The 243793-nt window shown below is 39.8% G+C and overlaps 1 protein-coding gene across 3 annotated transcripts; it reads left to right on the top strand.

Moving 5' to 3' along the window:
* The first annotated feature begins 3081 nt into the window (after positions 1-3081).
* Bmper (BMP binding endothelial regulator) lies at positions 3082-239033 on the top strand. 3 transcript variants are annotated; one of them, XM_005319188.4, is made up of 15 exons: positions 3083-4264; positions 5306-5391; positions 35317-35416; positions 59863-59945; positions 63834-63924; positions 67960-68042; positions 136959-137058; positions 141888-141997; positions 144826-144966; positions 147228-147332; positions 151075-151120; positions 166807-167136; positions 173409-173745; positions 229127-229257; positions 237665-239033. In XM_005319188.4, exons 1-15 carry the CDS (start codon positions 4132-4134, stop codon positions 237844-237846), a joined length of 2058 nt encoding a protein of 685 aa, XP_005319245.1. In that variant the 5' UTR covers positions 3083-4131; the 3' UTR covers positions 237847-239033. The 3 variants fall into 3 exon arrangements, with proteins under 3 accessions (XP_021577950.1, XP_005319245.1, XP_077895991.1); XM_078039865.1 differs by having other exon boundaries at positions 3086-4125; XM_021722275.3 differs by lacking the exon at positions 166807-167136 and having other exon boundaries at positions 3082-4264.
* The last annotated feature ends 4760 nt before the right edge of the window (positions 239034-243793 follow it).

The raw sequence follows: 243793 nt of genomic DNA, 5'->3' as shown, positions 1-243793 counted from the left end.
CTGAAACTTGTGATCCTCCTGCTTTAGCCTCCCAAGTCTCTAGGATTAAAGGCATGAGCCACTGGACTCCACTGAAAGTAGCATTTCTATTTTCATCCCAAGAAGAATCATATAACCACTGCTTAAGATGTTGAGAAAAGACGACATATGTGCGTCATCCACTTGATCACCCAAACCTTTCAAGCATGTGAAATGGTGCACTCTTGTATCATGATCTGTACTGACCAGACATTCAGATTGCTGAATACACCTGTAGAAATAATTTCCCTTCTAAAGAAATAATTTCCCTTTCTTGTGGGTCATCTGGGGTTGATCCCTCAAATGCTATCCATACACTCCTCACCATCTTCATGGTTCCCATCAGATTCTGCCCAGTCAACAGATAGGCCCAATAGAATTACTGCTCCCCATTTTCTTTGGAAATCCTGTGTGTCTCTATTCTTACTTCCGCCTTTTCCCAGATTGCCCTTCCTTCATTCCAAGCTCAGCTCCTGGTGCCACCTCCTCCAGGAAGCTTGATCTCTGTTTTTTAGATTATCAAGGCAGGTTATCTCCTCCGCTCATCTTCACCTCCTATCTTGCACATATTATATAAGATGCTTTATCCCCTTTGCTAGACTGTAAGCTCCTTCATGACATGATCCTTTATCAAGTCTAAAATCAAGTCTACATGCCTAGCCTGGTGTTTTTGTAAGTATAACCCTCATAAATGCACAAGGGTTAGGGTAGGTTCCTTCCATCCCCTGGTGGTTGGTATCACAATTCCTTTACCCTGGTTCCTTGTTGAAAGGTTTATTTATTTCTATTTTTGGGAAGCTGGGTTGAAGTGATTTTTCTGGAAGTAACTTTGGAACTTAAAATCACATTACTAAGTTGTATATTCAGTTGAATTTTTCAGTGAGAAGTCAGCATCATAGATTTGAGAAGAGTTGAAGACAATTTCTCTTACCCCAGGCCTCTCTCCCTTTCTGTATGATTGAGTTACACATGTTAGAGAGCAAGAGGAGACAGCACTTTGTCCACCTGAGCCTGGGGTAGGCCATGAGTTAAACTGGTCTTTGCACTCCATTGCCTCTTTACCTTTGAAAGAAGTTGTAATCAGAGTCAAACATACATTTCCCCCCTCCTTTTGATTCTAGTGAACGTCATTTGGATGGTACAACCTTTTGGGTTAAACGTAAACACAGATCTATGTGCCTTTCAGGGCAGGTATTTTCTTTTGGCCCCTGAATTAACTCAGTCTTAATGGGCAGAGACCAATAGGCATACGCTGACACTTTAAGAGTGGTTGCAGCAACTGTAGATGCATGGGGAAACATTCTGATAATCTCTTTGGGGGAAAGCCGCTTTTTAAGAAGTAGGGCCCATTTATGAAGAGGGCAGCACATTATAATAAACAGGAAGAAAAGCCAGGCTTGCCAAAGGCTTCTGTAGATCTTTCCCATTTGCAAACTTCCAGGCAGATGAAAATGTTTTCCAGGTGGTTTTTGAATTTACACTTATGGGGAAAGTTCCAATGCATCCCAAAGCACCATGCCACCCGTTACCGAAATGCCACAAGTACCTAAATTCCATCATAAAGATAGATATTTTTCATGTAAACTGTGAAGATGTGTGACGGCTGCCAGGGAAGACATATCAAACATACACGCACATGCTTTGGATGTCTTGCAATTCTATAGTATGTGTTTATTCAAATCTACTGATGTCTAGGGAATAAAAATTCTCCCAACTCTAGATTATTCACTTTTCCTTAAGTAAGTCATGAATAACAATTTGATCTAAAAACTATCCAGGGAGATTTTCTTTTCTTTCTTTTTTCTTTCTTTCTTTCTTTCTTTTTTTTTTTTAACCATAGAGGAGGTAGTGGTTTTGACTGATTGTACTTATCTGCAACATTAAATGTTTTATTTAAAACCAGTTATTGCAGGAAGTAAAATCTGGGTGCAGAGGTGTTTCTTTTCTTTTTTGTAAGTTATCTTTCTGTATGATTAGTAAATACATTAAATACATGGATTTTCAAGAAGCTGCCTGGCCATGGCATTATTTGGGGGAAAAAACGGCAACCACATCATCTCCTTTCTCTTTTAATTTAAGTTTCACACTGAAAAATCTGTTTTGAGAGGGAAATGGAGCATGTTAAGCTAATGACAGCTTTCCCTTCTCTCACTTTCCCTACATCATTGCTCCTATCAGCTGGTTGTTGTGTTGGGATGTTGGCAATGCAAACTCATTAAGCGAATCCACCAAATCACTGGGGTGGTGGTGGTGGTGGTGGTGGTGGAATCAAAACGCCAAAACAAAACAAAACAAAATAAAAAACAAAAACAAAAATGGGGAAGTGTTAAGATGAAGCTAGAGGAAACATGTAAGCAAACAGACTCATTTACTTTCAAAGATATGGTTTCTACGACTAAAAACAGCCCACACATTTGCCTGGAGACTCTTAGGTCCATTCCAGTCCCATGGGGTGGGGTGGCGTAGGGGGGGTCGGCGCGGGGAAATGCTTGGCCTGTCAATGATTTGCTGTTAGGATCTATTCAGGCTGATTTGCCGCTGGGAGGATGGGCGTGCGGGTACCTTGTGCCCATTCTTGGAAGAGCAGAAGCCTGTGTTCCCTAATGGGCCCCAGACACAGCTGATCACTAGGCCCCAACGTTTGCCAAGCGTCCCTTACCCACCTCACGCCTTTATAACATAGCTACAAAAATTCTCCTCTCCTGGACTGCATCTCTTTGAGTAAAGGGTGCCACTGCTTGAGTGGGAGGTCTCCATTCAGCCGCTAGGATCAAAGGATCGGACTCCCTGATACCAGGGCTGCAGAAGCAAGAGGGTTGCAGCCCGGGCAGCAGCGGAGACTGCACACCCAGCAGCAGCTGAGGCCGCCGCAGCGGCGGCCCCAGCTAGAGATTAGCCGCCGGACCGCACGGCGGATCCCTCCCTCTTTCGCGGGTGAATGAATGATTAGTCCAATAGCACCTCCCCGCCCCAGTGCACCCGAGGTTGGAAGGGAGGAGTTTCCGAGTGACTGTTCCTCTTTTTAAGGGCGAAAGGCGTTTGTCTGCCCCAGTCCGTTTATTAATCGACCTTGCGTGTGGTTTCAACTTGTCTTCCCCAGTGTCAAGGCTCTCAGACACATAAGCACATAGAGCACTGATCTCTAAGAACACCCGTCTCTCCGACTGCTCAGCCGCGCGAGTCTGGTGCCTCTCCTCCTCCAGAGAGAAACAAAACCGGGTGGGAAAAGTTGTAGGGAGACTAATGCGTCCGGTTTCTTGCTCCTTCCCAAAGCCGGGATACCCGGGCTGAGCAGAGGTGTTGAGGCGCCCCTGAGCCCCATTTTTTTCCTCAAAGGGCTAGGGCACCCCGGCGCGAGCGTGGGTGGTGAGGCATCCCCGGTGGGGGGGAGGGCTACTCAGGAAAAGGAGGAGGCGGCGATCGCCCTGGGCAGTGGAGACGCGCCTTCCCGGCTCGGATGGGCGCCCTGGGGAGGGTGGCCTTCCAGAGGAGTTGGGGAACCAGCTGGACGCTGGGCCGAGACGTGCTCTAGGCGCTGGTATCATCCAGCTCTCCTGTGCCTGGGCGCCCCCAGCGGGTTCCGGGAGGTGCCCGGTGCGTCCAATTCTCCCGCGCCGGAGGGCTGGTAGGACCAGCGGGAGCTGCGGAGTGCGGGAGTGGAGGACGCCCCGGCAGCCGCAGCCGCTGCGCGGGGAGCAGTAGCTGCAACCGGTCGCTGGCGGCGGACCGGCAGTGCGCATTCGGCAGCGTTGCCGCTCCTCTTGGTCTATCTCTGGCCGCTCTGACATCCCCTCCTCCCGGCCCCTCTCTAGAGTGGAGGGGAGGACTCCTAACCCGCGGCAAGCAACTCCCTTAGGGGAGGAAAAAGCTGCCTTGGACGATCCTGGCCGCAGGACCCCTCCTCCCTGGGCGCCCCCAACCCCTCGCCTCGCCCCCCTCCCCCTTCCCCCCTCCCCCGCCCGCTCCCGCCCGGCTCCCGGGCGCCCGCCTCCCTCCTTCGCGGACTGTCTCCCGACACGCCGGCTGAAAGCCCTTTTTGACTGCGAGCGGCGGCAGCGGAGCAGAGGCGGCGGCGCGGGACCTGCAGTCGCCCGGGATTCCCTCCAGGTGACGATGCTCTGGTTCTCCGGCGTCAGGGCTCTGGCTGAGCGTCCCTGCCGGCGCTCGCCTGGGATTACCTGCTGCGTCTTGCTGCTCCTCAATTGCTCGGGGGTCCCAATGTCTCTGGCTTCCTCCTTCTTGACAGGTAGGGGAGGGCGCGGGAGGGACTGACCCTCCGGACTCTGGTGTGGTACTTGGGAGAGGAGGCGCTGGATTGCCCCGGAGATGGGAGGGTAGGGAGAGCGTACCACCACGGTGCCTGCCTGTCGCCCGCGATGGGGTTGAAGCAAAGCCGGGGTGAAGGTGTGGGAAGGCTGTGAGTAGGTGGAGAGGTTGAGGGCTGAGGACTGGTGTCTTCTATGTGGTGATTATAAATATTCTATTTGTAGTTGAGAAATTTCTTAATTTCTTTTTTTGTATTTTCCTCAACCCTTATTTTTACCGTTTCCTCATATCCAACTAAGAAAAAAATTGCGCGATTTTCCGCACACCCTCCTTTAGCAGTTTATCGGATTCCAATATCTCTACTGTGTTAGTGCTTTTTAAAGCATTGGCTTTCCAAATCTTCAATTAAAAAAAACTATCATTTTTAAGAAGAGTAATAATAGCAGGATATAATAATTATATGTTTTCAAGCAGGTGAAGATCTCAGCTGCTAGTCTGAAGGACATACTTTACTGACACCTGGTGCAGAAAAGAAAATGTTGAATCAATTTCTAAGAGAAGAGAAAAGAGGATTGCATTTCAAAAAAGTGATTTCAACCCACAACAGCATGAGGCAGATCCATGTAAAAGGCCTGCTTATAGACAGAGTCCTGAATTTATTTCGAATTAAAAATCTTCCCTAATGGTCAATTTGATTTTTTTTGCATGTGGGGGTGTGTGCCTAGATGAAATATTTTCACAAAGCAAAAGTTAAAGATTCAGTTAAATACTTGGAATTGTGTTTAACATCTGAGAATAGAAGATCTATCAACATATTACAGTGTTTTTTTATAAATCTGTTTAAATGAAACTATTAAAATACATTTTAGGAGTTTTTTTTTTTTGGTGAGTTTGATAACAAAACTCATTAAGAATTTCTGGAATTTGGGTAGATGTTACAAGAAGGACTAATGTGAAAATTTAAGATTTTGTAAAATGCCAAAAAAGGTTTACATAAAAATTTTTTTTCCTTTCTTTTCAGGTTCTGTTGCAAAATGTGAAAATGAGGGTGAAGTTCTACAGATTCCATTTATCACAGACAACCCTTGCATAATGTGTGTGTGCTTGGTAAGTGTGGAGATCAGGTAAAATGAACTCAATTGCTCTGTGGACAAGGTGAATCCATTAAATGTAATAATATAATCATATCTTAAAATTTGTTTTTAGTTATCACAAAATTAAATATAACCACATAGTTTGTGCATTGAATTCGGCTCATTTTCTGAGTTTTTTGGGTTCTGGCAATTTCCATTTTATCAGGCTTAGAATTCTTCTCATTGATATCATCTTTACAGAATAAGTGTAAGATGGACTTTGTATGACACTGTTTCAATGAATATTACATTTTGCAATGTTTATTCTTCCTAATGGCTACTGCTACCAAATCATTGTTAACTACCAAACTTTCTGCATTGGTTCTATCATCTAAGCTCAGCAGGAAAATGATGAGATAACATTTAGGCATAAAGGTCAAGGATAAGGTATATAAGAGAGATGACTCCCACAAAGGACAAACATGAAGACAAGATGTAATCTTGGATTTCTTTCTTAGACTTCTTTGCTTGTTATACACCAGCCTCTCAAATATAGTCTTCATTTCTGATTTGGAAGCATAATCAGAAAGACCAATTTCATTCTTAATAGAAAATGATGCTTAGCTGACAGCTACTTAGTTATCACTGGCTGATGATAGTAGATCCAAACAAATAATTTGTTTCAAGTTACTTTAACTTAATAGTTATTGATAAGTCTAATAAGTAACCACTTGGGGAAGATTAAATTATATAAATAAGAATTCTTAGATGAATCAGAAACAACAGCATTTTTGCTGAAGAGTGTTTTACCATGCCAATCACTTTTGGCAAAGCTTACTCAAAAACTACACAGCACAAACCCCTGTTGTAAGTACATTACGGCAGTCAAATGCAAAGCCCAAAAGTGATAGATGGATATTTGTTACCAGATCAGCATGCACTATGGAACTGGAGAGAGGATCCATCTCCATTTAGGCAAAATTCAAGCTATCTGGTCTTAAAGCCAAATCTTTTCCTGTTAAGAGATGAGTTAATGCTGTAAAATGACAAATGGGTGAAAATGAGAAGGTGAAGGCCTATATCTAATGATATAGCCTGCTCGACTTCGAAGACTAAGGAAACCAACAGAAACAAGTAAAAAGACATCACATTTGCTCAGATGATAAATACTGCTGCCTAATCAAAAGAGCTAAGAAAGGGGGTTCTTCAGATTTTGTGGTTATCAGCTGCTATGTTAATGATCTTTACTAAAGAACTTGTTGAAAAGAAGTTTTAAGTTTTTATTCAGTTGCAGATTTAAAAAAATGCTCTCTGTGTGTGTATCTTTTTTTCATTTCCTTCATCTGGATAACGTGAATGAATTATTTTATCTTACTCTCTTCAGTGAAAATTGTCCTGACCAAGTAATATTTAAATATGCTGAGAATTCCACATGTGAAAACATTGTTTTTCTCTTTGGCAATATTACTATTTATAAAGTTTAAATAAATACACAGTTTGAATTTTGCATACGGCTCCCAAATAACATTATGAAGAATTCCCCACATGGTGTTCTTCCTTTTCAGTACTCTACCCCAGTGGGAAATAGTGCCCTTCTTGGAAAGTGGAGATTTTAGTAATAGGGAAATAGGTGTGAAAATCCTGTAGTTTTGAAGGTAAAGTGTGAAGAGATAAAAAATGTGAAGAAAAAAGATGCATCAGTTGGAATTTGAATGAGAATGATAGTTATTTAAGAATATTTAAATCAATTGCCTACCTAAGTGTAGTAGATCTTTATATCTGTAACATTTAGGCAGCATTTAGAGGCATCTATCTGCCTTGGATGCTGTCAGAAGTCCTTTCTTAGGACCTTGGCAGTTGGACTCACCCATTATCCAGGAGGCCCATAGAGCTCTTTCCTTAGCTAGCGGCTCAGTGATATGTCACCATGACCTTTGCAGGGATTTAGGATTATGGGCCCAAGCTGTCACAGTCATTATTGCTTCCAAACCTTTGCAGTGACTTGGTAAAACTGAGTCAGATAGATAGCTGACCATTTTTCTCTTTATGTAAGTTATTGTGGTTTTCTGTTGGACCTACTGTATTCCATGGATTTCAAATCTGGCCACTTGGCCAGGAGGCTGCTTGGCATTTTTATACTTAGTTTGAAAAGTAGATATATTTAGCAGATTGACAATATTAGCAAGCAAACATTTTATGAAACACTTTTTACTTTCCAGGCACTTATCTAAGCCTGCTTTATTTAATTTGATCCTCACAAAAATCCTTTGAGGGCTTTTCCTTCTGTTTTACAAATGAGGAACCTGGAAATGTAGGAGGCTAGGTAGCTAGTGAAAGTTGCATTTTATATGCAACTTATATATGATATTTACTATTTTATTCACTAGAATGGCAGTGCTGACACTCAGTCTCAGGTTTGTCTGTCTCTAGATCACTAGCCTAGAAGCAGAATAAATAGGCTATTTGTTAATTTAAAGGCAGGAGAAAGTAGGCAGGGTAAGAGTGGGGATAAAAGACCATCTAAATTATTTTACATTTTGGCATTCCATGAATTATTACTTTTTTTTCTCCTGGAGTCTTTTGGGAGTTTGGTTAGTTAACATTTGTTAATCACATTATATGAAAGGAAAATCTCGTTATGATTTCAGCTGACCTGCCGGGAGTGTTGGTGTTGAGTTAGGTTTATGTATATTAAGAAGGTACGTAATAGTCTCAACTGAACTTTGGATAAAGAAAATAGTCATATTTAGTTTGTGTTGGTCCACCCTTTTGGCAGAAAGATACCTAAGGCTGGGCTTAAGCTCATATCTTATTTCATAACATGTACTAAAAAAAAAAAAAAAAACGACCTCAACCTATGCTTAAAAAAAGATGTAAAATGTTACAGTTGGGAGGAAATCAGTGGCACAAAGTCCTACATATAATTACAGTGTTGAAGCTTGCAAAACCCCACAAGATCAGCTTGGCCTGATTTAAAATTTTAAGCTCCGGATATTTCAAAGGTGGAATGAGCTCATTTCTGTGGAGATTTCGAGGATGACAGTGGCTGCAGTAGCCACTGCGTAATTTTATTCTCATTTATCACCGTCTGCCTAGACTTGAGCATCTTGCCAGAACCAGTCACAGTTTAAGAATAACCTGTTTGTTAGTGGATGATGGAACCACCTTTTAAAGTAGGTGGCCCATAATGCTTCAGGTCCTGCCTACTCAAGGAGTAGCATTTGGAGGCATTAGCCTTGGACCAGGTTCCAAGATCTCAGGAAAGAGGTAGGCAGTTTAGGTTAAAGATGCATGTGCTTTGTTGTTTACTGAGAAAACAAAGCACAGCCTTCTCCTGCCTTACAAAATGATCTTTTATGGGGCCAAGGGAGGGAGGCCCAGACGTCTTACTGTTTAGTTTGATTTCCCCTTTCTTGCCAGAGTTGTTTTTCCCATAATTCCCAAGAAAATTCATTGGTGCCCACTCAGAAGTCCAGCTGGGGGGAGCCAGCCACGCCTAGGTAAATGAATCTGAAGCAATTCTCTGGGTCTTTGGGTATCCCCAAATCTATCAACTGTACATGAGAAGGGGTACTCACACTTCTCAGCCCTTTCCCTCCTAACTGTACCACAGGAGGAAATGGTGGAAGCCAGTGAGTTGGGTCCAGGATTGGAAACCTGAGAAAACTTTGGAGGCTGGGACTCAGAAAACCAGAAGTCAGAGCTTAGTTTGGCATACATTTTGTTCAGCAGAAAACATTATTCTGAGGTTGAAATTTCCTCTTTTAAATCCAGAGGTGCAATGTAGAAATGGACCCTTTGCTCATAAAAAGCCATGTGAAATTCAGTGTTATAAGAAGTGGGGCCCCACCTATCTCGGAGCCAACCAAATAGTGAAAACAGAGCAGACCTTGTCTGCTCTCTTCCACTTACTCTGTGACAGGAATCCTCTATCGCTAAGCAAGTAGCTCCCAGCATCTCAGCCTCTCTTGGGTGCTTTATCTCCATCAAATCCTTGTGTTTTTCACTGTCCATGTTATAACTGGCTGGAGAACAGATATATATTATTTGAGCAAGTGTTAGGCATGTGTTTGAGAATCAGGGAGATAAGGTTGCAGCAGGATTCAATTGGTGTGTGTGTGTGTGTGTGTGTGTGTGTGTGTGTGTGTGTGTGGTGTGAAAGAGCAGGGAAAAGATATAAAGTGCCAGGTTGTGTTCAGAGAGCTAGAGCACTTAGTATTCCATATGTATGTGGATTGCCATACTTTTCTCAAAACTATTAGGTATTGTTCATCGATTTTGGATGCTCACTGAGGAAGCGATCAGATTTGTTTATTTATTTTTATTCTGTTTAGAAGGTGATGTAGCCAATTGCCTTTCAAGAGAACAGCTTTGAGAGATGTACCAGGGTTGTGCTGGCACATACACAAATATCAGCTCTGAGGCAGTTATTCTTATCCACATTTTACTCAGGCTCAGAGAAACAGAGCAAATCTCCTGAGGTCACACAGTAACTGAGAGACAGAATTAGGATGTGAAGCCACTTTATTATCTACTAAACCAATGTGCTTCTAGTAGTTCTTTACTACTTAAAAATGTCTATAGACACCTTCAGAGGCTTCAGAGGATAGTTTCAGCTTTCACAGAGCTAACCTAGATCTCTTTGCAGGGAGTTAGAATGGTTTTTTGATCTTGTAGCATAAGCCAAGTCTGAAACATGGAGAGGCCTTCATGGGAAGATGCAGCTTTTGACTGGTATTATATCATTTTTTGGAAAAGAGGCATAGGCATCCAACCAGCCTGGTTTCAAGTCTAACTCACGATGAACTTGAAACAGTTACCTCACTTTCCTAAACCTCCGTTTCCTCATCTGGACAGTGAAAGGGAAATCAACCTCTAGCTCATAAGGTTGCTATGAGAATTAAATGAGATACAGCACGTAAAGTTTGGCCCAGAGCACGACAGATAGAAAGCTGTCTGGAATGATTTGCTTTTGCTGTTGTTGGTGATGGTATAAAAGTTCTCATCACTTTTGTGGAATAGGTTGCAAAGGTTCATCAGAAAAAGACACAAAGAGAAGCTGATAGAGAAAAGCCCCAGAGACAATGATGCCAAGCCCACCATGTTTATGAACAGTTACGTCAGTAACATTTATCGAGTTTTTCTGTTCCTCCAGGCTTGGACCTGGCTGATCTAGGCTGTTTCCTTATGGGTCCAGTGTTCTGTGGGCCCTGCTGTAAGTTTTCCCCTTACTCTCTATTAAACATTAAAAAAATCTTTCCATGGAAGCGGGACCTCCTTCTTTGCAGAGTATTTACATCTCTGTGCCTGTGGGGTCACCTTTACTTGTACTTTTATTGGCAGAGAGATAGGGTTGGGACTCGGAGTGCTGTAATTCTGGAAAAACTGCCTAGTGGGCTGGCACCACGGGGATTTTCCTGGCCCGCCTTGTGGAAGTCTCTCGACCCCGTTCCAGACCCGACTGTGTTTTTTGCTGCCGACTTACTCCTTGCTCCCTTCCCCATCCCGTTTCCAACCCACTTTCCTTTGGTTTCGCCATGTTGGTCTTTACCATGTGCATCAACCGTGCCTCGACGGCAGCCTGCATTTGAAACACTGGGAGTGATGCTGAGGAGAGAGATCCTGCCCTTTCTGGAATACCACAAATAGGGCAGGAAAGAGGAGATAATGGGAAAAGTCAGGCAAAGCAAAACATCGGAAAATAAAACCAGTTAATAATAACGTATCAAAACGTTGGAAAATAAAACCAGCTAATAATAACGTATTGGACAAACAGAGGGTATCAGTTTTTCGCACCCTCTTCTGTGGCACTTCCGCCTGGCTGGTGGCTTACAGAATCCTTTGTGCTATGAAAGAATACAAATAACACCACCTCACGGCACTGAGAGGTCAAGTGTGCTTGTTGAACTTAGTTAAGATCAGCAAATGAGGTGGGTGTATATTTTAAGACTCTCGATTCCCAGTCCTAATTCTATAAAACACCGCTCAAGGCACTAGGGACATAGCAGGTCATAAATTCAATAATATTATTCTTTCTTCTGTCTTTCCACACCTCATCCCTGCTTCTATTTTGTTTCATTATTTTTAGCTTTCTCTGCATTTGAAGAATAGTGCTGGTTGGGTCCCCTTGAGGAGACAAAGACCAATAGGACTACAATTTGGTGAGAGAGACAGAGACACGCATGAAAACGTTTATGGGAGCACCAGAAAAACTCTAAGATAGACTTGAATCCACATCCGAAGGGGATTGTAGACAGTTTCGGGCTAGAGCATGGGGACCTTGGTCGGGGAAAGGCAAAGTCCAGGAAAGACCCAGAGTGTGTCTGGGCTATGTGGAGATGGCAGAGTCCAGCATGCCCAGAGCTCCAATGGAACTGGAGGTAGAGCATCCTTGGGAACTGCACTGGCAAGTCCCTGAAATGCAATAGTGATATCTATTCCATTCATGTTATGGGAGGAGCCATTTAATATTTTCATGCAGTCCCGTGGCACAACAAGCAGTGTTATTTATATGCCTCTAGAAGCTTTTGAGGGGGATGTTTAAATGGAGAGAGTGGAGTTTGGACAACAGACTGCAGGGAAGTAGTGTGGTCAGGTGACAGCAGCATCCTGGAGCAGGGTGGGCAGTGAGATGGAGAGGAGTTGGGATAAACCAATGTTGCACAATCTTTCCAATTCCCTTAACTACTTTCCAGTTCTGAAATATTTGGATGAACAGATCCAAACAACTCCCAATAAGACACAGCCAGTAGAAGGCAGTAGTCATTGCAGTGGAAAGATGTGTAGGGTGTCTCTAGCACGGCCACCTTGCTAATCATGTTTCATTCCTAAAGCAGGGTGCTGCTACTGGATTAGAAAATGGTTTACCTCCTGAAGCTCCCTCTCAAAATTTTATTTGGGTGCCAGCTGTCTCTTCATACTCAAACAGTGATATGCTGCTGCAACATTCCTTTGGCAAATTATTCATCCTGATGGATATGATATGACCTGTGCTCAATGGCAGAACACATTTTTACACATCAATCAAAAACTGGGCAATTCACCTTTAAAATATACACCACTAGACTTGAGAACCACTAGACTCCAAGAGGCATTTTGGAGCCCAAGTTGGTAGCACTTGGCAAGAAAAGAGATGGCAGATGTGAAAGAATGGGGTAAATTGAAGGGAATTTTGAGCATTCTAGCCAGTGACAGCATGGGAAAAAAAGAGGTTAGGGAGGTGGGAGGGTGGGTGGTAAGCTTAGACTTGATGGGGGACCACAGGCTCTTAAAAACATGGATCTGGATCTTAGTAGAGAAATCAGGACTGGAAGAGCAGTTTGTTAACTGCATAGAAATGATCTTCATTGGATTCATGTTCATTGGATAAGACGAAGGGGAATAAAGGGAAGGGAAGAGAATGGGAATAGGAAAGACAGTAAAATGAATTGGACATCACTTTCCTATGTTCGTATATGAATACACAACAAGTGAAACTCCACATCACGTACAGCCACAAGAATGGAATCCTAATTACAATAAGTTTTACCCAATGTATGTATAATATGTCAAAATACACTCTACTTTCATGTATAGCTAGGAAAAACATATTAAAAAAAAAAAGAAAATGTTTGAGGAAGACAACAACCAACAGTATTAAATCCTACAGAGCGGTAGATTGGGCAATTCTAGAAGAATACCAAAGAAGGAACTCGTCACCGTATCCTTGGACTATTTGAAACAATGAACAATGGTCCCATCTCCCTAGCACCTACTGCACATTTGCATATGGAATCAAATTGATCATAAGTAGGGTTTGTTGGCACCCCATTTGGCATGCATCCAGAACTAAGATCACGAAAGAGGATATTGAAAATTACAAAAATCACAAATTTCCAAACTTGTATTTTAAAAGATCTTAGCAAAAGAGAGTGCATAGCTATCATACGACATTTTAAAGGTACCAAAACAAAACTAATTTCATGGGTAGAAGTAATGTACTTCTGCCAAACATTGTTGGAATGTTTCTATAATTCCCTGCAAAATGGCCACATTGAGACATTTTTTACTAGGAATAAGAGCAACAATATAAAAGAGTCTGACTAATATAAAAATTTACTATTATAAACTTTCAAGTTTGCTCTATTAAACTGTTAATGGTGCCTTAAAATATTATGATATAATTTAATATCTTTGAATCAAGTCTTCACGTAAAATATTTTCTCTTTTCATCAAATTTTTAATGCTCATTTTGTTGGTGAGCCACGGCTGTGGAGTGGGGGTTTTGGTGTTTGATATCATGGATTCAGGTTTTATCCAGGTGACCTGGTAGCTGTCCATCTCTGACCAGACACTTTGGTCTCTCTGAACCTTAGTTGTGAGGACTGGGGAAATCACTAATGATGTGTGTGCCTTCTAGAAGACCTTAGTAGGCTGTTGTAGCCATTAACTGAGGTGATGTGAGTAGGTTAAATGTGATGGATGTTTGTGAAAGCCTTTCATAAACAGTGTCAAAGGAATTATTATCAAGGGCAAGTACTTAAATAGAAGAAGGTCAAATCCAGTCATTCCCTGATATCTGTGGGGGACTAGGTCCAAGACCCCTGCAGTTATTAAAACTCTCAGATGCTCAAGTCCCTTATATAAAATGATGTAGTATTTGCATATAACTTACACAATCCTCCCATATACTTTAAATCATCTCTAGATTACTTATAATACCTAATTTGATGTAAATGTTATGTAAGCATTTGTTATATTGTATTGCTTAGAGAAGAACAAGAAAAAAAACCTACACATGTTCAGTACGGATGCATATTTTTTTTCTGTAGTATTTTTAATCCATACTTGGTTGAACCCATGGATGCAGAAAGTTAACTGTACCTGCCACAAACCAGCTTTTAAGTACATACTTTAAAGAATACATTCTTTTAGAATGACAGGGTATTTCCCATTAATTGTTGTATGGCTTTGGGTAAGTTGCCAAATATGTCTGTATCTCAGCATTTCTGTCTTCATCACGATGCTCTTGTTAGATGGTGAGTTAACACATGTAAAATTCTCCCAACGTATTTTGAAACTTGAAACACACTTCAGAAGTGATAGCTACTGCCACTCTCTAATTTCTATAGAACGATTGCCCCTGGGATCCTTCTAAGAAGTGAATAAATGGACTGTTCTTAATACAGTTTATTGTCAATACCTATGTCACATTTGTATTCTGGATCTCTAACATCAGGTAGACAATGAAACTTCAGTGGAAATAGCTGCTGTCCTTTGTATGCAAAGATGGAAAGCCTTGGTATTTAGAGTTTAGTAAGGTGGGTTGTTCCTTCATTTTTCACCTTCAAGGATTCACTCTCTTGATCTGTGTCCATCCATGGACAGCTAATCAGTGTCGTTTTCCCAGGGGGGCTCCATTGCTGTTTTATGGCACTTGCCACTGAGTTATAAATATGGCGGGAGTGAAGCAAAGATGTGAAACTAGTGACTTAGTGAAGCCCAGAACTTGATGCTTCTGAGTTCTTTTCATTTTAAAGAGTATGGCATGAACTTAGGTAGGGCAAAGGGGAGGGAGGGGAAGAGAGGGGGCAAGGGGGTAAGAAAGATGGTGGGATGAGATGGACATCATTACCCTAAGTACAGGTATGAACACACAAATGGTGTGAATATACTTTGTATACAACCAGAGACATGAAAAAATTGTGCTCTATATGTGTACTATGAATTGAAAGGTATTCTGTCATGTATAACAAATTAGAATAAATAAATAAATAAAGAGTATGGCACAGTCCGGTGTCTTCTCCAACCAGCCATAGTCACTCGAGGCATGGGGCCTCATCCTAAGGGGTCAGCCCAGATGACCCAGACTGTCTGGACTTGGACATGTGGCCCTACACATTCACAGAGCTTTGTGTGCTTGTGACCAGTGGCCCTTCAACTCCTCCAAGAGCCTCCTTTTGCTTCTCTTTAAGAGAATGCTCTGCCTTGTTGTGAAGTTACTTAGGCAAATTTATGTCTTAAGGGCTGAGGTCCTCGAGTGTAAGAAGCTGGTCATGGTCATGTCTGCCTACCACGTAGCTACAGTGACAGGTCCACAACCTTGGGACTTGAGTGGGAGTAGGGCTGGAAGTTTCCTGTTTATAGTTCGTGTTGTTAACACTTGGGATAGCTCCCCCAAGAAGGGAACTCCAAGTTCCAAAACATGACTCTCCCAGAGAGTTTGTCACAGAAGGTCACCCTCCTCTATAAAAGACATCCTAAATAATCATTACCAAAACACTTTTTTTCCTCCTTCAAAAGGAATGCAATTGCATTTGAAAATATAGGGTCATATACACCTCGAGGCCTGCTTTTATTCGCGATGAAAGGAACATTCCCTCGTACAGGAATATCCTGCTGTCATAAGCAAGAAATGTTGATGACAAGGCAGGAGGTGTGGAGAAGGGGGGTTCTGAGACCAGCTCACCTCTACTTCCAAAAGTCACAGTGCAGAATGTCTACGGATCCCTGGAGCTGGCATTCCCCAGACGTTTCAAGCCCCGTTCAGTCAGGCTAACACTGAAATCTTGACTCAAGCCGTGGTGTTTATATTAGGTTTTGGATGTTAGCTCCCTTGGCTTCTGGGAGCTGACTCTGTTGAAAATTATGTTTTTCTTTTAAGGACAAAGGCCTTATTGTATGTACATGTTGTGTAGTGTAATGAGCTTTCTTTCTTTCTTTCTTTCTTTTTTTTTTTTTTAAATCTTAGGTAATGGGTGGTACTAACCCAGATCTGCCAGTTGAGAATTCACAGATCTGTGAACTGACTGGCGATTTTAAGACTTCACATGGGTGATTCCGTAAGAGAAAACGACAAGGTGGGCTGAGTGATATCTTCACTGACCACAGCATGTCCCCCAAGTGCCCTACCATAAAATGACTCTGAGAGAGGACCTAGAACATGAGCACTGGTACCTCAGTACCACTTCAAAGAGAATGACGGTGACAATAAAAATTGGGAAGATAGCGATCATCACATTTTTAAATTATAAAAACACACATTTCCAAAATAAGTCTTGTGTTCTTGGTAAAATAAATAGATTTTGGCCAGATGGCTGTTCATGTCTGCCAGTGCTGTAGGCGTAGGCCGAGCACCTTATTTTTAGGCTCAGTGTGGTCGCTTGGCCTCTGTAGGAGCTTTAGGTCTTTTTAGCTGTGGGTGACCTCAGGGAGACCATTCCAGGAGAGACCCGCCTGGCCCGTGGAAAGGAGGTACAAAAACCACAGGACCTGAAGCTGCCCTTCCATTTTGTTGGGTCTCAGTGAGAAACATTTTCTTTTTAGTATCTTTTTCTTAACTATTTTCCCTTTCTTATTAAACATTTTTTATTTCTTGATATGTATCATTTGAGGTTCTTCTTTGAGTCTAATTGTGGACTGTAGTAATAACATTAAGGTTCCTTTAACCCTTCCCTGCTGTCTTCTTAACAAAATAATGACATTTTTATTCTTTTTCATGTCTATTCATAGAGCATCTTATTGAAAAATACTGGGGGATTCTTTTTCCAGTTTGTTTTCTATTTGAAGAGAACTGTTTGTGCCAAGGTATCAGACTTGCTCCTTCTTGGCTCAGAGTGCATGGCCTGCTTCCTGACAGTGGTGGGGGGCTCACAGCTTCTGTCTCTGGTAAAGCCTTTTCTGCCATATTTGACTATCTCATTTGGTTCCTTTATTTCTCAGAAGTTCATGAATTCTGGCAGTGGTCATGGCCTCCTGGGTCTCTCTTGCTTTGTGGATTTATGGTGTAAAAGCAGTAGCCTTAAGACATTCACACAGCAGTGCTTTTTAATCTCAGGGGACACTGTTGTGCTGAATGAGAGGATATGGAAGATTAGCCAGACATTTTTCCCTCTTGGGAGCCGCTATGCCTAAACAGTTAGGTTCCACCATGGGCCTGTGTTTATCCCTGGGGGGAATGGGCCTGTTAGACTTGAGTTGTAGTGATTTCCTGTTTTCAAGCACATGTGAAACAGTGATTCTGGTGCCCAGTGGGACCCACCCGAGTCAGCGGGGAGCCCCATTAGCACATAGGTGCAGCATGGAAATCCTTGACCAGAAGAGTCTCAGCTCAGAATTTGTGGAGTAGTTGCTTAGCAGGGAAGTGGGCAGAAACCTGTCATTTTTGTGAGTCTCAGTGGCTGGGATGAATCTGTTGGAGAAAGTAGCTCTTTCTCTCTGCTGAGATATGCTGGAAAGGCATGTACCAGGGACAGTAGCTTCTTTTTCCTCTCTGAGAGTATGAGTGTATGGGTGAGGAGTTGGGATTTATTATAAGCATTGAATTATTATTATTTTTTTTCTGTTTCATGTAAACCATATCATGGGTGAGGGCAAAGAGAAATCTTCATAAATTGCTTTGCATACTAGTTGGCTGTGTTTCAGTAATCTAGAGCCCTATATTTTGGTATTAAGGCATTTTTATATTTGCCTCCTGCTGATCTATAGAAACAGCAATTTCAAGTGGTCCAATCTAATATATATTTTGAGCACCTTTAGACTTTTTCAAGTCAGATATTTATCTGGACAGATGATGGCAATATACTTGAATAAGGACACCTTTAAATCCAGAATGAATTTCCACTGGGTTTGTAAACTAAAAATGAAATGTGGTGATAGAATAAAACACTTCTCAATCTGCGATATGGTAAAGTGCCTCTCAATCTGTGAAGCTTCAACTCCAAGTTAATGAGCTCTTTGTACACCCTCCAGACCCCTCTGAGGGTGGCTGGCAATGGGGGGAGACAGGCTTAGTGGGGAAGCACACGGTAGGGCCTCTGCAGGACATATGGGAACTGCATTGCAGGACTGAAGCAGGAAAATGATTGATTGATGGTCATTAAACCTGTCACATATTTATTGAACATTTATGTTAATAATGTCCTGAGGCACTGCAAGATTGGAGAAATCCTTTGTACCTGAACAAAAAGATTAAACTATATTTGAGAAAGTTTTGAAGTTAGATATATTTTATTGCTTTAGAGGTCTTTGAAAATTGATTAACTTATTCAAACCAGAGATAATAACTCTGGGCTGGAATATTTGATTAGTCAAAGTAAACAGATTCTTTGACTGTGCTAGATTTTATATATTTATATATATGTATTATGCATTTAATATAATATTTGAATAATGACTTTAGTATACAAACTATATTCTATCACTGGAGAGTCTAAAAGGAAAATGAGCATGAGGTGTAACCACTAGTTGTGTTTTGGACCCATAGATGATTTTGTTCTGGTCTCTGGTAGCCCTGCCCCTTCCTCCCTCACACACTTTAATTTTGACTACCTGTCTTCTCTCACTTGGTCGTAGGTCGTTGTTAACAAGTTAGTGGTTAAGAGTTTTGCCTTTAGTTTCCTCTGTTCTCCCCCAGACCCCAGCGGTGGTGGCTGTCACATTTTAATGTGCATAAGAACCACCAGGGAGTTTGCTAAAAATGCACAGTTCCCATGCCTTACTCCAGAGACCAGAGAAGCTTAGAGGCTGGTCTTTAACAGACTCTTTCCAACTAAGGTTTAATGGAAAGGGAAGGACATATAAATAGAAACCTAAGTACTTATGATCATACTTAAATATTGGTCAGGTTCTGCTGAAATTCTGTTGAAATTAGTGCAAAATTTATAAGAGGTCAGCTATCAATTACATGATATTGTTTGTGTGACGCTTTCACAGAATTATCATGAGCATTAACCAACTTCATTGAAGTGGTACTTGTCCTCTTCAGATCATCTCTATCGAACCTCCCCTAGTTCTTTGAACCCTATATGTTGAATATTTTTATTATAACCCTTATTCCTGCCTCCCCTGAATTTTTGCTAATTATTTACATGACTGGCTTCTTTACTAGAAATTATGTTTCATTAGGTCAGGAATAGAATTTATTTCTTCTCAGGATCACTGGAAGCATCAAGAATAGTGCCTTGCCAGCTTCAATAAATGTGAATAAACATTGTTCCCATAACCTGGGGACAGTCTGAAGTTCATTTTTCTCAAATCCCCCCAGTGAGATCAGACTGACTTTCTCCAGAAACCTATTTCATAGTTCAGATTAGTAAGGCTCAGAAAAACAAAGCAAAGCAAAGATCACACAGCAAACCAGTGAGACTTGGGATTACATTCAAGTACAGGACTCCTGTTCCATCCTGGGTAGACTCCACTAAAACATCTCTGAGAGAATGCTTCCTAACCACAAGGGTTGAGAACACACCCCGAGGGCCGAGCGAGAGAGACCCAGCAAATAGCTTCCCTTGGGATTGTGTTTTGAACAGTCTTGTGGTCCAGTTAGGTAGAGTCCTGACTGGCGCCTTTGGGTGGGACAGCCTGACCCACTGGGTTGCTGCCAGCCTCTTCATGTACTGGATTCCCACAGGGATGCACTCTGTTTCCTGTGGTCTCTCTGTGATGGGCAGCAGCTGCAGGATGAAGCTGATGTGACGTCTGTTTGTTGCTTCTTCAGCACGAGCCAACTAGATGTAGCAACTTGACCAAACAGCCAAGGTTTTATGACTGACCTGGTGGGATCCAGCAGCATCTGGAGGAACCCAGAGGCGAGTAAGAGGAGTCCAGGGCCAGGTGAAGCAGATTTTAGAGACTCCTTACCCAGCCCACAAACAGGAACCTTTCTTGTTCAGAATGGATCCATTCTGGGAAATCCTCTCTGTCTCCATTTGCTTCCCTCTTTCTGCCCATATCTTCCTCTTCCTGTTCAGGGAGAGTGTGAAGTCAAGCTGTCCAGGTTCTGATTCACGTCACCTTAGTATAATTCTTGGTCAGGTTGCTATACCGTTTGCCATATTTTTAGTGAGAATTTTGATTAAAAATTTAAATAAGATTGGCATTCCACATTCCAGGGGTTCACCTTTACCTTCTCCATCTTTGTTAGTTTTTGAGCTGTGTTATTCTCTTTCTCTATCATTAGCCCAGCATTTCCATGATGTCACTGCTCTCCACATTTTGTGCCTTGTTTTTCTCAGTCTCAGTTTCTAATTCCTGGTTTTAGCCTGATTCTGAAATATACCATCAGGTATTATGGCAGAATGGTCATTCTTCCTACACATAAGCTGCACAGGGGTATGGGCAGTGTGCTGTGTGGAACTTTCTGGTTTTGGTGGAGTCGGATGATCTGGTGGAGAGCCAGAGGATAGCCATTTGTGACCATGGTTAAGGGGTCAAGAGAAGTGCTGTGGGGATCGTGGTGGGGCTGGCTCAGAGCAGAGTCAAGTGCCCAGGTGGGGGTTCAGTAAATATTTTTCACTAATGATGATGATGTGCTGATATAATTTCTCCTGGTGAAGAGACTGTCCAGGAGAAACTTGAACAGCCTTCAGTATGTGGGAAGGAAATTCTATGTTGAGAGGACAGAGAGCAATACTAATCCTAAAATTGCAACAAATCATTAGCTTCAGTTTCTCCTTAGGCCCAGAGTGAGTCCCTAGTTGCTAATAGGGTCTTGGTTTCTCTGTGTCTTGGCTGGTTCTTCCTGGTAAGTGCATGCTCTTTCCTGGATCCTTGGATCCTATTTACGCTGCAAAGACAAAGTATCACTGTCATACTTTTTGGGATCAGAAATGGAAAGATTTTTGGGATCAGAAATTGAAGAGAAGGTCTGACTGTGATCTCTATTCATGGCAGGGATCTGGCTTTAGGACTTTGTATAACTGAGAAGAACTTATGTCAAGAGATTTCTCCCTTTCAGTTTTTTTTTTAGATCTATTTCTAATGTTCTATTACCCCCTCACCCATCTTAGACATGCACCTGGTCTTTGTTCACTAAGCTCCGGTGGGTCTGAGCCTTCTTGTTTGGGGACATTAATCCAAGACCTTTACCTTGGCATTCTCAGCACTTCTAGCCAATTGGAAGTTTCCAAATCTTAACTCTGTTCCCTTAGAGATGTCGGTTGGAAGGCAAGGTGGCTACTAACACGGGGGATAAGGAGTGACCAACAGGGGTCAAGACAGCATCTCCAGGAGCCCTGCCCGATGGGTGCTGCTATGCCCTGTGGTATCTTGGTCTCTAACACCTGGCATGGTGGCAGGTGCTAAGAGAAGGTGACCTCTGGTGGTCACTGAGTTAACATATACTCCCAACCAGTGATCACATACAGTTGTGAATCTACATATGTGTATAAGTACTTACATGTGTACAACTCCCTCCGCATTTGCATGATGGATTTATAAGAATTATGCTACTTGACTTTTCTTTGGCCTTTCTTTTCACCCGATCTTCCTTATCTTCTCAAACTTTCCATATTAAAAGATCCAGCCAAAGTGTTTTCTACATTTCTCTATTCCATGAGTGATTCTGTAGAGATCTCTATATGCTGTTAGTTCCCACATTTATGTTCCCAGTCCCCTCACTGTTAAATCCTAAGTGATATATCCATATGTCCTCTTGGAATCTCTGTGTGGATGTCTAGCAGCAACCCAAACTAAAAAAGGCCTCAAAGGAGATTTGATTGTCCACTTCTCCCCCAAACTACATCCTTTCCAGGAAGCTGCCTTGCTTCATTCACTCAGCCCTCCAACTGTGTGGACCTTGATTCCTTCTTCTCTTGTCTCTTGTGTTCAGTCTCTTAGCAATCTTGACAACAAAGCCTGGAGACTATATCTAATAATTTCTAACTATTGCAGTTATCACTCTTGCCTTTAGATAATACATTATCAATGATTTAAAGATCTACAGATTATTTCACTTATTTGAGGAAAAAACCCACAAAAACCCTTTGGTGATATCTCATCTCACCCAGAATCAAGTTAGAAGATCACAGCCTACAAGGCCTTATTCTATATGACTCCAGACGACACCTCTGACTTTATGTCTCAAACCTTCCTCACTTTTCACTCTGCTCCAACACTCCTGGGCTCCTCCTTTCTTTTGCATGATATCCAGGACCTTCTCCACAGAAGAAGTTTGCACTAGCTCTTGTGCCTGGAACCCACTTATCCAATGCATTTGCATATTCTTATTCCTTCATTCAGGTGTCTGTTTCCTTACGAGAGGGTCGTCTTCTGACCATTGATGCCCACCAGCACTATCCCCTTATCATTATGTTCTCTCATTCTGCTTCGTCTTCTCCAGAGCCCTCCCAGTACCTGTCACATCATACACATGTTTGTTCCTAGCAGTCTTCTCTGTTAGAATGTTAACTCTGTATGGACATGGTCTCTCTAAGGCTCATGACATACTCACAGTGTCTGGGACAGTGCAGGCAGGGCCCATTCAGTATATATTTGTTGGATGAGTGATTTTGTGCCATTGGTGTTTATTTATTTTTTTATTCAATAATTTTAAGGTCTCATTCTCTTCCCTCCAAGGAAATTATGTACTTTCTACTGTCAACTCTGCCTTTCTGTCTTGATGACTGGCCTTTTACATAGATCCTATTCCTTTGTATATCATGTTTGATGGTGGGAAAGTTATGTAAATGCAATGAAAGATGAAGAGTTGCCTCCAGCGAACAATGATGTCATCATAACAAGCTACATAACAAGCAACGTAAGATAAAACAACAGATGATCCCTGACTTAGGATGGTTCAACTTACAATTTTTTGGGCTTCACAATGGTATGAGAGCAATATATGTTCAGTAGAATCCATACTTTATGTTTTGAATTTGGATCTTTTTCTGGGCTGGAGATATGCAACACTTTTGAGATGCTGGGAACAAGCAGTGAGCCATAGCTCCTAGTGAGCCAGGAGATCACAAGGGAAATGACCCTCACTCTATATTGCACTGTGTTGCTGAGGTTGGGCAGCCTCATAAATTAAGTGAGTTAAATGAATTTTTCACATAGGGTACATTAGCCTATGGTGAATCAAGGTGCATCTGTATCTCCTATAGGAAACTTCTTTTAAAAAAAAAAAAGATATTGCTGCCTTCATTAGACTTGGGAGCATGATAATTATTGGTTTTGGAATGTTAATTAAATTAATTGTGTTCACATTTTCTATTTTACCTAAAACATATTACAGATGAAAGATAAATAGTAAAGTGTGATAAATATTATAATTTCACAGAGGAAGGAAATAATGGCACAAAATAAGCATACCCCATTTCCCCATGATATCTGTAAAAGAAAGTGTTCTGCTGCTTGCAATTCCGTGATGCTGTTGTACCTTGGCGGGTGTGCACTGGAGTACCATCATGGAAGAAGATTCATCTGGGCTGTGAGATCCCAAGAGGCTGAGATATGTAGGTCAAATTCTGTCTCAGTGAGATAATTGTATAACAGAACTTTTAAAGGCTCATTCAGTGACCTACGATGTAGTGTCTAAAGACCCAGGATGATCTAGATGATCCCAAAGAGTTTGTGGCAGTGGAATTGGGTTACCACTGACTGTTCCCTCCCATGAACTGGTGACCAGCACTTCTTGCCACTCATGTTGCAATATGTGAGGTACTTTTGCTGTGTTTATGCTCTGGGCCTTTTCCGTCTTGGACTGTAAGCTCTTCTGAAGGCAGAAGATGTATCTGATTCATATTTTCTATTCCCAGAAAAACCTGGCGTAGTGTCTGGCCCACAGCAGGGCTTCAAAATATTTCTTAAGCAGATTTGTGGATTTTTCGTCAGATAGATCTGAATTCTACAGTGCAAAGGGGTAACCTACAGAAAAATATGTTTACAGCCCAAATATTGCCTTTTGTAAGGGCTGTTTTTCTGTTGACATTTTTTGTCTTAGGTACATTAATGCTCTGAGAAGCTGTTTTATGGTGAAATCTTTGTTAAAAGTAATGTTTAAGGGTAATGACCATGGTTGTTTTTTTTTTTTTTGCCTTTTAACAAATAAAACATGGTCTGTATCCCCCTAGCAACATGTTTATGTTAATAATATTTTAACTGGCCACTTTCATTTTTTTATAACACCTTAATTTCTAAAATGGATTATATGCAAAATATGGCACTCATTGACCACTTAGTGAGTTTAAAAATAGAAGCTAATAGATTAAAATTACATTTTAGACCTATGAAATAAATCTCTGGCTTTTCCAGTTCTGTCTGACATCTGCATGTGGCCCCTGGGATAGCTCTGGTGAAGAGAACATGCTGCTAATGGCCCTGGCGAATGAGTCAGACCAACCCAAGCTCAGAATTGCCTTCATATGGGGGATGCTGTCTGAGGCTGGGGTTTTCAGTTCTGTGGACATCTAACCAGCTAGAACACTCCTGTCCCTTCGTTTTCCTACTTGTCATTATTCAGGCTAACTGGACACCCTTTGTAGTGAGAATCAGGGTCAGTGTATCCCAGGAGCAGAGATCTTCTCAGCATCTGAGGCACAACAGCATATACACAGGCAGGACGGTAGAATCCAGCCTAAACCTGACTGGGCCTTCTGTCCCAGGGGTGCCTTTGAAAGGCCCAGTGATTGCTGGTGGTCAGGGTCAATTGTGCAGCTGTCTTTAAAAGTGTCTCACTGGTGACCAGAAAGTTACTTTCTCAAAATGACAGATGGGCTGGAAGCCACTCCTCCTCCCTGCTTATTCCCTGCAATGTCAACTTCTGTTTACTCCTCAGAATCAGGTATTTTTGTAACTTCCAACAGGACATGGGCTTTCTAGGGATGGTCAGTGAAAAAAAAAAATCTTCTATTTCATCTGCTTTGTGGTTTTTTTTTAAATTTTTTTTTTTGAGAGAGAGAGAAAATTTTTTTAAATATTTATTTTTTAGTTTTTGGCGGACACAACATCTCTGTTTGTATGTGGTGCTGAGGATCGAACCCGGGCCGCACGCATGCCAGGCGAACACGCTACTGCTTGAGCCACATCCCCAGCCCCCTGTGGTTTGTTGTTGACCCACAAGAATGAGGGGTGCTGGAGGATTTGGTGGGTTCGCTGTGAGTGTGGGTGATGTAGGAAGGAGACAGGTGCTGACAGCAAGAGTAACAGCCCTCTAAGGCTGGTCAGTCACACAAAGAAGTGATTTTGACACCACCAGTGGCCAACAGGATTAAGACATTCAGTTTCCATGCTTTGCTCTTCTTTGGTAGAGAATCGTTTATATGCATAACTGAAAGGGTCTGCTGAATTCTCAGTCTTTTTATACCAGAGAGCCCTGCTTCTTATATTGTGGTGAGTAAGGAAAGGAACCCTTAAAATAATGTCTCCAGGTATCACCTTCCTTCATGTTGTGTTGTCTGCTTTGTTGTAGAGTTACTCTAATTTATTAGGCTCTCTCCTGTCCCCCCCAGAAACTGATAAGGCTGGACAGTGCCCTCTGAGCCACAGATCCTGCTGGTAATTGGAACTGGACACCCCCCCCATCCCCCACCCCATGTGGCCCATCATCTTTTCACTGGGTCAAAAGAACTCTCAGAAAGGCATAAGGATCTTCCTAGTATTTCATCACCCCTTTCTTTTTTGTTTTCTTTTTGGACAGGGGAAGAAGCTGATTCATTATTTCCCATGTGCTGAAGGGCGCCCAGCAGTGTAAAATAATCAGAGGTGTTAGGAGAGGTCACGGGGCCACCTGTACATGGTTTCGTTCCTTTGCAGGGCTTCCTTCTCCAGGATCCCTGGTTTGCAAAATCTTCCCAAATCAGGAGTCTTTTGGAAGTTTCTCTGCAGCACCTACTTCATCCCACATCCCAGTTTTTGGATGGGGAGGACAGAAGGGGAGAACTGACCATTTGGACAAAATGAAAGAAGAACGTCATTATTTATTCCTGTCCGTTCGCATACCTGGCTCCTGTCTGCTGGCAGGACTGGACACAGTGTACCTTTTGGTTTTCTAGTCTGCTTCTGGGAGCCACGTGCAGTGGCAGGGCTGCATCTGCAAGGGGCTCACAGGGCTGTCACTGGCTGCTTCCTATCCAGTTCATTTCAGTTACATGAATGTGTGCTGCCGACAGACCCTTTGCTTATACGATGTACAACATAATAAAAAACAGGCCGTGCTACTTTCTTTGGGCTACTATTTTTATTTGGTGGTTATTTCTTTTGTGTTCTGCCATCTCTAATGTTTTGGTTCTATTTCAAAATATGATTAAACAGAATGAGGAGCTGTTTGACACTGCCCTGTTTTAAATCAGAGTTTGTACTTGAGCAGCTGGGACATTCTAATGGCCTGTGTTTCTTTGTTCTGAGAGTTCCCTGAAACGGCCAAAAAAAAAAAAAAAAAAAAAAAAAAAAAGCCAGACCTAAACCCTTAAGCAGAGTAAGACCCCAAACAATCCCTCCAACAAACTAAAGACTGGGTTTTTTTTTTTAAAATTGAAATGTTAAGTAACTTAAATATATATATAAAAAAGAACTTCTTATTAATCCCCCGTTGCTTCTGTTGGCACGTGTCATATTTTCAAGGTACAGTATCAGGAGAACACTGTCATTTTGTGATGTATGAGGGCAATATATCATCAGCACATCGTCTTTGTAGAGGATATGGGTACTAAAAGACACGATTCTGGCCAGACAGAGCAGCAGGGGGCCTTACTTCTTTCCTCCGCCCGCCTGCCTTTTTCTTTAATCTCCCTCTGTTTTGTGTTGCAGAGAAGTGAATTTCTTCATGGGATATGACTTGTTGCAAAATAATCGGGGGGCCCCAGTGGGCTTCATAAAGTCTTTTAAATGGTCGGGCTTCAAGGGCAGCTTTGTTCGGAGTTTGCACTGTTAGCTGGGCCTAAGGAGGCCGTGTTTGCCAGGGCCCAGGTCTCTGGGGTAAAGGCTCGCTGAGCCTAGACAGGAGAAAAAAAGAATAACACTCCCAGATGTAGTGCAATGAATTGCATGATGTTCTTACAAGATATTTTAACATTAAGTCTCTAAAATTATGGCTGTGGGATGCTGTGAGCCTCCCGGGAGGGTATTGCCTCCTGTGCAAATAGCAAATGGAAGAAGGGTTGAGAGGACGCAGCGGGTTTGAGCCCAGGTTCTGGTCTGTCTTGCAAATGAACTGGTGCTCAAGACTTGTTTTGAGTGGAGCCAGAGACATAATCTGTCTTTCCTTAAAGGTCCTATTTTTACTTGCGTGTTCAAAATGAAACCATAAAGCACGGAGGTTTATAATGGTCTGAAAATGGGGAATGCTTCATCAAGGCAAACGTTTCAGTTCTTAGCGGCAAGGAGAGAGGACTCCTCTTAGCCTATAAGACAAGTTATATATTATAGTGATTAAGGCACAGACTTTGATATCAGAGAGCCCTGGGTTTGAATGTCTGCCTTGGCTGGCTGTGTAAGCCTGGTGAGCCATTAAACTCCCTGTGCTTCAGTTTTCTTACCTATAAAATAAGAGGGTGGTAAATTGGTGCCTTCTTCAGGCTTGTGGCAAGTGCTAAATGACAAAGTACACAAAAGCATGTTCAGTGCAGTCTGGCACCTGATAGATTTTCTAGAAAGGTTGGGTGCTATGCTAAATTAAGAGTTCAGCATCTTGCCTGCAAAACTGTATGCCCTTCACTGTTTGACTCCTTTGATCAGCTTTGTTTGTGGCCTTGACCATGGAAGGGATTTGCAAAAGTCAAGGAGGTTGGTGGTGCAGAAAGGGTTGGAAGTGCAACTTTAGGATAAAAATTGGAGGCACGTAGTGCAAGGGCTATAGCCAATTCCTCCCATTTCTTGTGCCGAGCTCTACTCAGTTTGTAAAGAAGAAACTTTGGGAAACCATCTGACTCCAGTTGGAGAGTTTTGGTTACTTTCCCTTTCAACTTCCGTTTTCTCACCTTAGAAATGGTTTCCTTAGTCCCCCCCCCCCAATCCTGTTGAGCTGAGACATGACCCAGAGCCTAATACTTTACACTTAGGCTTTGTGGTAGACCAACTAACTGCTTTTACTTTTTTTTCTTCAAGCTCTTTGGGGATAAGAGTTATGGAGAAGTCAATTGTACTATCAGCAATGAAGAACAAGCAAGCAAAAGTTTAATTAAAATAATAAATCATCAATCAAATTTAATACTGCCATTGGCAACCAGTGAGCTATCTCAGGGCCCCTCCCCCAGCCTCACTTCATTATTATTTCTAGGAGGCAGAGTAGATTTTGTCCAAAGGAGACAGGCTGGAGCAGGTATGAGCTTGCATTACCTCCTTGAAGGCTTATGCTTGCCTGCAAAGGATTTCCCTGACCATGCATTTCAGAGAGGAAATCAATTTATTTTCCCGTTTTTAGTGATCACAACTGCTGATGAAAAATGGACTCTGCCCATTTGGGTCTTTGGATGTTCCCAAAACACTTCTTTCTTCTGCTTTTGCCAATATTTCTGTATTTACGAACCATCAAGGCTTGAAGTCAGGTCTGCTTGCCCAAGTCTAGGCCCATTCCTTCCATTACATCTTTCCTTACCTGTCTGACTCAAGTAGCCATCCTTCTGAAAAATTTCCAAACTAGATCAACTATATACTAATCTATTCCCAAAATTTCAAGAGTCATGTCAAAGCTGGTCTAATCCTAATATTATATATCTGTAAATTTTAATGTTGTGCCTTAAAAACTAAGCTTTCTGGCTGGTCTCTTAATCCAGACTTGGAAACCATGTTCTGTGCTCAGCTCCATTGCTTGCTAGCTCTTTGAGGGACCTGAGACACTTAAGTTCATTCATTGTGTACCATTCCTCTCTGTCTGCAAATCGAAAGAATTCTGTAAGGATTAATGAAATAATGTCTGTAGAGCTCCTTAGAAGAAAGGTGCTAGGTAAACACAAAGTATTATTCTTCTGTTTATAAGAACTGGAATGATATTGCGTAGGAGAAATTGGGACCCATGTTCAAAAGTATCATAACATTCCCTTTGGCTCTTTCAGGGTCGGAATTGGATTACAATGGGGTACTTCAAGGAGAAGTTGACCTGTTTAACTTCATGCATGGGGAGACCAGAAATTCCAATGAGAATATACAGGCTGATGTTGGATCCATTTCTTCTGGTCTCCCTTCCTTGGGAAATTTGACACAAGACATTCATATTCCTAAAAACAAATTCCTATATGAGCAATTTGGAGACTCTCCACATGAAACACTGTTGTGTGTGGGCTTCAGATAAGTTCTCTAATATTAAGATTTTGATTAAGGGTCAAAGAATCCTATTTGTGCTCACTAGCTTCTCTTTTAGTGCCAGAAGTTACGCTGCAGCGTTTGCATAATCAGCTAGTGTCCAATGTCTTGTTTCCTTTGGGAACTTGTATGTTTCTGGAGATAGGAACCTTGCAGCCTGCTTTTCTCTCCCATTGCACTAAGCACGCATGTGCCAATTCTTTGGTGTCATGGCTGTTCAACCCCCACTGCTGAGTCCCTACACCTTTTAGAGTTGCTGGGCTCAGGCATCTATCCCTTGGTAGTAACTAATAACAATGGGGATTAATGTTGGTCCCTTCTAGTGGATATTTGCATTTGAGTGGAGAATTTTTTTTTAAAAAAATGCTGCATTATAGTTTTTTATAATGCAGGGATTTGTTGTTACCTAATAATATAGCAGTATAATTTGGCCGCTATTACTTCTTAGCACTTTCTCCCTTCCTCCCTGCCTCTGGGTGGAGAATTTTGAAGGCAGCAAATTCTTTTATTTATTTATTTATTTATTTATTTTTGGCGTGGGAGTACTGGGGATTGAACTCAGGGGCCCTTTACCACTGAGCCACATCCCCAGTCCTATTATGTATTTTATTTAGAGACAGGGTCTCACTGAGTTGCTTAGTGCCTCACTTTTGCGGAGGCTGACTTTGAACTTGCAATTCTCCTGCCTCAGCCTGCTGAGTTGCTGGGATTACAAGCTTGTGCCATAATACCTGGCAGCAGCAAATTCTTTAAGCCCCTTCCCCAAATATGACTGACATGATGGGGGAGGGCTTAATATGTGTATGAAAGGGGAGTGGGGTGGAGTGAAGGATTTCTAATTTAGGAAAGAGCCACCTCTGCTTATTTACCACATCTAATGATTCTACCTGCTCTGTGTGCTTCATTGATGTGTTGAGTATTATTCATTTGGGCAGAAAGGAATGTCATAACTTCACAGCTTTCTCAGTTTTCTGAGAAAGGACCTACCTGGCACTTTGAATTTGACTATTTGCCAAGACAGCTGTTTGCCTTTGAGGCAGGCTTTGCTTTCATAAGGGACAGGGATGGAAGGAAAATTATGCCATCTCCAGGGGAATAGACTAGTGTGGACTGCCACCTTGCTAGTATGGCTCATTAAATGAAGGATCGGCAGGCAAGGGAGTGGGTATTTTCAAATTAAGTTTTTTTTTTTTTCCCACAAGATCTGTGATACTGTCTCATAGTCTAAAGCAATATCTGTCTGTGGATGTCTTTCCTTCACCACTCACATCATATTAGCTGCTGTGTTTTTGTCTCCAGATTATTAAGGTTTTTTTAAAGCATAAACGACAGATCAGGTAATACTTTCCATATTGCATAATAGGATTAGTTCTGGAAGAATTAAAAAAAAAATCTTCAAGTCATTGGCTGGGAATATAATAAAATCATCTCAAAAACGTTTTTGTCTGGTGGAAGAAAGCAAACAGAAACATTTCGCACTGGTGCTTTGCTATCTTCTGCACCCTTCTGCCCAACCCTCAACAGGGAGAGTTCATTTCCCTCCCCACCAGACACTGAAAAATGCTTCCGTAGTGGGAGCCAGGCTCAGGGCTGCAATTTTTAAAGCCAGCGAACTCTGTGCTGCCATCTAGTGGCAGGTCTCAGATACAGCAAGCCAGCCGCCAGAATCCTGCTTGAACTTGGCTGTGGCTTCAGTCTGTGGTTTGGCTCCCATCCTTACAGACCTTTGTTGCCAGCCATGTAGATTTTTTTTTTTTTTTTTTTTACTCCTTTCCCCCTCTTCCCTTTACTTTTACCTGTTGGCACTTCATTTGAGGTGTCTCCAGAGGATACATTTTGGGTTTTGGTGTATGTGGTCAATATTAGGGAATCTGTTGTCTGTCTTTCAGAAAGGAGGCAATAATACAGAGAGACACCTTTGACAGCAGGCAAATCATGGCTGGCTGACCAGAAAAAGTGATGAACACAGAGAGGAGACTGAGAATGGAAGATGAGATCAGATTTGTCACTCCTACTGTAGTTAGTTTGATTTTTTTTTTTAGGTTTTCATCTTTTTCCTTGAATGCAATTTTTTCCCCATAATTTCTGTTTGCTTAGAAATAGAGAGACTCCAACCCTAGCTGGAATTTGGGGAAAACTGTTTGAGGATACCAATCTTGCTTTCAGAGTTATGAGAGACACTTCTCTGTCAATGTCCAGATTGGAACCACTTTTCTTGCTACCAGAAGACATTGACTTCCCATGGCTGGTGAAGATGCAGATTCTTGAAGTTATTCTTTTGGAGAGCTCAGGTCACATGCATGGAGCCACCAGGAAGACCTCAGTCTTTCCAGGGTCCTCAGGGCAGGGACATTGTTTTGTTTTCTGTATCCCAAAAGCTTGGGAAGTACAGAAAGTACATTTAAATAACAGATCTCTTCCTATTTGTATTCCAGATCTGCCTTTTGTGTGTTTCCTAACTTGGTTCCTCATCAGTAAAATGGGGACGATGTGGAATTTTTGGTGAAGGAATACATACGAGATTCTTAGCCTCCAGCCTGAACACATTGTAGAAATTGTACCTTGAATGTGAGCCAGTGTCAGAAAATGTTTCTTGAATGAAAAAGTAAACTGAGTGAACTGTGACCTGGAGCCACAGTGATTGTTTGGTGTCCTCAGGACAAGGTGACTGAGGAGATCAGAGACTCCTGGAGGTGTGGCTTTGTGTGTGTCATTCCTCACCAGGGCCAGTGGCTTGAAGATGTGTGTTTTTTTTCTCTTGGCAAAATCAGGGAAGTAAGGGAGTGGTCTTAATTAACCTGTGTTTGAATTTACCCTGTAGCTGCTGCATTCAATTAAAGAGACAGAGGAATCAGTCTCCAGTGATTCTCCAGACTTTTAATTTTTTTTTTCCCATGAGGGCTGGAGATTCTAAGCATATCTTCATATCCACGTCAATCAGACACCAGGGAAATAAATGATCAGCTATGGCAGTTCCCTACCAACATGACCTTGTCAGCATTTAAAAAACTAAGTGTAATCAGAAAGGGGAAAAACTCCACTAAGCCTACAGGTTTAGTTTTGTTCTTTCTGTCCTCCTCTCTTACTCTGTGTGTACAGAAAAAAAAAAAAAATCCAGATGGAATCTACAAACCATCTGGTTAGAATAACTTTTGTGCTGGACTATAATTACAAGCTATTTATTATGAATGTTGGGATCCTGTTATGGATTTTGACTGACTCCCAGGTTTATAATTTAGCAAGGAGTTCCTATGGAAGAATGTGTGCCTTCTTATTTATCAGATCCCAAATTGCATCTTCACACCACTCTGACTGCCACTGTGCCCGAGAGCTTTGAACTCCTTGTGCCTGAGGAGTCTTCCTTTCAAGAGGGAGGACCCGCACTTCTGGTGGCCCTTCTCTCAGGCTGGAGCCAGGCTAGCTGAGTGCATCAAGCTGTGGTGACAAATCTGCTTGTGGAAGAAACTCCTGTCACATTCAACCTGGAGTGGGGCAGTCCGTATCAAAACGGGACTTGCAGAAGCTGCACTTGGCAAAACAAACTCACACTTAATAAGGCCCAGCAGCCTGTGTGTCTGACAGCTATTCTTGATGATTTTGGTGAGAGCAAGTTTGATGATACTTTTAATTTTTTAACATAGATCTCTTTAATTTAATATCTGACCGTCACTATGTTATGTTTGTAATTTGAGAAACGTTATAAAAAATAAATCTATGGGCTGTGACTTACAGTTAGCTTTGATACCACCCTCATTGTAAAGAATCAAAGTGAGGGAAGGAGCTTGGAGCCAGAAGGCCCGGTCTGTTGTTCAGAGGAAGTGTGGACAGCTCCTTCACCTCCTCACTCATTCCTAGCCTCTTCAGGAATAAGCATACTCTCTTTAGAGCAGTAATTCGCAATCCAGGCTGGCCTCAGATTACCTGGGAGTTGGAAAATACACTAATGCTTGTCCTTAGATGACAGCTGAGATTCAAGGGGTAGGCCGCAGCTTCAGCCTTTGTTAAGAACTCCATGGGGGGTTCTCATTTGCAGTTAAGGATGAAGACTACTGTCTCATAGGATCTTAAGGAGTAAATGAGGCTAACCCCAGGAAGGCACTTCACCACCAGAAAAACACCAGAAAACACCAGCTACCGGAAAAACAAGAGAGAGAGGAAGGGGGGAGAGAGAGAGAGAGACTGGATTGCTTAGAAGCCACACACTCCAATCCTACCAGTAAATGATAAATGCAGACCATCAGCAACAATAGCCCTTCAGGAATGGGGTTCAGGTGGCAGTGGATTGATGCTCAGTCTCTGGGTGGTTGGGCAGGACCAGGGATAGCCTCAGGCTGTTTACATGGGTTGTGGTGGGACTCAGGAGGTCTTGCAAAATCATATGGCAAGGAAACAACAGAACTAATGCAGGAATGGAGCTGTTGGAAGGTGGGCCCTGTCCTCTTAATACCCCATGACCCACTCAGGGGAGCTGTGATGGTTGAGTTCAAGGTATTGGGGTCCTGGGACTCACAAAATATCTGATGAAAAGACAGAGGGTGACAATCTGGATTAATTTTAGAATTAGACCCTGGGAATGTATCAGAGGCCAGGGAATTTGAAATAATGTAGGTGATAAACTTTATCTTAGAACAATAGCCTTGGGGCCGCATTTCAATATATGGGCTTGGCTTAGGCTCCTAGCCTTCAAGACACACACACACACACACACACACACACACACATACACACAAACATACACACACTCATTCACATTTACACATGCATATATCTTCTTGGTTCTAGACTAGAGATGGTGAGGTGAACTCTTCCTTGGTCTCTGATATTGAAGTGTGGGGGAACATTTGTGAGTCTTCTCAAGTTCATGGTCATGGTTGAGTTGGGATTCCTTCAGTCCATATCCCAGGAGGGATCTAGGTTTATTTTAAAGTGAGCAGAGCTGGCTAGTTGCTCTTCTCCAAGCTACTCTCACACCAGGCAACGGAATTGGTAGCACCAGCCTTAACCCAGGTTAGGGAGCTGAGCCGTGTACACACATTTGTGACATTAGCTTGAGTTCCACCTCTCCCGTCGTGAAGCTGTGTCAAGTTGGAAAAGTCTGGGACTCTCTCTGAACAGCAGTTTTCTTATTTGTAAAATGGGGATGATGACAAAATTTACCTCATAGGACTGAAGTAAGAATGAAAGCCACAACACCTAGTAAACTCTTGTTAAGACTCGGTGCAGTTCTGTGACATAGTCTTTTGGATTGTGTGGGCGCACTCCTACAGACAGGCATACACATCATGTTTGGATCTTCTCTGAGACATTTTAACAGCTAACCTTTCAGGATAAAACCAAAGATGCAAATGCTTACCACACTTTCATTAGCATAAGTGCTAATGTAACGCAGCTGTCCCACGGCTATAAAACACTGACGACTGTGTCTCTGCTTGGCATGTGGAATATTATTTTTTCTCTTACCGAGCTGATTCAATACTCAACTTTGTCATTATTTGAGTTGGAACTTTAGATTGCTGCATTTTAATGCACTCAACTATTAAGGATTGTTGGACGGCCGTGAGAAAATATTTTTGTTCTCACGATGCAGTCCTGGCCCAGGTAGCCCAATGGGCAAAATATGATTTACACAAATATTATCATTTCTGGAGTGTGTACTAAAAGGAAACCTTAGAATGCAGCTGGAGAAAGCTTCTCCCTGAGCATTCAGTTATCTGGGCAAAGTTGGCTTTTACAGAAAGGGCTTTTCAGCTCCTCTCATCTCCAAAAGCCCTGTGCTTTCCAAAAGTCCCGTGGTCCTGGATGGATATTTCTGTTTCAGAGAGAGAAAAATTGTATTTGCTATCACAGAACTTCTTGCCAAGATGAAAGCAAGATATAGAGGAAAACTTCCGCCATGGGTTAGGATGCTGGGAACTCTGTTTGAAGTTGATTTCAAATGTCTCTTGTTTCTTTTTTTTTTGCCTAGAACAAAGAAGTGACGTGTAAGAGAGAGAAGTGCCCAGTGCTGTCCAGAGATTGTGCGCTGGCCATCAAGCAGAGGGGCGCCTGCTGTGAGCGATGCAAAGGTGAGTTAGTTCTCTCCTGGCTGCTTTCTCTTTTGGCTGTGGCTTAGATATTTTTATTTCTCCTTCTCTCACCTTCCTTTTTATTTGGCTCTTGGCTGGGGTGCAGTTGGATATTGGAGGGAAGCTGGGGTATGCCTGCATATGGATTAAGGGACTGCCAGGAAGGGGACTCCCGGTGAAGGAATGAAGGTACAGTGAGCATCTGCATACCGGGCTCATTTTCTAAGGCAAGTTGTTGACTTGTCAATGGAGAAGATGTAGACATGATGCCTGTGCATATCCGTGCACAAGCGCCCCAGCGTGTTTTGTCAATAGGTTTTGACAACTTGGTTTTTCCAGGCTCTGTGCTCACTCTGCCCTCCTCGGCCAGAGGAGTTCTTAAGCCTGAATTTCACCCCTATTACATTTTTTTCTTTCCTTCCAAAATTAAATCTCAGTCCCTTTGCTTGTTTGTGAAGCAGCTCTGAGATCTCCTGACTCCAGCCTCGGTTCTCGTCCTGCTCTGGCACTCCTGCTCTGTCTTGAGGGCTGTTCTGGTGGCACCTTGTCTTAGCTCAGTGTAGCCCCTTCCTCCTACCCTGTCTGGAGGCCGCCTATGTCCAAGGCCATCTGCCCTCATTCCACACTCTTCAACTTCTTTGGCATCCAGAAGAGGACACTTTAGTGATGTGCTTTTCTCTCTTTGGTATCTCACTCGTGTTAAGGAGATGAGCAGCTCATTGAGGATGGGACGGGGGTCTTGACATTGTGCAGTGTATGTGCAGACAGTGCACCACCATGAGGGGTACCCAGGAGGCCATGTAAAGGCAGGAACTCAAGGCGTGGGCTCAGGAGCCATGCTCCTAAGTCAGAACCCAACAGTGCTGGGAGAAAGTGTTCCCCAAAATTTCATGACCACTTGGAACATCAGAAAAGGTGACCTTGTTTGGGAATAGAATCTTTGCAGATAAAATTAGTTAAGGTGAGGTCATACAGGAGTAGGGGGGGTCCAAATCCAGTGTGACTGATGTCTTTATAAGAAGAGGAGTAGACAGAGACAGACAGACACACTGAGAAGAGGGCCATGGGACCAGAGACACAGATACTAGAGTGATGCTGCTATAAACCAAGGAGTACCTAGGGCCAGGAGGAGCTGGGCAAAGACCAGGAGGGCCTTCTTCAGATCCTGCAGGTAGAGCACTGCCTGCCAGCACCTTGATTTTGGACTCTCAGTCTCCAGAACTGGGAGAAAATAAATTCCTCTTGTCTTTATTAGTATTATTTTTAATTATTTTTAATTAATCATAAAATAATCATACACATTTATGGGACACAATGTGATATCTTCATATATGCATACAAAGTATAATGATCAGATAAGTCCAATTAGCATATCTGTCATTTCAAACATGCACCATTTCTTTGTGTTGGGAACATTTAAAATCCTTCTTCCAGCTGCTTTGAAATATATAGTAAGTTATTTTAACAATAGTCACTCTTCTGTGCTATAGAACATCAGAATGTATTCCTTTTATCTAACTGTGATTTTGTACCTAATGGCCAACCTCTACCTATTTCCCTTCCCCATCTTTCCCAGCCTGGATGACCCCATTCTACTGTCCACCCATGTGCAACACATTTGTGGTACTGTGTATGGAGCCACTGGAAGCTAACTAACTCAACACCCTTACCATGAGAGCAGTGGAGACCTGGATCCTCCCTTCTCCTGTTTATTGCCTGTCAAGTGAGCATAGTGACAGTGTTGTAGGGAGTTAAAGGAAAATTAGTGCAAAATGTTGTTTCTCTTTGCACACATTATCACTGTGTTTCTTTTCCCAGTGATCCCTGGTACATAAGGGAACTTGGGCTATTCTGGTGTGTCAAGCAATAGCCCTCCTCTCCTTCTCATCGGGCTATATCCATTTTATTCACCCTTTTCTTCATTTACCCTAGTCTTCCAAGGGAAAAAAATAACCCAAGACAGACACATTTTCTGAGCATCCTTTTGGATGATCAAGATAAACCTTTCTAACCAGATAAGCCTTTTCTAATTGATCTAGATCCAAGAACAGACCAGTGAATTCAGCTTCCTGAGTTCTCTTTAGGATAGTCATCTCAAGGCATTTATGGGGAGGTCAGGAATCTCTACTCACTCTGAAGTGGCCCTTCCTGACAGAGACCCTGAAGGCATTGGACTTTGCAGGGGCCCTGGGTGAGGATGCTAAAGGTACTTGCTTTTCTCTCTCTACTTCACAAAACAAGGCTTATCTCATGGATTTTAGAAAGCACAGCATAGCTGGTCACTGTGGCACACACCTTCCAGCAGCTTGGGGGGCTAAGGCAAGAGGAATGCAAGTTCAAAGCCAGCCTCAGCCACTTAGCGAAGCCCTAAGCAACTTAGCAAGACTGTGTCTCAAAATAAATTAATAAAAAAATAAAAAGGGCTGGGGATGTAGCTCAGTGGTTCAGCATTCCTAGAATCAATCCCTGGAACAACAACAAAAAAAAAAAAAACCAAAAAAAAAAAAGAAAAGAAAGCAAGCATGTTGTATTCATTTATTCACTCTTAGGTACTAAGACTACTAGGATTTTGGTTCATTTATGTTTTTCTGATTAGAATAGTTACTTCTGCTTATATGAAAAGCTTTGAAAAAGAGTCCAAACTGTAGAAAAGCTGATATTACTTTTCATCTCACCATCCAGAAACTAACAATTTTAACATTTGGTAAATTGATATAAAAAATTGTTAATATTTGGTATATTTATTTTTATATTTTTCCCGTGTGAAAGTATTTATGTGATTGATATCTTACTAGTTATGTCACTTATTATTATTATTATTATGATGATTTTACAGATTAATGTTAGGATATATCATCTCCATTTATCTGAACATATTGTTCTTAACAGGTACATAAGATTCTGTTGTGGGAAAGTATTAGCATTTATTTGATCATTTCTAACCCAATTTGGGGGCATTTAGATTATACCCTGCACTTTAGCCTTGAACAAAAGTGATGATAAACTGAAACTAAAGTGCATTGTGCAGCATAGGAAGAGTGATCCCGAAGATAGTCTCAAGAGGGCACTGAGTGTAGTGCAGATTTTGGTATTCACTCAGAGGCCACTAGGGCTTTGGTCACCCATGAATCTGGTAAACCCCTCTGAAGCTTTTGTTATCTTCTGTTCACAAAGGGAAAAACACCACCACAACAAATCATTAGTATGTTGCAGAAATTCTGAGGCAGTAGCAGCTGTGTTTCTGCTAAGTTTTCTAATAGGCATCTACGTGCTAACATTAAGGTTTTTTTTCTGTTTTTAATGGAGTGATTCAATGGGGAATCATGCTAACCCAGAAGTTTGCTGATCATACTTTATTTTAGAACCAAACGATCTCTAGGCAAAGCTGCCAAAGAGTCAAAAAATTTAATCAGATATAGGGAATAATATGTAAATTAAATAATTTATAAAATATATATAATATGCAGTGAATTTTTCTTAGCAAAGAAATTGAGAGTCTAATTTTTTTTTTTTTTGGTACCAGGTCTTGAACCCAGGAGCACTTGACTACTGAGCCACATCCCCAGCCCTATTTTGTGTTTTATTTAGAGACAGGGTCTCACTGAATTGCTTAACGCCTTGTCCCTTGCTGAGGCTGGCTTTGAACTTGCAATCCTCCCGTCTCATCTTCCTGAGCTGCTGGGACTACAGGCATGTGCCACCGTGCAAAGGCCTTGAGTGTCTAATTTTTCAAATCTTAACTGAGGGACTGACATTTCCTGTATTCTGAAAGGCAACTGCATTCAGAGTACTTTTGAAAGCTGCTCCCCAGGTGAAGTGGTCAGCCTCCTGCAGAGATGTGCACAGTGTGTGCCTAACCTAGAGGGATGGGTACAGGGTCTGGGTCTTTCAGGCTTCTTAGAGGAGCTATAGTGAAAACTTGAATTGCTTCAAGTGACCCTTGAGGACTGTTTCTTGTGGTCTGTCATCACCCCTCTCCCCACCACCGGGAAACATGAATATAAACATTCTCAAAATGTAATGTGTCATGGAAGCAGTTGTTACAATGCAGATTCCTGGGCCTTGCCCAGTAGTAATTATAGTCACCAAGATGGTCATCTTTTTTATTGAAGTAGCAGAGGCAGTTCTCTGGGACTTTGTATTTGAAGCCAGGCACTGGCTGAGGCGCTACCAGAGCCCCATTTTATGCATGAGCAAATAGTGTCATTGAGAGGTTTATTCACTTTCCTAAGATCACAGAGCAAGTAAGTGACAGAGACAGGGACAGCTCTAGGTGTCTCACCATCAATCTTGTAGACATGCTGTATCAGGAACTCTGGGCCTGGGCTCTTGCTCTACAATTTCAAGTCTTCTTTGAGACCCTGGGTACATTGAGGCTGGAGGATCCTGCCACCAGATAAAGGAAAGGGAGAAGTGAGAGGTTGTTTTTGAGGAAGAAGAAGAGCCACATTCTGTAGAGGCTGATAGTCATTATCTGTCCTACTCAGAATTTGGGGGTGAGACATCTCTTTGCTTTTGTAGCTGGGAAACTATGTTTTTTTCCATGAACCTTTGTTTATTTCCCTTTTGAAAACTGTATGTAACTAGAATGATGATACAAGAAATCAAGCTGAGCATATCCTAAAAGCTGAGAAGATCTAACTCAGATGTTGATATGCTGCTGAAGCTTAGGCAAAGTCTTTCTTAGTTGTTCAGTTGTGTAAATAAGTGGAAGTAGGGGAACTTGAACCCCAAGAACTGGCTAACCACTTCCCATCATCTTTTGGGGTCTTTTTCTTTTCTGACCTCTCTTTCCCTCTTTCTCTTTCCTAGCACAGCTATGTTTAATTTTAACTTTCATTAGACAACCACTACATTAATACATTACCACACCAAAACATTTGTCCAGGAAAGGGGAAAGAGAGTCCTTTTTGAGCCTTAAAAAAATGCAAGAAATAATAACTGTCGGGGCTGGGGATGTGGCTCAAGCGGTAGCGCATTCGCCTGGCATGCGTGCGGCCTGGGTTCGATCCTCAGCACTACATACAAACAAAGATATTGTGTCCGCCAATAACTAAAAAAATAAATATTAAAAATTCTCTCTCTCTCTCTCTCTCTCTCTCTCCCTCTCTCTTAAAAAAAATGAAATAATAACTGTCAACTACTTAGAAATAATCACTGTCATCAATGTATTATATCTTTCCCAGGCCTCTTGGAGTCATATATATAATTTTGTGTGTGTGCTTTTATTTGTATGGAGATGGAATGAAACTACATAGTCTTTTGCAGTTTGCTTTTTTAAAATCTCCAATAATATGACTTAGGAATTTTCCCAGGCCAGTTCATGCTTTTCCAGTTGTTTTATGGGTTCCATAGCATTGATGTGCAATAATTCATTTAACATCTCCCAGTCGATATATATCTGGATTTCAGACTTTTGCTAAGCAGCAGGGAGGCCACCTTGCCATGCCTGCTGTGCCTACATGTGTCTGTGAAACCTGTGACCAAAAGTGGTGTGTGTTGTGTGTGTGCTTGTGCGTGTGTGTGCATACATGCATGTGATAAGTGCATGTGTATATCCACGTGTGTGTGTGTGTGTATGTGTGTGTGTGTGTGTGTATGCTATGTAGTGTGGGCGTGTGGGTGCATGCTTTAAATTCTGGTGGACATTATTAAAAGGCTACCCAAAAGGTAAGACTATTCTCCTGTCCTATTCCGTTGAGAGTTTTAAAGTCCTTTCTCCCTAAAAGATGATACACCTGCCTGTAAAGCTTGCCAGATTCCCCTTGTTTCCATTCCATCCAGCTGATTGCCTCAATTTAGACCACCACATTCACACTCTTATGCCAGTTCTCTGCTTTTCTCTGTATCATGAGGGATATTTTCCTCCCCTCTTTCTGTGGGTGAGAAATGCTATCAGGAGCCTCACTGAGGGCCATCATCGCCGTTGTTTCCCAGTGGGTTGTAGAGTGCACCAACTGTTGTCAATAAATTGAGACTTGAATGATGCTGACTTCACAGATTTGGGTTCACCGCTGCAGAACTGCATTCACAGAATTGAACAAATTTGGAATACAGGCTAGATGAAGAGAGGGACAATGTTTTACCATCTGTTATTCCTAAGAATGATTTTTTTCTGTTGAGATATACTATTATTATCATCCTAATTCTTTTCATCATACAACACACTCTGCATTTGAAAGCCTTGGAAAAAATTCAGAGGCTACAATTTTTTTCTGTTTGTTTTGATACATCCATATGGGGAAAGTACAAAGAGAAGGAGGCATATTATTTTTCTCTTTCTGCACTGTCTTTTTAAGAAATTTGGGCCATTTGAAGTCTCTGTATTAGTTCATAGTTGTATTTCTGCTTACTTCTATGTATACTTCTTCTAATTGGGCCACTTTTTAATTAAGTGCATGATTTATTTATGATTATGTGGAGCCTCACTTTATTCCTTTAAATAATTACAGAAGTCTATCTGTATTGTGCATCAGTCATAGAGGGTCACAGAGGTCCTGATAGGTTTTTAAGAGTCATTATCTTTCTTTATTTGAGGTCAGGCTGCTGGTTAGGCACACAGCTTCTCAGTGCTGATGCTGTTGCCACAGGAACAATAATCTTATAAGTTGGGATCTCCTTATGGTGTTCTGAAAAGTGTTACCTGCTTGTATCTCCTAAGAGCTCTGTTCTGGGGCTCACAACAGTCATGGGCACTGACATTTAATTGACCTGACATTTCATGCTGTTGAAGCCCTGATGTTTGAGAGGTGAATATCTGGAGTATTTTAAATTCTTTCCCCCCTGTTATCTTCATGGAAGTACCAAAGCCAATGTTTCCCTCCATTGCTAGATACTAGGTTAGCTGGTTTATGCTCATCACTAGACTTCACAGCAAGGAGGTAATTTCTTTATTTTTTATAAATGAGGAAACTGAAGGCCTAGGGAAGTTGAGTTACCAAGGTATTAGTTTTCCAAAGATCAAGTGGAAGGTGTTCATGTCCTCAAGGAATTTGCTCTATTAGGATGCATAAAGAAATACCAGCCAGTGGGGAAGTTGTCCAGGGAAGGCATGCCAGAGTGAGGAGGAATAGGGAAAGAGGATGCTCGAGGGCTACAGATCCAGGAGATTCTGCAAGGCTTCCAAAGAGGCACCATATTTCTATTATCAAATTAAAGTCAATCAGGAGCCATAGAGGGATCAGAGCCATAGAGGACTGGTCTGGAGAGGGTTCCCAGATGCAGGTCACGGTACAAATGGAGGTGAGAAATTGTGCATAGACATTGTGTAATTATTGCATCCCATGTCACCTAGGAAACATGTTAAAGTAAAAAAAAATGTTTTGATTACTGATTGTTTAGGGAAGGGTAGGTGGATCAGACAATAAAATGACAGTCCTATCCTAATTTCTGCTCATTTTTTTCTGAAATAGATGTTGATATGAAAGACAAGGTAGTAGAGTAGACCTACTTTAGGACAACTCAGATTTCTACAAGTATTCTTAGAAAGTTTTGTGTGTGTGTGTTTGTGTATGTGTGTGTGCATATGTGTATATCTGTGTTCTTATTTGATTTAATCAGATTGCTCATATGTTCCATTTATTCATTAATTCAATAAGTATTTACTGATCCCTTTGCCAGATTTTAGTGGGATAGTGCTTCTTACCAAATTGCTCTTAACTTTTGTGAAGCCAGAATATTCTTTCAAACAAAAAATAAGTATATTATAACTAATTCCTCTCAAATAACTATGTCAAAGTACTTTTGAGATTATTCTTATGCTAATAATGGTTATAAATTTTTATCCAAATAGCCTAATAACTGGGCAAAAGATTAATCTAATTTGAAAAGACTCAATATTGTTTGATGAAAACAAATGAGATCATTGGGAATCAAACAGACAGTTTTGGCAGCTTTTCTATATTTACTTGGACTGAAAATCATCTTTTAATTTGGGGTTCTTTCATGAACAATAATGTATTTGTTATCTGAATATATGTTTGTTATTAGAGGATCATAAATGAATAAGGTGTGTTTCAAGCTGTATAGGTCAAATTCCATTCTCTTTCTTCATATAGAACATGAAATATTAATTGTCCACAATACTTTGATGGAAGATAGAAAAAGATAGTCTTTTATTTGTCAAGTGGGGTTTATTTTCTATAAGATCTCTTTATCTTTGATTTCATTGTGCCTTCTCTTCTATTTTGGTTGGTTGTGACCCCATGGCTTGCATTTTCTAATAGTTTTAACATACACTTATTTATTTATTTTTTTTATTATTGGTACTGGAAATTGAACCCAGGGTTGCTTTACCACTGAGCTGCATCTCCAGCCCTTTATTTTAATATTCTTTTATTTTGAGACAGGTCTCACTACATTGTGTAACACCTTGCTAAGTGGCTGAGCCTGGCCTTGAACTTGTGATCTTCTTGCCTCAGCCTTCCAAGTTGCTGGGATTCCCTGGTGTGCACCATTGTGCTCGAGTAGTTTTAATTTTTATATATTACCTAACAATTATCCTATGATGTCTTGTAAAATGAAAAGAAAGAAGTCAAACATCAGTTTTGCACACTAACTTCCAAAATCTGGCCAACCATTAGGGGCTCTGATAAATAATAATTAGCCATATGCATGGGGAATTTTAATTGGGCTCATTTGTACAGAAAAATTACTGACTAAAGGAAAGAAAACTATGAATAATGGTGATGGGTTGAACATTATTCGTTTTAGATTGTAATTTATAAGGTAAAAGCTTATGAATAAAGAGTCTTTTCTCAGTCCTTTGAGAATGACCTGGAAGATGATCATGCCTTTCAGAATATTGCTATGTGACTATTTTAGAGGGAACCAGCCACTTACCATCTACAGGAATAAACATCTTTAATAAAAAATCTTGTATAAGAATAATCATGCTCTCTGTGTTAACAGAGTAAACTGTCCTATTGTTTAAACATTTTAAGATGAAAAAGCTGAGTTAGCTGTGTGCCAACCGGGCTGTTTGCTTTTAACCAAACTTGTTTTGGCAGTCATAACTGGGTATTGTCTGTGGCCTCCATAAAAAAGTGGTTCTTTCCTTAACTTCTGCCTTCCTTCCATTTAGACATGACCAAATTCCTTGATAATTATTTTATTTTATCAGTCTGGATGATGGCTTGCCTCGGGTTTTGCATCCCAAATGAGGACGAACCCTCTTTTGGATCAAAGGTCTGTCAGTGGGATAAGAAGTAGGAGACCCAGAGTCAAGAGGGCTCTGGAGATAAAGCAGGGAGTAGCATCTGAATGAGGATTGTTTCAGTAGCCTCTGGTCTTGCTGCCCTCTTCCTCTTCCAGCTATTTCAAAGGCCATTTGTAGGCAGAGATTTCTGAAGGTGATTGAAAACAACACATGGTTGAGGAGGCAGTAGTTTCTTACTAATTGGCATTTAAATTTAGGGGAACCGTAAAATTTAGTTTTTGATTAAATTTTTCTTTTATTAATTTTTTTTCCCTCTTCAGTAGTGTTCCAGGGAGACACTTTGTGACTTAGCTTTTGTAATTAAAACAAACAAACAAACAAACAAAAAACCAACTTTTTGAGACGAGGTTCTGCCCAGACTGGTCATGAACTTGTAGGCTCGAACAGTCCTCCTGCCTCAGCCTCCTGAGTATCTGGGACTACAGGTGTGCACCATTGCCAGGTTCAAATATTTCTAAACAGATAATGCACACCAAACTGTTAAAAAGTACAGAAGTGTCTATAGTAAAGCAAGGTTCCCTACCACTCTTTACTTCAGATACCCTGTGTCTTTTCCTGGAGTCAACTTCTGTATAAGTTTCTTGGGATCCTTCCAAGAGAAGTTTCTGCTAAATTTACTCCAAGCTGTTTTAGTGCTGACACTAACTTGTCACTTTAAACTTATCTTGGGAAATTACATTGACTCTCCATCATTGAGATACTCAGTTTGCAGTGTTGCTGTTATTTTTTTTTTTTTTACCAGTTTTTGGAGCTTTAGAGAATTTCTGATGCACTTCTTAATGAAAGTGTTAGTCTCTGGAATTCCTGCATATATATTTTAATGATTTGATGTAAAATATAACTCAGTATAACTCATTTTATCTACCCAGCACCAGAAATCTGAGTGGGGGTCATTAATATGTTTCTAAAGACAAGAAAAAACAAAATAAAAAACAATAGTGATTTCTTTTTTTTCCTTTTTCCCTAACTGAAAAAAGATGTATAAAATATTATAATTCCTAGATTGCTTCCCCATAATATAAACCAGGCTATTTTGGCATTTAAATAAAAATGACCCTATTTATTTAAAAGGACCTTGTTAACATTAAAGTCATACTTTACAAAAATCTGCTTTTGTTGTTAAAAGTGGTAAGGAAATTTAAAATACAGATCAGCTTTTCCTGTCAAATTTGCCTCAACCCATTTTCTCAGGGGTTTTGTTTTTTGGATTATGTAGGATTTGGGAAGGCAGTTTAAGTGGAGAGTTTGTGGTTGCCTTTAAGTTAGGAGATTAGATTTCTAAGGCTTGCCGCTGACTTTGGGTGCATCAGTTTTCATTTTCCTAAAGTGGGCCAAGTTGAGAATGTTCTATGCACAAAGAACATTGTGCGGCTCTGTTCTCCCTGTTATCTTCCATGTAAGCGCCTGATAGCCTTATCAGAACACAGCAGCCACCAGCCTCAGAGCTGCCTTCTGTTGCTGAGGTTGAGGTTAGTTTTCTATTGATATATAGCTGGTTATGACAACTTGTTTATTATTTCATGGCTTGCATAGGTTAGGATTTTGGGCATACTTAGCTGGTCCTTTGTTGGGCTGCAATCTTGGTGCCAGGGAGGTCTGAGTTTCCTGAGTCTCAGAATCCTCTTCTAAGTTCATGTGGTTATCAGCAGAATTCTGTTTCTTGCAGCTGTAGAATAGCTTTCTTCTTCAATGCCAATGGGACAGCCCCTCTCTGACTTATAGACCCATGTTAGGGATTCACCTGTTCATCAGGCTCACTTAGGATAATCTTCCTTTTGATAACTCAAAGTCAAAACTGATGAGGAACCTTAATAATACCCAGATAATTTCTTCTCTTTTTCCAGTTAACAAAACCTATCCACCTATGATATTGATCAAATGCACAAGTCTGGCTCATATGCAAAGATGGGATTATACAAGGTAGATATTTATCTGGGGTTGGAAATCATGACTTTGACCCTTTCTTCAGATCTCACTTTAGGCATTGCTTCCTGGCAACTGTGGACACTTGCTGTAGAACTAGGTATCTCTTCTCATCATTTAGCCTTTAATTTTCTGGTGTTCCCAGCATACTGGCAGTTCTGTAAGGACAGTGACTATAATTTTCTCAGCCCTGCTACTTGTGCCTGGCATACGCTGAGTGCCCACTGAAGATATGTAGGAAGAAGGGGACTAGAGAAAAACAGGACATAAGGGGCCAAGGGGCCAAATTCCAGTCGTTTTAGTTCAATATGTGTCTTCAGTATTAAGTGTACATTTAATGTGTTATTACTGGCTTACCTAAAAGTTGGGAGAGAATGATAGGGAGAGCATAAGAAGGGATAAGTACGAGTGAAGAAAATGACTGAATGTCTGTAAATCGGTCCTGGGCTTTTACCTTTTACTGTCTTTTTTTTTTTTTTTTTTCTTCCCATTGAATTTTCTAAACTGTAAAAACAAAAATCCTTACAACCACCACAGTCTAAGTGTCTTTTCACCTGGAAGTGGCTGTTGTGTATTTTAGTGCTAATTGACTTAGTGTTCACCTAAGTGTAATTTTCTCATAGGTGCCTCATTGAATTGTGCAAAGTTACTAGGTAATATTCTGCCATTATGACTTCAGATTTCCTAGGTACCATCATTTTAATATCACACCTGTTCTCTTTTTATATCATTGTATAAAATGCACCCCTAACTTGGCTTGGGGTTTCTGCAGGTGTTTTTAAAACAATACTGTACCTGCTTATAATGCCCCTACTCTAAAGAGTAAACTGCTCAGCACTTTCAGATGGTTTCCCCCTTACTGTCTTATATTACATTTCATTGTGGGGATGCTTTTTTTTTTTTTTGTTTTTTCATATTTATTTTTTAAAAAATCCAGAATGGATCAAAAAGAACAATCTCAAGGATGTAGGTGCCAGATGCGCCAGAGGGTAGCTAGAAAAGTATGCCTTAGGAACATTAGGGATTTAAGAACTACCTTATTTTAAGCTACCTAACATAAATAGCTTAGTTTTCCACTGACCAGCTTCCTCTGTCCCACCTATTACAACTGTAGCACAGCTAGCTCTCTTGCACTGCAAGGCCTCAGCCGAAGGACCCCGAGTACACATCGGCTATTACAGCAGTGCTCTTGTGGGGATGCTTATTATCACAAAATGTCTTGGAATCAAAACATTCTCATTTCCTTTTAGGTTTCTAATGGCATTGTTTCATGGAGACTCGAAACCTGAGAAAAGTAAAGCTAAGTGTTCTGGATGGGAAGTTGGGGTACAGCATCAGAAAGCCCAGGAAAGGAATGATTTGATGTGAAATGTCCTGCAAACTCTCTAGGTTCTCTTTTAGTTGCTGTTTAAGTTTTGCATCTGTGAAATTGAAAGCATGTCTGTATATGTGACATGTGTCTACTTATGAAGACGCCTGAGTGTCCAGCTAGCTATATTAATTAAAAGTGATTATTATGCTGCGATGATAGCATTCTTTCTGGACTATCAAAGAATAGGCTCACAATCTCTTCAGAAGTTGGTACTTATTTTTATTTCTATTAACATCTGATGTTCTAGATTTCCTTTTTGAGAAGAATCTCAGCTTAGCTAGTGTGTATTTGCTTAGAAGTCTGTCTGCTGAAGAGGCTGGTGTGTAATAGGACTATACGATAATGAAGGTGAACAAAGCACATTGGTATGTTTGTGAACTTGAGTGCCTTCTTCATTCAGGGTGAGTCTGTCTACACCAGAGCCAGCTCCTTGTGTTTCCAGGAGTGTGGTGGTTAAAGTCTCATGATGTTTATCTGAAGACGTGCTTGGGCATCGACCAGCTGTGGACGAATATGTGAGATAGCTCTCTGACAGCCCAGGAATGTCTGGGCATTCTCAGAACCCACTCTTTGAGCTTCTGTTTTATTGGGCCCTGGGGACTGTGGCATGGCCACCCTGATGAGGCTGTGAATGCAGAAGCAAGGATAATAACTTCCAAGCTCCAGAGGCAAGGCCATACTGAGGTGCTAAATGTAAAAGCAGGGTCATGTTTTCTTATTTTTAGGCATCTAAAAATATTGTTAATTGTACAATAAAGATTCTCAGTTATTCAAAGAATGAAATGAAAGAGGAAAGGACTTGGTTTTTTCCATGTTGTGGCATGTATCAGAATTGTATTCCTTAAAAGACTGAATCATAGTCTGTTGTATGTACATACCACGTTTTGTTGATCCATTTGTGCTCTGATGGACATTTGTGTAGTTTTCATTGGGCACCTGTACTCTTAATTGATCCTGGAACGCTTGTTCTCCTGGTTAAATTATGTGTTTTTGTATGCCAGAGTTAGGAGAAGGAGAACCAGTTATACTGTAATAACTGAAAAGATGTGATTGCTCTTCTTATGTAAGTTTATCTAGGTATATGGGATAAATAGCAGGGCCTCTGATGCTAATAAATACCCTGAACTCTAGCCAAAGGTTCATGTTCTTCTGTTAGGAAGGTGAAAAGTTTTACAGAGACAATAGCATCTAATTTTAAAATAAATACAAGTCAAATATACCTGATCCAAAATGCTTGGATTTTTTTTTAGGTTTAATAATTTTTGAATATATATGAGATAGATCAGGGATGGTACTCAAATGTAAACACAAAATTTATTTTAGATTTTATATATAACTTATACACATAGCCTGAAGGTAATTTTGTACAGTGTTTTGATTGCTTTTGTGTGTGAAACAAAGTTTCATGGTATGGAATTTTCTTCTTGTGGTACCATGTTGGTGCTCAAAAAGTTTCAGGTTTTGAATTTTGGGAGTAGGGATGGTCTCTCTGTGGTTCTGTATGTTGATATGCTCGAGTGCTTATCTTCGCAACCCTGTGCTCACTGAGAGCACATTAATAGTTTGAAATCAACTGTGGTGGGAGTATTTATACCTTGGGATTAGAAATTGTAAAATCAGTGTTTTTTTCTTACTACAGAGCCAGTTATTAAACATTTAGCAATACACCACTGACTACATGCTGGTGTCCCATATTTTCTTCGTTTTAACAATTTAACTAACAAAACAAATACAATTTAAGAAGAAAAGTCTTTGTTGATAAGCTAAAATTCAGAAATCAATGATTCCTCTCAGATTCAGGAAACCTGAGACTGAAGGCCCAGCACCTCCTTCCACCTTGGCTTGGGTGCTGAGTGGGCGACGTGTGCCATGTGGAGAATTGTCCCTATTCCTCTCCCGGTTTCATCACATGAGTCAGAAATTGCTTTTCTTGCCAGATATTTGGCAGTCTGTGTCAGGCTTATTTCCATAGGTTAAGGTACTTGTCAGTTTCGTCCTGTTTCTAGAATGGGTGAATTTTCCCTGCCCATGTGTGTTTCAAACACATCAAAAATCCCTCTCTGATTCTGTGGCAAGAGACCAGAGGGGCACCACACAGCTTCCCTCGGACTGTGCAGATATGGTGGCCTGTTTAATCAGAGGCCTCTTCTGCTGGCCACACAGTTCTGACATCATCTCAAGCACAAGAAGCTTAGCTTAAACCTACTAGAAACAAACCCAGGTAAAAGAGGTGGCGGATAAGAGGATGAAGATGGGTTGAAGGCATCTCCATTTTTATAGCCCCTAGGGATACCCTAAGTCCTTGGACTGCTCCTTGGCAAATGCTTCCCAATATTTAGGGTAGGACTTGGCAGACACAGGCCAGCTTCATCTGGCACTGGGAGAGGTTCCTGAATGATGTTTGGATCAAGCCTGATCTCCCATATAAATAATTTTTTTTAAAAGGTATGAAAAGGAGTGGTATCGATAGGAGTATTCTGCAGACATAGAAAAGCTTATCCCAAATTTTACATAAAAAAGCCAAGAACCTAGAGTAGCTGGAACAATTCTGAAAAAGAAAAAGAGATTAAAATGGGTCAAATCAGTTTACTTATAATATGACTACAATAGTAGCTGCTGAAGTAATTAGATAGCCATCGACAAAATAAACCTGGTCTATGCATTATACATAATATAGATATCAAGTCAAATTAATCACAGACTTAAATATGAAATGTAAAAAAAAAAGTCTAGAGAAAGCATGTCAGAGAAAATATTTGGGACCTAAAATTGGGCAAAATATTTTCAGACTTGACACAAAACCCATAAGAGGAAAAATTGATAACTTGAATATCATCAATATAACACATATTTGCTCTATGGAAAACTTTGTGAATAGAACAAAAAAAATCTAATTAGAAAATGGACAAAAGCTATAACTAGACATTTCATCAAAGAGTATATATAAAGTATGTTGATATGCTAGAGTGCTTATGGCAATTAATTACATGAAAAGATGCTCGTATCATTAGGTATTAGGAAAATGCAAATCAAAACCACCATGAAATATCACTATTTACCTATAAAAATGGCTAAAAAAACGCCAACACTACCAAATGCTACTTAAGATGTGGAGAATCTCATACATAGCTGGTGAAAATGTCAAATTGTTCTGTCACTCTGGAAATTAGTATGACAGTTTCTTAAAAAAACAAAAAAACATACACTACCATATGACTCAGCAATTGCATTCTTGAGCAGTAAAACAAAAACTAGTGTGCACGCACAGTCTTATACACCGATATTCCCAACAGCCTTACTTGTATAAGCAAAACCCTGGAAGCAACCCAGATGTTGTTGAGTGGGTAAATGGTTAAACAAGCTATGGTACATCCATACTAGGGGATGCTGCTCAGCCATAAAAAGAACAAGCTATTGATCCATGCAACAACTTGGATGGAGCTCAGAGGAACTATTCTGAGAGAAGAGTCAATCTCAAAGACTACACACATATGATTCATTTAATAGAACATTCTTGAATAACAAAACTGTAGACATGAAGAGTTGATTAGCGGTTGCCAGGGTTTAGGGATGGAAGCATACAGCAGAGAGAGTGTGGCTATAAATGAATAGCCCAAGGGAGCCTTATGGTGCTAGTATAGTTCTATGAGTTGATGGGTTATAAGAGTCTACATATGATAAAACTGAATGGAAACACACACACACACACACACACACATGTATGAAACTGGTAAAAATCTACATAAGCTCTGTTTAAATCTAATGTAAAATCTATATTAGTAGATTTTATAAGTTTCCTGGTTTTGGTATTGTACTGTGGTTATACAAGAGGTTAACACTGGAAGAGGTTGGAAACCTCCCTTCCTTCATGAAACCTCCTTTCCTTTGTGAACGGAAAGTCCATGTATCTTCTGGTGAATCTATTTTAAAATGAAAAAAAAAAAAAGAGGCTGGGTGTGGTGGCACATGTCTGTAATCTCAGTGGCTCAGGAAGTTATGGCAGGAGGATCGCAAGTTCAAAGCCAGCCTCTGAAATTTAGTGAGGTCCTCAGTGATTTAGCGATTTAGTGAGGTTCTGTTTCAAAATTAAAAAATTAAAAAAGGTCTGGGGATGTGGCACAGTAGTTGAGTGCCCTGAATTCAATCCCTGGTGCCCACCCCCCAGAGAGAGAGAGAGAGAGAGAGAGAGAGAGAGAGAGAGAGAGAAAAGAGAGAGTGAGAAGGAAGGGTAGTAATTCAACCATCCCCGAGTACACTGTTTAATCAACCATAAAGGTTACATCATGTTATGTATTCCCAAAATATAAAAATCACACAGAGCATTGCCTTAATCACAGAGGGATTATTTCACATGTGTGTTGTGTATGACTTATTTTTTATGATCATCAAAGTGATATTTACTGATGTTTAAAAATTACTTTGGGGAAACTGAGGATTCCATTCATGACTTTTTGTGAATTGTCACTGAAAGGCAGCATAGGTTTGGCGTAAGACAGGCAAAGCGGCTGCTTGACTGGGACAAAGTCATTCTACTCTTCTCAACCTTGATTCCTTGTTTTAACAATGTGGGGGTAAAATGTTGTCTGTCCTGTGGGGCCTTCCATGAGAATAAAATTGAACCCTAGGCAAAAACCTCAAGCACAATGCCCCACCTGCAACAATAGGCAAGGATTTTAATTTTCTCTTTTCTTTCCCATTTTGCCTATTGGAGATTTTTTTTTTTCACATAATGTTTTTCAAAAACAATTTTTGGAACTCCTCTTTGGGAATGGCCTGTAGTGACATTTTCCTGTCCACATTAGAAGGTCAGTCTGGGGGCTTGACAGGACAGTCACTCATGGTTGTGTTACTGATTCTCTTTATCTTTGCTTAGTACCAGCTCCACCTGGTTCCTTCTCCCTTGCCTCTCAGGAAGCAGTGGGTGCTGGCTCCCTGACAAGGGGCTGCTGAGGGTGGCGTGGCCGCAGCAGGGTGATTCTGCCCAGTGGAAGGAAGAAGGACTCCCATGTTTAGAATTATTTATGGTCAGAACAGATCAAGTGCAAGAATGATGGGTGACTGGTTTGTATAAAGAAAAAAAGTTGCAAGTGTTTTTCTCTCTTGCAGTTTTATTTCATTATATTAATCATATTTAAAAGTTCCAAAGCATATTTTGTTCAATAGAAGCCAAATTCATTTGTGATTCATAGAATCTATTTTATTATCTTATATCAATGCCAGATATTGAACATATTATATTGATACTATGAAGTTATGAGATCATAAGGCACTATTTCATCACTTTGCTGTCTCTAAGAAATATACAGATCAGAAATACATGCAGGCCATGTGGCGGTTTTGTGTCCCTTTGTCCTGTTGAAGTGAGCTGGATTTGCACTATGCTCACGGGCTATTTCCAGGTATTTGGGTTTTAGGCATAAAAAAATCATCAAAAATTAAGTAAAATTGCTTTTTTTTCCATTTTTATTCTATTGTTGATTATTTCATTTTAATTGTACGTTGAATTCCTAATTGGAATACAGAACAAGAAAAGCTATGAGAAGAATGTGTGGTGAGGGGCACACACTACTCTTTTAAGAACTCAGTTCATGAACCTGATTTCTTCTCTTGGGATTGAGGAAATGGTTTGGCTATAAAATTCCCATTAGCCCCAAATAAGCAAAATTGCCTGCAGGATTCATGGTAGGTACAGCCTTAAAGAGTAATAAAAGCCTGTTTCAAATGAACTCTTAAGGACACAATTTAAGCCCTCAAATGGCTAGTCAGATTTTATGTTTATCCCTTCTGATTGTACTTCCATATGTTTTTGGAGAACAGTGTCTGAAAAGTGGTTCATTAAAAAAATTGTATTGGACTTGGGGAATTTGGGGTTTATTGACCAAGTCCAGGGGTGGGGGTACCCCATCAGGGGACCTGGAAGCTTGGAAGAATGGCAGGCCTGTTTGCTCTCATTCCCTATGTCATATGGCATGAACTGATTTCAGAAATGCCAAGTCATCTTAAGTAAAGATGACTGAGTGCTAATCAATACAAAACAGAACAAAAACAAACAAACAAACAACAACAACAACAACAAAGAGAAGTAGAAACTAGTGGTTTGGGAACCAAAGTGGATTTGGGGAAGAAAAGTCACCCTATTGAAAATTAGCTTGTCTGAATTTTTCCAAGGATGTTTTACTTTTCTGGAGATGAAGGTGATTTGGGCCTATGTGCCCAAGAGGAGAAGATGAGAGGTCAGTCAGAGAATGCCATCTTCTCTATGACGTATTTCTACAGTTTGCAGGAATGTGTGTTGGTGCTTGCTATTTACTCCCAGTGAAATTAAACATTTATTAAGTGCCTGCTACATGGGACCTGGAAATTCACATTGTGCATGGAGAAAGTACATGGAAGTATGACTGGTCAGGGAAATTTAAAGCATGATTTCCTAGAGGCTATGACCTTGAGCCAAGTCTTGAAGGATGAATTAGGCAGATGAGAGCCTGGATGACCTCTGTGTCCCTATGGGGGCCGGGAGGAGATGGAAGGAATGGATGAGATTTGTTTTTTTTTTTTTTTTCCAAGAAGGGACAAGTATATGCAAAGTTGTGGAATGAGATCTTCTGACCATATTTGGTGAAATCCTAAGTGCAGATTATAGGCAGTGGAGACAGTTTGAGTTTGGGAGAAGAGGTGAGTTAAGGTCAGGCCTGGGAGCTTGTTTAATAGGCCATCCATGTCTTTGGGTTCTGTTCATGTGAATTCAACCATCTGCAAATTGAAAATATCTTTAAAAAATTGCATCTGTACCGAACATGTGTAGACTTTTTTTCCTGTCATTATTCCCCAAGCAATTAAATATAACAACTATTTACATGGTAGTCACATCATATTAGATATTTTAAGTAAGCTAGAGATGATTTAAAGTATGTGAGAGGGTGTGTGTAGGTTATATGCAAATATACACCATGTTTTTTGAAGGGAGTGTCTGTGGATTTTGCTATTCTCTGGGGGTCCTGGAACCAATCTGTTATGGATGCCAAGATGTGACTGGATATACCAACAAGTTTTAATTTTAGAGTAAAGGTCAGTGGTTTTCAATCCCAGCTGTACATTAGATTCCTTTTCCCACTTCCTATTTCTAGAGATTCTGATCCGATTGGTCAGGAGAAGAAGGATTGAGGGGGTTGGTACATAGTCTACATCTCAGCCAGGCTGAGTACCATCCATCATTGATGGAATTCGAGTCAGCAAATGACATAATAAAATTTGGACTTGAAAAGGCACATGCTGGCAGCTATTGGAGAGGACGACTTGAAAGATACCGTCTTTACCACACCAGGAAAGATATTTAGTGAGCTGTTGTAACAGTCCAGGTGAGAAATAACCCGCAGCTTAGCTGAGGCCAGAATGGAGGGAATGGAAAGAATTGGAAGAGAGTTTTTAAAATGTGTGAGGGGGGTTGAAGAAGAAAGGTGTGAGAGAGGTCCTACAGGATAAAGACCCAGTGTCCTTTGATTATGCATTTCGGAAGAGAACTGCAGCCTGAGAGGATAAGTTTCATGGGGATGGTGGATGGCCATCCCACCGTAGCCAGGCTGCCCATTGAGAACTTGAACATGCATTCAGAAGCATGCAGGTTCATTGAGAAAGCAACCCCAGGAACCATGGTGGTGTTCTAGGGAGGAGGGAAAGGACTCCAAATGTAGTTTGGGGATACACTGTGAGGGGCTTTGGGTAAGCTACCGGTAATGATGATAACTTCCAGTTCTTTGCTCTAAGGCTCAGGTTAGCATAAGCAGTGACAGGATTTAGGCTAGAAGGGCCAAACCAGGCACGTTTAAGACTTGTTCAAGGGCCAGTGCCATTTTTTATGGTCATGATGATTTTCAACAGTTCTTTTAACAACAGAATGATGAAAATGTGTGGTATTCTCTCTCCCTGGGGATAATGTGGCCACTGCAAAAGGTTGCAACTAATAGGAAAAATGAGTTTTATTGTTTAACTGTGGATTCAATTAATTTGTCTTCTTCCTGTTTCCATCGCCATGTGTTTTCGGAGATGACTGGTTGACTAGGCAGAGCTTCTCTACAAGAGCATGTCTGCTAAAAAATACAATGAAGTTCTTCTTCACTCTGAAAAATATTTAATTTAAAAAGAGCCCAAATGCATATAAAAGCAAAGTATTACTAGCTTAGGCTCATTTTTGTATTTTTTAGACATAAATGAAGATTATTACACTCTGCATGATGGTTTAAGACAGTATTTCCTAATTTTGGCACAATTTATATTTTGGGCTGGTTAATTCTTTGTTGTGCCTTGTCAGCTGTCAGTAGCATCTCAGGCTTCTACCTCACTAGATGCCTGGAATATCCCTAAGCCTCTAGTTGTGACAACCAAAAATGTCCCCTAACATTGCCAAAAATCTCTGGGAGGGAGAAGGGGTGGGAGGCAAAATCTCCCTTGGTTTCAAACTACTGGTTTAAATATAGTGTGATTTTATCAGAAAATAATCCCTTCTTCCTTCTGTAGTACTTATGGTTTTATTGAAACTTGTGGAATCTCTAAAGCTCTTTGATACCAGAGGAAAAATGAATGGGTGTTTACAAATTTTCTTGTAGAAAGTTTATGTAAATATCATTTAAAGAAAAAGGTTATGGTGGAGTGCACCTGTAATCCCAGTGGTTTGGGAGGCTGAGGCAGGAGGCTGAGGTGGGATACTCAATAGTCGGAAGCCAACTTCACAAACTTAACAAGTTTGTTAAGCAACTTAGTGAGACGCTGTCTCAAAATAAAAAATAAAAAGGGCTGGAGATGTGGCTCAGTGACAGAGGATTCTGTAACTATTACATGTAATAATAAAAAATGGGCTTACATCATTTTGTATAGTCTTTTAAATTCAATTATTCTAGTAAGTCATCTTTATTATATTTTTCAAAGTATCAGTCTGCATTGGATTGGAAAAACAAAAATAAAACTCGTCTTTCATGAGAGGCAGTATGAAAACTCTGCCTGGATATATAGTGGAAATTTTTCTTTGCCCCTCTTTCAATTCTGGCCAAAAAGAGAGTTAGAATATTTTGCCTCTGAGGCTTAAACAAAAAAGGAGGGCAAGGTTTTGTGTGTGTACCCTGTGATCAACATAAAGTTGGTGACAAATAGAATTTATTACAAAGAATTTACCTTATAGAAAATAAGAGGTGAGGGCTGGGAATGTGGCTCAAGCGGTAATACGCTCGCCTGACATGCGCAGGGCGCTGGGTTCGATCCTCAGCACTACAAAAAAATAAAAATAAAGATGTTGTGTCCACCAAAAACTAAAAAAAAAAAAAATAAAAATAAATATTAAAAAATTCTCTCTCTCTTTAAAAAAAAAGAAAAAAGAAAATAAGAGGTGATTTACTTCTAGAGTATATTTAAGTTTTTATTTGATTTCTTTTTTTTTTAAAATATATTTTAGTTGTTGATGGGCCTTTATTTTTATTTCTAAGCAGTGCTAAGATTTGAACCCAGGGCCTCAAACATGCCAGGCAAGCACTCTTCCACTGAGCCACAGTCTTCATATAGTGCACCTTAGTGTCTTTCATTAAGATAACATGCTTATCTTTGAACATGAGCCCTAAGAGTGGTAATAACCTTTCTTTAATCATCTTATTTCTGAGAATCCTCACCTATGAAAGCTCCTCTGATCCCTGATGTACTGCAGTCTCCATAGCTAGCTAATGCTAGTGAGGGTAGGGGAGGAAGGAAAAGGTGTGGATTACCCTTGCTGTGGAGATTTTCCCAGATGTTTTTGAGTCTTTTTTAGTAATTCAGAGTCATCCATCATTGGAGGAAATCTGTTACTTTGATTCAGGTTTGATAGATTGATGTATGAACAAGGGCAGTAAAGCAATGAAGCACTTCACAGTATGACCTTGGTCTGATTTTCCAATATTGTTGCCCAGTTTTCTTCACGTGTTAGAATGTGGTGGGAGGAACGATGCTTCGGATGGACAGTTATTTGAAGCAGAAAACACTGTTGGGTTCCCTGTACTGTGGACCACTTGTTCCAATCCCTTTAGATTCCTTTATTCCATTTAGAGTGGAATAATCCAGAGGCCCTTGTGCTGCTCTTGGCGCCCTTTGCACATGACCTGGCATTGGTTAAGAACAATCTTTTGGCCTGCACTTCCTCCCCAGGCTGCATGGGTTTTGTACAACACTTCCTTCTGAGTAAAAAAGGCAAGATCATTGCCTGCCCTATAAGCAGCAAAAGAAAAAAAAAATTACCCTTTCTTTAAGTTTTTTAATCCAGATGATGAAAATATATAGCATATTCGGAAACTCTACTGGCAGACTTGGCAGGCGTTTCATATGCACTTGGACTTAACATGAATTGGATTTGGTTCTCTGATTTCCCCGCCTCCATCTCTCGGAACAAGTTATTTATTATCTGAGTGAGTCTGTGTTAGTGGGTCAGACATGCACATGGCATGTCGATTGTTAAGTGTGCCTGTTTGCTAAGATTTATGCTAGCCCCAATTGTTTTATATTGGTTTTCATTGTTGAAAATTTACTGTATTCATCCTTGGTTTGGCGTAAGAATTTGTAGTGTGCTAAAGTTTCCTGTGGTTGAATACTTTATCTCCGTAACACTTCATGTAAAGGAAATTAAAAAATATATAGCGAAAGCATTTCCCTAATATGTTTCCAATCAGCTGTGTACTTTAGTAATTTGATTTGTAGGAACTAGAGAGAAGAGTATTACCGAGCTCTGTTCAGTCATTCATAATTCTTTGGGAATTTAGATCATGGTTCTGAGTTTATGAAAACATCTACTGAAAATTTCCTAAGTCCTTTATTATTCTGCTTCTATGCATTAAGTTTTTTGACCACAGCAGTATCTAAAAGGACTCATGGAAGAAAGTGAGTCTTTCCTCTTCGTCTTGAACAAGATAAACAGACAAGAATTGAGGTTGATTAGGTAGCCAGAAGTCATTGCAACAGACAGGCAATGACTGATTTCTGTATTATCCCTTCTATGTGTTCTTTTCTATACTTTTTGGGTTAAACATTCTAAGCCTGGTGGGCTCCTGAGACTACAGTGACTGTTGGCATAGCCAATTGCACCTTCTCAGGAAGTATAACCCTCAGTGTGGAAGTTGCTTGTACAAACTAAATCAAGATTGAGGCTTGTTCTTCACACCATTATTTCTTTGACTTCATGCCATTATTTATTTGAGGAATCTCAATTAAATGAGTTGTTCCCTCTTTGGAGCCTCTCTGGTCTTTGACTTCTTTATTTGCCAATGAATAAGTATGACTTTTATTTTGGCCAGTGAGTTAACATATACTAATCCATACATTGGCAGTTTCAGATATGTTTAATCTAATTTATTACCTAAGAGTGAAATAAAATTGAACCAGGGAACCATAGCTCTGCGAGCTAGGAGGTAAGCCTTGGAAGGTTTTATCCGATGAAGACAGTAGTTCTTATGTATAGAATTTTGCAATCAATCTCTCTATTTTAGTTTTCTGCTTTAAGTCCCTGCCACATTTGAAACTTCTTTCTTGATCTTCAGCAATTTTGAGTTCCTTTGCTCTCATGTAAGATCACCTTTTTCATAGTGCTTCTTTTAGCTCTGGTATTATGAGAAGTAATAAAGTATGAGAACTTTGTTAAGCATAATAAAATCATGCATTTTGGCCAAGAGAGTTCATCGATCTGTGATGTTTCATTTGAAAACACAGTCCATGAATTAGTGGATTTAGTAGTCAGAGAATTAACCTAAGTGGATGCCAAGTAGGTACTTAGAAGGCTTAGCTGTGTCCTGGGAAAAAATAGCCCGGGAGCTGATGGTCTCTGGGATTACTAGTCTTGTTGTAATTAGATATAACTTCTTTTGGTCCAAAGATAAAGGAAACACATGTTCATTTTTGGCCTTTCTTTTTCTTTCTGTGTTTCCCACCTAGGTTGCACCTATGAAGGAAATACCTACAACAGCTCCTTCAAATGGCAGAGCCCAGCTGAGCCCTGTGTCCTGCACCAGTGCCAGGTAAAATCCAGCTTTTTTTTTTTTTTTAACTCTCCAGTGAGGACTCCACAGGGTCCTCCTTAGCTCCCCATTCCAGACCACACAGAATAAAACTCTCAAAGGAAAAAACAAAAAGATAAACAAATGAAAATGAACTGTATCCTTGTATGTATTTTACTGTGGCATTCACCATAAGAAGACAGGTACAGGAGGGACATTGTATAGGACTTTTTTTTTTTTTTCCAGAAACACACAACAGAATTGTCCACCCTTGGTAAACGGTGCCTGGAAAAACTGCAGGAAGATGCATACATTCTTGGGGGAAAATTCATATCTTCCTCTGAAATTATCTTTAAGCAAAACATGAATTCCTCTTAGCAGAAAAGAGGTATTGTTAGATGGGATAGGTTTTCCTTCTTTGATTTAGAAAGATTTTGAGCCACAGCCAATCCATAAACTATATTAAATAGAAGCAACTGGTACACTGTGACCTCGGTGATTTAAACCTGACAAACCCAAGAGCCACTTTTTTCCAGCAACCAAGGAACCCACTGTGGCTGATGCTTGCTGAATTCCAAAAAGATCAGTAATTCCACATGGCTCTAATCCTCACAGGTATTAAACACAGAAAGATGAACCAAAGGGAATCATAGAACTAAAATTTTAAACTGCTTTTCTTATCTTTAAAGAAATACTCTGATAAAAAATAATGCTCATTTACTTTTAATATAACTAGGAAATTTTCTGTGGCGAAGGTGCTATTAAGTCATTGTATCCCAAATCCCATTTCATAATCTCAGGAAATGCATTTGCATTAAAAGGAGATTAAAAAGTGAGCACCACAAGAGATATTTCTCTCTGATCTTACGCATATTGACATTTAGTTTATGAAATATGAATTTTATATTAACATGTTCTTATTAAATGCCCACAGCAAGCATGTTCATTCAAAAGACCTTCAGTTATTTATTCATCTTTTTTATATAGTCATTTTTGAAATAAGCAGAAGGTAAGACAGCTGTGAATGATAAATTAATTATGTCAATAAATATTTGTTGAATTTTTACACTAGTTTATAAATTCAACCAGCCTCATGATACAGAGATAAGAGCAAAGAGTTTTAATAACACCAAAAGCGGACATTTCTTACAAACTTGCACCACTTCACTTCCACCTTGCTTTTTGATCAATGTAATTTTCACTCTTGGGCAGGGTGTTCTGGAAGCCTTGGTTGAAATGTTGGTTAAACAGGATAACTTTGCAGTCTAGTATAAGATTTGTGTACAATCATCCCAGGTCATGTTGATCCTGAAGTTGCTTGTATCTAAAGATTTTCCTGCCTTTGAATGAAGACCTTGTTTAAATTAAATGGAGGGAGGGAATATTTTGTTGCCTGAAGAACAGATTACAAGCCATTATCAGTTGTTAACATTAAACCTCCAATTGCCTATCATCTCTGGTTACTAGTCACTCGGCAGGCTGGAGATAATTGATGCAGGAAAATCAAGTTATTATGGGAAGTCAGGAAATACTGAACTGCAGAGTGGCATGCAGAAAGGGGATGTTACCTGCTGAAGATCAAATTTGTCTTTTATCCTCCTGTTTTAAAACTTTGCCTAAGCTCTGCTGGCTAGTGTGATGTCATTTCATTCAATAAGCAAAAACAATGCAGGATCCTGTGAAGAAAGCTACATAGAACTGTTCTTTTGCTCAGCTCGAACCTTCCCACTTTGCCATCTCTTGCTTCCAGTCTTTAGGGATTGAGACCTCATCAAAGAATGCAGGAAATGATCTTCACTTCTCAGGCTAGTCTTCTTTTTTCTCCAAAGAACAGACACAATTGCAAACTCTATTTGAAAGCTCTTCTGAGGGCACAAAATCAGTTCCATTGGACCCAGTGTAGGACAGTAAGTGAAATACAGGCTCTGCTGCTCACATAACTAGTTACTTAACCTCTCTGTACCTCACTTATACCCTCTATAACTCGAACTGTCTCATTGGTGGTTAGAAGCAATAATCAAGACTGTCATTAAAAATGCTCCTGGTAGATGCCTATGTGTGGGGCTACAATTAGAGTCCAGACAACAGTGAATTCAAGGATTTCCTTAGTGTCTGAGTTGAATTTTGCCTCCTTTCTTATGTCCTCTGATGAATTTTTAATTTCCTACTAGAAGAGGACAACCTGATCATCAGAGATGGTGGAAACTAACTTGAAGCCTCCATCGGAATTGCAGATATTGAAGGAAATTTGACTTTGAATCATAGCTTTCTTTCTTTCTTTCTTTTTTTTTTTAGTACCAGGATTGAACTCAGGGGCATTTGTCCACTGAGCCACATCCCCATTCCTATTTTGTATTTTATTTAGAGACAGGGTCTCACTGAGTTGCTTATTGCCTCCATTTCTGAGTGTAGCTTTGAATTCACAATCCTCCTATCTCAGTCTCCTGAGCTGCTGGGATTACAGGTCTGAGCCACCACACCCGACTGGATCATAGCATTTTTGCATTGCTTCAGTTACATAACCAAGACATGGATTTTTTTTTTTTAAATCTTATCTATTCTTGGTATTTTGAGAATTGTTCCTGTCTCCAAATGTGTTACAAACTACAATAAATCCACTTGGTCCTACAAATCTTATTCCTGACATAATATGAAGCCATTTAGTGTAGAACTCTCCTTGTTGAATTGGTACTAAATGGTGGCAGACATAATGAAGAAAGTGGCTTAGTTGTCACATGGTTACATCTGTCTTCAGCCCGTGCTAACCTCCCTTCACAACAAAATAAAACAAATAAATACCAAAAAAATCACAAATTCCTGTACAAAATGGGTAGAGAATACAGAGGAAACTCTTCAAAGATGGACTCTGAGAATTAATTTAAAAAATATTTCAATTGACATTAAGATGATAGCAGAATCTCAAGATCAGTTTGCAAATGACACACTTGATTTCATGACTAAAACTTGAAGTCTCTGTTTAGACTTACTTAAATACAAACTTAGAAACTGTTTTGTCACATCTCTTCATTTGATATGAGAGAAAACCCAACCCCAGACGGTGTGAAACCAAGTTACATTTTTAAGATTGCAAAACCAGCCTTGTTATTTCTAGAAGGGTGGTCAGAATTTATCTGGCTCTCTGAATGCTAGCCTGGGTGTTACGTGTGTACTCTGTTTCTCACAGTTAATGGTTTGAAGAGTAATAACAATGATAGAAAATACAGCCAGTACTGAAAACAGGCAGGGCCAAAGAGAAAGTGCAAGAACAGGAAAAAGAACAGGAGACAGGATTTGCACTCTGAGGTCCACAGAGTAGGTCAGGGTGAATGGCTCTTACCTCATGTGTGCCATGTATCTATCTCTAGGTCACACTCACCCTCATCTTGTACCTTTCCAGTTCTTTTCCTTCTTCGTCAGTTTTTCATTGCTGTGACATAATACTTGACAAGAACAATGTAGAGTAAGAAAATTTAATTTTGGGCCTATGGTTTCAGAGGTCTCAGTCCATGGTCAGCTGACTCTGTTGCTCTAAGCCTGAGGTGAAGCAGAACATCATGGTGCAAAGGCATGGTGGAGGAAAGCTGCTCAACTCATGGCAGTTAGGAAGCAGAGATAGGGATAGGAAGGGGCCAGGGACAGATACAGTCCCCAAGGTAAACGTCCAGTGCTTACCATTACCAACCATGCCTCACGTGCTCACAATTACCATCCATAGGATGAACTAATCCACTCACAAGGTCAGAACCCTCACAAATCTGATCTTTTCACCTCTGCATATGGCTGCATTGTCGAAGCTGAGCTTGGATGTTCCAGTTCCAAACCATAACACTTTCCTTGATTATTTTTCTATAATAGTAGCTCCTCAGTAGGACTTCTGGGCTGACTGATTTGGGACATTCTGTTTTGCAGGAAGGTGTCGTTACACAGTCTGAAGTCCGCTGTGTTGTTCACTGTAGAAACCCTTTGGAGCATCTGGGAGCCTGCTGCCCGACTTGTCCAGGTAATGTTCTCAGGAAGCGGAAGGCTGGAAAGCTCTCTGGTGCAGTGCAGGAGTATTGAGTATTGAAATCTGTCTTCTCTCAAGTATGCGTGATCCCCACCCCACTGGGATTTTCCTCACTTTACATCTGTGTACCTGATGGACTTAAAAGAGCAAGCAAGCTCTTTTGCATAGAAATGTCTGGTTGGCCTCCTCCGTGTGCCCAGTATGAACACAACGTGCTGTAGGTCTTGGCATGTGGATTCTCAGAGGCCTGCTTTCCACTCCACAGGGCCACAGGTAACGCTTATTTTGGAAAGAAAGGCTGTGGCTTTCACTTGTTTCCAGAAATGTCTTTTTACTGCTTCATATTGCAATACGTTGGCCAGAGCTCACCGGGGTGATGAGGTGACCAGATGTTTTCTGAAAAGTGAGAGCTGTGTCCCTAGTGAGTTTAGCTTAGGGTTTTGCTGGTCTAAGTTTTCAGTGTGGTTCAACAAGTTGGACCCACTGTCTTTGTGAGAGGACACAAATGAGAGGACACTGGCTAACTGAGAGCAAGGATCTTCCTTTTCTAGTGGCTGGGAATGTTTCCTCTTCGTTTTCTGAACAGGATTGCAAAGGCCTGTTGCATCTTTTCTTGCCCTTTCATATAAGCCTGGGGATTTTGAGGTGAGAGAGTTTTTCTGATCTCCTAAGTTGCTAGCCAAGTGTTTCCAACAGGTGTTCTGCATTTTGAGTCTTCTCTGAGCACTCTTCCTTATGGGTGATGATACAGCTACTACCCTTTGCTTTGAAAGGTTACTCTCTAGAGGGTCCTCTGTTCTTGGGACCTTCCTGTGAAATGAGAAGGCACCATGGTGGGATACTGTGCAGAAATGAGCTAGGCTCTTTCCCCTCCATGTGGCAGAGCAGAGCTCTTTTAAGAATTCAGTCTTTTCTCACCTCCAGTGACAAGGACAGCCAGTGTCTACTACTTCTAATCTTCCTTATATCTTAGAATGTCTTTATTCAGCTTCCTTTTCATACTAGATTTCATACTAGATTTCTGTAAAGCATTAAATTCTTTAATCAAATTTTGATTCTTTCCAAAATTTGTTTTTTTTTTTTTTTTTTGGATACTGGGTATTGTACTCAGGAGCACTCAACCACTGAGCCACATCCCCAGCCCTATTTTGTATTTTATTTAGAGACAGGGTCTCAATGAGTTGCTTAGTGCCTCGCTTTTGCTGAGACTGGCTTTGAACTCTCTGTCCTCCTGTCTCAGCCTCCTGAGCCACATTCTTAAATGTCTATGGGGTCTTTGCTAAGCTAGAGCATAGTTCTCTAGGCCGCACGTTAGAATCACCTGGAAAAAGTGAAGGGAAAGAGAAGCTTGGTGCCCAGCTGCATCTCAGACCAATTCCATCAGAACCTCTGAGGGTGGGACCCTGGACTTCTCCAACATTTCTTTTCACAGCCAAGCTTGGGGATTGGTAATGAGACAAATGTTATTTGTCAACCAGATTCAAAAATTACGAAATCTCTCAAATACGAATTTGGTTGTTCTGAGCAGACTGTTGCTTTATGGATACAGAATCGACTCAGAGATCCCACCCCCAGCCCACAACCATAGGACCCGTCAGGGAGCAAGGGTAATGCAAAGCCTTGAAGCTCATCACCTCTTGCCTTCTCAATTAGGAGACAGTCGTGTTTTAGGCTGTCTTTGAAATGTAGGCACACAAACAGCAGCATGAATTTATTTCAGCCATTGAAGTTTTCAAATTTGAGCAATGGCTCCTTCACTCTGATTTTGGTTGTGTTCCCAGGAAGGGAAGGGCTGGGCTCCAGGGTTGTACATATTGCACTACTAAGTTCTCACAGCCTTCCATTGAGGGTTGGGGTGGTGTCCACTGCTCAACAGGAAGAAACCAGGCCCAGGTACACAAGTGAGTAAGGGCTGAAGGTATCGCTGGGCCCTGGCCCTTCTCTTACCTCACCGCCACGCTACACTACCTCTCACTTCACCACACACCATGAGAAGTATTCTGCTTAGGTCCAGGTGCCCTGGGTGGTGGATCTTCTTTAACAGTGAGGCTGCCTGTGTCGCACGCTGACCACTTGCCTTCCTGGGCAGGTTCTGTGCCTTCTGATATGAAGTCAGGAATCATCTTTGCTCCCTGTCCTTCATTCCCACAGACAGTGATTGGAATGCACATGGGAAGGAGCTGCTCCAGCATGTCTTATCCTTTGTCTTAGGAGAGTGGCCTCAGCCAAGTTTTGATAGAGACAGTCGAGGGGAGCCTTAGGGTATGATTGTTAATTCAGAAGGACTGGCGTCTGTCATTGATCAGGGAATGGTATTCCACATAATGACAAACATGTACAGTCTGTGGTCAGTTTCTTCCTGAAACAGATTTCAGGGCATTCTTGGTTGTCTGTTCCTTCCATCCCATCTGACTCTTTGCTCAAGGATGCTGGATCATGAGGGAACAGCTTGAACAGAATTTTCGGAGAAATTCCTTCACTTAAGCTGTTAAATGTAGATTCTGTGGTTTATCCCCCTGGCCATCTGTGTCACAGAATCAGAGGTGCAAACATAGAAAAGAATTGAAGACACTTTGTTGGAAGTGTCCTTTGGAGGGAGAGACTGCGCATCGTCTGTCATTCATGAACAGTGCTGGGTGCAGTGACTGGGGGGCACCATGCTTACCAAGTTTTTCCATATTACCAGAACAGCAAAGAGGTGGCTCTTTGCTAGCCCTGGTTGTGTATACCAAACAGGTCTTATTCCTGGGGCATATTTTTTAAAAGTTCAACTTTATCTACCTATTCAAATTCAGGCTTGTGGCACACGGCTATGTGTTTTTCTGTTGAATGAAGGGCCATATTTGGCTTTAAGAAGGATGGGGCCAGAGGTCAGGCCAGCTGGGGAAAATGTTCTTGATCTTTTTTATTAAGAAGCAGCTCTTCCAAGAATTTGGTGGCTTCATCTGGCAGTTTTAGTGGGAAGACCTTGAACATGCCTCCTTAGTCCTTCATGAGAGCTTGCTTGGCTAAGTTTTGCCCCCCCCCCGCCCCCCCCCCCCTCCGCAGTAGCTCTGTTTCCTGCACAGTCTGCTATGTGGAAAGGGACCCCAGCTATCTTGGCCAAACACCTTGTGAGGAAAGTGGTTTTGCTATTGACAGTCCTCTCCTAGTGTGAAGGACACAGCTGCTGGGCACTCTGTGCCTCAGGTCATTTGTGACATCTCTTTAGAATATTGGCAGTGTCCTGAGCATCTTTCTGACTAGGAGACAACTCTGAGTTTTGATCCTTTTATTAGCCAAACTTGTGAGGGACCACAGCCCATTGAACACACACAAGGTGGGGTGGAAAACCCATGGAGTATTTACTGCCCTCTTCTGCCCCTCTTTCCTTTGTGCCTGGCCCTCTGCTTAGTGCAGTGGGTGGGTCAGAGCCAAGGATGAATCTCAAGTATGAATCTCAAATTGGCTATCTGCCAGGTGGATTACTTCCACTCCGAGCCATGTTTTCCTTATCTGTGGAATGAGGAATAAGAGACCCCACTTTGTAGGATTCCTGGGAAAGTGGAGTGAGATCAGGGTACATAGGGCCTGGTAGAGGCTGTGCAGTTCCCTGATACTCATTACGTGGCATCCTTTAGCATCATCTGCTCTTTATCTCATAGTTGACCTCTTTCCCTTGGCCTTCCTCTGGTTTCTTCTGCCCCCTTAGGGATGGGTTCCCTTGGTAGTGGTCACCACTATCCTGACACAGCCCCAGGGGCTCACTATGGGAGTCACTATAGTGCTTTTGCTGTCGTTGGGCCACCCTGGGTTTGACTGCTAAGTTTTCTGGCATCTTTGGGGTTTCTGGTCCCATGACAATGTGTCAATCTTTTGTACTCTATTTTTTAAAAAAATTATGTAGTAATCTTATCTACAGGTGAAGGAGGACACTTGTTGGGGTGGAATGGAAGTGGGGGTGGGAGATAGGTGAACAGTGGATGGAAGGATCACATCAAGTTGAAAGAAGACTTCTTCCCTAATTCTGGACTCTGCTTTACTTTCCAGGCTGTGTGTTTGAAGGTGTGCAGTATCGGGAAGGAGAGGAATTTCATCCAGAAGGAAACAAGTGTATCAAGTGTTCCTGTGTTGTAAGTCCTGCTGTAGCTTTGGCTAGGGTGATCCTTCGGGTTACTTGATGCTTTAATCACTGATAGCAGCCCTGACTCTTAGGTTCTCTCTATTCTGTTCTCCAACCAAGGGAAAAGCTCTTTCCTTGGAAGCAGGTTTCTCAGCCTCAGCACTGCTGACACTCTGGGGTGGGTACTTCTGTGTTGTGGGGACTGTCTTGTGTACTGTAGGGTATTTAGTAGCATGCCTAGCCTCAACCCATTAGGTCATAGGAGTACCCCTCACCCCAGTTGTAGGACCAGTAATGTCTGCAGATATTGCCCAGTATCCCTTGGAGAACAAAGTCGCTTCCAATTAAGAACTGCTGCTCCAAAGAGTGACAGAGAGCAGCTGATTTTCTTCCATCAGCCTCCTTTTGGGAAATACCATGGATTTTCTGTTCTTTTTTGAGGGCAGAGGAGTTTCTTGCTGAGTCAGCTGTTGAATTGAATGCAGGCTCACAGAAAGCAGTTGGGGAAAAGTACACAGCTCAGTGCATTCTGTGGGGTGAGAGCTGGTCAGGAACAGTTGCAGAGAATGGATGGGAGGAAATTGCCTGTGTCCATTCAGGGCAGAGTATGGATTAGTAGCACAAAGCCATAGATTGCTATTTCTAAGCATTGCTGATTTTTAATCCACTTACTCAGAATATCCCCAGAATGCATAGGAATGAGAAGAGGAAGTTGACCCATGCAGCAATTTTAAAGGGATCTTTATAATTAATGTACTTTAAATTTGGTAGTGGTGATGGTGGTGATGGGGAATCTGGTCTTCAGCAGCTGCTCCAAGTTATTTACAATAGGGAGTTAGCGCAGCCATATATTTTTACCCTCTTGTGTAATAAAGAACATACATTTTCCAAATCACTTGTGACTTAGAGGGTATTGCAGAATAATAAAAAATACATGGGGAACTCTAGCATCCTAATTTCACCAAAGCAGAATCAGATGTGGATCATCATAAATTATAGCATTTATCATTTCTCTACATATCTTTTCTAAAATCTTTTGCTCTTCCTATAGCATATGCATATCCAAACTAGAGTCTAGGTTAAAACCAATATGACCAAGGGTGATGGTTTTTGTATGGAGAAGAAGAAAGGGAAGGAAGAGATGGGAGGAGGGAAGAAAGGAAAATGTGTATGTGTCTATATATCTGGGTTTAAAACATGTTATATTTATGTAATATGTTAAAAACAAAAATAATTTACCAATGAAAATGAACATTGCCTTGCATATTTCAGTTGAACCTCTTATTTTCTTGCCAATGCTGGGTAGATAGACTTATTGTTTTTATGTAAATGATTTCTATTTGCCATTAAATATTGCCAATTTCTCAATTTTATCTCTTCCCTATTGGAAGCTGTAGCATTTTCTGGTAATTTTCATCGTAATCTCATTCTTCTAGGAGTAGAATGAGGGAGAAATAAGGCACTTATCAAGAGGAAATTTTAAATGTATGCTTGCACAAATTGCCTTTCTGATCAAAGTGTGTCAATGTCAGATAGCTGAGCTCCTCAGGGAGGAAACTTAGAAGGTAGTGAGAAGGATGGGAGTTCTTCAAGTTCTACTGATGACATCAGTCCAAGGAATCCAACCTTGGAACTAGAAATGAGCTCAGGCCTTATGTGCACAGGGGTCACAGATCCAAATATACTGAGGCATTGAGTTTTATTTGTTTTTCAACTTAGCATATGCTGAATGAAACACACCTTAGGGCCAAGTTCAGGCCCCTGAAAGTCCTGTTTTCATTTATGGTTGACAAAGTAAAAATCCAAAGATGTCGTCACTTGCCCAAGCCTTCCTGCCAGCTGAGTTCTTTCCAGACCTACATATCCATTCCTACACGTCTATAGTCTTATTTCTTGTATTCTTATCAGTCCTGGATTTTTTTCTAATTTTTTGTGTTTCACCCTCAGCACTTAAAGGGCCACTTATGCTTTTGATTATATTTCTGACGCCCACCTTTTCTACTAGTAGAATACATGGGAGAGAGGCTGGAGTTCTCGCCTGAGGTTAGGACATGGATGTGTGGGCTTGGGTGTGGGAGAGGGTCCTGGAGCAGTTTTTCTTTTTATGAATACAAAAAATCTAAGGTGTAAACTTTGTTGAAGCTCATTATTAGAATAACCTGGCTTTTCATATTCTTTCATTTTGCTATCTTTTGATGTAGTGCACTAAATAAAAGCCTAATGTCTTGGCAGTACTTGTCCTTGATTTGAGATTGCAGCTGTGGAGGTGTCTGCTTGAGAATGTAATAATGCAGATGTATGGTTTGGCTTTGTAGCTGACAGGCATGGGGCTCGTCAGTGTAAGCCAGCAGCTGGCATGGTAACTGTGGCTGGTAGCATGTGTGGGGTGTGAGGTGCCATCTTTCTGAATGAGAGGGAAATACTGGAGCAGGGCTTCCGCCATGGTCAGGAGGAGATTGAATGCTGCTGGGGAGGTTATTATGGGGCCATTGTGGGGTGGGGGCCATTCAGAACATTAGGCTTCAGATTCCTCTGACAAAAGAAGATGGTCTATAATAACTTGATGTGCGTTGGTAAAAAGGAAAATATTTATGCATTTGAGCACATAAATAGGACAGTTGTCCCTCAGTATCTTTTGGGGGTTGGGGTCAGCACCCCCTGTGGATACCAAAATCTACAGACGCAAGTTCCTTATATCAAACTGTGTGATAATCACTGACAACCTACATACATCTTCCAAATACTTTAAATCATTTGTAGATCACTTACAATGCCTAAAACAATGTAAGTGCTATGTAAATAGTTGTTATACTCTATTGTTTAGAGAATAATGACAAGGAAAAAAGTCTGTGTCTGTGTATGTTCAGTACAGATTCAGAAATTTCTCCAAATACTTTCCATCTGTAGGCAGTTGAATCCACAGATGTGATACTCATGGATATGGAAGGCCAGCTATATTTATGTGAATATATATTTGTGTGTATATAAATCTGTATTTGTATTTATCTAAACACATACACACATATAAACAAATATATATATGTAAGTGTGAATATAAATACAAATCCAAACACACATATTTACATGTCTAAGTTTGGATTCCTTCAAAAACAGACCCTGAGACAATTATTTGAATGTAAATAGTTTATGTAGGAGATAAAGAAGACTGACAGAAGAATGTGGAAATGAGACAAGAAGGGGAGGCAGCCAGTGGAGGGTATGTTACCAAGTGCTAAGGTCTGAATGTCCCTCCAAAACCATGTGCTGGAATTTATTTCCCATTGTGGTGGTCTTAAGAGGTGGTGATTAGGCCATGGGGGAATCAGCTCTCACAAATGGTTTAGTGTCCTTATGAAAGGGCTTGAGGGAGAGAGTTTGACCTCTCTTACCCTTCCATTCCTACTGCCGCATGAGGACACAGACTTCCTGCCCTCCAGAGGATGCAGAGAAGACGCCATCTTGGAAGCAGATAAAGCAGACCTCAACAGAGACCAGACCTGCTGGTGCCTTGATATTGGGCTTCTCAGTCTTCAGAATTGTGAGAAATAAATAAATATCAGTTTTTTTTTAAATTCCCCATTCGGTGGCATTTTATGATAGCATAAACCAAGATACCAAATGAACTACCAGTGTGGATTACTAGATCTTAATCCTACTGGGGAAACTCTGGAAATCTGTATAAAATTCATGCCTCATGATTTTCTTACTAAGTGATGAAAGAGCTGAGTTATTCCTATACCAACTCCCAACTCCCCCTACCACCAGCAGCGTGGGCATGACTGTAGGGGCCGAGGGAAGCAGAGGGGATTCTCGATCCCCAACTCCCCTTACCACCAGCGGCAACACCCAAGGTCTTAGCCTCCAGTTCCAGGGGACGTGCCCATCAAAGGGGTCCGGACAAATTAAACTGGGTAGCATTTCTAGCCTGTCACTCAAGTGGCCAGAGGAAGAAATACAGGTGTTAGCAGCTGGAAATCTGGCCTTGTGTTCAAGTGGTAGCAGTGAATATGTATGTGTGTGTGTGGGGGAGTGCAGCAACAGAGTCAGCTACAATAGCTAGGCAAGCATATGTGTGCTTGTATATGTACATAAATGTATACTCATTACTATCTTTAGATCTCTGAATATGTATGCAACCATGTGCATGTTTAGACCACTGCCTCTAGCATTTTCCTAAACCTACTACTCTCTCTTGTGTCTCCAGTGTTCATGTTGCTGCCTTGTTCTTCCTTCTCCTTGTTCACCTGATGAGTGTTTGATCTTTCCTAGTTGGTTATTACCATTCCACTCCAATTGCTTGAGTACTGGATCCTATTAGATAGAGACAGCGGTTTTCTTGTTTTTATTCTTGAGAGTCTGTGGCCTTTCACTTGCTAGCTTACCTGCCCCCTTCCCTTCTTTTCTTCCCTTTACACACTCAGACACACACAGACACACACACAGACACATACAGACACACACACAAACACACACACACACACACACACACACACTTCCAGGCAGGCACTCAACCAGTGGTATCACCGTGATTGGTTTATTTTTTTGCTCCCTGTGTTGACTGTGGAAGGGGATGTCTTTGTATGTTCCATTGTCCATCCTCGGTGGCCATGAGCACTGCTGTGTGACACGCTTCTCCTTTCCTTGATGTTTTTTTTGCTGTGGTACACTTAGAAACACTAGTGTTTTCTCTTCCTTACTGTGACAGTTCTGCTCTTTGATGCTGGCTAGCTCACTCTTGCCTGGGGAAACTACTGCAGGTCGATATTGAGCTATCATTAGGGGACTGTTTGCCCTTGGAGTCATGCGTGTGGGAAGAAGCATCCCTCTTGCATATCTTTGGTCTAATGGATGAGTCACCAACTCTTTGAGGTGTCCCTCAATGTTAAGTAAATATTGCTGATGTTGGTGGCTTTCAATTTAAATCCAACCCCTTTCTTTATACTCTTCAAGTTTCTGAAAGATCTTGTTTCCTCATGTTTTTGTGACATGATAGAATAGTAGACCACCAGAAAAACATTTCCTCTTATTGAGATGAATGTCTTAGCTAATGAAACAAATGCTTTACACATGATTTTACATCCTGATTTTAGTTGGGACAGTATATACGGCATTCCAGACAGCTGAGAACATGCTAACCTTTGGAGATATCTGGAGAGGATTTCACAACCCTTTGCTAGTACCAGTTCCAGAAGCAGAACATCTCACATTTTTAGGTGTGAGTATCATCATGACTCATTTAGGAAATGCAGCGCTTTTATTCTCACTTGTTAAACCTTATGATCCCCACTTACACATTATATAAATAAAAAAAAAAGCCAAGAGGATTGCTTCTCCAGAGCCTGGATGCTAATCAGAGGAGTGATGACTTGCATTCCTTTAGCTGTTCTGTATACTCGTCTGAGTCACATTTGAGTGTGTTCTGTACGCAATGTGTTCAGCGTAAGTACCTTATTAATTTTAAAATAGAGAGATGATTTCTTCCCGAGTCTGAACCAAAGAATAATTTATAAAGCATACCAAGCATTGGTTGAAGCACACATTTGCTTCCTCTGGGTTTAAACTTGACTTTTTATTACCTGCCAGCTGCACGGCAAACAGCTGTATGTGTCATTGTTCAGTTGAATGTTCAGGAAATAAGGATGGTGGCACTTGGCATAGACATTTCTGTAAAACCCATCTTCAAGGTTGTAAGGTCAAAGACAAAGGTGCCAATGAGGGATGTTTGTGTTCTTTTTTAACCAAACTATTTTAGGAATCCTATGGGCTCAGGGTTCTTGGAAATTACCTAATGAAGGGATTATAGCCCACGGAGTTGCAGGATACTCTTGAAAGAGTGGCAGGTCCTCAGTCTGTAAAACCCGCCAAATTAGCCGGCCAAGATCAATTACTTTTGCTGACAAAGGCATATTAAGTTCAGAGGATTTTTACCAATAAACATGGGTTGTTAATGGGCTGTCTGTGATGAAGGAGCTGTGCTTTATTGGCTCTTAGAAGCCTTGAAGTCCATAAACACCTTTGCTCTCATTTACACTTGAGATACTGCAAAGCGCTGTCTCCCAGGGAAAATGAAACTCTGAGGAAAGTTATTTGGAGAGAACAAAGAAAATGGAAGTCTCCGCTTCCCTCTCCTCTAGCCTGCATTCCTGAAGATGTCCTGCACAGCCTGGGATGGCCCGGCCCCTGCGCACCTCTCTGGCCTCACCATTGGCCTCTCTTGTTTTTTCTGCTTTGGCCTTTAGACAGGATCTCTTGCTCCTCACTAGCTAGTATGGCCTCCCACCTGCAGCCCAGGCCTTGCCTGTGACCTTGTTAGAAATGCAGGGTCTCTGTCACTCCTCCCGGCCCATAGAATTGAAGCCTGTGGTTTAACAAGATCCCTAGAGGATTCATTTGCCAAATAGAGCTTAAGGAACACTGGTTTAATACCTTGTGGTCCCTAGGTTATTTTCTCCTCGCCCTCCCCTCCCCTTCCCTTCCCTTCCTTCTCCCTCCATATGTAGGTGGGCACATCTTCATCCTGCACTTGGAGGCTGGAACATTCCTCCTTCAGAAATGCTTGCTTTGACTCCCAAGACCAGAGCATATCTTATTGGTAAAACCTTTTATAGCACCATATGCTTTAATTCCCAGACATCTAAAATGGTTTGTAATCAGATATTTTTGATTGTGATGATTTTAAAACATTTTAATTTTTAATTGACATGCAGTAATTGTACAAATTGCTGGGGCACAATGTGATAGTTCCATGCATGTATACAATGTGTAATTATATAATTAGGCTAATTGGCCCATCTATCACCATAGACATTTATCATTTCTCTGTATAAACAATATTAGAAATTTTCTCCACTGCTGTTTTGAACTATAGGATTACTCAAAGGCTTTATTTAACTTCAACAGGGTAAAATGATCACTTTTACCCTGTTGAAGTTAAATAATGCCTGACACATAATCAGCATACATAATAATTGCTAAATTCATGAATGAATGAATGCTGACTTTATTTTCCTTCCTTTCCTTTGCCTGTCTCCTCTGTCTGCTGCTGCCACTCTCCTACCCACCCACCCTCCACTCCCCTTCTTCCCTCCCTCATGAACATTTTTAATCTTTACCAGTTCAGCAGGGAATAGAGAGATGCACTTCGCCATGGAGGAGCTCAGAAACGAAGATGGATTTATGTTCATCGGCAGTAGCACTTATTATAAATGGTGGTCTGTGGAATGTGTACGACTTCCCTGGGGATGTCTTGTTTGAAAAGTGTTCTCTAAGCCTTGACAATTCCCACATCTCTAGGCAGCAGGAAGTTGCAGTGGCAGAGAGCAGTTGCCAGTGATCAGGGCCATTGCTGTGGAAGAGCTTTTAAGAGAGTGCAATCCTCTACCCTCAGAGTTGACCTTGCCCTGAAGAATGAACATGTCTGACTCCACCCCCAGCCATTCCAGATTCCAGTGTCTCCAAACTAGATCACACCACCTATGTTAGGAAGCAGAGGAATTCCTCATTATTGCTGAAGTCACATCATGCCATGGTAACCCAAGTTACATTCCTAACCACCCACTTCTCTGACATGGGGACTTGGGACCCTAAAAGCCTGAACACTCTCTCATGGCCTCTGCCTTACTTGAAGTAATATGTGCAATTTGGTGCATTTTAGTTATAAGCTGTCATTATATTGTCTCTGTCCATGGGGAGAGATTTGGCTACATCTGGGCAGTAAATTGGAGAATTGAGCAATTATCAAGTGAATTAGATCAATGTGGGCAGTTTATCTAACTTGTGTATGCCAAAAAGCCTCAGAGGAGTTTTTCAAAACTAGTCTGAAATATTGATATAATTGCTGCAGTGTTTCATTTTGCATTATGGATGTACCATCACCCGAGGTCAAAAAGGTCTTGCTTTAGAGAAATCAATTGAACAACAATAAAAAAAGCCATCTTTTCCTGAAAGGGTGAGCTGGATAGCCCTTGGCCACTAGGAGGGGCCTCTCCAACTTGCTTAGAAAAATGGCTGGTATTCTGCTTGTTTGTTTTTGGATGGATCATAGATTGTGAATATTGATATTTTCTATAGAATAAATCTAAGTGGGTATGATTATCTCTTGTACTAAGAGTCCTATAGGAAGGTCTGTTGAAATGCCACTCTGATTAGGTTGAATCTCTAAGTATACAGCTATTGAAATGGGGTTTTAAATTCTGGCTTCTAGGCAATGTCATCAAAATGATCTGTTTTTAAAGGAAAACTGGGTTAATTGCCTACTATGGTAATTGATCATTACAATGCGGAGCCTTAATAGCATTTTTAGAAGGAAGAGGGCAATGGTGGGAGTAATTATGAGGTTTTACAGCCTCTGGTTTAATATGGGTCTTTCAGTGTGAGGACTTGATGTGGATTAGACACATTTTATGTTATATTGGTTTAGATTTGGTACAAACAGTGAGGCAAGGGCTTCACAGCATATCTTTAAGAGTTTATAAACATAGTTGAGTTATTTGTGTTATAAGATAGTACTTTCAGCAAATTCCTGAAACCAACAGAGGGCTTAATTTTTTTTTATGTTAAAAAGCTTGGGAATAATTCTCCTATATTTTAAATCCTAGCTCAGTCCTGCCTTATGCATTTTCAGAACACATCCTTAATTTTAAACCTCATATATCTTATTTTTATAGCTTGTAGAATTCTTTATGATTATTTCTTTATATAATTTGTAGTTGAAGTACCCTATAAACTTATTTTTCTATACCAGTAGTCACCAACATATTATAATAATAAACACAATAGGGAGAATCATTGAAAAGGAAATTTCTTATATGACATTTGAGCTTTCATCTGAAAACACAATTTGAAAAGAGATCAACAAATGATTTATTTACAGAGGACTTATTGATAATAGTAGATGATATTGCTGAATGTGTGCTTCTTGCCCAGGCACCTATTGTACTTTAATGTTAGTTTCCAAAATTTTTGTTTAACCTATGAGGTGTTGACTTCTCTTTTGATGAAGAAAATAGACTCTGAGAAGTTTAATATTTTGCCTAAAGTCAAGGAGCTTGTAATAATAGAAAACCTGACCTGTCCAAAAATAAAGCCATATGCTATTTCTCCCAATCTACCTTCTACCCTACTATGTGCTATAATTTTGAGATGTTATCCATGACTGTTTGTAGACATTTGAAACTGGGAAATGCCATTTCGTCTATGAGGTGAAGAATGACCAAAGATTTCAAGGGAGACATAATGGTGATGTGAGCATCCAAAAGGAACCCTGAATCCGATGCAAGAGATATTAACACAATAAAAAAATAAAAGCATTACGCTTCCTCTCTCCAAAGTTCACAAGTCTAAGAAAGTTTAAACTCAGACCAGATTTCAGCCTTGGGCGTTCAGCCGAAGCGTATGTCACAGCGATGCCAGAGTGGGTGAAGAACACAGATCTATTACCCTCATAACAGCTGGAGAATTGAGATGTTATGATCCACAGCGCTTCTCTCTGCCAACAAATTATGGATATACAAAGAAATTGTGATAGTTTTGGAGACAGAGCCACTCTCATTGCCTCTGCTTCCAGAGATGGATGGGAACAAATGTTTATCTGATGGGGTGCATCTACACCTTGCTCACTGACGAGGTCTGAGCATCCATTTAGAAAGGCCCTCCTTAGAGATTTTATACAGGAGGTGGGTTCACCTGGACATGCATTTTAGTGGCTTTGTGGATGTGGATTTATCCTCCTGGTAGAATGGAGGCAACACTGTGTAATAGCTTTTGAACAGTTGCTTTCTCCTATCTGTCTAAGAAAGTGGAGCATTTGAATGGAGTTTGGAATAGGTATTGAGAGTTGATAGAAGAGTTAACTCAATCCTCTCAATCCATTGTGTCCATACAAAGACTGTTCTTTCTATTTCTCTTTTTTTTTTCTCCTTCTGCTCTATCAGATGATGAACCTCTTTTATCTTCTAAAAGTTTCAGGAAAGATGCTTATTGTACTAAACTCTGAAGAATTTTCCAACTATCTGTCCATTCCTCCTTCCATCTTTACATATCTCTTTTCTCTGCAACCAACCAAGTCACTTATTAATTTTAAAAGATTGTGCTAGGCACTGAGTACCAATGATGAAAGGGACTTCATTTTTTCTCTCCAGGCAATTGCAACATATTTATTTGGGTATATTTATTAAAAATAAAACCAAATTAAACTATAATGGAGCATTTTTGTGTGCCAAATATAGTTTATGATCATTACAAAAAATCTAAATATATTGAAAATATATTTAGTGGTACTACTCAATTTATAGCCACTGATAACAATATTTAATATATTCCAACTTGTTTCTTCCATATTTATATGCAGTTATATAACTTGGTAGGATCACCTTCCACATGCAGTTTTCTATCCTTATTATTTTCATCTAACATGATGCAGCTTAAACATTCCTAATATGGAAAACTAAGATCCAAAATTCTATAAAATTCAAGTTTTGAGTGTGGTGCTGAGTACCAATTGCTCAAACAATTTCAAATTTTTGGAGCAGTTAAGATTTCAGAGTTTTGGATTAGAGATGACCTACCAGTAAAGTCTATGCAAATATTCTAAAATTTTTAATAATTCTTAGATCTGAAACACTTATTTTGTCAAACATTTTGAATAAGGGATACTCAATCTGAATTGTAAATATATATCCATTTCACTAAAATGTGTTGAAAATAATTCTTTTTCCCTTTTTTGGTATCAGGTATTGAACTCAGAGGTGCTTTACCACTGAGCTACATCCCATCTCCGCCCCCCCCCCTTTTTTAGTACAGGAGATTTACTCTTTGCTATGAGACAGGGTCTCCCTGAGTCACATAAGGCCTCCTTAAGTTGCTGAGGCTGGCTTTGAACTTGTGATCCTTCTGTTTCAGACTCCCAAAATGCTGGGATTACAGGTGTGTGCCACTGAACCTGGCCCCTGTCCTTTTCATTTTAATTAAATTTTTAATTTTTTTTAAAATTATGAGACAGGGTCTCACTAAGTTGCTTGGAGCCTTGCTAAGTTGCTGAGGCTTGTCTTGAACTTGCGAGCTTCCTGTCTCATCCTTCCAAGCTGCTGGGATTACAAGCATGCCCCACCATGCCTGGCAAAAATTATTCTCAATATCTACTTAATATTCCACTGTTTTATCATAATTTAATCATTTTTCTGGTATTTAAAATTAATGTTTTTAGTTTTCATGATTATGTATGAATAATTTGACAAACATCTTTCAAAAGTAATATGTTATTTCTCAGGCTAAATTCATAGAAGGATAATTAGTGGGTCAAGGATACAAACATTTTAAGGTGTATGTCTTATGTTACTGAAATACTTAGAAATAAGTGATGTCTTAATTTCCACTCCAATTGAAAATAAATAGATATGGATCTTCCTGCACCCAAGCCATTTTCCTTTTGGAAATCTTGTTTCTATTGGCATTTGTATTCTGAAACTGAATGGTCTCTAAATGTCTAGCAATCATTTGTGCATCTTCTGCAAATTATGTTTTTATTTCTAATTTTTTTTATTGGGTGGTAAAATTGTATTGAAGATTATTTCTGAGTGGAGGACATTGTTCCTTTGCTAGTTATGTTAAAATGTGTTTTAAAGCTGGGCATATGGTGCATGCCTGTAATTCCAATGGCTTGGGAGGCTGAGGCAGGAGGATCTCGAGTTTAAAGCCAGCCTCAGCAAAAGTGAGGCTTTAAGGAACTCAGTGAGATCCTGTCTCTAAATAAAATAAGAAATAGGGCTGAATATGTGGCTCAGTGGTTGAGTGCCTCCCATACCCCAAAATTGGAATATTTGCACATACTTTACTGGTTGAGCATCCCCAATCCAAAAGTCTGCAATCTGAAATGCTCCAAAATAAGAGAGTCAACATTGTCAGATTCCCAAAGTTAATTAGTCCAAGAATTTTATTTATTTCAGCTTCTTCTTTTCCTTTTTTCACTTTTAAATTTATTTTTCTTAGATATATATGATAGTAGAGTATATTTTGACATATTATACCTACATAGTTTATAGCTTATTCTAACTAAAATCCCATTCTTGTGGTTGTAGATGATGTGGTGTTTCACTGGTGGTGTATTCATATATAAACATAGAAAGTTATGTCTCATTCATTTTACTGCCTTTCCCATTTCAATCACTATACCCTTCCCTTCATTCCCCTTTGTCTAATCCAGTGAATTTCTATTCTTCACTTCTTCCTCCTTATTGTGTGTTAACATCCACATATCAGAGAAAAAATTCAGCCTTTTGTTTTTGATTGGCTTATTTCATTTAGCATGATAGTCTCCAGTTCCATCCATTTACTGGCAAATACCATAATTTCATTCTTCTTTATGGCTGAGTAATATTTTACATATATACATTTCTTTATCCATTCATATGTTGAAGGGCACCTAGATTGGTTCCATAGCTTAGGTATTGTGAATTGAGCTACTATAAACATTAATGTGGCTCTGTCACTGTAGTGTACTGATTTTAAGTCATTTGGGTATATAATGAGGAGTGGGATAACTGGGTCAAATTGTGGCTCTATTCCAATTTTTCTAAGGAATCTCCATACTCCTTTCCAGAGTGGTCACACCAATTTGCAGTCCCAGCAGCAATGTATAAGTGAATCTTTTCCCCTACATCCTCAACAACATTTATTGTTGCTTGTGTTCTTGATAATTACCATTCTGACTAGAGTGAGATGGGGTCTCGGTGTAGTTTTAATTTGCATTTCTCTTATTGCTAGAAATGTTGAACATTTTTTTTCTTATATTTTTTGAACAGTTGTACTTCTTCTTCTGTGAAGTGCCTGTTCAATTCCTTTGCCCATTTTTTGATTGGGTTATTTGGGTTTTTTAGTGTTAGGTTTTTTGAGTTCTTGTATATCCCGAAGACTAACGCTCTACCTGAGGTGCAGGTGGCAAAGATTTCCCTCCCATTCTGTAGGCTCTTTGTTCAGGTTTCTGCTTGATTCCTTGGCTGTGAAGACAGCTTCTTCCTTTCTTTCTCTAGCATCTTTGCTTGGAGGTGTGGACCTCCTGTATCTGCCTCCCACCACCATGAAGTCCTTCTTCTGACTTTCTCTACCACCTCTCCCTTGATCAGCTCTGCAGCTTCTTCCTCTCTATCATCCCCAGCCTGTTCTCTTTCTCTCTTGGCTCTGAGTGAGAAATGTCCCCAGACTTTGCAAGCCTGATCCTCCATTTGGGCTCTTGCTCCCCTTCCCTTCTTCCCTCTCCTGGACCTTGTGTGCCTCATATCTTTGAGGGCAGAGTCTTGCATTCAGGAAACAGTCAACATTGGACTAAATGACTACCTGCGATTTTTGATTGGAGCACACATCTTTGTTTTTGTAAATGAGTTAGCTGATCCAGAACTTTCTATTTTTTTTCTTTACCTGGATCTTGGTTTAAATCTTAAAGGTCTTAAGCTAAATATTCACTCTTTTTCTTTTATCAAGCATTGGTACATGGAGGATTCATGACAGATCTGTAGAGGAAGAGATTCCATCCTAAAGCATTTAAAAGAACTGACGAGACTTCAGAGTAAGGAGCGTGGGGATTACTGGTGAGCTCAGACCCTAGGAATGAACCGTTCTCCCCAGAGCCTCGTGGGATAGCAAGTATGAGAATGCATCTTTCTGGGCTGTGGAAGGAAGAGAAAAAGAAGCATTCACTAATGAAAGTAGAAAGCATGTTCTATTTTTGTCAGGAAAATACTGTAAAATATTAATGTTACAGTGGTACTTTGAAACATTTTCAGATCTGTTTGATCTTTTGCTTCAGAAAACTTCGTATTTTTTCTTTCATTTTTTTAGTCGGTGGCCCCTTCTCTGTTCCTTTTCTTTCTTCTGCTTCGTGGCCTCCTACCCTTCCTTTGCTTGTCTATCCCCCTCCTTCCCTGCCTGCTTTCTTCTTGCCTGTGACTGCCAGTCCTCCTTGAGCTGCCCCTCTTTATTCCCATCAGTGTCTCTGCACGAAAGCCTGGTGTTAGTAAAGTACCATATTTCATTTTCATTGCTGTCTCCGTCTCTCCTTGAATAACAACCGAGAGTTTTGCACACGCTAGATATTCAGGAAATATCTTCTGAATGAATTGATTACACATTTTGGCACCTTTTAAATGTCATTCAAATGCTCGATTTGGAGGGTGGCAGGGCTTTTGTGGTCCTGTGAATGGCTTCAATTACCACCATTCCCTCTGAGTGGAATTTTAAACGGTACCACTTGTTTGGTGTGTAAGCAGCGATATGTTTGGATCTCAAGGAGCCACAGTCCTCCCCAAAGTCTGGGGGATACCAAACCACAAACACACAAGCAGAAGAGTATTTCCCCTGCACACGTCCAACAATCTCATCTACAGCCCATCTCCGAGCCGGCACTGAGTTAAAAGCAGTGAATCATTCTTTTGAAACCCACCTAAATTCTCCAGCTGTGGTCTAGAAGAGCCCGGCTTGGAATACTGAGCAGGCTTTGCTGTTTGGAAAGGGGTCAAGTCTCCAGAATGTGCATGAACCTTCAGTGTAAGGAGCACCATGAAATACAAGATGACTAGCAGTTAGCTCTAGTGTCATATGCTCTGTTACAGAATTCTGAGTACCACTTATTTTTGCCCTAGCTCCTCCCTTCTGTTTTCTGTGATACATGACAGAATCCAAAAATATGACTGTGATCGTGATTAACAACATTATGTTCCAGATGTTAAATTATAAAGCTATGTGAGGATTTTTTAAAACCTCTAAATATTCCTTGAATTAAACGATCAGGATTCATAATCAGTAAAAAGAAAGGCCATTACTTGTCTGTAGCATTTTTTTTTTTTTTTAAAGGCAGTGGTAGGGGGAGTACCCATTTCATTTTTGGTCAGATTAAATGTAAATTTGTAATGTAGCCAAACATGAGTGCAAGCAGTACTCAGTGTGAAGGAGGATTTTTTTTTTTTTGGTCATCTTTTCAGAACTAAAAGTTAATAATGGAGAAGTACTTTTAAATTTCAAAATGAATGCAAAAATTACTCTCACCACATCATTCATACCAAGATATAAAGATTGTCATGCTTCCATTGGATGCAATAGCTTTTAATATCCTTTCACATATCATGTGTTAGGACTGTGTTGATTTTAAAGCTCTTTTCTCACCAATCTGAGTTTATGAATGTGATTGGCAGATGCCAGGAGTGACTCTCCTTGACATTGGTGGGAAATGCATTTTTTCTCAGTTTTCAAGTTCAAGAAGAGGAGAGGGAGGGGACTCTTAAGAATTTGGGGATTTGTTATTAGGTTTTCAGCATCCATAATATTCATAAACAATGGACACAGCTGTCTTTAATAACTAAGCCCACTAACTGAAAGGATAGAACACACGCCAGAAAAACATCAGGCTCTAAGAGGATTACTTTTTTTTCCAGAAATTTTCATAGATTGAAGCAAGATTTTGTTTATAACCAAAACTGGATGTTTACCCTAAACTTCTCTCATTAAGTAAAATCTTTTGACCAAGCAGTAAGAAAAGTGCTAGAGAGTTTTCGGTATTTTAAAATGTGTTTTCCTATGTTTCTATACTGTTCTGACTGCTTTTAGGGAATGTATATGGGGTCTCTATTCATTAGAGGGGATTGATATGGACAAAATCAGCTTGGGAATGAGAACTGACTAGTTATACCACCTGGAGCTTCCCAGTAACCTCCCTGAGACTCAGATTCCTCATCCGTAAAATGAAAGCCTGTTGAAACTTTCCTGATGCTGTAATTCTATCATTGTCCAATTCAAAAAAGGGGCTTTATTTTTTCCACGAAACAAATAAGCAAATTATTTGATGGACTCTAAATTTCAGCTAATAAAAGTCATTGTTTCTAATATAATAGAAGGTCATCCACACATTTTAAAATTTACTTTATAAATTTTATTTTTAAATTTATATGCAGCAAAATTCACCCTTTAGCATACAATATGGAGTTTTGACAAATTCATGTATATTTTTAAGTAGGAAATATTATCATATATTCAGAGGTACAGGAAGTCTTCAATGATTGTAATCATACCACAACTTATTATATTAAAAAAAAAACAGGAAGAGAAGCTACTTTGACTCCTAAATCATAAAGTTCCTCAGAACTATTAAGACATGTCTGATATCCCCTGTCTGTCTAAGATGAGGAGCAAGAAGCTTCAATTCAATTACTCATGACGTGGATTTGTAGGTTCTGTTTGCAAAGCAGCCGTTAGAAGTAAAGGAAGCTTCTCTTTTTCTCCCCAAGGCCAGTAAGAAAATAAAATAGGGTGGTATTGAGAGCCAGGAGGAGAACTCTGGTTGCAGGGTTCTGCCACTGATGTTGCTTAGTGTGTCTCTGCTTATTATACAACCTTAAATTTGTAGTCCAGAGATGAAAAGCATCCCAGTAACTTGACATGCAGTGTGAGTTTGATGTTTTTCTGGAAGAATTTTGAGGTCCTTTGAGGAGAGGGAGTCCTTTGGTCTTTCTAGTAGTGTTGCTTCTATGAAGACTGGGCAGGCGTTAAAGTGCTACTTCTCTGTGGCAATCCTTGCTGCTTCTCTATTGCAGATATTGTCTCTTCTGTTCATACAGAAGAGAATTGAGTTTCCCATGGGGTGAGGTAGCCTTGGCTGGAGTCTTAGCAGAGTCAGAGGCCAACTTATGGGTTCCATGTATTCTACCTGGGATCTGACCCCACTGAGGCCAGTGAGCCTGCTGGGAGAGACATGGTCTCTGTGCTTAAGTTAGATGGAGATTTGATTTAGCTGTTTTTCTCCACCAAGTGAATATAACTGTGTGCCTCCCTTTTTTCAATGGGTAGCTGATTCTTGGCAAAAAATACTCATGAACCTTCTGCTTTCTTTTTCCATCTCTAATAGGGTTGCTGTAGCAAACAGAACCCACACAGCTACCTCATGCTTGAAGAGCCTTATCTAGAACAAAAAGGATAAAGATCTCTTATTTATTGTGGAAATGAAATAGCAGATTTTACTTCAGGGCTTTGGAGCCAAAACCACTCCTACCCTCACTATTTTTAATATAAGAAATTCCAGACGGTTATGAGAATTTCATGTGCTAATACACACCCAGTCTGGAAATCAGCACCTAATAGGTGCCTTCCCTTTCCTGGATGGCTACATGATTTTTAGCTTTAGTACTTTTGATGGTAAACTGCAGTAATTTACTGTATGTAAAACCTAAATATTCTAAACCAGAGTTTCCTGGTTTGGTTTTCTGAGAAGAAACATACCAAATGGCTTCTTGCATTCTGTGACTATTGCCCTTCCTACAGTAGGCCACAGAAAGAAGCTCTCTTTGTGTTCAAATACCAAGGCTTTTCTTTCTGCGTGTAGGGAGATAATATTTTGCTATGGCAGTTTACCTAATGCCTCTGTGTGATGGGAAGACTAACATTACTCTTGCAATACTTTAATCCTGCACTGTCCAGCAGAAATGTATTGTGAGCTACCTATGAAATTTTTAAATTTTCTACTGGATACACTAAAAGAAGTGAAGGGGTGGGGTCGGGCTCCAAATTCCTCAATAGGACACCCATAGCACAAGAGTTAATAACAAGAATCAACAAATGGGACTTACTTAAACTAAAAAGTTTTTTCTCAGCAAGAGAAACAATAAGAGAGGTAAATAGGGAGCCTACATCCTGGGAAAAAATTTTTACTCCTCACACTTCAGATAGAGCCCTAATATCCAGAGTATACAAAGAACTCAAAAAATTAGACAATAAGATAACAAATAACCCAATCAACAAATGGGCCAAGGATCTGAACAGACACTTCTCAGAGGAGGACATACAATCAATCAACAAGTACATGAAAAAATGCTCACCATCTCTAGCAGTCAGAGAAATGCAAATCAAAACCACCCTAAGATACCATCTCACTCCAGTAAGATTGGCAGCCACTATGAAGTCAAACAACAACAAGTGCTGGCGAGGATGTGGAGAAAAGGGTACTCTTGTACATTGCTGGTGGGACTGCAAATTGGTGCGGCCAATTTGGAAAGCAGTTTGGAGATTCTTGGGAAAGCTGGGAATGGAACCACCATTTGACCCTGCTATTGCCCTTCTCGGACTATTCCCTGAAGACTTTAAAAGAGCATGCTACAGGGATGCTGCCATATCGATGTTCATAGCAGCACAATTCACAATAGCTAGACTGTGGAACCAACCCAGATGCCCTTCAATAGATGAATGGATAAAAAAAATGTGGCATCTATACACAATGGAGTACTATGCAGCAATAAAAAATGACAAAATCATAGAATTTGCAGGGAAATGGATGGCACTAGAGCAGATTATGCTTAGTGAAGCTAGTCAATCCCTAAAAAACAAATACCAAATGTCTTCTTTGATATAATGAGAGCAACTATGAACAGAGCAAGGAGGAAGAGCAGGAAGAAAAGACTAACATTAAACAGAGTCATGAGATGAGAGGGAAAGGAAGAGTAAAGGGAAATTGCATGGAAATGAAGGGAGACCCTCATTGCTATACAAAATTACATATAAGAGGTTGTGAGGGGAATGGGAAAATAAACAAGGAGAGTAATGAATTACAGTAGATGGGGTAGAGAGAGAAGATGGGAGGGGAGGGGAGGGGGGATAGTAGGGGATAGGAAAGGTAGCAGAATACAACAATTACTAATTGGGCATTATGTAAAATTGTGGATGTGTAACCGACGTGATTCTGCAATCTGCATTTGGGGTAAAATTGGGAGTTCATAACCCACTTCAATCTAATGTATGAAATATGATATGTCAAGAGCTTTGTAATGTTGTGAACAACCAATAAAAAAAAAAAAGAAGTGAAGGGGTGAGTTAATTTAAATAATACATTGCATTTAACTTACTTTATTCAAAATGCCATCTCAACATATAAGCATTATAAAAATATTAATAGGATATTTTATATTCTATTTATTTTCATACTACGTCTTCAAATTCTCATGTATATTTATCACGGCACTTATTTTAGACTAGCTGCATTTCAAGGGCTCACTTGTACACATGTGGCTGGTGGCTACCATGTTGAATAGTACAGGTGTTAACAAATTCTGAAGAGTAAAGAAAGAGTCTCTTCTGCTAATACCACCACATAATAATACGCATATTCTCTGCCTGGTTGATAGTCATATTGTGCCTAGAAGTTAGGATGAGAGTGATAATGAAAGTTCATCACCAGCCAGAATGACGGGTCCCATTCAAGGTCATGTCCATCTCTGCTCCAAATTCTCCAATGGCATCCCCTCTTCAAAGTTCAAGCCAAACTCCTTCCTCCCCAACCTCTTCTACTCCTATCCAGACACACTAAGCTCCTTGCTATCCTCAAACAGGCCAGGCATGATCACCTAAGGTCTTTTGCCTGGAACCTTCTTCTTTAGACACTCACATATCTGGCTCTTCTCCTTGAAGGTTTTGCTTGAATGTTACCTTTTTACTGCATCTTTTAAATGACAACTCTACTTTCCTACCCACTTCCTCTGCCATCAGATGCTCCTTTTTAAACGGACTCTATTTTTTTCCTATTGTTTGTTTATCAGCATCTGATGTATTTGTTTTTCCTTTTAATCTTTCTGTTCTTTCCCTGCCCTGGTAGAACACAAGTTCCACTAAGACTAGGATATGGTTTTGTTCATTGCGGTATATCCACCATCTAAATTGGAGCTTAGTGCACAGTAGATACTCAACAAGTACTGGCTGAATGGATGGATGATATTAAGCATTTGGAATTTCTAACAATGCAGAGTTCCAATTACAGTATTTACCAACAATTGATTGGCACTTGCGAAAGTCTTGAATGCCATTCTTCCCAAGATAAACAGGGTTCCCTTGCTTAGTTTGGAAAGCACAATTAGATGGTCTTTGCACCACTTTGCTCTGGTTTGGAAGACTCACTAGGGAACCTCATGTTGTTATCCAGGTTTGCTAGACCCTGGTGGGCGATGGTCAGTGATTTCAAACAATAACAGTGCTTTCAAATGGTGAAGTGTTGGAATGTCTGAGCAGAGTCAAATTCAGGAGTCCCCGAATGCTTTTCCTTCTTTGGAAGTAGATACTTAGAATTCTCAAAACTTAGGAACTCTCAAGTAGAAGATTTAATGGGGGCAGGTTGGATTACCTCCTCTATCTTTACAAATCCATAAACCCTTCAAACAAACCTCTCCCGTTCAGTTTCAGCAGACTCCTTGAGAACGCTGTGAACATGTACACAGGGTCAAGGCTGAGTGGTAAGAGGGGCTGTTGTTGTTGGCTGGATGTGTGTGGGGAGCAGCGCTAACCATGGCTTTGTGCAGCCAAACAGTGTGATGTGATCCCCCCGGCTGCCGAAAACCTGGCAGACAGCAGAGTCTGGCTCAGTGGCTGTCCGGCCTGCTCTTCAGAGGAGAGGCCAGTCTAATTTAGAAGCCAAACAACTTTCTTTTGTCTTACTTGTTTTTCCTCCGAGAAGGCCAAGTTTTGAAGGCCTCAGCAAGAGGGAAGTCTCTGGTATCAGGAAGGGTCTTTCCGGATTTTGTGACTTACAGCCTGGAGGTGAGCTAGGATCTGTCCACATCTCTTTCCTCCCCCGCTGCGGCTCTCAGCCCCTGAACATAAAATTGGCAATGGCTGTAAATATATTTCACACTAAGTCATTCTTTCTAGCAGTAGAATGCCTCGTACCATTCTCTTACATGTTCCCAGAGAGGAAATAAAACCTTTGTCAACAGTTTTAGAGTCAAAATGCAAAATGGCAGCTCCTAGGCCATGGCTGCCTTTCCCTTTCCCTTTCCCTGCCTGGACCCTGGGAAGACGGCGGGTTTCATGGCTGAGCACTTGCAGCTTGGAGAATTGAGAATGCAGGACTCCAAGTCTGGAAGAGATCTTGTGGCTAGTTGGAAAAAAAAAAAAATTAGTACAATCGCTTTGGATTAAATCCAACCGTGTCAAACTTTTTAAAAAGATAACTTCTTCCCATAAAAAAAGAGTCAACTGCAGGCAGGTTTTGGCTCTTGAATTTATTTTTATTATGTAATAATAATTATTGCAACTCCCAATTTATTTAATTAGAAAAAGGCATTTACTCGACTTACCTGTTTATATTTTTACAACATTTACAAAAAGATCGTTTGACCAGAAATTGTGGATTTTATTGAGAGGACGGATATTTTACCTAAAATAAATTTCTCCTTTTTCTCAAAGAACCTTTCCCTTTGGAATTTTCAGTTCAGACCTTAGCATCGACATAAGAAGAATGTAGGGAGGCTTTTGGTGCTGTGTGCCTGACCTTCCCATTCTCCTAATCCATTGAGGTCAACTGAGTTTGAAACAATTGTATAGCAATGGATGTTGAACAACTCATAAACCTGGGGCATGGGAGCCATGAAAAGACTGGATAGGGGCAGTGAGACCTCAGAAAACCCATTTCTCTTCTAGTATTTTCTTTTTAACTTTCCATCCTTCTTCTAGATGTTCAATTGCTCCCTCCTTCTTGGAACCCCAAATGCAACCATAGTCAGAAGTGACTGGAGACCTCATCAAACTCTCTAGGGGAGATTGTCCAATTCAGAGCCTAAAGGTCAAGATGTGCAAGCATTCTGTATATGTGACAAATTGGTTAATAAAAGTCTTCGTTTTCCTAGTCTACTAAATGGCTGTTTGTAATTTTCTCTAAGGAACTCATGAATCATGTAGTAATCACATGTTGAGTGCCCTGGTGGGAGAAGAGAAGGTGGAAAGGAGATTAGGGGTAGCCTGATTAAATCTCACTCAAAAAGAAGCTATCTGGCTCAGATATCCTAAGTCCCTTGTGCCCTGTGACTCTGGCATGTGTCGGAGTTAATACTATTCATTCATTCTTTCACTTAATATTATGAGAGAAACAAGAAATTTGGGCAACTGTTTTAGATTAAAGTAGATGAAAGGGACACGACAAATAAATGCAATTCATGACCTTTGACTGGATCCTGGATTTAAAAAAAGACATGATAGGACAATTGTTTAAAGTTAGACTGTGTATTAAATAGGCTACTATTTACTACACGAATGTTAAATTTTCTAAGTGTGATAACAATATTTTTATTATAAAGAAAAAGGAAAATGTTCTTAGCTTTAGGAGGTACATTTTTAATTAAGAGTTAAATGTCTACAAATGAGTCTTCATTTAAAAAAAAAGAGTCTCTGTGTCTCTATGTCTTTCTCTCTGAAGAGAAAAAGTCTCACAAAACATTAAAAATGTGGTGATTTGGGGTGAAGGACAGCTGGGGTATGGACTGTGTAATGTTCTGGTAATTTTTCTGAAGATTTGAAATTTTTCAAAATTAAGTACTGGGCAAACAATAGGAAATAGTTGCAAAAGAATTTCTTGCCATCTTATGGGTCAATGGAGTGTAACCCTTTTCACCATTAAGTAGATGTCTTTTGGAGATTGAAGAAGTTTCCTTTTATTTCTAGTATGTTGATTAGTTTTAACATTAATACCTGTATATTTTTCCCAATGCATTTTCTGCATCTATGAAGATGACAATGTGGTTTTTGTCCTTCAAAGTATTGATTATTGTTTATTGTATTGTATTGTTTATTGATTTTTATGTTAAATCATTGCTGGGATAAATCTCACTTGATCATACTATATCTTTTTTATTTTTTGTAAATTGCTGGATTCAATTTGATTGTATTTTGTTGAAGATTTTTGTGTATTTATTCATGAGGGATATTCATCTGCACTTGTCTTTTCTTAGGATGTCTCTGGTTTTTGTATCAGGATAATACTGGCTTCATGAAGCAGGTTGGGAAATGTTCCCTCCTCTTTTATTTTTTGGAAAACTTTGTGAAGGATTTGTGTTCAATCTTCTTTAAACATTTGGTAGAACTCAACAGTGAATCAATTTAGCCTTGGCTTTTCTTCATGGGAAGATTTTTGGTTGCTAATTAAATTTCTCTATTTGTTATAAGTCTATTCAGATTTTTTTTAAAAAAATTCTTATTGAGTTGGATTCAGTAGTTTGTGTGTTTCTAGGAATTTGTTCACTTCATGTAGATACCTAATTTGTTGGCCTATAATTGTTCATACTATTTTCTTTCAATTGTTTTCATGGCTGTGAAGCAAGTAGCAATGTTCCCACTTTCGTTTCTGATTTTAGTAATTTTAGTCTGCTTTCTGTTTTCTTGTTCGGTCTCACTAATGGTTTGTTAATTTTGGTGAGCTTTTTAAAGACTTTCCTTTGGTTTCATTTAATTCTTTAGTGATTTTTTTTCCTCTCCTTCATTTATTTCCATTTCACTTTTTACTATTTCCTTTTTTCTGATTGTCTTGAGTTTGCTAGCTATTCTTTTTCTTGTTTCTTTTTTCATCTTTTTAAATACAAATGTTTATAAATACAAATTCCCTTCTAAGCACTGCTTTAGTTCTACCCCATAAGTTTTGGTATGTTGTGTTTTAATTTTCATTTTTCTCAAATTTATCTTGTTATTTCTTCTTTGACTTATTGGTTTTAGGAGTGTGTTCTTTGATTATCAGCTATTTTTGAATTTCCCAAATTTCCTTGTGTTAATGATTTTCACTTTTTTTCCTTTGGGATTGGAGAACATACTTTTATGATTTAAACATTTTTTTAATTTGTTGAGATTAGTTTTTGGTCTATCTTGGGAATGTTTCATGTACATTGGATAGTGTTCCAGATGTTTGTTAGGTCTAGGTGATTTGTAGTGGTGTTCAGGTCTTCTACTGTCTTGTTGATCTGCTTAGTTTTCTATAGATTATTAACGTGGAGTATTGTGGTCTCAAACTATTTTGAATTATCTAATTCTTGCTTCCATTTTTTTTTTTTTTAGGTTTCAAGCTTATTAGTGCATGTTCATAATCATTATTTTTTCCTGTTTAATTCTCTGCATCATTGTAAAATGTCCTTCTTTTTGTCTTGTAGCACTTTTGTCTTAAAGATATTTCTTATCTGATATTGGTATGACTCATGCTTTTGCATTGTATATGTTTTTCCATATTTTTAATATTTTCAACCTATCTGTGACCTCGTATCTAAAATGTGTCTGTTGTAGACAAGACATAGTTGCATAATACTTTTCAAAATTTTTTTCTGCCAATCTCTGCCTTTTGATTAGAATATTAGTTTATTTTCATTTAATATAACTTCTGTTAAGGTAGGTTTTATATCTGCTATTTTTTGTTTTCTATTTACTTAATATCTTTGTTCTTTAATTCCCTCATTACTTTTATTTTATTAAGTGGATATTTTCTAGTATCTATATACATACATGTGAGGTATATGTTATTATATAATAAAGATATACTATAAAATGTCCACATAACAAAGAAAATACCATTCTTTTTATTATAGTTTGTACATTTATGTACTATGCAATATAGTATTTATTCAATATTATTATATTATTATTATATTATATTGTTTCATTATATATTATATACTTGTCTGTATATAATATACATTTTGTTCCATCATATGTATTATATATTATTATATATATTTAATGTTTTTAGTTGTAGATGGACACAATATCTTCGTTTATTTATTTATTTATTGTGGTGCTTATACATGTGAGGCAAGCACTCTGCCACTGAGCCACAATCCCAGCCCTATATTATGTATTTAATGAACCAAAAACAGGATTTTTTTTTCTTATATAGATATTTTTATATAATGTGTATTTTAATTTTATACAATATGTTTCTATTTCATAAACCTATTATAGGTAGTACATTATACACTAATTATATAAATTATAATTATTTAGCCTAATGTATACTTGGCCCTCTGTATTCATGGTTTCTGCATCTACAGATTCAATCAATCACAGATAGAAATTTTTAGAAAAATTTGCATCTGTACTGAACATGTGCAGACTTTGTTTCTTGTCATTATTCCCCCAAACAATATTGAATAACAGCTATTTACATAACATTGTGTTATAGTAGGTACTATGCATAATATAGAGATGATTTAAAGCATACAAGAGATGTGTACAGGTTATATGCAAATATGTTATTTTGCATAAGGCAGTTAAGCATACATAGATTTTTGTATCTGTGAATGGTCCTGGAGCCAAGCAGATACTGAGAGAGGACTATATATTGTAATGTACATTCTATACTATATGTGCTATTATTTTCTTAATAGTTGCCCTTAGAATTACAATTAACATCTTAACTCTTAAAAGTCATCATGTTAATACAATCTAATATAATAATATTAAAAAACTTTGCTCCAATAGAGCTCTGTTTTCACATTCCTTTCTACTTTTATCTTATGGAACAGATCTTTGTTTTATAGTATTGTTTTATGCAGTTTCTTTTACATTTTATAAGGAAAATAGAGCTGGGTACAAACAAATATTTATCCTATCTTTTGTCATTACCTTTGCAATTACCACTGAAAGTGCCCTTCATGTGTGTCCTTTCATTCTTGTCTGAAAGACTCCTTTCGGTAGTTTTTCATAGGACAGATCTACAAGCAATGAATTCCCTTACTTTTTTGTTTATTTGGGAATATATTCTTTGTTTTTTTAACAGCAGTTTCAATGGGTATAGAATTTTTATTTATAGTATTTTTCTTTTACCACTCTGAATACGTCTTGTCTTCTGGCCTCAATATTTTCTGGTGAAAAATTAGCTGCTTGTTATATTTATGATCCCTCACATGTTTGGAATCATTTTTCTCTTGTTGCTTTCAAGATTCTTCTGTCTTTCTATAGTTTGTGATACATTTGGGTATGAATTTGTCTGAGTGTATGTATTACCAAAGGTTTGTTGAACTTCTTGGATATAAAATTAATGTTTTTCATTGAACTTGAGAAGTTTTGGCCATTATTTTTTCACACATCCATTCCATCTTTCTCTCTCTTCTTTCCTTCCTGGACTTCTAATGTTTGTATGTTGTTACACTTAGAGGTTTCCACATGCCTCTGAGACTCTGTTAAAATTCTTTTTGTTAAAATTCTTTTTCCATTCTCGTTTCTCAGACTGAATGATGTCAAATCACCTGTCTTCAGTTCACTCATTCTTTTTTTCTGCTAGTTCAAATATGCTATTGAGCTTCTGTAATGCATTTTTCATTAGAGTTATTGTACTTTTCAATCCAATATTTTTTATAAGCTTTTCCCTTTATTGATATCTCTCTTTGATGAAACGTGACTGTTACACTTTTGGTATTTTTTCTATAGACTTTTTTTTTTTTTTGCTCATGGAACATATTTTAATAGCTAATTTAAAATATTTGTCAAGTAAGTTCAACCTCTAGAATTTCTCAAGGACAATTTCTATTGCTTGCTTTGTGTGTATGTGTTAGGGGGCCAGGGCAGGGAAGAACATACTCCCCTGATTCTCTGAATAGCTCAGTTTTGTTGTTGATGTTGAAAACTGGATATTTAAAATAATATAATATGCAACTGTGAAATTCACCTTCCATCCTTCCCAGTTGTGTTTGTTGTTGTGTTTGTTTAGTGAGTTCCATTCATCTTAAAGTTTATATTTTTTGCTATGAGTGGCCACTAAATCTACTCAATTTAGTGGTCAGCTAATAATTGGACGGGGATTTCTCTAAATGTCCTGAACCAATATCTACTAACCTTCACCAAGGGCTACTTGTCAGGCATCTTTTCAATAATACTCCAGCAAAAGTTTTCAAATCTGCCCCATCTTTCACCTCCTGATTGCACAGTCTCAGGGTTAGTTGAATGTCAACGATTCAGATCTTCTCAGGTGTTTCCTGGATATGCACACTGCCTTACACAGGCTTGTGGCCTTCAGGATTCTTAGGACTAGGTAGGGCTTTGCTAAGTTCTCAGCTTTTCCTTTTAAGTAGTTCACTCAGTTTATTGTTAACCTCAACTTGTAATGCTGCTTCAGGCGCTGCAAAGCTAAATAATCATAGCTTTGTTAGTCAGCTTTTTGTCACTCTAACAATAATCCAAGGCAAACTTAAGAAGAGGAAAAGTTTATTTTGCTTCACCATTTTGGAATTTTCAGTCCATGACCATAAGCCCTGATACTTAGAGCTGGCACAGCACATCATGGTGGGAGCCTGGGAGAGAGGAAGAAGTTTGCCTCATGGCGGGGAAGCCAAAAAGAAGAGGAGGAAGAGGTTGGGGTCCCAATGTTCCTTTTAAGGACATGTTTTCAATGACCCAACTTAATCCCATCAGGCTTCACCTCATAGAGGTTCCACCACTTCCTAACAGGGTCACGGGCTGGGGACTAAGCTTTTCACACATTGGCCTTTAGGGGACATTTAAGATCCTGACAGAGCTGATAGGTTTTAACAAGTGCCCTGGGATTAGGGAAGAAAAAGCTCTGATTTGGAGAGAAAGAAAGACAAATTCTAAGAGTACTGTTTTACAGCAAACTCCTGGACAGGTGAAATAGTGACAAGACTCTAGGCATGGGACTTTGGTGAGTTCCAAACACATTCTTCTCTCTTGAATAGTTGATAGGCTGCTGGTTTTCAGAGCTGCAGAGCCAAGTAGAGAGGGATAGGATTAGAATACATGAAAATATTACAGTCTTGCTGTTCTTACTGAGGTTCAGCTATTTTTCCTCAATAAATGCTCCTCAGATTTCTGCAAGCCTTTCATTTTGAGAGCTTGAATAATGTTGGTTTCGATGATTTTTGACAGTGCTCTTACTGCTTTGTGGAGGACTGGATTTTCAGAGGTCCTTGCTCCACTGTTCTGCCAACTGTGACCCTTTGCACTTTGCTGTACCAATTCATTTTATTTAAGTGCTGGAAAAGTTCTTGAGGTTAAATATTTTCTTTCTGATAATTAAAATATTTAAAACTTCAGTGTTCCTAAGTTTTTCCCAAGGTAGTACATTTGTTTAAGCTATGCTTAAAGGGTCAAAAGATGAATATTCCTAAATTTTTATAATGTCTGCCAGTTTGATTTCCATAAAAATTCTCTCAATTCACAATTTTTGCATTTAGTATATGCAAATGGGTGTTTTCCTGTATGTTTAGCAATTCTGGATATTATGATGTTGTTATAAAGTCAGAAAATGCTGAGTTCTATGCACTCTATTAAATTTCACTCTATTAAAAAGTTAAATAAATGACTCTAATACCTAAGATAAAAATATCTAAATAAAAATAGTTACTATTTTTTTTCCTAATGTAATCATGTATTCTTCTCTCTTCAAAAAATATATACAATGCTAATTTTACTTTAAATCCTTAGGAGAATATAGATAACACATGAGGATTTAAAAAATTCCGAGAGAGACTTTGGTTTATGTCTTCTTAATTAAGGGTTCGTTTTTACAGTGTATGAGTGAATCCCTACTATCATCATGTAGTGTTGGCTAGGTTTCCGTGGAAAGGAAACACCTTGCTAAACTCTCTCATTTGCCAGGAAAAGAGGAGAAATAATGATAAAACCAGAAAGTAGAGCATATGCTAGCAGCCAGAGCTAAATTTGATGAGTGCTCCAGAAATCAAAATAGCTAATCTGTGATGTTCTTTCTGGGGTGAAGCTACTGATGCCTGGAGCAGGAACAACGTTTTAGGAAGGGTCACTGACATATCATGCTTGAGTAGCAATCGGCCAGTGATTTGACTTATGGGTATTACCAGGAACCCTCAGGAGAGGTGCTGATAACGTTGATGTGCTACTTCCAAATGGTGTTTGAATTCCTGGACATCTGTCGGTTGTAATTTCTTTCTTCCTGTTTGGGATGCAACGGAAGAGAATTTATGAATTTTGTGGCCATTGTTTGACCCCCTACTGCAAATTGGCATAGATAACAAAGCAATCAATTCATGTTTCTGTGATTGTTCCTTAGAAATCCAGAGCAGATCAGAATGAAGGAGATTTGAGGATCTAAATAATCCCTTGCTCACCTATTTCAGACTGGCTTAGCTGCTCTGTGCTAAGGAACCTTCTTAATATAATTTTCTAAGATGTTTAATGGAATTAGTTCAGAATTCAGTAAATGGCAGAATTCAATGAGCAACAAAAAGGCTATAAAACTTGCCCTCCTATCACTAACTTACTGTACTTTCACATAAACAAGATGAAATCATAGACTCTTAGACTTGAAAATGACATTGAGATAGTTTTGTAATGTGAGGCAAGTTGCTTAATCATGGATCCATATTCTTATTTATGAACTGAAGGGATCATGGCAGTCAATGATTTTCCACCTTTTCTATGCTTTGCTTTAGGTTAGAATGTTTAGGTGTATTGCATTAAAATTAGAATTTTAATTTTATTTTGAAAATTTCTGTGGTCAGAATGTTTGTATATCCCTTCCCTCAAACTCAAACTCAGATGTTGAAACTAAGTCCCGAAGTGACAATATTAACAAGTGTGGCCTTTGAGAGGCCCGAGGGAGCTTGTTGTCCCAAAATGTAAGAACACATAGAGGTGCTATCCATAAGGGTTTGGGCCCTCACTTGACACCAGATCTGCTAATGCCTTGATTTTGGACTTCTCAGTCTTCAGAATTGTTTCTATTATTTATAAATCAGTTTGCAAGGCATGGTGGTAAACCTTTGTAATCTTAGCAACCTGGGTGCCAGAAACAGGAGGATCTCATGTCTCAAAATGAAAAATAAAATGGGCTAGGGATGTAGCTCAGTGGTAGCATGTCCCTGGGGATCAATCCCCAGTACTGAAAAAAAAAATTACCCAGTCTAATATATTTCATTAGAGCAGCTTGAAAAGACCGAGAAAAATAAGTTTCATATGCACAAATATATTCCTAAGTTACAAGATGATGAGTGGTCAAAATTAAGTCATTTAGGATCTGCTAGGGAGGTAACCAGAATTAGCAGTGTTTTTGTTTAGTTGTTTGTTTTTTGGTGTTTTTGTATATGTGTGTGTGCATGTGTGTGTGTATGTGTCTGTGTGTGTGTGTGTGTATCTGTGTATATGTTTGTATTCTTACACAGATGGCCTAAGCATTTATAGCCATAAACATATTCATCTCTAGTTACCAGTACTTCCAACTTTTCAAATGATAATATCCTCTATATTCTGTTAAATGTCATTTTTCACTTAATTGTATATCTTAGATGTTGTTCCAAATCATTGTTTTTAAATGCTGCCTTAGTCTCTTAAATGGCTGCATGTTATTCCAATTATAGGTATAAGATAATTCACTTGTAGTATAAGGTAAGTTATGAAAGTTTGTGTATAGTCTTTTAATATTTTGCTATTATAAACAAGGATGTAGTTAATCAATCTCTCTCTCTCTCTCTCTCTCTCTCTCTCTCTCTCTCTCTCTCTCTCTCTTTCTCTCTCTCTCTGTTTATCTACCTCTTTCTTTCCACACATGTAAAAATATTTCTTTAGGATTAGTTCCTAGGACTGAAGTTGTGAGATCACCGAGTACATACATTTAAACTATTTTGGGGATGGCTAAACTGCTCTCCATGAAGATAGGAGTCACTAAGAGTGTGTGTGAGTGCTTGCTGGATTTAACTTTTTTGACAGAGTATTTTTACTGTTTTATTTTGTGAATTTGATTGGTGAAAATATTGTTTAATTGTAGTTTAATTTGATTTTATTTTACTATAGATTGCAGTTTAGTATATTTATGTACTATAATTCATTAAATTTATGAAGACACTGATTATAAGACCCATTCAGATTTTTTAAATGTTAAAATATATCAAACTTAAATTGATGAAATATGTTCCTTAAGCCATACATACTTTAATTTTTGTGAAGAGTCTTTTGGTTCTTTTTCCCTACTGGGCTGTTTGTGTGTGTGTGTGTGTGTGTGTGTGTGTGTGTGTGTGTTGATTTCTAAGGGTCTTTATAAATAAATAAAGGAATCTAATTTCTTATCTGTGTTATGTGTCACATTTTCCAGTTTGTCATCATTGATTCTATTGTTTTTTTTTTCCCATGGAGAATATTGTTATGGTTAAATTCATTCAGCTTTTCTTTAAAAGGTTCTGGATCTTGTGTCAGTATTAGGAAGTTCTTTCCCATGCTGAGATGAAAAGTCCCTAGTTGTTTTCTTCCCATATTGATGGTTTTATCTTCATAATAGGTCATTTCTTTATTCATAATTTTTCTATTATATCAATTTTATAAACTGTCTAGCTCAAAATAGTATACAGTTAATGTCTATTAGGGCCATGTTTGGACTTTCATATAAGTCAACGTATCCTCTAACAGTAACAACAATTTTTATTTCCTCTGGAAAGTACATGTGTGTTTAAGTTTTCCTCTAGTAACATTGCTGGCTTTGTTGAGGAATCCTTAACTTGAAGGGCAAAGACTTAGTGTTTCTCTCTTACCCAGGGGACTGGCTTTGGGTTGATGTTACATCTTGTTAAGGAAGTATCTATCCAACTCTATTTTATTAAGAGTAAAATTGACAGACTAAACCTGAATTCTTGAATATGACTTTATCATTCACTTTTTATTGAATGTATATTAGAATGCTCTAAGATTAGATCTTGTTCTTTCTGAACAAGGCTAGAAAAGAAGATGAAATAGCTTTTTCTGAAACTACCCAGACTGGGCTTCATGAGGATGCTGAATTGGTGGAAGTGGGGATTTGCTTTTGGGGAGGGATCTCCATTTGTTCTAATAAGGGTCACCCTGCTAATTGGATGCATGACATTGTGTATTGTTCTTATTGTCCGTCTTGAAATGTGAATAGAACACTTGTCATGACTATTTACATAATAAAATAATGCAAAGGAGTGTCCTGTGGCTAGAGGAAGGTACATCCTCATATCAAATTTATAAATGTGAGAGATGGATAGCTTTGGCTTTTCTTTTGGGATGGGAAAACCAACCTAAGTCAAGGGAGGGAGATGTGATCCAGAAAATAACACAAGTCTACGATTTCTAGTTCAGATTTTATTCCCAGGAAATTTGAACCTCCAAAACACTTTTCTTTTTCAAAAGCATTACTTTGTTTGTATTGCTAGGCTTGTGCTGTGACTCTGTTGACTAGTTGATTGTCCATGAGAGAGGGAAAATGATTGTCTAATATTTCTGTTGAAATATGGCAATCTTGGAAGGTGACCTTCCATATATTTTTGATAAGACACCATGTTTTTTTTCCTTTCCTTTTCTCCCATTTCAGGATCAGCACATTAAATGGTTACTCAAAGTTCAAAATATTTGTGTGCATCCATCACCCCTCACCCCTCTTATGAACCTCTGGTTCCTCAGGTGTGCTGTGTCCTCTAAGCTCTGTGATAGAGCAAGTGGTTTTCGGGTCTTTTCCTTTCATCTTCTACTCTTCATCTGGTGAAGTGCTTCTTGGTCACCTTGATCACTTGCTTCCTCCTCTAGAAGTGGTTAGAACAAATTTCACAACCAACACCTTTCAGATGGTGTATTATGTTTCCATTTCCCTACTACTGGGAATGGGAATGCTCATGTATGCTTCCTGAGTGTTACGCAGGAATCCTTTCATTTGTTCAATGTGAAAATTCAATAAAACATCGTTGTCCAACTTAAATAAAGATATTTCTAGAGGTGTAAATGAGATAATCGAAAGTCTACTTTTAGTGTTTAACTTCCTTAGTTTTACATACTTATTTTAAATCACTATTCTGGAAATGGTATTTCCAGAACATTACCATCTTCTGTTCTGACATTTCATAAAACATTCTTATTTATACTAATCACATGCAGCTTCATCTGATTGACCTATGACATCACTAGGCTATTTTGGAGTCATCAGATGTGATTTTTCTAGAGTAAACAATCTTCATTTCCATTTAAGTTGTTTGAAATCCAGTACTTTTTAAATCAATGTGTAATGTTGTTCCAAGTACCCACTGATACTGTTTGTTTTTCGTTTATCTCTAGGGTTATATTTATGAGTTTCATAATGTAACTACACACTGGACTACTTCTTGATGTGATTTTTTCAAGGGGGTGTGTAGAATGGTATTCTATACTTATTAAGTGTGAAATTTGGCTAAAGGGAAAATTTCTGTGTCCTCTTAAGTTTCATTTCTTTTTTATTGATTCCATTAGGTCGTCTTTTCCAGCTAGTATTAATTGACATATGTTCAAGTTAATGGGTCTTATTTACATATTAGTTTGGTTATCAGAATAAAGTAATTTAGAAAATACCTTTTTAATAAGAGAGACTTGTGAATACTTGAGTTTAAGAGAAATCTATTATTTTCTACAGTTTGAGTTTGGAAAAAACAAAACAAAACATAATGATGTCTTCTTTGAAAACTGAATCTTGTCTTTTTCATTTTATGTACATACTGATTCAAATAAGGTTACTTGTCAGAAAATAAAGGGATTACTTTAACCACTGTTAACATGATCATGGGGAGACAGTAAAAGAAAAGCAATTATTTTTTTTTTCTGAAGACTGCTTTGTAGTTGGTTGATTCTAACTTTACATCATGTAAAAAAGTATTAACATTTTGTGTAATTTTATTCATAAACTACTTAACACAACAAATCTGTTGAGAACCTATCTTACAAAGTTGTTATGAAATACAGTAATTTTAATATGTATATATGCATATACATACATTTGTGTGTGTATGTGTGTGTGTGTGTGTGTGTGTGTGTGTGAGAGAGAGAGGGGGGGGCATTCATTATTATTCTTTTCAGAACTTCTTTTTCTTCTATTACCATCCTATGTCTTTTTCTCAAGTCTTTTACTGGATGGGGTCCAGAATTGTTTGGTGTTTTGATACTGCTTTTGGGGACTTACCTCTGGCCAGTTCTCTTCCACAGTACTTTTTATTTTATTTCCTAGATTCTGTCATCTCATGAGTATATTCAATGGACTTGCAACAGCAGCAACACCCAGTATCTTGTTCTAATGCTTCTCAGACTTTAACATGCATATTAATCAACTGAGGATCTTGTTAAAATGCAGATTCGGATTCCATAGATCTTGCGTGAGTTCCAAGACTCAGTATTTCAAACAAGTTCCCAGGTGTTATTGATACTGCTGGTTCTTGGACCACACTTTGAATAGCAAGGACAAGGAATGATATTGTAGCTTTAAGAATGTATTAGAAATTGCTTAACTGCCTCCGAAGGTATTGCTGAAAGGAAATAAAAAGCATATTTTGCATACGCAGAGTTTCACAATACTCCACTGTGCTCACTCATCCTCATACCATTCTCTATGAAAGATGAGTAAAAATTTCCATTAAAGGAAAACCTCTTAAGCCAGAATATAAATAAAGGCTTTGCTGCTTTTGGTTGGTCAGGGCAAAAAACAAAAGCAAGTTTACACTACCTTGAAAATCCTTTGGATGGGAAGAACAAGAACATTCCAGACAACTGGACCCATGTTACTTTGCTCAGATTTTTGCATTGTTGGAGATATGAAAAATGAGAGCCAAATTCAAATTTTCAGCCCAGAATTCAGTGCAGAAGATCTTAAGCCAGTAATATTTTTCCTCTAAAATCTCTTTGGAAAGACTCTCAGATCTGAGTCAGCTAGGGTGAACCCATTTTCTGAAATTTGGTTTCTGGAAGCATTTAATTGAAAGGAAAAACCCCAAGAATGCATCCAGAGTTGAATGTCATGGAGCAATTGAGAGGGCCTCGAAATAGTAACAATGGGAATAAATGAAGCCAAATGAAATCTGCAAATTATTAGGATGAAATTGGTAAGGGGCAGAGAGACTTAATGAGAGGGAAATAAGAGAAATCAGTTTTCCAATACAAAGTCTATATTGAGAGGCTGTACAAAGGAAGACTGGGAAAAAGAAACTTCTGAATGCTAAAAAGATGGCAGAGGCTAAAAGTTCAGCAGAGTCTGGATGACTCTCAATTTGTTTTCCTCTGAGGGATTTCAGGTTCAAAATTTTATTGAAATGATTGTCCTCATTGCCATCTCTTACAGTTGTCCCCAAATTACCCTTACCCCTAATTTCAAAGAATATGCTCTGAAGAACTTTGAAAATGAGATAGGCAGAAACCAAATTCTGATATTCGTAAGGAACTGTCATTAATCATAAGGCAAATAGGTCTTAGTTACGGAAAATGACTCTGTTTTCAGTTGACTACACATTTGATTTTCCTGTGTTTACGCTGTTTGCCAGAAAGGGCAAAAGCTGTTTGTAATTCCTGTTCCCCATTCTACCTGATACAGACACAGACACACAGACACCCCCACACACAACTTGTAAATATCCAGAGAAAAACAAGTCCTTTCTCTTTGTACTCCTTCTCAGGGCACTACTATGTGTGATGGGACACCATATGCTATCTCAAACCCTGGGAAAAATAAGACCAAGGAAAATGTTGATGATACACAAATCATGAATGCAACATTATCAAATAATAACAGCAAATGACTCATCTGACAATAGTCACAACCAAATCAAATGACCCAGGAAGTATGAACAACAAGTATGAAAAAAAGACTAACAGAAGGAAAGTCAAAAGATACTGATCATAACAGTCAATCTCATTGGGTTAAACTCTCATTCAAAGATAATCTCAGAGGGAATCAATATGAAAAATTGAATGACCTACTGTTTCCATGTGATATTTTAAAAGAAAATTTTCAGTTCAACGTTTTTGAAAGGGCAGCATCTTGAGTTGCTGTTGTCTGGCTGTCAGAGTTTTGAATCCCCAGATGTGTCCGGCTGGAAGCTCTGGCTCCATAGTAGTCAGGCCTTACAAAAAGGAACTGCAGACCTTGAAACTGCATGTGGAACAGGATGCTTAGCTTCCACCCACCGGGCTCCAGCTGTCCAGGGTGGTGGCTGGATGGTGCTGCCTGGTATTCCTTGGGTTCCTTAACAGAACAGGGATCCTCCTCTGCCAACTCTGACCCTCCCAGGGCACCACTCTCCATTACTGTAAAGCTAGTCCCCTGTGGATTATACTCCACCTCCTCCTTCTTCTCCCCCTCCCCAGCCTACCTCACCCTGAAGTTTGTATCATCCACATTTTTTGAACCTGTTTCTCCCCGCTTCACTGCTTCTACCCTAGTTCAATCTCCTATTATCACCTTGTTTCTCTGCAGTGAAGCCTTTGTAACTTGTCTCATTAGTTTTATTCTTTTTATTATTTTAAAAATGTTGATGGGAGCAGAATAAAACAGACATTATTATTGCTGTATGTATATAGGTGACTGTATGACCAATGTGATTCTGCAACCTGTACAATCAGAAAAATGAGAAATTATATCCCATTTGATTCATGTATGAATTGTCAAGATCATTGTACTGTCATGGGTAACTAATAAAAAAATTGATAGGGAGATCTTTTATATTCTTTTAATAAATAGGCTACTTTAAGTATGACTTATATATCATAAAATCACTTGTTTAATGTGCCCCATTCAATGATTTTTAGAAGTTTAGTTTTCTTTTTAAGAGTTTTGTACTTATTGCCAAAATACAATATTTTTTCTTTCAATTTTATTTTGGAAAATTAATATAGACAAAAACAAAGAGAATAGTGTAAAGAGTCCCTGTGTACATCAGTAGCGATGGACACATGACATGTCTTGTTTTCGCCATAACTGGGATTGTTTTGAAATACATTCCAGACAGATGATCATTTCATCTGTAATATTTTTCAATATATATTTTTGAAAGTGAAGGACCCCTTTGAACAAACAACCATGAATACATTATCATATCTTTTTTTTTTTTTTTGTTCAGGGAATAAACTCAGGGGAACTTGACCACTGAGCCACATACCCAGCCCTATTTTGTATTTTATTAGAGATAGGATCTCACTGAGTTACTTAGGGCCTGGCTAAATTGCTGAGGCTGGCTTTGAACTCTCTATCCTTCTGCCTCTACCTCTGGAGCCACTAGGATTACAGGTATATGCCCCCATGCCTGGCTACATTATCATATCTTTAAAAAACTAACAACAAATCCTCCATGTTACTTAAAATTTAGTTGGTATTTAAATTTATCTCTCACTTTTCTGTTGTATTTGTACATTTGGTTTGTTTAGGTCCAAACAATGTTTATATATTACAATAGTTTATCTATCTCTTCTGTTTCTCATAATCCAAAGTTGCCCTATGTACACAACAAAGTAAAACAAAACCCGCAGATAAAGGTACAACTCTTAGCTCATCTTAAGCATCTGGCTTGGTGCTCCTGAGGACATGACTCTGTGTTACTCAACAGGGGGTTTAGTTATTGCTCCCCACCCACAACATTTCATAAGAATATTAACAAAAAATAAATTTACAAAATATGTTATATTTCACCACTTCTAACTTTAACATATATCAGACACTTTTTCAACTATAAATACATTAATGAGGAATAAAAGGCACACACAAAACAATGGTTATTTTACAAAAACTGACTTTTACATAAAACTAGTTTGACACAGGACCTCTTCCTTCTCATGAAGTCAGAGTATCCTCCACCTCCTCTAACCCATGAACGAAAGTGGACAAGTGTCAATCCTAGAGGTTGTCTAGCAAATCCATTTCAAAGTCACTTCCAAAAGACATTTCTGACTTTTTAAAACAAATAGGCATTTGTAAGACGTTATTTTCTAACTCTTTCATACCTCGGGCAACCTCTTGACATTCAGAATGTCCAGCACAAGCTTTTAATAGGTTGAAAGAAAGGTGAGTGCAGCTCTTTCATATTATATACACTGGCCTTCTACAAATGGCCAGTAAATCTCCCCATAGGGTGATGGGCTTTGCTCACCTTCCAGGACAGTTAAGGCCTTTGCCTTGTCCGGAGGAGTGTGTCCTCATGGGCTGGGGTGCTGGTCTCCTGGGACGAGGGCAGAGGCTGTGGCCTGTCCCCGGGGCCTCTTAGCTCACTGGCTGGCCTGGGGCCCGGGGTGTAGGCTGTGTTCTGTTTTTTCATCACTGATTATGTTCTTTATCTTCTTAAAATCTTTAAAGATTTCCTGTAGTTCCATCTCCTTCATTGCACTTACCACTGAAAAATTATGTTTCATGGGATTATTTCATCCACTGTTCCCTGGTTACCTTGCAATCCCCATTTCCAATTGATCAAATAAGGTATGTTACTGTCAGATTTCTCTCTTTGGTAGAAGGAACACCAACTACCTGAGGGGGCTAACTGTCCCATCCCTTGTCCTCCTGGGCTTTGCTCACCTTCCAGGACGGTTAGGGCCTTTGCCTTGTCTGAAGGAGTGTGTCCTCATGGGCTGGGGTGCTGGTCTCCTGGGAAGAGGTAAGGTCTAGGTGTAGTCTCCTGTGCTGAGGTGCTGGTCTCCTGGAGCCAGCAGGGAGCAATTGCAGAGGGCCCTAGTCTGCTCAGCTCGGTTGTCTAAATGTGTGGCCAAGCTTTTGGGCGTCCACACATATTTTGGGCCCTCAAAGCCCTGCTGGCCTTGCGGTGTTGGGAGTCACCATTCTTGCCATTCCATGCCCGCCACCATGCAAAGGCACCACGTCCTCAGCAGTGGCTTTGGCTGGGATGCAAAGGACTGGATCAGGAGACCTGGTGGCCCATCGGGTCTGGGGTTCCAGGATCTGATAGGTTGCTGCCACCAATAGGTCATCCAGCCAAGGGGATACGCTTGCAGGTTCTTCTTGGGCTTGGTCAGCCATTGGGCAGTCACAACGGGAGCTATGGGGAGAGAGGGTCTGCATGATAGAGGCTGTGGCCTGTCCCCGGGGCCTCCCAGCTCACTGGCTGGCCTGGGGCCCGGGGAGCAGGCTGTGCTCTGTTTCTCACCACTGATCATGTTCTTTATCTACTTAAAATCTTTAAAGATTTCCTGTAGTTCCATCTCCCTCATTGCACTTACCACTGAAAAATTATATTTCATGGTATTATTTCATCCATTGTTCCCCGGTTACTTTGCAGTCCCCATCAGGTGATGCTATCTGTTATGGCTCATCCTTGAAGGCCTAGGAGAAGGTCTGGCAAACACAAGTGCCCATTTGCTACTTGTTGAATGGATGATGTGAATGAAAAACCAATGGATTCAACCAAAGGAAGTCTGCAGCATCTTTAAAAAGGGCCCCCCACCCCCAGCACCTTATAGGTTGTTGCTGTTGTCATTTTCCTTGGACATGGAGACACAGAGGAAAAGCAAGTAGAAATTAAAGAAATGAGAAAGCTGGAAGATTTTTGCAAGCTTTTGGAAGACTGCAGTGTTTCTGATGGTGACCCAGTGCGGTCAGAGATTGGGAGAGACACACACGGTGTTCAGAGAGACAGCAGATGCAAAGATTCCCTGAAGGCACAGGAAGACAATGACATTTAAGGGCAGAGAAAGGAAGGACATCCTGCAAACAAGATGTCCTGTGCTTGGTGTGGAAGAGGTGGCCCTGTGTCTCATTTCAGTGGCTCTTGAAGACATCGTTGTGATACCATAAATTCCAGCCAGTCAAAGCAGCCCATTCATCCCTGTGGGTCTGGACATCTCCTCTCCATACTATACAGCACTGTGCCAGACCAACACCGTGGAGTTGGAATTTCCTCCCCATCTGGGGAGACTCAGGCCCTGAAAACACTTATAGTTTAAGAACTTGTGATCAGGCAAACTAAGGTCTTATAGGAAAATGGTTTTGAGGCTTCCAGGTTGTAAGTCAACCCTCAAACACCTTTATAAATATTTTATATGCTTACTAAATTAAATAGTAAGGTCAGCACAATAGAGAGAATATCTGTATTTTTATACATCTTGCATTAACATGAATAGATATCAAATGATTAGTTTTCATTTTTCATTAACTTTAGCTTACTGGCACATTTTTAATATCTCTCTCTCTCTCTCTCTCTCTCTCTCTCTCTCTCTCTCTCTCTCTCTCTCTCTCATTTTAAAGAAGGATTCTTACAAATTAGTTTTGCTTTCTTGCCAATAACATGCATCCTGGTATTTCTATTCCTTGTAATGTCCCCTTCCCTACAGGTGAAGCTGGGTATAGAAAATACTGTTGATCTTGTAATAAAGGGTCACCCATGGCACACTCCTTATATCATGGCTAAGCATATTCTGAAGATTAATCTAGATGTGGACTGGAATTCTTTTAAGTTATGGTACAAATACACATAAGTAAAGACAAGTTGTGTTGAATATAACATTAAGGTTAAGAAAACTGGATTCTAGAGCCAGATGCCTAGGTTTTAATTCAGCAATGACTGCATGACCTTGGAAGTGTTATTTAACTGCTGTGTGCTTTTGTTTCCTCACCTGTGAAATAGAACAAAAAATAATTACACTTCACAGAATTGGGCAATTATCAGATGATTTGTTGAAAGTGCTTAGAAGAGAGTCTCCTACATAAAAAGGTGCATGGACTGATAGGAAGTATTTTCCTGCCTCTGAGAATTTTACCTACAGGGAACTTGTGGTTGGGGAGGAGCGATAACTGAATCTAATGGGCTGCACGTGCTTGTGAACACAGGCTGCTCAACAGTTACCACCTGTGACAGAGCCTCCAGTTTTCCATTAGTGAGATGCAAAAAACAAAAAAGAATGGACTGTTATAAAAGCGGAAGTGCACCTTCCCTTTGTAGATGAGCATATGGAAACTTCATGCCTTAGGATATCAGTTTTTCTCTATCATCTGCTAATTTTGGCCAGAAGGGACATCTGTAGAATGACGGGACCCTCCAACCTTGAGTCCCAACCTGGGACTCAAGAGGAGAGAGTTGAGTGTGTCCCTGCTTGGGCTCAGTGCTGCTGGAAAACAGCATGTTTTTGTGAGCTGGTATAGTAGGGGTTTTGTAACAGTGACTTTGGTGTTTCATTTATTTGTGACGTTAGAAAGCTAGCCAAGAAGAAAAGAAAGAGAATGAAATGAAGGAAGGAAGGAAGAGGGAGGGAGGGAAGGAAGGGAAGAAGGAGGCAAATAGAGAAAGGTAAAAAGAAATAGTCAGAAAAAAAGAGAAAAGGATAAAGAAAAAAGAGAAGAGTGTCAAGTTTTAAGGCTTTAAGAGAAACTCAATCAGAATCATAATGTATCCCCCTGATCATATTTATTGTTTTAATAAGTCTTTAGGGACTTATTATTTATTCTATGTATTTTATCCTTTCTCAGGAAAAAAATAGGATGTTTGCCAGTTACCTTATTGAAATAAAGAGACATCATGGCTCAAACATCCTTTGATCCCCAGTAACTGCCTAATAGTGGCTGTGACTGGCTCTTGAATGACTGTTGCATGTGCCTCCAATTGCTTTACTTTCTTTTCTAGGTGTTCAAATCTACCTGTTTAATTCAATGCCTCAAACTTTTCTAAAGCAAATTGTTTAACTCACTGTCCTGACATTTCCAAAATTTAACTTTCCCTTCTCTTTGAAAATTAGGACAGTACTCATCCTGGTCTTATTTCCAGCCTCTTTTCAACTCTCCATGATTTCTCAGATTGCTGACTGCATTTTAAGATCATATCTACAATTTCTCTGATTTCATCGGATGGAATTAATCTGGGTGTTGGGTTGTTTGGTTATCACCTCACCTGCATTGAATCCTTCATAATATATTGCTATCTGTGGCTCTCAATTTTATGGTTTTACCTGAGCAACTTCCCCCCCCCCATACACAAGCGTAAGCATATCTTGCAACTCCCTTGCTAAACCTATTTTTCCACTATTTATAGCAAAATTATTTTGGGGGAGAGGAAGCAACAAGAAATATTTATTGCTTAATATATACTTACTACAAATTCAGAATTTTCAGGTAAAATGTTGGTTAATCAATGTTGTTTTATTGTAGGCAGCAGAAATCAACTTACTATTAAACACAGAAGGCCTTTGGGGGCATTACTGAGATTGAATGAAACACAATCTAGCATCGAAAGAATCAGGACTTGGAAAATTGTCAGGTTCTCCAAGGAATGCCAGGCACTCCAGAGAGCTTTCTGTTTACTGTGCTTATGAGTCCTATGACTTGTTCAGCGGTCTCTGCTGAAACACTGAATCTGGAGAAATTATGGTGGAGTAGGTGTCAGGTGGCACTCAGAATCAGGAAGTTTTAATATGTTGCATTGGGATGCTAATGGTTAAGCAAGGTTTGGGAACCACTGAGTTAAGCAGTGGTTCTCCAACTTTAATTCCCTGAAGTGCTGGTTAAAACAGGAATTTCTGGCCCTTACCCCCAGAGTCAGTAGGTCTGGGGCAAGGCATGAAAATCTGCATTTTAACATGTTCTTAAGTGGTGCTGAGGATGCTGTTTTGCTTTGAGAACCAAGATAAAGGGTAGGCCAGTTGTTGATTGGCAGAGACACTGCATGTCTGACCTATTATTTTCTAAATTTTAACCTTATCAACTCCCAAGTTGCTTGCTCCTGGAAGACCCAGGTTTCTCTTTAGGTGCCTCCACCAAAGATACTTAAACCTGTCAACAAACACCAGTAGTTGGATTTAATGAATGTGTGTTGGAGTGTTGGGCAAGCGTGCATTTACTTCAATATAGCTGGAAAATTCTCTAATTGTCCTCTTAGTATCTGCTGGTATTCACAAGCTGCTCTGAGTTGCATGGACTGAGTTTGAAGTCACCAGAAACCACATCCATTTTACCATTCAATCTTCCTTACTAGAAGAACTCAGAGAACATGATAGTCTGAAGGCTCTAATTATGGGCTGTTGAAAAATAAGTGACTTCAAAAGAAGGGATCTAGGATATAAGGGAGTATTTCCTCCCTTAGCAACCAAATAGAAACCTGCTCCCTCAGCCACTCTTTATCCCCACTGCCTTAAAATATAAATGGGATTCTTGCCTTTAGCACATATTGAGAAGTTTTATGTGAGTCTAGTCTTTAAAGTTAGCATAAGCAAGCGGAGATGCAGTATTGAAGGTGGATTTAGTTTTACAACCATCAGATCCTCATTTGGAAAACCTGTGTATGAATCTTATTGTCACCTTCCAGAGACTCTGGCAAAATTCTGCGCACCTCGCAAAAGTTTAGAGATGAAAGTAGACCCGGAGTCGAGTCTGCCCAAGCGCCATGTTTCATTTCCAAGCCTAAACGTGGCTTGCACTTGTTTAAGGCTTCAGATTTCTGATCCTTTTGATGCAAGTCTGCCTTGACTTATCACAGATACTTCCTGAGATGTTTCATGCTGGAGAGAAACCATGTTGTAGTGGAGCTTTTCCTTCGAAGTTGTCTCATTTTCCCCCTGTAAATCTGGAAGATGAAAGACAGATTCCCAGGAGGTAAAAATCACAAAACAAAACTGGAAAAAAAAAAAAAAAAGGAAAGGGAAAAAAAACCCCACACATATGGTTTCATGCCTTATGTTCCTTGCCTCACCTGGAATGAAAATGTGCTTGCCTCTATTCAGAAAGGGTTCTGTGGGTGTGAAATACAGGATTGCCACAGCTGTGCTGCAGGAAAGACCTCAGGATCTGATCTCTATGTAAATCTTCGTCAGTGCTCAGGATGGGAAGAGAAAACTGCAGCTTTCCCGAGGACTGATGAGGAATAGACCCACAGATGGATGACCTGCTTGACAGCTTCTTTAATTACTCCCTGGAAGAAGTTGATCTTTGGGGAAGGAGCGTGTTGTTTAGGAGATCAAGTTGCCTGCAGGATTGCGTCACTGTGTCTAGAATGTGGCTTTGGAGAAACTGAAGATGAACATCCCTCTCCCTCTTCTGCTTCCAAATAGCTTGTATATAGTGGAGACCTGGGTTTTGATTCCTTCATAAATCACGTGGTATGGACAGCTGGGATTAGGAGGAAACTGTTCATGTTAGCAGACCAGGAGCTGCTTAGTCAGAGGACAAAGATCAAGGGCTCTCCTACCTAAGGTTAACTCTTGTCTGAGTGTTCTTCACTAAGATTGTACTTAGGGGAGCCAGGATTCATTAAAACCATTTTTTTCCCTCCTCTCATCTGCGACATTTGTACTCTCAACCTCAATAAAGTCCTTGGAGAATGAGCTCATGCAGTCTTCATGGAAAGCTGCCCGATGTTGCTCAGTTTAGTCCTCTCCTTTGAGTGATGTCACAAGTACAAAAGCATTTCTCTCATCTTCAACAGAATTTAGGCAGTAAGGATCATGCATTTGTTCATTTATTTATTTTACAAAGCCCCATGAAGCTCTGCTGTGTGCCACGCCTTGTGCTACACTCCAGGGGTGCCCTTGTGGGTAGGAGAGACAAGTTCCTGCTTAATGGAGCTTTAGTGAAGAATGAAAGGAAATAAGCTAGCAATTACAGAACACTATACTGAGGACTATAAAATGGTAGGAAGTACTTTAGAAGCTCTGCACACGAGTAAGTGGTGCTCCAGAGACTAGTAGAAGGTCCAGTGAAATGACCTTAATTGGGGATGGAAGCAAGCTCTTCAGCAAAGTTTTCCAAATGAGGTATATTCCAACCAAGGTGGAATCTGGAAAATAAATGTGCATGGGCCAGAGGCAAGAAGCAATTGGAAGGGAAGCAGGGGGGACAGCATGTACAAAGTGACCAGAGAAAACATGAAATGGCCTAGAAGTGGTTTAGGGAGTGGAGTGGGCAGTGGAGGAAGAGGTGAGGATAAGTAGGAAGAGACTTCGTTACTGACTTTGGTTTTATTCTAAGGGTAGACAAGAGACACTGAAAGATTAAGCATTGAAAAAAAAAAATCTGATCTGACTTTCCCTGGGAGTAGAGACCACAGATTTAGGGTAGAACAACAGCAAATTTGTTCTTTTTTTTATGTTGTTTGTTTTCTACTGGACATCAGGTATAGAAATCAAGACTTCAGGGGTGTCTAATCTGTCTCATGTCCATGGGTGCACATAGCAATCGTCTTTGGATGCATGTGAATACCAGCAATCCTTATGTTCTGGCCTGTTAAGAATTATAGGATGCTTATTGAAATGGGGGTGCCTGGGCCCAACCCCACAAATTTTGATTCTGAAGTTCTGGGAATTCCATGAGAGTCTGCATTTTACCTAGACTCCTTAGGTAATGTGGTCTGTGGGCTGTATGTGGAGAAAATAAAACATGGGGGTAGAATACAAAGTCTCCAGAGAGGATTTGAGGGGTGGGATGCCTGGACTGAATTCTCAGGATTATACCCTTAGGGAAATGCCTGCTGACTCCCTAATTGAGAAAATGATGACAGAGAAGGCATTTGTCAGTGTGTTTTGTAGGAACATGATCATTCAATGGGATTTCACCTTAAACATTAACACATTTCCCCAAATAGAAAAATCTAATTATTCCTCTTTTCTGAAGAATGCATTTGTTTTTAAAAAGTAATATACACACACACACACACACACACACACACACACATCCCACCATGCATGTGGTGTGTATGTGTGTGTGTGCGCACACGCACATGTTGAGTGTTAAGAGAGAGGCTTAGGATAAATAAAAGGTCAGTTTAACTGTCCTCCATTACAGTTTAATTGATTCACAAATACTCATATTCTGATGTGGAAGGAGAAGTTTTACAAATCTGGGTGCTCCTAGAACCACAAACTTATAGAAGAAAATGGTTCTTTATTTGGACAAAATTAGTGGAAATATGGAAAGATTTTTAGACTGTTTTAAATTTTTGAAAAAATGCTTTGTGGTGACTCATTCTTCATTTGAGTTCCAACCACTGATATGGACTATTTCTGAATTCTTTGGCAACACTGAATGATCAATTGTCATGAGGTTTCTTTTATTTAAGTGATGCTAATTGCCTGTGTGGCACTTTGTAATGGCATGTTTTTCTAGATAGTCCCTCAGTTAAAAGATTTTAATTTGACTTAATGAATTAAAATCTAATCCAAATGAATAACTTTTATACAGTCTTGACTCTGAGAAAAATTTGTGTTTATTAGATGAGGTACTATAAGTGAAAGTTTGCATAAGGTATTTTGTTTGATTTTCCCAGCAACCCATATACTCTTCATTGAAAACATTGTCTTGGGCTGAGGATATAGGTCCGTAGTAGAGCACTTGCATGACAAGCATGAGATTCTGGGTTTGATCACTAGCACCTCAAAAAACAAATGAAAGCAAAACATTTTCTTATTGTAACCTTCTGTTAGGCATCCATGAAGACTGATTTTACCCTAGGGTAGCAACCATTCAGCTTACTTAGTGCTGTGATATTGTTACTGTCTAGGAGTCTTGGGTTTGTTGTCTCTGCTCAGTAAGTAATTGAAGAACAGGACACAGAGATAGCAGGTAGCAGGTTTATGGCAAAAGCAACAGTGAAGACAAGGGGCCCTTGTGGGGAAGTTTTGGCTCTTTATATGGTCCCTGGAATTTCCTCCTTTTCTTATCTCCTTCCCTTTCCAAGCTCTCCTCACTATTGTTTTTTTTTTTCTTTTTTGTTACCAGGGATTGAACCCAGGGGTGCTTAACAACTGAGCCACACCCCAGCCCTTTTTTATATTTTATTTAGAGACAGAATCTCATTGAGTTGCTTAAGCCTCACTAAGTTGCTGAGGCTGGCTTTGAACTTGCGAGTCTCCTGCCTCAGCCTCTTGAGCCACTGGGAATACAGGTATGTGCTGCCACGCCTGGATCTCACTATTGTTTATCCATGTCCCCTATGTCCACATGTTTTTCTATTGGATCCCCCTCTTAAGAGCAGGAATATGGAAGTGTCTGTCTAATTGGGTTCCTCCCTTGTGTCTGCTAGCACGTTCGTCAATTTGGAAGTTGACTTCATCGGAAGACCTTGTCCTGCTCCTTTGGTATGAACTTACCCCTGGATTCCTTACTTGCCATCTTGCCCTGGCACTTTTGCCTTTCTCCATCTCCCTTAGTATAGATGAATATTTCCCAAAGGTCCATATGAAAAGACTAGGTCCCCAGGATGGTGGTGGTATTGGCAGGTGCTATGGACATTTAAGAGGTGAGGCCTTATGGAAGATTTTTAGGTCACTGGGAGCATGCCCCAAAAGGAACTGTGGGGAGAGAGCCTATCGTCTATCTCTGTCTGCTCTTGTTTAAAATGTAAATATTCTCTCTGACAATGAGCTTCTGTCATGATATGCTGCCCTTGAGAGAGGCCCAAGCTGATGGGTCCACTTCATCTTGGACTTGAACTGTGAGGCAAAATAAACCTGTCTTTACTTCATAAGTAGCCTGTGTCAGGCATTTTGTTATAGTGATGTGAAGCTGACTAAAACACTTCATATTGGAAATAGATCTGGTGTCATCAGATTGTGATCCTTTGTGTGCTTACTTGCTGGTAGAGTGGCAGCTCTGCTACAGCAGCTGAGGGATGTTAACTATTGAATTAGTGCCTCTTAGTTATTTGTCCTTCCCCCATATTTCTCCTGTTTCTGCCTCTCTCCGTCTTTCTGTCTTTACTTTCCTGAGTATGTTTCTTGCTACTTCAACATCTTTTGTCAAACTTCTAAATCTTCTCTCAGTCTTCTGAGGACCTAAACAAAAAAGAGAAATTTTAAGGGTTCCAAGAGAATATGGAATTATGGCTTATGCTGTGACATTTTTGTAGACATTATACAGTTCTCACTCAAAAAATTTGAAGAGGTCCAAATTATTGTGTTTAGAATTCATTTGGGATCACTTGTAGGGATTTAGTAGGAGATTGCCCATTTTATCGAGAGGGATGTTTCTGTGAAATGTCTTTACTCATTTAATGAAGCACGCAATTTTCAACCAAAATTGAAAAAATGATTACCCTTGATTCCTACTTTTTTTCCCCCCAGAAGTGCCATCTTCCTACCATAGCTTAATAAAAATAGGATGGAAATGTTATTTTGAATAAATGAAAAATGAATAATAGAGTATTTTATCTTCTTTATTTTTGATTGATTTTCATTTTCAAATTTAATGTGTGCATAGCAAAAGAAAAATAGGGTTAAAAGTTAATAGTAAAATCAATAGTATCTCATTCACCCATACCCATTCTATATTTTTTTCCTTATAGGTGACCAATTCTAATGCTTTTAGCTGTTTCTTCTGATTTCTTTCTCCATTTTATTCAAGAATATGCATGTACTACTTTTTCTCGGCTCATCGGTTTTAGATATTACCTGTAGACTCCTATAGTGGTAAATGAGGATTTCGTAAGCTGTTTTGCATATTCCTCTATTTACTGACTCTCATATACTGATTTCATATTCTGATAGTAACACTAATATAAATCTTGAGTATATGCCAGTGTTCATTAAAATCCCAGACTAGACACTTAGATTTTGATGTAGCAGTTACAGAAACAGCTTGCTTTTATGTGATAAGTATTTTTAGGAAACTGATAGTTCTAATGCACATGTCCAAGGAAGAAAGTTTCTACAAATAAGAGAATCTCTGGCATTAGGTTTGGCTCTTTATTCTTTTCAAGGTGTCAGATAATAACTTCCAGAGTTGTGGAGGATATACAGTTGCATTAATTGATAAATAATGACTCAGGGGTTCTGCCTCAGTGAATTGAAAAGATGAATTTCAAAATTCTAAACAAATTATTTGCATGTAATTATTTAATTGATGTTTATAAATGAGCATTTGCTTCTCCCTAAACATAGTAAATGTGCCCTCCCCAAGAGAGTTTGCTAAGGAAAGCATAAATTTTAATTTGACCTTTGAATCAAGTGACTTATAATTTCTAAAAATTGTTCTGAATTGCTTCCTTAGATTTCTAAATATGTTTATATTTGTCTGGGAAGTACAGCTGTTGGAGAGGAAGTTGTTGGTAGGTTCAAAAAGTTGAGGTTCACCCAGATGTTGGGGCAGGCACACAGGAGTAAGATCTCCACAACCCAGGCAAATGGCTGGAGCTTGGGGCCCAAGATGAAGCTGAGGATCCCAGGAGGGCAGAGCCTACTTCCGGGAATCAGGAGTGCGTGGTGCTTATACATGCAGGAGCTTATGCATCCTCTTTAAGAAGTTATACTGGCAAGAAGGAGGATGTGCCCTTCAGCCTACAGTTCAGAGACAGAGAGAGAAGCCACCCTAAGTCTGGATACTAGGCATAATATATGCTCAGTGATTGAAGAAGGGACTGAGGTAGAAATACAGCCTGAAAACATGAGTCAGGCTGGGAGAGAAGAGATGGGGAGGCTCCATTAGCATCTAGTGCTCATTTCAGGTTCCAGGCTTGTTTGTCCATGAACAAGATTTGGGGAGTAGCAAGGGACACACAAGTGTGTTGGTGTGTTTCTAGTGCCTAAAAGGAAAAGCACTGGAGATAGAGATGCCAGGGTATTTTAAATCTGCTTGTCAGTCTTTCACATTTGTTTAGAAACTGAACCAGCATTTATTAATTATTTTGTCCAGCTGCAGAGAGCTTTGGAAGGCAGAGAGAGGAGTGATGAGCTGATCTGAAAGCTGATACCCATTATCAGGAGGTCTTTGGATAAAAATTCAAGAATGCTTGTGGAGTTTCAGAAACAATCTTGGACCCCCTACTTTGGGTTTGACACTCCAGTAAATAGGAAGGGTGCTTCAGTATGAAGCCTCTCTGGGGAGTTAAGAGGAGGGTAGAAGGGTTGAGTCCTTTCTTCTGCCCTGATCAGTCTGGGAACTGGGTAGGGGCTGTAGCTCTGAGTAGAGAGATTTGGATGGGTGGTGAGGAAACAGGATCAGAGAGAGTCAGGGTAATGAGGCAAAAGGATAATTTTATAGACAACATAGATGTTTATCTGTTATGAACTGTGAGTTCTCTGTTGGATTATTTCTCTGTCATGGATCAACTTGGTGTAAGGATTACATGGGTTTTGGAACAAGGGAAATATGGAAACTTCTCATTTGCTTCTTTGGATAAAACTTCTAAGTAACAACTGGAAAGGCCATGTTGTTGACTTCAGCATACCAGGTCTGATTCTTTTAGGTCCCAATTTACTTATGACAATGACCATCTTATGAGAACATCCTGCCTGGAGCATATTGGAGAAGGAATAGTTGACTCCTTGGGGCCATCAGATTGATTACAAGAATTCAGTTACTAAAATGAAAATGGCCACTGTGTTTATTTATGAAAGTGCTTTGTTGGTCTTCTAAGTCGAAGTTGATGACAGATGTGTTTTTAGAGAAAAAGTACAAACTCTAGAGATGTAAGCATCTGTTCTTTCTCAATCTTGCCTTTTAGGCCCACTTTTTGTTTTTTACCCAAACAACAGACTTGTTTGCTTTTTTTTCTTTCTTTTTTTTTTTTCCTACTGAATACCTGAAAATATGAGTGTCAATGAGTAATGTGGATTCTTGACAGTTTTACTGGAACAAAACTGGTGTTTTCTGGCTTTGATTGCCCATATCTGGCTGGCCTTGTGGGTGGCTGTTGATGACCCCCCCCTTTTTTTTTTACTGCATAGCCCATATGGCATTGCAGTCTGCTAAGTGAACTTGCCAATTTAAGTGATGATGTACAGTGTTTCTGTGGGACCATAGAGTTCATTTCTATGACCCAAATGTGCTGCTGTACTTGGGTTTGTTTATCAGAGTTATGAGAATTACTTCATGGAGGTAGACCTCAAGAATGTAAAAGTCAAAGCATTTAAATCAGTGGTTCTCAAAGTGTGGTCCCCAGACCCCTGGGAGTCCCCAAAACCATTTCAGGAGATCTGTGAGGTTAAAACTATTTTTATCGTAATACTAAGACACTATTTGCCTCGTTTGCTATTTACTTTTGCTCAGAGGATGAATGAAAGTGCTAGAACCTGGGCACAGGTCAAATAGTGACATTAAAGTGTGTTTTCCAACACTGTGTATTCTCAGTAGCAAAAGAAAGAGAAAGAAAAAGGTGGTCATTTTCACATAAAATGTTCTCAATGAAGCTAAAAATTATTAGCTTTTATTAAATCTTACCCTCGACTATACATTGTTTTTACATGGGGCATTAAAAAGAAAAAAGTTCTGCTGCATGTTGAAGTCCTGTTGCTATCTAGGGGGTGGGGAAATGCATTTGTGTTTATTTGAATTGTGAACTAGCTTAATCACTATTTTCATGGGATTACATTTTACCAGAAAGAATGACTTGACAGACACATAATAGTTACACAGAACTGGGTATATTTGTCAGATATCTTTTCAAAAATTAAAAAATAAATGAGCATGCCACTTCAAGGAAAGCAAGTAGTAGAATTTATGACTAGGGATAAGTCATAAACTGTCAAGTGAAAACTTAAATTGTGGAAAATTATCTGCACTGTGAACTTGACAGCTTTCTAATGAAGGCTTTTCTGAAGAGATGGTACTAATAAATGCATTTTTTTCATATTTAATTATGAGCTACCTAAATTAACACTTTTCAAATGACCCATGCATAGTGTTACAAAAACCTCAGGCTTGGATAGAATATCCACTCAAAATATTAGATAGAGCAATGAATCTTAATGTAAGAGGATAGTTCATTGATGTAGTTTTGTACTCCGTATTACAACCAACTTTTAAGAGTGTTGAAAATTTGGGCATCATATCAAAGAAGAGTATCCACAATTGAAATGGCTATTCATATCCTTCATTTTGTAATCACACAATTGTGTAAGGGTAGATTTTCTTCCTACACTACACCCCAAACAACACAATACAGTAAACTGAAAGAAACAAATGGAAGAACTCAATGTCTTCAATTAAGACAGACATTACAGAGATTTGCAAATGGAAGAACCCAATGTCTTCATATTGACACTTTTCTCACATTTTTGTTTTGGAAAAGATAGCTATTTTTCATAAAATGGATTATTTAGATTAATATCTAATGAGTTTTTGATATTTTAAAGTGAATATATTTCTAAAAATTTTTAATTTCTAATATAGTAATATCAACAGATGTAACCCATATCAACACCTTTGGCAGTTTCAATGATTTGTAAAAGTATAAAATGATTCTGAGATGAAAATGTTTGAAAACTACTGGTTTTAGCTATGATTTCCACAGAGCATGGCACAGATGAGGGAACCGTGACTGGTTTTCTTAGCATTGGTACTTTCCTTTGGTTTCCATGTGTCTGTCAGAAATGCCCATGAGATCTTTGCTGACCCTCAGTCTTGATTCTCTGCGAAATAAACATTGCCCACCTGGAAGGAGGCACCAGCCGTGGACTCCACCCACCTGAAGTGGAGGAGAGGAGCTTGTGTGTAAGAAAAGAAACTGTCGTTGTGTTTCCCATTGGCAAACTCTGTGGAGAGAAGGATAGTCAGGCTGAGGAGATGGCTTTTAGCCAGAATGATGAGGCTAATTCTTATCTAAATTCATATTGAATCCACGCTTATCTAAAGACAGAATTAGCATTTGGAAAAGTCACTATGAGTTCATCATGAAAAATACCATCATCATGGAATATTACATGGGCAATAAAGCGTGAATTATGGAAACTCATAAAAAGTGCTCACTAGAATTTCAACTACAGAACATAAAAATGCCCAGTGGTACTGCAGTCTATCAGTGAAAATTTGTGGGTTTTTTTTTTTTTTTTGGTGGTTGTTGTTAGAAAAAGACATTATGCTAGGTACTAGGATATGGTGGTAACAATGGATATAGACCTTGACTACACATATAAAATTATTTATACAGGTTGAGCCAAATTTGAAGGTCATAAATTAAAAACAACAATAGATGAATGGGGGAGCTGCCTCAAACTTCTCATATTTTCTAAATATAATTTAAATTTCAGTATCAGGGGGATCAGTGGCTAGAAATGGGTGTGAACTCATGCTCCATCATCCCTGCCTCTTCAAAGCACCAAGCTGGAAAGAGGCACAGTGAATGGAGCTGGTCCTTCTTGCTCTTAGCTTTGTGTCCTTGCCTGATCCCCAAAGCTCCTGCGTGGTTTTATGCTGTTTACTCTGCTCCTTTGACCTGAAATAGCCCAGTCTCAGGTGGTCCTGTGAGTCCCACCCAGTGGGAGCTACATGGAGTAAACAAACCTTTTCCTTGGATCTTTGTTTCCGCCATTACCACCTACTGGGGATCCTATGAGGGATTACTTATCTACAGCATGTCACTATTTTGAGGTCTCTCTCTAGGAGTCAGGGATTGAGGGGCTAGTTTGCTAGGCTAAAAACACTCAGGAGAAAGACAAGGTTGAAATATTCCTTGGCATATCCTACAAATACCCCCTTTAAAGGCATGGAAACCACATATCCCACATAATCTGCCTGGGGAATTTGTAGCCAGCTATGTTTTCAGAGGATGTGGGAGGTAGAGTTCTCATAGTATGATTTATAAATATTCCAGAAATGTCAGGCATTGGTTGGGTGACCTGGTTTATAGAATTGTAAAAGGATTGTGTTGAAGCCTAGAAGTCTTTTTTCTATAGTAAGATGTAGAAGTCTCTGACATAGCTTGTATTGACAGTATCCTACAACACAACAACAAAAAACCAACAAAGAAACAATCAACAAACAAATCAACAATAAACAGAACAAATATTATGAAAATCTCATTTAGAAAACATAATTGGAATCTAGAAAAATATAATTTAAAATTGAATTTAAATAGTGTTTGTGGATGGGTAGAAAGGCTTTAGGGAATAGAATTGATTGCTCAGTTAGTTGATTACTCAAGAAAATAAAAAACTTGTTTAACAAAAATTTTCACCAAGAATTGCCCCAATTAGGAAGGGCGCTATAGCTATAGATCCTTAGGACTGACCTACAGAAGTAAATTGAAGTCAATCAGCATTTTTCAAATTGTGTTCCCTATTATATTGTGGCAGAGTATATTCATGTGCCATGATAAAGTTTCTGTGTTCAGTTAGGTTTGGGAAACGCCATATCCTGTATTTTTCCAATTGGATATCTATATCCATTAACAGATTAAAAACAGTCATGCAACAAAGAAATCTATTTAGCTTTATTTACCCCAACCACATCCATTTCTTTGTAGATGTCTTGTCATGGAACCCCCATCAACTTTTATGTTATAAAATGCTGTAGGAGATCATTGTTGTAAAATTCACTGATATTTTTGATGGAAAGGTGTGATTTCTCTGAGCTTCTAATGTCTCTAAAAGAAGACTGAGGTGAATGTTGGCATATGTTGAAAAGGAATTGTCATTGTCTTTCATGTCTGGCTAAGTCCTTCATGTGGGAAAATGGACAGCCAGGCTGGGGATATCACGATTAGCTGGAAGGATTTTGTGTGCTAATGGTCATCACCATCTATTTCATCTGGGCCTCAAGTGCATGGTGAATACTGCACCCCTCAAAGTGATTTTTCTTCTTTTAACAGAAAAAGCATTTTAAAGAAAATGGTAATACAGTGACTTACTATACCTGTGGGGTTGCCTCACATATTAATAGGTAACACAAGTCTATTTGTGGCCTGGGTAAAGGGAGCATGTCAGGATGTGTTACTTTCTATAGTGAGATGAAATGATTATCCCCACCCCCCAAACAAACACCTCCTTAGGAAAACAAACACTAGCAAGTTTATTTTATAAAACCTGTGTAGAACTTATATAAATATATTGTGACAGCAGCTGTCATACTGTATATGTCAAGAAAGTGCTTTGAAACTTTATGCAAATACATGGGCAATGTATACACTACTGTGCACCCTAAAGACTACCCCATGTGTTCTTGGTGCCAAGGAAAACACAAACGTTCTCCAACTAATGCAGAGGGAAAGTCACCACAGCCCTGTACCTTTCACAGCCTTGTTCTCTTGGCCAGTGAAACCCACTTTGACTGGCTAGCCTGAAGGTAGAGGTAGGGACAATGCTATACAAAGTTTAACCAGAATTCTTATAGATCAAGCACTGCTTGGAACCATTTAAGCAGATTTACATTCATAAATTTCATAGCAGCCTTGTTTGAGATAAAATAACCAAGACTTAGATTAAAATGAATTGCCCAAGGTCACTCATTCATTCATTCGTTAATGATCATATTAGTCTTAGTTCTGATTGGTTAACATACTTGTGATCTGAAGAAAGTACTGCATATTCACAAGTGTAGATTTTGGTGGCTTTGGCCTTTAGTGTTTAGGATTATATTATGCATTATACTATAATGTACAATTGAAACTGTATATTACTTTTTTGTTATAAATAGCTATCTGATAAGGTGTGCTCCTGGACTATGGATGAAACTCCAAAACAAAAGGTCTCCATCTCCCCTCCAGAAACTGTTAAGATGAAAAATACAGTTACATTTATATTATACTCTTCATTGTGTATAATTGCACATTACTGTGCAATGATTATTTTGTGTTTGTGTTTTAAGAAGGTATTTTGGTTAGGCTAGGACAAAGGGTATGATCTACTGAGCCTTTTAACTTGTCCAGACTCAAGATTCTTATTTTTATTTTTTTTAAGTATTTTTTAGTTGTAGATGGACACAATACCTTTATTTATTTGTTTATTTTTAAGTGGTGCTGGGGAACAAACTCAGTGCCTCATGCATGCAGGCCAAGTGTTCTACCACTGATCCGTGATCCCAGCCCTAGGCTCAAGTTTTGATCCATCTTCCCCAAACCCTCCTTGGTACTCTCTTTCTTTGGAATCACAAGTGGTTCATTCTCTTGAATCAGTCCTGCTGGAAAAATGGTTCCTCTCACTACATCAGTAATAACATACGCCAGGGTGGGAAAATGGGCAACCACAAGGGGATAAGGGTTCAAAATCAATATTTCTCAGAGGGTCTAAAGGTTTTTACTTGAAAAAGCAGAAGCTTTCTTAAAACATGGAAATGAAAGGAGCAGTGTTTGTGCTAAAATTGTTCACAGCAAAATTTTTAAACGATTCTATTCTCAAACATTCACAACTCCAAAGGCTGGTTGAACAAATCTGTGATCTGAAGAAAGTCCTGTGTGTGGTCCAGTGTTATGGGCAAAAAGATGTGAATCTTTGTGAAGAGGACATTCACTTCATGCACTAGGTATGAAATATTCATGTCAGAATTCTCTCAAAAACTCCAAATTTGCTGTATTATTAGATTTCTAGAAGTAAAAGTATCCAGAAATGTGAAATTCCAGATAGTAGGTGATGAATCAGTAGCTTGAGGGAAAATAAGAATTTAAAAATATTTATGAAATCTTAATTCCTCTTGACATGAGCAGACCTGTGCCTTAAATTCAATATAGGCGGGAAACAGTTCTAGATTCTAAATTAAGAAGAAAAACTGGAAACCTACATGGTTCAAAGAAATGAGCCCATGAAGTTGAGACTTCCTCCAGATCCCAGGTTGTATCCCTTACTACTTTGATCCAGAGTGACTTGACACTTTCTAAATTTTAATTTATTCATCTGTGAATTGGGAAAGAAGGTATACTGTCTCATTGAGTTTTATGCAAAGATGAGATAGAAGTAAAACTTTTAACTCAGGGCCTGATGCATGGCGAATGCTCACTATTAGCTATTGCATATGGTTAAGGTCAAATTAATTTGGAATTTTAGCATATGTCCTGACCATGAGCTAATTATGTACATTGAATTACTTGTTTATGTAAGTTCTCTGAACTTGATAACTAAACATAGTAATGATTATTGAATCCCCCTCTAATAACATTGACCAATTTAAGAAGTGACTTTTTCTGGATTTCTTGGTCAAAGGGTTGGGTGTGCAGCCATATATGTAAACTTACACTTCATCTACCTGTTTTTAAAGTATCATGTCACCATCATCCTCATGTTAGTCTTGCATAGTGGCTTGGTGGATATTTCTGAATTAGTCCTGGACATTTGCCCCAAGAATCTTCCCCTTCAATGTTGTATTTGATAAGAGCCCTGGTGTGTTCTGAAGGACTTCTCTGGTCCATTAATCACTGAAACCTTGACTGTTCTTTGAGTGGATTGGACATCCTCTGATTTCTATTCAAAGGTAGAAACATTCACAACTCCAAAGGCTGGTTTCCAGTCTTCTTCCATTGCCTTCATAGGAACCATGGAGATTGTCCTTTTTAGAGTAGTCCTGGCAAGTCCTTGAACTTCTGTCCTTCTAGCTATGGTCTTAAAAAATTGTCCAGAATGATTTTACATTCTGTATAATTTTCTGAAATAAGGTACTAATTGTGTTGTTCATGTAGAACTTTCTTACCGTACTTTTTAATGAAGTTAAAAATTTAACTTGTCCAGTCCTACAGTTCTCCATCTTGAAAAAGATCTTTAGGTTTGTCAAACATGTTGTCACAGTTATGGAACTATTGTCCACTCAAAATCTCATGCCTGGCTCTAAGCAATCTTTTTAGCCAGCAGCAGTTTTAGTGAAGCATCCACTTCCTTCTGGACTCTCCTAAGCAGTTTCTGGTCAATGTTCAAGATGATCATTCTGAATCTGTCTTAATATTATTCCAAGAGGAGCTTGATGTAATATAGCTCATTGTTTCTGCAACAGGTCAAGCACTTTTTCTTCCCACCTGGCTAATGAATGAGTCCATTGTCTGAGAATCTGCCTGTGCCTCGTGGATATATACTGTTTTATATTAGTACATGCTGAACTGCATTGATATCAACCATCCTTCTGTAGGAAGATGGTGTCTTCCTCAAAAGTCAGAATTCTTGACAGAGGAGCTGTCACTTTCCCTGGGCTGGGAAAGAGTTCATTTTCCACCACCTCTGTCTGTCATTGTTTCCTTGCTCAGCATTACTACCAGTTTCCTAGGACCTTTTGTTCTTAGCCTGGCATGGCCACAGCTTGCCCATCATTGATTGCACACTGTCACTACTATTCTGATGGCCTCAAGTAACAAAGTAATGAGAGGTCTCTGTTGAGGAAGCAAAGATCAATATCACTTTCCTTTTGGTTGGTTCTTCTCAGTTATAGGAATCCCAGATCTGTAGAGCTTGTACCACAAAGGCCTTAGTGACACAGTTCTTTTGAGTTTTTCTTTCAACATTCTTTCTCATCCAGGACCAGAGATCCAGGCAACCATGATACTGGAAATGGCATGATTTTGAGTGACAGATGTGTTCCATCTGTGATAATTTCTTTCTGAAACTAGGCTCAGTCACTAGGTGATTCTGTCATGTTTCATCTCTTCTTCCCATAGGGTGGATTTTCTCTCAGGAAAAACCAACAAGCACCTCTCCCCTCCTTGGACTTGCCCAGACATGTCAGAACACTCTTTGGACCAAGCTGGGACCCCCCACCACAGCTGTTTCCAACAAACTGTGTACTTCTTTTCCTTTGATCATATCTGGCCTCGTTTAGAATCATCCAGAGGAGCTTGCCAAGATTGGGTTGCAGCCTGATTATCTCAAAACACAAACTTAAAATTGGTTGACAAGACCAATACCCAGAGGTGCTGCTAGTTTGAATGAATAGTGCCAGAAACTTCTAGTCTCTCTGGCCTGTATTCCTTGATGGAGGCCAGAGTGTTTATTGTAGAGCTCCGTGACATGGTGCTTGCATTTTAGATTTTTGTTGGAATTTTGGGAAATTTTCACCTGATACAAAAGAGAGACTGACATAATCATGGAGGCCAGAGTGTTTATTGTAGAGCTCCGTGACATTGTACTTGCATTTTAGATTTTTCTTAGAATTTTGGGAAATTTTCACCTGATACAAAAGAGAGACTGACATAATCATACATACTAAATAGACATTTTGGTACTTTTTATTTAAAAGCCATGATGGCTGATGCAGAAAAACTCAAATGTTTGTTTAATGGGTGAATGAAAGCCAAAATGCTGTGACTAGTCAGTGGCCCTGCAAAAATTCAGATGAAGTTTAAATGTAATCTTATTTTTCAGTAGTGTCTTCAGACTTACTATACTTAGGAAACCCTCAAAGTATAATTTACTCAAAATAATGAGGGGGGTCTAGATATATCTTAGTTAAGAGCAATTCATTTCAAGACAACCAATGTTTTTGTAACTTAGGAAACCTCACTGGAGCATGCACATTTTTTTGAATTACTTTCAGCTTTAACTGGCAACCCAACAAGTAGGTGTTTGGTCAGAAACCAAATACTTTAGATGTTACTATGGTCTCTCTGTGGAGCCAGGCACTGTGGAAGACAGAACAGTAACATGACCTCTGCACTCAGGGAATGTTCCACCTTGTTTGGGGGGTAAGCGATGCACCTATAAGAAACACTATGGGGATGAAGTAAAACAATATGTAAAAATGCAGTAAGTACCGATGAACTATTTTAGGTGGTCAAACTTAAAGGTCAGTTGGCTGCTGATGCTTGTGTTTCTGTCTTTACCGCCCAGTATTTCTAGACACTTTGGACCCATCGGAGGCCTTCATGTGGCATCTTGCTTAGTGCACAGCAGCTTGCTGGGTGCTGTGGCTTAGACAGCCTGGGGAACATGAAGACATCCCTCCTCCTTCACGGTGGTGTTATTTCCTTCCTTTCAGGAGTGGCTCATAACTCATAGGAGGTGTGAGTTCTGAATGATTGTTCTTTTCATCTCCCTGGAAGCAGGCCAGACTGTAGATCGAGCGTTTGATGTGTCAGCAGCAGACTTGTAACAGCCCTGACTACTTACACGATGATGAAAGGTTGAACTTTGATAAAAATGACAAAAAAAGGAAAAGGGCTCTTTTTAATTTTTTTTCCTTTTGCTCTCTTTCTCTCTCTTTCTCCTTTTTTTTTTGCTGGGTGGCTGGGTGGCATTGAGAAACATACTACCAGGGTGGTCTGCAAGGTCTCTGGGAATCTGAAATATCAGGAGGGTGCTCTCTTGTGGATTTACTTGTTTGTTTATATTGATTGTTTTGGAGAGGGAACACCCATGCTGGCTGGCATGGCAGGGCAGACTCTCAGGACCCTTATCAGCAAGCTCCCACCTCTGCTTAATGGGCCAGAAGGGGTGTCACCTTCCTCAGGGTGGATCCCTTATGTTCCAGCTGTCCCTCGGCACTTTGCTTCCACACACCAAACAAACCAAGGCTGGCAAATCGATTCGGATCCCAGGGCTTCTCTTCACCCTTTGGTTCCCAGGGTATTTATTCAGCAATATCATCTGAGCTTGGTCCCAGGGGGTGGTCTTATCTTCCTGCTTCTAAAATTGACCAAGAAAGGAGTGAATTATATGTGGAAAACCACAGCCAGTTGGAATGCACCTCAAACAGGAACTCAGTCATATCTGTGATGGAAAGCTCAGGTTGCAAGAAGGGGATACATTTCTAAATTTTCTTTTACAAAACAAAAACATAAACAAAGCCCCGTGCCATTCAGCCAAGTGACAGGGAAGAGGTATGATTGAGAGTTCAAAGGGGAAGATGAAAGGACTTTTACCTTTAAAAATGAAACTTAGTTAAATGTAATACTTAAACAACATTTAGAAAATAAGACCAATGGAATAAAAAGTAACGACATGTCTATCACCTATTTATTTTTTAATCTCATATTTATTTCATAAAATTATGGCCTTGGCTTTGCCCCAGTATGCACTAGAGGTCCAGCGCTGTCTCCATAGCTGGCTTGGGAAGTTGTTGAAAGACAGCTTCTGGCTGTGGTCTCAGCAGGCGCAGGGCACGAAGTATGTGCCATACAATCCACCCGCTGAGACCAGGACAGGCATTTTCCTACAGTTTTGGCAAGAGTCTTGGAATATGATGAACATGGTCAAACTCTTTGGGAGCCATCTGTCTGATCATGCGAGAACATTGAGGTCCCTTGAGGACTCGCTGCCAGGGCCAAAGTGAGACTGGCCAAGTCCTACAGCTTAGTGGGAGCTTCAATTTAAGGGGTCAGTACTGACCAGAAGGACTGGCATAGTGCCTTCAAAGAGGCCTGTGGGTTACCAGGACAGTTTTCCTACTTTATTCAGTCTGAAAAAATTTACTCTTGACGCTGTCCATCAGCACTTATGATTTGCCTGTAACAGTAAGAAGAGAGTGTATAAAATGAGACAGTCAGATTATCTGGCTTGAAGTTCAAGTTCTAATAGGAGGAAGGACAACTAAGGAGTGGGCTTGAATTTTTTTTTCAGGATTTGCACTGAGATTCTTGGCTATCTTCCTGTCTCGAAAACATTTCAATCATTAGCTTCTTCGGTGAGGGGGAGACTATTTTAGTGTGTTATAGTGGCCTTCATCCTGAGAGAATCACACCTGGGACTACACGGAGGAATCAAATATCATTTCTTAATTGTGGTAGGCAGACTAATACACCCCCTTAATCCCAAGATGTCCATGTCCTAATCCTTATGACCTGTGAATGTATAGCCAGGCATGGTGGTGTACACTGTAATCTCAGTGGCTCAGGAGGCTGAGGCAGGAGGATGGTGGGTTCAAAGCCAGCCTCAGCAATTTAGTGAGGCTGTAACCAACCTAGTGAGACCCCATCTCAAAATGAAAATAAAAAAGGGCTGGAGGTGTGGCTCAGTGGGTAAGTGCCTTTGGGTTCAATCCCTGGTACCAAAAATAAATAAATAAATAAATAAACATTCTGCAGATGTGATGAAGTTAAGGATTTATCATGCAGATATCATCCTGGACAATATGAGTTAACCTTCTTTCAAGAGTCCTCATCAAAGGGAGTCAAGAGCGTCAGTTAGAGAAAGAGATGAAGTGATATCAGGTGGGCCAGAGCCAAGGGAGATTTGAAGATGCTACACCAATGGCTTTGAATAGGGATGAAGGAGCCATGAGCCAAATAAGCAAGATTACTTCTAGAATCTGCAAAAGGCAGGGAAATGTATTCTCCCCCACAGCCTCCATGAGGAACATAGTTCTGCCCACAACTTGATTTTTGCTCAGTGAAGTGAAATTCAGACTTCTGATCTCTAGAACTGTAAGCTGATAAATGCATGCTGTTTTAAACAGTAGTTTACTAAGTTTTCATGGTAATTTTTTTAGAGCAGCAACAGGAAACTAAAACAATATAAACAACGCTACAATTAGACTTAGAAACAGGGGTTGATGGGAAAAGTCAAAGGAATTTGTTTCAGGCTTTGATTCTTGAGATGGAGCACTGGCTCATGGTCTCTGACTAGGTAATGAAGTGTACAAAAGAGTTTTTGTTTTTGTCGGTCCAGTGGGTCCCTCTCAGTGGTTGTTGTTTGTTTGAGATTTTTATGGGACAAAATAGGCATGCTGGTGGAGCTTTGCTGACATGTTTGGCTATCTGTGTGTAAAATTACAGTTGAGTTTTATTTTATCACTTGGAAACAGAAACCCATATGTAGCCATAACATGCAGGTTCTCAGGGCAGAAAGCTTCCAGGATCTGCACAGATTATAAAGCCTGTGGTGGTCTCAATGCACAATTCTACTACTCTGCGTTATTCACAGCTCCAATTCACCCTGCTTCTCCCTGACCTCCTACCTTCCCAAGCCCCAAGAAAAGATGCCTGCAGCCACCAGAGAGGTGGACTGGGCCTGGTTCTTCTCTCAGTGGGAAGTGCTCCCCATGGAAAATGGGCTTCATTCTTCAAAACACATGTCTCAAGAACATGTTGGGAGCTATGCTGTGTGCCGACTGCTGGGGGGACTAACATTATACACAAACCTCAGTCCTGCTTGCTGGGAGCTCCTGCTAATGGGAATTCATTGCTGGGAGCTCCTGCTAATGAGTCCTGCAAAGTAGAATGCCTTGGACAGCATCCTCATGGACATTTGAAAGACGTTAGAAATGCATGTTCCTGGGCTGGGGATGTGGCTCAAGCGGTAGCGCGCTCGCCTGGCATGTGTGCAGCCTGGGTTCGATCCTCAGTACCACATACAAACAAAGATGTTGTGTCCACCGAAAACTAAATATATATATATAATTTTTTAAAAAATTCTCTCTCTCTCTCTTAAAAAAAAAAAAAAAGAAAGAAAGGCATGCTCCTGGTTGATGGTTTGAGGAAACACTAGTCTAGTACTCTTCTCATCTAGGAGTGAAATCAAATCCCCAGGATACATGTGGCAATGTCTGAAGGCATGTTTGATTGTTACAACCAGGGCATGAAGGATGCTACTGGTACATAGCAGGTAGGGATCAGGGATGCTGCTATACATCTTGCAGTGCATAGGACAGTCCCCTCAGCAAGAAATGAACAGATCCCAAATGTCAGTAATTTGAAATTTGAGAAATACTGATCTAATGGGTAAATCTGATACCTACACATAAATTCTTACACCACAGTGGTATATGCATTCACAAGTATATCCCACTGTCATTGCATGTTGTTATGTATATCGTAAATACATTTTGGTCAACCGTGGTGGTCTCCATGTATTGCCTAGTGATATTGGAGCCATCTTAGTTTGTCTAAGTACACTCAGTGATGTTCAAACAGCAAGGATGTTGCTGAATAATTTATTTCTCACAATGTGTCCTCCTTGTTAAGCAGTACTTGGCTGTGTATGGGTGTGGCACTTATTTGTTCCTCTTTTTTCTCATCTTTCTATATATTATATATAGAGAGTTGATATATATATATATATGTTTTATATATAATATATATACACAAAAAATATATGTGTGTGTATTCACACACAGGTATATGTGCATATGTATCCTTTTCCAAGAACTCCATGAGTTATTCTGACCCAGGCTAGATTGGGAATCCTGATGGCAACGAGGAACCATTACAGGTTTTCAGGCATGAACATGGTGCATCCTTATTTGTGGATTCAAAAGCAAAGTCTTTCAATTGAATTGCAGAAGAGATAAAGGGCCTTGTTGGTGGGTTATCAGTTAGGTATGGGGATGGATGATAATCACCTTTAATGGCTCCCAGAGAAAAGCCTCCAACTTTCAGATTTCTACATTAGGAATATCTTATTTCAGAGGGAAGAACAGAAAAGAAGGGGGGTGGGAGGGAAAATGAGACAAGTAAAAAGCCCTAGGGGCAAATAAAGTGAATGCATGATTTGGATTTTTATCTCAGTAAGTAACAAAATGTAGATACTACATTGTATCTAAACATTTGCATCTAAGCAGCAGATATAATGCTGTAACCAGAATCTATGGGAAGATATAATAAATGGCTCAAAGGGGAAGAAGTTCTGACCATCAAGTTGATAATACTTCATATTATTATCACCTAAGAAACTGTGCAGCCATTGGGAGGCCATAACTGATGGAAAGGACTCCACTTTGATGTTAGGACTGAATCTGCATTTTGACCCTGCCACTTAATTTTTGGGAGGCATGTTTTCTGAGCAAGTTTCCTAAGGTTTAATGCCTCAGCTTCTACTCTAGGGGTGAGGATAGGCAGCACACAGGGTCTCTGGGAGACTTGTTAAAATGACAAAAGTATCTAGGGCTTCCAACAACCTGGGCTTGACATCCACTTCCTGTTCCTAGGGAGTCTTCTGTCCCCTTGGCCACTCTACTTCTGCTCCCTCAGATCAGCAGCTCAATGGCCTCCTTCACTTCCCACTTTGATTGGCAGGGGTTTTTTGTTTTTTTTTTTCTGTTCTGTGCTGGTCAAGAATGGGAAAATCCAAGTAACAAGACTGGAAATAAGTGTTATGCCCTGAAAGTTTAGTGAAATAAAGTTCTAGGCCAAAAAGAAGAATGGCTAAGGATATCTACTTCTTTTTGTGACTCTCTTTGGACCCAATTTTTAATTTGGAGTGGTTGCTCTGCTCGCAAGTCGGCTTTGAACCTCTGGTTGTGGTAATATAAGAATAAGGGGCCACTCAGGAATCCTTCCCACTTGAGATGTATTTCTTTCCTACACAGCCCCTCCAGGCTCTCTCTCCCTTCTTCCTACCATCTTCTCAGAATAAACGAAGAACTCTATTCTTTTAAAACAACTAGGCATAAGAAAACATCTCTCTAGAATGTGGTAGCCTGTAGCATTGTTTAGCAATGAATCAGCTCCACCACATTCTAGAGAGTTTTTTGGTAACTGTTTAGCAACTCTGCTCCCAGCCTCCTGTTAGGAGCCAGGCTGTGCATCCTGATCAAGGGATCAGTGCCATGTCTCATGCTACAGGACAGTTTCCAGCCCTCATTCTCAGCGGGTCCTCAGGGGTTGGAGAAGCATTCCACATGCACATGGCTGTGGTTTTAGCATCTTGCACTCATCACACTATTTAGGAAGACAGATTTTTATTATGCAGCAAAATTGCTGCTCTAGGGTAAACTTTGACACAAAGCAATTGTGTACTTGACTGAATCAGCTAAAACAAAATAAGAGCACAGAAAATACGCCGGAGATAGATTTCAGACTTTTGTTTTAAAAACAGCTACTGTCAAGAGAAGTACTTGGATGTGCAATTATAATAAATGACCTTCGCTCGAGAACAAACTTGCCTTTCTAAGGAAAAGCAAAATAGTGAAAATCAGAACACTCAAATATTATGAAAGTTTCTAGCACATTCTTTTACTTGACAACCAGATAAGAATAGTTTGTCTCTATGTATTTTAACCATCATGCAATGTTTGAACATTTAATAAAATGTTAGATTTTTAATTATGTTGGTCAGACTTGTACCAGTTTTACATTTTGAAGTTGAATGTTGCTTTGGGCATCTCAGCATCCACAACGTTTAGTAGTACTTGAAATGTGCACAATGCAAGGTGAGACTGTGCAAACCCTAAGGAGATACAAAGATACATCTGGGATGCAGACTCTCCAGAGCCATGTCCTTAGCATTCTATAAAGAGGTCTGGAAGACACCAGATTCTGGAGCTCATTGTGTGTGATAGCTCCACTTTTGATTCACTAAGTTTTTATTGAGGTGTTCTTTAAACTTTGACTCTCCTGAAGGATATGAGGCAGATAGGACTGGTTCTTGCCTTCAAGACAGTGTAGCTGGGAGGTAAAACTAATTTCATCTTGTAGGATTAAGCATTTATGTGTGTACCGAAAATTATGTTATGTGTCCAATACACAGGGGAATAGAGGAAAAGGGAGGTGATACGGAAAAGCGACTGAGGTTCCAGGAAAATGAAGGGCTCAGGAAAACTTCACAGGTGGAATGATTCTTGATATTGACTTTGAATGAAGCAGAATTTTTATAGGGGTCAGTGATGGAGGTCAGAGGGGAAAAAGGTGTGTATAAAGAAGATGGAAGGTGGGATGTATTAGAGGGCAATAAAGAAATAAGATAACTCTGGAGCCTTCACTTTATGTTGGAGTTGTGATGGAGGCAGATTGGAGAGATTATTGGGTGTCTTGACAAAGTACACTTATGATGTAATAAAGGAATATTGTTCAGTACCAAAAAACAATTTATTTCTTGCTTATTTCAGTTCATTACAGGGATCTTGAAGGGTAGATATCGATAGGGTGACCCAGGGAACTAGGCCTTTTCTTTATTCCATTCAGTAGGTCAACTCTTAAGAGAATAAATGAGAGCATGGAGGATTGTGTGTGAAGAATTTCTATTGGGTAGGCTTGTGGGTGTGTTATATTAGTACCTTCTACCTCCCATTGATCAGAACTCAGTCATAGGGTCACACTTACCTGCAAGGGAGTGTGGGAAATGTAGTATAGCTCTGTGAGAGAAAAAGGAAGTAGATTTTGGTGTGCATACACCAACTATTACACCCCACTCCATTGACTTTTAGCCTGAGCAGGTTGAACCTTATCCTGAAGGCAGTTGTGAGTCTGAAGCTAAGCAGGAATAGGGGGTGTGCTCACTGGTAATGGAAGTTCCTTTAAGGCGAGTGATTTCTGTGTATTATATTTATTGCTATATCCCCAACATATTATGATGGCCCCAAAGAAATATTTGACAAGATAATGGAATGGTAGGAAGATATTGGAAAGGAGTCCTGGACATATGGAACATTCCAGGAGGGATTACTGGAAGAGAGTGGAGTCAGACAAGCCAATCAGAGAGCTCTTGTGACAATCTCACAGAGCCTGAGTTAGTGTGGTTACAGTAGGAATTTGTTCATTTTTAGAACCAGAAATGTTTACTCCTGTTATTTTAACCCTCTGGGTTCACAGCATAGCCACAGACTGTTTAACCAGAGTCCCTGCTGAGTTGAAATCATAGAGGCAGGTTGTAAGCTGTGACTGTGTTCCTAGGAAGGGCTTGCACTTTCTTTGGAGGCATTAATTGGAATGCTGCCTCGGGACTTGGGCTGTGCCACAATACTGCAACCCAAACAAAATAAAACTTGACTAAACCAGCAAACCCATATTGGAGTTCAAGTTACTTTAACGACTCTTGGGAAACACAAACTGCTGTTGTATTATGTATGCAAAATTTGCTCTTTGACCTCATGGTAAGGAGAATTACTGGAGTACACATGTTCTTTTGCCAGCTTTCCAAAGTGTTGGATAAGTTAACTCTTTTGCAATTATGCAATGTTTTTCAAAATTTTAATTTTAAAATATGCTTGAAAAATAGATGCTGATCCAACAAGAACAGAATACATGGGTGAAAAGAAAGTGTTCTCTGTACACCTAAGAGAAACCAGCACACAGGCAAGCTTGTGTTGCTGGAAGCTTCAGGATTTAGGAAGTTGCTTGCAGATGAATTTCTTTGAAATTAAAAGTGAAGGGCAGCGCCATCCTGTCCTCCCTCTAGATATGACTTTTGTGTTTTATGTATAAGCTTGAGCCCATCTCAGGTGCTTGCCCAGATTCAGGTCACCCACCTCTGAAGTCTGATGACAGGCCCTTAACTTTAGGATCATGTAGGGTTGAGTGAGAAATCTCAGAATAGCTTGGGATTTGGGGGAGACTTTTAATGACTTCCTGCTGATCGGGAAATAATGTAAAAACAACAGATGAGCTTTTTGTGGTATTTTCACATGTTCTCTATTGGTTTGGGGAAGAATCCAACATTAAAGAGGTTTCAAAATAACACATATTTAAAAAGACATATAACATGCCCTCTCTTTTTTATTCCTCACCACCAAAAAATAAACTAGTAATTAAAATAGCAAAAGCGGAAACAGAGGTGACAGCAGTTTGCCAGGATGGAAATGAATAGGATCCCCAAGGCCAAAGCTAATGCCTGCTACTCATGCAGAAGGGGTGAGGAAATGTCTAACGTTGGGTCGTTCCCTTGATGGACCTAAGGCTCTTTGAGCCTCAGGTTCTTCTTTTCCTGAGGTCCCCTGAGATATAAATTATCCACTCATGACAATGGACACCTGAAAGTCCACTAGTTTGATTTCTAGCTCAAATCCTGGACAAGCAAATCCACTGAAATTCTATTAGTCTTGTAATTTGTTTACTTAATTTTCATATTTTCTTAAAAAAAGAAAACTTATAAATGAAGTTCATAGTAATTCATATTGCAAGGAATAGGTATCAATCAGCCTTGCAGGTTATATATAAATTATATATAAATTAACTGGAAAGTATTTTTTTTTCTCTGCCCCAGCTTTCTGAATAAGCAGTTAAAATTTGCTGAGGCTGGAAAAGCATGTTCTCCTCTAAAGGACAAGAAGGGCATAAGGATGCATCTTGCATTCCAGAGAAAGAAGAGATACTTCTGGGCAGAGAAAGCAGGGAAGCCAAGGATAAAGAAGGGGTGTCAGAAGCAAAGGGTCTGAGAAACAGAAATGGTCAACAATGAGAATGAGAAAGTAGGAAACATATTCAAAGGTTTGAAAAGTTCTTCCATGGGCCTCTAAGGCTCTTTCCATTCGTCCAATGTCCAATATTAATCATCATAACCTTACCATCAGTTAATGGAAACAAATTTGATTAGCTGGAATCCAGGGAGATGGTTCTACTAAACAATGTTCAGAGCCATCAATTTTCAGCAGATTGGCCACATCTTCTAGTTGGACCCTCAGTGAGCCATCCCAGTGACACCTTCAAGCTGTGGCAGACAGTGAGGTCTTCCTGCAGGAAGGTGTCTGCAGGAACTGCAGAAATTTGGGAGTCAGAAAGAGGAGGAAAAGGCTTAATAAATACAGAGGGTTCCTTTGCTTGCAGGGGAATGAGTGGTAAGAAGGGTACTGACCTTTAGGGTGGCCCACTCATCTTGGTTTGCATGAAATTTTCCTGGTTTTAAGACTGACAGTCTCCAATTCTAGGCATACTGAGATGGTTTGTTTGTTAGACCCACCAGAAGCTGGTCTTGAGAAGGGAAAAAATGAAGAAAGGTGGTAGTGGGCGGGGCTGGGGGAGGTGATGCCATTTGGAATCATCTCTTGGGAGGCAGTCTTTTTGCATCTATATTTCATAAAGCCTATGGAGAAGATAAAAAAGGATGCTTGGGAGGAATTACATGGACCTGAGCAGTCACCCCAGGTACCCAATAATAGGGAAGGGCCTTAGGCTTGCTCCAGATATCTTGGTTGTACAATCTATATGCACTGACTTTTCTAAATGTGCTTTTTTTTCTCTTTCTCTTTTCTTAGGGAGGCAGGACACAGTGCGTGAGAGAAGTCTGTCCCATTCTCTCTTGTCCCCAGCACCTTAGTCACACACCCCCAGGACAGTGCTGCCCCAAATGTTTGGGTGAGTGACTATTTTCAGGTCAAAAAAACAATGCAATTTTTTTCCAGAGTTTCGACTGAGTATTGATACAGATTGTTATTTGGGGTTATTGGGGTTCTGAAGTTGTCTTGTTCATGGTTTGTTAGAGTCAAGGGCTCCTTCTAATCTCCTGAGTAGAAGGTGTAAACAGGGGTTGGCTCTCATCTGAGGCTGCCAAAGAGGCTGCTCTTATCTTTCCTTATATCTGGAACCCAGTACACCAGACCACCTGGGACATTGTCCCATGTGGTGAGAACAGTACTGAAGAAGCTCTCTTTAATTGGGCCTTATGATTATTGGTAGGAACATACTTTAAGAGAAATTGAAGTAAATGTATGGAAGAATGTAGACTGGTGTTTTCTGCAGAAGCCAAAGCTCAGGGGAGGATAGCGTGCCAGAAGATGAGCGATTTGGAAGAGAAAAATGAATAATAGTCAAAAAGGAGAAAGTTCAAACACTTTCTTATTGAGCATTTGGTGTGTACCAACCTAGGCAACATACGAGGGACATTTTATGTGCTTTTCCCTCATTTAATCTTTCCAAGAAGGTGTGAAATATAGTTTCTAAAAATAGAACTCCTGTGTGTCATGTGGGAGCTATTATCAATTTTATTGTACAGAGAAGGAAGTATTCCTTTAGAATTTCTAGGGATCCTTGGGGCGGCTAACTTTATCCCTAATCACCTCTGGATTTGTGTTCATGTTCCTGATGTTCCTCTTGAACTCGCTTCCGTTTTCTTTTTTATAAATTTTTTATACCATTGTTTTCTTTCAGAGACCCCCCTGTCCCCAGTTTTTTCACATCTTATGATGCCATTGAATCGAAGATTGTTTAACATATTTTATTGAGGTTTGAATCCAAAAAGGGTGACTATTAAAAGAATAATCCATAAAGAATCAGGAGAACACCATGAAATGAAATATTAAGTCCCCTTGTTCTAAAAAGGTCTTAATTATTTTGATTTTGGGAAAATTTCACTGATTGCTTTTCTATTTAGGCCCCAGTCTCTTGTTAGTTACCATTCACATCCTCTCCTTGAGTCTTCTTTCTTTCATAATTTGCTTTCTCCAACTCCAAAGCCTCCTGATGATTTCTTTCTATCATTCACAGATTACTAGAGCCATACCCCAAAGTCTATTCTCTTTTTATAATCAAATTGGCAAATGGAGGTATTTTATTAAACTAAGATAGTTTTCTCCTTTTGAGGGATTCCACTGTAATTTTATCTAACAACACTTACTTGTCTGATACGTGCGCAAACACTTTGGGAGTAAATATGAAATAATTAGAAGAACAAAAAGAACTGTTTAGACACACCCGAGAAAAGGCATTTCCATATGCATGTGTGCTTTCTGGGTTTCCAATGTGTATTTGTGCTCCTGGAGTTAAATTAGCTAGTTCAGTGTGATAGAAGTCACCTGGCTGAGGGTCATGGCAGAAGTACTGTTCGAGCTAAGCAGAAAAGCCATCACAAAGGAAGTGGTGTTTGGACCAGGCAGGCCTCAAAGATAAGTAGGCTTGATTAAGGCTTTGAAGCTGATTCTCTGGGCATGCTAAGTCAACTTAGAAGTTTCCCACATGAGCAATGGCTGTTGTATTGAATGCAGATTTTTCTGATCATTTGTGGTTTTAAGATGGACTACAAAAGGAACAGTGAGTTTTGGGAAACTTGAAAAATCACAATTCCCTCAAATGAGAGCTTTTTTGGTTAGGCTAAACCACAGTGGAATGATGTGGCAATGGCTTAAATCAGGCTGTCCAGGGAGACACAGAACTACTCCCTGGAATGTTTTATCTTAAGTTGGGCCGTGATGAATTTGGGATTAAGGTAAGATTTCGTGTTCTTTGATGGTGAACTGAAACATATACACACAACAAAAGACAGAAGGAAAAAAGTAAACACGAGGATGCTTTGTAAATGTTGAAATCTTCGTCTAATTATTTGACTGGTTTGCTCTTATATTTTCCCCTGACCAGGATTTCTGCACATGATATATCTCTACCTCTTGCATTACAACATTCTTTTCCTTGATTTTCTCAGTTTTAATGAGTGGTCTTGTTGGAGATCAGCATATACAGAGTAGCACCTAGTGCTCATCTCAGTGTGACCCAACCCATATATTTGAATTAGATCACCATTAATAATAATAATTGTTAACACTGCCATTTATTGGGTATATTAATGTGTGCCAGGCACTGTGCTAAGAGCTTTATATTCATAGTTAGAGGTTAAATTTATATTTTAGTGAGGAATAATTTAAGCCATTGGTTTTGTTTGTTCAGGAGGATGAAAACATTGAAGAGTCTGAAGAGTCTGTTTGTGTAATCAGTTGACAGATTGACCCATCAATAGATCCATTCACTTATTCATCCAGCCATCTGTCCACCTGTTCAACAGTATTGAGCACAGTAGATAGTGCAACCAGCAGTCTGTGGGAAAAGAGGAAGGGCCATTCGTTCTAAGAGATAGTGGACCTCTGGGAAGGGAACATGGACCTCATCCATGAAAAAGATGCATTTTGATTGGTAGAGATGAAAGCTTCTTCACAAAGCATTGTATCTAGTCTTTTGCCTTTTGCTAAAGAGGATTTGAGGTTACTTACAAAATACCTGAAGCACACATAGAGAAAAGATAGGCAAAAGACAAGTCTCGTGATTAAAATTTTTAAAATTCTTCAACTGAAGCAGATCTATTTTTACTTCTTAATGAACAGAAATATATCTGGTGAATAGTTTAAAAAGAGAATAATGCTTACATTTGTGAAAAATAATTTTACCATCCTTTGTGCACTAAACACAAATATAAAACTTTCCAGGGATATTTTTTATAATTTCCTAAAATTAAGGTGTGTTTTGACAGAAGGAATTATAATGGGATGGGCCAAATCCATCCATACATAGCTTTCTGACTTTTTTTTTTCCCCCTAACTCTGGAGGAGTTCTCTGGAGGAATATTTAAGGAAAAGTTGAATTTTGTATTTTGAAGGCAACCCTCTCACTTAATGTAAAAGTTCTCAGGAAGTTCAAGGGACTCATGACTTCTGTGTACACATAAGTATGTCTGTGTTAATTGGAATATTGGCAATGCAATGATTATACTAAATTTTGTCTAACTGTGAAAGAGTTTTCATTGTATACTTTGGTGTGAGCACTGCAGATGGAAGTGGTAATATGACACAGTGGTGGTGTTGGTGCCATTTTATTAGTGATGTTAGTGAGGACAGGAGAAATTACACTCAAGGTCATAAGGGAGTCCGTATGTGGGGACCTGAATTATAATGCACTAGTCATCTTTTGAAGGCTAACACATTTACTTCTCATGGTGAGAACCAAACTAATTATTTAGCTGTTCTGCATTATACTTTAGCATCTTGGCCTTTGGGTTGACTCTCATAAGAAGCTGGCTTTTTTTTTTTTTAATTTTAAACTCCCACTAATGGTATTTTCAACAAAACTGATTCTGAGAATAGTACTTAGTATGTATTTATGTATGCATTTTCAGCATTTTATTGGACTTGCTGATAGAGATTGCTACTAATCTATTTTTTTAATAAAGAGGAAAGAGGACTTTGAATTTAAATTTGATGAGTGAATGTGAATTGTTGGTTTCTTAGTCTTAAAGTAACATTTTATTGATCATCTTGATGTGCTTTAGGGAATAGATACTCAAATGTTGAAAGAAAGGAGGATTTGGATTTTACTCCTTATTTAGGATTGCTTTTGGGGTCCTTTTCATTGTCAGTCCAATCTTCATATCAGGGAGAAACCGAAATAATTCTGCAGAGACACTATGCCCGTGAAGGTTGGGACACTTGGCCTGTGGAGGTTGAGTCCTGCCTCTGTGCACCTTTTGATTAAGATTTGCCTTTTATGCCTTTGTGTCCTTTCTTAACTGAGAGTCTGTGATAATCTGTTCAGACTGCTACAGTAACCTTCCATCAGCTGGGTAGCTTTCAAGCAGCAGAAATATTTTTACCACACTTCTGTAGGCTGGGAAGTCCAAGGATCAAGGAGCCCACAGATTGTGTGTCTGGTAAGGGCCCAATTTTTGGCTCATAATTGATGCCTTTTGGTGTGTCCTCACACGGTAGAAAGGGTAAGGGGTCCTTCTTAGGCTTCTTTTATAAAGGTACTAATGCCATTCCTTATGACCTCATCATCTCTCAAAAGCCCCACTTCTGGATACCAGCACATTGTGCTTGGGTTTCAAGATTTGAGTTTTGGGGGGGACATGAATGTTTAGACCCTAACAGGTGCTCTTTCATTAGTTATTTTTGCTAGTTCTAGTCCTTGAGATATCTTGACTGTGTCCACATCTGTCTACCCTCCTGCTAATGTCTACTTGGGAGGATAGTTTTACTTGTTCTTTAAGAAGTAGCTCAGGCATTACATCCTCCAAGAAGTCTTATGTGAGCTGCCTTTCCCCACAGTTCCCATGTTGGCTTCTTTCCAGAACTTACCATGTTGTTGGAATAAAATGATATTTTGTGTGTTCTGCTTCCTAGTGGACTGTCAGCCCAAAGAGGGAAGCTTATATCTAAGACATCTTGGTTCTTGATGAAGAACTTGTAATAATGATTTATCAGACTTGCCAGATTCATTGTGGAATCAGGCTTTTAAACAATGACTCTTTAAATAAATGATTCCAGGGGGGATCTCCTGGGCACATCTGACCTACGTCTCTATTTTTGGGCACTGGTTTTACCTGGTCTTATGAGAGTGTTTAACAGTCCTGTGATCTAATTGTTGATGACAAAATAAGACATCGCTGGCTTCTGGCTTCCTTACCCTGTGCTCTTGCTTCCCTCCAGGTCAGAGAAAAGTGTTCGACCTTCCTTTTGGGAGCTGCCTCTTTCGAAGTGATGTTTATGACAATGGATCCTCTTTTCTGTATGACAACTGTACAGCATGCACCTGTAAGGTAAGACTGTTGGGAGGGGCCGTGGCATATGGATAGACATTTGGGTTTTCAGTGTCAAAGCCAAGGCAATGGAGCTTTATTTATAGGGGGTGGGGCATTACTGGTGCCATTTTAGAAGTAGAATTATGCTCGAGGTCACAGGGAAGCTCATACAGAGGTTGCACTTTAAAGTCACTGTCATCTTCTGAGGATCAACAAGTTAGCTCTTGGTGGTGAGAGCCACACTTTGAAGGGCTATCCTGAGGATTCTCTAAAGTCAGACAGACACACATGTCAGTGTTCTCTGGCTCTCATTATCCAAAATTAATTCTGCAACATACCTGCCAACGAAAATGGCTTTAATCACATTCAAGAGAAAAAAAAGCATACATTTACAGTTCACCACAGAGATGAACCTGGCAGTTTGGAAAGAGTATTCAGACTGTGTTGTTCATTGTACCATGTCTTACTTAAGCCTCTGCTCACTTTTCTCAAAAGGCAACTGGAATTCTAATTCAAAGTAAAGAAAGAATTCCACAGCTTTAGAATTCATAACCTGTTCTTCTGCAGTGTATTTTATTTGAAACCAAGAAGAGAAATATTTATCATGGAGGGCTTTAGGATCATTCATTAGTTAGTTAACACATACATCTGTGTGACACAAGTTTGAATAATATATTTTGGTGGTGAGGGCTGCTGTTGTTTTATTTTTAATAGCTAAAGAGCTAGAGACGGAAAACAGGAGCTTTGCTAAATGTTGGTATGAGTCAATAGGTAGGATTAGAGTTTAGAAGTTCTTTTAATTAATTTTTTCTTTTTAGATACACATGAGAGTTGAATGCATTTTGGCACATTATACAGACGTGGAGTATAACTTATTCTAATTAGGATCCTATTCTTGAGGTTGTACATGCAGAGTTACCCTGGTTGTGTATTAAAATACAAGGACAGGAAAGTTATGTCGGATTAATTCTATTGTTCTTCCTATTTGCCTCTCCCTTCCTTCCCTTCATTCCCCTTTGTCTAATCCAATGGACTTCTTGATTACTTGAGACAGGCTTTGTCAGGTAGCATGCACCACTTCAGTGGGGTGGCTGGGTAAGGGCTGCACTCTCTGTTCTCTGACAAGGATTATAAAGAAAACCCCAAGCCTGAGAATATTTCCCTGAGGTGCCTTTCTTCTCCTACGATTTGCGTTTTCCTATGCTAAAGGTATGGCAGCTCCTTCCATTGGGTTTGTCTTCTGTCCTAAGGACTTCTTTTCCCCACTAGAAACTTCACACATTACAGCTTCCTCTGTGGCAACCGAGCCTTTGCCAAAACACATCCCATTCCTAACTCCCTCGGTTGCCTGGGAGCCAGGTGTCCCCTGAACAGCACTTTGGGTCTGATGGATTCTGTGAGAGGTAAAAGATAATATATCCCAATAAACAATAAGAACTGTAATGAATCCTTCTTTAAGAGCCTGGCTTATCAGAGTAGTAATTCACAGTTACCTTGAGTGTGTGGATGCTTGAAGAATCAGACTGTCATCATTGTGGGTAACTGGTATTATTTTCTGTCAGCTTAGAGAATCCCTCTCCAGCATCTTGTTCATCCAGTGCTTCTCAGATTTCCAGGGCAGGTGCAGAAAACTGTTTCATAATTATTTGAATTTAGTATGGTTTCAGATCTCCGTGCCTTACAATCTGATGATCTCTCTACCCGCGGGCCCTCACATTCTTTAAATCTGATTAGTACACTCTTCACCCACGATAGATCATCTCAGATATCATCTCTTCCGGAGAAGCGTTCCCTTATATCTCTTCACTTTTACACTTTCTGTCTGGGACATTTTATTATAACTAATTTGTTTACAAGATTAACTACCCTTTTATATTCTAGGCCTCTTGAGGACAGAAATACATTCATTCATTTTTGTATTCTTATTGCTTAATCCGTGCTAGGCACATAGTACAGTGGGTGACACCACACACACACACACACACACACACACACACACAGTTGGGATATTCATAGTGATCTATGCAGGATCTGAGAGCTGGTGAATGCCCTCTTGTTCAAACTAGAAATCAAGACATGTGATTTGACAAAAAATTAATTTTTTTCAATTTATAAGTTGGCTTCTAATAATGCCTATGTGTCATTTTGCTTTTATATGTACAGTCAGCCTAAGAATTAATCAGTAGAATAGCATTTTTATTTTTTCAAAAAATCAAACCATGTTCTTTTGGGTTATAGATATAAGTCAGTATCCTCCAGAGGCTAAATGGCCTGGTCAAGGTCATGTCTTTTACAGTAGAGCTCTAGAACCCAGGTCCAGTTTTGGAATTATTTATTCAGTTTCTTCATGAACATAGAACACATGTGAGCACTTTCATCTTGAGGTGGTATGTTGGCTCTGAATTTTTACTCTTTGATCAAAGATGTCTGTTTGTATGTTCAATGCTAAATGGTGACATAAATCCAAGGAATAGACTCAAGAAAGCTCTGTTAATGCAGAATGTGAAAGAAGAAGGAGGCAAGGAGGAAGCTGGCTGGCTCTTGGTGAACAGAGCTTTCTTGCCACATACTGGCTGGAGTCAATCAGTTTCTTGAGCACAGGTGCAGACCATTGGAAGTTAGGAGTATGTGCCAACTGCTCCACAGCTCCCTCATAGTCCAGGTCAGATATTAATCAACAGGTAACATTTTGAAGTGAATTAAAGATTTATTGCAACACATTAAAAATGGTACCTACAGAATAAGTTTTAGAGGAGTTAGTTGTGGGTGGTTAAAGGAAGGCCAAGGAGGATGCTTGGTAGAGGTAAAAGTCATTTGTAATTTCTAATTTGCCTTTGGGCCCCCAGGACTCTACAGTAGTATGTAAGAAGAAGTGCTCTCCCCCTGGTAGCTGTGACAAAGCCAAGGAGGCCTGCTGTGAAGAGTGCCTTCTTCGAGTGCCTCCAGAAGATATCAAAGTGTGCAAGTTTGGAAACAAGATTTTCCGGGTATGTATGTCATGAGCCAACTTTATGGGAACTACTGTACTATCTTGGCTATTAAAAAGCTTCAGATGTCATGCATATTGAATTATTCTATAATTTGTTTTATACATATACATACATCTGTGTATATACAGTGCATTTATTTCTATTGCACTCTCATACATACACATATATACACTTAGAATCAAGAGTACATAGTAGAAGAGGATCAACTGTTCAAAAAATATTTGCCTTTGCCTTTATTTTTACTGGAATATTTCAAACTCATAGTGCATTATTGCCTATGCAAAGGTGATCAGCCAGTGATTGGGGCTGAGTGGAACATGTCCCATGGATGGTGTCCTTGGGGTGTACAAATGTCTGGGAGCATCTCATTCAGCTGGGTATACTCAGGGCCCCTTGTTAAGACGATGACCCTAGTCCACACCCTGATGGATCTTCAGTCTGGTGCTTTTAGAAGTGTTTCAAAAATACTCTTTTACAAAGAGAAGTTTTCTCATCTGTAAGATATTTAGGTGAGGACACTGATGGGGTAGGTGACTAGCACTATAGTTGAGCAAAGGGGAGAGGCCTACCTCAGCTGAACTCAGAGGGTTGTCTGTTAGCCATTTGATACCCCCTCAGGTGTGCTTGATGTTACTTTGTGATGGCCACAAGTGAAAAGCTGTACAATGACCTTGTTGGTTTGTTCCAAGGAATTCCCATCTAGTCTGTTTTCTTCAAGGATAGAAGGCATAGCTGTACTCAAAGATGTCACTTCAAGGTATTCATGAAAATTGAGAGCCCCAGAGTCAAGTCAGTTGTAGAAGCTCCTCAGGCATGTTGCACTGAGCCAGACTTCTACTACACTGACCTGATTGGATGGAGAGGTCTTAGTTCTCATGGAAACTGCAAGAAGACATGATGTGTCACACCCAGCAGGTGTGTCGTATTTATACCAGATTGTCAGAATCACTCATTGTCCTCTTTACACAGTCTCCCTTGGCCTCCAGAACACCAAGATAAAATAAATTCACCATCATGATGGTGTTTTGTGCAAAATTCTTTCAAGTCATTTTGTAAAAAGGTTTTTTGAAATGACTGGGGCCTGAAATAATTTACAGGGACCCCACATTCTGGAAATGTATACTCAGAGAAGTTAGAGGTGTTCTCTAAGACAGAGTCAGTCAAGCCTTTTTCATCTGAAAGGTACCAGAAGGTAGGCAGTCCTTAATATAGCTTTAAAAAGTGAGGAAGAGGAAGAAGAGGAGGCATCACCAAAGATCTGAACTTGATTTTTCTGGATCTACAAGCCCAGGAAAGAATCCTTATTTGTTTTTTCCCCCATTAGTCCTAACTCTGTAGTCTGTGTTTTTTTTTAAACCCACAAGCATGGATGCACATATCTACCTGTTCTGCTCTGACTGGGCATTTGGAAACTGAATATTATAAAATTCAATGAACTGAAGAATTTCCTTTAGTAGCTCCTTTTGTGAGCAAGGGTTTAGTCTAGGAATGTTCCAAAGTGCTACCCGACTTTTTGGCTGGAAAATACCAGCCAGGCAAGGTCAAGCTATTCTTGGATCTTGGAGTCTTTTGTCTAGGCTCTGCTTTTTCAGATGGCTCATTGATCAGGTATCAGTAGGCACTGGAGGTCATTTGAATTAACTTCCATTCTTTTCATGATCACTGTGGTCTGGAACCATGGTAAACCTGGGTATAAACCCCTGCAGACATCTCAATCAACTGCTGGTGCCTGGGATAACTTACACATTTCAATCCTATCAAAAAGAGAAAAATTAGATTTTTTAAAAAAATCACATCATGTACAAAAATTCATACTTTGTTTTCTCCTGGGTTTAAAACTACACAATACATGAGGAGCAAGTGCCAGATGTGCATACTTAGACATATCAGAGTTCTTTTTTTATCTAGGAGGGAGTACACACACACACACACACACACACACACACACACACACCATACACACACGTAATGTGTGCATCCTGAAATCCCCCTAATCTTTATCTTTTTTATTTTTTAACTTTTTTTTTTGTTTTTTTTAATTTGTCCTTTTTAGTCATGCATGACATGTATTTTGACCCTAATCTTCATCTTAAATTATTTAAAAATAGACAGATACCACAGAGTCATTTAGTCCAGGGATGGCATTTCTGACTCAGGGAAAGACAAAGACATGCATTCCTGGATGGAGAAATCTCAGCCCATTGGCTTAGCTCCTGCAGCCTTCAGCTGATAACAGAATGCTGTGCTCTGTCGTGCAGGATGGAGAGATGTGGTCCTCTGTCAACTGCACCATCTGTGCTTGTGTGAAAGGCAAGACCGAATGCCGCAAGAAGCAGTGCATTCCCATCAGCAGCTGCCCACAGGTATGTTTGGAATGCAGGTTGGCTTTCTCTTTACCTTAATGTCTTGGGAATTGCCCTGTGTGTGGCACGATCTCATGCCATCTTCTGAACACAGACTCTGATCTCCCGAAGTGTTCACATTCCCCAACATTCAGATGCTACTTATAAAGCCTCCTTTTTTGTAGTTTCCACTCACAGTCTAGCCTTGCATGAAAATGCCACTTGTCTGGCTCTTACCTGGGCTCTCCTACTTCTTAGTGTCTTCTGCCAGTTCTTTATGAAAACAACTTCTACTCTGGTTGAATTTGTCCCCTTGTTTTCTTTTGCTGGGTTTTCTGTTTAACATCATAACCATCTTTGCCTTTTCTTTCCTTCTCTCCCTTCTCAAATCACAGCTTTCTGCTCATAGCCAAAGGAATATGAGGTTTTTTTAAAAAAAATTTTATTAATCATTCCCCAAAGGGCTTTTCCTGTCTAGCAGCAGCCCAGGCCCCTTTGCTGAGGTTTTCTCTCTATAACCCTAACCCCATCCTAGGCCCAGATGGAATAGCACCCTTATGGAAATATCTCTTTTCAAAAACCCATAGTCCAGTGTATTGAATAAAGCAACCATTATCTTCTAAAGCATGAGCTTCATTAAATTCACCTCAGCTACTTAAAACCTTTCAAGGTTTTATGCATTTGGGAAAATGTCAAACCTATTCAATATCTTCTAGGGAATGAAAAAAAAAACCATATCCATATATTCAGGCCATGTCCTCTCTTCTCTGTTATAGACAACTTTTAATTTTATTCACATCTGTTATTATTATAAACAAAAAGTTGCTGTTTTTACTTGAGTGCCAAATGAGGCACAAAAAAACAACAGCTGTTGCCATTGCACAACTGAATGAAGGAGGGAGAGAAAAAGGAAAAAAAAAACCTAATTAGTCTTGCTTTAAAAAGCCTTAGACATAAAATTGAAAACCTCCCATAAAAGAAAAAAAAAAGGAGAGAGAGAAAGAGAGATACAATAAGTAGACTTGAACATGGTCTGCTTATAAATATTCATTAGGAAAAATGGGATCACATCATTTATGCCAGTCCTTGGGGAACCCTCGTTGCTAATGAACTCTTGCAGCACATGTTAGTAATAATGGGCTTCCTTATTGTACAAGACAAAAACAGTATGCGGTGCCAAGCTGGTGGCTCAAGTAACTCGCCTCAGCAGGCCACGGTGGAGTTTTCCAGCTTCACTTGAGTTCTGCCACTTGTGTCAGGGTTGATGGTTTTCATTGTCCTCTTGCAGCAGGGAGGTCAATGCTCTTTATGTCACCAATGTCTCTTTAGCGTTCCTCCTTTGTGGACCACATTCAGGGTTGGGCACATTCAATCCTCCAAGTGAAGCCCTTTCTCCAGCCCCACCCCCTCCATGTCCTCATTTGTGCTCCTGACCAGGCTCCCACCCCAGGGACCCCCTTTGTGCTCCTGGGCATCTTTCCAGCAGGTCCTCTGGTTCACAATTTTCCTTCTCAGAAGCCAGCTCGAGGTCTTCGGAAGAGAGCTTATATCTACCATGGAGATCCTTTTAAAAACCTACTTCTCCTCTATGTCGCCTGGGGAAATTAAAAAAATAAAATAAAATAAAGCTTCTGTATTGCCTGCTCCATCCTTCTTGGCTGCCACACATGTCTTTTTCCAGTATTACGTGCATCTTGTTGAAGAAGGATTTTATGGTTGAATTCCTTGTCTGCCCTTGCTGGCAACTCCGCAAGGGCAAAGGAGTATCAAAGGCTGCAAGGTTTCAGCTGGAGGGTCACGATACTCAGCACCAATGATATGTATTGAGACCTATTCTGTAGTCACAGGAATAGTCTCATTTAACTCCCAAGACCACTCCTCTGAGGTGGCAACTAGACCCTTCTCAAAGATGAGGCTACAGTGTGTCCAGTTTCATAGCTCATTCCATATAGTCCAGGTTTTCTGATTTCGTAGCTTTACTTGACTTATTTTCTACTGATTTAATGACATGACCACTGCTACTTGCATTTTCTGAAGAAGGGAGGTGGCAGGTCCTGCAAAGATGTAGCTGTTGAGAGTCAAGTCACATTTGGTTAGGAACTTGACTTTAAACAGCTCTTCTCCATTGGGATCCAGCACCTGACTCCATCTTGGGGACACCATTCTGTGAGCCTGGGCTGACCTCATTTGGCTTTGTCTTCAACTGCTTTTGGACATGAAACATTAAAGGAGAACTCCACGCCAAATGGTGATGGATAATACAACTTTGGACAGCGAGAATTTGTTGTGATGCCTCCAAATGATGGGATGGTAGAATGGGGCTGAATTTGAAGTTTCATTCAAAGTAATCATAGCCTTTAAAATGTACCATTTTAGGTCTAGTTAATGTAAAAAACAAAAATGAGTGAGACCTAGTTCTGGTTCTTTAATAAATTTAATAATTTTTTAAAAAAATAAATGTAATTGTTTATTTTTAAAATACCTAAAGCTACTCTTGATGCAAATGGCCAGTAGTGAATGAGTAGGGTATGAGCTTTGTGTCTATGTGACGCACCTTGGGCAGCCTTTGTGTAGCCTCTATTTCCTTGGTTCCCTGTGAACAGGGGATAAAGTCATTTGCATTTGGAGTGGTTTCCTGAAATTTAAATGAAATAAAGTATGAGGAATGGATAGCACCCTGTCCAGTATATAGCAGATACCTGATAAATGTTAAATTTTCATAAATATTGAGAACTACAGAGGGTAAATATCTGCAATGGAAAGAATATGAGCTTTAGGGTTACCAAAATTAGGCTTAGTTTTGTATTCTACCACTGTGTTTCATAACATCAATTTTTTTCATCTATGAAAAGAGAAACAGTTCACAACATTCTTGTACATCTTAATAATAATGATTATAAAAATCTCTAATATTCATCAAACAGTGTGTTACAGGTATTATCTCCTTAAATCCCTTATAACTAACTTGTTGTGAGGTAACATAAATAAAATATCTGGTATGGTGTTGGTTATATCGCAAATTCTCTCTAAATGTCAATCTCTTCTGTATTTCTTTTTCTCTATGATTAACTACTGAATCAGAGATAAGGCAATGCCATTCTCTGATATATTTCCTCCTTTACATGTCATGCATTAAAAAAATGAAAAGACAGGCAATGTAGAATATTGCACTATATTTCCAGAAAGATAATGGAAAGTTACTCAGCATTTCAGAACTCTCAGCTTCATTGACTTTGCATAACAATGACTTAAGTTGGAAAGAGGAAATCTGACTGAATTAATCAGTGGCCCACCGGTATCCATAGGACCAATGAGTTGTAAGCTTGGATTAGCTATTGTTTGGGCTCCTCTACTAAGTGAAGACAGAAGGTCATGGATGGTCTGATGGATTGACAGACAATTCCCATTTTGATGTGTATGTACTTGGTCCCCAGAGGAGTTAATTTGTATATCAGTGTAAATGTTGAGCCCAGACTGTCTCCATCTTCCCTCCATGTGAGGAAAATCACGCCAGTGAGTCCTTCAGGTCTCATATTTCTTGGAGGATAAAAACAGGAAGGCTTCCTGAATGACTTTGCCGGGTCTTAAAATTTGATATTTGAAACTTCATTTTCACCAGCATCATCACCATCTGGGTATCGAGTTCAAATACAGCTTGGACTGATTTCTTTGGTTTATCTGGTATTAGATTTAAAAAAGAGATTTGTCCTCAGCAGACCCTGTTTCTTAGCACTGACCTTTTGTTTGTTTTTTTCCTGATTAGGGTAAAATTCTCAACAGAAAAGGATGCTGTCCTATTTGCACAGAAAGTAAGTTCATCTCTTTGAAAATATGCTATTAATATTTGTTTGACGTTTTATGATACAACAAGAAAAATAGTGGTGTGAGTTTTCTGCACATTTTAATTCTGTAGGTAGAGGATGGGATTATCTTCTCTCCCTACAGACACTTTAAATCAATTGTAATACTCTCACAGAAGCACAATTGAGACAAATGTGGATATTTCCATCAGAATTTGTTGCTATGAGAAATCAAGAAGATAAATGATCTGATGAGGTTTTAAAAAACACCAGATAACTTAATGCACATTTTAACTGCTAATAGCATTTGCAGTCACAGCGGCTAAGATAATGATATCCAGTAAAACCAAACATACATAATCTAGGAAGGATTTTCCTTCTCTCAGTATAAAACCAAACAGCTGCACTTGCTCTTCCCTCACCCCTACCCCCACCTCTTCACCATTTCACCTGGCTGCACACACAGTTGCTGTTGGCAAAGAGATCACAAGAGGTCATCAGGCTGACAATGGGTTTGCAGTTGTTATATTTAACTGAGTTCTTGAAGGTTCTATCTAAACATGGCCTATTCAGAAAGCTGCTGGAGACAGCACTACTGATCACAGGGACAGAGCATAGCAACAGGTGTCATGTTGGCCCCACATGTAGATATATGCCTACATCTATTAGCAAATTGCCATTTTAGTCCTCCTCAAATTCATGTGATTTTGAGATAGCTTTTGGAAGTATTTCATTGAAAGAGGGGGATTAGTAATGCCTTGTCAAATTAGTTCTGATATATGATAAGCAAGATTAACAAAGCCAGAAAAATCTATTAGAAAGTATTTAATGAGCCAGTTAGACTTAGAGAAGTGAACGTTCATGGCAGTTGAAACCAGTTTTCACATGGGAACCAGTTTGTTTCTTCCATTTATCTAAATATCAGTGTAAATTGCTAAGAGTAAATTTTTTTTTGATTGGCTAGTGCCTTTTGACACTAGATAGGCAGAGTCTTTATATATATATATATATATATATATATATATATATACATTAATATTATATATAATTGTCATTTATTATATATCTACTATGTATATTACTATTTTTAGAAATAGCTATAAAACAGTTATGTGCTGGATAAAAGTGCTGGCTGAATTAACATAAAATAAATTATAGATTTAATAAAAGAGCCTCCCTTTGAAGATAATGAAGTACATAAAATAACTCTAAGGAGGACAATGAAATATGACTTTTAGAGTTCAGAAATTAATGCAGGAAGAATAATTCACTATGATTAACACATCAGTTGATTTAAAAGCATGTGTATAAACTATTAGATTTAATCACCTCCCCCCCAAGGAAAAAAAAAAAAAACTGCTTACACATGGCTCACAGGCTGCCTTTAGCTTAATTCTTTCTGGATGAGCAGTCTTAAGCCTATGTTGATGAAGATTTCCTCTGTATTCAGGCCCAAAGTTAGGTTTGCATTTCCCTATAAAGTCTCTCCTAATTGAAGCAGAAAGATCTCATCAGGACTCCTAATATTTTCTAATTCACCCTTTCAATGTGCCTGAGCACAGTCATATTCTACTTGCCATTATGTGGCTGCTAGGCAAGATCACTGCTTATCAGCTTCGCAAGAACACATGGTGACCTCCTATGGAAATAGCCCAAATCTTAAATTTCCTGACTTTCTGTTGCAAGGATCACTGACTATTGAGATAGTTGAGAGCAAATCTAAGTTTCATTATTATTCTCTCCATTATGAGCTGGCCTTTCCATATCTAGAAGACTGTAGAAAAAAAGAAAAGAAGAAGAATAGAAACATAGGCCTGATCAAATAGAACTGAGTCTGTGACCTGTCCTATTACATCGTGTGTGGCATGACACATGTAAATGAGCCCATACCTTCCATCTCTAAGAGAGGCAACTGGCAAGGCAGAAAGCCACCCAGCTGGAGGGGCACTGGGAGGCCACTGGCTGCACCTGCATCTAGCAGGCCAGAGCTGGAAGAGCCCAGGCATGCAGTTCTCTGTCCAAATCTAAATTATATCATCAGATGGCTATTTCTCAATTTCCTTTGGTGTTCTTTCCATCTGTTTACTCTCACTTGAACTCCAGCACTTCTTCCATCATTGCTGTAAAACACATTCTATTTGGCGAGGCTCATTTGTGCAGATTCAGTTAAGAGATGGGATGGCTTCCAGTTTTTTAAGCAATGCCCAACTTTTCCTAACATATTCAGGTAGACTTAGTCTGCTGTCCTTTATGTATGGGTTAAAGACCTCCTACTTTGAAATTCCTCTATCATTATACTTAGGATCCGGAACAAACCTGAGGACTAATATTTTTCCTCCTCTGTCAATTATGAAATCTCTTCTGAGATATGGATTTCTACAGTAGAGAAACTGAGGCTGAAACTATAAATTAAGGCCAATGTTTTCTATAACCAGGATAATGATTTATATTTTATTAAAACACAAATTCTCTCTTGCAAGTGCATGTACACACACTACACAACACATACACACACACACACACACACACACACACACACACACACACACACACACACACACACTTCTCCAGGATTTCAATCTCAGTCTTATTGGCAGTTTGGACAGATAATTCTTTTGAACAGTCACATTTCTGAACTCTACCAACTACATGCTAGTAGTAACCACCTCCCCAAGTTTGTGACAATTCAAACTGTGTTCTTGGGACAAAATTGCCCTGGTTGAGAACCGCAGACACTCCAAACAGTGGAAAGGGTGTGGGTGAATGAAAAATAAATCCCCCTGAGGTTAGTGGCAATGATTTACTCTCTCTGTTGATTAGATACAGCAGGAGGGTAAAGTACCCTTTTTCTGATGTAAAAATTGAAAGACCAGCCAGGTGCAGTGGCTCATACCTCTAATCTCAGTGAGTTGGGAGGTTAAAGAAGGAGGATCACAAGTTCCAGGCCAACCTAGGCAGCTTAGCAAGGCCTTAAGCAACTTAGTGAGACTCTGTCTTAGAAACTAAAAAAATATAAAATAAAAATTTAAAAAAGGGGCTAGGGATATGGCTCAGTGGTTAAATGCCCCGGATTTCAATCCCCAGTACCCAAACCCAAACCAAACTAAAACAACATTAACAAAAAAGAAAGAACAAAAGCCTCTGAGTTATTTGTATGTTTTTGTATTTTAATTCCATAGCCCTATGATAAATAATTAAAACTTGATTGATTAAAAGTGGTTGTCTTTGCTTTCATGGCTAGGAAGTTAGAAACAAATGTGTGGCCCACCTAATGACATGCAGTTTTTGAATAATAAGCTTACTTCTGACTTTATTGTATTTATCCACTTTTAAGTGTTTTGAATTATTAGTAAATATGCCCCTGCATTTCTTTAATCTTTTTTTTTGAGAGGAGGCGACAATCTATACATACAAACAAAACTGAAATATATTGGTTACAGAGCTCAAATACTCTAACATTTATTTTGATCATTTTTAGTGGTTAAATGAAGGCTCCATCATTTCTAGTAGAGGTGGCATTGCACTGTGTTTCTAAACTCTCACAGAATTGATTTCTGCCTGGGTTCTTCTTAGTCTTGGGAGTGTTTGGAGGTCCTGTCAGATCTCTGAAAGGAGTAGCAAAGAGGAAACTTGAAGTAAATGGAAACACATTTCAATAGGCCCCTCTCTGCAGTAGTTGGTGATGATGGTAATTTGCAATTCTGTGGGTAGGGCCCAATAAGGGAGGCACAAAACTGTGGTAGTCCCCATAATAGGACAGTCTTTTTAGGGTTGTTCTGGAGGGTCAATGAGGATTTTCTCAACATTGGGGGAAAAAAAATCCTCTTAAAATCAGACCTGAAGAAAGTATGAAAAGCATCGCTGTCTTTTAATAACTTGGGGCCTACTCTCTTTCTCCCTTTCCAATAGAAAAGAATTAAATTTGATTTGGATGATTTATTTAAAATAAAATATGTGAAGTGAGCTAAACAAACTTTATAAAGCTTTCGGCAAGTACAGTCTCTGCCAAGGTATGAGGCTATCGCCTGAAGCGACTTGGCTTTGCCTTGACTGAGTGTCACATGACCATGAATTAGGTGCCAGGAGGGCCACTTTTGTTGTGTGAGTGTAGCTTTTGGTTTATGGAAATGTTCTTTTATTGTGTGTTAGCAAATACTTGGTGGAATCTTGACCTAACCACCCCACAGAGACCTGAATCTGATAAGTTCTTTGTTGGCAGAATGTGGGTTTTCAGACTTGGAAATAACACTTAGTGTGAAAGTTTTCACTGATAAGAGAGGTGTGTGAGTGTGTGTGTGTGTGTGTGTGTGTGTGTGTGTGTGTGTGTGTGTAGAGAGAGAGAGAGAGAGAGAGAGGTATTTTGATTATATGAGAGAATTTAATCTCTTAATCATTTATAAGACCAGGGACAACCAAAGGCAACCCAGAAGTGGATGGCCACCCCAGGTCTCTCAGATTGCTTCAGCTGTACTTAGAGCTACCTAAAACCAAAGTTCACAGATTACATAACACTGAAGCTGGTAGGGTATGCTGAGCCCAGATGTGCATTTAATTGAAATAACCTCAACTGCATGTCCCACAAGTAACAGGAAATATCAAATTTCAGCAACTCAGGGTGCAAGGAGTCTCACAGTTGCCAGGTGACTTTTTAAACCCTCCAAGGGTTAGTTTCCAGCTGTGTGCAACTTGGTGCATCTGTGTGAGCTCACTGGCAAGGACCCCATGCCTGCTGCCTGCACCCATGGCAGAGGTGGAACGGGTCCCAGCTAGTTTTGGCAGGTCTTACTTAAGCCCCTGGGATGCCTGCAGGTATCCTCAATTAAATAGGGTAGATGTAGGAGGGGGAATAGAACAACAATTTCATTTATTCCCCTGGAAAAAAAAGCATAATTAAACAATGACCTTGGGGCCTGTTTTATGAGAAATCTCCACTGACAAGAGGTTCTGCAAATTAGTGATTCTGTGTTTGAGCAAGGTTTCTGGCCTCAGAGTCTGTAAGCAACTCCAGGTCCCATAACCCCGAGAGTCTGTCCTTAACTCAGGAAAGCAAGGAAATTTGAAACCAGAGCTCAAGATGCTTGTAGAATAAGAATTTGTGGTGTTGACTTTAGCCCTGCCAAGGAGGTGTTAAGCTAAGTGGCCACTGAAGTTTCTGCTTGTGCATCTGGAGTTGAGGTTTGATACTTCTCCTGAGGCCAGTGGCAGACAGAGGTGGCAAATGAAACCCGACCGTGCCACACGCAGCGACCAGGAGATCCCACACTGGGTGAAACAACACTGGGAAGTATAAGGAAATCAGTTTGTTTTCTTTGTTACGTGCTATACTGCTCTAAAGGATACTTTTCCTTCAGATTTTCTTGCTGTAAATGGGGGCAGAGTTGATGGAGGAAACTCAGAACTTCAGTGGATCATCTTTTACCCACCATGTAGTGTCACTTTCTTCAGGGTGTACTAGATAATACCATTTACAGTGTTTTAGCACCTTGTAAAATTATAGGTAGTTTACTGGTACTAGTAGGAGTTAGTACTGGGTAAATATGTTAGTATTCTGTTAGAGTGTTACCATTTCAGTGCAGTGAACAAAAACCCCAACAAGAACAATTTAGAGAAGGAAAAGTTAATTTTGGGCTCACGGTTTCAGAGGTTTAGTCTGTGGTGGACCAACTCTGTGGCTTTGGGCCTGAGGTGAAGGAGAACATCATGGCAGAAGGATGTGGTAGTGGAAACCTGCCCTGCTCATGGCAGCCAGGAAGCAGAAAGAGCAGATGAGAAGGGGTGCAGAAGATGAACCCTTCTAGGTCACATCCCCAGTGATCCACCTCCTCAGCCATGTCACCCTCCACCCCCAGCTTAGTTACCTTCTATTTAGTCCATTCAAACTAGGATGAACTAATTAGGTTTGCAGCTATCATAATCCAATCATTCCACCTCCAAATATTCCAGCATTAACATAGGAGCATTTGGGGGACACCTCATATCCAAACCATAAGTTAACAATGACTATCACCATCATCATCATTGTCTTCATCATCATCCAACAACAATGACAGCAATAATTGTAGCAAGGGTAACCGCACCAGTAGTTAGTATTTATTTAGCATCTGCTACATATCTAAACTTTGTGTGGGTTTTTCCATTTGATCTCATTTGAATCTCATGGCCTTCTCATAGCTGTGCAATCTCAACTTTAACAAATGAAGGATAGGAAAGTCAGATAAATTAAAAGCATGAATTCAGTTAACTCCTTCTTCTTTGAGATGCCAAAACTCAGACTTCTCAGTGTTCTGTGTTCTCTCTTAACTGTATTTTTACTCACTTGGGAGGTTTGCTTCAAAATATACATTGGATTTTTCCAATTTCCTTCTTTATATTCAGGAGTGGAGATTTCTCTTTGAAAGCTGTTGTATTTGCTTACCTTTAAAAACATCTGCATTTATGAAGTCACTTCAGTCTCTGGGGTTACAAATCGTATGTTCTCCCCTATGCTGAGAGTATGGAGACATGACTCATTGGCTTCACTATTTCTCTTTGCTATGAAATTCGTATTTATGCATGCTTTCCTTTTTTCTCCTACCACTGCCCCTTTCTCTGTTAGTACCCTCTGCCCTCAATCACTGTTCCCCTCCTCTGCTCTACCCTTCAGATCTCACGTTAGTACACAGATCTCTTCTTCCTTCATTACATCTTGTGTAAATGAACAGCTCCACCTTCACAGTCCCTCTTCCACAGTTCTTTCCTCATTCTGGGTTTCAAATTTATCCAAACTTAGAGGTCCTTAACATTTATCTCTTCTTCATAAGATGCTAATATGGTAGATCTCAACTTCTAATCTTTTGGAGGAACATGTTCTTCTAGAAAAGTACTGCATTTGAATTTTATTACAGTTGCTACCTTTGAGTCACCAAAGTCTGAGTTGGAAATTTGGATGGAGGGGTTAATGGCTGTTTCCAACCCCTATTTATTGACTGAATTCTGGCATCCACACGATCCCAGCTGCACAGGTTTTGAGCCTTAATGTTATTTCTCATACTTCTGGCATTTCTTTCCCATGTTGGTAATCAGTCATCAAGTCTAGCTGATTGTCTCTTTCTGTTGTTTTCCTAATAAATAATTTCTTTCTCATTCCCACGACAGCCAGACCCTCATCCTATTGCCTGCAACTCACCCCGTCTACTCTCCTTCAGCTCTTTTCGCATCCCACTGTCAGAACCCGAACTTGGCTTTCACAAGAGCCTCCTCCATCTTCCTTTTCTGTTGCAGTTTTCCCAACATTTGTTTTATAAAACACTAGAGCTGAGGGATAGTTTTGAGTAATATTTTCAAAACAAGGTCCTATGATTAAATTCATTAGGGAAATGCTGGGTCAAGTAAACTTAAATATGGTTCCTTGCTGCAGAATCCTTAGGGCCCTTTCCATGCCAGTGGGCATGATAAACTTTTAGGAGGGTGATGGAGTAGAAAGTGCCTCCCAAACTAATTTGAGCTGCAGAGCTTTTAAAATTTATACTTATTTTGGCAGTGCAACAGGCAGGATTGATGTTTCGTAGGAAACACGTTAAGAAATGGTGGTTCTTTCGAATATATTTAAACTTCTCAGGCTGGCCATAAATCTCAGGCCAACTTATTTAGACAGCATGAGTACCTGACATATACTAAAGGTCTACAACTCCCAATTCTGGTCAGACTGGTCTCCTCTTGCTCTTGTACAAACTCTCTTCCTTTCTATGTCTGTGACTTACATTCTTCTTTTGGTTTAGAAGGCTAACTTCATTTTAGCTCCTAATTGATATTTCATATATCTTTATAGACTAGTTCAACTCACATTACATCTTCAATGTGTCTATTATAGTCTTATTCAACCTTACCTTACCCAGCCATAGATACCTATTTGCTGGATTTGCATAAAACTTAAAATATATTTTTCATAATAAAACTAATAATGGGCTTCTACCTGAAAGGTGATTTTCCTTGAATACATGTTATCCATGAACAAACTGAGGTATGCAGGGAGTCCGTACATGATTTAACAGTCAGTACATGGCAAGACCAGGATTCAAACAAAAGACTATCTTTAAAACAATAAACTCAATGTTGGCAGTGCTCAAAGGGGGATTTAATTCTGTAAGCCAGTTTAATTTAGAGATGTGAAATCCAACTCTAGCTCAGGTACACAGCTTTCTTAATTGATAAATACAAAGTTCTGGTGCAAAGAGAAAGAAATTTTAAGCTAAGCATGGTGGCACATACCTGCAATCCCCAGTAACTCAGGAGGCTGAGGCCGAAGGATCACAAATTTGAAGCTAGCCAGTCTCAAAAAATGAAAAGGGGACTGGGGACGTAGTTCAGTGATAAAGCTCCCCTGGGTTCTATCCCCAGTACTGGGGATAAAAGGGGAATTTAAGGTCAGAACTTGGATGATGAGGGTGGAAAATACATCTTCCATAAAAGTTTATATTAATACTTGCTGAGACTTTAGCATTCTAGAAGGTGCTCTTGGAGCTCACGGATAAAAGGCTAAAACTGGCCCTGACCTTAGGGTTTATAGTTGGAAAGAAGAGATAGGAGCACTGTATAAAGTTTATAATTAACTGCTAGATACATATTCTTAATTTGAAAATCATGGACTCCTGAGGGGTCACAGATCAGCCTTGGGACAGAGTGTCTATAAATCTCTTCACTTGAGGGGATACACTCATGTGCATTTGGGGGAATGAATGTCTAAACATTTATTCAGATTCTCAAAGAGCTCTGGGACTTCCAACTTGTTAACAACAACAACTGCAGAGGATGCTGGGGCATAGATTGTGTGGAAGCATCAAGTCACAGTGGGGAAGGTACCAGTCTTGGGCCAGAGAGACTGGGTTGGACTCTGTCTTTACTGCTATTGGCTGAGTGATAATGGGCCATAAAGCACCCTTCCTAAACTCATGGCTGAGAAATTAAGGTAATAATATATAGAGTGCAGAGATATAGAGAGGATGAAAGGAGGTACTGAAAATGCAGAAAGCACCCGGCATGGTACCTGGCATAGACCCATTGCTTTACACTAGATGCCATAGCTATTGCTAAGGTCCCCAGTGGCTTCTGTAACAAATTAACGCAAACTTAATGGCTGAAACAACACACAGTTATTATCTTGTATGTTCTAGAGGTCAGAAGTCAGAAAGAGTCTCAAAAAGTTAAAATAAGGTGTTTGGCAGGACTGTGTTCCTTCCTTTTCCAGTTTGTATAGGCTTCCTGTTTTCTTTGGCTCCTGGCCCCATCCTCCATCATCAAAGCTAGCGTGGAATAGTTTTTATACCGTATCATTGTGACACTTATGTTCCTGCCTTCCTCTTTCTCTATGGATCCTTGTGATTGCTTTCATCCCTCTCAGATCATCCAGGATAAGCTCCCTGATAAAGGTCAGCTAATGGGCAGCCTTCATTCCATCTTTAGACTTCATTTTGTCTTGCCATTTACATTACACATCCATCGGTTCTGGGCATTAGGATGTGGATATCTTTGGGGAACCATTACTCTGCCTATCACACTTGCCATTTTACGAATTAGAAATAATTTCTCTCCCTGCTTTTTGATTCTTACAATACATTTTAGTGAGGTAGGTTTTCTCTGTTCATCAGGAAAAAAAAGTCACATTTACAGAGAGGGGAATGATATCGCTGCCCATGTATTTGAATTCATGGATTTGAATTTCTTAGTATACTCTCTAGGCACCAGATGTAGCTCTGCATAATATTTCCAAATTTTCATATTTTTCTAATAATCTCTTTTGTTCTGAAAGCATTCATAAAGTATTCAATTAATTGATTAAGCAAATTTCTGTTGGTTACCTTACGTGTGTGTATTTTAATAAATTCAGTGTAGGCGATTTATTTTTTCACCCAAATTAATTATGAATTAATGCATTAATTCAACAGACATTTATTGAGACCTGATGTGTAGTACCACAGGCATTTTTATTTTATATATAAACAAATATCTATCTATCTATCTATCTCCTCCTATGTGGAAGTATACACAAAATTTACATGGAAGGAGTTCAAGGTCTGACTAAAGAGTTAGGAATACATTATAAATATAAGCAAGAGTGGAAAGTGATCTATCATAGGCAGATGCTGGGTTTGATGACTTTATTTTGGACTCCCAAATGAAAAAAACATAGTACAACTTCAAATACACTATTAGAAATTAACCATCCCAGAATATCTCAGCTATCGATCAGTTTTGCTTTGGGAATTTAGAGGAAGGAGATGACCTTGACTGAGGCATCAGGGATGTGGCTACGGGGGGATCTGGTGTTGGAGCTGAGGGCTGAAGGACCTGTGTTTGTGTGACCTGTGAAGAAGTGCTGAGAGGGTACAGGCCCACTGGTCTGCTGAGGTGAGAGGTAGGAAGCACTGGGCTCCACTGGGGGAGGTGCTGGCACTCCAGGCTTTGAATCTGGATTTATTTTAATTTAGACCTTTGAGGTTAGGGATTGTTTCCTTTGTTTGCTCTTTTGTTTAGAGTTGGTGAGTATATGGGGTTATGGAAATATGTGAAAACAAATTTATATACTAAATGAAATACCTATGTGACTTTTTGAAGAATCAGCATTTCATATGCAGACCAGTTACTATTTCTGGCAGATGGGTAGAAAGAGAATACCATCCCTTTCCTTGTCCCCAGCCCCCAAATACACAGTAAAATTAGATGAAGCTGGGGGCGGGTGGTGCACACCTATAATCCCAGCAGCTCAGGAGGCTAAGACAGGAGGATGGTGAGTTCAAAGTCAGCCTCAGCAAAAGAGAGGTGCTTAGCAAATCAGTCAGACTCTGTCTCTAAGTAAAATACAAAGTAGAGCTGGGAGTGTGACTCAGTGGTCAAATGCCTCTGAGTCCAATCCCCAGTATCCTCCCCGCAAAAATTTAAATGAAGTTCTAGATTTACGAATCTAAGAATATAAGTCTTATCGGCACCAAGTGCCATCTAATGGAGCAGAGCATCTGTTGGAACTTCAGCACCTTGTGGGCCAACAGCTGTTGGTGACACCCTAAAGAAGGGCCAGAGCTCCTGCATGGAGAACTTCAGGTCCTGCCTCTTTCTACTTTTTCCATCACCATTCAGGGGAAAGCTCAGTAAGGAGAAGAAAGGTCCATGTCACAGGCAGTGTCCCCGGTCCCAGACTTCCTTGCTTTCTAACCCAGACTTGGCATCACAATGACTCTTGTCCTTCTGGGGTTTCTAGGAGTCCTGCCCAGCACAGTGACCTAGTCTTCTGGGGCCCAGTTCCCTGTCTTTCTGCAGTGTGTGCTGAGGAAAGTTTAAAGTCTTATTTATTTCATAGGCTTCCTCATGGTTAGAAGGACACTCTGGAGGTGTACTGATGTATGTAGTGGCATGATACCAGGGGCTGAGGACACAGTCCTCTTTGCAGGAGTAATGGACTGAGGGTGGAAGTTCCCATCTGTGTTTCCAAAGCAAAACACATTTAATGACTGGAAATCTAATGACATGTTAAGTGAAAAATAGGAAATAAAATATTATGTACAGGATTTACTTATAAATATGTTAACACACACACACACACAATTGTAAATGGTGATTATTTTCTGGTGGCTGAAAAATGAATGCAATTTTTTTCCCCTTCCTCGGGCTTTTCTGTTTCTCTTGTGTGTGTGTGTGTTGGGGGAGGGGTGGCTACAGTCTGCTCAGTTTCTCTTAGTCTTTATAACAAAGGGTTTTATAATTTCTCCTTAATTTTTTTTGATGGATGACTTGAGAACAATCACTGCTCTCAGAGGAAAGGCATTTCATTGGAATACACACTTCCATGGTAGAGACAAATGTACCTGATACAGTTGAGAGAAAAGCATTGGAACCATATTCTGGAGGCAGCAGTCTTATTAAAGTACAGAACATCAAAGTGATATAACTTCATCCATGAGTTTTAACTTTTTACAATGAATATTCTTATTCCAAAAGGATACATAGTCATTGTAAACAATGGAATGTAAGTGTAAATAATAATCTAAATATACATAAACATAAAAGAGGAAAAGATGTCCCAACATCATTCCATTACCTAGGAGAAAAATACATGCACTTTTAATATTTGGGTTTCTACATTTCCGATCTTTATTTCCCCTATACCTATGTGTTTGTATATAGACAAACCAAACCAATATGTGGGAAACAAACCAAAACAAAAATGAGAGCTCATGATTTGCCTTCAGGAGTCTGAAACAGAGACACAAGGAGACACTGGTGTTTTTCTCCCCTTCCTCTGACTTAGGCTCATTCAAATAAGGCAAGTTTGAGGATAGTCTGTTTAAGCTGCTTCTTTCTCTCTCTCCCTAACTATTGGCCAAAATTTCCAGTAGAGTGTGACTGGACATCTGGACATGTTGGACTGCAGCTGGTTACACTGGGTCTGCTGGAAAAAAAATATGAGAATTCACTGTTCATTTTTATTCCCTAAGTATTCTCTGGCCCTTTTCCTTTTCAGTGAGGCAGATTTCTGTAATCCTGAGATTCTCACTTTCAGACGTTCTCCAGCACACGTGTGTGCTGCTCCAGCAGGATCTGGCATGGAGACCTTGAGGTGCCAGGGAAAGGGGCCAAAGTTTCAAAATTATTTTAGCTCATGATACAAATGTCCCCAAATGTAACACATAATTCTCAAGCATCCCCACAGTCATGAAATTTTGCTGGCCTCTTCTGTGTTGCTGTTACATGCAGAAATCACTCAGATTTCCAAATCCTTCTCTTCCATAAGGAGGGACTCTTGAAAAATCTCTCTCTTAAGGGTCAAATTCACACATGATTTCCCTTACCCAGGGTCTCTCTGGACCTACCCCATGGCCTCTTTCTCAGCTAGGAGCAAGCTCTGGGCTTCCCCAGGGCAACTTGGGACAGTTTCTTTTGCTTCTTTGAGGATTTGTTTTGTTATGCAATTGGTCTTATCTACATGAGTAAATAAATTAGTAGAGTCTAGAGTTTGACTACTAAAATAAAACCAGAAATAAAACAAAATAAAACCAGAAAAACCACACAGAAGAAAGAAAAAGAAAAAGCAAATGTCAATCATAATTCTGCTATCAATAAATAGCCACTGTTTGTAATTTTGGTGTGTGGATATATTTATTTGAAGATAGTTATTATCCTCAAAAGAACTGGGTGCTGTGCCATAAGTCTGTAATCCCAGCTAGCTGGGTGACTGAGGCAGGAGGATTGAGAATTCAAGGCCACTCTATGCAACGTAGCAAGACCCCTATCTGAAAAAGAAAAAGAAAAAAAAATCATAGAACATATTAGCATAGACTTTTGTTTCCTTTTTTCCACTTTATGCTATAAGCATTTCCTCAGTCATGAACACAGTTCACAAACTTTTTCATAGTTCATTTTATGATGTACTACAAAGTGCTTAGCCATATCTTTAATGTTAGGAGACAATCTAAATATAGTTTCTGATGATGTATCCATCATTATAGGTATGTAGAAGAATGCTAGGGTATATAGTGAATTCTTGGTACATGTTAGCTTGGCAAATGTTTTCATTAATGATAATTTTGATGTAGTTGCAGTTAGGATATCAAGAAAAGTGGTACTTGGTTGTTCCTTGTAGGAACATCCTTGTGTAGGCCATCACAATAGGACATGGACAGCAGCTGTGGGCATTTCCTTTCTGCACAGAGCAGAGAGAACACCCTTGGGAGTGTAATTTTAGCTCCTTCAGCATGTTGTGCTTTGGCTTTTCCAAGCTGAGGTCCATCTGTTCCAAGCTCAGAAGCCTTGATTGGTTCTGGACTTTCTTGCTGAATAGGTAGAGTTAAGAACCTGAAAAAAAAAAACCCTTCTCCTGAATTTGGTAATCAGGTTAAGACACATTTCTTTTGTGGCTCATAGCCGCATTAAACTGGAACCATCATTCTTCTGATATCACTTGAGATACTTCAAAGAACTGCCTTGCCCAACCCCAAAAGTTAACATTTTGATGACAGGGAGAGATTTTTTTTTTTTTTTATCAGAATGCAAGGGAGATATGTGTTAGGAGAATTCCAGAAGTAATCCCACTGAGAATGATTGGAAAATGCACCAGGCAGAGGTTAGATGGGAGATACTAGCAGAGGATATATGGAATTAGGAAGGTGGGGGGGGGCTCATACAATGTGAAGCAATACGCAGAGTAAAATTGGGGCTGCAGGAAAAAATGGCCAAGAGAAAAATAAGAAAGGATCAGAAATGGAGGATGAATTCAAATATGACTGCTGAACCCACCCGCTTCTACAGTTCCCCTCTAGGTAGTGCCTTTTATTTATTCATCAGCGTATTTGTTCAATGAAACTCTCCTACATACCCTAAACTAACTCTCTCTCTCTCTCTCTCTCTCTCTCTCTCTCTCTCTCTCTCTCTCGTGAATCACCGTCAAATATTGACAAGGAACACCAATTAGAATAATTAACTTAGCAAATGTCAAATATATATGATTTGTGTGGAGTCACATGAAATTGACATCTGAAATGACATAATGTACCATAACATAAAACATTACTCTCCAAACACCTTAAAATTAAAAGCAAATGTTTGCATTGGATCCCATTGGTCCTATCAGACCAGTTGGCATATCCGTGGTCTGTCTGGGCTCAGTCCTTCCTGGAGATATTTAGGACAGTTGTTTGTAGGACATTCTCAAGTTCTTGACCTGGTGTTTTATTCTTGACATGATTATTATTTGGATGTTGACTGGAAATTGCTCTTTTTATTATAGTTCTTTCATCATTTGGACTAATTTCTCTAAATAAATTCCTCATTTCCTGGTTGTTCATGCCTCTTTGGAAACAGATAAAATATCTTTACACAGAGAACAAACCAATGCCAAGTTTTGTTTTAAAAAAGGAACAATATTTAATTTTCTGTTATATAACTTTCGAGATGCTCCAAAGTATAAAACTTTACCTTGGTCTCATAAATATTTGAATTAAAGATATTTCAGGGTGATGAATTCATTGGAATTTCTTAAATGTACTAAATGATGGGCTCTGTGATTTATATTTTTTCCAACCTTAGATTTTTGTATTTGGTAAAAATATAAGAATCTTGTATTTCTAGAAAACTTACAAAACAAATCTGCAAATATTGATCAGTAACTTCTTGTTTCGTGACACTTGTAGACATTCATCTGTTTGGCAATTCTGTTTTTTTTTTTCCTTAGCAAATATGTGAGAGTTGAATATCGTAATTATCTTTAGAACTATGGGTAACATTTAGTATATCATGCTTCTGAATTTTTCCAGTTGGTTAAGTGGAACTAATACTAATGTTTTAGTAGTGTCATTTGCTAGTTGCCATTTTTAGTTATGCACTTAATTTGCCCTTGTTTATGTCAGTTATGAAGTAAGGCTAGCTCTTAATGGCCTGAGTTTAGTTTCCCTTATCTAAAGAAGCACATGGAGGTTACAAATGGAGATGCCTTAAAATTTCATAGATGTTATAAATAACTTTTAAATATAAAAGCACCAGAAGTAAAAAATGAGTCAAACTTTTTATAACAACCCATTTTTTTTTTTTTAAAGTTGATTTCCCTTAGCACATCTCTGTTATGGCCTCCCTTACCCGGCATATGCCCCTTTTATGTTTATTGCAGGAACCCCTGATTTCTCTGAATCCTTCGCTTGGTTGTGACCCTGCTTTTATCTTTCACTCATCCGCAGAGCCTGGCGTTTGCACGGTATTCGGAGATCCCCACTACAACACTTTTGACGGACGGACATTTAACTTTCAGGGGACGTGTCAGTACGTTTTGACAAAAGACTGCTCCTCCCCTGCCTCGCCCTTTCAGGTGCTGGTGAAGAACGATGCCCGCAGGACCCGCTCCTTCTCCTGGACCAAGTCGGTGGAGCTGGTGCTGGGCGAGAGCACCATCAGCCTTCAGCAGCACCTCACCGTGCGCTGGAACGGCTCGCGCATCGCGCTCCCTTGCCACGCACCGCACTTCCACATCGACCTGGACGGCTACCTCTTGAAAGTGACCACCAGAGCAGGTGGGGCTTCTGTGGCCTCCTTCTTACTTACCTTACCATCGCCAGCGGCAGCAGACCCTGGTTAGAGCGCTCCTCCTGCAGGAGGGGAACCCAGAGGCAGAGAAGTGTTCTGACCTCACCTGCCTCCTCCCTGCCCAGGGGAAAGGCACATCCCCAAGATACCACAGAATGACCCAGGATGTTTGTACCACGTGGATCCTTGCAATTGGACGCCAGTCTTGCAATCTTCTGACATCCAGAACCCTTTCCATCCTCATTCTAAAAGTAGCCGTTGTACTCATCAAATAACCTCTCTCAAGTGTTGTGGCTATTTTAGGCTGTTAATGTTCAGCTTGGAATTGTCAGCGTCTGTCCCAGCTCAGCGGGTTATGCATAACAGTTGCACATCTGTGAGAAAGAAGGTTTCCTTGTTAGCCTCTGTCCAAGAAGTAGGGCGGGAATCCTCAAAAGCAAACAGCTTAGTGTCAGTGGTGTTTAAAAGAAACATAAAATGTCCACATCAGAAGAGCTGATTCTTGCATACTTTTGCTATATACACAGGATGCCGGGTGCCTTCATCCCGCTGGGTCATCCTATGTTAAGGAAAAAGAGGCTGCCGCGTGCGAGTGTGCAGATGGGAGTGGGGGGTGACCAGAACCCCATATGAACAGCAGTCCCATCCCCTAGGGAAGGCTACTCAATGAATTGATGGCCCAAACCATTGTCTTCTGTTAGAGAGTACTTAGGAGGCTTGCTTTGAAAGTTCACCCTCAGTTGGGGCTTGGGCACATGAAGCTGGTGATTGAGGTCCTCTCTTAGCATTCTCTGTTGCCTTATGCCCACTGGATTGCATTCCTACTCCATGAGCAGATCTGTTCCCACTAGGCCACTGTTCATGGCTGCTAGTGATCTCTGAGGCTCAAGTCTTTGTCTGTTAGGTGCTACCTAAGAAAAACATTTTAGAAGAGGAATTAGGTTCCTGATTTTCAGCCCTAGAGAATGAATTCAGCTTATTTGCACATTTCATGACATTGTGTATGGTTTCCACCTTTGGTTAACACATGTTGTTAGTTAGTTGGATGTTGGGTTGCATATTCTCCTGTGCACTCTTATTTCTTTAAGCATGAAACTTCAAGGAAATCAGCGAACTTTTGCTTTTGCATTAGAGAGCATTTAACAGTATAAAGGCATCAACTGAGTGAGTTCTAGTATTTTTGGACAATGTAGATTCGAAAGGGAACCATTTGATAGAATAGGCACTTTAGAGGGTCCATAGAAACTATGTCTGCCATACCTATAGGACCCTGATAATTGTTTCAGTTAAGGCCAGAATATATTTTGACAAATTGATTTGAACCTATGGCATGCCAGCTTAGCTGAACAAAGGCAAGAAGCCAAGAAAAGTCCATAGAGCTTTGAGTTAGTGAATATATCATAGTTTCAGTGAGACAACTCTAAGTATTTATGTATTGGAGTATTCAGTAAAACGGAAAAATTCCCATTCTTTACTTTGCAGATGTGAAGAGGTCTACTGATTCAACTTTAAAGACATTAGTCTTGCTCAGAAAAATCCAGACACCTGTTCTTGTATCCAAAAGACACGCTGCTCTGCAAATATAGGCCCCAGTTAATTTTTTTAAAGGACAAACACTTTTTGGCTCCCTATAAAGCATGTACAAGATGACCCATTATTACATAGCACTAATTAGAAACACCTTGTCTTTCATTTTCAAGTCAGCCCAAACACAGTGAAGTCTACTGATATGGGAATTATTAGTCAGCCACAGCCCAGTTATCAAAGAAATCCTGGGTACTTGAAGATGACTAACAGCCTAGGAGGTTCAAATCTGTTCCATGCTCAGCTGGCAAAATGTGATGGAATAAGTGTACTCTTGGTAAGGATTCCATGTCATAAAAATGAGCAAAAGGATGAGACTGCTAAGAAAATAATAATAGGCCATAAATACCATAATTCGATTAGTAAATTCAACTATTCTAGGCCTTGAACTCAGTCTTACAATTTATTTTTCCATCTATGTAAGTCATTTTTATGGCATGCCTAACACTCCAGATGAACGATTTTCTGTAGCACACAAATTGCACGAGCCTGTTTCCTAGGAAAGAGCTGCATTCCTCTGGGCACTAAACTTATCCTTTCAATGGCACAACTTGATTTCTAGACTCTAGTGTGTGCACCCAGGTCTAACCATCTTAGTTTCAACTACCCCTTAGGGGCATTTCCTTTTTATCAACTATCAATCATCTATTTAAAATATCACAGTATTTCCTTAGGGTATTATTCCACCAGATTTTTGTTTTATTTCAAAAAATCATGTGATCAAAGGGTACAGTCTTCAAAATAGGAGCTTAAATCAGGCTTGCAGCTGGGGGAAGGGAGATGGAGAGGCCTGTCTTTTGCCTCTCTGATTTATGGACTCAGCACTTCATGATGCTACAACCATCAGAGTAGCACAGGTGGCCATGGAGATTGGGTGGAATTAGGCTAACAAGTGGGCTGTGACAAGGCTTGGTGGGTTAAGTATTATCCACCTCCACCACACACCCTGCCCCAACTCTCGACACTTAGCAAATAATTTAAAAATATATTTCCTTTCTGCCAACTCTGTACTACATCATCTCTACCTGGAAGAGGTATATCAGCTCTACCTGAAATCTTGAACACACTGGAAAGCAGCTTTTTATTTTATTCTTAGTATTTCTCTATAGTTTTTGAAGTATAGTTTTTATACCACTATCCCAGTGGTATAAAATCTGAGCAGGAAAAAACCCCCAAAACATCCATTTTCACACATTACTGTGAAATGTCTCTAGATTTTGCATCTCTTCTCCCCTTGGAGTGGACAGCAGCAAAAGCATCAATAAGCAAATCAAATCAAATAAACATCCCCCAAAGGAAAGAATAACCCCACAAACAACAAACCCAGCTTGTGGCCTTGTCTACTCTTCTTGAGGGTGAGGAGTCAGTTGGTAAAGCAGTTACTCAGAGAAGGGGAAATAGGAAGGTCATTCCTAAAGTGGAAGGAATGTAGCTGCTGCTCACATCCCCAGATGAGACATATGCTTCAGCTTTAGCCTTCTGACTCTGCCAGTTATTTCTACCCAATTTCCCATGCAGAGAATTGGCCAACTCAACCCAGCTGCAGAAAGGACTACCCACAGCCCCGGCGAACACTTCCATGATGGTTTCCTCTCATAAGATCCTTAGTTAAAATACATTCCTTCAATTACAACTTATTAGTATTTTTACCTTTCATGACTGCAATCAACTTTGTGTGGATTTTACTTTCAGAGGGCAAAAGGACTCACGTGGACACATATGTAAGTGGTACAGAGATAGTCAAAGTCATCCCATGTCAACTAAGTCATTTCTTCCCAGTGTGAAGCCTAGCATTGTTCTGTAAAAATCTTCTTAAAATAATAACAACAAGGAGATTGAAAAAGAGAGTGAATAACAAATTATTCTCTTACTTTGGAAGCCATGTTTTTATGAATGAGTTGTCATGGGTTTTGAGGAGTGTTTACCTAAAACGCAGTGGGTCTACAACTTTCCAAGCATGTGTGGACCACCAGTCCACTGTGAAAAAAGAACACAGTGATTGATTTGTTCACTGTGAGTTGAATTCCAATGAACTCAGTTGCCCAAAATCTCAAACTTACTATATCATTGTCAGTAATGATATTGGAGTTTCTTTGGGTGTAAAATTCTCAACTATTTGTGGCACTTGGAAGAATAGTATTTGCCTGCTGTCTAGGAAAGAGATTTGTAGTTTGGAAAATTTTGCAACATGGAAAAGTCTTTGGAATCATGCTCTAAAAGTTAGACTTTGTTTGGAATTGATTTTCTCCCCTCATTTCTCTTGCTGAGTAGCTGCCCGGCTACAAGCTTGTGAGGTCAAGTTTCTTCTATACCTTGGAGAGTGTATTACAAATCATTTTATAGTTTGTTTGCCTTCTTTCAAAATGGTTATTTTAGTGTCTTAACTAGCATGAAACTTACAATTTCTTTGGTTTTGCAGATTCAATGCATCACCATTACAAGGGTAATTTATTCACTTATTAAGTATGTACTGTGTGCCAGATAATGTGTTAGGTAATGGAGTATAAAGAAAGAGAAATTGTTTTATGCGAAAGTTGTGGTTGTCAGAATTGACACCACTTTCTCACAGAGATCCATGTTGGGAGGTCAGCCCAGGGTGTGAATGTCTTAGCAGTGTGTCCCTTCTCTCCTTACCTGGTCCCCTTAGTGTCTTCTCTTCATTATGGTACTCCCAGGAAAATACACCCTGTGGCCGCCTTTTTCCTCCTTTTTCCAGATCTATTTAATTGCTCTTCTGAATCCAGCCTCTTTCTTCTAACCAAGAAATCTTCTCTGTCATTCACCTTGGAGTAAGAATGCTTCTGTTCCTTCCACTTACCACACAGTGATTTCCTTATGGGCCGTTCTGTTTATTGCTCAAGAAGCCCAGTTTTAGACCACTAGTTGATTTTACCAATAATTCTCCCTGAAGTAACTGTCCTGTGATGGTTGTGTGGGCTTCTCACTGGAAAGCTTTTTGGGCCACCATTTCTCTTCTCAGACTGTGTTCAGACTTAGCTTAAGAGTCTTACCTCTGTTTCTTCCTGAGCTCACTTCCATTACTCTTATATTTTTGCCATATGCCAATTTCACATACCAACTAGAGCCATTCTCAGTCTCTCTCACTTCACCCTCCTTTTCCCTCTCTTCCCCCATTTCTCCTGTCCCCTCACCACCTCATCCCCCAACTTCTGAACATTTGCTCATCAGGCTAATCTTGATCTTTTAGGATAAAAGACAAAGCCTTTGAGGAGAAAAGACAATTTTCTCTTTCCAGAGGCTCATAACAGGCAAAATAAAAGACTGGTTTTGTCAGGAACCCAAGAGGGTAAAATTTTTAAAAATCAGCGGAGAGTTTTCTGTAAAAAAGACATTTCCTTTGTGGTTGCCACTCTTGGGAGACAGTGACAGTGACTAAGGGGAAGTCTCAGTGTAGAAATGCACACTGACCTGTTGTAGATGTTCCCAAGAGCTCATGCCATGAGTGACTCTTGGGCATTCCCCGGTAAATAGTGCTGTCATCCACAGGAGGGCTCAGGCACTGCCAGGGGATCATCATGAGAACAGTTAAGAAAAGTCTACAACACACACAAAAGAAAGGAAAACTAGGAAAAATAGTCATTTACTTTGGGTTGAACCTTAAAAGGCTTTTCACAAAGACCTCCCTCTTGCGACCAGTGTCTCCACTCAAAACATCAGAATGGAGTTGAGAGTGTTTCTTCTTATTTAAACTTGGCTCTGCTGTGTGACATAAGCTGGCTGTCCTACACGAGACAGAAAATGCCCCCATTCAGGGTAATCTTTGGCTAGAGTGGCTCTGGGAACTATTGGGCCAGTATGCATGTTTTTAGACAAACCCTCCAACATTTTGGATCATTAGTTCAGCAAACCCAGAAGGGTCTTTGGTCATCTGCCTCCTGGAGTGAAGACAGTTTCCTTGATGAACAAGGAAGTGCTGGCCTGATGATGGATGCACAAGAGGAACTTTTGTCCATGGCCTGGTAACCTCTAGTGCTGCCTCAAATGTTGAAACTCATTAGTGTTCTTGCATTGGAGGCCCCAGAGAGATGAATGGTGTAAAGATTTCCCAACAACTAAACCCCAGGAAACATGGGTCAGCAGCTCATGTCTCAGGAATAAACATAAAATAACGAAGGAGCACAGGTTTGCACTAATGTAAGTATCATCCCTTGAGGAGGATGTATTCAGAAGCTATCTATTTATTGCTTTAATATCCTGATTATAATAAACAACTTGGAAATTTTCCTGTGATATTTGGAGTAAATACTTTGGATAAAGAAACAAAAATAACATAAAGAATTATAGTCTCTTTTTCTTTCTGTTTCCACACTATAGTCATTGGATATAGGAAGCACAATTTAGAGTAATATAATTACTTTAGGAGAAGGACAAAAATATAAACCTCAGAGTAGGGTGGTCAAACCAGGGGTACGTGGATATTTTAAGAGCAAACTTCATTAAATTTAAAAATCCCAATCCCAACAAATAAGTGACTTATGTAATTCATACAATATTTAATGTGGTCAGATCAAAATGTAACCAAGAATTTGATAGACTTGAAGTGTTCCTTGTTAGAAGACGATGGCTGTATGTACCAAGTAAAGCTGTGGACACATGGGAATTATCGGGAGATTCAGGAGTGGTTGAACTCCCTTCTCCCCTCCTTCTCCTCTAGGTTTGGAAATATCCTGGGATGGAGACAGTTTTGTAGAGGTCATGGCTGCCCCTCATCTCAAGGGCAAATTGTGTGGCCTGTGTGGCAACTACAATGGACACAAACGTGATGACTTAATTGGTGGAGATGGAAACTTCAAATTTGATGTGGATGACTTTGCTGAATCTTGGAGGGTGGAGTCCAACGAGTTCTGCAACAGACCGCAGAGGAAACCAGTTCCTGAGCTGTGTCAAGGGACGGTGAAAGTAAAGCTCCGAGCCCATCGGGAATGCCAGAAGCTCAAATCTTGGGAGTTCCAGACCTGCCACTCAACAGTGGACTATGCTACTTTCTATAGGTAAGTACAATGTTCTGGGAATGGGGTGGGGTTACGGATCTAGGATAGACTAGATCTTGGAATAGAGTTTGTCAAATCTCCTGCTATGCAAAACAAGGCCTCTCAAATTCTTTCTTTTCAGTAGCCGATCTTGTCTTGAGTCAGTTTCACATGATGTCCCATTTGGGAAATTCTAGCAAGTGTTCTAGGGTGAACTTCTAGGCCACTCTGTAGTTTTGTGTGTCTACAGGTTTAGGGAAAAGCTGATGACACCCCAGGGCTTTTCCACGGTGTTAGCTTGACCCTAAGATTATGGAGGGTTTCCCAAGTTCTGGCCTAAACCACAGTGATAGAGGGCAGAGATGATTCCCTCAGATGGAATCTCAAATCACTCTGGCCAGTTTGGGGGTGTGCATAAACTCTGTTATTCTAGGTCTGAGAAAGAGTTCACGTCAGCCTCATGGCCTCCTCCAGACCAAATCTGCACAGGGAAAATAAGGAGCTTGAGGTTGGAGAAAGGAAAGGCTCTCACCAATAGTCAGTTCCATGACCTCTTTTGACTCTGTTTAGCTACCTCCTACACAATGCAACTGGCTACAAAGACATCTTGAATTTGACTTCCGTGCCACAAGATTGTGTTCGTGAGTTGATGAGTTTGGCCTGGTTGTACTTCCATTTACTGCACAATTCCACAGGTTCAAGGGCTATGGCTGCCTATAACTGTAACCACGATGGGTGGGGCAGGAAACATGAGCCGAACACAGCCCAAAAGGCCTTGTTTAAGTGATTTGCCTGTGCCTCTTAAAATTAGGAAACTCCTGTGGTCTGCAACCACAGAGAGGTTATTTTTACTCTTTAATTGCCACCAGTTTATTTCCCCTAGCTCTCATTAAATGTGATATTTTTTAATTTGATCTTTGGACATAAAAGATAAAACTCTATAAAGGCAGCTTAAAGTGGGGTGGAAAAAAGACTATCCCTGTCATCACAAATCCACGAACATGGCTGCATCTGCCAAACCATTTGGCTCCAAGTCATACATTTAGCTCTTTCAAGACATTTTCCTGCTATAATTTGAGTTCTCCGGGTTCCCTTCTTTCTCCTCCTTGCATTCCCTCTCTACATGGGCCGCATCCCTTTTCTACTGAAAACGAAGGATCTGAATGGGAGACTAAGTGAGTTAACTGCTTGGAGAAACCCGGCTTCATTTAGAATTAAACATCTTCCCTTGAAGATCTGATAGGAAGCTGTAGAGTACAGCAAGTAGAGTTATGTGGTTTCCCAGAGCTTGAAACTCAGACAGGTTGTACAACCTTGAACAATTACCGGAGCTCTACAAACCTCAGTGAGCCTATCTGTGAAGTGGGGATAACAAAGGAAGCTGCCTTGAAGGGTTGCCACTCAGATTGAGTGGGACGGCCAACACGTGCTCAGCAAAGAGCCCACACATATTGAGCGCTCCCTAATACCTCACTGCTGCATCCACTAGCACTTAAATAACAAACAAGAAGAAGGCCTCTTTTGGAAGCTCTTCCATTACACTCACAGATTTGGATTGGATTCTTCTCTGTTTAAAATAGAATGGAAACGTTGTGCTTCTCCCAGAACTTCCATTGTCTACCATTGGGTTTTTATCCCATTTCAGAAGACTGTCATGAAACAAAAGTTGGAGAGCAGGCCTGCAGAGATTAGTCCCTTTTTCCAAATTTCTATTGCTTTGACATTTGGTGATTTAATTAGTGCTATGATCCTTGGACTACAGCAAGAATATGATGAATGTCTTGGCAAAAGTTGTGAGAAGCGATAACTTTGACATGCATGAGCAGAGAGGATGGCCGTCACTTCTGCCCTTTAAAGGTGCCACAGAAACTACAGATACACAGTGGAAATTGCTCATATGAGTTAGGGGCTTGATGCTCAGTTTGGGAAGCTCCTGAGCAAGCTCTTGGGATTTAGTGCATGTAGGCTCAGAGGTTGGGATGTGGGCTTGTGCTGTGCTCATCGGTGGCACCGTGTAGCAGCAGAGTGTCCCCCAAAGCCTGCCACCCTTTTCTGGGAAGGACAGAGGCACTCAGGAAGGGAGAACTAGACTGCAGGGCAGTTCTGTCTCCCATATACCCTGCTGCTGATCTCAGTCTCCAATAAAACAATGCTTTCTCAAGCATTTTGAAGTGAGGTGGCTCACGATGGGCAGACCCTAGAATTTTCTCCTTTCTTCCAAACACTTATGCAGCAGGAGAAGAAAACAAACAGGGTGCTGTATAGAAAGGTGATTCTCTTCTCAAGGGAGCTCCAGGAGGATCAAATATCTGGGATTCTAGGGTCACTTTTTATGAAGCAATGAATTGAGAAGGAGCCCCTGGTTAAACCAGACTGGACCCAATTCGGAGTCTGCTGCTTTCAATTTGTGTGACCCTGAGGCTCAGCTGAGTTCCAGATCTTTTATCTATAGCATCTGTGTGACAGTGACTACATGGTAGGACTGTTTCTTTGATGGCTAGAGTCCATGGACAGTGGGCTGTTGGTGCTTGGGTGCCATTGTCCTGCACTCCTGTCTTCCAAGGACAAATTCAAACCCCTCCCTGCAGCCACTTACATTTCTGCTTGTTGACCTCTCCCACTTTCATCATGGACAATTGATCTGTGTGACCCTGATGCTCTGTATGACTCTGACCCAAAGAGAAAACATGACATCACAGACATGTACATTTTTGCTCATGTATTTAAAATAATTGATGACATTTCTAAAAGGAATCTGAAAATATACTCAGGACCATGGCTGAGATATATTTTTTCTCAGTCCTTACAGGAATAAAGAATATTATCTTGATATCATGAACAGACATATACATAGGTAATCTTGGAATTTGATTCCTTTTATTTCCCCCCCTCATCCTTCAAAGAAATGTCTATATTTTTCTTAAAGGACAAAGAATAAAGTAGTTAAACATATTCATACAACTTTTCAAGCTGCTTGTGTTTGCAACAGAGAGAAGGGAGACAGTAAGGAGGGTATTTCTGTGTACAAATATTACCGATTTGGGGTTTCCTTAATAACATGACACATTCCACTAGGCAAATTCTATTACAAATATAACACTTTTTTATAGAATCAAAATCATAATTCAGATTCCTCTGAGTTAGAGTTCACTTTTGAAATGTCTGGAGTTTGTAACTCTTATTTTGGTCTTTTATACAATTCAACATTTTAAAATAGAAAACTGGCCATTGTCTAAATACTTGAAAAACTACCATTTGTCAGTGAATAAGAAATGGTTACAGGTGAGTCAATAGCTTTTTTTTTTTTTTTTCAGGAACTTTTTAAGATTTGCTAACTTTTAAAATTTGCATATCGGTTTGACCCCTCTTGACTAATTTGGTATAAAAACATGACATGACCAAGTTATTTGTAATCAGAATAATTTCCTTTAATTAACCCATTGATTCTTTGGGAGCGCAAAATAATTTAGTAATGAATCACATAAAAATGCTGACTTTGTTAATAGCATGTTTTAAGTCTCAGCTTTGCTAGTCATCTTTTCCTTCATTTAAATAATCCCCTTTAGCAATTTTGTTTTCATTTTTCTTTATTGGTGTGCTATGGGAAATTCCTGCTGGCTACAGGCGTAGTATACTATGGCTATATTAATGTGAAGTCATCTGGATGATATATGATTGACTTGCAGGCTCCTCTGAGGAGAAAGTGTTGATGGTGTTCCTGTCTCTTTTCTCATTTCTCATTTTCCTTTCCCTCCCTGAATCTCATACTGCTTCTCCTTTGTGTCCTAGTTGCCAACTGAGGAGTCCAAAAGGAATTGAGATCCTCAGGAGCCAATATCAAACCCATCTGCCTGCTTCTGCCTTAGGCCCCAGGCACAGAAACTGGGAGGTGGCTGGTGCTGTGTGGGCCAAGGCGGGGACCTGGAGGGCCTTCTATTCCTTGTGCTTGCAAAGCACCAGCTTTGGGCTTTCCACCTAACTCAGATGTACATCTCAGATGACACAGTTCCAACTGAGTATAACCTGCCAGTAAAGCAGGACTCTTAAGTCAGGGCAGGACCACATTGCAGAGAAGTCAGGACAGTGAAGGCGGAGCATGGTGAAGCCCAGACGTTCAGACTGCCGGCCTCTCCGCCCTGCTGTCCTCCCGCACTCCTTAATGGGTTGTAATTCACCAGAGCAACAATTCTGTTCACTTGTTGGGTTTGGGAAAGTGTCTGGGGATTCCCAGTCTAGGAAATGTTCTTTTCTTTCCATGCAGTGGTTTTTACAGCTGTAAGGAATTGAAGTGATGCCAGAGGATTCACAGATGTGTCCTTTCCTGCTGAGGTACAGGGAGGTAGGAGACAGGAGGTAGCAGAGGAGAACATTGGAACAGGGACAGCACAACGGTGTTGGATATACTGGGATCCTGGGACTGCCAGAGGCTTTCTTCCAGGGGAAGATCACAGCCTTCCTGAATAACCCACTGTGTGTTCCCTGTGAAGGAAGCTAATCATTTATTGTAAAGCAAGAGGAGAAGATCCAGGCAAGGAGTGCAGACTCTCTGTGCCTGAGTGAGAGAATCAAAACTTACTGCTGTTCTCTAATTAAAATCGAGTCAATTGACTTCAAAGAAGGACATGGTTGGAACATATTTGTTTCCTCTTTTAATTACCTCGTTGAGACCAACCTCCACTAGAACTAGAGTTCTAAATCAAATGAAGTGTTTATTCTAAAATGTGAAATTATGGGTCTTACTTTTTATTTTTCCTTTGGCTGACTCAGCTTTTAAGACCATTTGTCACCCTGAATCTGTAATGAAGGTATGCTGACACCAGGTGGCAGTAGACACCTCAGTTGTTCCACCTACCAGACTTCAGCTCTTAGAAGTTCAGTTTTAAAGTTCAAAATATCCTCTCTACTAGTTAGTGCTTTCTCTTTCTTTTTTTTTTAATATTTATTTTTTAGTTGTAGCTGGACATAATACCTTTATTTTATTTATTTATTTTTTTATGTGATGCTTAGGATTGAACCCAGGACCTCACAGGTACTAGGAGAGTAATCTACTGCTAAGCCACAACCCCAGCCCAGTGTTTTCTCTTCCAATTCTCTCTCTCACTCTCAACTTATACCTTAAGCTACTCCTTTGACTATCTAAATACACAATATATGTTTCTGCATCTGGGTTGGTCATTCTCCTGTCTTCCTGATAGTCCTTGTTTTCTGCATTGATCTAAGCTGAAGACACAATTCCAATTTTATTCCAGGCCTCTGTGAATGCTCTTTCTTTAGTTTCTTACTTTCTCTGATCACGTTTGTCATTACTTAGCACATACCCTATGTTGTATTGTTACTGCCTTTCTCCAGCATTGATTTTAGGTTCCCTGAGAAATGGAGGATGTCTTTTCTTTTTCTACTCTTCACAGTTCATGCAACACTACCCCTGGAAGAGCTGCTCTTCCCAGCCAGCCTCATAGCTGCATCCTCTAGGATTCTACCTGTGGTTTTTGCTGGTCCCCATTCTGGGCTGACCTCGGGTCTTCAACTTCATGCTCAATTATGCACTTATAATTGGAATGTACACAGGTCTCTGTCTTTTCAGGGAGTTGACTGGTCAGAATCAGCAGGGCCTCTGGGCCGTCTTTAATGCTACAAAAACTAAACTCTTCTCACTGGATGAATCTATACTGTGTCTGCCCGTGGCAGGCCAGGTGATACCTCTGAGTCTCCGTGTCTGCCTCTGCCTGTCACAATTTATTTGTAAGCCACTTGGACTTTCTGGCTCCAGTTCTATCCTCCGCTGGTGTTTGGCCTTGATGTCATCATCATTTTGACCCAGAGATATTTTTGCCTGGCTTTTCTCAGGTAATCTTAATACCTCAAATTAACTTTCTCTCATGGCAGCACAACAGCTATTCCTCTGAGGAGGTGATCTTGCCGAGTCCAGCTGGTCTTCTTTTCTGGTGTTACTCAGCATTCCCACAGAGGAGAAGTCACATCATCTTCCTTGTCATTGAATTTATTTATTTATTTATTTTTGCCAGGTCGGACCCAAAGCCTTGAGATAGTTTCCTTTCAACCTTTCATTCAACTCTACCTCAGCCACAAGGTTGAGTTTTCCCTGTTGGATCCACCAAACTGACCAAGAGAAAGGTCTTAACTTGTTTATCAGCTGCCTGGAGTTTAGCTCCAAGGGGCCATCCTGGTGAGTTCGGTTTCCTTAGAGACAAAGTAGGAAAAAAAACGTGTGAATACTCAGAAAAATGTGAAGATGCTTAGAAAGTCATTTTACCCAAATCTACAATCTTGTCATGTTTAATTTTTCATATTGAAGAGACAAATACTATTCCTAAAAGAAGAAGAAATGAAGAAAACTGCCCCCTGTCTTAAAAGACAGGCTAAACTAGGAGGAGAGATTGAATCAACTGGCAGCTAGAGACAGAGAGAGCCCAGTCCACACAAGGCCACCCCCACTTTGGCATCATCTAACCATCCTCAGGGGCAATAATGTCCCTAGAACAAACCAAAAGGCATCACAAAATCATGGGGACAATTTAACATAGGAAAGGATTCAGATTAAAATATAAAGGGACACAGAGGATTGACGGTCCTGGAAGTACCCAAATGTAGAGCTTTTCTGTTCTTTCCCCATGGCATCCTGGACTGGTGTTAACTCCTCTCAGCCACAGTATCTGGCCATTTTCACTGGGTATTTCCAACCAGGAAGCTAGCCCAAGTCGAGTTCCTGTTAGGACTTGGTCACATGCTGCCCTTGTGGCTGACCTATGGTCTCCAGCCCTTATGGGAGGCCTAGTGGGTATTGCCTTTGGACTCCAATTTCTTTGAAGGTTAAAACTGTTATTGCATGGCCCAAAGCTTCCATCCTAAATCCCACTGATAAACGCTGGTGATCACAGTGCTCAGGCCAAAAAAAAAAAAAGTCACTGTCAAGTGAAACATTCCAAGGGCCTAAGGATCACCTCTCAGTACTCAAAGGCAAAGACCAGACTCTTTGGGCAAGGTTAATTTTTTTTCACATATAACCTTCCTAGCTCAAGGTCAAATGCGATTTCAATTTGATTGTATAATTTTAGCTTGAGTTTATTTTAAGCATAAACATTCTAGAATCCTGTGGCGTTTCTCCTCAGAAAATTACCTTCCGAGATGCAATTAGATGAGGCTTTTGAACAGAGATTTGAATGAGTGTCATTGTAGCAGGTAAAACACTAATTATTTTGTAGCATCTCTCTTGGCTGCTTAGGGAACTCCTTGATTACTTCTTAGTAAGCAGGAGGCAGTATGTGTGTAACTTCATTATCGTTTCATTATTTATGGGTGTAAAGCCCTTTGCTTCTGCGAGAATGAGCCTGACATGAGTAATGATTTCCTCATTTCACTGTGGATCTAATCAAGACACCAAGAGGTGAAAGGACTCATTCCAGGCCCCCTGAGGAGCCCGAGCAGCTAGCCTGACAGAAACACCTGGTCTGGTTCTGTTAGAGAATGTGGCGGGGCTGTCACATATGGCTGCTTCTGTATCTTGTTATTGTCCACCCAGGTTTTCACACGTCCTGCTTCTGTCATGAGCTTCCGAGAACTATATTAATTAAATGGCTTCTTTCTACAACTTTCCATGAAGCCCCAGCTATGTGTCAGGTACTGTGGTGAGAGGGTGGTGAGTGGGGACTAAACAAGGGAGACAAAGCTCTTCCCTCAGAGAACTCATAGCTATAATGAGAAATGAGGCCATTTCCAATGGCAGGAAGTGTAATGGAGGAGATAGAATAATATAATAGGTGTCACCGGGGTCTGTCCACTTTGAGTTAGGCGAACAGGAAGAGCCTTTTTGGAGAACTCTCCTGTGAGTGGGGCCCACCAACCATGAGAGGAGCTGGCGAGGAGGCCCATGGAGGGCATGGGGAGTAGGCCCCATCCTGGAAAGGACAAGGCCTGTTTGAAGTCCAGGAAGGAGGCTGCCATGGCTGGTGCTTTTAGAAAGTGAGACGCAGTACGGTACCCAGTGAGTATGGTGGGGTGTCAAGGAGGCTCTGCAACCAGGCTGTGGGCCAGGTCATCTTCTGAGCTCCCCCACTTATATGTCATTGCTGTTGGGCAGGTGAGTTCACATGTGACACCCAGGACGGATGCCCTATGTGTCAGGGGCGAATGGCGGACCTGTCTCCCATGTGGCCAGATGGTTTGGGGTGAGGACTGCAATAGGTGCTCCCTGTGAGGGACTCATCCAGACCTGGCACAGGACTATGCTCAGTCAAGCTAGTTTTATTAGTAGTAGCATTTCACTGCATTGCATTATAAACCTGCTTTGTGTGGAACTTGCCTGCAGAGTGACCTGTGCCATCTGGTGCTAGCACTTGAAGAAGTGGTTTTCTTTTATTTTACATGGTCATTTCTAGACCATCTGGAAGAGCTTCTTCCTATCTTGTGTAGAAATTGATACTTTTTCCTAAAACAAAACAAAACAAAACCAGACACCACTTTGGAATTAATTAAAATTTCCACAGTGTGCTTTTCATAACTTATTTGAGCTGGATAGGAAGGCGCAAAAGGGATAATTAATTCTGAAAGATGAATTTGAACTTAAAAAATAATGTATTTGTCCTCTCTGTGCTCTACAGAGTGGAAGCCTAGATGAGACAGTCATGTGTCTTGATTTGGTTTTTATTGGGACACAGGGTATAGGAAAAGAATGTTGGACATATTTTAACTTTTTGATGCCAATTTTCTTTTTCCTTTTTTTCCTTTTAAATTAATGACATGATGAGCTTCATTTAACCTTTACATAGTAACTCAAGGGTAATATTGGGGTAGGCAATATTACCTGCAGGTAGGCAAGTCTTTCCTGGTGGACATTTGATGAAGAAGAAGCTCTGAGCTCAATTTGGTATTAGATTTTTTGTATTGGCTTAAGTCTTCTTGTTATAGCTTTCTCTGTCCTATTTTATTCTCTTGTTTAGACAGAGAAAGTCATGTTATCTAATGTTGTTTGTAAAATTATTATTAAAAGTTTCTCAAAGAAGACCCAAGGTTATTAGGAGAAAAGTTCTTAGGAATTTTAGTCCTTGGACTGTCCTCCTTTCCTGTTCACAGTGGTTGTCAGACAACTCAGGGCCAAGTTTGTGAACCTTTTCTATCAAGTGTATACAAGTTTAAGGCATGGGTTTTATTTTAAAATTAATCTCAAGCCTGGTTTCATTTTTCTCTTTCCTGTTTTCTTCATTCACTAGATTTCATTGTATTTTATTCTGCATGTAGTTTTGCAAGCTAACTTAAATCTTTCCTGGAACCAGTTAAGGAATAAGTGACAGTGGTCATGAGCAAGGGATCTAATCTCTCTGTTTCCATTATTTTTTTTCATTGTGAAGTGGAGATAATATCTTTACCCAAGAGCTTCTCATGAGACTAGATGAGGTTTCTCTTGTATATCCCAGACACAGTGACAAGGAGTCTATTGCCACTGGCCACATGGTCAGGAAGACACGTCCGAGCCTGTGGTTTCAGCTTGCCCTTTGGAAAGTCAAGATGCCCAGTGGGGTGCCAGACTCCTCAGAATCAGGAGCACCTGGGGATGGGTGTCCTCAGTGGCAGCCCTGTGTGGGCTGGTTTCCATCAAGCCACATACAGAACTTTGGTTGGAACTTTCATGTGTTAGGAGTCCAGCATCGTGACTCAGTGAAACCACATGGTCAGACACAGCGTCTTGTGAAATCAGCTGGTATTCTGGCAGCATCATATGCTTCTCAAAGTAAGCATGCTGGACCCTGTGCTATCTGGGAGCATGTCAGGGATCCAGGACAGGGCTCAGATCTGGACTGGGTTTGAAGGCCACCAGGACTCTCTTCATTTTCCAATCAAGTTGACCAAAGTTAGACTCTGTGGGGCATATGCCAAAGTCAGGGCTGAGGGGAGGTGTTTGCATTCCTGGATGCTCTGACACAGTTCTCAGTTTACATGGAACTCTAAGATTCAGTCTCATCTCCCCTCTGACTTGGTAAGTCAGAGGAGCAGCAGGGATGCGGATGCTGAACTGTCCACACCACTCACACACACAGACGGGCTGTGGTTCTGCTAAATACCAAGTATTCATAAGTGTGCATATCTTTAAAAAAGAAAAAAAAATAGACTTGGAGGTTGGCAATTTTATTGGGAAAGAAAGTGCTGAGAAAATTATATTATTGGATCCACAGACCTCTTTTCTAGGTTAATGGTCAATTATTCATGTCTAACAGGCAATCAATCAATCAGTAATAAATTACAGTAGGTATATATTACCTCTTGTGAAAAAGAATGTGCATAGGCTCTTCTGTTGTTGTGATTGATTGATTACACCATTACAACAGGCGCTGTTCAAGGTGCTGGAGACACAGCAGTGAATCAGATAAAGGAGTCCCGAGGCTTCAGGAGCTAGCAAGTCAGGCAAGTGAATAAGAAAGATGAGGGACCTGGAGTGTGGACAGGGAGGGATGGTTTCTGATGGAGGATGTGCTGGGTGCTCTGACAACCCATACTGTGACGGGGGTGGCTTCCTGGAGGAGGTGGCATGATTAATCAACAGCCAAAGAAAAGAAATTCTGTGGGGTGTGCCACTGACGTCAAGGTTTATAGACAGCAAATCAGAGGCAGAAGCTAAGTCATTATGGATTTACACCCCCAAGTTTATCAGACACAATGGGGCATAACTTTCACCCTTACCTGAGAGCAGGTCATACTGAGCGGTGGTTCAGTAAAGCTCAAGAGTATTGATTTATCATCTATTTCTCAATAGTTTTTAAATTACCTATTGCATATTCCACGTGTTCTCAAACTTTCACAAGAATCAGAATCACCTACAGAGCTGATTCAGTGGGCCTAAATGAGCCTGGATAATTTGCATTTCTAACTAATCCTGGGCAGTGGTGCGCATCCTATCCTGAGAACCATTGCCTCAGGTGGACGGATTACTAGAAAAATTTATCCAGGTTCCTGTAGGGACTTAATTCTCTGAATCTTTGTTTTTGCAAAGATGTTTATTTGACTGATGGGGCATAGTTTTCTTTGGTCAGTGTATCATCTGTCTCCAAGTGGAATCGAGAGTGAGTTCATGAGTGAGGGGGACAAAGGATATGTCTACCTAGACCAAAGTGGTAATTTCTTGGTGTGTAGTTTAAATTATAGGGCACAGAGTCAACCTCTTTATGTCTAAAAAGAAAGAAAAAAGAAAGAAAGAAAGAAAAAGAAAGAAAGAAAGAAAGAAAGAAAGAAAGAAAGAAAGAAAGAAAGAAAGAAAGAAAGAAAGAAAAGGAATCTTAATACTTCCTACTGACTTGCTTAGCTGGTTCATTTGTGAGTGAGAATTAGAATCCAGAGTCAGTTTTCCTGGTCACAGAGATACTTCCCACAGTAAGGGCTACATTTAGATGAATTACCCAGGACCTTGCAAGAGAAGGGGGGAAAACGCTGGATACAATGCAGCTTTGTTGATGGACAGAGTTGAAACCCAGCATTCCTGTGCAGAGGCTCAGCTGTCGGGACCCTCTCCTCCCCCATATGCAGGATGGGGAGGCCCAAAGCTAGGAGCCCAGACCTGTGCACCCAAAACAGCCAACAGGATGTGTCTGTAAAACACCGTTTCCTTTTTATGGGCGTCAGGCTTTTAAAGAGTTTGGTCAATGGGCACCGAGAGTAGAGAAATAAATACTTTGCAAGGAAATCGGGAAATCTGGTGACAATACTGGAATTAATAATTCTTTTAACATGAAAGAGCTGTTCTTTATGATCTTTACCATCTTACCTAGTGTTAGGAGTTTAAAGAGAGGGGACGAGCTGGTTTCTTCATTGCCTCCCTAGCAAATGGCCCATGTGTGAGTACGAAGGTAGGATGCACTTGAGATGCACATGGGCCAGAAGACCTTTTAGAAACCCTGAAAGCTTTTCCATATGAAAAGGAAACCAGGAAATTAGAGTCTTCATTTTGTCTTTGTGATCAAAGCCAGGGAGGAAAGATATTAAGCAGATACTGTCCCGAAGTTTTGTAGCCACTGTGAGGATTTATTGACCTGGATAGAAAACTTGGACTGTGGGAAGTCTGAGGTTGGTATTTTACTCCTGGAGAAAAGAGATCAGATGTTAATTGCCCTTGGAAGTAGGAAGTAATAGCAATTATTAGTTGAATGTGTATTAAGTGCCTGCATTTGGAGGAAGTCTAATAAGACTCTATGGTGTTAATAAGAATGGACAAACTGTCACAAATGAGGAAGTAAGAAAGAGTGCATGTTTTCCAGTGTTCACTCTGTGCCAGGGGACAGGTAAGTGCTGTACCTACACAAATTGATTTCTTCATGTGAATCAGGAAACTCAGCTCAAAGGTGTTAATAATGTTGTCCAATAGCCAGGCAAAAAAGAAGCAAAGCCAGGATTGAAACCAAACGTTTGGTGACCTAGAGATTATGATTTTGACCAGTATCACCATAATCTGATAATAGTTCCTCTTGAACCAATCTCTGACGCTAGCTTTCCCAATTTCTAAACTGAGCTAAAATGCTTGGACTTTGCAAATATTTCACATACTACTATTTATTTTTTGAAGTATTTTCTAGAAGGTTTTTCCCAACCAAAGTTGCTGTTCAGACATTACAAATAATGTGCTGTGGTTTATGTTGGTTGAATTTTAAATAAATGTATGTAAATTAAACAAATTTCATTTCATCCTATTGGTCTTTTAAAGATAAATAGACAATATGGATTTGAAAATGATGGCCTTTCTCAAATTGCACATTTTTTTTTCTGTTCCACATTATTAATTCTACAGGTAATACACACTAATGACTGACATAGCTCTGGAAGATAAAGCTTACCATGGAACTGGGATCTGTAATTCTAATGCTGTATCTTTTAAAATTGTGTCCTGTTTTTTCACCTTAAAGACTGCTTAAATTTTTTAAAATTTCTTATGCTTTAGAAATTTCTACAGAAAGAAAGTAACTTTTAAATTTCACATATTAAGTACAATGTTTACAATTGATGTGATACTGTGACTTAATGATTCTTTTTTAAAAAAATATTTATTTTTAAGTTGTACACAATACCTTTATTTTGTTTATTTATTTTTGTGTGGTGTTGAGGATCAAACCCAGGGCTTCAAACATGCCAGGCGAGCGCTCTACCACTGAGCTACCACCCCCATCCCAGACTTAGTGATTCTTAACTTTAGGGAGCCCACCATCTATTTTAAGATTCTGAAGAAAGCTGAGACTCATTTTCCTGGAAGAGTGACCATACCTGGGTACATACAATAAAGGGTTCTCTGTCTCAGGATCAGTGGAGACTGGGATAAGAAACCCTGCTCCCTCCCTTACACCCCCTCTTTCTTCTACTCCAGAATAATTATGTTTTGAGCTCTGTTCAATTCCAGGTGCTGTGCTGTGTGTTAGTGGTGAGCAAAATAGACATCGTTCCTGTGTTCGTGAAGTTAATAATCTAGTGCGTGAGGAAGAAATTAACCCCAAAATCAATTCCCACAAATAAAAGTGTATATGCTGTAGTATGCATGTGCCATAAAGGAAAAGTTTGGTGTATAAGATAATTTTTAAGGAAATCAGACCCAGTATGTGCAGTGTGGAGTGAGGCAGAGGCAGATTGGTCAGGAAAGCTCCCCTATGAGGAATTGATGTTTGAGCTGAAATCAAAAGGTTAGATTGGAGTGAACCAGTTTAAGGGACAGGAAGGAGGGGCCTTTAGCAGGGTATGTTGTGCCATGTTAATGAGCCTCTGAAATGCTGATGCAGTCTACCTGTGCTACCTGTGTGGTGACTGTCTGATAGAGCTCGGTGTGCTTCCTAAGCTTCTCTAATGCAGTCCATTGTGTAGACTCTCCTGGCCAATGACTAATTCATGCTATGGCTCAAATCACATTGAGTCCCAAGATAAGTCCCTCTTATGGAGCTTCAAAGTTGAGTTTTCTCTTTGCTCTCAAAGGGATTCAAAAATACAGTAGTCTTATTTATCTGCAGGGAATACCTTCCAAGATCCCCAGCAGATGACTGAAACCACGGATCTTTCTGAATCCTGTATACTCTTATGTTTTTTTTTTTTTTCCTGTGTGTCCTGTACCATAGCACATGGAATGAGCTTTTTCTGACCTTCCAAGTTTTATGCCCAGATGACTTCTTTGCATCACTTCTCTTGCATTTTGGGGCTGTCACTTGTACATAATCACTGTAATAATGTAGCAGTCTGATAACCAAGGTAGTAAGTGACTAAGGGTGAGCAGTATGTGCACTGTGGATGTGTTCTTGGGTGGGATGGAGTAGACAGCATGGGATTTCATCACACTACTCAGAAACTGTGCAGTTAAGAACTTCTTGTGAATTTTTATTTCTGGAATTTTCCATTTCATCTTTTTGTACCACCTTGGAATAAGAGGAACTAAAACCATGTAAAGGAACACTGTAGATCCAGGGGGCTACTGTATTAAGACTGTTCCATCTGGGGCAGTGACCTCAGGTTCCAACAACTGTTCCAGTTTTTTATTTTGTTTTGTTTTGTTTTTACTTGCTATGGTATTCTTGGAGTCAGGGCTATGTTCTTTTTCAGAATGCATCTGGGATGATGAGGACACAGTTGCTATTCATACCTCATGCATAGAGATACATGCCCAGCCACAGTCACACCCCCAGCATCCATTCTCTAATGCACATTTGTCACTACACCAGCATGATATTTAGATTCAAAATGCCACTGTTGGATCAGCAATGGGAGTTCGCTAGAAATGCAAAATCTCAGTCTGCAACCTAGATCTTTGAATCAGAATCTGCAGTTTTGACAAGATTCCTGGGTGATTTGTGTATGCATTAATGTTTGAGTGGTGCTGGTTGGGTCGTCTCCCTTTCCATTCTGGCTTCATCTGTACTGTTGAATAGTTTAGTCCAAAACCTTCCATTTAAGTCTTGATAGCACATTGACAGCTTTAGATTTTTATATTTTAATAGAATCATCACTATTTTTTTTCCAAACAGGGAAAAAGAGTCCAGGTAACTGTTCTGTGAGACAGTTGGAATTTGACTCTAATGTACACCAGATGGGCATGCTTGCATGGTGCCAAAGGTATACCACCACACTTGTGCAGACATATTTCCATCCCTTCATGGGCTGGTCACCCATTTGCCACTCACATTTCTTCATTACTTACATTGGATGGCATGTCTCTTAATAGAATTTTTAAAATAAATGATTGACAATGTAGAAATTGGGCAAGGCAAGGGAATTATGCACTAATCAGTGAAATTGCTCATATTTAAAAGTTATTAGGTTGCTTGTATTTGCTTCATGCTTGAGATTTGCAAAGCTCTTCACAGATATTGAGCCATGACATGCCAGTGAAGGGCAGCCCCAGGCACCAACTCTCTCAGGTACTGGCCTTCACTCTCCTCTTGGACCCATTCATCCCACCCTCTGATTCCTGATTTCTCTCCTTCAATTCTTCATAACTATGACCAGTCATCTGACCACCCATTTTGTTCCATATTCTTGGTCTTAGCATCACTCACAGCAATGGGTAAAGGTCTTTGCCTCACCAGTCCCAGGCTCATGGCTCCTCAGGGGGAGAATCACACCTGGGCCAGGATGCAACAGAAATCCATATATTCATGCGGCACAATCATTTTCCTTTGTAATTTGATAGCATCCTTTATTTCTCAAGTTTAACTGTTACATGTACTTCTGCTTACTTTGTATTGATTAAGTCTCTGTTTTGGTTGCTTATGATGATAACCCAGATTAAAGTAGATTAAGTTATAAAACTCACATACCCCCCAAAAAAGCCAGGGTGGATTTCACATCACAAGTGCTCTGATTCGTTGTTTCAGTGGGTCCCTTGAGTTGGTACTTCCTCCAGTTCTTGCATCTGTTTATTCTGGGTTGGCTCTAGTGCTACCCAGGCTCTCCGTCTTCCTGCCAGTTCTGCATGATTACAGCTTCAGACAAATTATGCAGGCTGGAGCCAGTGTCTTCTTCCCCAGACCCCATTGGGTCTCATCTCCTCATTGGTTCTGACTGGGTTTTGTGGCCATCTTTAAATCAGTTACCATGGTTGGGAGGTACAATGAGTTTCTTTGTTGAGACATGTGATTCTCAAACTGTAGTGGGCATCAGACTCCTCTGGAGGGCCTGCGAAGGCCCGGATTGCTGGTTCTACATGCAGAGTTTCTGATTCAGCAGGTGTCAGGTGGGTTCTGAGAATTTCTCACAAGTTCTCCGGTGATGCCAATGCTGTGGTTCTGAGGACCATTCTTTGAGAACCACTGGTTTAGACCATTCAAGGCTCATCATGACCACTCATACACAGAGCAGGGGATGGGGGTCTTCCCAAGGTAATTCTAGGTGCACTTTTGCCTGAAGAAGGGAGAATGGACCTCTCCACTCCTTTCTTTGTTCTACTAGTTGTGCTCTAAATTAACTACAACTCCTGCTAATATGTACCAGGTGGTTTATTAGGCTCAGGGGACACAGTAGTGATCACAAGACAAAGTTTGTGTTCCCCTGGCCTGGTAGGGTGGTGTGGATGAATGACAGCAAGAAAACACACACACCCTATATGAGGTGATTTCACCTAGAATGACACTGGGGTTAGGGAGCTGTTTCACACAATGTGGCCAGGAAGATCTATCCATTAAGGGAATATTCAAGCTGGTACCTGAAGGGAGTGAAGGAATTATCTGGGCTCAAATACAGAAAAAAAAAATGCTTTTTAAGCAGAGTGCAAAAAAACTTGGAGAGTTTGAGGAATGACAAAAGTCCACCATGTCTGGTCCAGAAGGATCGAGGAGGGTAGTGAGGAGAAGATATAGGCTTTGTAGATGGTGGTAAGGGTGCTGGAGTTTACTATGAGAGATACAAGAGCAACATGGCCAGGGGGATATATTTGAAATAGGATGAAATAAAAATGGATGAAGAGAGTGTGAACTGTGCCCTTATATTCAATTAATGTCCAACTAGTAAAGAGCCAGCCCAGGGATCTATGAGGTCCTGGCATCTTTGCTCCCTGCCCCACATGTTTTCAGTAACCATATCTTTTGAAGCTACATATTTTACAAAGACAGGAATATGTTACTCTTATGTCTTTAGTCAGTGCCTAATAGTGCCTCTCAATCCTAGTCTGGGTTCCTTTCTAGTTAAGTCTAACATAAGATTATCTTCCTGCATATTTAAAATGAATGGTTCCCTCAGCATCATATGAACTTGAAGTTCAGCCATTTCTTTTATTCCTCCTGCTTCAGGCAGAGGAGGAAGGGGAATGCCATTGAATTCTGTTAGGGGAAAAACTTTCAGAAACCCACTGAATTTTTAAAACACAGTTTCTCTTCAAAGGAAAGGAAGACATTAAAAAAGTAGTTCCAATCCAAGTGCAGGTGTGGCAACAGGAAACACATTTACAGGTCTGCAGGACGGCTGGAAAGGGAGACCTCTTGGGGACCTTCAAGAGAATGAATTGTAAGACTGACTCAATAAATATGAATGTGGAGAACCAAGGGCCTTCTGGAGGGCAAGCTTGCCCCAGGGCTCCAAGTGCACCTGAATCTGTGGTGGTGGTGGTGGTGGGGGCAGTCATAAGGCTCAGTTCATGCTGCGCATGCTCAGCAGCAGTCAGCAACTGCAAATTCACACTCAGGAGCATTCATGACCTCCCAGGCCTCCTGGCCCTGGCCCTGGCTTATATTCTCCAATTTGCCCATTTTGGGTCTACATTCTTCTCTGTTCTGTCTAGAAACCTCTGAATTTCCTAGATGCTTTCCAATTAATGTGTCTTTGTTTATGTTTTATGTCATTTGCTGGGACTTCCCTTCCCTGCATCTCCCTATTCCAGCCCAGTCTAAGGACCATTTTTTTTTTCTCAGCTAAAATGAATGGGTTCTCCCTCCCCTAATCTTTCTCTCTCGCACTCTGGTTGTTCTGTTTTATGCACTAATTCCACTTGGCCTTGAGTATACTGCCATTATTCCTCTACATGACAGCTTCCCTCAAGAGAGAGAAGCGCTTGAGGGGAGAAGCCATTTGTCATTCATGTTTATGTCCCTTGCCAGCCCTCCAAACACGCCCCAGTCTATGCCAGAGGGACTGTTCAACAAAGACATAGTGAGGGAGTTGTGCTGAACTGAGTCTCAGCTTTGGCTGCATGCTGATAATTATGGGGTATTTCAATCTTGGGACTTGTCAAGCAATTTCTTTTTAATCTTTCTTTTAAAAATTTCCATGCAAATGCTTCTTTTCTTTTAGGACAACTGAATTGCAACTCCTAAGCTTGGGATACTTTTTCTTTCTGTAGAAATTTCCAGAACTATCTTTGAGAAATAGAAATATGATTTCACACAACTGAACACCTAGATGCCTCTAGGTTTGAAATTCCAGTAAACAGTGGTGATCAAGGAGGCCACCAAATGAGCTCAGACACATTCTGCTCCTGCGTATTCTCAATTCCCTGACCTCCTGGGATGAACTTGTCTTCCCCTCACCTACTCACTGGGTGCAAGAAAGGATGTGAGATGCCTCCAACCTGACAGACCTGTATGGGGTGTCTAGAAACACATTTTAGTTTAGACGTGGAATGGGAAGGGTTGACATAGGCACACTTTCAAGATCTGTGGATTCCCAGGGATGTCCCTTACTACACACATGCAGCCTTTATTTGCTTTCTTTTGTTCGATGATCTTATCTTCATTAAGAGTTATTACATCTCTCATGTAGCAGCAATTGGCCACGTTTGGACTGTGTGAGGGTGGCGGGTACCCAGCCTACAGTGGGAGGAGGGAGGAGGCAAAGGAGCACACCAGTTGCCTGGTGTTCATAGCTCTTTGTGAGCATGTTAGGTAGAATCATGTTTCTCCTAACTGCCAGTCCTCTGAGAGTCTCATCTCACAGATGAGTTACAATTTGAGACATGTTGTGTACAATGGAAGCTGTCAGGGCCATCATGTTGCGGGAATTCCAGACACATTCCCGTACATCAGCAGAGGCTGGCAGCAGTCTGTGAGCATGCCACTAGAATAATGCATGCCTGCTTGTCCTGCACTGGATTTTCTGAAGAAAGGTCTGAGAAGACAGGTTCAATTTGGGCTTTGTTCTTCCTCCCCTCTAGATGATGTTGGAAGAAAACTAAAAGCATCTGAGGACCTGTCAAAGGGAATCAAATTTTTGCTTGGAAATGAAGTTTTCCATGGAAGGCCAATCAGAGATGTATGGGCTCACCAAGCACGAGAATAGTTTGATCTTTGACTCACGAGCCTAGTTATATTTCCAGTGACAAAAGAAATAACTTTTGATGGGTAGACTCCTCATTGAGGATGAAGCTAGCTAGCCCCTTCTAAATGTACAGACTATGAGTCAGAAAATTAAAGTGCAGAAACACGTGGAATTCATGTTCCCAGTTAAGAGAGGTGGCGATTTCCTTTCTAAATGTCTATTTTTCCTTGAAGTGAGTAGGTTATCTATTTCTCATATGCATGGAAGACACTGTTTCATCACCATTGTTCCTAAGCTGGAGGAGCATTGAGCTAATTATCATTGCTGACCTTTAATTAGGGGAATAGAAAACCAGATTGCAGTCCTGTTTTCCCAAAGTATGTGTGCTTAATGAGAACTGGGTTGGTATTTGGGCCTTTGGTGTCCCAGACTTCATAGTCTCTCTTCCATATGGTCCTGCCCGTTCTTGGCAAAACACTTACCAAGTATCCTGAGCACAAGTGCCGCAGACTAGGTGCCAGGCAGGGCTCATTTCATGCAAGAGTGGGGTCTTGTCTGTCATTCTTATGGGGAAAACTCCAGACTCTCACAGGGAAAACTACCTTAGAAAGCTGATCCTATATTCCTATGCATTCCTGTTAGGTTTATGTTGTTGCTAGGAAAGATCTTCAGCTTTTTCTGCTTGGAACTTTATAGGCATAACTGACTCCATCTTGCCTTTTACCCTCTTCAACAAATTAAAAAGTCTATTGCTCTAAGAAATTATGCATACCTAATATTGACTGGATATAAGACTAGGTAACTTCCCTGAACTTTTATTTTCTGCAAAGTGGGATTGATAAGTGCTGTTCCCTGAGAGGTTGACAGATCCCAAAGAGACCATGGAGGTAAAGTATGGAGGAACATGGATGTAGGGCTCAGCCAGTATTGCTCTCCTCTCTCTGCCTTCCTCACTCCCTGGGATACTTTGAAAGGCTCAAGCCCCATCTCCCACCAACTCCTTGAGCCTGTACTCTAGCCATAGACTCCTAACATATCTTCTTTTCCTAAATTTGTCTTTCTGTTGCTATAGCTGATGCTGAGTAATTCATAAATAATGGAAGTTTCTTTGACTCATGGTTTGGGAGGCAGAGAAGTCCAAGAGCATGGTACCAGCATCTGGCAAGTGTCTTCTTGTTGTGTCATCCCATGGTGGAAGGCAGAAGAGAAGGAAGATGTACTGAAAGCTAAGGGAGCAAGATGTGTTTGCTTTTATATACAAGTCCACTCTTGGGACAACTAACTCACTCCCATGGTAAGGACATCATTGTGTTCATGAAGGCAGAGGCTTCATGACACCATCATCTTTTATGAGCTCCCAGAATGGTTGCATTGAAGTGTTAAACTGTAAGGGTCCGGCAAAGCGACGGAGAAAGAGACCACACAAGAGACTAGCTTCATGCAATTGGCAGGAGGGAGTTTATTGAACCAGCATGCTGGGGCTCAAGGCTCACTCAGGAAGGGAGAGCAGCCCAGAGCCCAGAGTAGAGGTCAAGCAGAGCTTAAGTACACTTTTAGGGGGGCTTTGCATACATCAGAACAAATCAGCATGAGGCGCGGGAAAATTGAACAACAACTCTGAGACAGGATTAGTACATTCATTGTCGGGAACAGGCTGGACGGGGGTGATTGGTCACTTCTAAGCGGGGTACACATTCAAACTGATTGGTTTTAGGGCCTAAAGGACTATGTGACATACTACACAGAATCTCAGGTTATTAGACAACCAGTGGAAACAGTGGAAATATTTACTGGGCAGTTCCAGTATTGTCCTAACAGCTACAGGGATTACAGTTTTGGGGGTAGCAGAGGAATTTTAACAATACCTAGTCTTTTACTTTTTAACCCAGGCCTTGCAGTTTAGAAACTTTACAATGCCTGGTCTTTTACACTTTAACTCAGGCTTTGCAGCTTAGAATCAGCTTAGAAATTTTTCCTTTACAAAACTTGCAGCACATGAGCTTCAGGGGACGCATTCACACCGTAGCATTGTCTTCTCCCCCAATCCTCTCTGCTTGGTTAAACAAATCTTAAGTGGCCACCCTTAGTTGTAGGACAAATTTTAAACTCTTTACCTTGATCTCTTAGCTTTACTTTAATCTCTACCATGCCTGCCTCTTCAAATAAACTTTATTTCTCAGATCTAGTCAGACTGACAGACAATGAGTGTACCAGGTTTTATTGTTCCTCAGGCCTTTTGTCTGGAATCTTCTCTCCTACCTCTCCAAATCCTACCCATCTTTTCATTTCCATTTCAGATTTCATGACACATGCTTTTTCTTAACTTGTGTTGACCAACTTTCTGTTTCTATGTGGGAGCACATGGCAGAGGAAGCTGCTTACCTCCTGGCAGCTGGAAAGAGAAAAACAAAAGACTGGTGTCCCACAATTCCCTTTGAGGGAATGCCCCCAATGGCCTAACACCTCCCAGTAGGCCCTGCCTCTAAAAGTTTTACTGCTTCCCAATAATATCAAGCTGAGGACCAAACAATTAACACATAGACCTTTGGGGTGCATTCTAGATCCCAACCACAGAAGAAATCATGTCCGGACTAACCACTGCATTGATTTGCTTGTTAACCTGCCTGTGTAATTGTTTGTGTGTTCCTTAATCTGATAGGTCTTGTGTTGCTCTTTGTCCTTTCTTTTGCTTATTCCCCCTTCTTTTGTTTATTTCCTATTTCCTCAATTCGAGGGTAAAAGTACTACAAAGTGGAGGCTTACATTGTACTTATATTTCCTATCTCTTAGCCTGAGCTTCCTTGCATTGGAGACTCTCAGTAGTTGGTTTGATACAAGACAGGTTAATGTGATTAGCATAGATCTTTCCTTTATAGAATTCTTTGGGATTTTTTAGCATACATGAGCAGTAGGTGTGGCAGTTTAACAGGCAAGCATCTTAATCTCAATTGGGAGAGACCAATTTTGAATCACCTTGTTAACTGAACAGCATTTGCAAACTAATTTGTCACTGTATCCTCTGGACATTAGAATGCTAATTCTCCCTGACTTTATAATTCCTGCCAAACCTTGGAGCATAGCTCTAGCTGACATTCTCCAGAGACTAAATTGGAACAAAGGCAAATGGCTAAGTAAGCCATTTGGAGTGTTATGTAATTTGGACTTAGATTTAGGTTTTTTCTTTTTCGGAAGTAAACTAGAAATATGAAACTAAGTTGGGCCCAGGTGTTTTTCTCCTCTCTTCTGTGTTCTGGTCTTAAACAATAAACCGGGGGCAGATCTCTGTGTTGTAGGATTATTTCTCCAGTGGGACGCCTTTGCATTTCATGTCATGTCAGATCCTGAGCTGGTAGAAGCTGTGTGATGTACGAGTTTTGGTGTTCAGCATTGTGAGGTTGTACACATTTGTTTTCCCAGTGTGTTCAGGTTTGGTGTAATGTCTAAAAGGGAGGGAAAATTGTCAAGCCATTTGGACTCAAGTTCTGGCTTCATCATTAATATGTACCGTTAGGAAAATGGCTTAAGCTGGGAAGTGTCATGATATGTTGAGTGAAATATAGAGTACGTGTTTGCTGTTGACTTCCTTATTTAAAGGTAGGTACTTCTTGTTCCTAAATTTCCCTTGGGAGTATCTCTAGAAACTTTTACAGAAATCTTGATTAGGAGAATGGGGATATTTATTTTTCAGACTATTTCTGTTGGTTTTTTTTTTTTTAAGAATAATACCCAGATGCCTGCTACCAACCTCGTTTTAGAAATTCATTTTCTTTAATCTAATCGATCCTAAGCATGTTAGCCCTTGAAAACGTTTCTTTGAAAATTTAACTTGATTGGGTTTCACCAGTACCAATGGATTAGTTTCTTCTCTGCTCACTCTAGTTTCTTTTTCACCCTTTCAAAATTTCCTTTCCTTCTTATGCTTCTGATTTTTAACATTATGTAGAATCTTGCTGACAGTCTCTGTGTGGTGTGGGGGAGGGGGAATGCCATCCAAGGAAAATCCTTGGCTGCCCCCAAAACATTTTCAAATGAAATCATGCTCCTGATGAGATTTTGAAGTGGTGACCTGAATTTGAACCATGTGTCAGGGTTTCCATTGGCTCTTGGGTGCAGTGGACTTTGTTGGCCATGCCTTGGTTGGCTCTGTGCTGCATGTGCGTTTTTATCATCTTTGCTCTTCTCATAGGCAAAGGACACCTGGCTTTATAAGCACAAAGATATAATACCTCTAACTATCCATGCCAAGCCATCCTGTTCCAAGGACTTGTCTGTCCTTGAACCTGCCCTGCTCTTCTCACCTGCTCAGTGCCTGAATTTGTCAGAAGTGAAGGTGTGGGGTGGGGAGGAGAGAAGGAAAGTGGATGCACAGGTTAGCATTTGCTTCCTGCTTGTTTGATTAGTTTAGCATTGAGGGTTGGTGCCAGATTGCCGAGCCTCTGGAGGGTTCCAGAAAGGAGGCAGTGATGAGAACAACAGCTGGCCTGCTGGTCTGGAATCACACGAGCAGTGTGTTTGTCACTTTCCTCATCCCTGTTGTATGTGCTTTCAGGCTTTATATATTGTGTGTTCCTTGATGTTTGGAAGAATCTGTACAAATGGATTTCTGGTGAAAAGGTTTAGTGGTGTCGCAAGGAGATCCAAGATGAGCTGCATCTGGGGAGGTTCCTATGGGAGCCAAAGGTGCTGGCCCCAAACCCCAAAATGATTCTTCTTAATCCAGAACATATTCTTTTTTTTTTTTTAAATTTCAAAACTTATAATTTGAGAGAGAAATGCACCCACATTAAATAGTCAGATAAAAGTGTGAAAAATGTGGTCTGGAATAATTGATGTCCACCTTAGTGGGGTGAGTTTTTTTTTTTTTTTTTTTTTGTAGACCTCCAGGTTAAGGAATAGGAGAGAATTTTATGAATTCTGTGGAAAGATAAAAAAAATGTTTTTGCTTTTTAAATATTTCCAAGAGAGAATGTCCTCCTGGTTCAGTAGTTTTCTTTTTAGGTCTACTAGCTGAACTGGCTTTGAAAGCAAAGCAGCACAAGCGAATGCTGGGATTTCCATAAGAAAGATTGATGCTTAAATTACTTTTCAAGGACATGGTCCTGTTAACAACTTGTTGGAAAAATTATTGAAGAGAGACAGCTTTTTATTACTTTTTCTTAAGCCTTCACGGAATTTCCTGCTGTTTCATAGAATTTCAAATGGGAAATCAGAGACTCAGTAGTATAATTTTTTGGTTCTAGATTATTCATTGGGGTTTTGTCCCCGTGAGCTGTACCCAGCATTTTACTTATCCTTTGCCTTGCATCAACTGTCATTGTTCACATTTAATTTCTGTCCCCCTCCCTGCTATCTTTCCATGAGTATGATTTGTCTGCTTGATGAATCAAATGGATTTGGCTGTTGATCCAGTTGGGTCGTAAAGTCTTTGTTGATTGGCCATGGCCTGAATGTTACAGTCATTTGAAGGCAGTTGGGTGGTCTGTGGAAAGTAAATCTCACTTGAGGATAACAAGGTGGAGTAAATCTAGATTTAAGACTTTGGTTTGGATCTCCATTGGAATGACAAGATGATAACTAATTCCTTAGTAATCTGGGTGAATCTCACAGTCTCAGAACCTTTTTGGACCCCTGAGGAGAAAAGAATTCATAGAAAAATTATGGTCTGTGGGAATTGCTGTCAATTCTGAAATGAACCTAAAACAAAACACTTGTATCATCTGAATAGTTACTAGCACATGGACATAGGTATTGTTTTATAGAATTTATAGAAACTTTTAAATGAGTTTCACATTTTAAACTTTTGGAGGAGTTCATAAGATTTATACAATTTTTCCTTTTAACAGGTTGAAATACCAGTTCAGTATTACCCAAAATATGTTATGCGTATGTTCTCAATGCTTCAGAAAAATCTAGGAAATAAAAGACAATGAAAGAAAGTAAAAACACCTCACCTAGACACTATTTTTTATTATTCTGAGGTATACATGTCCATGTCTATACACATACATTAATCTTATAATAATCTGATCAGAGTGTATATACTGCTTGAGCTATTTATACAGTATAATAATATATTATTCACATTCTTACATATTAGTAAATATTCTTCTATAGTATTATTTTTAATGTCATATACAGTATTTCATTAGTTTTTATTTCACTAATACTTATGTAAGGCTTATTATGTATTCAAGTGATTTACAAATATTAACTCTATTTAATATAAACATAGATGTGACAGTTAATTTTAGCATCCCACTAATGTTGAATCTGTCTAATGCTTTATGATGATCTACCTATCATTACAACAGACATATTTGGCAGCTAAACTTTTAGAAATGGAGTTTCTAGGTCAAATTACATGCAAATTTTAATACACACACACACACTCCTCCAGAAAGGCCAAACCAATTGCCATTTTTATATTTTTAACCAGTAATATGTGAGCAAATGGTTATTGTTAACAGTTTTTTTTTCCATCAAAACAAACAATGAAACTCTAAAAATCCTAAGAGTAAAGAAAAAGAACTTCTTTAAAAAAATAACAGGTAAAAAATCAATTTCTCGTTCTTTCATCATTTTCTTACTGATTTAAGAAACTTATTTTAGTATTGAAGATATTAGCCTTTTACAATATGCTGCTTTTTTTCCTTTTTCCTTTGTTTTTCTGATTACAGCATTTATTATCATATGCACGTGTTATTTATTTTGGTAATCATATATATCTATTTTTTCTTTGTGGTTTTTTTTTGCATTTATGCTTATTTGGGATTTATATGCCCCTGGATTTTATAAAAATACACATCAATCTTTTCAAGAACTCTTATAGTTTCATTTATTTTATTTTAAATCTTGAATCCATCTGGAATTTATTTTGGTCAGCCTACATTTTTTTAAAAAACATTTAGAATGCTTTCAGTACATGGGAGCAAATGTTGTCCGTGTGGTTTTGGAATAAGTTGTATAATAAAATATAAAACTTTGGACTTAATAATAATTGTTTTTTAAGAATTAACATCTATTAAGTACTTCACCATGTACCAGGTTGCATCCTGAGAGCTTTGTGGGGGTTATTTCATGGGCTTCCAACAATAAGTGTCCTCTAGTTATCAAGGCTGTGTCATGGGTATCATAAGCGGTCTTCCTGAGGGGTCCATGCTTGGTGAGAAGCCTGATTTCGTCTGTGGCTTCCTTCTTCTTGCCCATGCCCCCTGCTGCTGGAATAGTAGTCTGGATTATGTCTCCTTTCCCCCTCAGATTCTTTTTATACTGGTTTTGTAAGTGCAGCTGTTTTGTGAATGTGTATGGGTGTCGTCTTCTCTTACAGCATTTATTGACGCGATTGGCATTTTTATTGTCTTTCTGCTTTTAATCTATGGGGAGAGGATTCCTATGTAACCAGCCTGGGTTTCCATTTTTAGGCAGCTGTCTTCATGTGGTGTGTTTCATCCTCTTCCTCTTGTAATCTCTACCACAAGCAGCAACATCTGCAATTTTTTCCAGGATCTCTGGGAGCTCACCTCCATTCCCACCAAGTCCAAGGCTCTGAGACTTAACTTCCAGATTGTGCTGCAGCAAATTAAGCCCTCCAAGGGCCTTCAATACTCTACTTTGACCCTAACCATGTCCCCAGTTTGTCATTTGTGGATGCTCATTATCCCTTTCTATTTCTGTTCTTCAAACCAGATTTGAAACAAGTATTATTAATTTATAAAGTCTCATATATAGCACTGAGGTTCTTCAGCACTTTGATATTATTGATTCTTAAGAATCCAATCATTAATTCATTCAAAAGTATTTTTTGTGCACCTCTTCATTCCCAAGAACTTTCGAAGCTTTGGAGATGCATATGCAAATAAAAGGGGAAGGCTGTGTATTCTTACTGATTTTCCTGTTTATAGGGAAGAAAGTCATTATGGGGAATCACTTGAGTAAGTATCTTTGCATACCGTGACAGGTGCAAAGTATCATAAGGAAAACTGGGAGGAGTTATGAGATGCTACAACATAAGCCTGATGTGGTCCTGGGTCACAAGGAAGGCATCCTCAGAAAGGGAAACCTAAGCTGCCATCCAAAGAAAAGTGGGCACGAACCAGGGTATGGCAGAGCAGAACTCCAGTGCAAAGGTCGTGTGGTAGAAAAATATAGGATGCATTTCAGGAGATGAAATGAGAGGGCAGAGGACAGGTGGGTAAGATGAAGCTGGAGAGGTAAGTCCAGGCCAGGTTTCATAGACCATTGTCACAATTCAAATCATCATTCCATACACAGTGAGGGAGTTAAGGAAGTATGTTAAGTGGGAAAGGTGGTCATTCACTACCTTTAAAGATAATATCCAAGCCAGGCATGGAAGTGCATGTCTGTAATCCCAGCAGCTCAGGAGGCTGAGACAGGAGGATCACAAGTTCAAAGCCAGCCTCGGCACAAGTGAGGTGCTAAGCAACTCAGTGAGACCCTACCTCTAAATAAAATACAAATAGGTTGGGGATGTTACTCAGTGCTCAAGTGCCCCTGAGTTCAATCTATAGTACCAAAGCAAAACAAAAACAAAACATTATCCAAGTAGCAACTACTAAGTTATAAGATAATTCTTAATTTTGAACAAATGAATAATTCAGTAACACAAAAATGTTTACTATTCAAATTACCTTATACCAGGGCTTCATGAGTTACCAAGAAGGAGGAGATATGTGTGCTGTCTTTCTTAGGCTTACATTCTAGCCAAGAACCATAAATATGTGCCAAAATGAAACAGAAAAATGAAGCAAGAATGCAGCTAAGCTAGTGCAAGTGTTTAGAGATGGAATAATAGTTGTGGGAGAGAAGTGATTAATCTTTTTAGACAATAGCCACAGCATTTCCTTTTTTAAAAAATACAGTATCATTGAGATATAATTCACACCCATGTAATTCACCATTTAAAATTACAATTCAGTATCTTTTATTACATTTATAAATGCGTGCAGCCAATGCCACCACCCATTTTAGAACATATTTATTGTCTTGAAAAGACATCCTATGTGCTTCAGCTACCCATCTCCATTATCACACTCAAACCCCTCCATAAGCAACCACTAATCTACTTTCTGTCTTATATAGAGTTCTCTATTCTAGTCATTTTACATCAATGAAATAATATAATATGTCGTCTATTGTGAATGGCTTCTTTCATCTCTCATGATGTTTTCAAGGTTCATCCATATTGTAGCATGCATCAGTATTTCAGTTCTTTTACTAGTCAAATAATATTCCATTGCATAGTTATACCCTATCCTGTTATGCATTATTAGATGATGGACATATGAGTTGTCTCCACTTTTGGCTATTGTGAATAGTCATATACAATATTTGCATATGAAGAGCTATATACACATTTGTTTGAATACTTTGTTTTAAGTTCTTTAGGGTTTATACAAAGAACTGGATTTGCTGTATTGAATGCTTACTATAATGTTTGATTATTCAAAAAACTTCCAAAATGTTTCCCAAAGTGGCTGTTATCTTGTCCTCAGAACTATATGCATGTTCTGATTTATCTACTTTCTTGCCAATACCTGCCATTATTTGACTATTTTGGTTATAGCAAACCTGATGGAAATTAAGAGAGAATTTTGAGACTCTAGAAATTAAGTTTTTTAATTAAATCGTTTGTTATTTTTATTTTTCCAAACAACTATCATCTCGTTCTTTGAACTGCTTATCTGTTTTCAGGATTCTCATCAAATCTAAACAATAATAAACAACAAACAATAGCAATAAAGGTTATCTTGTTCCAGCAATCATGTATCAATAAATTTTCAAAAGTACATTGGTATGTAAGTCATGATTTTTTTCTTAATGGGCATACTTATTGGTATATAGATAACGATTATTGAATGTTGGAAAGATTCTTTAAAAATCAATGCAAATCCATGCCTTTTCAAGCAGAATCTCATCTACCTTTAAGTTTGGGAGCAAACTTGATATTAGAGTGCAATGTCAGAACTTCAGTTATACCAAAGGTCAGATGGCCTCATTCATCAATGAGAAGTTACCTCAGAATCTTAGATAATTCCAAATATAAAGCTGTGCTCTTTCCACTGGTCACAGCCATTTTTACAAGACCACCAGAATCAGAAGTACTAAGTTCACAGTTGCATGAGGATGTCTCAAGGGTTTAGAGTTAGAAGCACTGAACTCAGCTCTCCAGAAGGACATATCAAGGAGCCATTTCTTGTCTCAGGCTCCTTCTAGGTCAAAAAGTCAGTTGTATTAGGAAACAGGGATAAGCTATTTTCTTGATAATCACTCCGATATACAGTTCTCTATAGAGGGATAATAATGCAATTATTCTCCCAATCCCAGAACCTATATGATAACTAGCAGTAAGATTTTTTAAAAGTGTTATTATTCCTTTGTTTACTATTATATTTTTTTTCATTTTTTCATCTGCTATCGAATACCTTGGAAGCTGTTTCTGAAAAGTCTTTGCTTCGCATAAGCCAAACTTGCTTCAAAAATCATTTTTCACTCAGAAACAGAAGGTTGGGACAGAAGGGGTTCTGCCAATTTGGCAGCAAAGAGGTGCCTGTAAGGCCAGTGAGAAAGACACTCTGCTAATGCAATAAGTGCAGGCCTCCTGCGGGGATGAGGAAGCATTTTCCAGAACTTTTATATCTTGTGTTAAAGACTTAAACATAAACCTCTGAAAATCCCTGAGAACTAAAATCCTACCTCGCATACATTTCTTTGTGATGCATTTTCCAATTTCTATTTTCTTAACAAAGCCTTGAATTCATTTATTCCACTTTATTAAAACAAAACAAAATAAAATCTAAAGTCACAGAAGGTAATATAAAAGAAATTGTCCTCCTCTCTGCATACTCTCTATTCATATTTGCATCTTTCTTCTTCTGTTTTTGTAAGGGTCTGCCATGCTTAAAGGAGAAGATCTTTTCCAAAAGCCAATTCCTGGAGATGGGAGGGTGGTCAGTGGATCTGGGATTTTCTGCTTTGAGGAAGGAATATTATCTTGGGGGAGTGGGAAGACAGAAATGTTTGGCATATATTTGGTATTCAGTGAAAGTTTTTTTGCCTGGATGGGGGGATGAATGAATGGCATGAACAAAGTGTGATGTTAATGTTATCTTTCAGTTTGGTTAGGAAACAGTTCCCAAATATTTGGTCAAATATTATTCTAGGTGTGTCTGTGCAGCTATATTTTAGATGAGATTAACATTTAGATTAATAGACTCTAAGCAGATTATCCTCTGTAAGGTAGGTGGGTCTCATTCCATTAGTTGAAGGTCTTAATAGGAAAGACTGACCTTCCTTGAACAAGAAGGAGTACTGCCAGCAGGCTGTCCTCTAGAACTGCAACATCACCTCTTCCTTCTGTAAGGTAGACCACTGTTCTACCTTACAGATTTTGGAATTGCCAGTTTCCATATTCCTGTGAGAAAATTCTTTGAAACCAATCTCCTGGCCTCCTTACCCCTCTTTCTTTCACACACAGACACACACACACACATGTGCATGCAATAGCACATATGCATGCATGACACTGGTTCTGTTTCCTTGGAGAATGCTGAGAATAATGCAGTGAATTCAGGAAGACTTTTTTGATGAGTTCATGCATCAGTGGTTAGGAATTCTGAGAGTGAAAGGCAGTAAAGGATGTGTGACCCAGGCTGAGTCAAATGCTCAAATTGCATGTGCCAGGGTAAACAGAGCTCCCATGGCAGAGAAGGGCAATGATGAGCAATGGAACCAGATGGGCAGAACATCTTCTAGCCAAATACCAACGTACTTTTATGTGGATGAAATCATGGTATATGCGATGTATGTGGAATTTTGTTTTCTGCTTTTTATCCTAAAGAACATTGTTAAGCATTTTCTCATTATGTTACATAAGCTGCAGAATATTTCTAGTAATTATAAAATATTTAATCATCTTCTCTGTTGATGATTGACATGTTTCTAGTTCAACATTATAGATACTCCTTCATGGAACATCTACATGTACATATGCTTCTTGATCTCTTATTTCTGTAGGGCAAACAACTGTTAACAAGATTACTAGGTCAAATAATAGACACATTTTATTTTCCAAAAAGAAATGGAAGGCAGGAAGAACAACAAAAAAAGAAGAAAACCCATTATACACAGAAAAACAAAAAGATAGAAGAGGAAAATCTAATAGGTCATTGCTCAGAAAAATTATTAATGTTAAAAGCTGCCTATAGAAACTGGATAACCTCAAACTGAATTTCTGAAAAAGTAGTTATAGATGGTTAATATGGTTTGAAAGAGGAATGCCTAACAGAATGACACAGAAAAACTGAAAGTAAAGACATGGAAAGAATGTGTCCTAATAGGCAGTGAAAACTGTTATAGCAATAATATATAAACAAAATGAAATTACAGGTAAAAAGTGATATTAGAAACAATATTGCTAAAAAAATCAGTCATGCACATGTCCATTCCAAATGCTATTGGTTTCACATTGTGTATCAAATGATACACAATGTGATATGATACACAATGTGATATGGAGAATTTAACAATTTCTCATTATAAGTAAATATTTTACTGTACTGTCAGCAATGAACAGCTCAAGCTGAAAAATTGGTAAGAATGTTAAAAATTTGAATAACTGGAATCATGTGAGTTAAAAGACATATGCAAAAGCATTTTCAAGAGAAAAAGGACATATTTATTAAAGCAAATCAACATTCACTATGATTTGACTCCAAAAAGTCCCTACACATCCCAACAATTGATGTAACATAGAGTATCATTAGACTTCTAAAATTTTCAAAATGATAGCAAGAAAATATAAGCAAAAATGTATATCTGGAATATTTTGAACAGTAGCTCTAATTATGATTGTTCATAATTAGATGATAATCTTAAAAATATAAATTCACTGGTTAAAGTGAATAACCAGCTAAACTGCATTACCAAACATAAATTTTGACAATTCAATATTTCATAGAAAAATCAAGTTCAAGGATATATACAGAGGAATCATTTAGGTAAACTCGAAAGTATAAAAGAATATCACATATAATCCATACCTTCAGTTGTTGTATGTAATAAACCTATATAACTTAATATTTAATTTTATGTTAAGAATTACTTATTTTTAGATAATATAATACTTCCATGTAGTCTCTTTTTAGTTAAGTTATATTTATATACTTTATGATATAAATTATCTGATATATAATAATTATTTAATATCAATTTTTATGTTAATAAAATAAAATTATTACAAAGAAAGGATAGTCACTTGCCTTTGTGGAGGGAGGAAGGAAGGAGAATGGAAATAGAAATGGAAGATACCAAAGAGATTTCTGCTATACCTCTTATATTGAATTTATTTTAAAAATGTAAAATAAATGTAGCCAGATGTTAACATTTGTTAATTTGAGTGGTGGGTATATAAGTGTGTGTTATATTAATCTTTGTTCTTTTCTGTTTGAAATATTTCATCATGAACCAAAGTTTGAATTATGTGCCAGCTAGAAGTTCATATTTTAGTTTCAATATTTTGGTTTTCTTATTTTTTGTTGTTTAAAAGTTCTTCATGTTTATAATTTCAAACTGAATTCCTTTCATTTTCTTCTAGGTTTATTTATACTTGAAAAGTGACTTGATTTTTAGTCTTACACTCTTGAGGTTTATTCTTTGTTTGGATTCTTACTCCCCTTCTCCTTGATTCCTAAGAGTTTGGTTATGAATATTAAACAAAAAAGAATTATAGAGTCAGCTTTCAGAGGTGGACCTTTTGTGTAAGTCTGCAATACAAATCCAGCCTTATCACTGACTGACTCAATGCACTCTGCATTAAAGACTGATTGCCGTTCAGTGAGTTTTACCCAGGTCTTGGGAAAAAATGTTTCATCCTCCTTTTAGTTTTCAATCAAGTAATACACGTGTTTGTTGAATACCTACCACGTGCTCAGCATAGTGCCTTAAATCTGAAGCATTGTGCAGGCCCAAAGAAAGGCAGGGCAAGGACTTTTACCATCTTCAAAAAAAACTGTTACTGATTTTGGTTGCCTACAAAATACTATGGTAAGTTAAATGGCTTCCCATAGAAAGGAAAATACAGAGCTGGAAAGAGATAACAGAACACTGATGATTGCATTTATTTTTATATTTATTTATTTATTTATTTTGCTGTTGTAGATGGACAAAATGACTTTATTTTATTTATTTTTATGTGGTGCTGAGGATTGAACCCAACACCTCACACATGCTCACACATGCTAGGCAAACCATCTGTCACTGAGACAACTGCATTTTGAAAGAATGGGAGGTATTTTCTCCTCCAAGGGCTAGCTTCAGAGACTCCATTCTTGATTTCCCACAGCATGTTTGGTTCTCCTTCCTAGGGCTCTTAGTTCAGGGCTGGGACTCATAGGCAGTTCATTTTACCTCATTCCTTGTAGCTCTTCACTTATCCCTTAATGTGCTATGTGCTTAACTACCCAGCTCGGTCCTTAGCTCCCTGAGGACTGGGCTGGTCTGCCTGCTTGCTGTCCTCTCACTGTCCTTCTGGTAGTAGGTGAGCACATCAAGACAATGAGCACACATTCAGGAGTGAGTGAGTGAGTGAGTGAGTGACATAGTAAACTCTTTGAGGAATATAGCTACCTCTTTTATGAAATCATCTAAATCTTCTATGAAAATATGGGAAAAATTAATAATACAATATATTATGAAAATATAAACAAATTAATAATTTTATTACAGCATTGATAATATGGATATTTTAGAGATACACGTATCAGAAGATTCCTATCATCATGAAATATTTTTTTTTTTAATCCTCTGTACACATCTTTAGTGGAGACATGTTTGGGAAAGTAGATTAGAACCCAAACTTTTGATTAAAAAAAAAAACTAAAAAAAAAGAGAGATTGAAAGTATAAACCATGCTGTTTATTAGTCAGCTTTTTGTTACTGTGACAAAAATACCTGATAAAAACAACTTAAAGGAGGTAAGGTTTATTTTGACTCATGGAGGCTTCAGTCCACAGTCAGTTGGCTTTATTGTTTTGGGTTTGAGGCTAGGCAGAGCATGATGGTGGAAAGGCATGGTGGAGGAAAGCTGCCCACATAATTGTGGGTATGAAGCAGAGGGGTGGAGGATAAAGCAGTTGGGGAAAAGATATATCCTTTTAGGACATACTTCAAGGGAAACCTAGTTCCTCCAGTAAACCCCACCTCCTAAAGTTTCTATCATCTTTCTATCAATAGTTCGTTTAATTATGAATCTATCAATGGGTTAATCCACTGGTGAGATTAGAATTCTCATATTCAAATCATTTCCTGAAAGCTCTATTGTGAGTGTTGCTGCATTGAGAACCAAGTCTTCAACATTTGAGCTTTTGGGGAATTCCAGGTCCAAACAATAATATTCCACCCTGGACCCCAAAGGCTCATGACCATCTCAAAATAAAAAATGCATTCAATCCATCTCCAAGAGGTCCCATAGTTTTTACAGTTGTAGCAGTGCTCAAAAGTCCAAGTCCCAAATACCCTCTAAGACTCAAGGCCACTTTTAGCTCTGATCCCCTATGAAGATAAAAAAGCAAGTTATATATTTTCAACATACAATGGCACAGAGAAATCCTACTCATGTTCTAAAAGGAAGAAATAGGGTCATAGAAAGAAGGGATGTGACCAAAGCAAGACCTATGATTAAATCCTGTATCTCCATGTCCAGTCTCTGGGGCATGTGGTGGCAGAATGTGAGCTCCAAAAGACTTGGGCAGCCCCTCCCCTGTGGCCTTCCCAGTTGCAGCCAACATGGCCTCTTTCTAGGGCTTCTGCTACCTGTCTGTGACTTTCCTCAGGAAGTGTTCCACATTTCTGACATCTCTACCTTCCTGGGTCTCCATTGCACTTTCTCCATTCACTTTCACAGCTTCACACATGGCCTTCCTAGGGGCTGCCTGCAGGGATTCTGACCCTGCCACATGCTGCCTGGCCTTCCAGCCCTTACTTTGAAATCTAGGTGGAAACTTCCATGATCCCATAACTCTTACATTCTTCATGCCTGCAAAGCTAGCACCATGTGGACAATGCCAAGGTCTGCTGCCTGGGGTTGGGAGCAGTATCTAGGCCCCTGTTAGATCGTGGCATCAGTAGATTCTGAGTGTTTTGGCAGCTGAGAATAGTGATAATGAATCTTGGGGGAAAAGGTTTCTTGGTGGCCTTCTGAGAGCAGGGTGCCCAGAATCTCTCTCTTCTCAAAGTGAGTCTTTCAAATGAGTTTATAATTTTCACTCTTGAACTTGGGAGGGCAGAGCTCTGGGTGACTAATTCCTAAGATGCCCTTCAGGCACTTTTTCAATTGTCCCAGTGTAAAGAGTGTGACTTCTTTTTAATGGGGCTAATCTCCTGAGCAACCATATCTTCCACAGTTCTGAGTTTTCAAGGGCTTCTTTTCTGGCCAAATTGCAAGTTTCCCAAACCTTTCCACTCTTCTATTTCCTCCTTATTCTCACCATAAATATGGCTAAAGGTTATGAGGAATACCCATGCCACAGTTTGAATGTTGTGCTGTCTTGAAATTTCTTCTACCAGATTTCTATCAATTTAGCTTTATATCAAGTCTCAAATACACGTGGACAAGTTCTTGCCAGAATGCCACATGAATGGCCTCTAGCCAAATTCCCAACAGAGTTCTCCCTTCCTTCTGAATTTTCATGAGCCTGGGTTTTCCTGGCCACATTCTTCTAACATTCTGATCTTCTGTGCTCCCACCAGAATTGCCCATGAAGCTCTGCTTACAACGTTTCTAAGGCTTCACAATTGTGCCTTTCCACACTTTTTCAAATCCCTCCTAAAAACCAGCTCCAAAGGCTTCTGAACTACATGGTCAGGTATAGTCATAGCAATGACCCCACTTTTCAGAATCAATTTTTCTGTGTTAGTCAGATGTTCATCACTTTGACCAAATACCTGAGAAAAACAATTTAAAGCAGGAAAGATTGATTTTTGGCTCACCATTTCAGAGATTTCTATCTATGGTTGGCTGACTACATTGCTTTGGTAGTAAGGCAAGGCAGAATATCATGACAGAAGTGCATGGCAGAGGAAAGGTGATCATTTTATGGTGGTTGGGAAGCACAGAGTGAGAGCTAGAGTCAGAGCCATTGTGAAATTGAGAAAGAGGGAGAGAAAGTGGAGGGTAAGGAATCAGAGATAAGTTAAACTCTTCCAGTACAGTGCATGCCATAGTGACCTACTTCCTCCAAGTAGGCCCCACTTCCCACAGTTTCCATTACTTCCTGTAGTCCATTCAATTATGAATCATTGAATGGATTACTCCACTGATGAAGTTTGAGTCTCATGATTCAACAATTTCCTGAAAACCCCACCTCTGAACATTGTGGTGTAAACCACCAAGCCTTCAACATGCAAAGCAAGTGTGTGTGGGGGGGGACACTCCAGATCCAAATTATAACATTCAGTCTGCAAGCAATTTAGGAAGATTTCAAGATGTCATTTTATTGTGAAAATTCCAAGCAGTGAAGACCTGACATTCATACTCAGGTGATCAAGATGGTGCTGGCTATGGCACAGCTGAGCGATGGAGATGCGCTATTCCTTGTCTTAAAGCTACAGGTTTCTCTTCCATTTAGTCACTCCATGGTCTAGGGCCAAATTTTCCATTTTTTCAGAGTCTACCCCAGCTTCTAGAACAAATTTCTCCCACTGCTAGTCCTTCCAACTCCATCTGTTCTCCCAGTCACAACCTTCACCTCATCTTGGTGATGAATTAATTGATTGTTGACGGTTTGGGAGTGTCATAGGGCAGGACCATGTCTACTTAGGTCACTGTTTTATTACCAGATCCTGGAATATAATTTCATAATTAACACATAATTTTCAGGGAATGATGGAAGGTGGGTAGATGGGTAGATGGATGGATGGATAAATGGTCAATGGATGAACATGGCAGAAAGTAAGTGACTAAGAGTCATACTATGATGGTGGTAATTTTGAATATTATTTTAATTTTAATTTGTGAATAAGAAAATTATGATTTTTTAAAACTTTAACTACTATTAGAAACATTGATTATGACATCTCCCAAAGCCGATTTCAACATACTATTGGGTTTCAGAGTGAGTCACTGGAGTTAGTAAGTAGTCTCTAAATGTAATTAAATAATGCTTGCTCATCTATGTAGAAGTTGTTTGGACATATGTATTTATTATACATTTATATTATACACATGCATGTAATTATATACTTTAGTATCAGTACATTGTCCATTATAAAATGCAGAAATAATTTTTAAATAAAGTGAAATAATGATGAAATAGAAGTTCCCTTGAAACTCTGATGGATTTATTTATGCCTTGGTTTTGGGTTTTTTTACTCTTTGAGGCCAGTGCTTTGGAGGTGGGATAGGGTGGGGCAGAGAAACCTGTTTTAGAATATTGCCTCTTAAACCTCGCTATTTACAAAAATTCCCTTCAGAATTTGGCAAAATGCAAATCTTGGGGCCCCAAACCTTACTGCCTAGAGATTCTACTTAAGTAGATCTGGAACAGAGTCAATGGTTGGCATTTCCTTCTAGCTGTGGGTAATGGTTTTGCTGCTTTTATATGTACTGCATTTTCAGTAACCCAGTATTAGAACGGTGCTCTCCAAACTTCTGTGCACAGTCAAATCCTTTGAGGTAGGTGAAACACAAGATGTGAGGCAGTTGGTTTGGGGGAAGCCCAGGTGAGGCCATGACTGCCAGTTTTGAGTAGACTAGGTGTCCCGAGGTCAGATGCCAGTTGAACTTTGAGCTGTTAGTGGGTTTGCCTGCACACAGAGCAAAGCCAGAGAAATGGAGATTGCTTTTATTGGAGAGAAACCATTGCTAACATGACACCTCTTGGAGCTCTGTTGTCTGCCCTTTGCTCCTTTGTGATTTCTCTGGAGAATTTTGGTTTTACTGTGATCTTGAGTTGAAGGACAATTGTGAGTAAAAGACTTTGAGAGGAAATATTATAGTTATTTTTTTCTAAATGTCTTTAACAATGACCAAATAATTTATTTTCCTCCTGAGTTTAAAATATTTATACAGGAATGATTTTCTTGAAAGGTCCGAAATAACTTTTTACCTCGCATTTACCTGATTCTTGTGCAATGGGTAGTGAGAAAATATTACTCTTAGAGATTATAGAAATTATCAGATCAGTTTTCATATGATGGTATTTAATATCATATATTATTTTATTTTATTTTTTATTTTTTTATTTTTTTGTTATTGGTAATGCTATATTTGTTTTTTTTATTTGTTGTTTCATATATTATTTTAATAGAATATTGCATAGAACTAAAAATTTATGAGAGCTTGATACCAACCCAATTTTAATTCTAAAATCAAGTAATAATCCTTAAATATAAGCTTACATTTTGACCCCACAATTTTATTTATATGAGAGAGGTAGGAAGAAAATTATTTGATTATAATGTGCTTTCAGTACTTTTAAGGTTAGAAAAGAAGATTTAGACTTAAGAAGATCCTAAAAGTCTCTTAGTTTTTGGTTCTGAAGAAGTGAGTTTGTTGACTATGAGGATTCTTGTGGAGAATATGAGGCTTGGTGTTTAGTCTGTGGACACTAAGATTAAGGTCTTATTAGCTCTGCTCGAATGGAGGAAATATCTGGACTATGAACCAGGAGCTTCTTATGGTAAGGATCAGTGCCTGGGATGAGTTCTAGGACAGTACTGCACTTTCTGGTCACCTGGGAGTTATTTTTGGATGCTCTAGCCATTCCTAGACCATGTAAATCAGAATCTCTGCAGGTTGTGGCATGTGCATCAGTGTTCTCTAAAGTTCTGGGGTGATTATAAGGTATAATTAGGGCTGAGAGACAGTGGAGGGGAGGTCTGGGACCTCTTTCACATCTCAAAGTCACTCTGACGTCTCCTGGATCATGGGTCCAGCTCTGAACCACATCTGTGGATAGGTTTGCTATCGCTCCCTTTCCCTGCCATTCTATGTTGTTCTTATGCAGTAATTAAATATATTCAGAGTCTCCTCTGGCCTAGTATTTCACTTGAAAGGATATTTTTCATAATTTCCTACTAATTAGGATCCATGTTAGAATTTTTGGTTTATTTGTTCTTAAATCCACTTCTCATGGGTTGAAACGAAATCTTTTAATCATTACTTTTTCCTAGGAAGATACCGAAATAATGAATCTTCTCTTTTAATTATCCATAGTACCCCCGGTCTAATTTGGTGCTGGCACATAGAAAGTACTCAGTAAATATTTGTCAAATTTTTAACTGTAATGTTCAACACTTTCTGAATCTTGTGGACAGAAGCTCCCACACATCTAAAGTTCGTTTCCTTGGTTGATTAGCAATCATCATTGCCTTGGTGTAGACTATCATCTATTTTGCTTCCATCTGCTTGCCCCCAACAGTTACATCCCTTTCCATGATGGACTAGTGTATGGGCTCCATCTCCTCTTCCCAAACTGTACTGTACAAAGTGATATTTTAAAATTATTTTCTTCCATTGTTATTCAGATTCTTATCACATTGTTGATACTTACACAATATAACCTTTTTTTTTAAAAAAAATACAAAAATAAAAAGACTATTGTATTAGCTCAGGAACTACCTTTCCATTCACATGAGTACATCTTTTGGCTTACTGTTTTACAAGTTCTGTATTTATAGTCTATTTCTTGTTACACTGACTGGCTGGTGTTGTGGGTCTTTTTGTACAGGGTGTCTCCTAGGAAATTATTGTTGGTACTTGGGAAAACAGTTTTTACAACCGCTTTTAGTTTTGAGGTTTCTCAATTATATACATAGCATTTGTAAGAAGTAAAATTCTGTCCTTTGCTTCCTAAAATCTAAGCCTATTATTTGTTTTGTTGTAACTTTAAGAATACTGATTGCAGCAAGAAAAAGTTTTCTTTGGTTTTGAATTTGCTGACATGCCTCTACTGTTTCATCATTAAGAATAATTCTGGCCCCTGAATGGAGACAGACTCTTTATAATGTTAAATAAACATTCTTTGTTTAGGTTTCACCATGTTTAGGAAATGTTAAATAAAAATTAATGTTGAATGTAGCATGTAATGTATTGATTGCACCTGTCAACATAAACATTTAATAGTTTCGTCTATTAATGTGAAAAATTATATCTTTAAATATACCTTACACTCCTTAAATGAATACTACTTAGTTTAATACATTATTTTATACTATAACATTCTGTTTTATTTTATTTTATTTTTTGTGGTGCTGGGGATTAAGCCCAGGGCTTTGTGCATACGAGGCAAGTACTTTACCAACTGAGCTACATCCCAGCCCCTTGATTATGTTTTATATAGAATTTATATAGCATTTTTTGCCCTTATATTTATGTGTAGTTCTCTTGTCTTTGCTCTTTTTGTTATGTTGGTAAGACCATGGGCTCTACCCATATACATACAGCCATTCCTGCCACATAAATGAATTATAATTCCCTAAATGGGTGTTGTTGTTGCAGGGTTTACTGGCTTTCTGCATGCTATTCTCCCTTGTATTCCTTCCTTTCCCTGTTTGCCTTTCAAACTGATGCAAGATGATTATTGGTCCTCTCTTCATTGAAGTTTTCTCGGATACACTGTCCACATCCTCAACTTGGTTGATCATCCCCCTCTCTGCTGTCTCAGTATTGTTTTCATGTCTCTATTATAATATTGTTTATCTTGAAAAACATATTAAAATCATATTGAAAAATTTTTCCATCTGTTTCTCTATTTTAAGTCTTTGAAGGTGGAGATTTTGAATTCTCATCTTTATATCATTGGGAGTTCCCAGCACGGTGCATCCTTGTAGTAGGTGTTCAGTCAATGCTAGTTGGAAGAACGAAAGATTGGAGGGAACTCATCCCTAGATTTTCTGTGCCCTATTGCTGGTCTTCCTGGGGTTCTATAATTGGTCCCAGCATAATAGGGAGAAATAGCACATTCTCTCTTAGTTGTGTTTCTTTAAAATGGCCTGCCTGCCTGTGCAGAACCCCAAACCATGCATTTGAATTATTCCCTCTATTGCATTGCTTAATATGCCATCATGTGTCAGGATGATTTATTTAGATATAATGAAGGACAGGAATTGTAGGAAAAACAGGGATCATTTTTCCACAGATTTCCTTTTATCATTAAAAAGTGTTCAGTAAGTGGAAATGGGAGAATTCCCCATTCTACACTTGTTGACTGAACACCTTGTATGTGCTTGTGCTGGAAATTCAGCAAGAAATTATACAATGCTTTTCATAATGGTCACATTCAAGTTGGAGAGTGGGACCAAAATTAAACTATCAATCAACTAAATAGATAAATTTCTGATTTGGGAGAGAATGATGGAGTAGGGACAAAGGATTACTTGAGAAACATACTTGCACTCAAGGATGGAACACGTGAGGAGGAGGTATTGGTTTGAGAGGAGAGCCACTCCTTCCCTAGTATTCTGGAAGATTGTTCCAGGCAGAGGTAGCAGTGAGCTTGGCGTGTTTAAGGAAGAGCAGAAAGACCAACCTGGCTTAAAGGTAGTGGACTCTGTCTGCTAAATAGAGATGAAATTATAAAGTAGGAAGAGCTTAGATCATCTGGGGGCTTGAGGAACATGATTAGAGCTTAGTTAGATTGTATTTTAAATGTGATAAGATATTTCAGGAAACCTTTGATTAGAGGAGTGTTATGATGTATAATACATTTAAAAGTACATTTGGCTGCTATGTAGGGATTGAAGAGGTTTTTTTGTTGTTGTTGTTGTTGTTGGTATTGTTCTTTGAAGTATTATAATAAATAGATGCCCCCAAATATTTAACGGACTGTTATGTCCTTGGGAAGGCATATGATGATGTCCATGCTATAGTTGGAAATACACAGGTGAGAAATTATAACTTTTCACTGTTGATGATTTTTTTTTCTCTCTGTTTCCTCCTATCTTCTTCCCCAGTGCATGACTTTCAACTATTAACATTGTATGGTCCATTCATTATTCTTACTTTCTAAATCTTGTCCCAGGTAATACCCCTTATCATCCTCACAGCATCATTAACTGCCCCAGCATTATCTAATGATGTTGCTGGAATTTTATATACCTGGAAAGATAGAAAGCAGCTTCAAGGTTTTTTTTTTCTTTTTAAAAGACCAAATTGCATCCTATGATTGACTGAGCTGCATCATTATGAGCCATTATAAAACAGTAGACAGCCCAGAGGTACTTGCAAAGGTAGCAGTGAAACAAAGCAAGCTTTAAATTGATTTAGCAAAACACTTAGTTACCATTTTATGGTAGGCAATACAACAATAAATCTTAAAGAAGGAATCATTCCAGGACATTAAGAAAAATAAAACCAGCATAAACTCATTGGTTGCTGTCAGCATTTGTTTTTATGGTTTTTATGAATGTTTATAAGAGACAATGAGAGAACTTCTTTGTGGCTTTTGGCTGAAGTTCGGAGCACATCATTAGGGATACTCATCACATGTAGGGATGTCTGTAGTTGTGGTGTTAATTTTGTCTTGCCAAGAACCACATTTTGTTTATAGGACGATAAGGAAAGAACACTCTTGGTTCAACCACATCCCCCCTCTGCAAAATATCTGTTAAACACTTTTACCTGGGTGTAGTGTTGTGCTGGAATTGGCTTGACTGGCTCTGTAAAGCCAATTGTTAGAATCTCTTTGTGACTCTGTGTTCAGTTGTCAGTGATGTCACATTTGTGTTCAAAAACAGCCACACTGGCCAGGAGTGATGGTGCATGACTGTAATCCCAGCAGCTCGGGAGGCTGAGGCAGGAGGATTTTGAATTCAAAGCCGGTCTCAGGCCTATCTCAGCAACTTAGCAAGGCTCTAAGCAACTTAGCCAGACCCTGTTTCTAAATAAAATATATTTTTTAAAAAAAGGGGGTTGAGGAGATTAAGTGCCCTTGGGTTCAATCTCCAGTACCAATAAATAAATAAAATAAACAGAAAAAAAATTAGCCACTCTATTTGTGCAACAGAAATAGGCATGTGATACAAGTCAGGGGTACCCTTTCCTCACCTGAACCTCAAGAACCAGTTGCCTAGGATTGACCACCTCACCCTGTCTGGCTTTCCCATTAGCAGTATTTCGTGTTTAAATTCAACTTGCCCTCTGTGCTCCTGCTCCTCTCCACCTATCAGCTCCTCCTCCTGCATTCTTCCCATTTATTAGTTGACTTTAAACCAATGTTCAAATCTCCAGAGGCATATTTGATCCTTTCTTTTTAACTGAATATAAGATCCTTTTGCAAACTCTACAGATGCTTTCTCTCATCCTGTGTGTTTTATGTCTCTTCTTGATTTCTGCTGGTGTTCCCAAAGCTAGGTTCCTGTTGCATCTTTTCCATCTTGTAATCTGGTCATTAACTGCTTAATCTTGATCTACTCCCCCAGCTCCATCTTTTTCGACCCATGTAACACATTACTATCAGCTGGCTTTCCTGAGGTGTGTTTTGCTCACATCCTCAGTGGTTCCTCCTGACCTCCCACAGAATGTCTATGCTTCCTAGCTTGGCCTTTTACAAGGGAGTCCATGATGTGAACACAGCCCGCCTTTCCAGTTGATTTTCCAGGACTTATCTTTCCCTTTCTGATGATCGCAGATTCGCAGAAGCAACATGTGGCACCTCAAATGTTTACCTAATGTATGAGTTTTTCCTTTCTCCTTGCCTAGGCAAAACTTATTCTTTGTTTTGAGATGAAACTTGAAATGAACCTTTGTCCTTGAAATCTTTTCTAACTTTTTCCTCCCTCCCTGACCCCTTGCCAGAAAATCTCTAGATTTCCTTGAATTCCCTTGGTAATACTGCCTTTTATAACACTCGCCATTTTCCTCCTTCTGTCTTAATTTATGTTAGCATGTTGTGGAACTTGGAGTAGGAACCCTGTCTTATTCATTGTTGCCTCTTCCTTGGAGGCAAGCACAATGCTTTGCTCAGTAAGATTTGTTGAAAGAATAAATAAAAGGAAACGAAGGTTTATGCTTAGGTGGAACATCCTTTAACTGCTTGATGTAAAGGAAATTAAAGCACAGGAAGTAAAAAATGACATAATGGGAACATTTCTGGAAGTGCCCCAAAAGTTTAACTTCTAAGTAGAACACTTTTAATTTTATGTAATATATATGAAGAGGATGTCATATGGGAGCTGAAATAGAATAAGATGATTCCACAATATAACAGAAGGCAGAATCTGAACAAATGGGTGGAAGTTACAGAACTCATTTTCATTTAATATATAAGACAACTTCCTGAGAGATAGACGCTGGAATTGTCTATCACAGGAATGAGATTCCTAAAAAGCTACTGAGCTCCTATCACAGACACGATGCAGATGTATGACCATCTGTCAGGAGTGTTATAAAAGGAATTCCTGCAAGGAATAGATGTTCTCTAAGGTCTTTTCAGACTATGATTCTATAATTCTGTGACTGTTTTAGAGTCATCCAGCCCACTGTGCATACTAAACCAAGGTGTGTTGCCATGATCATTGCAGCGAAGGCTTTCACTCTATAGTGGGAACATTCAAATATTCAGAAATAAGACATCTATGAAGGTGACCCATAGCTCTCCCCAAAAACTATTTTCTAAATTTCAGGTCCTCTGCTTTAGAGAAAAAAATATATATATCATTACTACTTTTAGATTACAAAATTAGGGGCTATAGAATCTGTTGTATTATCATTTTCTCCATAGGTGCTAAGAAAAAATTTCTCCAGCACTAAATTTCTCCTGATTAACACTCTGGCTCAGTTTTGTTTCATTTCATCTGCCCTGAGTTTCCAAGGGCAAGAGAAGGAGATGGGGAGTGTGGAGAGGATTCTTAGACTCTAGAGGCATTCATTAGGTTTGCTTCTTGTCTGGAATCTTTCCTCACCTGGAAACACCATTTGCAAATTTCATTCATTCCTGTCTGCTTCTTTGCTAGTTATTCTCATTGGGACCTTGCTCTTCCTTCCCCAACTGCTGATCTGGAAGTTGACCTTGATTTTTTTTACCCTTTCCTCTGCTATGTCTTATATAAGCATAGGAATTTTGATATTTTCCTTTTCTCAGGAATTTGACCCTGCCCACTATAGGTGACTAGAAGGACAATCTTTGCCTACATCCTTCTCCCCACCCTCTTCTGATTTCTATATGACATTATCAATTACCTAATCATCTTGTTAGCTTCAAAATCTACGTCTTCTGTTGGATGTTTTTCTCTTGGTGCAAAACACATTCAAGTTTTCTCTCACAAAATCTTTGAATCATCCCCAAATTTCTCTGCTCTTCACGGCCAACCTACTGACAAATGGTTTTTACTCAATGTCTTGCTTTTTTCCCACCCTTAACACACTGATGATTTTTGTGACCCCCAACCTCTATGAAATGATTCCTGCAAAGGCCACCGCTGACCACCTGGTGGTATAGACCAGTTTTTAGACCTCCTTCCCCTGGTCTCTTAGTAGTGGTTGAATCCTTGGGATGCTCAATTCTCCTTGACTTTTCTCAGGCTTTTTAACCATTAGATTCTTGCTTTTATTTTAGTAGTCACTTTAACTGCTCTAAAATTAATGCATTCAAAAAACATGTGTTAAGTATCGATTCTAGACCAGGCACGTCACCAGGGCTGGGAAAACTGGTGAACCAAACAGCTGGCCCAGAGCCCTGGGGCCCTGAGCACTTCGGAGCCATCAATCACATAAGGACACAGTTGCAGGCTGCCATAAGAGCTGTGTAAGCACTCCAGAAGAAGGTTTTAAAACCACTCCAACTAGTTGGGGATCTTAGAAGCCTCCCCTGAGAAAGCTCTTGAGCTTCATATTGAAGAAGTAGGGTTTAACCATGAGAATGGAATGGAAGAACATTGCAGGTGGAAATGTTTTGTAGAGGAGAGACCCCCACCAAATTTTGAGTGCTCATCTTGCTACTTGTTAACAGTGTGATGCTAACAAAAAGTTGCTTGATGTCTTTGGGTGTGTGTTCTAGGGATTCAAAGGCACTATTCTCCCAAGTTGCTTACGCAAAACAGGCCTCACATTCAACCTCTCTGGTGATTATCAGAGGTTGCTCCCATCCTAGCAGGGTGGGACAGCTGGCATGGAGGCCATGGAGCTGTGGTGTTTATGATTTGGCTTTGGGGAGCGTCTGGTGGCATTTGAGAGCGGCGGCATGCCAGCTTCCACAGTTGGGATGGGGTGGGGTCTCTCAGGATGCAGAGCTCCTGGCGTGGGTCCAGCAGACTGAGTTACCCTGTGCAGCCCAGTCTGCACAGAACACAGGCTGTGAAAAGGCACTTCCTTGTGTGGCAACTGGATGTGAACCCTGGTTTATTTTGGAGTCAAAAAGCACGGCGGATGCTTGATGAAAGGCCCCCGGCATCCGAAAAAGTTCACCACCGCATCCTCCTCCCAGGCAGCCACCGCTGCCGCCCTTTTATTAATGCACGCAGTGGAGGATTTGTGCTTTTGCCCGTTTGTGGGACTTGGCAGCCAGCCAGTGCCTAATGTGAAAAAGGTCCGTGGAAGGACCAGCCCTTTGAAGCAGAGGCTGGTAGCAGGGCTGCGTGTGGCTGGGATGTGTCTTCAGATGCTGGATGCCTTCAGTCTCACAGATGTCCCCACAGCCGCTTGTGACTGCACACTCCTATTCCACCCTCTGTGGAGGCAGCCTCCACCAACAGGACCAGACTTGTGTTGGCTCTATTGTGCCACAAAGGCAAGATTTCACAGACAACCACTGGTGCTTGGAGGCCCAGAGAATTGAGAGAGTAAGTATGACAGCATAGAATGAGAGAACAAAAGAAGACAAAGTCCTACTGCACACTCCTCCCACCCCGAACTTGAGCTGGGTAAAAGTGGGGAGTCTCTTTCTTTCTCGAAAGTTTCTGCCTTACCTGGTCCCTAGCCTTCATTTCCATTTTTTACTGTGGATGTATTTCTCTCTTTAGGGATTGGTGGTAATAGGGGGACACAATATAACTTCATTTACATTTTCTGAGAAAGCTACGGGAAAGATTAGCCAAGGAAAGGAGGTTAAAGAGGGTGAAATAATGTTCTCAAGGTTACACAGCTGGACTTTAACCCAGAGGTGGTAATTTCTTTCTTACGTGGCACACTCTTCTGATAGATGGTCCTTTCTAATAGATGGTCACCCAGGACCAGAGATGGGCAGCTACTGCCCCCAAGTTTAAGGAGATGCTTGTTCACAAGTGCCAGCCCTGCAGTTAGAGGGACTCAGGAGTCATGCTCCCTTAACTATTGTGCCTAGGATACCTTTTTTTTCTGTTGCCTGGCCCAGTCCTTCACTGCAAAGACCCCACGGGAGGAGGAGGGAAACTGAGAGTTGAGTTGATCACCAGTTGCCAATGATGTGATCTGTCATGTCTAAATTAATGGACCCTCCAAAAACCTCAGAAAGGACAGAATTCTGAGAGCTTTAAGGTTGAACTTGTAGAGGTTCCTGGAAGATGGACTGTTGGAGAGGGCATAGAGCTTGGCTCCCTTCCCCTAGTATCTTTCTCTATGTATCTCTTCCACCTAGCTGTTCATCGAATCCTTCCTCATATCCCTTATAATGGACTCCCCTGATTTCTGTGAGCCACTCTAGCGAATTAATTGAACCCAAGAAGGGTGTGTTAGAAAACCTGATTTATGGCCACAGTTAGGAGTACAGGTAAAACAACTCAGGGTTTATGATTGGCATCAGGAGTGGGGGACAGTGCTTGGGACTGAGCCCTAAACCTGTGGAGTTTGAGTCTACTTCTAGGTAGATAGTGTCAGAACTGAAGTGGATTAGAGAACGTCTAGCTGGTGTCCACTGGAGAGCTGGGGGGAAATCCCCACACATGTCAAGGCCAGAAGTGTTCTCTGTTGAGTGAATATGTGGGAACAGAAAAAGCATTTGGGCTTTCCTCTTGCTCATGGCAGAGAATGCCTCTCTTCTGCGGGGTGAAGAGTTTTGTTACTCTTTGTATTTGAGATTCTTTTCACAAACTAAAATATACAAAGCTCAGCGCAGTGTCTAGGTAAAATTAGACTTCCCCAAAATAGATGGAGAGTTTAAGCTTCTCCTTCTGATGCTGCCCCTCACTCTACCCTTTGCAGAAGTCAAGCCTCAGAGACGGTGACCCTTGGCAGGCACCAGGAGCACAAGGGGGTTAGTTCTTCAGCCTTACCACTGCTTTACAGTGAGGGTGACAGTGATGAATTAAACATGAGTTTAAGATAAAAGTGATTGATTTTTCTGCCAAACAGCCATTTTTATGTTCTCTTTTATCATCCAGCCTCCAAAAAAGTGAGGAGTCTTCTGATTTAGGATTCCCGTTACTTGGCGCTCTACCTCTTGGCCACTAGAGGGGAGTAGTGACCAGGCTTCCTTCTCTGGCTGCCTTGTGAGATGGTCTTTCAAGATCTGCCTGGCTCGGCCAAGATCCAGCCCAAACTGAAATAATTAGCAGTTATCTCAAGAAGAGTGACAATTTGGCAAATGTCTGTCAACCATAGTCCGTTTTTCCTCTGTGGAGCCTGTGTTTCATACCCAACCAAAGGCACTTTATCTTCTCAATAAGGTTATTTCTGACGGCATCACTGGTCATACAGGTTGAACATCCCTACTCTGAAAAAATCTAAAGTTTTAAATGCTCCAAAATTCTAAGCATTTTGTGTGCCAACGTGATGCCACAAACGAAAAAATTTCACATCTGACCTCACATGACAGCTTGCAGTTAAAACACAGGAGCACTAAAGATATTTTATAAAATTACCTTCAGGCTATGTGGAAAAGGCATATATGAAAAAATTAATTTCATGTTTATACTTGAGTCACATACCCAAGAATAGTTCATTATGTATATTCCAAAATCTGAAAAATATTTTAAAAATTACACTCCAAAACACTTCTGATCCCAGGCATTTTGGATGAGAGATACTCAATCTGGATAGTGTCTGGTTTTAGCCCTTTAAGATGTAGCCTCAGGCATGGAGGAATAGAATTCTGCAAAAAAATGTTCTGAAATGCAAGAAAACTTAACTCTGGGCATGGGTATCCTAGTTACCTAAAAATAATTCATAGCTTCAGAAACAGGTCAGATGCTAATGGCCAAATTTTGAAACTCCTATGTCTTGCCAGGTTTCTGCTGTATAGGTAATGCCATTCATCACTTGAGGAGTGTTTATGCAGATTTAAAAAGTCAATATTTTACAGTATCTGGAGTCTAAATTTGGTAACATTGTTTGACTATGCATGACCAGGAAACGCATATAAGGAAGTGAAATGTATGTAAGAGTGCAGGCAATTGGAGGGTCCACTACAAAATGTATCTAAATAATTTGGTAAATTTTTCCTTATTAATTTATTTGTTGGATTTTCATCTTTGTCAAGGTGTGAATGGAGCAGGTTACAAGGAAGGAAGGGGACAGTACAAAGTTGAGCAGGGGTGCTCAGGGATATAACTGAGGGGCAGTGTCATCAAGGGCAGCAGCACAGTGATTGGTTGATGCTTCGTGGCTCCAGCGGACCTGAGAGTGAAGATTGAGATGATGATGTTTTGAATCAAGCTACTCTCTACAAAGAAACAGGCTCCTGTCCTCCCAGGTGTTCAGGAAGAGACTGCATTGCTAGCTGTCAGGTTTTCTTTGCTTTGTTTTTGTTTTTTTGATATTGAGATGTTGACCACATGGCTATCAAATCTAAGATCTGGTGATTTTGAAACTGGGTTTTTACTCAGTCTCATTCCTGTGTCTGGACTTTCTTTTTCCTTTTTCTCTAACCATGCAAAATTCCACAGAGCCTTACGACCCAGCCCATGTGTCTCCTGTTGTGAAGCCTTCTGGCCACCCTACTGCCCCATGGAGTACTTAGTCCTCAGTGTTCCATTGGATGGCTTCCTGTCCTGATAGTGCCTTGGTCCTTTGGAGTTTGGTTTTTAATATCTGTACAATCTCTCTTTCTCAGTGGAGCCTATCTCTATTAGTTCCTGTGCCTTTCTCACTCCCTGGAGCAAACAGTTCTCCCAGAATCCCTTCTTTTCACTTAGGAGTAGCTAAAAGTCTAGCTTTGGTAAAGAAAATAATTTGGTGAGACTGGATGGAGGATAAGTCCCTTGCTGTAGCCAGATGAACAGGTGGACTCCCATCCCAGTAGTCTCCTTCCCTGTCCCTCAGATCAATTTATGAAATGAACAAGTGAATAGAGGAGCCTGGACTTGCTGTGCTGTCCTAACAACCCCAGGCAGCCACAGAACCCAGAATATTCTCACCAATATTTGAGTCCCAATGGACAAATACCACAGTGGTGCCAAATTATAGCTGGCCTATGAAGGACCTAGAGAGAGCAGCAGATGCTGGCTCTGTGGGCTTGCTCCTGCCTGTTCATCAACAGCTCAACAAAACAACCCCAGGGTTCACATTATTGAATCTGCTGCCCTGTTTTTCATATTAGAGTGTTATTTATTTTTGCAATGAAGGTATAAAAGCGAATATATGAAGATGTCTGTGTAGTCTTGAGGAGTGCAAAGTAGTTGCTACCTGGGTGAGATTTGTTGTTACTGTTGATATAATGTGACAGGATAGGCCTTCTGACCTTGTCTACTGCCTCCAGTAGTTTCTCTACAATTCAGATTAGGGGAGTCAGGACAGAATTTCAAGGGTTAAAGCGAAGCTTTAGTCTCATGAGAGCTGACCTGCTTAGCCTGGACTGTTGCCCATCTCTTCTGCCTGCCCCTTCCCTTATTTGCTCAGACATCAACAGACCTGAGATACCTTTACTTGCTTCCGTGAACTTCTTGCATATGTGAAATGGGAAAGCCATATGACCACAAGGTGGTTTTCCAGTTCTCTTCCTCCTGCTGCTCAGTTCTGCCCTGATCCTATTGTTGTTCTCAGGGAAGCTGGCCTCCAGATTGGCCAGCGTAGTCAGCCAAAGACCCTATCTGGTAGCAGAGGGGAAAGCCAGAGCTCTGGATTTCTGGCTCCCACATGGGACTGGTTGTTGTCACTCCTTGCTTGCCCTACAGTTCTCCCAGAAGCAGAGCGGAGAGTTCTCAATGGTGAACACAGCTGTCTTTCAAAGCCGTGTCTAGGAGGCAGAGGCACTTGCCTCTTTTTGACAGAAGTGGCCCTTGTGCCAGAGAGAGCAGAGGGAAAACCACTTGGCTTTGCTGTTGCTAGGAAGCAGAAACATGTTTGATGTTTTGATTTTAGCAGTATTGGAGACTTGCCTTTTTAATAACACAAAGAGCTATAGGTATTTTGTACAATATTGAACGTGTACTTTTCTGGAAATGTGTCATTAAAGCAGAATTCTCTCATCAAATCCCTTTCTCTATTAGTCATAAGAAAAAACTGGGAGACAGGAGAGTGTATAAAAAGTTCAAAAGGGAAATGACAGTAGAACAGATGCTTGCAGGAGAAGCTTATTTCAGGGGTTTCTGTGGTCAGCAGCCCCCACAGCCATGGCCATGTTAGGCAGTGGGCAGGGAGTGGGGACAGTGTCAGAATTCATGCTCTTCAGATATCCATGTGCAGCTCCCCAATCCTGTGAGCTGCCAAAGATTATCAGGCCATGCTCACCCACTCTTATGATTCACCAGATATTTACTGGACTACATGTTTGAGACACTCTGGGTTGGATGAGCCAGACACAGTCCCCTCTGCCAACAGAGAAAGAGGTGATTGCAGACAAAGGGTCTGTGCAGGGTGTGGGGGACGTGAGACCCAATAGGAGAGTGGCTACAATTCTGTGGGCCAGTGGGTGAGCTCCTCTGAGGAATTTTAACTGAGTCTGAAAGGACAGTTTTCAGATTTTTCCCATGGAAAAGTAAAAGAAGCACATTTCAGGCAAGACCAGCAAGATGTAAGGAAGCTGGAGGGTTGCTGAGACACTTCCTAAGACTTGGTGAATGAATGGATGGAGGAAAAAAGGATGGAGTTAGAAAAGTCTGTTGAACTATAGGTTGCAGGGACCTTGGATTTTATGCTAGGGACATTTGAACTGTCTCTTAGGTGTCCATTCAGAAGGCAGAGTGAACTTGATCATGATCTCAGGACACCTCTGAATCCCTGTTGGAGTTCAGGAGTGGTTTCCTGAATCTGATGGAGCTGAACACCCAAGAGCACCTCTGAGAATCTTCTGTGATGACAGAAATGTTCTAAATCAACACTGTCCAACACAGTGGCCAGTGAACATTTGGTGTGAGGCTAGTGTGATTGAGGAACTGAATCTGTAATTTTATTCAATTGTAATGAATTAATTTAATTTAAATAGCTATGTGTGGCCAGGGGACTTTGCAGGAAGCAGTGGTAGTAGATTGAAGGGGGAAAATGAGTGGCAAAGTTTCCCCTGGAGAGGGATTGTCATCTATTGGATTTCAGGGAGGGAACTGACCCTGGTTCTGATACTGTTACTGTGCTGTGGAGGAAAGGGTTAAAACATGTCTTCTAGGAGTCCTTGAGACACCACACATACAATCCTCCCCCACACATACAGCAATAGAGAAGGGCAATAGCCAATGTGTGACAAAGTACGGGCCTGCTCACTGGGACCTGCAATTGCTCTTGGCCTCCTCTTGCCGTCTGGCTGCACTGAGCAGCTGTGTGGACCATGTAGAGGAGGAGTCCTCCTGCACCTCTCAGCTGCCAGGAAAGATTCCAGGAGTAGGGCAGGTAAGTCAAGAAATCATTTCTAGATGCACTCAATAAAAGCTCCTGTGATGGAAAGTACGCTTTAAAGGAATTGCATAGGCCTGACCTCTTTGTAATTTTGTCAATGCCTTTATGGTGGAAATTCGAAGAGTAGGCAGGTGCCCTTTAGGTCTAGAGCTTCCTGGAAAACTCAGTTTTGACTGTAATTCGGTCTGTGCTTTCCCACTGGTGCAATGAGAGCTGTTTCTCTGACCAGTTCCATAGCTGGCAGAACATAATCAGGACAGAGCAATGTTGTGAAAGCAGAGACACCAAAGCTACAAATTTTAATTACTAAATGTAGTTAAGTTTTTGCTACTTGTTCTAGAAAATGAATATAAACTGATAACAGTGGTGCATACTGATTAAGGGACAATATACTTCCTCAAACACATAAAAATTTAGCTTCAATGTATCATAAATTACAATTTCTTCATGCTGAATTATTGTGTGATAAACACAAACTGAATAGTTGAATAACAATATTTTTGTCCCTTCCTGAAATCTGAAGTGCTTTTCAAGATGCTTTTATTTTTCTGTTAATGAATTCCTTTGTAACCAGCAAAAGCATGCATAATTATTCCTTTATCTGTTTCATATGTCTGGATATCAAGTTCACAGAATCAAAGAAGAATGAGGTAGAAGTGTGAGGACAGCACAGAGTGAATCGAATTGAAGTCTATATCAGGAGGCCATGGATTGGACATTATTTAATAACTACAACTTATAAACAGATGTTTATAATTTTCTCCCACTCTTTAACTTTATTTTCCTATTATAGTTCCTAAATTTTGATTTAAATATTAATATATTCTATTTGTTCCTTTTTGTTGTCTTAAAAATAAATTGTGTTATTTATCTTTTAAGAAGAGCAACATGTGCTGTTCATAGAAAATAGAAAATAGAGCTATAATTCCACCACCCAGAGTTGATCATCATGATCCTATCTGTTTTCAGTTATTTTTGTTTTCTGTCTGTGATTACACAATGCTGAATTTTTGTTGTCCTGCTTTTCCTCCTATTAATTCCTCTTGAAACTTTCCTCATATTTTAGGCAAATATTTCCAAAACATCTTTGTGATAGCTATAGTGTTATTTGATCATACAAGTCACCTAAATTATCTAACTGGGCCCCAACTGTGAGCATTTAGGTTATTTCTTTTTCCCTTTTTATCTTAAATTGCATAGTGATGAAAATTTCTGTATTTGAAGTCTTTGTCCACATGCTTTACTGTTTTCTTAGGTATAAAATATCTCCATTATATCATAAGAAACTTTCTTTGGATTATTCATAAATATTGTCAAAATGTTCTCTAGAAAGTTTCTCTCATGCAATTATTATAAATATGGGTTTTTAAGACCAGAAAAAAAATTGAATTGTACTCCTGATTTTGCAAAACTGGATCTGCCATTAGCCATGTGACCTTGGGCGGAATTCTGAACATCTCTGGTCTTCGGTTTCCCTATCTGTTAAGTGAGACAGTACTAGTAGTAGACATCCCCTACTGCTATATGGAGTAAAGGAGGCAATCTGTATAAAATGCTTGGCATAACAACGTGTTCAACCTAAGAGCCAACAGATTTTACCCTTCTGCCAGCAGAGAGAGTACGGATCTATCTACTTTTCCAGTTTGTCACAAACTCGGGGCATAGCTTTGTGTAAAAAAAATCATCAACTTGAAAAGTGAAAAAATAATATCTTAGAATTTTAAGTTCTGGGACGAAACACATCTTTCATGTCTTTAAAATATGTAAAATCTTCAAGGAAAGAACTGGGTTTGACAAACATTATTTCCCCAAATGTTGTTTCTCCAGTAGGTGCAATGGAATAAGCTCTTTAGGTTTCAGCGCTGTTCCTGTTTTGTCTCTGTTAGTTCCTGCTTCCCAGGTCTATGCTCTGAGTGTCAGGATGTGATGATTTTGCAAGTGCACTTGGGATGATTGATCCTTGCATACTGATTCTGCAGTTTGACACAGAGTAGTAGCTGACCACTTTCTACACTCAAGTAGGCACACATGTTCCACACAAAATGACAGCATATTGAATGGTAACTCTATGCTGAGAGATGCCTTTCCAATGGAGCAGTCACTAAGTGTATGTGGCTAAGTTAATTAAAATTAAATCACATTAGAAATTCAACTCCTCAGTTGCACTAGCCATATACAATGTGCTGAACAGCCAAATATGGATTGTGACCACTTCTTTGGACAGTAGAGGTCATAGAATATTTATGTCATTGCAGAAAGTTCTATCAGTCCTGCTCCAGAAGAAAGAAAACTTAATATCACATTACTCAGAGGTCCTCAGCACTAAGGCAGCATTCAGAATTTTTAATAAATATTTTAGATATTCGATGCAGAAGTAACAACCTTTAATGGCCAATCGAGTCTTCCTGTCCATCTCTCCAACCCTTTCTGCAAATCACATTTCAGTTTTTTGATGAGTTGATATTTTTGAATATTCTTTTCTCTCCATTGTTTCTCTAGGTCCTGTGTGACAGACATGTGTGAATGTCCAGTGCACAAAAACTGTTACTGTGAGTCATTCCTGGCATATACGCGGGCCTGCCAGAGAGAAGGCATCAAAGTCCACTGGGAGCCTCAGCAGAACTGTGCAGGTAAGAAAGCCCTGGGGGATCTACCCTTCAGAAGTTTACTACACTGCCCAAGATGGCAATGTAGAATTCTTGCAGATGTTGACATGAATGGCTAGATCCTCCCTTGGCCAAAAGGAAATCCCATTGGTGGCCCAACTGGATTGCTACTTGATAAAACGCAGGGGGTTCCCACTGGGTAGGATAGCCAACACTTAAGAGAAATGGTTTGTGACAAGCACATTTTAACAATTTAAGGATTTCCACTGTTGCAACATCCTCTCAACCTCAAGCTACCAGCTGGACGTACTTAGCACATGGGTAGTCATAACTATAGCTTAGGTTATGCGTGATGCAAAGGAGATTTGGGACAATTTGCAGTTATTTAAGGTCTTAAGGATAAACATGATGATTTTTTAAAGAGATTGTTATACACACCCTAGAAGAATGTTCCTTTCTCTCCAAGAGACAGTTTTCTATAATAGTTGTTTTAGCTCTTTGTCCTCAGGCAACTTAATTAGCTTATTTCATATGTGTAAAATGGATGCCTTTGTTCATCCAAGACATATTTGTTGCAAACTGGTAAGTACTGGGCATTGTGCTAGACACCCTGGGTATTTTGATGACAATAGTGTTGAAGTCCCTGTCATTGAGATGCTGGCTGTCTTGTGGCAGAACCAGACAAAAACAATAACACTGAAGTAAATATTTACAAATTATAGTGAGTATAATGAGAGAAGCAAACAGGATAGTGTTATAGAAAATAAGTGGAGAGGGATAGAAGGTGAGTCAGATGAAGAGGGGAGGCTTCCCAGTACAGGGATGTTTCAGAGTAGCTCTAAGGGAGTCAGGGCAAACTTTCCATGCAAAAGAACCATGTTTGACAGCCAGAAGAGGGACAAAATAGCACTTTCTCAAACCGGAAGGAAGCCAGTGTGGCTGGCGCCTGGTGGGCAAGGGAAAGAGGGGCACAGATTGAGGTGGGCTGGGAGCAGGAGCTGAGTTGTGCAGGGCTTTATAGGTTTTGGAAAGCAGCCTAGCTTTTATTCTAAGAGTATTGGAAGCCACTGATGAATTTTTAGCAAGTCTTTTTGTGTTGTTCAAAGATGACCCTGGCTACTGTGCAGATAATAGATTGGAGGGGGGCAAGCTTAAGAGCAGGTGACCAGGCAGGAGGCTGTTGCAGTAGTCCTGGTTTTAAACAAAACAACAACAACAACAACAAAAAAAAAACTGACGGAAGCTTGAATTAAGATGGTGGCAATGCCCAGCTAGGACAGAAGGGGAGATAGTGTAGACATATTTTGAAATTTTCCATAATTCTACTGTGTCAAAAGTCAAGCACTAGTGATGGATACTTGAAGCATCTTGATGAGTGTCCAAGTCACAGAAGATGCTCTGTCACTGGCAGCTGCTGCTAATTCTGTTTGAAGGTGCTATGACCGAGTAATCCTAATAGCCTTAGATCTTAGAAAAGATGGCAACTCATGCCTCTGCATGCTCCAGAATCTCCTCGTTGGTGGAAGGTAGGGGTGGCCATCTGGTTAAAAGAAGAATCACCTCAGAGCTGTGTTTACAGTGCTTACACATCATATTCACTTAGGCCAGTAAGTCTCAGCTTAGCTGGAATTGGAGTCACTCTGAGGACTTAAAAAAAACACCAGAAGCCAATGCCTGGGCTGCATGCCCAAATAGCCTCATCATTTGATGTTATGAACTTTAAAACTTCTCAGGTGCTTCTGACCTGCAGTCAGAGTTCAAAGCACTGAGTCCACTTGTGTGTTAACTTGGAGGAAGAGGAGGATGGATGCGTGGTGGTTCCTGACGTTTCCTCAGCTGCCCCTTGGTGCTGCCGATAGTTCATGACTTCTGAAAAGCACCAAAGCTTGTGGTCTCCCTCTGATATCCCTTTTAGCTTTGCCGTCACTTCTGCCAACCCAAGCTCAATCAATTTACATCAGAGTTTACCTTCCACAGCAAAAGTTTCTCTCTATTAGTGCTGCTCCTCTCTGAGGACTCTTGCTTTGATAAAAAATAATTCACACGAAGGCATGGCTGAGGCTGCTGGAAGGCAAAGCAAATGGCTGACCTCTGACCTTTGGCATCAGCACTGGGTGCAGTATGTGAGGAGGATGTTTGTGAAGAATTGGGTCTTTCCTGCCATCTTGAATTCTCCTAGCTGCCTTTATTTTGAATCCTCTTTCCCTTGAATCTACCACAAGATAACTAAGATAAATGAAGTCAAGCACCCACCCATCCATCCTGATGTAATGTAGAGCTCATCAGAATTCTATTTATTTTATTAGCTGTGGTGGTACTGGGGTTAGATACAGGATATATGAACCTTCTCCTCCTGGCCCAGGGCTACACTTAGCATCATTTCAGTGCACACGGTGAATTTGAGGACTACACATTTCACGTCATCATCCTCATTTCAGGGACTAACTCTCTGGAGCTAAAATTGCTTTTTTAATGGAAAAGGAATATGGCCCCTCAAAGGTTCCATTTACCTCTCAAATTTAATGGAGCCATATGGGTAAAGTATAACTCCATCAGTGTGCAGTTGGAGGACAACACTTTACACACACACATACGTGCACACACACATATGTATGCATATTATGGAATCCCCACAGATTGATGATAGATACCTGGGAAAATAAATTTACAGAGACTCTCTCAGTAGATTTGTTTCAGAACCATCTAGAATATTGAAGACTCTAAGAATACTGTTTACTTGTTTTAAGGTCCCAGGTTCTCTGACTCATGAAAGCACTTATTGCTACTTATGACAGACAAGAAAAATTTTCTAGAGTAAAAAGCTCAAAAGTTGAACAAGTAACTTGCCAACCAGGCAAGAAACTCTGAATTAAAAAGTGACATTTTAAAGGCTAGCCTGGATTTTAACACCATCATCACTTCTGACATGGCATATGCCCACTAACTGTGTCAAGAAGGACTAAGGGAACTCTAATTTAGCCTTGGAATCACCAAATAAAATGCAATGTGAAGGACTATAGTGAGGGTATATGAAAGTTTAATAATAATGATTTATATTGCTCTTTATTATTTTCTAAGTACGTCCTCTCCCCCAAGGAGTTTAGTAGCATGTTATATGATATTTTATCATAATTCCATGCCCATGATAACCTATATGTTACCATTATATTACTCCAATTTTACTGATAAATAAATCAAGGCTTTGAATAGATCAAGAAAGCTGGAAATCAAACCCAGGTCAATTTCCATCATAACTTCAACATTTAATCATTAAAATTATTTAATCATTCTAACATTAAAGCAAGAATGATTAAATATTTAAATAATTAAATACATCAGTATACAAATGTATTTATGTATTTATACTACACCAACTAATTAATCCAAATTTTTGCTGCCTAGATCTTTATTAACTTTAGTAACTTTTCAATTTTTGTTCGCTTGTTTCTTATCACTGGTAGGTGTTACTTGGTACCTCTGTAACTGTAAATTTGTTAGGATCTTGTCTCCTTTTGACTAACATTACCATCCTTAGCAGAATTTCTGCCATTGCCTACAGCTGATGCTAATTATCACTGCACACCCAATAATACATTTTATGCATAGAAAAGGTGCTAGGAAAGCAGGTTTTTGTGTCTTTCTGCAGCACTGTGAATAGTCTGGGCTTATGAGCAGTTTCTTCTTCTTTGTTTATCTCTGCAACCCCCAGATGATTCTAGCTCCTTCCCTGCAGCAACTCTGCCCTAGTTATATACACTGAGCTTTTTTTTTTTTTTTTTTTTTTTTTTTTTGGCTGACTGGATGCCTCCTGTAAAAATAAGGGGATAAAGTTTGATACTGTAACCTTTAACACCCAGCAGGGGGACATAGAGACAGCTCATTCCAGAGGTCACAGAGCTATGCTTATCTAACATACTGATAAGATCAGCATGTAATGTCTTTATGTGTTAATGTAGCTGTTGAAATGTCCTCTGGAGATTAAATGCTTGCTAACCCTAATACTTTGGCAGGCTCCTAATTTAAAATAAAAACAAAAACAATTTAGCCAAATGAATACTTTCAAAAGTCATGTGTGTGAACCAAATCACATTTGTGTTTAAAAATTTTATCTTTTGCCTGTTATGTGACTTTGGGAAATAAGTGAATTCACTGAGGGCACAATGGGGTCTCAACTTAGTATTAACTTTGTACAGTCATATAAACATTGTACCAATTGAAGGCAAATATGATGGTGTCACTCCTCAGCTTAAATCCTTCCAAGGCTTCCCTTTGCCAAGGTTTGTGGAGTCATTTGTGATCTCCGGACACTGTTGACTTCTCTGCCTTTATTTCCCAACACTCCCTCCTCTTATCCTGTGCTTCCTCCCTTCCACCAATCCAGAGATCCTCCTTCCCTGAATCAGCCATCTCTGTCCTTTGTCCTTTCTCCTTATTCTTGCAGCTCTCTGTGCCTGGGAAGCTCTTCTGCATTGACTGTCTGACATGGTTCTGCTCATCTTGCATGACCTGAGTGGGATCTGTTCTCTGCAGTCTTCCTCCAACCCGACCCATCTCTCAATGTTGGTTAATGTCCCTCTCTTTACCCTTCCACTGTCCATGCTAGTTTCTTCTACTCAGTTATAAGCCCAGCCTTCTTCAACAGGAGGTCAGAGATACATCTTATTCCCATTCGATTCACCCAGGCTTAAGAGAATGCCTGGCATTTGGCAGATGCTCATTTGATGCCTATTGACCTAAGTTGAATTGAAATGGAGATGGGTGTTTATATATGGAGGGAGAATGCCCAAGAGAAAGATCTTTTTCTTTTTCTCTAGTAGTTCTTCATTTTCTACAGCTCATTTTCTACCTGTAGACTGTGAGGATATATCAGTTCTCAATATTATAAAGAAAAGGTGTCATTGAAGAAGTTAAGTGGTAGAGCCAGAAGATTCAAGGAGTCAGAGAGAGAAGACATCAGAGAGTCAGGGTGAAAGAACAAACTCAGTGGGAAAGAAGAAATTCTGCTGAGAAGTCTTCCCAATAGAAGGGATCCTAGCAAGATCTGAACAGGAGAAAAGCATCTGGGGTGAGGTGAGCTGAAAGGGGTTCAGGAAGCAGCAAAGTGGAAAATGAACTTGAGTTCAGCCAAATGGAATCCATGCTGGGAAGCAGAGTGATGGATTGGACACCATTAAGATAAACTCATGATTCAATGTGTCTCCATTACACTGCTCTTCTATGCTTGGCCCAGTGCCAGAACTTTGAGTTATGGAAGATACGGACCCAGCTCTTAGCGGTTCACTATCTTCAACTGTGCCTGCTTATCACAGTGACCCTTGGAACCTTTTAAATCTATGACCACCTAGACCCCATGCAGTCTCAGAGCAAAAATCTTGAGGGGTGGAGATGAGGCATAGATATCTTTTAAAAGATCCTCGGGGGACTCTTATGAGTATTATTGATTAAGAAAGATATCTGCATTGCATCTGAGTGGTTAGAACAAATAAATGAATAACTATAATGTGAAAAGTATTGTGGTGTGCAGAGGAGGGGGGGCAGGAAGCTACTCAAAGGAGGTGACATTCGAATTAAGACAAAAATGGTTTGATTGGGCAAAGAATTAGAGCTAATGATAATAGATTTCAGGGCTTTCAGATGGGATGTCAGAGACTGAACTGGAGGAGGGAAAAAGGAGAAGAGGCTAGGAGGTAATTTGAACATTTAGTGTCTGAGAGCAGGCAGAAAAAGCTAAGAAAAAGAAGGTGCTCTCAAGGATTCAGTGAAGAACCAGGAGGGCTCGATTTCATAAACAATAATGGGAAAAAAAAAACAAATATTTTGCAAAGAGATCTTTGGATAATGAGAGCTGTCAGGGTATCAGTGGATGTGGTCATTGGTAAAAACTTTGAGGGAACTACTTCAATAAAGTGGTGGGTGAGGAAGACACGTTGTCAATGTTGTTAATCAGTTGCAGAAGAATAGGGCAAAATGACTATAAATTTTTTTCTCATAAGGATTGGAGGTGAAAGGAAGAAGAAAGGAAGGAATAGTGTTTTTAAACAAAAAGGGGGAAGATTAATGTGCAAGCGGAAGGACAAAGTTCTTGGAGGAGACATGACACAATATCCGAATGGCAAGCAGGGAGGGGCAGGAGAAGGAGAAGAGGCAGGAGGAGGATATATTATAGATGTTCCTATAGTTGAATTAAATCCAACCCTAAAAGAGAATGGGTGCTCTGGGGTGGAGGAAGTGCTTCGTTGAGTGTGAGGTAGATAATGATGGGAATCAGTGGGGGCTTCCATGGTGCACCTACTTCTACTTTGGAAATATTAGTTGTCCCCATGTATGCTAAAAAGGAATAAGTCTTTGAAGTGCCTGAAGCATGAATGTGAGGGCTTTTATAGGACAACAAGTTTAATTCTGATAGCACATTAAAATCACCAGTGTATAGTGGTAGGGAAAACAGTGTCATTCACAGAGGTCAGTGTGGGTGCTGAGCACAAAGAGGACAGAGAGTGGATCCACAGGGACAAATTGAAGGTGTTCATTCCCTCTCTGCTGTGACAATTTCATGACTCATTCATTTACTCAACAAGTATTTATTGTTGGCCTTTGTACTTCATGCTATCTAGGTGCTAGAGATATAGTGACAGACCTGGCAAAACTTCCTCTCTGAGAAAGCTTACATTCTAGTAGTCGTACAGAAGACAAAAGAAATCATGATACTGTTGGGTAATGATTGGCATAAAGAAGAAAAAAAAAACAGAGAAAATGGGTAGAGAATTTTCTTTTGCTTTCTTTTTGGGACATGAAAAAAGATACCTCAAAAAATCGAGAAAATGAGTTAGGCATAGGAATCAATAAGGTTACATTTGAAGTTACAATATAGTTGGCTGGTAATTAGCTACTAACAACTCATCCCTCTGTTTGTGTATCAGACAGATGACCATGTCATTAATCTCTATTTACAAAGCATTTTGTAAAAAGGCCTCATTCAGAACCAATGCTTAGTGAGAGTCGATAGTTTAGATAACAATGATAACAGTTGTGGTACGGATAAATAAATATGTGTTTAATATTTTTCAGAGAGAAAAATATTAACTATACTGTCAACAATTTTCAAATTGGTTCCATTCAAATGTTTCTCAAAATTTTATGTTACATACAGCTCAGTTTTCTAATAATAAGTAAAGATGCATGAGAGATCATTGATTACTCTTTGGACAGGAGGCCTCTTTTCTCATTTGGTTTTAAGTAATCTAATGGATATCTGAGTAGCCTTCATAGAATTTACTTCATGGGTCTTTTTAACTTGCTGTTAATTAAAAATGTTCAAGCACCAATGTTTTGTGGTAACTCCAAACATATAATTTCCAAGACTCATTTGCTTGGAAATCAATTCTATTTATGGTTTCATTATTCTTTGCCAGACGTTATTCTGCACACTGCATAAACAACAATGGAGACATTTAAGCTGATGACAATTGATCCTTGGTATTACTTTTATTTGGAGCAACTTCAAATGATGATTGGATTGCCACTGGTGTTCATGGAGAGTCCCTGCTCTAAATTCCTACATGTGTCATAATTCCTAGTATTGAGAATGAGGGGCAGGCCCTTGGATTCTCTATAAAACTAACTCAGGTGGAAAAGTCTCTATGTCATAAAACTTCCCAAAGGTTTGCATTATTGTTTTCTGACAAATCTATTCATGAATTTTCAGGATCTCTCAGAATATTGTTAAAACTATTTCAGCTCTGAGTTAACAAAGATAGCAAATTGGCTATGACTTGTCTATGTCGTTGTCAACATTTTTATATTCCCCAGCCCTGTGAGCCAGCTGCTGCTGCCCTTGCTGCGGTCACACATCCGATTTGTCTCTATTTGGCATTATCCCACTTTGGCTCAAGCTTGCCTGAAATTGACTCATTCCACACATGATCACTTTGATTAAAATGTGTCACACATTTTCAATATCTTTGGTAGGCTTTTCCCCCCTTGTGTAATACCATAGATTTGAATATTACCATAGATTTGAATATTGATGTTGTCGTACAAAACATTTTTATTAATCTCAGCTCAATAGCTGGAAAAACTATTTGGGGTTAATTTTTCATGGCATTTGCAATAACTAAATAACCCTATAAAATTTTGTATAGCCTCACAGATTTATAGTTTGTCGTACTTAGGAATGAAAAGCTTTTGCTATTCTCATTTTTTATTTTGAAGTTCATTGACCCAGGAGGTAGATCTTTGGGTTCATTTTCACAGGTCCAAGTGATTCCCAGAGTGTTTGAGGACAATTAGCTGCTCCTGTTCCCCTGTTAATATGTAAACCTAACCCTGGATGGTGGAAAGGAGTATGCATTGACAACCTGCAGGGATGGTCTCAGGCAAGGGTGAGTTAACATGGCCATTTCTCTCAATTATACCTTTGTTTCCTCTTTTTCAGCCACCCAGTGTAAGCATGGTGCCGTGTATGATACCTGTGGCCCCGGATGTTTCAAAACGTGTGACAACTGGAATGAGATTGGTCCATGCAATAAGCCGTGTGTGGCAGGTTGCCACTGTCCAGCAAACTTGGTTCTCCACAAGGGAAGGTGCATCAAACCAGTTCTTTGTCCTCAGCGGTGACCTCTGTTCCAGTCTTTAAGACTTTGAAATCTGGTGTCCTTGACACTGACATAGTAGAGCCAATGAAGGACTGCAGTATTTGTGTGCCTGATTCTGCAAATACACAGAGTATATATGTGTATATATATATAGATATATAGATATATTCAAAAACATTTCATCATTTATATGAACTATAAGTGGATTATTATATGTATATTTTTTGCTATAAGACATGTATTGTTTCTAGGATCCTAATCTGTAAGTCATTGGATACATTGTATAAATATACCAGGTGCTTTTAATTTAATAAGGCGGCATGCAGACTTATTGGATGGCTTTAACATCTCATACATTTGTCATTTTTAGGGACGTTTTCTAAGAACCATCGATTGCCTGCCTGCATTAATTTTAGCTTTGAGTCAGGATTTATAATTGAGTGAGAAATGTGTTTCTTTGGAGAAGAGTACGTTTATCTGGGGGCATTTCATGTTTCTAAGAAAGGACTGTATGCCAGAGGGAGATGGCAGGAGATTGGTAACAGGCCCTAATGGTGCATGGAAAGCAAGGGATGGGCTTTTAGACTTTATTGGGTCATGGTCTGATATTGTTTCCAAAATTGGCTGGTTGCCAGGAAATAAATATTTGTCACTAGGGCATAACCAAAGACTCAAGTAATGTCTTGCCATCTTTGCATATTCCTTGAGTCTCCTAATTATATATGTGTGTGTGATGGATGTGACCATTTATATGTCATGCATAGAGATTAAGGGGTATCTGGATGACATGTTAATTCTTTTGAGCATGAGGAGATATTTGGAGAAATTGTTGTGCAACATGTGAAGAACGTCCATTTCTCTGAATCTCAAATTCAATGAGTAGATGTAGGCCATCAACATTTGTGACTATTCTGTGTATAAAATGAAAGCCTTTAACTATTTCTAAAGGATTCCTGTCAAATGCTATTTGATGACCATTAATATGTCATAATTATTATACAGGAAAAAAATATTGACCAGCTGATTTAACATCACACCAAAGAATGGTCTATGTATTTGCTGATTTACTGATACATTACTACCAGTCACCATGTGATTTTCCCGAGTTTTGTTTTTTGAATAAGTGAAAATGTCAATAAAAACAAAACCCACTTATGTCTAAAATTAAAATGTTCTCCATTATAGTAAATAAAGGGCTTAAGATTTAAACCAGTGTGCTTCCTCTTTCTAGATGTCCTGCACTGTACTTTATAAAGCTATATCAAAACCAGCCTGGTCAATTTTTTTAAAAAAAATATTTTTGTTGTTTAAATGGGCACAATTTTATTTATTTGTTTTTATGTGGTGCTAAGGATCAATCCCAGTATCTCATAAGTGCGAGGCAAACGCTCTACCACTGAGCCACAATCCCAGCCCCTGGGTTGGTTAATATTTAATAGTTTTATTTACATGTAATTTATACAACCCAAGTTAGCTTATTTTCATAAAGAGTGTTATTAATAAATAATAGAATACACTCAAGTTTTTGGTAGTTAAAGTATTACCCTCACTAATCAAAGACATGTGTATTCCTTTTACATATGTATTCATAACAGCTAAAGCACTAATTTGGATTTTTTTATTGGAGCATTCCTAGTTGTTTGAGAAGACTGAATAAAGTGCACAGTGTGTAGTGATTGGCTAGGGCATTGGCACTTTGGGTTTTATCACTGATTTGCTTAGGTCCTATCTACCCAATTGTCTGGGCCCAAGGAAGCCGGGTCCTTGCTTCAGTGCCACACTTGGAAACAGGACTTTCATTTAGGTGCTCTGGATTTCAGTTGTAGTTTGTTACCTTATACATGTTGTCGACACATTTGGGCCACACTTTTGATTATCTGTAATGTAAAGAGGCTGTGTGGCATAGTGGGCAGGATTGAGAAGCAGGAGACCTAGACACCCACCTCGTTCCTGGCCACTAGTGAGCAAATGAAGCCCTAATCAGAGGCCCTTAAGGCTTGCAAACTCTTTCCCACTTTTAATCTCATTTATTCTCTGCTTTCCTATGAAAGGAAAAGTTGACCTCTTCTGGCTGGTTTCTACCTTCTGTAAAAAGTACAGATTCTTTTAGGTTGACTATAAACCCCTTTCTAGTTCATCTGAGTTTTACTTATTAAAAAAGAGCTGCAGGAAGGAAATGACGCAGGAAAGAAAATTATGGATGTTTATTTATTGCTCATGATTCATCAGTGGACTGAGTGACTCTACCCAGTAAGGCTAACCATCATGTTTCCCAACACTTGAATCATGGCCAACCATGGTGGATGGATGGTAAAGACTATTCTGGGGGGACTAATTCCATCATTTTGGATGGCTTCATTATAAGCTTGAATGATATACCTTATCAGGGGTTAGCTTAACCTCTGTAGATTTTTTAAAATTCCTAATGCAGGAAGAAAATTATAGAGGACAGAGAACCATTCAACCTGCCAATCCACTGTGGCAGCTAACTGATGGGGCGGCTGAGGGAATCAGTTGAGTGGTTGTCTACATTGTCTGTTTTTGACCCAACTAAGCAATGACTATCTAAGGACTGATCATAGTGGAGACACCTCAGTGACAGTGGACATGTTTTGTTCATATGGGATGTTCCCCAGACCTAAGTCCTACAGACTTAAAACAAACAAAAAAATATTCTACTTCTCCTTTTAATGTGCATAATCCTGGTTCATAGTTGGGTGGGCTTCATGGTATATGTAGACTTCAAACATAGGCTAATACTGCTCTGTATATAAAATCCCCACTCTGATCAAGCTATTAGCTGTGATTATTGAATTTGATGACAAACAAGCACTCTTGATGAAGCACAGGCACAATTACGATTCCAACTGGCAATCAGCCTAAGTAAATTCTTTCCCATCTCCCTGCGAAAGGAGGAATGTTTGCGCATTCTGACCTAAAGTTTTAAACTAGCAAAAAAAAAAAAAATGGCCCTTTGACCTTGATGATAGCAATTTTTATTAAAACAGTGGCAGATGGAGAATCATCCTCTTCCAGGGAAAGGTCTGGCCCACTCCTAATCTGCTGTTTCCTGAGCAGCGGAGCAGCAACCCTAGAGAGGACATCTCCCCAAAGAACAAGAAAGACCAGTGGGTAAACTCTTTCCCAGCTTTTGCTACACATAAATAAACCATTTTGATGGGAAATCTCTTTCTCATTATGAAATCTTTGAGACATACGAAAAGGGATAAACAATAATGTAGCAAACACCCAGGAATACATTCCCCTAATTAAGAATAATAATCTGGCAGGAAAATAGGAAATTTTTCTCGAATAAATAAACAAAACCTGGCAAATATGAGGTTTGGGGATTGCAACGGTTCTGTGTGGAACGTGTTGCGTTTGAGCCTTGCTGAGTTTCTGTTCCCATTGCCGCTCTTTGTCACTCACATTCATCTGGATCTGACAAGTTATCAGGATGTGTGCTTGGGAAGTACGAGGTGAGGGAGATGGAGGCTGCCGTGGGGGACAGGCACCAGGACATTTTAATTAGCTCTCTCCTCAAACACAACTCTTAGGAACAAGCAAAAATAGACTCCAGTTCTAAATCCCAACAAACAGAACTTTTTGGGTACCAGGGTTTTAATTCTGAAAAAAAAAAAAGCAGTGTTCATGTGGCCTAGAAGGAATCAACATGGAAAGTAAATTAATGCTGTTGATTATGCTAACCCTGAATTAGGAGTACAGGCAGTTATTCCTGTAAGGAGATCTTTCTGGTTTTAGAGTCATGTCTCTACCTTGGATTCAGTTAAACCATGCACGAGATCCTTTTTTTGTGATTTCCTTTCAGATTAATTGTGAGCAAGCTACCTTTGCAAAGGTTAATGTGGGGGAGCAGAGGGAGATTTATACAGAGAGATGAGTCTTGAAAATTGGGAAGGGTATTCCAGGCAGAGGGAGATCAAAGTGCTGAGGCTGGGAACTGTTCTATACCTGGGCTGTGCCATGGGCTGTGTGGCGTGAAGGGAAATTTACCTACGATGATGTAGCTGTGAGATGTAGCTGGAGAGGGTATCAAAGAGCTGGGGTCTTGGAGGACCTCTCAGTCATGCTAAGGATCCTGGGTTTTATTCTCTAGGGCAGTACTTCCTAACACTTTTTATGTTGTGGTGCATTAGAAAACCACATCTGTCTGGGGACTGTGGTAAATAGACAGCTAGAGGCATACCTGTCTGTCCCAGGAGTGAAAGAAGTGAAAGTATCCTGTCACTCATTTCCTAACCATCTTCGCAGGGGCTGAGGTACTAGATAGAAAGGTCTTCTCGAGGGCAGATCTGCTAAAGAGGGTATCTCAGTGAGATTGCTGGCAGAAATGGAGATGGGATTTTTTGTCAAAAAGAGCTCATCATGTCTCACCTGGACATCTCAAGGGCCTCACAACAGAGAGGAAGGAGATAGAAAGGGAAGAACTTTGTGACCAATCTGATAGAGGATAAGTCAGTCGCTGGCTAGAGTGACTGGGTGGAGGTGGTGTTAATCTCCCACATGGGAGCATGGGTGGGGAGCAGATTGACAGCGATTTCTTTTATCAACCAGAAGGTTTCCTGGTAGGCTCTGTTTGGTTTAATTCAACAGTCATTCTGAATGTTAGGATTAAGACAAGGTCCTTCCTAGGACAATCACACTCTAGGAAGAATGGTTTCTGGTAAACCAGAGAGACATAGCTGGGATCTCCAGGACATCCATTTTGAAGTTTTTGTTTGGGGATGTGTTAAGGAAAGCTTACCAGATAAAATGACTACCTAGATGAGTTTCAGTAGCCTAAGTAGACTTTACCTAAGCAAAGGGGTGTGTGTGTGTGTGTATGTGTGTGTGTGTGTGTGTGTGTCTATGTGTGTTGGAAGGGATGGAACAGGCCCGGACATTTAAGGCACAGGGACCTATGTGAATAAGAAGGGACACTGGCAGATAGCACAGATGTACAGGGAACGGTGGGCTTTTGACACTGCTGGGATATAAAAGATTTACAGAGATTTTTGGGCTGTGGCAATTCAACTCATCACCCTGAAAGGTCTTCACAAACTTCCCTTGATTTCTAGTGGATTATGCACAAACAGGGCTTGAAGCATTTTTTTTTATAAGCCTCCTTGCCTATTGTCCCAGGGGGGCTTCAGTTTTCTTGATCTGTGTTCTGAACATGTGGGGGTGGGGAAGGTAGAGGGAGAAGGCTTTGAGCTAGTGTTTCTTCTGACTTTCCGTGTCCTGCGTGTGGTGTGGAGCACCTGGCGGCCCCTTAGCATGGTGTGCTGAGAGAGCACTGAGCCAACGTGCACACATCTCATGCTGCTTTCTTGACTTGCTCAGCTATGGGCTGCTGGATAGTAGATTCTTAGAGTCCAAACAGCTGGTCCTAATAGTGTCACCAGCTCTCATCACACCTGTGGGTAAAAGACTTGGAATCACAGCTCACCCAAAGTTCTGTCAAACAATTCTGTCCTTTTCTAGCCACTTGTGTCATAACCCATCTTGGGCCTGAAAAGCTTACGTAAGCTGCCTTTCTGCTTCCTCTCCCTGGAACTGGGCTTATTAAGTAATTCCCCCGGCAGGTCATCAGGGAGCAGAATTTGGAGTTTTAGGAAATGTTCTCAGTATGAAAAAGTTTCACTTTGGCTCCAAGAATATAAATACCATTTGTTACACTGTCATTTGCACCACGTTCCTATGTGTAATTTAAAGAATTGGATCCCGAACAGCTCCTTTTGATGTTTAAATGGGTGTTAAGGGAGCAGACAGAGGCAGGAGGCTGGCCAATGGCCCTCCCTGTGCGGAGCAGGCTGTGTGGTGTCGTGTGAGCCTGTGATGTGATGTGCTCTTCCCCAACCCTGCAGACACTTCTGTGAAGAAGGCAATTCAAAGGATCCTCTCCACTCAGTATGAATTCCCATTCTGCAAACTCTTGAAGACAGACCTGGGGGACCCTCTTACTAACC

The sequence above is a fragment of the Ictidomys tridecemlineatus genome, chromosome 2 (genome assembly GCF_052094955.1).
Source record: "Ictidomys tridecemlineatus isolate mIctTri1 chromosome 2, mIctTri1.hap1, whole genome shotgun sequence".
NCBI classification, from domain to species: domain Eukaryota; kingdom Metazoa; phylum Chordata; class Mammalia; order Rodentia; family Sciuridae; genus Ictidomys; species Ictidomys tridecemlineatus.
Note: the sequence above shows the minus strand (reverse complement) of the source record. Positions and strands in the feature narration are given on the sequence as shown.

Excerpts from the sequence above, each read along its gene's own strand:
- Bmper (XM_005319188.4), top strand. The coding sequence starts at position 4,132 with ATGCTCTGGTTCTCCGGCGTCAGGGCTCTGGCTGAGCGTCCCTGCCGG. Across the intron at positions 151,121-166,806 it reads CTGTCCTATTTGCACAGAAA|AGCCTGGCGTTTGCACGGTA; the intron begins GTAAGTTCATCT and ends ACTCATCCGCAG. Across the intron at positions 229,258-237,664 it reads GCCTCAGCAGAACTGTGCAG|CCACCCAGTGTAAGCATGGT; the intron begins GTAAGAAAGCCC and ends CCTCTTTTTCAG.